The following is a 288,358-nucleotide window of genomic DNA, read 5'->3' as shown; positions in this document are numbered from 1 at the left end:
AATAAACTATTGGACCACATCAAAACAAAAAGCTGTTGCACAGGGGCGCCTGGGTGGCACAGCGGTTAAGCATCTGCCTTCGGCTCAGGGCGTGATCCCGGTGTTATGGGATCGAGCCCCACATCAGGCTCCTCTGCTATAAGCCTGCTTCTTCCTCTCCCACTCCCCCTGCTTGTGTTCCCTCTCTCGCTGGCTGTCTCTATCTCTGTCAAATAAATAAATAAAACCTTAAAAAAAAAAAAAAGCTGTTGCACAGCAAAGGAAACCATCAAAAAAAAAAAAAAACAACCTAATGAAAGGGAGAAGATATTTGCAAATGATATATCCAATTAGGGGTTAATATCCAAAATGTATGAAGAACTTGTACAACTCAACACCAAAAACACAAGCAGTCTGATTAAAAAATGGGCAGAGGACCCAAACAGACATTTTTCCAAAGAAGACATACAGAAGGCCAACAGATACATGAAAAGATGCTCAACATCAGTTATCATCAAGGAAACTCAAATCAAAACCAAAATGAGATATCACCTCACACCCATTAGAACGACTAAAATCAAGTTAAGAAACAACAAGCATTGGTAAGTTTGTGAAGAAAAAGGAACTCTCCTGCACTGTTGGTGGGAATGTAATCTGGTACAGCCACTGTGGAAAACAGTATGTAGTTTCCTCAAAAAAATTAAAAATAGACATTCTATATAATCCAATAATACCATTATTGGGTATTTACCAGCTTAAGACACTAACTTGAAAATATACGCATGCTTATGTTTACTGCAACATTATTTACAATAGCCAAGACACAGAAGCAATTTAAATGTCCATAAATAGAAAGATAAGGAAAGCATGATATATATATACACATATTATCACATATATATACATATATCATACATACACACACAAAATGGACTATTACACAGCCAAAAAAAAGGATGAGATCACGCCATTTGCAACAACATGAATGGACCTAGAAAGTATTATGACAAGTGAAATAAGTTATGCTGAGAAAGATAAATACTGTATGATTCCACTCATAAATAGAATCTTTTAAAAATGAATAAAAGAACAAAAAAGCAGAATCAGAATTATAAATACAGAGACAAACTGATGGTTGCCAGAAAGGAAGGGAGTGGGGGCTGGGCAAAATGGGTGAAAGGGAGAGGGCAATTCAGGCCTCCAGTTATGGAATGAGTAAGTCACAGGAATAAAAAGCAGACTGTAAGGAATACAGTCACTGATGTTGTAATAGCAATGTAATGGGACAGATGGTGGCTGTACTTGTGGTGACCATAGCATAATGCATAAACTTGTCAAGTCACTAAGTTGTACACCTGAAACTATTGTAAAATTATGTGTCAACTATACTCAAATTAAAAAAAATACATATAGAGCCCTAAAAAAAGAGTTGAACAAATTATATAGATCAAGAGAATAGTTTAAAATGATGGCTTTAGAGAAAATGTACATTCCCTGAGAACTTGTTTTTCAATAAATTGCTAAATTTTTAGGGCATCATAGGGAAGTTCTATAATGCTTCATGTCATTTCACAGCACTATTTCCTACTCCTTTTTTTCAACTTCTAGTCACTTTTTATTCTTTCTCTTTGAAATTTGTATTCAAAATACCTTAATTTTTAAAAATTATAATAAGCCATGTGAAAAGATGGACAAACCGCATAAACAAAGGTCATAGAAAAAGAAACACAAGCTGTGGTTGACAACATTAATTATCCTCCAATTTGCACAATTAAAAAAATTATACAAACTTTGCTGAACAGAGCAGACATACCTGACAAAATTTATATTTTAAATTAAACTTACCTACTGCTTTTATTTTGTAAATTGTTACTTTCTCTTATTATAAAAACAATGCATTTCATTACAGAATATTCAAATTAACAAAAATAAAGAACACCCATAATGCCAGCCACTCAAAAGCATCTACTATGTGTACCCAAACGTATCTTAAACATCCCAATAATTGTTTCTACCAAAAAATATATTTTTTTGTTTTTACCAAATCACCTGGAGCCCCAGCCATTTATACTCAATGAATGCCAGCAACAATTTAGTCCATTAAATCTACAAATTGTCTTCTTGCTTCATCTCCAGTCTATAATTTCATGTTATTCTTAGAAGTACCAAGAGATATCACCAAGTCATTCTGATTCCTCTCCACACACTCCTAGTATATAGAGATGGCAGGAGAGGAGGCTGGGTGGCACCAGTTCATGAACCAGCTCCGCGGTGCTCCTGCAGCTGTTTTATCTCCAGGAAATTTTAAATTTTCACCTAATTAGTAATTGTTGCCTTTAAGTATTTCAATGTAGTTCCTAGTAGCCAAGACTCTTTGGGGAGGGGGGGAAACCTCAGGATTTGTTTTTGTACTAGAGATAGACAGAAGGCATTCTACCATAGATCCAAGAACCAAAAAAAGTGAAAAATGAAGATGTGGGGAACTGACAAGAGTCAAGAATAGAAGCAAAGTAAAAGACAGTAAGGATGAATTAGGATGAACTGGAAATGACCCAATGAAAGGCAAACTGTATTTTAAATATTGTGTGCTGACAAAAGACCCTAATCCCCCATAGACCCCAAATTTCCCATAGGAAAAAAAAAGCTAATAAAACTGAATCAATAGCAAAAACTACACTCTAAAGTTTGCTTGTGAAAACACGAGTGCATTTTGCAGTAATAGAAAAAGAACTGACCTAAAGAGGGTCTTCCAACAAACATCTAGATAAGGTTTAGAAGCCATGATCTTAATAGAAAAGTGTGAATTACTCATTGACTTAGTCATTTATTCACTCATTGTAACTTGTGTTTTTTCCAATACGTGACTACTTTATGAGATAGCTCTGAGAGCACTTATCTTTTAATTAAGACAGTGGTTTACTATTTTACTGTGAGACTTTAGCCAAATGAGACAATCAGTGGAGAATCCCTCAAGATCTAAATTTAGGGCAATGCAATGAGCTCTGGGTGTTGTTCGAAGTGTTGAATCACTATATCGTACTCCTGAAACTAACATTAAACTGCATGTTAACTAACTGGAATTTAAATAAAAACTCTAAAAACTAAAAATAAATAAATAAATAAATGAATAAATGAATAAATAAATAAAGGCAATGCATGATCCAGCAATCCCACTCCTGCTTATATGTCCAAAGGAAATGAAAACAGGACTGGAATAGATATCTGCACTCTCATGTTTATTGCAGCATTATTCACAATAGCCAAGATATGGAAACAATTTAAGTGTCCACAAATGAAGGGATAAAGAACATGTAGTATGTAGAGAGACAATTCTGAAATATATAGACAGAAATATATAATAACACATATATAATACACACACACACACACACACACACACAGAAATACACTCAGCCATAAGAAGTAAATCCTGCCATTTGCAACAACATGGATGAAACTTGAGGGCATTATGCTGAGTGAAATAAGTCCAACAGAGAAAGACAAATGCTGTATGATATCACTTATCTGTAGAATCTAAAGACGGAGAACTCAGAGAGAGTAGAATGGTGGTTACCAGGGGCTGGGGAATGAAGGTAAAAGGAAGATGTTGGTCAAAGGGTACAAACTTCCAATTATAAAATGAATAAGTTCTAGGGATTTAATGTACAACATGGTGATTATAGTTAATAATATTGTATTATATACTTGAAAGTTGCTAAAAGAGTAGATCTTCAAGTTTCTCCCTACAAAAAAGTAATAATAACTATGTGATGTGACTAACATGTTAGCTAACACTATGGTGGTAATTATTTCACAAAATCTAAGTATCAAATCAACACATTGTACACCTTAAACTTACATAACATTATATGTCAATTTTATCTTAATAAAGCTGAAAACAATAAATTAATAAATTAAGGCAAAGCAACGTCCATTCATGATTGCTATGGTGTCCAAGCCTAATCATCTCTAACGGCACATTATCATCTTCCTAACATCATCTTTTCTCTCTCACACTGAATGTTACCTCTATAAGGCAGGTAGCAAGTCATTCTTTCCCCCAAAATACTCAGCAAAACACTTGCCAGAAAATAGAATAATATTAAAGGAATGTCCAATAAAACCAAACTATTCACTCTTTTACAAAGGCTAAGAGTATGGTACAATTTTCAGCTATTCACTGTAAAGGTAACTGAAATCTCCATGATAAACCATGAACTAACCTGGATTGAAACAACCTAATGAATTTTAAATCATCAAAGGCATCCTATTTTTATCTTTCTTTCAAGACAGAGCTTGCAAAGCACTTACACAATTGAATAGGCTTTTATTTATTTGCGTTTTCACATTGTTGGATAAAATGTGAATATCTAGTAATGGATTTCATTGATTTCTGTCATGCTGGGCAACAATTTGTAGCGTTAGTCTATCCTTTCAGGAAGAAAGGTAAGAAAGCTGTTGGATCAAGCCTTCTCCCTCGTCAGCCAGATACTGGGAAAATATTACTCTGCGTTGACTTTTAAAATGATGAGATGCACATCTCAGGATTCGAGCCATATCGCTGAGGCCACTAGTGATACAGCTTGTACAGACGGAAATAAAAACAGCTCTCACTTATTGGCTATTTCTAAGTAGACTGGGATGCCACAGGAGGTCCATCAACCAACTTCATGCAACTGTTGCGTTCACAAATGATCACCTGGAATTCCAAGGAAGAGATTCCCAAAGGCAGTTACCTGAGGGACATAAGCTACCCCACAGTATGGAGCACATCCGGTCCAGTTTTAGACTCAGGTTAGATACCATTTCTTTCAGTAAAAGAATAGAAGTGCAATTCAGAGAGGAAAACTCAAAGGTAATAAACTATTAGAAAATGATTATTATAATGCTTTAGAGATCAGACAATTCAAGTTAAGAGGGAGAGGATTCCTGGGCCTTGTGGAAAGAATTTCAAAAATATATTCCAATAGTCCTAAGTTAACCACAGCAGAAGTGTGTTGTCAGGAGGGCCAACACCTTGACTCAGGCTTAATCAGGCCTGGAGTCAGTGTCCAAAGTCCAAACATGGAGCAGTGGGCTGGACAAGTGGTTCTAGCCAAAGCTTTGCTTGCTTACTCCTGAATGTACCACATGAACCAGCTGACTATGTGTGGCTGTGTGGAGAGATATGCATGGTGACGCTGTTCCCAAAACATCCAATGAAAATAAATGACTTTGTTTCCAACCAAAGACAAAGAGAAAATCTGAAGTTCAATCAGGGCCAGAATATTTATTTCTCTAAAAATAATACTTCGAGCTCAGCAAAGTAGTAGAATCAGAAGGCCTCAGAAAAATGCTCTCCTATGCATGACTCTTATCACTGAAAAACTAGAGTTTGATAATTTTTCCAGTTTCCTTTATTTATTAGAGTAGAAGCCAGTGGCAAAATACATAGATTCTCTTAAAACACTTTGGAAAAAGGAAATCACAGTAGAAAGTTTCACCCAAAGAGTCACGGAGGTATTCCATGGAGTCACCTCCTGTCAAATGATAGCCCAGACTTCTCCAAGAATAACACCCAGGTTTAAAAAGGGGGGAGGGGGAGAAGGAGGGGTATGAGGACATTGTAGCTTTCAATGCTTTTTTTTCCAGGTCAAAATATCTGTGAGGATGGTGACTATAGTTAATAATGCTGGATTATGACTTTAATAATTATGAAAGTAGACCTTAAAAGTTCTCATCACACACACACAAAAACTGTAACTCTGTGCTGATGGATGTTAACGAGGCTTATTGTAATGATCATTTCACCATATATACATATAACAAGTCATTATGTTGTTCAGAAACTAATACATCATATGTCAATTTATCTCAATTTAAAAAATCTGTGGTAACTTATTCCTGGCAATGTGTACGTGATTGATGCCACTTCTGTACTGAAGTATTCTGCTCCTCTTTCCTTTCTGTAAACTTAGAAGGGGAGAGTTTTGAGTCAACAATTCTATTAGACACTAATTTCAGCCACTTCACCAAGTTATGTGTGCATCTCCTGCCTCCTGGACTCTCCTTACAGCCAACCAGTCCTTTGCCCATAATTACCACCAACAGCTTGGCCCATCATCACCTTGGTTGAAGTGTGTGCCTCATGCCTGCTTCCAGAATTCAAACAACATGGCTTAGATGAGGCCACTGGTGATGTATATACAGTATGTACAAAATAGGGAAATAAAAGGAATGCCATCTCACAGGATGGACTCTGACATCCCTAATGGCCACAGTTGAATAATGCAACGCAAAGTACAAGGAAATTAACTCTCTGTGGAGTGACCTTTGAGCAACGGTCAAAAGGAAACAGGAGGGAACCAAATTCTACCCCATCATGGACACCATGCTCTGTTCACACAGGCTTCTTTGTCTTCTGGTGCTGAGGAAATGCACCTATAGGACCCAGCATTTTGTGATGCAGCAGCTGGTTTGGTAATGCACGCCTTCACATCTTTGCTTACTTGCCCTCACTCTCACTGCCCTAGTGTTGCACCTCCCGAGTAATATGTAAATACTTTAAACCCTTGCCTCAGATTTATTTTCTAGGAAACCAAGGCTAAAACTCAAACTATGAAGTTTCACCTAAACTTGATTTTCCAGTTATTTCATTCATCCAAATTCTAGACTTAAAATATAACTAAGAATAAGTTCAAATTAAGTGTGTCAAGTCCTGGAGGAAATATTGAGACATATATACAAACTCACCAATTTTAAATTAAGAAAATATCCCTGGAAATTTTTATAATTAACTATCCTCCTTCAAGCACTCCAAATAGTGTTAATAAAAATTTACTCAAAAAAATCGACAAAGCTAAAATCAAAGATCTCTAAAACTCTGGGATGAACAACCAAAAAATTGTCAAAGGTTATTACTTACCCTCTTCATCAACATTATAAAAATACAGTATAAGTGACATGTACAATCCCCATTACAATGAACTTCATTGTCTGAACAAATTGATGTCTTGGGGCTCAAAACCTGCACATTTCTTAAGTGGCTAGAATTCATACCCTCAGGCAGCTGGAAATAAAATAGCTATGTCCAAACTCTCTAAAATGAATTAGCAAACATAAACAACTGCTCTAAACACAGTTAAGAAGATGAAAAATAACATGAATTCTCCAAACAAGTGACTCTTTGTATAAATTGTACAAATTGTGTAATTTTCTTTTGGAGGGTGATCAGGATATTTGAGAAGGAAGGGGATGATGAGAATCAGCTGTGCAGTGAGTTGGGCCCTGGGGATTCAGAGATGACTAATAAACAGTCCCAGCTTTTGATAAACTTAGAGTCTGATAAAAGAAGAGACAAATCAGAATTTAGAAGTCACTGCAATAAGTATTGAAAGTAATACATTTCATGTTACAGTAGCACAGATGGCAGTTGCTAATCCAACTTGGAGGAAGTCACAGATACCAGTAGATGTTCCAGTTAACACACTACTGTTAACTTGTTTGAGGTACAAATTTGCTCTAGGAAGGAAAACAAGGGATTTGGTTTGGGACGTGCTGCCTTTGAGGTACAACACCCAGGTGTAGACAATGGAAAATCAGGCCTGACATTCAGGAAATAATTCTAGTCTAAAGAAGGAGATGTGAGTCAGGAGGATACATACTAGAGTTAAATGCATACATGAGAACATCCAGGAAGCGTGGATCAAGGGAAGAGGGAAGAAGGCAGGAGCCCAATTTTGGAATCCCCAGGAACACAGCTATTTAGGATGAACAGGGAATGAGAGAAAGAAAACAGGGAAGAGTAGTCAAAAATTAGGAGGAAAACAAAAGTACACATTATCTCAAATGAAAGTTGCAAAGTTGCAAAGAGGAAGAATGTGCTCAGCAGTTTCAACGCGGCTCAACAGCCAACGGAAATCACTGACCAGAGAAAAGTTACCACTGGATTTGGCAGTGAGCAGGTCATGCTGAGAGGACTTTTTCACAGGCAGGACTGACCAACGCCAAGTTGGAAAGGGCTGAAAATAGAAAGGCAGGCAAGAAAGTAGAAAGGGTGATGAGTCACTAGCGTGAAACACTGATACTGCATCATTACATTGGGTCGAAAAAGTAAACTACATCAAACACAGTTGTGGGTGTGTATGTGTGTGTATGTGTGTGTGTGTGAGAGAGAGAGAGAGAGAGAGAGTCGTAGCTCTTCCTGGGGTCTGCATCATCTCAGTGGGTCTGGTCCCTTCTGCAGTCTGGTGCTCTTGGGTGCCCTTTGCTGGTTCCCATATAAATATCTTTAGGGGACCGTTCTGGCTTCCGTGGCTGTGGCTAGCTGGGATTTACATTACAGCTCCCTTTTCATAGGCTTGCAGCAGGAGGACTGGGCTGGAGAACGGGGAAAAGGGGCTCACGGTCTGCCTCCAGTTTCCCAAGAAAGTTTCGTGCTTCCTCCTTTGCCTTGTGTTGCCCATCAGGTACCCCTTCTGGAAGTTAAAAACTGTGGCCGCCACCATACTCTCCCTCCCCACAGCCCTGCAGCCTGTTCCCCTTATTGCAGGATGATGACAGGGCCCCTGACAAGAGATGGCAACTGTAAGAGGGACAGACATAGGCCTCTGTCCAGCACCACAGAGGAGGAAGTAAGAACTTAGATACAGGTCTCTATTCTTTGGTGTCATTTCAGTTACTTTTCAGTTTTATTATTCTCTAGTCCCTCATTTATTATCTACTGGCATAGAATCATTACCTTAATACGGAAACTATTTCTTAGATAGAAGAGAGACTTCATACATCGTATGAGATCATCTTCTACAGAAACTGTGCCAGTTTTATGTCTCTTGCTGTCAAATCCATTTCCACTCTTTCTCTAAGGAATTTCACTCCCAAAGTTCCCTTGGTACCTGGAATCCACAAAACTGCAGCCAGGGAGAGGCAATGGCCAAAGACTGGAGGGCAGGAGGAGAGAACTCGGGTATTTCTCCCTCTCCTGCTCGGCTTCATGCAGCACCCCCAGCAGTGGCTGTGCCTTCCTTGTCACTCCAGATTCACCATGTCCCTGCCATGGTTCTCAATCCCTGAAGGTGAGCCTCGATTCCGAGTTCTGGTCATACCACTGCCTCCCACTGTCTCTCCAGACTTACGAGTGAGCACAAATCCCTGCTGTCACTAATCTTTTCGATGCATCAACCACCCCCACTTGGCTTCTCAGATCTTCCACTACCCAAGAACAAATTCCCTAAATTAAACTCCTTCCGTTTAACCATCCAGGGTGGTTTCTGTCCTCTGATTATACCATCACAGAGAAACCATAACCAGACGTAGGAAGCACAGTTTTAGGAGGATTATTAGCAAAGACAGAAGGAAATATTTATCTCTATCAGCCTTTATTATCACATTCCCCTATCAACCCAAAGTGACAGAGAGTTCACAGTGTCCTTCCTAATGAGAAAATGTAAATGGATTTAAAAGCAGGAAAATGTGGATTCAAGGAAAGACAATGCCATGAAGGACAGAAATGCTGTGAAGTCAGGGCTCTCAGACAATGAGGGCTGATGGTCCTAGAGGCAAATTAGTTGAGGAAAAAGGGGGACTTATTGGAGGTTGAGAGCTAACAAAAAGGGAAAAGATGTTAAGATGAGATGCATAGGGAAATGTACTGAACAAAATCAGAGGAACTGGGGTGATCAGACTGCTTAGTAAAGTTAAAATATCTGAGAGCTGTGAGGTGAAGGGACACAAGGCTCTGGGGAAGGGGAAAGAAAAAGACAGACTGCACTAGAAAATAGTGAAGGGGGGAGGTATTATGTTGTTTTTTTTTCTTTTACTCCAAGAAGAAATAGCAAGTATACTAAATAGCCTAAGTCTCTACTGATATAACTAGACCAATAAAGCCTATGTGTATACAACTTCTCTCAAGGGCTAAGGACCATAGTGCTAGGTTTTCCATATAAGGTTTACCTGGGGTGATCCAACGGAATCATTTATGGAACCTTAAAAATAAAAGAAAATAAAAACAAATTCCTGGACCCCCCCCCCCACTCTAGAATTACTGAAACAGACTGTCTAGGGGGTGAGGCTTTGATTCTGATTTTTTAAAGAGCTCCCCACTCAAAGTTTGAGAGGCCCAGCTGCAAGACCTCGTGGGTAGAACAAACACTAGCATAGCTGAATCATCTCCCAGCATCCAGGAGTAGAGGGAAACCTGACCAGAAGTGAGTAAATCTGTCTGGTATCACAGATCACAAGAATTAGAGGAAACATTTCACAATAAATGTTTCTGGATATTCTGGACAGTGATAATGGAAAGTTGTTTCCAGCAGACCTGGGTAAGCCTTCTGTTTGATGATTGCATTGGGAGGAAACTGTCTCATTCTAGACCAAAATGAGACTTTGATATCTATGTATAATTTCTTGTTAAGGATGTACATGTTTATGGGTCTCCTCCATTTCTTTTTCCTGCATTTGTGATTTGGTCTTGAAATAATTTTACCCAACTTTCCTCACTATGACAGTTTTTTTAATTCTCAGTTGGAAGGTTCTGGAACATTAAACAAAACAAAAAGGCTCTTTTAAAAATATTATTTTATAGAGCTATTTGCTGCTCTTATTCTACACACAGAATGATGATTACTTCTCCGGGCTTTTTTTTTTCCTTCCTTTTTTTGTTTAGAGATAACTAGATAAGCAATTTTTAGAAAACAGTCACAGACACCCATTACTAAATGCCTAGCACATTCGCAGAAGCTTCAAGACCATTTGTAACACCACTGAAGACATTTTCAATAACTGGCACAATTTTGAAATGGAAATTGCTCTTGGTGTTAAATTTTAAAAGCAATTTTGTTTGGAAATATTAGTGCAGTCTAAAAAGAAAAATCAAATCATACAGCTAAGGGGACTAACAGCCTTTGAAGCTTTAGCAGTAGACTGGAGATTTCTTATTCTTTTCTTTCTGCTTGCTTGTCTTCCTTCCTGTCTTCCTTCTTTCCTTTGTTCTGGTAGAAATGAGGAACACAATAGTGAATAAAACACTCATTATCTGTGCCTTCATGGAGCTATAGTCCAATGAGACAATTAGATAATAAGTAAAGAATTGTATCAAAAAAAGTAGTCATAAATGTGAGCACATCTGGACGTGGGATTTTACATAGGGTGTCAAATGAGAGGTTTCAGTGCCTTTCAGACACCTAGGAGAACGATAGGTAGGCGGGTGGTTAGATGGTTAAAGTCAAAAAAGACAGGCTGTGGTTAACAGACTATAGGTTAAAACTATCCTGATTCAAAGTTGTTTCCTTTGCATCATCATTTGAAATAGCCTGGATGAAATGTATTCTTTCAGGCAATAATCACTAAGTAATTAACACAGTGGTAGTATGTATGTGGTCTTCACTGACCTGGGCTTTAGTGTGAGTGAAGGGGAAAGATGGATATGTTTCGAACGGTTAAGTAGAAAGCCCTATATAATTCAAAGCCAAATGAGGCAGCAACTAATACAGGAGTCCAAAGCAGAGATCAGGAGCCCCATGGACAGGGTTAGGAAAGGAGGAGGACACGGAGAGAAAAAAACATTCCGACGAGGGAACAACTATAGGTTTCCACAGCTATCTGAAAGTAAAGAGTATTCCAATGAACCTCTCCTAAGCCAAAATGGCATAAGGAAAGACGCAATTACCGTTAATTTATATGGAAAACTTTTGAGCATTCTCAAACCCCCAAAATAACCTCCTTTAGGTTTTTCTGATACCTGCGGACACATCTTGCTAACGGACGCACAAAATAAACAGAGACAAAGCCCAGATGCTCACAGTCACAGTTCAAAGCCCTGAGGCTGGAGGCTAGGACGCTGAGCGTGGTTCCCGGGGAAGGAGCCCGCTGACCGCATGCGCGCTGCCTCCGCAAGACTCGCTGCAAAACCAACCAACGCCGCAGGCCGTTGCCGCTTTCCACCTCTTACCATAAAAGGGCTAAGCCTCGCTGGGTTTCTTTCAGTTAACAAAAACAAGTACAACAGTCCCCCCTTATCTGCGCGGGATACATTCAAAGTCCCACAGATAGTACCGAACATATTATATACTATGTTTTTTCCCATAGATACGTCTGTGATAAAGTTTAACTTGTAAATTAGGCGCAGCAGCCGATTAACAGCAATAAAAGATTAACATACTGTACTCACCCTTCTTCTGGTGACAGGAGATGGTAACACGCCGAAGCCGTGAGCCGAAGTGAGGTAAAGGACGCAGACGCTGACCTTATGACGCTGCGCCGTAAGGAGGATCATCTGCTTCCGGGCCACAGCTGACTGCAAGTAAGGGAAACCACACGAAGCGACCTCGCCGATAAGGGGGACTATGGACACAGGTCTTCTGTAAAAACCCCAGTGGCGTAAGCAAGCTTCGGAAAAGCGGGGATACGGTATACCAAATCAAGCATCAGCGTGGAAGGAAGACAGACCCTGGCATGAATAGGGGCGCGGTGAAACAGAGTAGCTGTGAAGTCACTCAGGTCAGAAAGCCAGTCAAGGTATTGACTGAAGCCCAAGTCAGAAGGTGGGTCTGCATATGTATATATGCATATAGGTATATACATATGTATACTTGTATAATATACAATATTATTTATTAATTGGTATGTAAGATGCAAAATACAAAAAATTTTAGACAAGACGGACTCATAGACTGAGAACAGGTAAGAAGTTGAGCCAAACTTCAGGGAATTTAGAAACTGAGAAAATAAGAGTTTAAATAAAGCTGGACAACTCCCGTCACACACCCCTTCTCTCTTGCTGCCTTCCAACCCTTCCCCGCCTGTTGTCATTGTATTTCAAAAAAGAAGCTATTATTATGACCATAAACTGCCCAGACTAAGACTCAAGTCAGTTTGAAGGCTTATAGAAGAGTTGACTAGCAGTTCCAATTTTCTAATACCCACTATCCCATTTTAAAGTAACCCTCAAAAAGAAGGGGAAGTCTCATTGCTGTGTGCATTAGTCCATTCAGGCTGCTGTAACAAACTACCATAGACAGGGTGGCTTAAACAACAAACATTATTTTTTCTCACGGTTCTGGAGGTTGGAAATCCCAGATCATGGCACCAGCAGTTTCAGTGTCTGGTGAGAGCTGGTTCCTGGTTCACAGATGCAAGGGCCCCTACGTTCTCAAAAGTGTAAGCGCCCCTGAGGGAGTTCCATGGACTCTCTTTTACAAAGACACTAATCCCAACGTGAGGGCTCCACCCTTATGACCTAATCACCTCCCAAAGTCCCAACCAACTTGGAGGTTAAGATTTCAATGTATGAATTTGGGGGGAACACAAACATTCAATCTATAGCACTCTGATATACCTGAATTGAAATTTAAAAAAAAAAATGTATCTGGGTAGTTTATATCATCAACATCAACTACAGTCACCAAATTAAGAATAAAACATTAGAAATATATCTACATGTATTAAATACCCTTATCATCACAGAAATAATCCATCATTAAGGAAAGTCTTTTGATATCATAGAAAAGAGAAATGTGTTGGGGTTAATGTAGAGCATGAAATCAGCCATAATACCTGGCTTGCTAAAATGTAGAGGCCGCTGAGGTCAGGAAAGGTTCCGAGCAGAGACCACTCTGGCCTTGGAATGCCGCAGGGAGTTACCTTCCCAAAGCTTTCCTAGCCCAAACAGCTGCCCTGTGATCTACAGGATACATGCATTGTCCCTTAGGCTATGTTTAGCAGAACTTGCAGAACACGCAGATTAGCATATTTTATCTTTCCTGTAAACAGATCCTCCTGGTTTCAGTAAGACCCTTTGTCACATATCAGGTGCTTGAGAAACAGTGATAAGGATCTGTGATTATCCTGAAGGACCAATAAAAGGGGGAGCAAAGAAAAGCAAAGGGTCTTCGTCTGTGATGTTGTTGGCTTGCTTTCTCTGTTCTGTTCACAGCAAAGTTTGGAGTAATCTTTCATCCATAGGTACAGGGATTGCTGGTCATTCCCGGCAAGTGAAATGTGCTTTCTTTATTGCTGGTGCATTTAAGTATTAGCTCTTTGGTAATTGTACACCTCCCAAGGCTATGTAAGAAGTCAAATTATTCCAGAAGTAAATAAGACAAAAGGCTTTTCTTCCACAAATGATTCTTGAAAATCATTTAAACTTCAGCACAATTCTTAATTATCCATTGTTCTTTGTTGCGCTCACCAGCCCTTTTCTCTTTGTTTCACAATGAAGAGCTAACTTTCCAAAAAGGAAAGGAAAAAGCACTTTGAAAAAGGCCTGTAATTTCTCTGAGCATGAAGCTCCTCCTGTGTGAAACAAGGGCAGCGGGGGCTGGAATAGTGCCTGATACAGCCAGGGGGCGCTCTAAGCAACTCCCATCCATCAACTCCTACTCACCATTGCGAGGGGCCATTCTCCCATTACAGGTAAGGAAACTGCAGCTGAGCTACTTGCCCATGGTTATATAGGGAAGGGAGGAGGTTACCTGCAGTTGAGCTACTTGCCCATGGTCAAATAGGGAAGGGAGGAGGACAAGTGAAGGTTCAAGTCCAGGGACTTCAGCACCAGTTGTGCCATTGATCACCATGCTGCATTGTCCTGTATAATAAACTATCCTCCTCGGATTCTTCTGCAGACCAAACCAGACAAATAACATGAAGCATTTATTACTTTTTAAAGGATTATGCAAAAGTAAGTTATCCTTTTTATTTGAGTATGAAATGAATATCCAAGGCTATTATGAATGACATTACCCCAAGACCTTCACTCTTAAGTTGCCTGATTTGAGGGGTCCCTGGGTGGCTCAGTCAGTTAAGCATCTGACTCTTGATTTGGCTCAGGTCCTGATCTCAGGGTCATGAGATCAGGCCCTGCATTGGGCTCCACACCGAGGATGAAGCCTGTTTAAGAGTTCCTCTCTCCTTCTTCCTCTGCCCCTCCCTGCTCACACACTCTCTCTCTCTCTCATGAATGAATGAATGAATGAATGAACTCTCCTTCTTCCTCTGCCCCTCCCTGCTCACATGCTCTCTCTCTCATATAAATGAATGAAAGAAGAAAGAAAGAAAGAAAGAAAGAAAGAAAGAAAGAAAGAAAGAAAGAAAAAAAGAAAGAAAAGTTGCCTGATTTGAGATGTCAAATGGGAGGGGAGAAAAAAAGATAGACTTTGCATGTCTCACAGTGCCTTAAAATATTATTACTGACATTATGTCTCACCATGAGTAAAATAAAGCCTTGATAATATGTGATACATTACAGCTTTGGTATTCTGATTAAATCATACATGAAAACAGTAATCTCTTCTGTGAGTGAGATTATATTGGCTCAGGCTATAAAATTTTTATTTTAACTCACTTCATATTTTAGGTCAGATAAAAGTTACCTTTAGTATATTGTCTATCACTTCCTGAGAAATTTGAAATCATTCTTTCTAATTCATTTGAAAAACTATGTGCTGCAATGATCAAAACTAATTGTTCAATCTTGAATTTAGGTTTATTCTATCAATAAAGAAACATAGCACCCACAAATTATACTTTTATTATATTCCTTCTAACTTCAATACTTTAAAAGGTATTTCTAATTGTTTTTCATCATTTACTTGTAATTGTGGCAGAGATGAGCCACACCCACCTAAAATATCATGGAATAACATTCATAAAAATAGAAATGTATGATACATAGTTAATAGTTATATGGATATATTAAAGTCACAAAACAAAATAAATGTTAGAAATTGTTCTGTATCAATGTAAAGCATCATAGTTATCATTACTTTCAAACTTGTAAACAGTTTGACATCCATGAAACGTTCATTCATGGACTTCAGAATCTTTTTATTCCTTTACACTGTGTCATATTTTAGAGATACATTTTATTTTCTTTTGCTGTAACCTGCTTAAAGTCATCAAAGTAACCCGAACTTTGTTGAGTATTAGTTTAACAAACAAGAAGTTTGTGTGGCGAGTTGTGGAATGTCTAATGGTACACAGTCAAAAAGGCAAACAATGCAATGTGGCAACATTGAAAAGTCCATTAAGGTGCATAATTGCAAATCCTCTTCAGGAGGGTTCTTGTCTAAGTAATTTCACTTCATTCGTGGGCTACCCTCAGGTAAACTAGAAACATCTGAGAAACTACAGAGCCCAAATTCCAAAACTACAGTAATTATTTGAGGGGCTATATTTTTTTCAAGACCTAAATGATATTCTAATATTTATTGTATTTAAGGATGAGGTAATAGTTATAAAAAACTGACCAAGTGATAACTATGCTTTAAGTACTTACTAAAGGCTTTATGCATATTATAGTTAGAAATAAAATCAATTCAGTTGCACATACAAGTGGCTTATGTAGAGTTAGGAAATGAAATGGGTCATCAGGAATCTGGGTTCAATCTGGTGATATTTGATGATATTTTATTCCAGAAGCTAAGAATCCTCCTATTTGGCTTTTTCACTAAGGCTAATGATGATTAATAGGAAAAGTGGAAATGAAAGGCACTTTATTAATATTAGCCACTGCTTAAAACACTTCCAAAGGAAAATTCCTGGTGAAGCTGGACAAGAGCCCACACAGCTCAGGCTGAAGCCTAACAAGGCCTTGACACTCCTCCTTGCCTGGATTGCCATGGAGCCCCCAGTGATGGACGTAGTGAAGCACAGGAGAGAGAAGAAATATAATAGGCTCCAAGGGAACCACAAGTTACTTACTAATATCACAGAATAGCAGCCAAAGAGGCAGAGAGAGACAAGCTATACCCACATAAAATACCACAGAATATTGTTCATAAAAAAAGAAATGTGCGATACATATTTAAAAAATTAAAGCAGGGGCACCTGGGTGGCACAGCGGTTGGGCGTCTGCCTTCGGCTCAGGGTGTGATCCTGGCGATCTGGGATCAAGCCCCACATCAGGCTCCTCTGCTATGAGCCTGCTTCTTCCTCTCCCACTCCCCCTGCTTGTGTTCCCTCTCTCGCTGGCTGTCTCTATCTCTGTCGAATAAATAAATAAAATCTTTTAAAAAAATAGAAATAAAAAAATAATAAAAAAATAAAAAATTAAAGCAATTTTCATTATGTTTTAATGTATTAATGACTCTTAATGTTTGGAAGATAAAGTAGCCAGAAAGCATTTCCTAAGTGTTCTCTCCTAGTTGGGGGAATGTGATGAGTAATTTTATGCATTAACTTGGCTACACTATTTTGCCCAGTTCTTTGGTCAAATAGTCTGGATGTTGCTGTGAATGTATTTTGTAGCTATGATTTTCATTTATAGTCAGTTGATGTTAAGCAGTGAGCCCCATCCAATCAACTGAAGGCCGTAAGTGCAAAAACTGAAGTTTCCCAAGAAGAAGGAATTCTGACTCAAACCTGTAACATAGAAACCCTGCTTGAGGGGTACCTGGGTGGCTCAGTCAGTTAAGTGTCTGCCTTTGGCTCAGGTCATGATCCTAGGACCCTGGGATAGAGTCCCACGTAGGGCTCCCTGCTCAGCTGGGAGTCTGCTTCTCCCTGTCTTTCTGCCCCTCCCCCTGCTTGTGCATGCATGCTCTCACCCTCTCTCTTTCTCAATCACTCTCTCAAATAAATAAATAAAATAGAAAGAAGGAAGGAAGGAAGGAAGGAAGGAAGGAAGGAAGGAAGGAAGGAAAGAAAGGAAAGAAAGAGAGAAAAAGAAAGAAAGAAAAAGAAGAAAGAAAGAAAGAAAGAAAGAAAGAAAGAAAGAAAGAAAGAAAGAAAGAAAGAAAGAAAGAAAGGAAGAGACCCTGCTTGAGTTCCCAAACTCCTAACTGGCCCTGCAGATTTTGGACTTAAGACTACAATATAACCTGAATTTCCAGCCTGCCTATCTTCCCTATGCCAACTCTACAATCATGTAAGCCAATTCCTTAAAGTAAATACCAATCAATCAATCTTCAAAGAGAAGAAAGAAAGAGCAGAACTCTGAATTATGTGGAACGGTTAATTTGGTAGGGTAGAGATAGGGGCATTTGAGAAATATTTAAATGCTTAAAATATGTAACAATATATTTTATAACCTATGGATGACATATTTATTTTCATCTAAAAAAATATTTGCTTAGAATGATCAAATTTTGATTGTAAAGAAATTCACAATACATTCCCATCAGCAGAACTTTTTCTAACTCACAGTGCATTAATGTTAGTAATGTAAAAACAAATATATATGAAAACTCAAAAGACAAAAATAATAAAGGTAAGTGATTATAATACAACCCAAAATCTCCTAAACCACTCCTACATCAAAGAGGAAATTTACATCTCTAATTACAGAGATCTTTGAGAATGTGATATATACCACATGGATGTGTTTGGCTTCACGCTGAATGTGTCCCCCTAATGTGACAGTATTTGGAGGTGGGGCGTATGAGAGGTAACAATTTGGAAGAGGTCTTGGGGATGGGACCCCATGATAGTATTGGTGTCCATATTAGAGATGAAAAGACCAGAGCCCTCTCTTTTTTTTTTTTTAAAGAATTTATTTATTTATTTGACAGAGAGAGACAGCCAGCGAGAGAGGGAACACAAGCAGGGGGAGTGGGAGAGGAAGAAGCAGGCTCATAGCGGAGGAGCCTGATGTGGGACTCGATCCCATAACGCCAGGATCACGCCCTGAGCCGAAGGCAGAAGCTTAACCACTGTGCCACCCAGGCGCCCCCAGAGCCTTCTCTTGACCTTATGCGAACATGGTGAGAGGGTGGCTGTCTCCAAGCCGTGAAGAGGGCCCTCGCCAGAACCTGACCATGCTGCCACCCTGATCAAACATTCTCAGCCTCCAAAACCATGAGAAATAAGTATTGTTTAAGCCACCCAGTCTATGGTATTTTGTTACCATACCAGTGGTAGCCCAAGCTAAGACATTCAACCATCCTAATTTTCTGCTGAAGTAAGCCAACCAAAAGAAAGCGGTTGAGAAAATTGTATACCATTGTGGGAAAGTCAGGGGGCATTTTCACTGCACATTGCAAATGTCAAGGAGCTCTAACTTTTAAATAATGCAGTTAAAATGAGATTATGAGTAAGGACAGTGTCAACCTCTTCTACCACGGGCCACATCAGGAAGAGAGACCACTGAAGACAAACATCTACCTTGGATTGTTCCTGCAGAGAGAAATCACCTGGTCAAAAGATAATTTTTCAGAAAAAAAAAAGTAAAATTGTGTCTCTCATACAGGTGTAAAAATGAACACGTTACAGATTTTATTTAACTTATTAATGAGGAAGCTGGAGAGGTGTCACAGCCAATTTCAGGAGTTAATATTAGAATTCATTTACATGTGTACAGACAAGAATTTTTTCGCATTGCCTCCAGTTACCTGCGACGTACATAGTTGTAACATAGCTCCCACAGAATCGGAACCATATGATGTCATATTTAGAAAACTAAGTACAGGGGCACCTGGGTGGCTCAGTTGGTTAAGCGTCTGCCTTTGGCTCAGGTCATGATCTCGGGGTCCTGAGATTGAGCCCCACATTGGGCTCCCTGCTCAGTGGGGAGTCTGCTTCTCCCTCTGCCTCTCCCCCTAGTTTGTGCTCTCTCACCCTCTCTCTCTCAAATAAATAAATAAAATCTTTAAAAAAAGAAAACTAAGGAGATGCTCCAGCAAATCATTTGTAGATGCAGAACTTAACAACTCGGGTTAGAGTGACTTCTATATAATATGAATTAACTGCAGTAGATTTCTCTCATCCCTATTTAAAGGTCATGATATTTATCCATTCAAGTTGAATGGGTTGATATTTATATTACAGGCTGAAGAGAAAACCAAAGCCCACTACAACCAAACTCTTTATAATTTCTTTGTTTGAACACCAAGCATTCTTACATCCATTCTAAAAGTCTGCCCTAAACCATATCGACTACACATGAAAGCCAAGAAATCTTCAGGCAGACAAAGGACAAAAGAATGGTAAAGAAAATTTATGTGCAGGCTGAACATCCTTCTCCTGTTCGTTCTGGATTCAGCATTTTTTAAGAATCTCTCTGATATTTTCTCCCTCCATGTGCAAATTCTTAACGAGTATGAGCAACAGCATTTGTTTCTCTTTAGTTGCCCTGGCCTGGATTTCTAGGCATTGTAAATATGCAATAAATTCCTTTAAACTGGAAGAGAGAGCTGTATACACATGGAAAAGGGCTCACAAAGGTCAAGACATCCTCGGTTACTTGTAGCTATTCATGATTATATGTGGATAGTGGAATTACAGGTCTTCTTATTTTCATATTTTTGCTTTATTTATTTCCTATGTTTTCTACAATTAAACTACCATGATTCAAATTGAGAATCAATATTTTTTTATTTGAAAATTTTTAAAGGCCATTGGACAATTTAGATGTCTCTTAGAAGCTTATGTTTGTTTCATGTGAAGGTAGCATGTTGAAAGCCTTAGGCCAGACATTAATTGATGTACTACTCATTAAAGACATGTATAGTTCATAATTTTAATAACCAACTATACCCTGCTCATGCTCAGGGGACACAAGTCCCACTCACTCCACCTCTGGAAAATGATGGGTGTGTTCCTTACACACTTTCATTGACATCTTATAGTTATTGAATTAATCATCACCATCATCATAGCTAATTAAGCATGTTTTAAGTGCCAGACTCCATTCTAGGTACTTTACAGGTAATTCACCAATCCTCATAACAATCCTACCTTGTGTGTGCTAACATCAACCCCATTTCACAGATGAAAACATCAATTTGGAGAGAGGTAAAATTCCTTGCTCTAGATCACACAGCTAGGTAGCGCTGGAACTGAATTGGTTACCAGGTGACAGACTCAGATCCTAAACCCCCAACTCCCAACCTCTCTGTCTTGCTATTGTATGACGCACGTGAACAAAAAGAAGAGGTGGGAGTAGCAAGAGCTAATGTGAAGGCCACACACTTAGAACTGAGCAGAAATAAGCAGCATTTCTCCTGAAGCTGCACAGTAAAATTCACACTGATGACCTGTGCATGTTGCCTGGCAGGAGTACCCAAGAGTGGGCACCATAAACCTTGACCTAGAAGTTTTCTGCTGGGTCATATTTATATATCAGGCCAAATGGCACATGGGTTAAAAATGCTCTGAGTCTTTGAACATAAACTTTATGTATGAGATAAGCAGAAGTGGAATGAAAAGGTGGAGTCTATGGTCAGGGAACACCCCAGGATTTTAGGGCACATCCTGCCTTCACAACCCAACCCAAGCCCATCATCTTTCTGCATTTCCTTACTCTATTCTTTATCCCTTTGCTCTTGGAAATATGTATTGTCTCTCTCTTGATTTAAACTTTCAAATTTGGCCATTTCCTGCTACTTAAGCCAAATATGAGTAGGTTTTCTGTATCTGAACCTTAATATTTTTGCTCCATGTCTTCCTCAGTCAACCAATTCTTTATTACATTGAGTTATTCAACAAATACGGATGTGTGCTCCTAGTATCCAGCTCTATTCTAGCAAACAAAGCAGGATGAATACCTGTCTTTTGAAGCTTACCTTGTGGGGGGAAACAGGCAATAAAATGGACATAAAAGTAAAAATACCGTATGTTAGGGGCGCCTGGGGGGCACAGCGGTTAAGCATCTGCCTTCGGCTCAGGGCGTGATCCCGGCGTTATGGGATCGAGCCCCACATCAGTCTCCTCCGCTATGAGCCTGCTTCTTCCTCTCCCACTCCCCCTGCTTGTGTTCCCTCTCTCGCTGGCTGTCTCTATCTCTGTCAAATAAATAAATAAAATCTTTAAAAAAAGAAAAGAAAAGAAAAGAAAAGAAAAGAAAAGAAAAGAAAAATACCGTATGTTAGATCATGCACAGAAGAAAACTAAATTAGGAAAAGGATATCTAAAGTGTCAGGGGATAGGAGGTTAAAGTGACAGAGAAACTAGGGAAGAAGCACTGGGAAGGGGATTTTGAGTAAGAGCCTGGAGGATGGGAAAGCACTTGCTAGGCAAACATTTAAGGCAGTAGGGCTCCAGGTAGGGGGAGCAGCAAGTGCAAAGCCTTGGAGGTTGGAGTGCACCTGATACACATAATGAAGAGGCCATGGGGCTGGAATATAGTAAATGCGGGAGAGAGTGATAGGAGACAAGGTCAGAAGATCTAGAAGGGGGAGGGGGACCTTCAGATAGGGCCCTTGTAGGTCATTGTAAGGACCCACTTCGGCTCTGAAAGTCTGTCCCTGTTGGAACGAACTGACCCAAGCAAAGAGTGCCTTTGCAAAATTGTGCGTTAGTTTTCTCATATATAACGTCATGTGGTTCAAAGACAAGTAGTCCAGGACTGTCACCATCATAGGAACCCAAGTTCCATGTATGTCTTTGTTCCAGTTTCATTAGCTTGTGACTTCCATCTTCAAGATTACCTCATCATCACAAGAATGAAAGCCAGAACTCCATCCAATGCCTGTATCCCAAGCAAGGGCCAACTACATAAGCCCTTTTAAAAGGCATTCTCAGAAACCTCTCAAAGACATGTTCTGACATATCACTGGCCATCCCTACTTTATAACAGAGATTAGGAAGTGTTGAATTTTAGCTAAATACATTGCCATTTCCCCAAATTAAGAGCTCATTAAGGGAGAGAGGAGATTGGGGATTGAGTGGACAACTAGATGTCCTAGATAACATTTTTACAGCTTTCGATCCGAAAATGAAGAAGCTGGATAAATTTAAAAGTGGAATTCTGAATTTGGCAGTTACTTTTTCCACAAAATAAAGGTACATAACAAAAATGCTATTTAAAATAAGAAAGGAAACCAATTCTTTTGAAACTGTTTCGATGGGTATTTCACCAGTGGAAACATAGTACGGAAACTTGGAAAGCTCTTTTATTTTGGTATGGGGGTACAACTGCAAACACGACTCTCAAAGATAATTATGGGCAAAGAGGCACTTGAGAAGGTATGGATCTACTCTACGCTTATTATGGCAGAGACACGTATTTTTGTTTTGGGGAAACCATTCCACAAAATGTGGACCAAACTGATACCCTGTGAAACACTGATGTTCAGAAATCCTCAAGAGAGATTATAATGTTGAACATCATTTTGCCAACTTAAATGTTACATATTTGTGTGGTGATATCAAACAGAGCTCAAGAGGGAAAAACAGATACAAGAGGTAAACGAAGTATTCATAAAACTAAAATGTAGAGGCAATATTAAGAGAAAGTCATTCAGTATCTCTGCTGGCATGTTGAGGACAGGAAGGAAAGAGAGGGATTTGCAATTTTAAGTTCTTCCTTAATCAGAAAACTCATCCTTTCTAGGCTCTTTATTCCTGAAATCCTCTGTTGAGGTCATAAAATCCACTGAAGCCCTTGTTGCTCCCATTTTCGGTTTAATTTATTTTTATGAAACTATTCCAGATCCTGTAAGGTGGTTTTCACTAAGACCGCACAACCTTCCAACGCAGGGGAAGTTTGGTTTCTGTCTTCAGGAAGCAGTAAACCCAGAGTCATTCTCTGTGGGCGCTAAGTGAACATTAATTAATGATGAATGGAGGATACTTTACCATCTGTTCAGCACCGATTCAAAATACACTGTTGTTATTTAATTGGATTATTTTTAGTCTCCTAGTTTCAGCTGGGTGAACACTAATGGCTGGAACTGTGAGATGCCCGGGCAAATCATAACTCCCATTTTGAATTCCTTGTCTGGAAGGGCGGCTAATTATTGAGTGATAAGTACATCCAAATAGCAATGAAAGAAGGTCTTTTCTAACATTCGGTTTTCCGAAAGTGATAAAGCATTCCCTCTTCAGTAAAATAATTCAAGTCCTGTATACAAGTGACAGCCTGAAGGACTGGCAGCTAGTGGAAGAAAGACCAGGAAAATATTTTTTTTAAGAGGGAAAAGAAAACAAACGGGATTTACATGCATAGTAAATAGTACGACGTTGTCTTTTTTGTCCTTAGCAACCCCCCACCCCCCTGAGCACTCGCGAACCCGGATCCGCGCGGCCAGGCTGTGGCGCCCTCTGGAGCCGAGCCCTGTGACATGCAGCGGGACCAGCACACAGGATTTCCGTTCAGCCATTGCATATTTATACCACAATAGCCATTTCCTTGTGAAGGAGAAATCGAGCTGTTTTTAAAACTACCTAAGGCAAGAGGTTTCTGAGAGGTTACACTACTTTTTTTTCAGACTTTCAAATTAGAATTAAGAATAAGACGTAAAGATACTTACTTAGGCGTGCAAGGGAAGCTGTGGTTCAATTTTCGTGTACTTTGAGTTCATGGATTGCAGGCTAGAATAATCAATAGCCCTGAGTGTTTTATTTGCCCCAGTGAAGGACTTTATTAAAGGTGTGATTTTCCCTAGCTTGTTTTCAGCTGCTCCAACACAACACAGCCATCTCAGGTATTTCAGGACACGAGATATAAAAGACAATCACAATCGTGCGTCTAAGATGGATGCTCAGGGTAGCAGCGTGTACGCAGCACAGAGGTCATCTGTAATGTACCATATTCCAGTTCCGGCACATGCAGATATGTGGCCTTAACCTCTATAAGTCTCAGTTCTCCCTCAAAAAAATGCACATTTTAATAAAATCTAAATCACAAGGGTGTATTGGTATCACATTAAATGATGCATATTAGGTATTTTGTACAGTACTTGACCCTTCCCAGGTTTCCTGTAGGTACGTATTATATAGAAAATGCTGACCACACTTGTCCTGTGGGAAGCTTAACCACTCACCTGGCCCCCTACTGAAGGGTCATTTTCGCATGGATTCTATGACTTGAACTCAGGCCAACGCGGATTTGACCGGAGTAGGGAGCCTAGTACAAGGACCGTTGATCCCTAGGCTGATGAAAGACCCACAGGGTAGCCTACTGCAAAATCTTAGCCCTACAGATATGACTGTAATTAACTGAACCAAGAAAAAAAATCTCTTGGGCAAGAAGAAGGAGACATGTGAACAGAATCCAGTGATGTCTGGGGCAGAAGCTAAACAACACATACGTGGGGAAATGCAGTAAGGAGACAGGAAGCAACAGAACGCCCAAGTAAGCAGGAGCAAGAGGCAAGGAGAGTCGGTCTGTAGCAGCAGATCTGGTAGGAGAGACGCAGACAGTGAAACTGTGAGTCAACATAGCACAGGACAAAATACAGACCTATGGCCCAGGGGGCCACGAAATAGCCTGGTCCTAGAGCCAGCGGCCTGTGCCATTCTCTCCGGCTGGGTCCAACCTATCTGTGCGTGGATAAGGGCCGAGAAGGTATTTCTGGCAGCAGATTGCCTAAATTGCTCAGAAACCAGGTCCACTTCTACAGGGCATGAGGGCTGCAAGCAGCCACTTTTTCGCAGGCCTCAGTGCCCGGGGCTCCCATGCATCTAACGCTGAGTTGTCTGTTTTGTGCCCCATGTGCACTGTGCCAGTCAGCAGGAGAAGCTCCTCTTTTCACTCCTCCCAGAATTACCTGGAAAATGCAGCTCAAGTTAACCCTGTATACTAGTCTCTTCACTGCTTCTCTCATTTCTGGACTCCCCTCTTCCAGACCTTTCCTTCCTCGGCTCTTTCTGCATCTGTGTGAGCTCTGCTATCGCAAGCACCTCATCCCCACACTATTCTCAGAGCTGCTGTTTTCTAGATTCTCCTTCTAACCCTAATTAATACTCATTTAATAAGCTAATAGCAGGGGGAGTTTGAGTGTTTTTCTCCTACCAGACACTGGTCTGGGCATTCCATGTGAATGAAACTGTTTTATTCTCCACAACAACTCAATCAGCTGGTAATGTAATAATCTCTTTTATAGATGAAGAAACTGAAGGACAGTAATTCTAAGTAATTCAACACCAATCCCCTGAGGTTTGTAGGTATGGCTGTTCATGTCTGATTTGCTTCTCCCTGTATCATTACAATAAAATCTGAATACCTAGTTTAACATGTATGTTGAAATAACATGGAACATGCGTATCAGTTTCTTGAAGCCTTTTTAAAAAATGCCTGACTAAAATTCCTTAATATATTTTCACATGCATGTGTCCTTAAATATTTTTCCTTTGGAAGCCAGAGTCAATACAAAGAGATTATTTCCTGAACCAGATTAGATTCATAGAGAACCACAGTTGGGCCCAATACAAGCAACTTTGATATGGTTAGGAAACGGGGCTCAGTGTGGCGTTATAGACAGAAGCAAGGGGAAAGCAAGAGGAGGTAAGGTCAGAGTGGTTGCTGGTGGCCAGATCGTGTAAAGCCTTCAAGGAAGTGGTGAGGAGCTTGGTAAGCCCAAGACGATGGCCATAATTTGCAGGATTTGAACAGGGGAAGGGCCTAACATAATCTGTGTTGTAGAAGGATAACCCTGACTGTTGTTTGCAGAAAAACAAAACAAAACAAAAAAGCAGTTGGAACGTGACAGTAAAAGAAGGCCGACCAACCAGCAATCTGTTATAATTATCCAAACAATAAAGGCTGGCAGCTCCAATTTGAGAGGAAGAGGGTAAGAGGGTAGAGAAGGCATGAGATTCTGGATATGTTTCGGAGGTGGCTGTCAGGATTTGCTGATGGACTTGTGCATTCGTGACACGTGCATTCATCTTCTATTGCTGCACACAAATGACCACACAATTAGCAGCTTAAAACAACAGCCACTTGTTATCTCTCAGGCTCTGTGCATCGGGGGACCAGGCGTGGCTCCGATGAGCCCTGTCTTCAGGGCTGCACAAAGCCGAATCAAGGTGTCAGGTAGGCTGCATTCCCATCTGAAGACTCAACAAAGGAAGGACCCACGTTAAAGCCTCCTCAGCTTGTCAGCGGAATTACTTTCCCTGCAGCTGTAGAATTCACCTCAGCCTGCCTCTCCAAAGGCAGCAACAGACAGAATCTCGGCTATTTAAATTCTCTGACTTCAGGAAATGTCTAGGTCCTTTAATAACAGGCTCGCCTGACAAGGTCAGGGCCACCCAGGATAATCTCCCCCTTGACTAACCTAAAGTGAACCTTTAGGGATCTTATCTTTTTACTTTTACCATATAACCTAACATAACCACGGAAATTATATCCCATATGCTGTGCCATCTTTGATAGCATAGAAGCACGTCACTGGGGAGGAGAGTGCACGAGAGTACGCCTTCTAGGTGCAGAAATCATGGGGGCCGCCCTAGGGTATGACCCCCCCACCAAGGAAAGTGTAAGAGAAAAAGAGGAGACCTGGATGACTTCACTTTTTTTTTTGCCCAATAACTGCAAGAATGGGAGCTTTCATGTACTAAAATAGAAAAGATAGGGTTGAAGGTTTGGTGCAGGAGTGGAGAATCAAGAGTTTGCTTTCAGACATATTTTATTTGATATGTCTATTCGATATCCCCGTGGAGATGTCACAGTAAGCATGTGCAAATTGCAGGTGACGTGGGAAGACTGCATGATTGTCCAGGCAGAAACCAGCAGGTGGCACCTGCCTGGGTGAATTATCCATGGTGCAGCTTCCTTGCCTTCCATCTCGATAGTTCTGAAATGGGATTGGCTCAGTGCTCCACTGCTCAGCAGACTGGGTTCGCTCCCTCATAAGAGATGAACATAATAACAAGACTATATTAACTCACTGTAGTGAATGTCACAGTAAAGCAGACTGGATTTTCATATAAATACCGGGAACACTTCTCCTGAACAGGTCTAGGGAAAGCGCTGCTAATCTCTGATCTAATGACTCCCAATTTTTCTATGAATCCATGACCAACCACCTCCCCTAACCGATGGACACATTCTTTCCTTCACTCAGAAATTTTCACCACCACTACCACCATATGGTTCTGAAATGTGTCCTGAGTGGGATTCCTCCCTCTCGAACATCCCTGCTTTGATTTTTAAATAGGATTCTGCTCCAAAATGTTATATATTAGTTTCATAACTCTCCAAGAACAATTTTATCACCTTACTTCCCAGTTTCTTGAGGCTTACCTAATTGTAGCCACATACCGCCTGTTACCTAATGAGGTATGCATAATTTCCAAATTTACAGATGAAAATTGAAACTCAAAGAAGTTAAAGGACTTTCTTAAGCTCCACATCTAGAAAGGATCAGGAAAATTCATACTCAGGTCTAGAAAACCCCAAAGGTCACATTCTTTCTTAAATATCTGCATTTTAAAAACTGTGCTCTGTGTAGCTTGGGGGGTGAGGGGAGGAATAAGCCAAAGAAAATTAGAAACTTCTTCCTTCCTGTTTAGAGCAATTAGAAGTTAGGTGAATAGTCCTACAGAACAATTGTCTAGCATTTTCCCAATATAGTTTCAATAAGTGGAATAAACAGACGAATACGTCTCCAAATCCCTATTTCCTCCTAAAATCACTATTGATCCTTCAATAGTTAAGTTCAAATGACTCTCTAGTGGACTCCCCAGACAAAATCAATAGCCCTCTCATAATGATCAAAACAGGCATCTATTTTAGTACCTACCATATTTATTACAATTATTTCCCTTTCTGGCTGTCTCCCCCACCAGTCTAGGGGTGTCTCAAAGGTGGATGTCATTTCTCAATCAGATTTATATCTTCAGTGCCTAGGACCATTCACCTGAGCCTAAAGGACATTCAAGAACTGTTAAATAAAAGGAATAAAAGAACAAACAAATGAACAAGCAAAGGAACAAATGAATGTTTTATGACCCATCACTGTCACTATGATTGCTGTAATATAACGCCTAGAACAGAATGGTCCAAGATATAATTCTCTTCTATTTGCTAAAGTCGACAATACACAAGTCAAATTGTAGATTCCAATTTTACATCCTGGTGTATGTATAACTTTAAATAATGAATAACAATGACTCTTACAATAATGGTTCTTATTTATAGAGTATATGTTCACTCTGTACCAAACACTGTGCTATACTTTTTACATACATCATCAGTTTTGAGCCTGGCAAAAGTATGAAGAAGTGAGTATTCCTGGCCCCATTTCCATACGCTGTAATGGATACAAAACTATCCTGCAAAATTCACACCTTTAGCATTTCACACAGCCAGGATTTAAACTCAGTCTGTCTGATTCTAAAGTTCATGCTCTTCGCCACGACTTTATAATACCCTTAAAAACGTTGTTAAATAAATCAAGGTCTGTAGTAATTCAGTGTGGAAGAAAAAAATAAAACAGATCCAAAAGTGTATTGTTTTGCTTTCGTTTCCACGACTGTTTGTTCAGTGCTCCGGGGTGTGTATACCTTCAATAGCTATTTTATTGGGGGACGTTTAGAGTGACTCTGGAGAATCTCTTTTATCGCTGCAGCATCTCTGGTTGGCACGGGTTCCAGTTTGTCTGATGAAGCTATTTCATCTGAGATTTCTTTGCATTTAATGTGCATGTGTGTCTTACACTCTGTCCAGCCGTTCTGGTGGTAGCATATGGTTGGTTTTGTTAATTGGGCTTTTTGTTATGCTGTGTCTGCAAAGCTTCTTTTAATTTATATTCAAATGTTTGTCATCCTCTGGCAGTCTGTTTTGTGATGTCTGTGTTTGTTTTGTGACCCAGGACTATAGCATGTTTTTCAAGCTGTGTTCTGGCACATTGTTTGAAGATGCCCACCATGTGCTGCTTCGCACTACAATGTAATTCCTGCTCTGTTTCCTTAACAAGCCCGCAGAGGTGGCCCTTGGAGAGAGTAGGGGCGGGGGGAGGAGGTGGGGGGGTTCACTGTTTCAGCCCATTCTAGGCAGCTACATTGTTAGGAATGATATAGATGAGACAAAAGTTGGCTTGCTTGTCAAATACAGAGTGCTAGATGGTTCATGTAGCATCAAACATTCTTAAAAGCCTATCCTTTGCCAGGCACTGTTCATGGGCCAGGCTCAGGAAATTCAATAAAAGGTAAAGTAGGGGAGCCACCAAGAATGGTACTGATCCCAGACTCTTGAGAACCTAACTGCCTGGGTTCAAATCCCAGTTCCCCTACTCACCAGCTGTGTGACCTTGGACAAGATACTTACTTCTCTGTGCCTGAGTTCTAACTATATGAGGTAGAGAGCTATAAGATCTATTCCATAAAATCTGTGGAAATATTAATGAGCTAATACCTATGAAACACTTAGAATAACGCCTGGGATATAGTAACACTCAGTGTTAGCCATTATTGTTATCATCGTTTTACATAATTTCTAATAAATAAAGAGATCTGGTTAGCGCAAGAGACACTGTGCATCAGAAATTAAAAGACCAAAGGGATCCAATCAATATTTCTCAAACTGAATTCTGCACAAAATTAATAAATTTAAGGAAAAAGGCTTCTGTGGTTAATATGAAGAGGAAATGCTGAGTTAAACAGATGTCTGTGAACATCACAGAGCCTGTGTTAGGTGGATGTGGGCTGCCACTGTCCAAGAGGAAAGAAAACATGCAGCCCCCAAGCTTTTTAAATACAGGACCTTCATCTATGCATATGGGGTCTAGAGGAAGGGACTTACCTAGCCTATCCGTCTAGTAGTAAAGGGCTCGTTTCCACAGAAAAATCTTTGGGAAGTTCTCATCTGAGGAAAAATGTGAAGTCATGACTAGCAATTACAGGGAAGTTAAAGTTAAGGAGAGAAACCTTGTTCCTAACTGTTAAAGATCAGATTCTTGGAGATTTAAATGCAAGTGCAGTGATATTATGTGACACCACGTATGCGCACGCGCACATGTACACAGAACTTGTCCGCAACACAAACCTGGGTGTCACCATCAGAGACCAGATCCTATGACATTTTTGGAACGTCGTCCTTTATGGAATGAAGTTTCTCAGAGGAGAAACCAAAGAGCTTCCAAATCCCCAGCATGGAAGAGAGATGAAATGCAGCTGGGATTCTGCTGATGGCTGGCACTTCCATGCTGCTCACGTGAAATTGTGAAGACAGAGAATACTGTCTTCCTCCCATTTTGCTTCTGGTAGAGAATGTAAAAATACATTGATTTGTTTGTTTGTGCTATAATTTGTCACATGTATTTCTAACTGTGAAAGAGTTGGAGAAGACAGAGGGTAAAGAGGAGCCCCAAAGAGGGGGATGGCAGGAGCCAGAAAGCAGTCATGTCCGGGCGACCTCACTATAGAGAAGCATTTCCTCCCAGCTGAGGAACACTTATATTTGACTCAAGAAAAGTTTTTATGGGGGGCACCTGGGTGGCACAGCAGTTAAGCGTCTGCCTTCAGCTCAGGGCGTGATCCCAGCGATCTGGGATCGAGCCCCACATCAGGCTCTTCTGCTATGAGCCTGCTTCTTCCTCTCCCACTCCCCCTGCTTGTGTTCCCTCTCTCGCTGGCTGTCTCTATCTCTGTCGAATAAATAAATAAAATCTTTAAAAAAAAAAGTTTTTATGGAAATATTTGGCCAGTTTTAATGTAACTATAATTCTTCTGCATGCTTTCTACATTGTGCTAGACGCTGGGAGGGAAATGGTGGGTCTGACACAAGAGTCTCTTCATGTCCTCATGGCTAATCACACAGGTGTAATTCACAGCAAGGTAGCTATGGACGAAAGTGGCTCAGGAGCTGTGAAGACACACGCATGAGTCACTTAACTCAAGCCGGCTGGGGAAGAGGCGGAGGACTTCCAGGGGAAGTGGGAGTTGAGATGAGAACTGGAGTGAACAGGAGTCAGCAAGATGAGAAAGCGTGGGAGAAGAGATGAGTGTGACAACAGAGAAAAACCCAAGGGCAAAAGAAAGAAGAGCGCGACTGGGAAGCAGCAATCAGGTTACTATGGTTGCAGTGCGGAGTCCAAAGGGGCAGAGTGGTGAGGGAGGAGAGGGAGAGGTAAGTCAGGGGCAGACATATGATTCCACAAGTCAGGTTAAAGGGCCCACAACTGCTCCTAAGGATTATGGGCAGCTATTGAACTCTTTAGAACTCAGTTCTAAACAGAGCAGGGACGTGATCAATTTGCCCTTCAGAAAGATAACTCCAACTGCTACGAAGAAAATCAGTTTGGTCGGGAACAATATTGGTGGACAGAAGACCACTTAGGAGTCAATATCTGTAAAGAAGGCAAGAAATAACAAGGAATGGAGAGATGTGAGAGGTGGAGGAGGTAAAATTTGTGACTGGTCGGATGTGGGAGAGGAAGGAGGAGGATTCAGAATGACTCACAGTTTCCTGGATGTGGGTGCCACTCATTGGTTGGGAACAGAGAAACAGAACAGGGTGAGGATAATTAACTTGAGACATGTGGAATCTGAGATGCCCAGTCAGCTGTCTACACAGAGATGTCAAATGGGCAGTTGGCTCTGTGGATCTGGATTTCAGTTGTGAGTCGTCTGTGCTGGAGGTAGATTCAGGTGGTGTCATCGTGGAGAGTATATGGAGAGAAGACATCTAGGGAAATTCTCTGGGAGACAACCAGAAGACAAAGTACCCCCAGGGAGACTCAGAAGTCATGGGAAGAACAGGGGAAGGATAATCATCAAGAAAAAGAGAGGCAGCCACCATGTGATGCTAAGAAATGAGAAGGCCGAAGCCTGAGAAGCATTCTTTAAATGCAGCACCACTACAATTGTTTTAGGAAACCAGTAGCAACAGCAGGGTGAGTGTGCTGAAAAGGGGGTGAAGACGAAGAAGGGGAGGAAGGTGTGCTCTTGAGGGGAAGTGATTTGATTGGGAGCTGAGGGAGGATCCAGGTCATGGAAGGAAGTTTTCTCTTGGTACTATGTTCATTTAAAGAGGAAAGGCTTGGGTGTTTAAATTCTGATGAGAAGGAGCCAACAGATAGGAAAGAATTATTTGGAACAATCAATTGAGTAAGGTCTCTAAAGAGGTAAGAAGGGATAGGAACCTGAGCTCATTAGTCCTTGGCTTTGTATTCATGTGCCCCCAAAATCACAGGTACACATCTATCGTATCACCTCTCTATGGGCCTTATCAACCTCCTTTGCAATAGCTGTGTATAGCGAACTCCATGCAGGCAGGAATTAGGTCTATCTTACTCATCACTGTACCCATCACACCCATAGTAGTCGATCAGTGCACATGTCATTAGATACAGCAGGTGATTTGTAGTATTCCTGTAATGCAAATTTTAGGAAAGAAGACTTGGCATAAGGACTAGAGGCCACAGCATGTTATTTCAAGGCCTCAATGTGTCTCAAACTTAGCAGTAGCTCAACAATATCCTTTTCTAACTCAAACCTTATGACTCCATCAAGAGGCAGCATGGTTTAGCACATGTCCAGTCTGTTGCCTTTGGACGCAGCAGGCCTGGGTTATTTGACCACTTATTAGTAGTGGTGGACCTCAGACAAATTGTCCCACATCTCTTAATCTCAGTTTCTTGATCAGCAGAAGTTAGGAGGGAGAGGGACAGGAGCTAGAGAAACCCCACAGAGCATCAGAACCTCCCACAGGTTGTTAGGAAGCAAATATTCAGAACCAAATGTGTTCAGGATTCAGTAAAGAAAAATCTAATGGAGCTCTGCCAGATATTTTTAGAAACTTGCTTTGTTCATAACAAAGAATGATGTTTTATGTCAGCATTGAAATGGTACATAAGACTGTTCAAAACATGTGTTCTCTTAAGCTCCTCTCTGGTAGACTGATGGTCTACCCAGTCTAATACCACACAACCTGCAAGTAACAAAGCTAGGATTCAAATCTAGATCTAATATGAAAATAGATCTCAGATCCCTCCCACAAATCTATTAGGAAAATATAGACAACCCATGGAATAATGGGCAAGAGACTAAAGAGGCACTTTGGGGGCGGGGGGGAAGATATCCAATAGGTAATAAATGTGTGCAGTGGTGCTCAACATCATTGATCATCAGGGAAATGCAAAGTAAATCCACAAGCAGATACCTCCAAACCCTGACAGAATCACTAAGACAGGAATTGCTGGATCAACCAGGTATAGAGCACAGGAGTCCCTTTGGAGTTACTTTTCAACCAGTTTACCTGTAGTCTTGTCTTGGAACACAAAGATAACATTGAACTGGATAAGGAATTTGAATTTGGTCTATGATGGAGCTCAGAGTTTGGCTTGATTTGGTTTCGTCCAATTTATCTATATTTGCAAGGTATAGTGCAACACCTTTTGAAAAACTAATTTGTCTCTTTCAATTCTCAATATTCCCTTCACAGTCTAGCTGCCAGTAGGGCAAATTTTCTCTTTATTACTATATATTTATACTCTACATATTAATATCTGCATATATATTCATCAACTTCCTCAGTTACGACACGTACACTTTCTTGACCTAGATTATATTTTAATATAAGCTCACAAAAAGCATAAAGACATGAATTTCCCATTCTTACTCTGCCTCTCTTGTCTTCATCTTCCTGATTTGTGGTCCCCTTCCCCACTGGACTGCTTCACCTTCTAGCCCTGTGAACTGGTGGACACGCTGGCTTTTACCCAAACCCTCCTCCAGAATGTGGCTGCCTTCTGAGTCTATGCATCTTCCCTGAGAAAGCAGCTCCCCTTTCCTCTCCTACACCCACCCTCCCCCTTCCCACAGGAAACCCCTTTGGCAGAGCTGGACTTTCCCACAACCCCTTACTGTGGCTCACTATAAGTTAGCCTTCTACATGTTGGGTCTATTTTCCTCTCATAGTCTATATATTTCAAAATGATGTTGATATAGGGTTGTGTTGCTTATTTCAGAGACTTTCCATTGTTTTTTTATTTGATATTTCAGAATGGGCTTTTTATTACATGGGGGAGAAAAGAGTAGCTTTTTTTTTTCTTTAATCAGAAGTTTCTTTCCTTCTTTCTTTTCTTTCCTTCCTTCCCTCCTTTTCTTTTCTTTTCTCTTCTCTTCCTTTTCATTTTCTTACTAGTTGTAGATACACTGAAATAACTCCTTGCTCTGCACAGAGAAAGTTCTTATAACTTACCTGAAAGTAGTTATGAAGCTAATAAGAAGAAGCCCCCGTGATTATTTTTAGGATTACTTTGCTGACACCTACTGGACAGGATCTCTTACACAAACATATAACACAAGTAAGGCAATAAAAATTCCCTGTTCTAATTGTGATACATGAACTATTTTTTCAAAGAATAAAATGGATGGGATTAATTAATTTTTAAACTCTTTGTGTGGATCCAAATTAATTTTTTATTCCTCTTTCTTTCTTTCTTTCTTTCTTTCTTTCTCTCTCTTTGGGCAGGGAATGTATAAAGGTCAAACATTTTCAGCTTTTCAGCTTGGAAAGAAATGGGATCACTTTTCTTTAATACAATAATGAATTGAGAAAATCTGTACCTAACAAGTTATATCTAAATCATCATATTCCTGCTGGTAGATCTTCCAGGTTAACAAAAACAGATGAGATGAAAAAATATTGTGTAAACTAATCAGCTGATTTCCAATGAAAAGTTAATGTGCTCTCTTAAGTCATTTAATAAGGCCTTTTTAATCCCAAACAAGCATTTATGGGAATTCCAAAGCAAACAAGAGTTTTATTTAATAGTTAACTAGAGGTAATAAAGCTATAATTCCTAGAGCTATAATTTTAAAGCTGTTAATAAATGTATAGCCACAATGGAATTTAAAATTTATTTAAACATTTAATTTTTTAGTTGTACAGATAGTGAAGGGAGGGTCCAGAAACCGGAATTACAAGAAACATCAGAGTTGTGCCTAGAACCCTGAACCTGAATCCCAGGCCAGTGCTTCATGCAGTATCCACTCTATCCCTGGCCCTTAAATGTGGGCTTATTATTTATCCTATGATAGCAATTTGCATTATATTATGGATTAACATTATTCCTTACTTCAACTCATTGATTTATTAGATGCTAACAATGGAGCATATGATCTGGTGACAAATGTGGGGGAAAAGGTATTGATGCATAATCAATAACCACAAATTTAGTAGCTTAAAACAACACCTACTAATTGTCTATAGTTTCTTTTTTTTTTTTTAAGACTTTTTTTATTTATTTGACAGAGAGAGAGGCAGCGAGAGAGGGAACACAAGAGGGGGAGTGGGAGAGGGAGAAGCAGGCTTCCCGCTGAGCAGGGAGCCCGATGTGGGGCTCGATCCCAGAACGCTGGGATCATGACCTGAGCCGAAGTCAGACGCTTAACAACTGACCCACCCAGGCGCCCCAAATTGTCTATAGTTTCTATAGATAGTTTCTGAGGTCAGGAGTCAAAGCACAACTTAGCTAGGTCTTCTGACTCAGGATCTCCTGAGGCTAAACTCAAGATGTTGGCTGGCTATGGTATCACCAGAGTTCAATTGGGGGAGGATCAGCTTCCACACTCTCTCAGGTTGTTGGTAGAGTTCATTTCCTTGTAGCTGTAGAACCAAAAGCCTCATGTTCTTGTTTTATAGGACAGAGACTGCTCTCAGCTCCTAATGACTTCCTGGAGTTTCTTGTCATGTGGGTTTCCCTAACGAGGTAGCACTCTGTGCAGCTTGCTCCTTCAAAGCCAGCAGGACTCCACAAGACAGTGCTACAGTCTTATGTAAGACCACCACAGAACCGCGGACATGTGATCGCAAACATCCCATCTCCTTTGCCACATTCCATCGGTTGGAATCAAACAATGTGTCCCACCCACATACAAGAGAACACCAAGGGGCAGGGATCTTGGGGGCCACCCTAGAATCTTTACCCCACAAAAGGGATCTAAAAATACCAAACTCACATTCGTATCCAACTTGCATTTAAAAATAGAAAAGCACCCATATGTATAATTTTGCCTTGAAAATGTATGTGTATATTTAATTTAATATAAAACAACATCTAAGTAGTCCTGCTGGTACCCTTCCACAAACGAAACAGCTCCAGTGAAAAGTCCCAGAGTAAAGGGACCCCGGCCAGTAACCAACAAAAGCCACAGGAATATTCCTGTCACTAAAATGGGGTTGGGAATGCTCTTCAGGGAGAGATGACAGATGTGGCAGAGGAAAGCTTATTTCAAAATAGCTACAAAATAGGAGAAAAAAAGAAGAAAATAAAACAAATCTATTTGCTTGAACCCTATAGGCATATGACTGTTTTGAGTTTTAAAACTAATTCTTCCATAGGAAGTACAGCCAAATACATATTGCTTATAATATACCACATTTTTCAACACCTATTTCAACTGTCTCGATTGCATTTTAGAATAACATACATTTGAGAAGCTTCTACTATAAGCCAGGCAGTTACAATTTTGTCAACTTATTTGTCCTCCATTAAATCTTGGAATTCATGGACTTGGATTTGACTAGCACCATAGATAGCACTAGAACAGATGTAGGGAATGTTTTATTAATGCAACTAAGCAATGTGCAGTTGTTTCCTATATTGAGGGAGTTTGGCTATAGCAATATGTGAGGGCAATTTTGCAGGCTCTAAAGATGAGTTACAACTAATTAAGCATTGACTCAGCCATGTTAGCATACTGCCAGATTGGTAATGGATATTCAATAAGTCTCATTTAATCTCCAAATAACCTTGTAAGTCACAGTATTACCCTTACTTTATAGATGAGGAAACCAACACTTAGAAGTTAGGTAACCAGCTCAAGGTCAAGCAGATAAGAGTAGGAGCATTCTGACTTTATACCTAGTGCTATTTCCACCACAGAATATCTACCTAATATTTGTATTTTGAATTAATTTCTTTTGTCTTAAAATATCTAAAAGAAATATATCTTCGCTCCCAACAGATATGATTTGCTGGAATTGGTCAAAAAGCTTATACATAGTCTATTTTAAGTTAAAGAGTGTGAGTGTGCTGCACAATTAAATATATTTTTAAATAACCCATGGATAAAGAAATGAACGTATACTTTAGCTCTGATTCTGTCTGGGTATTTACCCCAAAGATACAGACATAGTGAAGAGAAGGGCCATATGCACCCCAATGTTCATAGCAGCATTGTCCACATAGCTAAATTGTGGAAGGAGGCGAGATGCCCTTCAACAGACGAATGGATTAAGAAGATGTGGTCCATATATACAATGGAATATTACTCAACCATCAGAAAGAATGATTACCCAACATGTGCAGCAACATGGACGGGACTGGAGGAGATTATGCTAAGTGAAATAAGTCAAGCAGAGAAAGACAATTATCATATGGTTTCACTCACTTATGGAACATAAGAAATAGCAAGGAGATTGGTAGGAGAAGGAAGGGAAGAATGAAGAGGGGGTAAACAGAAGGGGGAATGAACCACGAGAGACTATGGACTCGGGAAACAAACTGAGGGCTTCAGAGGGAAGGGGGGTGGGGGATTGGGATAGGCTGGTGATGGGTATTAAGGAGGGCACATACTGCATGGAGCACTGGGTGTTATACGCAAACAATGAATCATGGAACACTACATCAAAACTAAGGATGTGGTGACTAATATAACATAATAAAAATTAAAAAAGAACGGGGATGTACTGTATGGTGACTAACATAATAAAAAATCATTAAAAAAATTTAAAAAAAAAGAAATGAATATATAAAAAACAAAATGTCCTTGGCTATCCAAATGTTGCCATGACACTGGTCTGCTGGGACAGGAGATTTCAAGCTGAGCTCTTGCTACTAGGATCCACGGATTGATTCCTTAGGGGCTGTGAGAGCCAATTCAGGGGGCTACCTAGAGAAGCTGTAGAGCTCTCATGACATGGAGTGCATTGTAGCAAATAGTGGAATGATCTGTCCTCTATTTGCTCTGTGTGTACAAACGGCAGTTTAGATTTCAAAAATAATATCCATTAAAATCAGTTCAGGAATGATAAATTATTCAATAGTTTCTGGAAAACAGATTCAAAAGATAGCTGTATTTCACATCAAAAACAAGTTCTTATCATATTAAATACAACTGTATAAATGCAAAAAATATACACTTGTATCATGAAAAGACTTTCTTAGCATATCACTTAGGTAAACACATGTGGGCATGCGCATGCATGCTCACACACAACATTAACTGTAGAGATATTCTGTTGTTCTTTCTTGTCAGCGATCCTTCCTTCCTTTTTTTAGTAAGAGAAAATTTCTGATGCTTTCAGGAGCCATTCCTTCCTATTGCTCAGAGCCCATGACTCACCACCCTACCTTCCAACTCTAGATCAGAACCAAACCTGGCCCATCAGAGCCACATTCTACACGTCATTTAACACCCATGGGGATGTAACCTGAGCCAACCCAAGCAAAGTCTCCCAAAGGCTTTGCCGGAATTCTTGGGGGGAAAGACTCCCTCTTCAGGGTCTTGGGAACTAAAGATCTAGTAAGTCTGAATCTACTAAAGGAGTGAAGGGAGACAGGGAGAAGGGAGAAGAGTTCAAATGGGAAAGGATGGCAGGAAAGATAAGGAAGGAAAAGAAAGATGAGAGAGAAAAAGGGAAGGCAATGATCAAGAATCCTCCCTATGCAACATAACTTTGAAATAAATTGTTTTAGCCTTGGGATGGTATTTGAACCCAAAAATAATTTTGAATTATGGAATGGAAGGGTGTTACCAACTTTCAAGGGTTGAATTGCTTTAAATGGCTACATCGAATTTTTCTGTATTGGGAAGTTCCTCAAAGTTAAGGCAGAAAAATAGTCTACTGATGGGAATGAAAAATACTTTCATAAAGAAAGGAAGCTGAGTGTGTTTTCCATTCTGTTGTATTCAATACAAGAGTCTAGCTAACAACTCTCTTCATTTCCCTTCATCACTCTCTATTGAAATTCATGGACTTTACGGGAACCTTAAGGATAATGTGGAGGATGTGATTTATTATTATTTAGAGAATTTTAATGATCAGAGAAACCAAGAGCTTATGTTAGCATAAAATACTTAACATCACATTCTGTAGTTACCAAAACAGATGCACAATTATGTCAACTAATTTCTACTTAATCCATTGTTGGAATAATTTATTTATGAAGATTAACTCAAATAGCATTGCAATCAGTAGAACTGGGATGGGGGAAAGCATAAATAACATAAATAAATAATGCAGTGAAATAAACAAATGAGAAGAGACTATAGAAACAAGTTAGTGCTGTGTGTTCTCCCTTCATATGAGAGAAGAGTACAAAGGATCTCACGTGCAAATATCCCTGAAATGTGGAATGGGCTGAGCTCCTGGGTTTCAGAGAATGCTTTATTTTACACTAACCAATCACTGTCCTCAAAGATATTCTGTCCACATTCTTGTCCCCGCCTTTTGCCAGTATTTGTGGAAGAATCCATCATTTTCTAGACATTTTGTTCTAACAACTTCAGTCAAGTAACTATTAAGGCACTTATTCTGCACTCTTCACATGTCCAGGTGGAAGAACATCCATTGACAGAAGCCCTCACCTGTCTCTTCTGCCTCCCTCATTACTTCTTTTTTTTTTTTTTTAAGATTTTATTTATTTATTCGACAGAGATAGAGACAGCCAGTGAGAGAGGGAACACAAGCAGGGGGAGTGGGAGAGGAAGAAGCAGGCTCATAGCAGAGGAGCCTGATGTGGGGCTCGATCCCACAACGCCGGGATCACGCCCTGAGCCGAAGGCAGATGCTTAACCGCTGTGCCACCCAGGCGCCCCTCCCTCATTACTTCTTGAATAGCAGTTGTCCCATACTGCCTGTGACTAGGTGGGCAAGTTAATTCTGGAATAACATTTGGCAAAGCTATGTGGGGCACAAGAGAAGCTTCATTCTCCAATCAGCTTTATTTGTAAAATGATGAAACAATGACATATTTTAAATTTCCTTCTGTCCAACTTTTGAATCAATCCATCAGTTGATTCAGACAGAAATCAGACCAGAAGGACAGAAATTAAGTGTTGGCTTCTTGAATCCCAGTGATTCAGTCATTAGAGTTAAGGTCTAATACTATATTTAATTCAAAACTTCTCCGCTCCCTTTAATCAGGCCTGACCCATTATCCACATGCCTCCAGTGGGCAAAAAAGTGTGGTTCATTCTTTCACTCTTTTCTTCTCTCCTCTATTCACTAGGCGACGCCCTCCTTCCTGACCTCCGTGATAGCCCCACTCAAATCTCCTTCCTCACAGCCTACAGCTTCCCCATCCCAGGAAGCCACTGTCTTGGGTAGGTTCTTTCAAGATGGCTTGACCCCAGCCACCCATCATTAGGGGCAGTATGGCAGCCAGACCCACGGTATTTCATTTGCCATCCACATGACCTTGAGCAAGTTTCAGTGATCCGTGTATAAAATGGAAAAGCTAAAATACCAATATCATGTGGTTGCTTAAGGATTAAATGAACTAATATACCTATTATTTTATATACATATATATATTGAGCTATTTATTTGGAACAGAACATGAGGAATTGCATACCAAAGTGTAAAAAGCAATGCAGGTATTGGTGGTAAGTAATTAAGTTCCATGATAGTGCAACAAATAAAATGGAAGAGCAAAGAAGGTTAACAGGTTAACAAAGAAAGCCAAGGAAAGAGACCGTGAAGGAGAACCCAAGAGTCTCAACTCCGGGTGTTGGAAAGACTGCATGCAAAGAACAGACCGCAATCACTCAGGGCCAATCAGAGCAGGATGTGGGATAAACTTCAAAGTATTCCCTAAGCCATACACAGAAGCATCAGCAAAGGGCAGAAGCCTTATTGGCTCAAGAGGTTTACAAGGTTCTACATCTCACCAAATACTGAAAAAAAAAAAAAAAGCTATTTTGACCCAGAGACAACTTCCAGGAAGCTTAAATTAAAATTAAATGGCATTCATTCCTGGGGATCTGGAAAACTGTGTGCACGCTCAAGGCTGCACCCTCTTGGAGGCAACTAGAGAGGGAGGCTGTAAGTGTCTAGACCCTGGCTGAGTGTGGAACAAAACCATAAAATCCCTAAACTGTGAAAGCAGTCTCCAAGCCGTACATACATATAATGATAAAGCCTTACATACAGACAGTCAGGATATTCTAACTGCTGGGAGTTCAAGCACAGCCTTTGTCCAATGACTCAGGAGCTGACTCAGGAACTACCCTAGGCAGCTACACTAAAAGACAAGAACAGGGACAGAAAAAAAAGTCTAAGCAGGGACTTCAGAGCTTACACGCTCCTGAGCAAACAGACTTCACAGAATGTATTCAGCCAAGTCTCTAAACAAATAAACAAGTGACAAAACAAACAACAAAAACAAGCCCTGTGGGGGAGGGGTGGAGTCATCAAGATTTGCCACGATTTATTATCTAAAATTGTCCAGTTTTCAAGAAAAACATTATAAGACATGCAAAGAAACAGGAAATTTTACCAACACCCAAAAGAAAAAAGCAAGCAATAGAAGTTGCATTTGAGGGGATCCAGATGTTGGACTTTTTAAGCAAAGCCTCAAAGCAGCTATTGAAAACATGTTAAATCAATAAAGAAAACCCTATTTAAACAATTAAAGGAAGGTATAAAAATTCATAAAAAATTCATTGAGTAGAGAATATTAATAAAAAGAATCAAACAGAAATTATGGAGTTGAAAAGCACAATGTTAAAATGAGAAAAAAAATTACTGTAAGAGTGTGTATTCATTTGCTAGGGCTTCCTTAACAAGATACCACAAACTGAGACGCTTAAACAACAGAAGTTATTGTCCCACAGTTCTGGAGGCTAGAAGTCTGAGATCAATGTGTCAACAGGGTTGGTTTCTTCTGCAGGTCACGAGGAAGAACCCTGATCCATGCTTCTCTCCTAGATTCTGGTGGTTGGCTGGCAGTCTTGGCTGGTGGTTGGCTGGCAATCTGCTCCTTGACTTCTCCTGCATCACCTCAATCCCTGCCTTCACTTTCACATGGTGTTCTCCCTGTGTGCATGCATCTGTGCTCAAGTGCCCCTTTTTTATAAGAACACTACACATACTGGCTAAGGGCCCACCCTATTCCACCATGACCTCATCTTAATTAATGACATCTGCAAACAGGCCTATTTCCAAATAAGGTCACACTCTGTGCTACTGGAGGTTTAGGACTTTATACATACAATTCAACCTTTAACAGAGTGCAGGAGCACATTGATCTGATGGAGGAATTCACAAACTTGAAAACGGATGAATAGAGATTGTGAAATTTGAAGAACAAAAAGAAAAAAGAATTAAGAAGACTGAACAGAGCCTCGAGAAATGTGGGCATCAGCAAACAGGCCAACATGTGCATAATGGAAGTACCAGAAGGAGAGGAGAAATATATTCAAAGAAATAATGTCTGAAATCAATTGGAATTAGAGGGTTGGAGTGCTGAGTGAGAAAACAGGTGGGAGGCAGAAAAGGAGGAATGGTAGAAACGTGGCTAAAACATTTTATAGCTACAATATCTGTTTTAATTTCTAATATATGCTGTACTTTGTTATTCTACCACCATATAACACAACTTTTCAGCAAAAATCTACTGCACACAGCAACCATATACAATTAGTGTTGGAAAAATTAAGAAAAGAACTATGGAGATGGAGAAAAAAAGCACTGGGCACAGGTACTGAACAGAAGATCAAGAAATCAAAGCCAAAGTTGAACAGAAGATCAAGAAATTAAAAGCCAGAGTTGACTGAGCCATAAGCAGCCAAGAATCATCTGATAAACTGCATGAAATGTTGGGCTTCATACTGCATGTAAGATGGGATTTAAGCCAGTTTTAACTGAATCTTCAGGGACAAGGAAAAACCAGCCAGGTTGCAATTCTTATTATAAATTCAAAAATGGATAATACAATTATTGCCCAAATTGTACAAAAAGCTTAATGGAAAAAGAACTTGCTTGCATTTTCTTAACTTGCTACATGGCTTCAAAATATGTCTAAACAATGAGTTGCAGAGCATATAGATTCATATTGCTTGCCTCAGATAAATGTGTGTGTTCTTTTTCCTTTCGGAGTGATTTAATTCACATCACATTTTTGCATACCTAGGGGAACAGGAGTAAGGGGAACTTTCAACCATGATTTCTGCTATAAGATCATTTCCCCGTCTTTCAATATGAATCTTCTCACCAGTGGGAAAGGATTCCAAACTGTTTGGCTGTGGGCTCACTTCATAATACATCAAAGCCTCAGCCATACCTCAGCAGCAAGCCATTCCAGAAGGGACCTGCCATTCTCATCATCAGAAATGTATCCAAAAATTGTGTACTCATTTTGTTCAACGTGAATCCTTTTATATAAAAGATGAACACTCTTTAATAAGGATTCTGTACATTTCAGATCTGAGAAAACTCTGTGAACAGTAAACAACTGTATGTGAATGAGGAGGGAGCTGAACTCACAGGAATGTCTTCGATTGAAGAGAGTTTCATCATCGGGGATTTTATATTTTTAATGACATGTACGATTGCAACTGTCTTCTTTTCCTCTATCACAATGTGAGAAGAGCCTTTTTCTAGAATGAAAGATCCTAAGATTATTTTTCCTAGAGTTAACAAGCAACCTGTGGCTAACACTCTGCGAGGCCAAAACATGTCTGAGAAACGAGCCGTGTAGGCTCTTCGACCCTGAGTGAACCTGAAGATCAAGGAGTAACCGATAGAGAAGGGGTTTGTGTCCAAGCTGATTTCAGGGAGGGCTGATAAGAACCAGCTCAGAATAATGCAGGGGATACGGGACTGAAACCTGAGCGCCCAGGGAAGGTACATGATGACCACTGCAGCCCGGAGCACTCCACCATTTACTGGCCGTGGCACCTTGGCCCGTGGCAAAATGAGCTTCTTAGCCTCTTCATTTTCTCTGATGTAAAAGGAAGATAATACTTTTTAACCTCATAGGGTTGTTCTGGGTATAAGTGAGACACTGTGGGTAAAACACCTAAAAGCTAACTTGGCAGAGAGAGTTTTTTCCCTACTGTCATCCCCGATGAATAAAATAAGTCTAAAAATGTTTACAAATAAGGATTGATAATTCCTCATGAATATTTGTTAGAAGAACAGTGTTTCTGCTAATAAACATGATGTGGAGAATTCATGACCACAATTTATGGTGGAAGGAGGTCTGCAATGAAAACCATTTTTGACACTCAAAGGACAGCGACGGGAACACTCATGTCATTTAGAAGCATCCCCCCTAATATCACTTCCTGAGAAACTATTCATTCAAATCAGTCAATGCAAAGTTGTTGAGAGACAGAAAGTGCCCCAGAGCCCTCATAACTGTGTTCATAGACCACAAGCAAGATCTCACTCTCTTGTGTGCAGTGCCTGCTTGTCCGGTTTCTCATCTATGCAAATGAGCATCAGGCAGATGGCAAGGTTTATACTCCTGGCCCGATTCTCATTGGCATTTTCATTTTCTGCAAAATAAAAGTAATTTCATTAACCAACACTCAAGCGATTGACTAACTGCTCCTTTCAGCAGATCTACAGAATTTATCTAGGATGAAACTATCCAGAAACGCTTTTTTCAGGGAGCCCTGCAGGGCTGTACTGAGTAACCAACCAGCGTGGAGAAGCCTGGAGTACACTAGAAACTCTTGGGACTTACAAGAGCTGCCAGAAAGTAGCTTTCCCTGTGTTTCTAATGAGTCAACAGCCGTCGTTTGCTGTATGAAGAGGCAGGACATCAGGCAAGGTTAATGGTACCAGGTGGGAAAGGCGGATCTGGCCTAGATTACAGGATCCACCCCTGCTAAGTGGCTTGCAGCAAGTTACCCAAACTTTCTATGTCTTGTGTTCATCATCTGTGAAACAGGTGCGGACAATAATGCCTATAATAATAATGAGTGTTAAATGCACTAATACGGAAAAGAACTTTCTCAAACCTTAATGTTCAGGCAAATCAGTAGAAATCTTGCTAAAATGCAGATCCTGAACGCGCAGATGTGATCATGCATTTCTAACAGGCTCCCGGGTACTTCAGTGCTGCTGGTGTTAGCACGATCTTTCTAGTAGCCAGTCTTTAAAGATGTTGGCTTGGCACATTGTAAATATTCAGTAAATATTAGATTATTATGATGCTTTTTATCCATTAAAAACCCCAGATCAAAGAACCCTGCATACTGGCCTTCCTTCCTTTCAGCTATGGAATGCCTCTGGAACTCTCTCCTAACCCTCAGGAACAGTGATGTTCAAGAAAAGTTTGCATATGCAGTAAAAGTAAAATAACATTGGGGCGGTGGGCTGAATATTCCCACCCAAAGAGATCAGGTCTTATAGTTGGAACCTGTAAATGTTACTCAATAAGGAAAAAGGGTCTTTGCATATGTGAGTCCATTTAGAATTCTGAAATGAGATTACCCCGGATTATCTGGCTAAACCCTAAATGCCATTACAAGTGTCCTCATAAGAGAATGACTGTGGGAGATTAGACACACATACAGAGGAGAAGGTGATGCAAGAAAGAGGCAGAGAGGGGCCCCTGGGTGTCTCAGTCAGTTAAGCATCTGATTCTTGATTTCGGCTCAGGTCATGATCTCAGGGTTCTAGGATCAAGCCCCCAATGGGGCTCCACACTCAGTGGGGAGTCTGCTTGGGATTCTCTCTCTCCCTCTGCCCCTCTCCCTACTCTCTCTCCCTCTCTCCCTCTCTCTCTCAAATAAATAAATTAGTTTTTTAAAAAAGAGGCAGAGAGTGGAGTGAGGTGGCAAGAAGCCAAGGAAAGCTGGCAGCTACCAGCAGCTGGAAGAAGCAAACAAGGATCCTCCCCAAAGCTTTAACGAGGAGCACAGCCCTGCTGGCACCTTGATTTTGGATTTCCAGCTCCAGAACTGTGAGAGAATATATTTTCTTTGTTTTAAGCCAGTACGTTTGTAATAATTTGTTACAGCACTCATAGGAAGTGAACACAACTGGTTTAAGGAAAGTGCTCCTATGTACACCAGTGACGTTGCAAACACCTTGAAAGCTAAGCATTTTACAGAGTAAATTATTTTCTCTTTGCTGAAAGAATGGTCCTGACCATCACCAAAAGCATAAAGAGACTGAAGGCATATTAACAATGAGATTTCATTTTAGGAAATTAGAAAAACCCTATACTGTGTTCTTATGTAAAATGTAGAAAGTTTTGAAGAAAGTTGTCCCTGTTCTTACCATGAGAAAATGCCAGATAAAACTATAAAATTATAACTTTTATGAGGTAGAGACCTAAAATGGAAGAGATATTTGTTTGTTATACTTCACTGGCCTACGCTAATCTTTCACCTTTCCAGGAACACTTCCAGAATTATCCGTAAAGCATTTTTTTTGTAGCGCAGGAGGTGGCTGACTCAGAGGACATCTATCTGATACCCTCAGTGCCCTCCAGGCCCTGGAAGAGGCAGGATTTGGTTGTATTCAGCGTTTCACATCAGAGAGTACCAAGTTTTACCAGAAAGCACCCTGCCTACCATCCCTGACAGAACTGGAACACGGAAATGGGTTATTTGGTCATCACTATTTTTCAAATTTAACCATACGTAAAAAGGAGTTTTAAAGAAAACCTTGACAACCCAGAATTCTATACACAATGAAAAAAATTAGGTGAAATAGAGATTTTTCTGGACAACAAATGCTAAAATATGCCAGCAAAAATATTCTTCAGAAAGTCCTCAAAGAAGTTCATCAAGCAAAAGAAGTATGATAGCAGGTGCAAACTTAGATCTGCACAAAGAAGAGTGACGATAACGGAAAAAGTTGGTAACTATAAAAAGATATTTCTGGTTTTAATCATTCTAAAAGACAGCCAAGACAAAAATATTTACAATGTATGATGGGGCTTATAACATGAGTAAACGTAAAATGGGTAACAATAATGGCAGAAAGGATGAAAGGGAGGGATCATAAGGTTCTTACACACAAATAATATAATATAAAAGCAGGCTCTGATAAGCAAAAATATATTTTGTAAACCCTTCTAAAAGAAAAATTACACCATATACTTGTTAAAAACAGCAAGGAAGACTTTACTCAAGACTACAGTAGTAGGGGAAAGAGATTAAATTCAACTCCATTGGAAGAAAAGGCAAGAGGATCTTTAAACACTGGGATGAGCTAATGGAAAAGTACTAGAGGACACTGAGAGCAGTTTGTCAATGTACTTGGGCCATATGAGTTTACCAATTGTTGCTTTATTGAAATTAGGCTCCTACCCTCCCACAAAGACTGGGAGACAGAGTCCCTACCTTTCTTGACAGTCACGTTTCAAAGAGATGGCTCCCAGGTCCTTGAGAAAGACTGGTATCTCAAAGGGGCAGAGACAGGGCTTATAATTACAAGTTTTCTAAAATAAATGCTCTAGGAAAAGGGAGGTCCAGAGGCCCAGAGTCAGGAAGAAGCTTGTATAATGTTTCATCAAGCTGAAGGAAACAGTAAGGCCAACTGGGCGTTGGTCACCCTAGAAATCCTTCAAACCATGAAAGAAAACGAATGACCTTTAACTAATAAGCCAATATTGGAAATCAAATGGGATCATAAACAATACTCAATCCAAAAGCAGGCAGAAAAAAAAAAAAGAACAAAGAAAAGATGGAACAAGTGGAAAGCAAGTAGTAAGATGGTAGGCTTAAATCAAACCATATCAATAATTAAATGAAATATAAATGGTCAGTACACCCCAATTAAAAGACAGAGGTTGTCTGATTATACTAAAAAGAAGACTGAATTAGGGACATTTGGGTGGCTCAGTCGGTTAAGCTTCCTACTCTTGGTTTCACTAAGGTCATGATCTCAGGGTCTTGAGATGGAGCCCTGCGACCAGCTCTGCGCTCAGCACAGAGTCTGCCTGAGATTCATTCCCCCTCCTCCTTCCCTCCCCTCTGCTCCTCCCCCCACTCACACGCTCACACATGTTCTCTCTCTCAAATAAATACTTTTTTAAAAAAAAGGATTCTTTCTTTCCCTCTCCCTCTGCTCCTCCTCATCACTTATGCATACACTCACTCTCTAAAAAAAAAAAAGAATTACATAAGAAGCCCACTTCAAAAATAAAGGCACAGATAGGTCAAAAAGAAAGAAAACAGAAGGATAGAAAAACATGATCAAAAGAACTCTGGAGTGGATATGGGAATATCAATATCAAACAAAGAAACATCAGAAGAAGAAATATTACCCACAGTAAAAAAAAATAATACGTAATAATGGAGTCAACTCACTGTGAAGACACAGTGATCCTAACTGTGTATGTGTCTAAGAACAGAGCCTCAAAATCCACAGAGATATATGGTGTCATGTCAGCAACATTGATACCACCTGGGAGCTTGCTAGAAATGCAGAGCCTCAGGCCCCATCCCAGCCCTACTGATTGTAATCTGCATTTGTAACAAGGTTCCCACGGGATTTGAGTGCATTTTAAAATATAAGAATACTGATAGCATCATGCCACACCTCTAATAAAGAGTAAATGCTCAGGTGGTAATATTTTCATAGCAGTTCTTCCCACAGGCACAACAAAGAGGCTAACTCTGTGAGGTGAGGGATACACTGACTAACTTGATCGTGGGGATTGTGTTTGCAATGTGTACAAATACCAACTCATTAAGGTTTACACCTTAAATATATACAACTTTTAATTGCCAATTACTCCTCAACGAAGTTGAAACACAGTCAATTGAAATACATATTCTGCCACAAACTCTCTAATCTAATAAATAAAATAATTTAATAAACCTATAAACCATTCAAATAATTACATTTTAATTTTTTAGAAAAATCTTTTGCTTCATGGGTTCATAGAGGATACAGAATTCAGCAACAATATTTTATAATAGAGATTTGAAAGCTGGAGACTTAAAGAGAGTACTAATATGAGAAACATTAGAGGCGCCTGGGTGGCTCAGTCGGTTAAGCATCTGACTTTGGCTCAGGTCCTGATCCCAGGGCCAGTGATCAAGCCCCGAGTCAGTCTCCCTGCTCAGCGGGGAATCTGCTTCTCCCTCTGCCCTTTCCCCCCATGCCTCTCTCTCTTTCTCAAATAAACTAAAAATTAAAAAAATTTAAAAATAGGAGAAACATTTAAAAATACGAGAAATATTCTTATTCATGTTTTAAAGGTACTTTTTACCATCGCAACTCTCTAGTTATGTCATTGCTCTAGGCTGTTTGAACCACAAATATGTTTCCCCATTGCTTTACTGATGAGCATTAGTCTGCATCGTCCACACTTTCAAGTAGTGGTTCTGGATTCTTGCTGCTTTAAAAAAAACAACAAATCTTTATTTTAACAAATTAAGGGTTTTGGGATTTTTTGAGAGCAAGAGAGAGAAACAGCATGAGCATGCATGCACACCAGTGGGGGGAGGCAAAGGGAGAGAGAGAATCTTAAGCAGGCACCACAGTCAGCGCAGAGTCTGATGTGGAGGCTCAATCTCACGACCCTGAGATCATGACCTGAGCCAAAATCAAGAGTCAGACACTCAACAGACTGAACCCCCCAGGCGCCCCACAAATTAAGGTTTTTGAAAAAATACAAAACTAGTAACTTTGATTGCAACCCGGTATCTATCATTCATTTTACTTCTCGCATTTGTCATTTCACCACTGGTTGGTGAATGAAATAAAGAATCTCTCGCATAGTCCAGACGAGCACAAAGAAAGAGCAGTATCATTTGGCAACTACAGCATGAGTAACAGCATCAGACATCAGCATTTAAGGGCATATTACTATACATACTTACTGTATTTATGACGCACCATGCAGAGAGAAATTGTACACTGCAAAGTTTTGCTTTGGAAATGACTTACAAACACCCTCACAGCAAAACAGTAAGGACGAAAGAAACCCCAAGAGATCGGTTCTCTTTTAAATTGAAAACAAGGAGGGAATAACACTGATGGAGCTAAAGTTGGGCTTAATGGCTTATATAGAAGGACGTTACCTGCTGACCATCAGGATAATCTCCTTAGAGTGTCCTCAGGCTGGGTGGTGCAGCCCATCCCACTCCTCCTTATGTGAATTGACCTGCAACAGGTAGAAGAGAGGAACTCCCCTTTGCTGAGCGCTCCTGTCCTGGGCACTTTCTGGTTGTCTGTCACTATTGTCCCTCACAACAGCCTCACTTGGAAGGTACTGTGTACCCATTTTGCAGATGAGGAAACAATGCCTCAGAAATGCTACTCGACTCTGCCAAATTTATCCAGCTAGTAAGTGGTAGATTCCATGTGTGGGTATGAACCAATCTGTGGGTTCCAAATGCTGCTCTTTCTCTGGTCACGCTGCTATCTTCCAGGCATCAGATTGGTCAAGAAGGAGTGTGCCCACACTGGGTGTTATACACAACTAATGAATCATCGAGCCTTACATCGGAAACCGGGGATGTACTGTATGGTGACTAACATAATATAATAAAAAATCATTATAAATAAAAAAAAAAAGAAGAAGAAGTGTGCCCAGGCAGCCAGCTGGGGACAGGGAGCATCTCAGAGAGGAAGTGTTCCAGGCAGGACCTCGAGAGACCAGTTACTCACATGCCCATTCCTACTGAGTCCCAGATGATGACAGCCACCACCAGCTGATTTGAGCTGGGCAAGTAGATGGTAAAGGTGGGAAAACTAGAACCTTCTGCTGAGCAGGGCTGGAAGTAAGGACTTGATATGCAGACATGGGTATTAGCATCCTCACTCAGAACTCTGACTTCTTCCCATGAACGTTTTGTCACAGAGTAGGCACTGTTCCTATGATTAGTGTCATGATTATATATAAGGATGCTCATGAAAGACAATTATCATATGGTTTCACTCATATGAGGAATATAAGAAACAGTGCAGAAGACCATAAGGGAAGGGAGAGAAAATGGAATAGGAAGAAATCATAGAGGGAGATAAACCATGAAAGACTCTTAATCATGGGAAAGAAACTGAGGGTTGTGGAAGGGGAGGAGGGTGGAGAGCTAGGGTAACTGGGTGATGGGCATTAAGGAGGGCACGTGATGTGATGAGCACTGCGTGTTATATGCAACTGATGAATTACTGAACTCTGCATCTGAAACTAATGATGTACCGTATGTTGGCTAATTGAATTTAAACAAAAATAGATAAATGAAGATGCTCATGGTTAAGAGAGACTCCTTTAGTGAGCTGGTTGGAGCCCAAATAATATGACCAAATGGAGTGACTGATCAGGCCAGGACATTCCAAGTTTACAACTATCATCCTGGGGTGCCATTTGGTTTTGATATCCCTGATCATTTTAGACAAAACAGGCCAGGATAGGTTTGAAACTCCAACTTCTATCATGGTCTCATGCGTGAGATGCAGAGTTGTCCTTTTAACATGAGGTTAAATTTGAAAGACAACCTGTCATATGTGGGGGTCAACCATGCCCCACATTGTAAAGATGTTTCCATGAAAACTTCGGCTTTCCAAAGTTTCCTGAAGGGGAAAGGAATAGTCTAGGCTAGTGAAACATTGCATGCAAAGATCTCTATAAGTCTAGGTCTCTATCTAAATATAAGCAGTCCTCCAAGGGTGGCTCATCTTAAATTATTAGCAGTTCAAGCTGCTGAGAGCCAAGGTTATAACTGAAGGTGGCCACGAGGTAGAGGAAACGGTCTTTCTGCAAAGACACAATCCGAGAGTTTTGCAGCTTGGCAAAGGTTTGTCCCAGTCTACGGAAGACTGTAAACCACCCTGGGATTTGTATTAGAATCTGCAGATCCTGCAATGCCAAGACTCTCCATAAGTGCTTCCCTGGAGCAGACACTATGTGCTGGGGGCTCTATCCCAGTAGAACCATGAGGATGTCACCACATCAAGATACAAACTCACACCACACAGCAGTATGACAGGCTCTGTCTGGTGTCTTCTTTCCCCAGAAGATGTATTGTTACAGATTAGAAAGAGATTGGCATGAATTGATATTGCTAAGGTCTATTTAATTCCCAGATGATACCTCATTCTCTTTTCTCATTCACCTAAAGACCCACTTATACAATATAAAAGATGGATATAAACTTTCCTGAAGTCAGCTAGTTGATTTTCATTCACAGACAAGACATTGATTTTAGAACCTTTCGTATTTGTTCTATGTATTGTACATAATACATATTTATGTAATTAGTAGTATACTTACATCTAGAGCAAATGTGTTAGTGTTAGCAGGAATCAAAATAATTAAACATGCAATGATTCCACACCTCCAACATCAACTTTGAAAAGTTGTTTCACTATTTTATGCTCAGCCCAGATTTATCTGTAAATTTCCCATCCGTATATGGTATCAATATGGGTCAAATAACGTATTCTGGTTTTTTTCCACTGAAGACTGTAGGCAGACTGTTAGCATGGGGAAAGCAGACTAGGAAAACAAACAAAAAACAAAAATAGACCAAAGTAGTTGAAGGCAAACTAGACATATTCATTAGCTAGCTCTCCAATTAGTGCACAATTTCCCGTTTCCTACTACAATCAAAAATACCTGGAAAAGATTTTTGTTTGGCAAGAATATGATTCAGCTTACAGTGTCCAACTTTTATTAAGACCCTCATTTGTACTACTAATAAATCTTTGAGATCAGAGGTATAACGTATCAGGGGATATAAGACGTGAACAATAGCACTTTATTATATTCCTGAGACACTAAAAACATTTCACTATTCGCTAGAATACCAAAAAAAGTTTCACTGGGGCATGCAAATGATCACTTTTCAAATGATGAAACACTAAAATGTCTTATAAGCTCTTTTTCTACAGGTCTCCAGGGATTCGCTTAAAGTATTTGCATAAATAAATTATAAATGGATGCATCACAGCAGACCGAATGGAGTGAGGAGAGGCTCCACAGAATGAATTTTAAACTGCGTCCACAGTAAAAGGGAGGGCTACCAGCGAGAGCACTGGTTTTGCTTCTTAATCCTTCACAAATCTCCCCCTTCTGTGACTTTCCAGGTAGTCTCTTGGGCGTCCCGCATCACATTTAATCTTTCTCCTTTCTCAAGTACTCATGAACACTGTATGTGGCCTTATTAAAATCGACTCTTGCACAAGTAGTGGGGGAAAACTTAATTGGCTTTCCAGGCAACTCTGTTTGTGATTACATTTGATACGAATGTTATGCATATTAGCCTAAGTGAAGAAATACATGAAGAAAGGTATTAGCAGTAATCATAAAACCCTACCAGAGCAGGGGCAGAGCATCGTGCTACACAATATGTCTTGGCTCTACGCACTTGACGCACAGCAAGGAGCAATAATGTAGAGCCCAATGAAAAATGGCATTTGGCATACAAATTACAGACAGAACAAGGCTCCCGATCTTGGCCCTGTATGCGCCCAACATAAACTCAAACTTGGAAACAATTAAGCTTGCCTATAAATCCAGAGCCTTGGGTAACTAAATGGAGTCCTAAATCAGAGAAGGTACAAAGTAGGCATAGGAAGAAGACTCATTAGCCAAATTCACACAGTGGTTTGATGAGTGTTCATTAGAGGGAGGAGCTGATAGGACTTTTATAAAATCGCAGATTCTACCCTTTAAGGCACTGAAATTCTAATGTTAGATCATAATACCACTGGCATTTTGTAATGGAAACTTTGAAATCCAGGGGATAAAAAAGCTATTTTTTAAAGTCTCATTTACTCATTCATTGTCTTGATTGCCAGAATTACTGCTAATAATTGCATTCTAACAGTGTCCGAAAAGAAATCTGACCCTCCTTCTTATCCACCACCCCACCCTACTCAGGTTCCTTCCTTCCCACTGAATCTCTATATTTTCGATTCTTCTCATCCAGATGAGAGAGTAGGATCCAACCCATAAGTACTGTCTATTGGGCTGCTCTGCTGTATGGTTTTTCCAGGCTGAAGAACAGAACTGGGAAAGCCCCTCGGGTACAGATTGGGCCAGCAACCCAACCTGCTCCTGCCTTGGTCAGGTTCATTGTGTTTCAAGTGCAACACGGAACGAGACTCACCATTTAAGTAAGAACTCATACGTGGGTGGAGGGTCTTAGCCCAGCTCCTCTCTGATTCTAAAAGCTGACCTCGAATTCTCTCCTATTCTTCACTGCGGAGGTGTACGTGGACTCTTCAAACGCACATGTTAGGTACAACAGATGTCAGTCAATAGACCAGAATGCATAAACTGCAAAAATTACTGCAACTAAATGCTACAAAAATTACAAGCCAAAACTACTAGATTTCCCCGTGTTTTCACAAACCTACTGATTTGTTTATTGGTCTTCCAAAGCATTCACCCAATCTGGAGGACCATATTGTGAATATAAGTAGACCATTTGTTTACCCTTAAGAGGCATTATTTTGATAGGTTGCTGGGGGCTACTCATCAACAGTCATCAGTTACACAATATAATTTTTAAAAACCACTCTGAGTACTTGAGAGAAAGGTATTTAAAATGTAAAAGCAATTACGCATCTCACCGGGCCTGACACAGGGAAAAAAAAAAATATGTCGCAGATCTAGGGGTGGGAGGGGAAATTATATCTTTAAGAGAAAACCACTCACGTATATGTTTTATTACTCTTATCATTACTAAAGATTTTTATGCTGCAAAAAATTCATAAACTACATTATCAGTATACATGAACATATCTAATTTTTTATAATTCTACACCTTTGAATGAAAATTTATCACTGATAAAGATATTGTTAAGGCTGTGCTTTTTGTCTACACTGGAGAATCCTGTAAGCCATTTAACTATTATAACATTTGTGATTTGCCTCATCCTGTCTCCTACTGTCGAATTCTTTACAAGACTTTTCCATCAGAAATAGCATTTAACACTAAGAAGTACTTCTCACTCCAGTGACTTAGAAACACATGATTTCCATGGGCCACTACTCTGTAGCTGACAGCAGTCAAACAAGGTTTGAAATTCCATTTAGGAAGCAGCCCTCCTCATCCCTCCCACTCCAGGCTGGGCCACTCCAGGCTGGGTTTCTTGTCACCCTTACTGTGCTCACTTCCTCTCATTAGGGAGCAAGAGAAGACTCCTCAGTACTGGTGGGTCTGAGATGTTTTCCCTTGTCCTTCGGATCTAAATTTAGATGTCACCTGTACAGAGCTGCCCTTCCTCAGGGCCCAGTCAAATCAGGTCTCTGTAGGGAAAGAGCATCCATGGTAGAAAGGTTGCTCAAGAACATGTGGGCTGTGGCTTTGCCACGTCCCCTGATGGGGACCTGGCCTCGCTGATGCTGAATTGGTCCGATGCTTGCCAACGTTCCCTCAGAGAGAAGATCAGAGAAAAGAGAAGTAAGTAGAAAGGTGATGCAAGCACCCTGCTTAACAGGACAGTTCTACTGTGGCAAAGTGTTCTCTTTTGTCTCAATTCTGGAAGGACTTTACTTGCATAGAGAGAGTCACCGACAGCTGCCCACTGCGCAGGAGAACCAGGGAACCCGGAAAAACCAGACAGCGGCTGCTTTGGCTCAGGGGAGCTCCTTGCTGCTGTTACGTTTTGTGTCCTCGGTTAAAAATAAATGGGGACGCTGTAGTGTGGCTTCTGCCTGCTAATCTGTGACACCTGAATGGCTGTGGTCTCCCTCACTCTTCCCACCCCTAGCATCTGGCATTTTCCTTCATAGCACTAAACTCCCACTCTTCACACCTCCTTCTACGTACCTCACACATATGTCATATTGCACATTCATACACTGAGAACATATGAAGTTACATACCTGAACAGTCGCTCATTTTCTGTGTCTAGTCCTCTTACGCGAAGTCCTTGAATTCAGGGAATGTGAGCATTTTTTCCCACCATTGTTCCTGATACACAGTAGTCAGACACACTGAAGTAATTTTCCAAGCAAATCAATATTGAGTTGATGACAAAGACTCTACAATGGCCCCGGGACACTGGGTGTTATTTTCTCCTCATGCAAACAGTTGGCAACTCTGCATCATCCAGAAGAGTCAATGAGTTGGTCCTCTCTTGCCCCCCCCCCACCCAATTCAGTAGAAGCCGAGACCTTTCAGTGGGTGGGAGCTAAAGGATGGGAGAAGGAGGTGGAGCAGAAAGGGGCTTCATTGGCTCTTCACTTCAGCAACATTCCTTGTTGAATTAGTCCCTAAAAATTTCTAGGCGTTTCCAGGGTGTCCTTTCCTACTTTGGGTCTCAAAACACTTGTACATACACACCAACAGGGTATTTCACAAAATTAGATAAATTATGCATTTTCAAGTAACTTGATAAGAAACCTCGTTTTGAAAGGTTATTTCTGGATACTCAATGGCACTTGCCCCCGCCTAAGAAATAGCAGTTATAATTCAGACATTCATTCACAGCTTTTTATTAATTCACATCATTTCTACATCTTCATTATTTGTTCTTCAAAATAAAATGATTGTTTTACCATAATTCACACAATCAACTGGTATATATCAATTCAGACCAAAAGAAGTTACTCAAATGAAAAGAGTATCATCCAAGATAGGTGGGGTCATACGAGTCCCTCGGGCCTAGATCTGACCATAATTAACATAAAATGAGAGGCACCCACGCCTGTCTCCTTGCAGGCCTTCCTCCCTATAAAACACTTTATCACCAGAAACACGAAGTTAGGCAGACGTGAAGGTAAGCAAACATTTGTAGACCACATTCTAATTTAATTCTGACCAAGTTTTCTAGTCAATAAGTTATAGATGAAGCAGTTTATAATTTATAACCAGGATTTAAAATAAAAATATGGGAAAAGTTCCACAGATAGTATTTTCTTTATTAATAAAAGCCCAAGTGGCATCCCCCCACCCCATGTGACTTCTATTCTTTGCCAGTTCTTCCAATCATGACAGCCTTTCAAGTCAACCCAATATTTTCTGAGGTATATCTTTCACTTCATAGTACACGTTTACCATTTCCATGCTAAGAAAGCTTTGATCCTGTTTATCATGTCTGCCTCACACCCCCTAACTTCCTTAAGTACAGACTTAGGATTGAACACGTAGCTGCTCCCACTGTTTCCTGTTATTAAATACGTTTTGATATATAAATTACCTCAGCCTTTACAGTTGTTTTCTTGGTATAGATTTCTAGCAGAGAAGATAAGGCTCAAAGCATATGAACATTTTTCTGGCTCTTTCTGTGCTCGGATATTTAATTATTTTATAAAAAGGATGGGTTGATTTCCATTGCTCTAGGAATCTCTAAGCAAATCACTTTTACAAAGACCTCACCACAATTCACTTTCAGCTTTAATTTTTTTTATTATAACTAATATCAGTATCTCATTCTTAATTATCAGTGGGGTTGAACATCATTCTATAAGTTTATTGTCTAAGATTACATGAATTGTCTATTCATCTACTCACATCCTTAACCCATTCTTCTATTTCCTTTCATTCTCTAAAAGGTCTTCCCAAATGGCTGCTTGAGCCATGAAAACAAATCTCTTCACCTGACCTAAATGCAAAAGGCCACGGAAGCAAAATCAGCACAACCCTGCCATGTTACCTTAGAGAACAGGGCTATTACCACATTAGCAGAAGAATAATCCCTTTAAGGAAATGTCTGCTTGACCTCCTCGGTCTTTAGACCTAAATGCATTACTGTGGATTTGTGGGCCACAGTTCATTAGGAAGTTGTAAATTTTGCTTTTAAATCACCAAATAACTTTTCAACAAACACAGGGATTGGTCATTAAGAATGAAGTAGGTTAAAAGTAATTAAGTGTCCAACTAAGGAGTAGGGAAAACCTGCATAGCTCATTAACTGCGTGCAACGTGATTTATACATTGTTCAGCACTCACAGGCAAATAAAGGTTAGGGTAAGTCGGATCCTGCATCTTCTGAGGTTTTGGGTAGAGACACACCCCATGTTACTTGACATCACAGAGAAGGGCAACCCCACGGAGCACCCAGTGTTCAGGGACCTGGGCTGTTCTGAGGTCCACGGCGGCGATGTAGTTTAAGTCTGTTCGGACTGGCTTCTTGTAAATGGGGCAGGAATAAAACTGGGGATCTCTTAAAGCTACAAAAAAAAATCCACAAAACAAAACAAAACCTTGGTGAATTTCAAAATTAAGCAGCCCAAACAGCGTGCAGAGTCAAATTTGTGCATTCAAAAGATCATTCCAAAGTTTGGGTAGAATGAGAGACATTCTTCCTGAGGTCAGTCAGTCCCTAGGTGTGAAGCAGATGTAACTGCAGGTTTCTAGGGATTGTACAAAACACCCAGATATCTTCAGGTTTATCCTGCTGGTCCTTTGTCCAATGTCCTTGGCAATAAGCCCTAACCACATGAAATGACCATGAACCTCCTGTCAATTCAACATGCCCCCTCCACCCTTCTTTTTTCTCTGCTTCCCCACCAAATCTTGTGCATGCACACCCTCTCCATTTTTCTCTCATGGCTTGCCTTTGGCACAAGGCACCCGTCACTTTTAATCAGATGTCCAGCACCAAGGCTCACTAGTATTTCACTATATTAAGATTATGATTTCAAAATCCTGCCTTCAACCCTCTAGTGCCACAGTCTAACTACATTCGCAATCACGGGGGCTGTGGGTTACCCATGGGTGCAGGGGAAGAGAAGTGGTTGGGAAGCAGAGAGCCAAGGCACGGGTCAGCTCCCTGAGATGCGATCTACCTTTCTGGAGTAGATGAATACACGGAGTTTCCAAAACTACATATGCAACGAAAGTCAACCTATGCATGTCCAACTTTCAAAGACCCTTTCTAATGCATTCATCCCTAACCAAAGGTTCACTTTCTCTCCAGCCTTGGAAACCCCACGATCAGGGACAGATCCAGGTCTTGTGGGTCCTTCTACTTATACAATGGGGGAGCAGGTTGGCACAGGGCTTTAAGAAAAACAGTAAAAATTTACAAATTCTAAATTAGCCTTTGGAAGAAGCCTCTGCATTGAGCAGCTTGGAACGTTAGCTTCCTCAGCTTCTCGTCCAATCTACACCGCCCGCATAGTCTCCCTGCACATCTCCTAGCACCCGGCTCAGGAAGCAGTACATTATTTCCTCTTCTCTTCCTAAATTGTTTCAGCACAAACGTGCTGTCTGCACCCATCCTTGTGCTCCTCTGGAAGGCCAACATTGTACATCACCCTCACATAAACATTCGGAGGAAAACAGGTTTAACAAAGAGGAGAACGTTGCTTTGCTGAATTCGTGTGGCACATGCGTGTGAACACTGAAACATGGAAACAGGAATTCTCAACTCTCTACATGCAGTGTTGACATACTGATGAATTTATTTCCCAAAATAATTTATCTTTTTCTAACAAATTCCAAAAGACAGCCACTCTCAGAAGTTAAGATCTCATTTTTTGACCCAATAAAACCTTCTACCTGCTTTGCCATGTGTTTTTATACATCTACTGCAATTAATTTTATTGGAAGAAATTAAACACCTGAATATGATGATATTATACATTAAGTTTCAATATAAAGCAAATATTCTAAAGCAGTGATTCTTAACCAAGGATGATTTTACTCTTGGGGGACATTTGCAAATATCTGGAGACATTTTTGGTTTCCACAACTGTGAGACCAATACTGGCATCTAGTGGGTAGGGGCCAGAGATGCTGCCAACATGCTATAATGCACAGGACAGCCCCCCCCCCCGAACAAAGGGTATCTGGACCAAAAATATCAATGATATCAAGGTCAGGGAACCCTGTTCTAAAACAAACTTATAGATACTTTAGAGTGCTTTAAAACTACGTTTGCTTAATCCCATGAAATTAATCATTAGAACCAATCTAAATTAATTTAACACCTAATTTTTAAGTCTAGGTGTTATTTTTTTAAATTACCATGAGAATATCATTAGTAATAATTATTAGGCAAACATAAAAAAATTCTGATTAAGTAAGTGAATGGCAGTCAATTCATGGAGTATAGTTAATACTAACAACTGACTGATATAATTAAATCCTTTAATCCTGGGATCCGTATAATAAGTGTTAACTATTGTTCTTCTTGATGCAAATTTGACTAACATTATAAATCTTGAAGGAATCCACTGTAGTCTCACATTTGGTGCAAATGTAATTAAATATGTATATAATAATAAATATATGTAATTGTAATAATTACACCTTGGGAAGGAGATGACTACTTGGATTTTAATCCCAAAAGAAAAGACTAATTTGGGGGGGGATAGCATTCTCTTCAATAAGCAGGTAAAAAACAATTCTCTGATATCTTCATCCAATTTTATTCATTTGTAATTGCTGCAAAACGGAAGGTGCCCATGCCGAACCGCAGCACGCAGCGAACTCCCGCAGCAGGAGTAGACGCCACTGACAATGTCATTTCATAGTCAAAGTGCTGACAGACGCTGAACAACCACATCAACAGATGATTCAAAACCATTAGCCCTAGTTAGACAAATAATTTTGAAGACAAAAATAAACAGGCTAGGTAGGGAAAGCAAATCAGCTAAACATGTTTAAAGCCTTAGGGTCCCCGAAGGAGCAGAGACAAGAGGCTGTCTAACTTGGTGAGAGGCTACGGTTTAGGATCTGAAAGGTTTTAATAAAAACACCTTGAGGGAGTTTCATTTTCTAACTATGTCACTTCCCTCTCTAGCCTACATTTTTCAGCCAAGTGCTGGTATATCATTATATCATATGTTCCTTCCAATATCCAAAACAACCAAGTTACCGAGAGATTCCCTAGACAGCCTTTAAATCATTCCTTTATTTACCTCCTCTTCGCAAATAACATTTAAGTGATTAAATAGTGCACGCTTATGTACTTCTTTTAATCCTTCAACAAACATGTGAGTTAACATATTAATATTAGCAATAATAACAAAATGATTTCTTGTATGCGAACTATGTGCTAGACACCTGTCAGTGTAATGCTCTTAACAGCTCTATGGGACGGGTACTAGTATTAAATCCATTTTGCAGATGAGAAAACTGGAACATAACAAGGTGAACTATTCGTCCAAGGTTACAAAGCTGTAGGTGATAAGAATCAAACCCGGCCATAATGGACAAAGAGCCTATGCTATGCCCTTAATCTCAGCAATAGTCAGAATGTAATACGCGTGTGTGCCTCTAGGTCTTTGCAGGAGGATGTGAAAATGAACTGGAAATAACTGTTAGATGTCTGACTTCAACTTGCAGCATATTTGAGACTCCTCCAAAGCCACGTGACTCAACCAGAAGTACAACTCAAATATCCTGGCTCCTGGCTCACTGTCTTTTACCTGAGACCGTGTGCCCTTCCCCCCCACCCACCCCCGCCACCTGCCAGGGGAGGTGACCACCTTTAGCCCTTTAGCCTGCAGCATGCAGAGAAGGAGGCCATAGGGAGTGAGAGCTCTCATCCTTACAGGGCACAGTCTGTGTCTACTTCACCGTGTACCTGAGAAAAATAAACTCATGACTTCAAAATGCTAAGAAGCTATCCTCATTTTTAATTTAGGCTTTATTTTGAAGCTTCAACCCAGACAACAGAGAGACTCCCTAAATGCACAGTCTTAAACAGAACACTAACCACAGGAATTCCCAGACGTTTGCATTCATCCCACATTCTGATACTAGCTTTGGTAGCTGGAAATCATAGGCCAATTTCACATATGTTTACACCTTAATTTCCCCATCTGCAAAATAGGGATGATATATCTTACCGAGTTGTTGCAAAGATTAAATAAATTAATATATGTGAATGACCCTGACATAGCATAATTCTTGAAATGCAGTAGATGCCCAAAATGTGTTAGATTTCTCCTTTCTCTCTCTCCACGCACACACAGACACCTTTATCTTTTTACTTAAATAAATCTCCCAGATTCATGTTCCCCATGATTTTAAATGAGTCCCAGGTTTACAAACTGAAGGTGGCTTAAATTCCATGGGGCTTGTGAGTCAGGAGGCCTCCATCTCCTGGTCGCGGCATTGGGCTGTTCCCATCCCAGCCCCACATCTGCACAGCCTTGGATCAGGGTGGGTCACAGGGTATTCTTAGAACCAATTGTTTCCTCATTAGCTACAGAGACCCTGAGGTCCTTCTCATCCTATTGAGTGCCCACAGGTACATATAAGTCTTGCTTTGTTCCCTCAAAGTTTCCAATCACCATTTTCCCATCACATTGGCCATCACACTGAAGTTCACGAGGAAGCGTGACCCTGTCTCTGTAGTAATCTATAGGGAGACATATCTTTCCTATGTCTGCCTCTTTGCAACTTCCTTTGAGAGCAGAGGACCTAGAGCTGATGAGGGAGGCTTTGCCCTTCTGGTGAATTTCATGGTGAATTTGGGTGACTTTCTTATGATGTCCTAAGCATTTGGGGACGCATTATGTAATTTTTAAGTTAAAATGAATATATTCTTTCTAAAAACAAACCAGTCTTATATGGAAAATTCAATGATGAATTATTTAAACTAAAAGTTACCCTTTGTGTCAACATAAAAACAATTTACTATAAGAATTTTAACTTTAAAACACTGTACTTCGGGGAGTGTCCTTTGGTCATTAATGATGCTACACGCCTTTAGCTCAATTAGAGCCCTATTCAGTTATCAAAATTAAATGAAAATTAGATTTATAGTGCGAAAAGAGCAATGGAGCAATGGAATTTTAGCTTTTCATCACTAAAAAACACTTCTCTGACAACAAAGCTATTTGGCAAAACAAGTTTCCACCAACTGCTATTGAAACGAACGAACGAACGAATGAAAGAAAGTTTTTCTTTTTTCTTTTTTTTCAGTGCTTTGAAACTAGTCACTTTTTCCTTTGCTTATTTTATTTTCTCCCTGAACCCGCTAATGAGCATTACCACTGACTAATTCCCAGCAGGGTAAGTACAGTTCTTCTATAAAAATGTGTTCTTAAATAATAAAGAAAGGCCTAGTATTATAAAATTATTATTTAATTAATACCATGCTGAGATGTTCAAAGTCATGTTGCAATGGATTTTTACAGTTTAGTCACAAGATATATAAAAGTAACACCTAACTGAATGTGAGGAAAATTTCTCTTTTACTTTATAAGGGAAACGTTTTTGCAACGTGTTGACTGGACCCAATGATATAATGAAGCGAAAGTCCTAAAATATTATTTTGGTTAAAAGAACCCTTAATGATTATTTCTATAAAATAACCACTGCCCCAGGTCTTCACACCACCCTGAGAACCGATAAATCTCCTTGCTTGCCCAGGCTTAGCCAGACACATTTATCCTGTCAGATTCAGGTATGTGGACCACCTTCCTGTTTCTTTTCTGATGCCCATATCTCTTCACAGACTCCTCTCCCTTCATGCACCATCTTTCTGTTCCTCACATATATCCACTGCTACACATACACCTTTGCACCTTACCTTTGCTCCTGGATATTAGCAGAGCTGCCTTCTGTCACCTGGATCTCAGCTCAGTGTTCTCTCCTCAGCAATCCTCTCCCTGAATCCCTAAACTACCCGCTCCCTAGCATAACATGTGTGTTTCCTTCACAGAAAAGAACTATCTGAAACCAGTATGTTCATTTAGAGTCAGTTCTCATTATCATGGGACTTATATACACAAAATCTCTAGGAATACTGAATTAGCAACTACAGAACCATTGTTCCAAGGGTTTCGAAATACAGGGCCGGTTTCCTGCAAGCCTCTGGTCCCAATATTTTCATCAACCCCTCAATACATAACCTTATTGTAGGTGTGTTTTTGTTTAAAAACACCTTTTTAATATATATTGTTGATTCGTGAACATTGGACTGATAGCAGTTCAACCCATGCTTCAGTGAAGCTTGTGTTAAACACGTATTTTCTCCATAAGGCATGTCACAGCCTTCTTCTGCCTGCAAATGACCACGCCGCACACGTGGATTCTGGGGTTACAGACAAATTACTGAGTACAGGTGAATTCCTAAGTGAAGAATCCATGAGTGACAAGGATCAGCTGTATTTGTTGCCTTTTTGCTGCCCTTCCCTCCTTGACACTGGGTTCCTTAAGAATGGGGATCCCGCCTGGTCTTTTCTCACTGTTGCATCCCCAGCACCAGAGTAGAGCATGGCAGTTGGTCAACACAAGACAGATACTCACTGAATGACCGAGTGACCTAATGCTGTTTCCCTCTGCCAAGAAAAGTCTATCTCCAGCTCCTCTCACACTCATTCTTAGCGTCAAAGCACATCGCAAAAGCAATCTGCACTAACCTCACAGGCATCGTTATGTATTCCTTCTGCGCTCCCTGGGCATCCTGAGTGTATCTCTATCTTAAATGTATCAAGTTCCATTTTAATTATTGATTTACTTGTCAGTCTCCCTAACTAGAGGGAATCCCTTATGGGCTTGATCTGGTTCATCATTATCTTTGTGCCCTTTGCACCTAAGATCGTGGCTGGCATATACCAGGCATCCAGCGAATACTTGCTTAAAAAATAAATATTCATAGTTTGTAACTCTCTTCCCTTGACCTGTGTTCCCAAATGTGATATTTATCTAAGAGATGGGGATCCTAGAAACTGTCTTTCAAAGAGAAATGGTCTATTCCTTACTTATTTAAAGAAAAATCTATTGTGTTTCTGTCACAATATCAGTATTTCCTTGGGATCCACTATCACAGCCACCTCCAGAGCGTACGGCTTCCAACAATCATTTTGCCGTATATATGTATATATGTGTATGTGCATCAAATCATCATGTGGTACACCTTAAGTATATGTGGTTTTTATTAAAAAGATAAAGTAATTTTTTAAAAAATGAGATGAACAGGGAAGTTCCACATGTACTGAAAGGTGGTTATTGCTGAGGGGTTATTAGCTGAGTGAAATGTAATAACAAAAGCGTCCAGAACATATCAGGCCAGTGGTGGAAACCCATTTAGGTATTTTTAGACTTGTCACACAGAACTTTGTCAAATGGAAAAATGTGTGCGTCATAGACATGCTATTATGTTCAAGGGTTGAAATATGAATCCAGCTTTTTACTATTAGCTACTGGATTAAGCCAAATGGCCCCAAATTCCATCTGGTTTTCACAACGTGGCTTGAAACTCCAAACTGGTAGAGTCGGCACGTCCAGTGGGCCCTGTGCAGGGTTCCTAGAAAGCCTCCCCTCCACCATTTGTCCCATCTCATCCTATCCAACCCTCCAGGCCCTGTCTAGGCTCTGCTCCTGAGACCCAGCCCCTGACCACTTCCCACTCCCACCTCCCCTCCTTTCCCACCATCTCTTAACTATTCCAAACACCTGCTTCTTATCTCAACAGTTAACATTTAATGAGTATCCATATATATTTTACCCGCTTTAGTAGATAGGCAAGAATGATCTAGAACCATGGCCTCCCCCTTAACACTCAAAACAGTGCCTAGCAGTCAATAGGCACTCATTAAACAGGGGTGTGAAAGTGAATGCTGATAAAATAGTAAAATCCTCATGACATGATAACAAAAATAATGAGATTTGTGTTTATAACATTATCCAATCTGATAATGCCAACCGTCCCTGAATGCGCAAGACAACTTACTGTTGTTTTCTGCATAAATCCTTATGACAGGCATCAACTCAAAGAGCACTTTTGGTTTGGATTCGATGAGCTTCATGTTCCTCTTGTCCCAACCAGCACCTTCAAGATACAAGCCATAGACGTAGACACCCTCGGTGGGAGGGGCAGAAATGTCATCCTTCATCCACTTGGTGACTTCGTTGCAAAGCACCATATTGTCCAAGGCCCAGCCTTTGTTGGCCCGAGTTATTTCCTACTCAGGACAAGAACAAGAGCAGAGGACGAAGGAAGTGATTAGAGGTTTATTTTAACATAAAGAGTATAACAGTGATGAAAGTGTAACCCCCAATTACCCTAATTCAGAGGAAGTAGAATTGTACTTTAAGAGTTAAAAAGATTCTCTCACAAACAATAATGTCCTAGTTTAACCACTGTCCTAATTTAACCACTGTACTTTACAAAGAAATATCAAATCATACAAATGTAAAGATAACAAATAAATACTTTGAAATTCAAGCTAGCAGCCTAAGAACAAGTTGTTGGGTTTACTTTCAGGACAATGTAACTGCCGGTTCCAAAAAGGGACAGCCATTCTCTGTCTCGTTAATAGTCTTAAAACGATACTGACAGAAGGAAACCTTGTAGAAGAAAATCATGATAACAAAGCAGGTGTAAGTCAGAACTATTACCTGGCGCATTGCAGTTAAAAATCCTTGGGGGTTAAAAAAGCCTGTCATCCAGAAGCAGCAGGGTCGGCCATTGAAAACCCAAGAGGTAAACTGGCAGTTTCTTTCTAGAAGTTCAGTAAACCAGAAGCCCAACGTACTAGAAACCCATGATGCCTGAAATACATACATTGAAATAATTAATTCATACAGGCTTAATTCTGCTGTGTAACTAGCTACGTGCACAGAAAAAAAATTATGAAATACCAAATTCACTTTTAGAATTTAAAAGTCCCTAAGACATGAATTTCCCTTGGGTTCTGACATTTAAGTTTTCAGATTATTCTTCCTCCTCCTGATATTAAGATACAACAGAATCAGCTAATCGTCACGTGAAATCCAGAACAATCTAGCACTCAGGATGCTGTTCAAGTACAAATATGTTCACTGCCAATTCTGCTATAAAGCAATTAAAACAGCTAATTGAATTAAATTTAATAGGTCTCAACTATGTTTCCTTAGGTTACATTTTTTCCCCCTTAGGTTACATTTTTAATAGCTACACCATAAAACAGGGTTTCTATTTACCTAAATGTGTTCATGGTCTCTTTAAAATACATGCTGTGGATGATAAATCATAGAAGCCTTTCTCCACTTCTCATTTTTAATGAGGCAAACAACAGTTATTTTCTGAAGTTCTTGTCCCTGAGAATGAACTTTTATTTCCTCTGATGAAGGAGCAGAAATGGAAACACAGGTCCCTTGCCACCAACAAATTAATCACATTCATTGCCCATAATATGCTGCCTGAATTCACACGTGGAACTTCTGTTATTACAATTGGCATAGATATGTCATTAGTGTCAGCAGAAACTCTACTGGTACGTATCTCCAAATCATATTTTCTATCATTTTACTGTAATTGGAATACTTTATGTATGAATAACTGTAGTGATCAACCTGTGTAGATATACTGCTTGAATTTCAAATTCTTAAGAATTAATTTGCCTCTACACAATGAGATTCTAAAGACTGACAATAAGTTGAGTAGAATAAAAACCTGTAAAAAAATCATAATTTTAAAATCAGGTAACTCATTCTATCCTATCTCTATAGATGTATTAACTGAAAGAGATGTGTTTATACTGCATTTGATCTGAGGGCACAAGGAACCCTCAATGTGAGGGTCCCTCCTGGCAAGGATCCCTGTTCCAGAGCCTTCCAGGAGCTGACCAAGCTGGGTGAGCTCGTTTGGTGGGGAATGAACCCGCAATGGCTAGTGACTAGTGACCAGGCAGGTTCTCCCTCTGTCACTGGCAACAAGGAAAGTCAGTCCACACAGAAAACTCTCTGGCCTTGGGAATGAATTCATTGAAGGTAGGAGAGGATAGAGTTTGATCAAAGCTGATCTGGGTTTCTAAAGCCCCAGAGTCTCAGTGCTCAAGGAGTCTCTTCCAGGAGGCTGTCAGTTCTAACCCTATTCTGTCTCACCTTCCCATTTACCTGACTAGCCTCCAAAAGGCCAAGACTCCAGTCACCGCATGACCCAATCCCATCTCCAGAGGCTGCCCTCCCTGTACATTCCCCCACCTGGCCCAGGCTTCTGGCCTCCCCAGTGCTCCTGCCATACCCCCAGATCTTCACCACCCCCCACAACACACGAACTGCTGGACAAAGATACTCTGGTACTCCTTTGACCTCTCCAAGTAGACAAGCATCTGTCAGAAGTGCACAAGGACCAGTGCGTGATCAGTAAGCATACTGTTAAATCATTATCTTGTTACCTGGAGATATACATACTCGTGTATCTACAGACACAGCAATGAAAAATGTTTTTCGTTGGTGTGACTTTTGCTGTGTGTGTGTGTGTGTGTGTGTGTGTGTGTGTGGTGTAGGAACACATCCCTCTATAAAACTAACAGCATGGGTTTTGAAGTTCAAGAGCTTGTTTTTAAATTCTGATCCTTGGACTTCTGAGGTGTGTGATCTGGGAAAAGACTTAGTGTCTCCCAATCTCAAGTTCCTCACCTGCAAAATGAAGGCCATAAAATGCAAACGTTTTCATGAAATAATGCATGTAAAAGGCCTACTAGAGCGCCTGATGTGTGGAAGATGCTAGTCTCCTTCCCTCTCTAAAAGCTAAAACTACAGGCCCGCAAGGGGATTAGTCCCTAAACAAAAGAACCCTTTTAAGTAAGTTATGCTCCCCTGCTTTCCACTTGCCCATCCCAACTCTTTACAACAATAACATCATAAAGTAGAGTAGGAGCGGACTTAAACATACTTTCTTCCACCAAGCAGGGATTCTGGCATCAAACATGCAATTCAGCGCGTCTCCTAGATCTTCGCTCATGATGGTGGTGCCATCAATAGCAAGTTTTAGCTCGGTCAGGGTGCTGCGGACCAGAGTGAGTAGCCTCTGCATTCTGTCTATCTCCTGCCTGAGGAAAATGTTCATCGGCTGGAACGGTCCCATCTTCTGTAGCCTCTCTTTCACCTGCCACGGAGACATTCAGCACAAGTCAAAAATGTGACAGCTACTAATATTTATGTAACCGGTACCCTGGGGCTGCTGAAAAGGCCCCCGATTGTACAATTCCGCTAATGGTAAGCTTTTAATTTTTTTTCACTGCCAGAAAACAAAGAAGAAATATAAAAGGACACAGCTGTTAGTGGACCAGCTGATGCTGCATCCCAAGTGGGAGAGGAAAGGCAGCCATTCATTCACAGAAGAATATGAACACATGACCATAATCACCCAGCCTTCCGAACAGCAACTGCGCTCATCGGGGAACGTTCACGTACCTGCCGGTCTAAGGCTGGCAAGCACACACCCAGACACGCACAAACAGACATGTACACACACACAACCCTGCTGGCTGCTGCAAAAGACCAGACTCCTGTTCTAAAAGCTTCCTGTTTTTTCCATCAAAGCATCCATCCGTTCACCTACCAACCCACCCACCCACCTACCCAACCATTTCCATCCTACAAGTATTTATTGAGCGTCTTCTATGGATCAGCTGTCCTGCTGGGTTGAGTTGCTTTATCCTAAGGCAGCGCTGACAAAGGCAGCCAAAGGAAGGGGACTCTCCTAAACCCCATTACTTAACCACGTTTATATAAGTAACTGCTATTCTATTTTTAGACATTTTTATTGCTTCAAAAATATTTCAACCACCGTGAGATATGAATGACCTCTTTCCTGATACTATAATGAGAGGTGCTTATGAAAGCTGATAGTGATATTGATTTTCTCCAAGCAAGTGATCGGTTTTCTCAAGGGGAAATTACTCCCTTGGTAATAGGTCCTTGAGTTCAGTCTACAGTACCAGCAATCAAAATGGTCTGCTTTGTGGAAAATAATAAGATGATAAAGGCACAAAATGCTGCAGGTTTCTGTTTCAAAAACCAGGTTAAAAAAAAATGGGCAACATATAAAGGAACAGGGGGTCCTGTGAGAAAGTGTTACCCAGTTAGTCTGGGGCATCTGCTAAGACTACATGGAAAGTCAGTCAGTCACTCGTGCTTTTATCCAAGATTTTAAAATGTTTTTAGGGTAAATCGTTCCACTAATGTTTGCTAAATTGTCTAAAAAATTAACTTTCCTAATCATAAATTTGGCTTAGAAGTTACTAACATATTAAAAAGACAAATCAATTTTCGAAACACGTGAAGCTGCACTGTTAATGATATAAATACAGACTCTCTGAAATGAGGACGGCCTGAATTTTAAGATGTGCATTGAATTACAAAATATTTTTTAAGATAATCGGTGCTTTGCTCTAAAAATACATTACTTTCCTTTGAACGAATGGCAATGTGATGTACCTCAAAGGAAAGTTCTAGAAAAGCAATTGTAACCCATCGGTACACACTCAGAACCTAGTTATAAACATTCTTGTTAGGGTTCCTTATTGTTTATATTCCAAAATGCTCACATTTATAGATTTTAAAACTTCTTTTTCTGGTTCTTCAGGAAGTGAGTTTTTGAGTGTTTTTTTAATTTCTGAAAAATCATTTTTTTGCCTTCCTTCCTTACTCCTCGCTCCCCACAACCGAACAGACACATCCACGGCTGGCATCCTGTCAGAATGTCATCAACTCACTTCAAATGGGCCGTAGTCCGGGGGCAGCTTTTCCAGCATATCATCAGCCAGCCGGGCCACGACAGCCTCCCGGGTCTCATCCGCTCCACCAGAGCTGTCCTTGGGCTGGATGCTGAGGATAGTGTCCAGCACGTCCTTGGCCAGCTTGCTCTGGTAGGTAATGTCAGCATTGGGGTGCAGCCCGAACACCTCGGGGCTGTCGTAGGTAGGCAAGCTCTGAATAAGAGTACCCCAAATTAGCCCAGATTGCTAATGTAAGCACATGCTGAATTATACTGTCTTAGGAAACAAATGTTTTTATTAAGATAAATCATGTTAACATTGTGGGTCAACTATATTCATATTTTAAAATAAATAAATAACATGAAATAATCCCCACCACCACCAAAAAAGATAAGTATTTACATGATATGTCTTATTTGTGACAGGCTGCAATCTCAATAATTTCTCCAGAAAAGAATCAAAAGTTGGCTTGAAATAAGACGAACACAGAGAAACATAATAAGTTCATGGTTCCTTAATGTCAAGCAAATTTAATCACAGAGATACTGCCTTGTTTTAGAAAAAGTGAAACAGAAAGGGAGCTATGGATTAGTATTTTGTTTTCTGAAGGTCTATTTCGAACCAATCATTTAAACAAATGTGGTGTAACTAATGGTTCCTATGTTTTTAAGGTGCCAGAAAATGACAGTATTAGCCATCATGGCCCAAAGAAGGCCGCAGGTGGGAGCTGTACTCTCCCAGGAAGAAAGATGGAGACGAGGAAAAGAGGAATATCGAGAGCGACCACGTCCGGGAGAAAAGCAGACAGCAAGAGACATTCAGAAGCAGCACAAGCAGGCGAAGAACACCGCTATTGGAAAGAAAAGAAAGTGTACCTAAATTTGACATTTGTTTCTATGTGTGAATTGTATCCTAACTCTATTATTGTGTCAGATTTTTCCTGCAATCTCCTCCCTTATTTTATTCCTTTTTACATAATGTCTTCTTACGAACAACCTCAAGTCCATTGTGAAATGAGGTACATATAAATAAATGCAGGTGCCGGCATATCTAAATTCATATCTTCGCAGGCAATTTGTATTCAGTGCTAATGATTTAAAGACATATATAGTACAGTTAAGACAAATATATTTGTTAATGTGAATTAATAAAAGTGTAGAGGTGGTAATATATGCTAAACTCATTACATTCATATATCACAGAACCTCTAAACGTACTGATAAATTTAGCCCTTTGGGGCCATTGGGCTTTAGTCTGTTCACTCAGATAAATCTCAGCTAGAGGCAAAAGGGATTTCTTTAAAAAAAAAAAAAAAGATTTTATTTATGTATTTGTTAAAGAGATAGAGCAAGAGAGAGAGAGAGCACAAGCAGGGGGAGTGGCAGCGGGAGACGGAGAAGCAGACTCCCCGATGAGTAGGGAGCCCCAACGTGGGGCTCGATCCCAGGACCCCGAGATCATGACCTGAGCCGAAGGCAGATACTTAACTGACTGAGCCACCCAGGCGCTCTAAAAGAGATTTCTAAATAATAATCTAATGAATTCAAGGTATAGTGACAGAAAATGTAGTTACCTTTAAACACAAATCAGATCTTTTCCCCCAAATTTCCTGTCAAAATTTTATTTCTTCTTAGAGCAGCACTTCTCAGCCAGGGGTGATTTTGCCCCCAGGGGACATTTGGCATGTCTGGAGACATTTTTGGTTGTCACAACAGGATGGGGGTGAGGGGTGCTGCTGACATCTAGTGGGGAGAGGCCAGGGGTGCTGCTAACCACTCTACAAAGGACAGCCCCCCACCGCCAAGAAGAACCCCCGCCCCCCGAATGTCGCTGGCGCCCAGGTTGAGGAAGGAGGTTCCTATGCAAAGCGGGTTCCTGAATACACTCAGATGTTATCCATTTGGCCAGGATTAAGGACCAGAAGTCTCAGCATGAGTCCAGAAGTGGCCTTTACCGTATTATCACAAGTAGCTGAAGTCTCCAGAGTTCCCACGGATTTATGTAGTTTCCCTAGTTCAAAATCTGCCCAGTCTGTCATATCCCCAAAGAATATTCTTCATGGAGGTATAAAAGAGAAGGGAGGGAGGGAATGCATACAAAGCACACACTCAGAACAAATAGAAACATTTTAAACATTAGGTGACTATAAACATATGAAGAAAGCACTTACAGTGAGAGTATGTATCAACATTAAAATTTATTTTAAAAGCAGTGTTTGCCGTGTAAATAAATGTCAAAGTGGTCAATAGGCTGTAGATATTTGCTCTCTGCATATAATTCTGAAGTGGACGAACCTGGATATATTGAAGATAGTTATCCACTGTGTTGCATTTCGGAATATTATATCCTTGGTAAAAGCTGAAATCTGATCCAAACATATTTTCACTGAACCAGACCTTAGCAAATGCGTTCAGCAACCTCTTATCGTAGTCATCAGTGACTCTGCCCCCGTACTGAATCTCTCCTACCATGTAGCGGATGGTGGTCCAGGAGACGCCCTGCGGACATTGACAGAGGACTTATGTAGAACGACTACTGGCTCATCCTGATTTTCCCCGCCAGGCAACATCTGTGGATTCGTGGTCACCAGTGTCATTCATTCATTCTTCATCAGTAATATTAAAAGTGCAGGAAGAAAATGATAGAGACAAACCCTGAAGATTACTCAAAGTTCCTGCTCATGATTTGAAATAGACTCCTTTGGTGCATTCATATGCTTTCATACTTTAATTTCAACCCAAAAAAAGATAGTTTTGGAGAATAGTGAGGCAGCTCTTTAAAAAGCACATGCTTTAAAAGTGATCTAGACTTTCATTTTCATTTTTTAAGATTTTATTTTTTTAAGATTTTATTTATTTCTTTGAGAGAGAGAGAGACAGAAATAGCGTGGGGAGAAGAGGGAGAAGCAGGCTCCCCGCTGAGCAGGAAGCTGGATGCGGGGCTCTATCCCAGGACCTCGGGATCACGATCTGAGCTGAAGGCAGACGCTAACCAACTGGGCCACCCAGGCACGCCTATTTTTTAAGATTTAAAAAAAACAAGTTTTCTCACCCTTTCCTCCTCCCATTCAACCCTTTTGCCTTACATGTAATTTCAACTTGGCTTTGAGAAATAAAAAGATAATCAAAATTGGCTCATTTTTTCATCCAAAATCCAGAGGCAAGTGTGGCCCAGTTGCCGTGACTTAAAGATAGGACTTTGCGAGCACAGAAAATCATCACTGTCACAGGATCGATCCCCAAGCTGGGCAGGTACTGCGTGAGCTTGAGGACCCGCGCCCACAGCCACGGCAGCGCGAGGCGGCGCACACACAGTACCTTTTTGACATCCATGTCATCTAAGTGGTTTTGGATGAACTGCACGGTGGCATTGAAGTCGGCCTGATTAAATTCGTAGGGGATGTTCCACCCCAGAGGACCGAACTTCCTCCTCTCCTGGACTGTGGAGTGCAGGAAAGCCACAGCATAGAGCATGGGTTTCCACTGGGCTGCAGTGCTCACGTCCAGCAGGTCCTGGCTCACACCTGTCGTGGTCGGTGGGGTGAAAACCTGTATCGTCACTCACACACCTTTATTTTTTATTACACTTACAAGTTATTAAGTATTTTTGTAAATTTCTGGTAGCAAAATTCACTTATCTTGAATTATTTTTATCACATTTGTATGACAATTATACTTTAACTTTTGGGTGTCTAGGGGGTGTTTCTCTCTGAAAAGCAAAGATATTGGGGGAGGTGGTTGAGGGACTGGCTAACATGGGTCAAGTTCCTGCCAGTCTGACAAGATACAGTGGGGATAACCTAGAGATGGAAGAAGGATGGCAGTAAAATGAATACTATTACTAAAATACTAGTATTTTAAATACCAACAGTATTATTAGTATTTAATATCTAATAATTTAATAATATATCATTTAATATAATACTAGTATTATAAATGCCACTGCTAAAACTACTACTACTACTAATTATTGTTATTATTATTATTTGGAGCATGTACTCAGGTTCAATGGGCTTCTGTATATACTACTAACAATTTAATATTAATTAAAACAGTGTGTTATAGAAGTCACCACAAGCTGAGTATATTTCCCAAATAATAATTATAATTATTATATATGTGTATGTATTATATTACATATAAAATTGCATATTTTTTATTTAGAATTTTTTTACTGTCCTCATCCTTCCACACCTATTTTATCCCCATATTACCTCGTAGCCTGACAAGAATCTGAGCCTTGTTAGCAACTCAATAAAAACTAGATTGTTCCGATGGCTTCCTGAAACGGAGGCAGGTCATAACTTGAATTCAGCCTCTCCTCTTGGCCAACTTTAGGTATGGAGCATGAAGACCATAAATGACAAAATTATGTTAACATAAAAAGGCAGGTGTCTAGCTGGAGACAGCACAGGCCAAAGCAGAGCAATATGGGGAAAACGGGAAAAATTCAAGGTGGATAATGGTGAGCTCTGATGCCTGAAGGCCACCAGAGCACACTCCATGTGGACATGACAAGGTGCCATCGTCTCCCCATCATGTTAAATAATAGTACAATTTGCTATAGTTCCCTCTTATCTCATTGTTTTTACAGTTTCTTTAAGACAACAAATTTAAGTATAGAAAGTCCCATAAACTTGGAAGTATTCCTCGACTCACCACCATATGTTCTTTTCAATCCTGCCCGGAGGCCCTGTGGAGGCTCATTGGCAAATTTAATGGCCATCTGAAGGAGTGTAATGGGAAAGTGCTTATGAACTTCGGTGGTCATCCAGAGGCGGAAAGCATCATGTACAGTCTCGGTTTCTATAATTATGTCCATTAGCTCATCCATGAAATCGAGCCCCAGATGGCAGTTCTGTAGAAGAGCCCATCCGCCCTAAGTCAACAACAGTAAATGGAGATGAGACTATTTCGTGTTTCACCCAGAGATTTAAATTAATACATTCTTTAGAAAGTAAGTGATTAAAATTTAACAGAGAAGCACACTAACCACTAAATTAATCCAGGTCAAATCTATGGATACAATAACGTTTAGTTGAGATAAGTGTATTTTTTTCTTGTTCCACGCATTTGTCCCATGGCATACTAGCATGCCAAATGATAATATACGGTAGGAGTCATGAAAATAACCAGAGTGGCCTCAAAAGAGATAACATCACTACCACGTACAGATGGTTGAGTGAAAAATCCATTTACTTCAGCTTCCTCCCACGTTCCACGAGAAGCAAAAAGAAGGGACATTTTTAAAGGCATGAACTCTTAAGAACAAGGACAGAGAGGGCGAAGACAATATCAGTAACATTTAAAACAGACTCAAGAAAGCTAAATCCTCAACTGGCATTCAAGGAAAGTTGAAAAGTAACCTGATTTATGCCACATAACTCCAAACACGCAAGAACAGGTCGTGAGATGTTTCTGTGGAAGTGGGGGAGAAGATGGGCTCACACAAGAGACCGAGCGCCCAGCCCCCAACATGTTCCTGCCTTTCCTAAAGAAAGAGGGGAAAGCTGATTTTCTTTAGAAGGTACAATGGACAGGGTCTGCACTGGAGGACATCAGCACATTAAGGGTCTAGGAACCTCACTGAAGACAGGTGAAAGAAAGGCTACTTACTCAATTTTGAGACCTATTCCCTCCCTTCTCCCATGGAGTTCCCAAAATGCTGGCAGCAGGATGTATACCCTCTAGAAAGTGGGAGAACCTTCTCTGGGGAATCTGCCCACTCTAAGAACAAGAACCTTAGAAAATAATAAGCCCAACTTTTTCTATAATACATTTTATGAGCATAAGAATGTTCCTTGTATAAAGCAACAGGCAATATTTTAGATCATGTTATAATATTTTAGATCATGTTGTAATAATTTTAGATCATGGCAATACTTTAGATCATGTTGTAATAATTTACTCAGTATCTAATCTATAGAATATTTTTGCTAAAATGATCTATAATATCCAGATCAGAATCTCGAGTTGTTTTCTTGACTCTGTAACTTTGGATCATTCAGATTTGAGAAGTGCAGCCTGAGTTATTTCTCTTTCCGAGAAACAAACCAAGCACCAAATCTAAAATCTTAGCATTAAACAGATCACTGTGAAATTCTACACACCCCCTTCTATTTTCTTGAGGAGTATATAGCACTGCTGCATAAGAATTTTTTTGTCCCTCGAAAAATTCAATAGGCATTGTTGTCAGCTTAAAATAAATTACATATTAAACATGACAACCACAAAAATGGTAGAGCCACTCTCCGTCACCGAGCATGCTGGGGAATCTGAGGTGAGAAGTTTGCTGTTTCCACCCTCCCCCTGGAATCCACTAGCCAAGGCTATTTCTGTGGGATTACCATATTCTATATTAAATGTTTTGTGTTCTTCCATATTGCTATTCTTGGGTAGTTGGTTCATTCTGTCATACTGCCTCTTCCTTTTTTTCTTTTATTAAGATTTTACTTTTTAAGTACTCTCTACATCTAACATGGGGCTTGAACCTATAACCCCAAGATCAAGAGTTGTGGGCTCTACTGACTGAGCCAGCCAGGTGCCTTGCCTCCAATCTTTCCTACAAAACTTTTAAAAACAGTATCTCTGACAAGTTATAAGCATGCTAATAATAAGACTTTTTTTTTCTTTTACTTGATTTAGTAAACTACTAAACAGGAAACATGAATAAACTAAAGGCTAAAATTATTCCATTTATACTCTAATTTAGTTGCCTGAAACAATCATTAAATACTTTTTTATTTTAAATTAGAGTTAAATAGGTGTTCTGTTATTGTTGGTGTTTTTGTTCTAAGCACAGTAATAGTATAGTATAGAGGGAGGAACAGAGGAAGTGAAAAGGAGGGAGGGGAGAAAAGGGAGGAGGCCAAGAGGAGGGAGAGGCCAGGGTGGAAGTTCACTAAGCCCTCAGGTCAGACCAGAACTGTCATTCTTTTTAAGATTTTATTTCTTTATTTTAGAGAAGGAGGGAGGGAGGGAGGGAGGGAGGGAGAGAGAGAGAGAGAGAGAGAATGAGCGGGAGGAAGAGCAGAGGAAAAGGGGATTGAGAATCCAAGCAGACTCCACAGAGCCCAACACAGGGCTCAATCCCAGGACCCTGAGATCATGACCTGAGCTGAAATGAAGAGTCGGATGCTTAATCAACTGAGCCACCTAGGTACCCCTTCCAGACCTGGCGTTCTTAAGTATAGATGCATGTTTTCATCTCTGGACACACTTCAGTCCACCCCTGCTGCCTTCCCAGTTGCATATCAAGTGCTCAGACAAGGCACACACACATGTGAGTCCCCCCCAACCTTTACCAAAGCAGGGGATGGGGCATAATTTGGGGATAAAAGAGCCACAAGGTAAATACAGAGGTTCTAGAACCCAGTGGGCTCAGTTCTAGACCAGAGGAAAGAGACCAGGAGGCAGCACAATAGTGAGGTTCTGGATTCAGTGGCCAGGACCTAGAATCCAGTGGTTTCATGGTGGGCCTAGTGGTTGGAGGTGAGGGGTGGTATAAAGACAGCCAGTTCTGTCCTTAGCAGGGGGATTCCCTGGAGGGCACAGAGGAGTTCTGAGATATGGGGGGAGAGTTCAAATTCAGGGAAGGAGGAGTAGGGTCTGATTTTTAAAAAGCCAGAAAGGCATCTAGACCAAGACTGCATGTTCTCCAGTAAGAATGAGAAACCAAGTCGTTCTGCCCTCCTTGCTTGGCCAAAGTGTGGAGGAAGAGGGAAATAAGGGTGAAGGGATCCTCCAGACAGAGCTGGACACTCCAGAGAGGGCTAGACCAGAGTAAACACATGAGTGCCCTGTCCCAGAGATGGAATTCTAGAGATGAAATGGAAGACCTTGTGCATTCAGTTAATTTAAGTCTCTGGAAGTGCCCCACGTCTAGACTTGACTATTCCATTAGCAAGACTACCATGTGGTTTCCAGCACTTGATGGCCTCCAGGTGAGGCCTGAGCACGGCATGCTCTGCATGCCACAGAATTTGCAAGCCACAGACGGCTAGGAGCCCCAGCCTAGAAGGCCATAAGCCAGGTTTCCTAAAACCTCTGGTACCACCACAGGGTAATGGCAGATTCCTGGCCTCTGGGATCTGGGCCAAGCCTGAAGGACTTCAGAGCACAGATTATATATTCTGGAACTCAAGAAAGACATGGTGTGGTGGATTCTGGAGTGTTGGGGATTCCAAGAGCAGCGCTGGAATCATGGCAGAGGAGCTGGGGTATATGACAGAGGGGGTGGGGCTGTAGACCCCCCTGAGGGTTTGGGATCTAGAGTGGGGCTTAACATTATGCAAACTGGTTGGGAAATAAGACGCTCTTGTTAAGTTTTCTGTAAGTCAAGGCTCAGCAGAAAAAAACTGTGTCTATTTTCCATGAAAATTTTCTAATAGGTATTAAACTTTTCCCTGTTTAGTGAACAGCAAAAAGCCCGTAAATTTAAACTCTTAATGATTCATAAGTTCTTTTCTGCATTGCTATTCTAGAACCTGTAATAACAACATAACCTAAAAGTAGACATTTGGCCTCACATTCGCCATGGTCTGCTGTAAGAGCTTGCGCGCATGGACCTCCTGGCCCTGGCCCATGGACACATAACGGGTTTCTATTTTTAATCTCTTCCCCAAGGCAATGATGGAATCTGTGGGATCTGAGCCCATAGACAGGAGACAGATGAGTGGTGTCCGTGGATCAGATTCCTCCCACGTCTTTTCCAAGTCCAGGATAACTCCTTCTGCGTAGCGTTCTCCCATGGAGTCCATGATGTACTTGCGGGCCTGCCGAAAACAGTACAGGAGTCACTAAAACTCATTCTAACTCCTTCATGTGTTATGATGCGAGGTGGCTTCCAAAATTCATTTTGGTAGATTATCTCAATGGTGTCCACAGTAACTCTGCCAGAGAAATAGGGCAGAGACATTTTTCTTATTGTATCTCCACTCTATAGATGATGGAGAGGCTGTGTTATTTGCCAACACAGAATCACACAGTTCAAAGACCAGAACCCAAGTTGGCTGACTCCTTGTATGGAACCTGTTTCTATACACTGACTACTTCTTGGTACATAAAAAATTTAAAATACTAGAGAACTTTATTATTTAGGATGCTTTAAGGGAAATGTATATGCATTCTAATAATCAAATAAGCAGCACAATGCCTGAGATTTAATGGATACTTATCAATAGATAATTACTGAATGACTTCTAGTTGAATGAAATATATTAGATACTTACCAAATGAGTTAATTAATGTTTTAAAGATTTAGTCCATAACTATTCTCCTAATCATTCTTATGATCTCTTTCCAGTTTTGGCTTATCCCCTTTATCATTAATTTTATTTTGACTGAAATACATGCTCATAATATCATAGATTTTGTCAACTATATTATCAACTAAATAAAAATATTTCAAGTAACAACATAGTCCTTTTTCAAACAAAGAAAAGTAAGTAATCAATAAAATACTATTGTGAGTATAACCTTTAGTCTATATTCTCCCTCTGGTAAAAATTGGGTTCCCTCAAAGAAAAATTTCCTATTCTGTTTTCTTCTCCTACCCCATGGGAGTTAAACCCAAGTTTCTCTCCCCAGTGAGATTCCCCAGAAGAATCTCTCTCACATAATAAGCAGAGTCCAGCTATGGGTGCAACATGACCTTTAACCCTTCCAGGGGCTGGGTAAGGTGATCCTTGGTGAGGTGGGCCTTGGTGGGACCCCATTTCCATTTCCAGAGAAACACAAAACGGTTGTAGGCAGGGTTTCCCTTAAATCAGAGAGGCTTGTGATAGACCTGGGCCAAAGTGAGAGTGGTGCTGGTTAAACTGTTGTCTTTGACTTAAAAACACCCCAAGTTTGATTTCAGTCAGTAATATAGGCTCTTCTTCCATTTTGAATATCTGGCTATGCGCTATGCATTCTCAAAGTGAATGTCACACCCCAGGACTCTGAGCTTAAAAATTGGGATGATGTCCCCACTCATGTTGACCCTCTTTGCAGGTTAGAGTGGGAAGGGAGTAGCTACAATAAGAGACTCATCCAGATCTTTGGATGATGAGTGGGATTTATCTAGACAAAGAGGACAGGGAGGAAAGCCAGCGTAGTGTGCATTCCATGCAGACAGCATATATGCAGAGACCTTGAAACGGAAAAGAGCTAGTCACCAAGAGGGGACAGAAGGATATCCAGTATAACTCATGTAAGATCCAGCTGTGGGGTATCCAGGCTTCTGCATACCTCATTGGCACGAGTGGAAATAGAGTGCCACATTGTCAAAACTTACTCTTCACACATCCCTGAAGAACATTTTTGTCCCAGTATCTGATTTCAATGAAAAACAAACAAGTAAACCTCTGCACCTGTTCTGACCCTCTTCGCTGAGTGTTTCTGAGACACAATGTGTATGAGGCATGACATACTCTCTGAGAGTGTACTGTTTTTGCAACCAGGCAGCTGAACGTCCCCTGACATGGGCAGTCATGCTCAGCCAAAATACTGAGAACAAGCCTGATGCTGCTTATGGGGAATGGGGACTGAATGAATGTATCCAGACTGGAGACCTTTTAATATGCTTCCCAAGAAGGTGTCTGGTTGAAAATCACAAAAGGCATGTAATGTGAGTATAAGAATTTCAAAGGAGAGGACACTTTTCCAGAGGGCTCTTGCAGATCTTAAGACTTGGGTGTTATCATAAAGGCCTTGATGAGCCATTAAAAGACTTTAAAAAGCAAGGACTAGCATAATCATATTTCCATTTCTTCTAGAATATACAGGATCGACTAGAGCGGGCAAGAAGGAACAAGAGGAGACCCCAGTTAGGAAGGCATGGCTGCAGTCAGTCTAAAGATGACAGAATCTAGGATAGAGATGACAAAGTTACAAAAGAGCTTTGTAGACTTAAATTCGGCATTGAACCAAATAAAGTGTTACATAAGGGAAAAAAAAGGAAGGAAGGAAGAGAGTAGAGGGAGAGAGAAAGAGGGGAGAGAAGGAAGGAGGAAAGGGAGGGAGAAAGAAAGAGAAGGGAGAGAAAGGAAAGAGGGAGGGAGGAAGACAGGGAATGGAAGAAAGAGAAAGTGAGAGAGAGAGAGAGAGGGAGAGAGAGAGAGAGAGAGAGAGGGAGAGAGAGAGGGAGAAAGAAAGAAAGAAAGAAAGAAAGAAAGAAAGAAAGAAAGAAAGAAAGAAAAAGAAAGAAAAGAAAAGGAAAAAGAAAAGAACTAACTACTTGAAACTTCTACACTGTTCTTAAAGCAACAGTTTGACAAATCTTTTGGGCAGGATAAAAGTAATGAAGTTGAGAAGAAAAACTGAAGGAAGGGCGATCTCAGTTGCCCTGCATTGCAAAACTCATTTTTCTTCTCTCAATAAATCATTGAATCTAGTTGTTTTCATGATTCCCTGGTACCTACACGGACTTGGAGGTGGTTATTCCATGTTTTTAACACCCCCTCTGGATAGTGGAGGGGACAACTTCCTACATTCTGTTATAAGCCCAGCATATTGTTACTCTATGGCTTGTTTGGAGAAGCCCCTAAGGAATCCACCTGAGCTGAATATTCAAAGCTAAACTTTTCATTGTGAAGGCAGGACTCGGGCAAGTCTTATTAGCAGTGACATTTCCATGACAGTAGGCCAGCAGACTAAAGGTCTTTGCAAAGATGGATCTTCTGGAGGCAGAATTTACATTTAAGCCATATGTAAAACTGAAAGAGTTTTAGGCCAACTCTTGCATCAAAGGTCCCAAGACTTTCTGGGGTTATAACTGTATATTTGGGAATCTACCTCTCCTCCCAGGCTTCCATATCCTTCCTACTTAAGGAAACGTTGTTTTACTACTAACAAAATGGGGCAGCCATATCATTTTTGAGTTAATATAAAAATGGTGTGGAAGAGTAATACATTACCTTTACATCATAACTATAAGCTGACCTTAAAAACATGGCTTTCTCATTCACTCTTACACCATTTAGACCAAAAAAGTTTATTAACTCAGCCCAAATGTACACGTCATGGGGCGCCTGGGTGGCACAGCGGTTAAGCGTCTGCCTTTGGCTCAGGGCGTGATCCCGGCATTATGGGATCGAGCCCCACATCAGGCTCTTCCGCTATGAGCCTGCTTCTTCCTCTCCCACTCCCCCTGCTTGTGTTCCCTCTTTCGCTGGCTGTCTCTCTCTCTGTCGAATGAATAAATAAAATCTTAAAAAAAAAAAAAAACAAATGTACACGTCGCTACATTTGTTTACTTTCCCATTTGTCACATAGGTATTACCAGAAAATTCCGTAGAAGCCTCCAAGAAAATTCTCACAGGGACTAAAATATTCAATATTTCTTTAAATTTATTTTTTATTTTATTTATTTTTTTAATAATAATTTTCTATTATGTTATGTTAGTCACTACACAGTATATCCCTAGTTTTTGATGTAAAGTTCCATGATTCATTATTTGCGTATAACACCCAGTGCACCATGCAATATGTGCCCTCCTTACTACCCATCACCAGCCTATCCCATTCCCCCACCTCCCTCCCCTCTGAAGCCCTCAGCTTTGTTTCCCAGAGTCCACAGTCTCTCTTGGTTCATTCCCCCTTCTGTTTACCCCCCTTCATTCTTCCCTTCCTTCTCTTACCGATCTTCCTATTTCTTGTGTTCCATAAATGAGTGAAACTGTATAATAACTGTCAATATTTCTTTAAATTTAAAAGGAAATGCTCCTTAAAACTACTCTCCTAGGGGCGCCTGGCTGGCTCAGCTGGCGGTGCACGTGACTCTAGACCATGGAGTTGGAGTAGGTTTGAGCCCCACGATGGGTGTGGGGATTATTTAAAAATAAAAAAACATCTTTAAGAATATTCTATTTTTTCTAGTATGAACTTTTTACCTGGGCAATGGTTCTGTCGGGACACCAGGATCTAATAAGGAGAAGACGTCTAAAGCAGTCAAGAGATTTATCATAGGCATTTGGAAGGGGTTCCTCCTCAGGGTTTTCCTTATCAAACCAAATTTTCCACATTTTCTCATTTCTGGATATCTGAAAATACCAGGGGATAAGAATTGCATCACAGCACAGAAAAATCTTTCAGTAATAGTTCACGGATATTTTTCATCAAATCTTCTGACTATTCCAGACACGAGTGAATGATATCCCTTGACTTTTTTTTAATTTGATATTCTATTACCAAAAAGTGTGACAGTCTGAAATCAAACGTGATTTGCTCTGAAGCCAGTCTGCATTAGCACCAGCTTACAGCTGGCTTCTGAAGTAAGGAGAGCCTTCGGTTGTTTAATTTCTTCTAATGCCTTTGTGGTAACAAATTTATAAGGAATAAAGAAATCAATGAAAGCTCATTTTCATTATTTTAAGGAAATCTGATTTGCTCCACGAAATCTCCTCATGATCAGGAACAAATTCACTCACTTATTAATGTATGTTTCCTCATTTCCCAGGACCACTCCTGGCACAAAAAAAGACATTTAATATATGTTTATTATTGAACGAAAAGCTTTTTGGTCGATACTCTATTAATCTCAAGTAATTTGAAATATATGACTTTATATCATCATCAAATGAATAATGACACACATGCTTCCTTTACACAATTGATAAAGAGGAAGAGAATACAGTCCATTATCCTTTGGAGCTTAAGAACAGAGACAGCATTCCATGGGCAATCATCTTCAAAACATAGAGCAAACAAACAGTGTCTGCAGATAAATATAATCCAATATTATCTGGTATATTCCCCTTGATTAAAGCCCCGGATAGATTTCTTAGAGGCCTAATCAAAGGGAAAAACATTCCAGATTCATATTTAGAAAGTATTGCGTACGAATAAAAAGTAATAATCTCCCTTAATCATGAAAGACTACATGATGTGGAGGGATTTCAGGCATAAGACAATCTCCAGAAGACAGCAACTTCAGTAACAGATATTAGTTGGGGAAATGTCACTAGGAGTCATCTCATAGGGGAACACGCTAGAGTGCATTAAAACCACCCAAATGAAAGTTATTTAACCCAAAAGAATGGGTTAAATTATATGGTAGAAATAACCCAGATCACCAGACATAAGCCAAAACATACAGATAGAGCCAAATAGTAAGCTTCTGGTCAACCTAAACTGGGAAAGTCAAGAACCAACCTTAGCACATTTTCTGGTCATAAAAGGCCTAGAGCTTGTGGCTGAATAAAGCCACTTTGCTCTCAGTGTGACTACTCTCTGGTCATCTGATTCTCAAGAATATATTCCCTGGTTTGTCTCAATTCAGTTCTCCAGACCCAACATCCATGATCCCAGCACATACACAATTCATCAGGAACTCCTGGTTATGACAGGGTAATAACTTTTAAAGATGAGGGACTGAGGATTAGCATCAGATTAATGCCCAGACACCTGGCTAAGGCCATATCATGGGAGGACAAGAGAGGAGGAAGAAGAAAAGAACAAGAGGCGAGAAAAGGATCTCTAGCATTTAGAGGCAGGCTGTTCATATTTCTTTTCATTTAATCTCCAGGAAGACAGCAAAACCTCTTAAATATGTCTACTGATTTCATTAAATCTCTCAGTTTTCCCACTTGAGGATCTCCAGTTGGTGATATTGACCTCTCTCTTCCACAAATACCGTAACTAGTGACCAATCAGAAAGCTGCTCCCTGCGACATTGTCATAAGTTTATTCAAAGCACAAGTTACCTGATCAAGGACATCTGAAAACTGTCTGAGTTTGCTGAGTTCCACCAAATTCAGCCAGGTCATGTCCAGGATCCACTTAGATGGTTTAGGAGGACAAGCTTTAAGGTCCAAGGAGGCACCTCCTTTAAAATTAAACATAGAAAGTTACTAGATTTTTCTTTCTTTACTTTAAAACAATATATTTATATACAAAAACTTTTTCTTACACCTTTAATTATTTTACTACCTTGACATTTTTTAAAGATTTAATTTATTATTTTGAGAGAGACAAAGACAGAGAGAGCATGAGCAGGGGGAGGGGCAGAGGGATAAGCACACTCCTTGCTGAGCAGGGAACCTGACATATGGCTCGATCCCAGGACCCTGAGATCATGACCTGGGCCAAAGTTCAACGTTTAACCGACTGAGCCACCCTGGCACCCCACTACCTTATCATTTTTTAGGCTTAGAAATATGTCATAGTAATGAACAAGCTTTAAAATTGAATAAAGGGGGGCGCCTGGGTGGCTCAGTCATTAAGCATCTGCCTTTGGCTCAGGGCGTGATCCCAGAGTCCTGGGATCGAGCCCCACGTAGGGCTCCTCTGCTGGGAGCCTGCTTCTCCCTCTCCCACTCCCCCTGCTTGTGTTCCTTCTCTCGCTGGCTGTCTCTCTCTCTCTTTGTCAAATAAATAAATAAAATCTTTAAAAAAATAAAAATAATAAAATTGAATAAAGGAATAGATGATTTTAGAAAAACACACTTAAGAATCAGCAACATAGGTGTGGAAGGGGGATGCTGGATTCTGTCCTAGCTCTACGTGGCCAAGGTCTAGGACAAGGCAGCTCATCTGTCTGGGTCTCTGTTTCCAAATATGTACACAGGGAATAATGAAGCCTGGGTGTTGTGATGATGATAGAATGAGAGAAAATATGTATGTAAAGCACACAAAACAGGATCAAGACCCCAGCAGAGGGTCACTAAATGAGCAGCTATTGTCAACATTAAGAACTGCTTGATGTTGGCACAAGCTCTTTCAAGGACAGAATTTATCTAAAAATGTCAGCAGCGCTACATGTGTTTAAAAGGTTCTCTTCTATAAATCAGCGTATTATTTATATCCATTTTGAGCACGCCCAAGGATCGTGTGCTGTATCACTTATTTTTGCTCAATCTAACACAGCAAACATTTCCATGGCATAGTGACTCACCTTGCTGCTGCTGATTTACCTAAGTTCATGTAACTCACATAACTCTCACAGCACCATAAAATAAATGACACCTTAAAATGTTATTGTTGCCCACCTCAGAAGAACTAAATGTGTAAACAATCATATTTTAAGTCAAAGAAAGGTTTAGAAATTCTTTATAGGATGAAATATACTGTTTAATAAATAGCATCTATTAAAATGTTTCAAGGAAAATACACACTAAGCATAATTCTTAAAAGGATATAACCAATTCATTTGGCTACCTTTAAAATCTTTTTTTTTGAACGGAGCAGGTCATGAACAAATAATAAAACTCAAGATATTTATTGAACCGATCTCTACTTTAGCCAGGACCATGGACCCACTAAATTACTATCTTTGGGCCAAATCCATCTTAGTATATTTCCAACAAGGTAAGCATGGCCTTGAAGCGATTTCGATAAGATTATTAAGTCACCAAATCAAAACAGATTGCCTTAATGGCAGAGAGCAGTTAAAGACCTGAGGACAATGGCATGGTGTTGAAAAATGTTATACCAATTTCCATGGAAACTGTCCATTTTCTAACAAACTCAAAAGAATAAGATTCACCAGAGAGTTAGGGAGAAGCTATTTACAGGAAGGAAAGGGTATTCCCTGCAACCAAAGCATTATTCATCATTTAGTAGAGGGTAAAACTGTGGCATGAATATCTTGCCTGCCTCAAAAGTGTACAATGGGCCACAGAGGATAACGGTAATGGGTCAGGGGCAGACATATTTCTGGATAATATGGTACCAGATTAAATATACTTCTGATGAATGAACAGTCGGGATAGGTATAACTCCAAATAAATTCTCAAGGTGATTGAGAGTTATGCCATCGCCTTCATTCTATAAACCCTTACTTTGCGAAAAAGTAGGTTTGAATTTGTACCATAATACTTCATAAAAATGATAGGTTCTTACAATGAAAAATTTCTACAGGTGATACCACGCAATTATAAGGTGGTATGGCTAAAGCAGACTTAGAAAGTCATCTGGGCTGATCCCCTTTCATCTTAGAAATGAGCAAATGAAGGCCGGTATCCAAACACTGTTGCTCTCTAACATTTTTGATCAAGTGATTTTAAAGTCCTAGCAGAGGGGGTTCACCCATGCAGTCGGTCACTCTCACCAACATCCCCAGCAATGAGCAACCTTAAAACATAACTGCCTTGCAAAACTTCCTCCGACACTCCATTTCATAAAGCAGCATTATAAAACTGCTGAATTCCAAAAACCAGTCAGCCTATACAAGCCAGTCTATACAAAACCAGTCCAGCCTATACAAGCCTCAGACTAATCAAAACAAACTAAAATACTACAGATAATATAACGATGCCTATCGTTTGCTGAATATATCCTATGTACCAGTATTTACACAAATTGTGCGACCTCTCAATCATCCGATGATATAGATTTGACCACCCTTGTTTTATGGCAGGGGAGGCTGAAGCCTAAAAGGTTAAAGAACCTGCTGGAGACACTCGTCAAGAAATTGGCAAAGCCACTATTTTCACTTAGAGTCGTCCTAACTCTCAATCCCACGTCTGCGATCATCGCGCCGAACAGTAACACACTTCCTAGCATCTCAACCAGACCTGGATGCATTTCGTGAGGGAATGCATCTCATGCCTGAATTGAGATGTCGGGAACAACTTGCCACAGGAAATCTCCATCAGCCGGAGGACCAGTCAATGAGACCAGGAATCAGTACAATTTGAAGGGCTCAGTGAAGAAGTCAATCCCTACACCTACACATCTCCCTCAGGAATGTCTCCCCAGTTCATTCATCATCCCCATGCTCTGATTAAGAAAGCTTGGAAAATAAAGGAGCAGGAGTTCAAGGGTTGGAGGCAAAGAATTAAGAGAAAGAGAGAGAGAAAGAGAGAAAAATTGTCTGTAAATCATACATTTCTAAGTTCAAGTCTAACCAAATGATTCTTTGTTGTTTCTATAAGAGATGTGTGCAAATGCATATTTATACAAACACGAACACACATCTGGTCACATAGGACTGCGGACCTACACCCCCCAGGGCACAGCACGTGCATAGCCACACTCCTCCCTCCTGCCCCTTCAGCGCCCTCTTCAGGTTCCTCTGCAAATCTACTCTCCAGGTGAACATGAAAATCTCTCCCCATCCACTGTAGATAAAATTACGTCTCATCTATAAAGATAAACTTTTGCTTAGAAAGATATGGCAGATAAAGCGACTTAGACCCCAGCAACATTTCCACAATTACTTTAACTATTTTTTTGTCCAGATATTCAAGAATGTGATAGCAAATGTGTTTCCTAGCCTTCCCTGGGCGGTCTTGTGCAGTGGCGCAAGAGACCTGCCCGTGAATTCAACAGATACAGAATAAATTTCTAGGGGAATGAGCTCCACAATCGCCCCCCCACACACACACCGTGGCTCCAGCCTCCGTCATACTGGGCTTGCCCCCTCCGGCACCTTGATGCCATCTCCTCTGTCTTTGACACTCCCCCTCTGCCTGTCCCCAGGGCCAGTGGGAGGCCTACCCCATTAGGTATCCCACTAAATTAGGTATCCATTTAAAACTGTAACTGCCCTCACCGGCTCTGCACACGCTGTTAACTCCCCATCTCCCTCATCCTGCTGTTTTTGCCCATAGTACCTACAAGCTTCTCACTTTCTACATCATTTACTTACTGTTTTATTATGTGCCCCCAAGTGCCCCTACTGTGCCTTAGCACGCAGTAGGCTCTCAATAAATATTCATGCAATAAATGAACAAATAAAATATTTCACATATGTGCAATCTTCAACGAAATGCAAGGAAACTGTTAAAGGCAGAAAAAAAAAATACCGCACAGCACCTTCAAGTGATTTCTACATCTGGACCTGTGTACAACGCTTTCTACTATCATACTGACCTTTAATAAGGGTGAGAAACTCTTCATGCTTGATTCGGTTCCTCTGGATGTCGATCTTCAGGGTAAGCAGCAAGGTGAACAGGAATTTGTGTTCCTCATACAAGCCCCGGGCTGCATACTTATAAACCTCATAAGTCATATGCTCAATGATATTAGCAATCCTCTTGCTCGTAATTGGGCTCTTGACAGACCTGGAGGAGAGAATGTTTAAATCAGGCTTATCCCACTACCCTTTTGCATTGTCCATAAAAAACGTCTTTAATGGAGAATAGGTAACTTTGGAGGGCCAGCTCTTTTATAGGCATAAGAATAAAAGCATCCTAAATCTAAAATAATTCTCTCAACACAAAATAACATAACAGAATCCTCAATGCTGTCTAAATCAGCTTTACCAGCGAGGTATTATATCGCTCACAACAATGTGTTGGGAATTTTCTTATTTAACAGAAATACATGAAACCCAAGGAATCAATCCATGGATGAAGAGCTGGTAGAGCTGTCTCTGAGCGTAAAAGGACAAATGAGAATGATGTGTTAACACACTGGTAATTACACTAAACTGAGATTTTAAAAGAAGACTCAGTAGCAAAAAAGAAAAGAAGTTATAAATACAATGTCATCATTCTAGCCCGCAGATAGAAAATTCAGCTGCGCTTCCTGAGTATGGACGTACCTGGCTAAGGAAAGGTCAAACAAGGCCAGAAACTGGCGGAGTGAAGTCTGATACATTTCATTAACCAAGCGCATCTCAGTGATGAGGAAGTAAAGGATGCTGCCTCGCGTCGCCACTGAAAGACAGAGCAAGGTTGTGTGTGCTACGGGGTGGAAAACACATGACCCGTGCGCAGACCAGCCTAAACTCTAAATGAAAACGGGTTTCACTTGTGTTTTCTCAATGACTATCTACAGCACTGGGAGTCTGGAGCAAGGCTCCTGATACCTATTTAATTCTTCTTTATAAGCCTTGTGTAAGCAGTCTGCTGTTTGTGTTCATCAAGTGGTATTTTCTGTGTTAGAACTTCCAGATCCCTTATAAATAGATTTTATTCTATTTTTTCATAGGCAGAAAAGGCAATCGATGGGATAGGAAAAACTGTACTGCCTGGCAAATTGTGCAGGCATCGTATGGACCTCATTCTTCAGCTCCGTGAAGAAGCCCCGACTAAGCTTGGCCTCGGGTTGGCAAAACAAGGTATGGCAAAGATGGTGCCCCTGCCTCTCCGGCAAGTGCTACTGCTTGGATTGTTTTTGGAGAAAGAATGATACATTTTTCTAAAGGAAACTGAATTCTTCCAGCAGGTCCCTCTTTTTTTTTATTATAATAATATTTTTTATTATGTTAGTCACCATACAGTACATCCCTGGTTTTTGATGTAAAGTTCGATGATTCATTAGTTGCGTATAACACTCAATGCACCATGCAATACGTGCCCTCCTTACTACCCATCACCAGCCTATCCCATTCCCCCACCCCCTCCCCTCTGAAGCCCTCAGCTTGTTTCTTAGAGTCCATAGTCTCTCATTCGGCAGGTCCCTCTTGTAACCCGTGAACAACACTGATTTGCAAATTGGTGGGTAAGACCAAAGCACGCGGGTGTGACCAAGGATTACCTTCCTAATTACCTTCCTAATTCGAAGACCGCAAACATAACATACTGGCTGATTGTTACCAAATGATACAAAATTAGTGAGCAGCCCAAAAATGCTACACTAATTCCTCAGATTTCAAAATGGTAGTCAGATGTTCTTTAGAAATTCTTCCTCTTTACTTTCTAAGTTTAAAGAATTTGCCAACTCACAAGAATTATAAGCACCTAGAAAAGTTACACCATTATGAATTTTTTTCATCTCAGTTTTACTGAATTGTCCCAAAGCGATGCCACAAAACGTGGACGGCCACCCCACCTTGTGCAGCCATTTGCATTAACGTCCTTCATTCCTCCGATTTCTCCGATTTTTGTTTTTTTCTCATTTCATTTTCCTGTGACATTTGTCTTTCATTACCAAACTCACCAGGTCTGTATTCCTCCCGGGCTGAGTTAATTTGAATTTCTGTCTCAGCCGAAATTTCCAGCTTCTGTGTCACCTCTTCCGCGGTCTTTTTTGTGTTACTCAGCACAACAATGAGACCCTCGTCCTCCACCAGGGACCCCTGGGTACTCGTCAGCCGGTAAAGCAAATTATCTTCCAGCTGCTTCATCTTTCTTTTGTTTGCAGTTACATCTTCCATGAGATGAGTTCTCTCTTTCTCCAATTCCTGTTAATTTGCATAAAGATATTTTCCTCCTTAATTAACAACTATTGTTTGGCCATTTCTGAAAAAGTTAGCCTACAGGGCTGCTCTCCCGTACTGTAGTTATCATACTGGACTGCAGGAAATCCATCAAAATAAGAAGAGGAGGAGAATTAATGGAGGAAAGAAGAATGGGTGGCAAATAACATGAAATTTGCTAAAAACACTACCACTATCCCCTGGACCATCTATTTATTTCCTAAAGTCAAATCATTTTAAGTGACCTTTGTGATTATATGTAAGCTTGTTTTGAAAGTGAAAAATGTTTGAAAATACATTGGAATATATTTGAAGACACATATCGACCTCTCAGATTAAATACATTTTCTTCTGTTTAGTTTCTTGTTAATAAGAGCTCTGTTGTTGTCTGAATGTGATTATTTTCAACTTGCTGGTTGAAATATCCAATCCCCTGAAAAACAAGTGTCCAAAAAGTTAGGGAAACAATCCACACGGCTGCTGAAGGTACCTTTAAAATGGAAACTCTTCCTGGCCTGAAAAGGTGCTATTCTCTCCAAGAGAAGGGAAGTTCTAGTTCTTTCCTGAAGGATCTTTATAGATAGCTGGAGACAGAATGGTTTTGGAAGGTTATTATCCTTATTGGTTACTTCTTCCTCATGGTGGTTTAGAGAAGGAGAGTCCGTGGAACAGAAGGAAAAAAAGATGGGACTGGTGAGGGTAGGGAAAGAGGGAAAGGCCATGACACAGAACAAGCCAAAGGCAGCACAAAACCCACAGGCTGGGAGAAAAGTCTTACCCTGTAACTAAAAACCAAGGATTAAAACAAAGGTGGTAGTAATGAAACTGCATGAAGACAAAGAACAAAGGCCAGTGGCCACTGCTTTATGTTCTAGCCAGTTAATCGCCACTGACTGAACAGTTACCGTGGGTAGATCCGTACCGGTCTCTGAGCAAAATCTGAGAACTTGCTTAAGTTTTGGAGACATAGCAACGCCAGCAAAACCTGCCTTTATCTCCTTTGCTTCCTTTTATTGGGTTACATTGAAAAGCTTCCTTAGTGGTTATTTTCATTCATTTATTTACTAGATAAGAATCTCAAATTTGAGAAAACGTAAGAAAAAAAATTTAGAACGGAAAGTGACATTTAAGACACCTGCAAAATTCCTCTCCATAAGCAGCTACAGAAAAAAACAAAAAACAAAAAAAAACAGAACTTAAATTACGGTTATACTAAGAAATAATGTAATAAAGGGAAAAATTCAAATATTTTTTATTACCATATTCCCACATTTTGCCCACCATCACTATCATGCCTGAGTTCCTAAAGCTGAGTGGTCTAAAAATCCTCACCTGAAGCAGACAGGTAAGGGAAGGAATGTAGAGCTGGGGGGAGAATGATGGTTTTGACATCAGGAAGACATGTGTTTGAATCACAGCCCCGGGATCTATCAGCTGTGTGGTGTTGGCCATGCTCTATAACTCTAGGAGCCTCGGTTTTCTCATCTGTGAGATGGATATAAAAACAGCTCAGAGAATGACTGTCAGGATATAACTAGTAAAGCAGCTACAACAGTAACTCAATCATGATAACTGCTCAAAATATGTCGCTCTCCCTTTTCTCCCCTCCTTTGATTCATTCCAAGCATGGATTTTTCAGAAACATTGTAATTCTTATTGGGAAAATAAGCAGTTTGAAAAATAAAATTATTGGTTGGCACAAAGTAAATCATACTTTAGAATTTCACATATCACTACAAAAGCCTAATAAAGTGGCTGAAAAGGGATAAAAGAGAACTCTCTAATCTTGTACTTAGGCTAAGGATGTATGCTGTCGTGTCTGCTGAGACGAGAGCATGGGCTGTCAAACCCCAAACCTGCACCAAGTCTTACGGATTCTTCCAGCACAATAATTTTTCCTCCATCCATGTCTTCCAAATCCATAGCCATGGCCCTGGTTTAGGTTTTAGTTATTCCTCATGGACTACTCTAACCAGAACTGGTCTCCCCGCTGACCCTCTTCTCTGTCATCACCCCCTTTCCTGCTCCTAGACATTCAGGGATCTCCCTCAGGTATTTTGAAAGGTCCAAAATTCTCAACGTAGTTTACAAGACTTATTGCAACCTACACTGTCAATCTCATCGCCACTTGAGAACTATAGAATCAGTATTAAAATCACACCCCAGGTTACTTACGAAAACTGTTATTCACAAAATAAACAGTTAGTATAATATGTACAAATGGACAAATTATCCAATTCCTGATTTTAAAAATAGCAAGTAAAAGCTTGAACATTATTGAGATGGTTGTAGTCAATTTAATATCATTGTAAACACCAATAAATTTGTCAATTAAAGTAACTGCTTATATTCCTAAAGGATTAAAATGAGGCTAAGAAGTACCTTTCCCCCAAAGTTTAAAATTAATAAAATAATATCCCCTAGGGCGCCTGGGTGGTTCAGGTGGTTAAGCAACTGCCTTCAGCCCAGGTCATGATCCTGGAATCCCAGGATGGAGTCTCGCAGTGGGCTCTCTACTGACCCTTCCCCCTCTCATTCTCTCTCTCTCAAATAAACAAATAAATCTTTAAAAAATAATAATATCCCCTAAAGTAAACAGTACAATTTAAAGCAACTTGAAATTATGAAAGCAATCTGTGTACTAAATAACAGGTAAGTAGCCAAACACTACAATGGGACAAGAGTTATGGGGAAAAGTTATCTCTGAAGGACAACAGAACTGCTATTTGCTTTTCTTTTTTACTTGAGAGAGACAGCACGAGCAGAGGGGAAGAAGAAGGGAGGAACAGAAGGGAAGAGCAAAGGGAGAAGGAGAAGCTGATTCTCCAATGAGCAGGAAGGCCCAAGCAGGGCTCGGGGCTTGGTCCTAGGATCCTGGGATCACAGCTTGAGCGGAAGACAGATGCTTGACCAAATGAGCCACCCATGCACCCCTGCTACTTGCTTTTCATTCAGGATTTTAAAATGGAAAACCTATTTGGGGATAAGGTTTTAGGCCTATGCTCATTTGTATGGCTGATTTTAAACATGGTTCTGTTGAACTATGACTTTAGGTCCCCCAATCTATAAGAGGATAGTTCTTTTTGAAATTAATAATAAGGAGCAAAATAAATCAAAATCATTTTGCCTATAAGCATTTTCCCAAAGGGATTATCTCTACACACACACACACACGAACACACACATAAACATTTGTGCTATGTATTCTATTTACTAAGGCTGCCTTGTAAATTTTTTATATAAATGGTGGTAATATGAAAAGTATCCCCAAAGTGAGTAAGGCAGTACAGTAGTGATTCAGGACAATTTCAGGAATCACACTATTTATTAATTAAATGATCAAAAATTAAGTGGCTCAACACAGGTGCAAATGACAACTAAAATTATTTGTGTATCTAAACCACATCTGTAACCACGGTTTTGAAATCAGCAAAAGGAAACAGGTGACAGCCTTTCAGAGTTCTCAGTTTGAAAGGATCACCCAGGCTTTCATTCCCAAAGGTTCCTTCTCTTCTATACCTTACACTGGTAATTAAAATAGAAAGATTAAACAAGGGGCACCTGGGTGGCACAGCAGTTAAGCGTCTGCCTTCAGCTCAGGGCGTGATCCCGGCGTTATGGGATCGAGCCCCACATCAGGCTCCTCCGCTATGAGCCTGCTTCTTTCTCTCCCACTCCCCTGCTTGTGTTCCCTCTCTCGCTGGCTGTCTCTATCTCTGTCGAATAAATAAATAAAATCTTTAAAAAAAAAAAAGAAAGAAAGAAAGATTAAACAAGAGAATTCTGATTTATTTTTTCTCTGTACCAGTGAGCTGGTGATAATGACAATCTGTTTAAGGGTCTTCATTAAACTATTTCTCCTGTCAGTTCCACCGAGTTTGGGAGGTTCCACCAAGTTTGGGTATTTCCACAGAGTCTGGCTATTTCTATCTCCGAAGGAAATCACATACCTGTTTAGTCATCTGGGATTTTGAACAAGGTCACCCCTGAGTTCTTGTGTTGTGTGGCCAAGAGGCTGTAAACCTAGATTAGTATTTTTGTCCTAATAGTATATAGCTCTCTTTGAGGTTTTTTTTTTTTTATTTGTCCTAGTAGTATATAGCTTTCTGTCTTGTTCTCTGGGATCAAGGTAAGAGTGAACCTAAGAAATTTGTTTGTTTGTTTGTTTGTTTTTTAAAGGTTAGTTGCTGGGGAACTCCTGGTTTGCTGCCTGTTTAAAATGGGCTTGATACCTCACCTTCCGGTGACAATAGTAGGCTGCCTGTATCTACTCACAGGTACATCAGGTCAACAACTGAATATGGCCTTGATGTGACCTTGAACAGTTCACACATTTAAAATGACTCCTTTGGAGCACACAGGAAATGTAAAATCATTAAAAATCTGCCTTCCCTGCATTCCTATTCTCTGACGTTTGCATTTGTTTCCAAAAGCAAACAAACCTAAGGGGCCAGCAGGATGTAGAGCTGAGCGTTGACAAGACCAGATCCCGTGTGTTAACAAGGTTCCTCACTGCCAGTATCTCCAAGACACTGGACAGCTGGTGAATTTATGGATTTAAAGAAGAATGGCCTTTCCCTGGCATCATAAGTTACTGTTTCAAGCCACCTTTCACAAGAAGAACCGACAGACCAGTGAAGGTTGAATTCATCCTGACTGTAGAGAACCCACACTTTGTTTCAGTTCCATGTGTAAGGAAATTTCTTAGATGCTTTCCAAGACCAGCTTCTTACTGGTGGGGTCTTCCCTGCTTCCAATACCCACCCTTGGCTCGACAGCATTTTATACTGATGGAGTATACATAATAATCACCTAAGAAGAGATCATAGCCAGAAAGCCTGCATTGTCACAAATCAAAGGAACACTTTTTGAATCTGTAGGCTCTTTTCAAATGAGTTACTCAATTTCCAGAAAGCACAAGAGATCAACTCAGACCCACTTGCCACCACCCTGGCTGAGATGATTCAGCAACGTGAGCAAATTCAGGAGTGGGGTTGGAAGACGAGATGCTACCAAAAAAAGAAAAAAAAATGCTGCTTGCAGGAAATACTACTGAAAACCCTTCAAAATTAAGTCCAGTAGCTCACTTCTTGCATGAGACCTTACATTAGACGAAAGAAAATACAGGTTACATGTTGTATAACCATGTGGTTCAGGGTAAGAGGGCCCTCTAATATTATAATAGAGTGAGGGTCCCATTCTTATGGTCATACTTTTTCTAAGAATTATCTACTGTGAGCCCAGAATGGATTCTGATCATGAGACAACAGTAAAGGAATAATTCTCTCAAGACACTCAAGGTACTTTTCCAGGGAGTAAGAAAAAGCCCAGCCTGGGATCCATATTGGCTTTTCAGGGCTGTTCAATGTGTTTTGGAAGGAGCTTAAAATGCTCCTCGCTTCATCTTAAACTTCTGTTCTAAGAATTACGGCTCCAGTGCTAAGAGCTGTTTTGTTGCAAACAAAATCTGTCAGACCAAATTATTTCTTCCAAGGAAACTATATTCATCTCAGCTGAATGTGAGAAAACCCAAGATAAGGATATGATTCAAACTGCCATCAGGGCCCCTCATCTCCCCAAAGCCAACACCGCAGGTGAAAGCAGAGCCTAACATCTGGGTAATGGCCGCTGCCCCAAAGACTCTTGGGGATTCCCTGCTTGACACTGCATGCTGTGGATCAAGAATCCCCGTCCTTCCTGAAGTAAGGATATGGCAGCGCTATAGGCTTCCTCAGCCACCTCGACTCAGCCTCTCAAAATTAACAAGCACGTATTCTGAAGGCTGTAATTACTTCGATAGCTAGTCTGTGGTAGGAACTCTGGCCTCAGTTCCTGCCATTCCAAGGTCACTAACTACAAGAATCTACAAAGTCAGATTTAATGCTCTTGATGCAACTTCCAACCATAGGACTCTATGATTCATGCACTATAAACTAAAATATAAAAAGAGACTATTCATAGAAAAGGAAAGGAGAGAGGGGAAGAGGCAGTGAAGAAGCAACACATAAACATATGGAAGGACTCAGAAGACTAAGCATGAAATACAAAAAAAAATTTTTTTTTCAAAATAATGGGAAGGAAGGATTCCAAAGATTTTACCAATACTTTTAACCTAAATAAATCTTGAGGTCAGTGTAAAGGGGGAATAAAATAAACTAGACTCCTCATTGCTACTGAATCTGGAGAAAATCAATAGCAGCTCTGAGAGTTCATGCAGTTCTACCAAAACAATCCTATTAAAACCCTCTGGACCTCTTTAAGACTCACATGTTCCCTAGAGAAAACGCTGACTCAAAACAAGGAGGTTACAAATTATTGGCTATTTTTTATTGATCATTAAGTTATTCCACCAAATAGAAGTAGAGAAAACAGATAACATAACTACGCCAGCAGCCTCCAAAAGGTGCTCAGTGAAGTTCCAGAGCCAAGGATGTCTGTCTTGTCACAACATACATAGAGCTCTTGTAGGCAACAAATAAGGACTGAGAGTGTTGTCTGTTAGCTGGTTTTAATCTCAGTGGTTTGAAGCCACTAGTTTTAATTTTATATTCTAAAAGCATAATAATGAATTGATATGAAAGAAAAACCTAGCTGTATCCTAGAAACCTGAAAGTCCACACGTGAACAGAACTCACGATCGTGCAAACTCTTCAGAAAAATGAAGCAATATAAGACCAGAATAATGATGCTGAGCATGAGACTGATATTCTCACAGTTACGTCATTAATCTACACAAAATCAATGGATATGTGTGATTTATGAGAACAGATGAAACAGAGAGACTAATTAGTAATTACCCAAGACACCTGGGAATGAATAATGGAAAAAAAATGCAGGAATAAAAAGGAGAACCTCAATCTTATTACAGCTTTTTTGCTATTATTTTCATCAATGAAAGAATCGCAACACAATGCCGACAAGGAGGTGGTCACACTTCACTCACCTGCTTCTCTGTGAGGATGACTCTCCCCAGTAACTGATCTTCCAGACCTTTCATGGTGACAGTGAAGTCAATGATAGAGGTCCGAGCACTTATTTCAGGGGTGTAGGCTGGATTGGGCAGTTTGGTGGTGACGTAGAGTCGGAAGCCATCCATCACATCTACTTCCTTGTCACCAACTTTCACCTTTATTATAAAAATAAAATCAAAAGCAATAAAACAGACATACACCTTACTGTGCCCTTTTTTGCACAGGATCAAGAATTGCTTTAAATAATTATATAACTGGAGATCATTGTATACTGAAAAAGAAGTGGTCATTAGGCATTCACAGGGCTTCAACCACTAGGATGAAAGGAAGGAAGGTGGGTGGGAGGAAGAAAGGGAGGGAAGGGGAAGGGAGGGAGGGAAGGAAGGAGGAAGTTCAATGTATGCCAGTATATACCATAAATGTAGAATTCAGCACCAAAATTGGTACAATGATACCACAGACGTGAGATGGATTACCCATGCAAAATTTGGTTCAGAGGTCAAGACTGATGACATCACACATGCACCAAAAGGGCATGAAAAGGTTTATTACTCACATAATGAGATTTCTGGGGAGATTAAAGTAGGCCCCCAACCAGGTCCCAAAAATTGATTGAGAGAGCAGGGAAAAGCAGCTGTTTTAGAGTGTTATGTTGATTAGGGGGTAGGGCTGGGATAAAGGTTCCCACACAGGGCATGAACAGAGGATTGCATGGTTTGACTTTCCCACAAATGTCAACGGAGAGAGCCCTAGGGTTTTTTATCAGCTTGCCCAGATTTGGGACAGAACTGGGGAGGGTCATGATGGGTTTTGAAAAATGTCTACAGTCACCCATCAAAATGGAGTCAGACTCCATCACACAAAAGAAGTAGATATTTGTAAAAGAACTGCTCTTGAAAACTTTAATCCCAACTCAGGAAGTGTAGAAGAGAAAGAAAATACCTCTTGCCACTGACTCAGATTTCAGTTGCTGCCTATTGAGAAAATGTCATCTATGTCACATTTACCTGGCCTCGTGGTAATGGTTCCGCACGTTATCAATAGGTTTAACCTACCTTAAAGGTAGACCCAGTCTTAATGAAGTTTCTCTCCAAAACATTATCCAGTGCTGGGTCTAGCTCCTCCCCAACATCTTCAATAAGCAAGGGCCTTCCAAGAGAAAGACTGTCCTCCAGATGGTTTCTGAAGTACTTGTGATTTAGAGATGTGATCTAGAAACAAGATCCAAAGGTTGCTGTTGACAATATCACGATGCCATGCACAGAGATAACGGACATTAAATGGTGCCTGAGCATTCCATCACGGGACACAAATACAGAGATCTTTAGAGAACGTGATCTGGAACCCACACTTGGTGAGACTGTACAGAAAGCTTAAACTGTTTCCACCCTTTTCCTTAGCAAACTGTCATTTCTCAGTGCAACCTATCTTCTCATCACCACCACTTTTGTGACAAATAAAAATGGAATAATCATGAAAAGTCCTGGTAGAGTGCTATACACTTAGTATATACAACTCCACCCTGCTCTGTTCATCAAGGAGGGATGTAGGCTCTAATAGAGGAGAATCTGAAACCTTCGAAAGATGGCATTAGTAGAGGTCCATACAAACACAAATGCAATTTTTAGAAAAGATTTTAATATTAGAGTTTAGGCTTGCATCTGTTACTGCTCTATCTAGGATTACAATCTCTGCTATTTTTGAGTATTTCTTTATTCTCAGACTCTTGTTCATCTGGGGCAATAAAACTTGACCAGTAATATAAATATACTCAAACACAAATTACCTGGAGTTCATTCTGGCTTTCTTTATTTTTAATCCACATCTTCCCTTGAGTCTGTGGATCAATTAGCAAAGGATAGCGAGATGCCTTTGTGACAATGATGCCATTCTGAATGGATAGGTCATCATTTGGCAGACCTTGGAGGTTCCATTCACTAACAGTGGGGGCATCAATCAACATCTCATTGAGATCTAGATTGTCTCCAAATGGGATTTCCCGGGCTTTCATTTCCTTCTGCCAGTCATTTAGCAACAGATTGCGAAACTCTTGGTTAAATGGACCAGAATAAGATAGAAAAGCTGTAGCCAACAACACATCCCCTAAAACAGAAAACAAAACACCACTGAAATACTTGATAATCAGCCTTCTAATCGTGCAGAATATTAAACATTTCTTAAAGGCAACCACTCTTTTAAACTAACTTCCAGAAACCAAACCATAACCCCGTGTTGCTGTGTCTTGGTGAATAAGCAGATCATTGTTAAACAGGGTCCAAATGGTCCACCAAGTAATACCCGCTAGTCGTCAACAACTAGGTTATTTTGATGCTTGTTGGATGTGAGAGTATGACTTTGGTGCTTAAGAGACACAAAATCTGAGAAGACAGAGCCTCCAACCCAAGTGACCTTGATCAATACAACCATTCGCTCAGAGGAGAATTCAAAAGTGACCTAATAAAGAGGTTTGAAGGTCATTATTACACCTAATAAGGGCTGCATAGATGCCAGACCAATATTCCTCCTTCTGAAATCTCTGGACACACACACACACACACACACACACGCACAAGAATTCGACGTACTAGAGGGTTGCTTTGTATTCTGATCAAAGTTTCAGTTTGCTAACACCCTAACATAGTCAACACATAATCTGATTAACACAGGAATTTACATACCTACGAGTCTTTTTGTTTGTGCAGCAAACTCTTTACTCTGTTCTGTCCATCTTTCTTTTTCTCCCGCCAAGCCACCGATCAGCGTGGAGGCGGTCTGCATCTTTCGTCTGCAGCGCTCCGCATCTTCAAGCAAGGTCTAAAAAAGGCCAGAATCGGAAGAAAACTTGCGTTCAGGAAAATATAGCCTCTGGCTCAAGAATATAATTTTAAGCCATTATATATGATCTGCCCTCCTGAGACCTGTGAGCCATTTATCTCATAGGAAGCATAAGATTCAATTCCTGTGTGCCTGTGTTAGCCAAAGCCCATCTCTTAAACCTTCACATGGGGTCCTGAACCCGCAGGTCAGACTCTTCCTGGGTGGTAATAACTAGGAGATAATAGAAATTTGTGTCATTTATGACTTCCCTATAAAGAAAAATAGAGATAAAATACGAGCATACTTAGTAATATATAGCACCAAAAAAGTAAAACAATACATATCCCTACTTGAAAATCAGGACTATTTCTCCTGTTAAAGTTCTAGCATCATTATTGCTTGATTTAAGTCCACATCTCCTTTGACTTTGGGTGAAACTTCAGATTATCTTTGGACTGTGCTGTTCTGAGGCTCGCTCGCAGATCCCAGCGACACCTGACTCAGCAGGTCCCTCTTCGGTTCTCTGTGTGTCAGACCCTGAACCAGACTTCCACATGCTGTTGCCACTCAATGCTCCATTCTTAAAAACAAATGGCCCTCTTTCTCCTTAAGACAACTGCTAATTCTACTTATAAAAACATATATGTATGAAATAATAGTGGGGACAAATAAAGACTTAGCTATAGGGCCAGTCCCTGGAAGTTCACTTATAACATATGTATATGTTACACATAATATATAATTATGTTATATATGCTAAATGTGCAATAATAGAGAAATATTTTTAAAAATTATGGTGTACCCGTGAATAAGAATACTCTGAAGCCATTAAAAATTATCTTATGAAAATCTTAATAACCAAGAAAATATTCATGATATATTACTAAGTTAAAAATGCAATTTATAGAGTATGTATTGAATTATGTTATATAATCAAATGTTATATTTTACATATATTTTTAAATATATGTAAATCAAGGAATATGCTCAGATAGGAAATGAAAAAGAGCAAATATTTTTAGTGTTCATTTCCAGGATTCTCTATGTGTATTCTCCATAAGGAGCACAAGTTGCTTTTGTAATAATAACACAATAGAGTGTTTTTCAAAAGCAAGATATTTATTCTAGTTTGTTTTCTGGGACTCTATTCTACTCTATTTTCCTTTCCCCGAGAGTTAATGCAGGAGATCTGAAAGCCCAGCTGAGGTGTAGCCCCACATCCATATTGCCCATATTTATTTGTTAGTTTCTCCCCAAGAAGAAAGATGCCAGCTGGGAAGTATGATCCTACAAATCATTTATGTCTGTCTACCTTTGAAACGAAACTTTCATGTAAAGGATATTTTTAGGATTAAGTTGTCTTCCCGAAATTCCCCATCCCCACTCCCAACTGGCCAAATAAGAAAATGGCCAGGGCCCCCGTCTCTGGCTTTTTAAAATTTTTTTCTGGGAGCCCAGGCTCCTTTAGGGGATGAGAATAGCGGGAAGGGAGAGGAGCAGACCTCCGAGAGTACAGGAGCCAAACGCAGCTCTTCGCTCCGAGCCCAGTTGGGGCAGTGAGTGGGTTCCCTGCATTCCTCAGGCAGGGCCCAGGCGCACTCTGTGTTGGTGCTCCCGGAGGGTAACTAGCTGTCCAGAAAGCCAGGGAAGCGGCCCCCACAAAGCACTGCCCTGTGTAGAGAGAAGCAGGGCACACACTCCTTCAGCAGACAGCATGGTTATGGGTCCGACCGTGACGAACTGTGGATTCAAGGCCCTTCCCCCCACCTGGAATTCCGTAAGTCCCTAAGCCCCCTGGACTCACATGGAGCTCATGGAGGCGGAAGGAGCCACGGAGTGACCAAAGGTCAGGTTCACTCCAGCATGTGGGAGGCAGGTGGACTCACAGACAGATTTTGTGTTTTTTAATTTAAAAAACTTGACATTTGTTGAAACAAGTTTTAAAGTCAGAGCCATACCTTAACAGTAGCACTTCTCGTATGGTCCTAACAAGCAGGAGATGCTCAAAACCAAAAAAGCATACTGAATGAACTAATGCAAAAATGTTACAACTGAAACGTAACAACATGGGGCCTAAAATATTTCTAGTCTATTCAGTAGCACCTCCAAATAGAAGTGAGTGTCCCCCGTGGTAAATAATTATCAACCTTCCCCATAGTTTCTAAAGTAGACTCTTCCAAATTGCAAAACTGATTTTCTTTTTATGTGATGATAAGTGAATCCCAAAGAGCATAATTAACAAACCCAAATAGGTATTGTACAATTACTTCTCCAAAATTTCTAAACGGCTTTTCTTTTGCTTTCAGGAGCGGAAGCATCACACATTCTGCGCATAGTAAAACTGAAGTGTTCATCTAAATTCCCTTGTTGGGACGCCCACACGAGACGGGACTGTCAGCGGGAACCTCAATCCTGACCAGCGAAGACTGAGAACACGCAGAAGGAAGCTTCATGAAATCATCAAGGGAAGAACAGAGGGAATCTCTCTCTTATTCACCAAACACTGGATTTACCAGAGGCAGATCGGATTTTGTGGGGCCAGAAGCTGACATAGTCTATGGGGTCCACTTCAAGAAAATCATTAGAGATTTTCAAATACAGAACACCCGAGTGAACATGTATTTAGATTGAGAGGGGAAAAAAATCACTACAAAGTCCTGGTGTCTTAGAAACTCAGGTACCTTTCCTCTGAGATTTCTAGATATTTTATCTGAATGCTTATATGTGAATGGCTGCCAATCATAACCTGGTGTCCCTCCCCCCAAAAACACCGAGGAACCCCAGCACCTAGGAGCCTGTGCACATGAGGAGCTCTGAAGCTTAAGCTGCATGAGGTGTGTGTTACACCTGCCTGGATTTCCAGAAGGAAAGAGGCCCCAGCAGCTGGAATTAGTATAAATGAGATAAAGAACCTATTGCCCAGTGGATCAGAAATGTATGAACCCAGATTCTGAAAGGTTCTACGGCTGCTATTTTGCAGACTAGGTTGAGAAGACCATAGACACTCATTGTCATCAGACACAACCATGTGGCCAGTCACACGGGTCCAGCAGAGAAGCCTGAAGTGGACACCAGAAGGCCAAGGTCTAGTTCAGACTGTCCAGCCCTATGACCAGGAGCCATCCTCTGGACCTCAGCTCCTTTCTCCAAAATGACAATAAAAATATCCTCCTTGCTTACCTTACAAGATTATTTCAAAGATTAAATGAGATAAAGTGGGAAGACATGATTTGAAAAATATAACAGAAAGTGCTCCACAAAGGGCTGTTTTCATCACCATCAATAAGGAGACTCAGAACGTTTATGTTCCAGAACTGACTTCTATCTTGGCTGACCATTCTGACCTCTCACCAAGGTCCTTGGTGTTAGAAACATACTCCAGGCCTTAGTGAGGGATGATGTGCAGTTTATGTAATATATATACATTAAGTCAATCCCCGCTGGGAACCAAACCCTTGGGGAGAGAAAGGAGCAAAGGAAGGGTTTACAATAGCCATGTTGGTGTATGACAGTCCCTCCCATACCAGGGGACAGTTACCTGCTTTTCAGTCATGGCCTGTTCATACTCAGTCTGCACCACGTCGAGCTCTCTCTGCTTGTCATCCAGCTCAGCCTGGGCCTTCTGCAGATCCTGCATGGCCAAGATGTAGCGATTCTCCTGTACCACCAAGTTGGCCTGCACAGGACGTACCGAGGTGAATGATGGATAATGTGCAGCCAACCAAACAGCCAGCATTTCATCTGAGATCTCAGCAAAGCTCATACCTGTTCCCCACTCTACCCCTAGAGTCTCTGCAAGTTGCTTTAGGTCAAGACCAAAAATTAGTGTGGACTTGATATAAATGTTTATAAGCAGAAAATTATAATTCATTCGAAATCAGCACATTTTTTCCATAAAGTGCCAGATAGTAAATAATTAAAACATTTTGGGCCAAGGGGCAAAATCGAGGCTATTGTTCAGGCACTTATTTAAAAACCATTTAAAAATGTAAAAACTCTTCTTATTTCACAAGCCGTACACAGAGAGGCTGTGAGCTAGATTTGGCCTGTGGGCCGGAGTCTGCTGGTCCTTAGATCAGAGCACTGCAGTGTTAAATCCACATAGACCCATTACAGAAGACTGTAAGATTATTGTAGAAAAAGAAAAAACTGAATATTGGAAACCATCTGCCTAGTAATACTCATCACTATTGATGAGGATGTTAAAGCAAGATGAAGAATGGAACGTAATTATTCACTGAACGTAAAATATAGATTTCGCAAGTCGTGGTGATCCTGATACTGTTCTTGTAGTCTTCCTATATTGTTTTCCCTCCATAAAAGAAGTGGTACCTTGAGCTGTGAATAATTAAAAATATTCGTTTTTAAGGAAGTTACTAAATTTGACTCAAAAGACATATTCAAAAGCAATAATAGCAAAAGACGAAATATAGAAAACAGTCCATGCTTACAGGAATTTAGATGCTTTAAACAATTTTTTGGAATCAAATTTTTTCCTTTTTAAGTCTCTACAATGTTAAAAATGACTTTAATGGGGATAATCCACTATGAGGGCCGCATTCTCTCTGGGGTGTTTCAGAGGAAAAGATTATCTTGAAAAATTTTTTTTGAGATAAATTATTTTCCTGTCTGAAAACCTCAGGCTCCCAAATTTTGGCAAAATAATTCTTTAAGGGAAAGTCGAAGTTCCATAACTTACTAGGACCAATGACAGGCAAAAGCGTGGCTTAACAACTACACTTATAAAGGATCCAACTCTAGGGACGTTTTCTTCTCGGGTCGGCTTTAAACCGCACCCGTTGCTGTGGCTTAAACATAAAACAAGCGAGTAACAATGCCCAACAACTCACTAAAGCAACACACTAATGTCAAACTATCACAGCTCCAGAAATGTCGAATATTTTCTATAATTTTACTCAGAAAAAAAGATTTTTTTTAATGAAGCACTTGAAAGTTGCCAACCAAAGTCCAGGGGCTCACCTAGGCGGCTGTGGGACACCGTGCAGATCCCTTACACTCAGTGAGCTTCAGTTTACCCATGAAGAGGCTGAAAATCTACCTCCTAGGATGTGTGTGAGTGGATTAAATAAGATAGCGTATGTAAACACCACGGCTGGTGCCTGGCATACAACAAGAATTCAATAAATAATAGATGTTGTTGTCCAAGTTTAGTATTTAAGACTGTACTGTTGCAAACATTCTGTTTATGTGGACTGATATTTACTGGTTTTCATGGTTTTCAAGGAGAAATCGCATTATAATTAACTGGACCGGAGTCTAAACTGCTATTAGTTGGTATTTAAGTGTATTCACTACTAGACGTCACTTGGCCCGTCGAGAGGGATTGCCGGATGAGGAGAAGAGCCCCTCAGTGTCCTCGTCACTGCTTGGTGTTGAGGAGACTCTAGCTGGAGCGTAAGGAGTGTCCTTAATCTGTGCTCACTCGAAGCAGGAGCTCGCCAGGGAAGCCCCTCCAGGAACATGCGAAATTAGAGGCCTCGGTCAATGGTGCTTCGTACAGGAGCAGAGCTGCCCAGTGATAACCTGCACTCCTGCCGTCTTCACCCTCTCCTTAAGCAGCGACTACAGAGGCTCTCTCCAACTGCACTTATTTTTATGACAGAACATTCAGAAGGACCTGATGTACTCCAGGCTCCCAGGGGCTGGGTGCTCATAAGACGTGAGGGGGTCCCTTCCAAGACTGACTTCTCAGAAAGAAAAGCAGAGGTTCTAGGAGCAACTAAAACATTCCCCCTTCTGACGGTGTTCCCTTCACTTCCTACCGCAGGATCCAGATGGTCATATGACTGGGTGGAGGCTTAAATGCTCTGGAACGGGGAAGGGATTTCCTTGTTCTCACGGAAGCCTTGTTCAGAACGGCCATTATTTGGTACTGATTGCGGCTCATTTTATTTAAAATTATTAAAACAAAATACAAGCTACCCATCATGAATTCAACAGTAATTCCCTTAAAAAACACTGTACGCTTACTCACTGGAAAAATTTGCAAAGGACGCCCTGTATTTTTCATTTGGGAGGGTGGTTATAATTCAGCCAATATCAGAATGCCCGTTTTGGAGCTATGCTGGAGTCTTCAATGGTCCCAAAATTCATAACATCGACAGCATGGCATCAATCATTTGCTCTAAAATTCCCTAAACCAAATGAGTCTTTGTTCTTGTAAGTTGCCTTAGGACCCCAAGGAGCTTCAGCCACTGAATAAATGACCCTGGTATGGGAACAGTTGGAAAATAAAATGGGACTTGCAACTCTATCCCTACCTTCTTTCCACTCTCGATTACTTTCATCATGATTAATAAGTTCCTCGGGTAGTTTATAAGCGTTAAGTGGATTTCAGCCGATGGTTGACAGAGATCAGACTCACACAAAAGCAAAATAATCAACCAGGCCACATGTGTGATCGGTATTCCATTTTCAAAGCATGTATTTGCCTCTCCACCTGCTGAAGACTGTCACTGATGGTGGGGAGGATGTGCCTATGAAGCTTAGAAATGCAATTACTCAAAGGGAAACAGGCAGACTCTCCAATTACATTAAAGAACACATGACATTCAATTTCTTTCCTGAGGGACAAAGGAGAAGAGCGAGGGAGTACTATGTCATACCTTACAACCAAGATCAGCCACCAGCTGTGTGCTGATCCTGCCTCAGTCATAAGAGTCCCTGGCAGGAGGTCTCGGACATTATCAGGGGATTCTATGCTACAGTTTTCTGTGTTTCTTTTTTTCCAAGTTGACACTGTGGAGGAAAAACACCCAGCAGCCCACAGTGGACTTGCATCCTTGTAGAGAGTCCATGCTTAAAGGCTTGTACAACTCTGCTTGGAGTGGTTGTTACAGAGAAGAGAAACATCCTGTGCTTGGCCTTTCTGTCCCTTGCTCTCCGCATGGACTTGAATACGACTGCACCAGAGGCCAAAGGCTCCTGTGTTTTGTGAAAAGACAAGACCAGTTGACCTCAAGGGGCCCTTACAGGCACGTACCATGTGGTGCTACCTAGAGGCTCACCTTCAGAGGCAACACTTCTCTGTTGATAGAAAAGAAGGAAGCCATGGCTTTGGTCCAGGAACAAAGACCAGCTACGTTCCCACATACGCGTTTAGCAGTTTCGATGTTGTAGTCTGCCATTTCAAAGTAAGGGTTCAAAAATTCTATCACTTCTTCATTGATTGTGTCTTTTGGGAATTGCTATGAAAGAAAAGAGTAAAATGAAGTCAAAATACTTCTTTCCATGAAGTCATACTCACATCACGCTTATGATGCCACTGAAATTATTGAACAACCAAGAATGGATGGATGAATGACATCATATTTTGCGGATATTTCAGGATATTGGGCCAACGTCCTGAAAGCAAAAACAGAGTAAGCAGTGACAGCAAAGAAATCAGAGCACATGTTAGCTTTTGTGAACATGAGATACCAATCCTCAATAAATGTGGTGGGATCCAGGAAAAGAGCAAATTATTTAGGTGATGAATACTAATATGGTTACTAAAATTTCCAAAGCAATAACATTTTCATGTCATTAATCCTAAACAGGTGAATTGTAAGCCCATAAAATCAATAATGGAAAATAAATACACTCAGGTATACTCAGCCTAAGGACAAAACCTATTTAGCATTTAGTAGCAACTAGATGCTTAATACATTTAAAGAGAGGTTCTATTAAACTCATCTGGACATTATGTCTTGAGGGCAATGAATTAATTTTTAATCATAAAATTATCCAGAATGTGAGAGAACTGTTATCTTCTGATGGGATAAAATTGAAAAACAGTAGCAGAAGTGGATTGCGAATACTTTCTTGTGTCTAGAGAAGACTGGCCAACCAATGAACCTGGACCTTTCTCAAGAGGTGTTTGATCCTCTCAGAGAAGAGGATGAGATCTTCTCCAAGTAGACAGGAATGCAGCGCCTACATAAAAGCTTTCACAGGGGCGCCTGAGTGGCGCAGTCGTTAAGCGTCTGCCTTCAGCTCAGGGCGTGATCCCAGCGTTCTGGGATCGAGCCCCACATCAGGCTCCTCTGCTGGGAGCCTGCTTCTTCCTCTCCCACTTCCCCTGCTGTGTTCCCTCTCTCGCTGGCTGTCTCTGTCAAATAAATAAACAAAATCTTTAAAAAAAAAATTAAAAAAAAAAAAAAAGCTTTCACAGAACGTACAAGAGGAAGGGGGGAACCCACACTTTCATTTAGACATTTCTCTCTACAAGTTTCTTTCATGACAGTTGAGAATTGGTGAAGCCAGAAGAAAAGACAGAAGAATATTTGGGAGCCATGGAAGGGCAGTGGTGACAAAAGGCAAATGGCAACAGAGCTTCCAAGAGTGGGGCCCCTGCCACCAGGTACATAATACAGGAGCCTCAAGTCACCTGCCAGGATCCTCTGTAAAGTCCAATTCCATTGTCACATTTTTCTGTGAAAACTTAAGCCTCCTCTGTCACCACCACCATTCCACACGCACTCAGAGTTAATCGCCACCACCTCTCCACTCAAACAGCCTATTATTCCTTCTTGGTGGCACTGACGTCATAGAGCCCCATATTTTAATTATCTGGGGGCAGATCTGCGTGGCCACCAGTTTCCTAAGCTGCTCACTGCTGTTAAGGTGTCTCACAGGTGCTAAAGTCATTACTTGGGAAGTACATGTGACTTGGGTATTCCCAGGTAGCTGTGTCAAGATCCAAATATGAAACATAAAAAAATAAAACTTCTAGAAGGAACCACAGAATCATTTATTCTGCCTCAGAGGCAGAGCAAAGATTTCCCAAACAGAACCCAGAAAGCACGATTAAGGAAAATAGTGATAAATTGGACTACATTAAAATCAAGAATGTCTGTGGATCAAAAAGGACACCTTTAACAGAATGAACAACCAAGGCAGAAAGTGGAAGAAGATATTTGCAAATTACTCATGTTTTATAGAAAGAAATTCTACCCATTAAAAAAAAAATTTAATGGACAAGAGACCTAAACAGGCACTTAACAAAAGAATTCCCAAGAGGCTCGTAAACTGCTGAAAGATTCTCAGCATCATTACTTACCAGGGAAATGCAAACTAAACCCACAATAATAAGACACCACCACAAACCATCAGAATAGAGGAAAAATAGGAAGTAGTTAAGATGTAGAACAACTTAGTCAGAATGGCTAAAATTAACAACTCAGGAAGCAACAGATGTTGGCGAGGATGCAGAAAAAGGGGACCCTCTGACACTGTTGGTGGGAATGCAAACTGGTGCAGCCACTCTGGAGAGCAGTATGGAGGCTCCTCGAAAAGTTAAAAATAGAACTACCCTATGACCCAGCAATTGCACTACTAGGTATTTATTCAAAGGACACAAAAATTGTGATTTGAAGGGGCACCTACACCTGGATATTTATAGCAGCAATGTCCAGGATAGCCAAAATATGGTATGGGAAGAGCCCAGATCTCCAGTGACAGATGAATGAATAAAGATGTGGTATACACATACAATGGAATATCACTCAGCCATAAAAAGAATGAAATCTTGCCATTTGCAATGACGTGGATGGAACCAGAGGGTATTATGCTAAGCGAAATAAGTCAGTCAGAGAAAGACAAATACCATATGATTTCATTCATATGTAGAATATAAGAAACAAAACACATGAACATAGGGGAAGGGAAGGAGAAATAAAATAAGATGAAAACAGAGAGAGAGGCAAACCGTAAGAGACTCTTAACTCTAGGGAAGAAACTGAGGGCTGCTGGAGGGGAGGCGGGTGGGGGGATGGGTAACTGGGTGATGGGTGTTAAGGAGGGCATGTGATGTGATGAGCTGGGTGTTAAATGCAACTGAAGAATCATTACATTTTGCCGCTGAAACTAATAATACACTGTATGTTAACTACATTGAATTTAAATAAAAGTTTTTTTAAAAAGATGTAGAACAACTTTATATACTGCTGGCAGATGTGTAAACGGACACAGCTATTTTTGAAAACTCTTTGGCACTACCTATGAAGCTGTTTAAATGTGTACAGATGGTAGCTATGCTTGTGGTGAGCATAACACAATGTACAGAGCTGTCCAATCACTATGTTTTACACCCAAAATTCATGTAATATTGTGTGTCAACTATACTTCCATCAAAAAAACTTACGTCTATTAAAAAATTGTATAACCTAAGACCCAGAAATCCCATTCCTGAGTACAGAGCCAAATGATATGCAAATACACCCACCAAATGACCTATAGACAAATATTCATAGTAGCTTTACTTATAATAGCCAAAAACTAGTAACAGCCCAAAAATCCAACAACAGTGCAATGGACAAATAAATGGAAACCTATGACAGCATTTCACACTGTGCAGGTTCATACAAGCTCTTGAGAAACCATTGCTAAATTCTCAGGAATTTTGTAAACTGCGTATTGAATAGAACCATTATTAAAAAATAAATTATATAAACTTACATTCAACAAATCTCATTTAAAATAAAAATAATGCATAGTAAAAGTAATCACTTTCTATTATTTTACTACATTTTACTACCTACGTTTTGAGGTCATTTATATCTATTGTACCCACATGGGGGTACATTCCTACTATTCTACTAGGCACCTCTCCCCAGCTCTACATTCAACGGGATCATTTTGGTAGCTTGAAATTAGCCGTTGTGGGGATATTTACACCATGGAAATTGGCAAACACTACAAATTAGACTTTTTTTTCTTTTTTCTCCCCCCAGAACCAGTTGTTTTAAATATTTACCACATACTACTGCTTCATATACTGAACAGCAGCAATGAAAAAGGAATGAAGTACTATCCTTGCAAAATAAGAATGAATCTCAAAGACTTGTTGAATGAGAGATCAAAAGAGGTCACATGACATGATTTCATATCTATAAATTTCAAAACAAACAAAATTAATTTTCAGGATAAAGATCAGAATAATGATTATCTTAGGGGAAGTTACTGACTGGTTTGGGACACAAGAGAGATTTCTGGGGTCTAGAAATACAAATCTTGATTTCCGAGTCCATTAACAGGTATATACATCTGTAAATACTCATTAATCTGTATACTTAAAATTTATACATTTTATCATATGTAAATTCTACATCAAAATCAAAGACATGCAAATTACTCAAAAAATTATTATTGAGACTTGCAAAATATAAATATATATATTTGTATTCATATGCATACAATATATTCACATATGTATTGCTTTAATATGATTTTTAAATTTTTTATCTAAATACGTCACTGATGATGATTTAATATGCCTAAAATCTGTCAAGAAAGGCTCTAGCACTTATTTTTAAAGCTCTAAAGTCTTGTTTTTGAAAGAGAAAATTCTATTCTGAAAAAATACTTAACTATGTGTTCAATATATGTATGTAGAATATTATCCAGGCTTGAAAAAGAAGGAAATCCTGCCATTTCTGGAGGACATTATGCAAAATGAAACAATCCAAACACAGAAAGACAAACTCTGCATGTCTCGCTTTATATATAGAATGTGAAATAGTTGAACTCCTGGAGGCAGAGAGTAGAATGGAGGTTGCCAGGGTTGAGAGGAGGGGAAACGGGAAGATGCTGGTCCAGGGGTACAAAGTATCAACTTGCAAGAATAAGTCCTGGAGACCTCATGCACAGCAATACGAATACAGTTAACAACACCGTATACTGGAAATTTTCTAAGTATTCTCACCACAAAACAAGAAAATGGCAACTGTGAAGCCATGAATACTTTGGCTCGACTGTGGCAATGATTTCACAATGTATATATATCTCTAAATATCACGTTGCACACCTTAACATAGAGCAGTTTTCTGAAAGAGAGACAGAGCACATGAGTGAGCAGGGGTCGGGAAGGATGGGCAGAGGGAGAGAGAGAGAGAATTCCAAGCAGGCTCCACAATCCTGAGATCATGACCTGAGCCGAAATCAAGAGTCGGGCACTTAACCAACTGAGCCACCCAGATGCCCCAATATAGAGGATTTTTATATGTCATTATACCTCAATACACACGGCAAAAAATTAAATAAGTAAAAATATGTATATTCAGTAAATTCTGTTCTGAAACTTATTCTACTAAAGGACTCAGACACTCTAATGAAGTCTGAGTCCCTTTCAGCCCATCGTTACTGAACTACCAACCTGTAAGTTCTGTAAGAAGTTTCCTGCAGTCATGAGTTTTAAAGATTCCTGCCAGGACGGAATTGTACAGCTTTTGTCCAGGTCAATTTTCACTGCATTGACTTTCCTTTGAAACAGGAGCAGCACACAATCCATGATCCTCATGATGAGGTGAGGGGGTCGGCCCAGCGTGCGGACAGTGGCGATGTCCGAAGGCTTGATGGTCTGCGGGATGAGAGGAGGTCACCGTCCAATCTCAGATAAGAAAGTGTGGACCAATCTTTAATCTCTAAATGTTATTTTGACAGAGGAAAGCAAGCATTTTTGAGTTAGATGCAGAGTCTTAAGGTTTAGATGCATAGTTAATCCCCAAGAAACGCATGTCTCCAAAAGTTCAAACTTTTACAATTCAAACTGACAGCAAGAGTAGAGACAGTGAGGGAAATGTTGGTGAGCAGCTAAGGAGCTGTGACTTCTCTAAAATTGCACAGACCACTTTGTGTCAGAAAAAAAAAAAAGAGAGAGTGTAATCTAAAAGAAAAAGAATACTCAGCACTTAAGGAGCTGTGAGGAATTCTCAACCAGGAAAATGCCAGTTATGTGTAGTGGTTTTCACTCATTAGTTATGTAGGTCAAGAATCTGCCTCTCTCTTTAGCAACCCAGACTTGTCACAGTGGACTGACACTAGCAGGTAGCCCCAGGGCTGACAGATTGAATAATTAGAGGTTTCTGAGCTGGGAAATGACCTTTAAATGATGGAACTTAAACAATACGAATTTCACTAACTCAGAAAAGTCCTGTCCCATTTCTAGTACGGGATTCTGAGAGAGTAAATTACTGAATAGTCTCATAGAAGGATCATGGTTGCTAATAACTGCTCTATCTCTTACCCTTTTAATGGAATAAGTATTGGAAAAGCACTAAATATAAGAATCTGATACAGTCCTATTTCTAGGACAAATAGTGTACACTCTTCCTGTCCAGATCTTATTTGCACGTACATAGCCCCCATCAAATGAAGGTGACCAACGACTTCCTTATCAAAGCCAATAATCTTTTCTCTGAGGATTAAGGAAAAAATGAAGAAAACCACTGAACATGTTAATTAGAAAGGTACTTATTGACTTTGAAAATGTTTCAGGAGATTAGTCTTCGTGAACACGAGACGAGTGGAAGCGAAGGAGAATTTGTGTTCAAGAACTGGAAATGGCAGATAGATCCTGACATGAGATGTGCGGCTAGAAAAGAAAGGAGAGAAATATAATAGCAGCCAGTGGGGAAAGTAGGGTCAAATAAACGTTGTATAAGCTGTAAGAGCTAGACATACTTATTTTACTTTAGCTTTAAAAAGGAACATTCTCAAACAGAATTGGGCTCAATTATGTTAGGTGCCCAGGTAAAAGGAGCTAGGGGAAGAGGTATATCTAAAGTTCAACCTATTTCACCTAAGTATTGGATTCCTCTTTTACTCTGCAGGCAAAGCAATATGACTGACAGAATTTCCTAGATATCCTTGCAATATAATAGTTATTTAACATCTGGAGGTATTTTGTATGATTGCGTGGAGTCAGATTAGCTTTGAGGTAGAAAGAGAAATAATCTTTGCTATTACCTTCTTTGTTGTACAGACTTATGTGGACTGATGCCAAAAGTTAGTTTGAATGGATCTGGAACTTCTTAGGATATATCGGTAGTACCATATTTCAAAATTTTAAAAGCTCACAAAGAAGCAATAAAATGGAGGCAGAACCAATGAAGGAAACTGTTGAAAATCTCTCCAATACACCCCATCATGTCACCCCTGTTTCCACCCATTTCTGCACTGACAATTAATTATATAATGCAGAATATCTTAATGGTAGAGAACATGAAATTAGGAGGATAAAGGAAAATATTTTATAATATCAAAAGGATGACAAGTCTTCTAAATCCTGGGAAAATGTATACCTTTAAGCATGATCTAAGATGCCATATGCTCTGTTTCTATGATGACATTAGGTTTAGAAATTTCTTTACACTATTGATATATTCTCTCTGTTGATCAGAGACTCTCAGTCTAAAGCCAAGATGCCCCAAAAGGGGGGTGAGTGGGGATCAGGATCTTGAAGAGATATCTGCACTCCTACGTTCCTTGCAGCATTATTTACAATAGCCAAGATACAGAAGCAACCTGAGTATCCACTGATGGATAAGTGCATAAAGAAATGTGAGATATGTATATATATATATATGTGTGTGTGTGTGTGTGTGTACAGTATGTGTGCGCGTGCGCGTGTGCGAGTGACTGTGGAATATTATTCAGCCTTTAAAAAAAAGAAAAAAGGAAATCCTGACATTTTAGACAACACGGATGGATCTAGAGGCCATTTGCCAAGTAAAATGAGCTAAGTACAGAAAAACAAATACTGTTATGATCCCATTTATATGGAATCTAAAACAGTCAAGATTCATAGAAGCAGAGAGTAGAATGGCAGTTGTCAGGGCCTGGCAGGAGGAGGAAATGGGGAGCTGATGGTCAAAGGGTACAAATTCTCAATTATGCAAAATAAGTAAATTCTGGGGAGCTACTAGAGAGCACCATGCCTATGGTTCATACTGTATTATATACTTCAAATTTGTCAAGAGGCTAGATCTTAGATATTACGGTAAATGTTTTTAGCACATACAACAACAACAATACTATTAAAGGGAGCAGGGGAAACCTTGGGAGGTAATAGACAGGTAATGGATTTGAAGGTGGGGATGGTTTCACAGGTATACACTTATTCCCAAACTCTCTGAGGTGTATACATTACACATGTCCAGCTTTTTACATGTCAATCATAGGCCCATAAATTGGTTTTAAAAAGGGGCAGGGGGAGATGAGGAGCCCACCAACCTGAGACTGAAGACCCCATAGGCTTCAGGGATGAAAAGCCCAGTTTAGCCAGTGCAAGAAGGGACAGAGGAACAATTAGTAAAGACGTATCCCAGTAGGAGTAGTGTGGAAAGTTGGCGAGATTCAGGAGAAGGCAATCTCTTCATTGTCTCAGAAGAGTAGAAATCTTGTATATTGCTCAGGAAACTTAAAGACTCAACTTGGGTCAAAAAGATTGAGAAGTGTTTCAGGCAGTGAGCTCAGGAAGGGGTTTTAAAAAACTGCATTATCAAGTAATGAGGCATATGCTCAGGGGAGGTTCTAGAGCCTGAATTAGCCGTGGACAGATCAGCAGGGCTTCATTTCTCCAGCTGTTTCCTAGGCCAGGAATCAATAACATACAGCAGTAGAGGCGTAAGACTGAAGTAAAAGCAATCTTAAATGGAGTCCAAAGAAATCTTACATTGAGTCCTCAGCCCTCGACCAGCCCTTTAAGGTGTGGCCCGTTTCATGAAACTCATCATATTTTCTCAGAATCCAACCTTCCCCACTTCTGTTCTTGCCACACAACTGCATTTAGTAATTGTCAGAGGCTGCTCAAAACTGGCCATTCATGAGCTCTATGAGACCAACAGTTCTGTATTTGGGTAATTCATAGATAAACTCAGAGCACATGGTACCTCACACACCTGCTGCAGTCTCCTCAACGAATGAGTAGGGAAATGTTATCTTAGAAATTTTATGCGACGTTCCTGATGTCGTGGAGCTTATTGGTGGCAGGGTGGGAATGAGAACCCAGGACTCCTGACCGTCAACATACGACACTGCCCATTGTTCATGAGCGAAGACAATGAGAAGGGAAGTAGCAAGTGCAAAATCTATAAAGAGCTAATAATATCTCCCTGCAGAAAATAGTACTTGGAATCGTTCCAGTGAAGAGACCTCTGGCCTGAAGCCATAGAGCATCTGCTTGCTGCTACTCATCTTTTCTTTGTCCACGCCCTAGGCTCTAAACTTGACGTCAGCCACACACATAGACTTACCTGCAGGGCTGCTTCTGCTTCTTCTAAAGCTGGTTTTGCTCTTTCCAGTTTCTCTTCGGCGATGGCTTTATCTTTAGAGATGCTGTCCACGATGGCTTGGGCTTTGTCCTTCACCTTCTGTACCTCGGCCTTGACCTTTTCGGCAGCCTGTGCTTTCATTGTCACTTCTTTTAAGACCTAATTCAATATAAAACCAAAAAACATCTCGTCAAACATACCCTGTCAGGCTGAAAATGCACATTTTCCCTTAATTTGTTGATTGTGTCCACTTACAGGATATTTCACAGTAAAATTAAGAGTACCGTATTCTATTGGAAATAACTTATCCTTTCGTGGTTACAGTGTAGTGAAGAGGCATACATCGTTAACGTTTATTACCAGGAATTTAGAACACATATGATACATGCACGAATGCCCACACACCGTGTCGGCTTTATCATTGGCCACTTGGAGCTCCTTTTCTTTCACTTGCAGTTCTTTGCTCAGGGCTGCAATGGACTCTGAGGCTTCTTTTAGCTTTTCCAATCCAGTATTCATTCTAGGATGGAACATCCAAGCAAGCCGTGTTAAAATGCGTGGTATTTGGCCACATTTTCCAAGCACTGATCCATTAATATGGATGGTAATGGTCATGTTTGAAGAATGAGTGTACGTGCATATAGGAAATCCAAGAGGGCTTGACAAAAAGAATATGCACCCAGGGTTGATGCCAGACTGAACACATTTCTATGTTTTTCATAGACCACGTGTGGGAACGTGAACTCATTATAACCCTGCATGACATGAAGAATGATGGTGGGTCTAGAATCTGTACCATCCAGGATACATGCTTAATGAAGTTTAATTAAATGATAACAGACTTCAAATGCTTAAAGCCCTATCACAGAGGAGGGAAAATAACTTCTGTTTAAAAAAAAAAAAAAAAGACTAAGTTAAAAGAAGAACGATTTGGGATCAAGCAAAGAAACAAATTTGAAGTCATCGGAACAACCCTGTGAAGGGACCACTCACTGACTGTCTGGACCTGAGATAATGTGACCTCAAAGACCAGAGCTCTCAGAATCAGTCAGTCCAATCTCCCACCTGGGTCCCTTTTGGAGCAACCCTGACTGGTTCTGGCCATATGCGGAAGAAGCTAGAAGTTTTCAGAAAAAAGCAGGGCAGAGCAGTGACACCTGGAGCAGACTTGATTGAAGTAAGGTATTCACCACGCAGTGAGCATCAGCATCAGCCAGACTCTCCTGTCCGGGACACCCGGAAGGGGTGGGAAGAGAAGCACGAGAGGAGGGAGGCAGGACCTATTTCTACCATTATGCCATTCGGTATTAAAGCAAGTGGTAGGCCACAGAAACACTTGGCAACATTTTATTCTACTGGGCAAGAATAAAGCTCCTAGCAAGGACAGAATAACCCTTTCAATAGGCTTGAGTGGAGGGTGTCTCAGCCTCGGCACTACTGGCATTTGGGGCTGGATGAGTCTTTGTTGTGAAGGGCTGTCCCATGAACCGAGGCATGTTCAACAGCATTCCCGACCTCTCCTCACTTGACCCCAGCGGCACCCCTTCCCAGCCCCTACCACCTAAGTTATAACAAACAAAAATGCTTCTAGTCATTGCAAAATGCTCACTAGGAACCAATGTGCCCCCAGCTGAGAGCCACTGTTTTAAAATAACCTTATATCTGAACTTCACTCTTACCTATTGGCCAGAGTTTGCACTTCCACATGCTTTTCTCTGTATGTGCATTTATAGCCCTGAATAAAGGAGAGGTATGACTTGGGAGTCACATGAGTAGAGCGTCGGAACCTCTGGAAATAGTCCACACACTTCTCAGCTACCCCATCCTGGAAGGAGCCCATGCACTGGACCACTTGCCTCTTGGTTTCCAAACCGCAGTCAATGTCATAGGAGGACAGGAAGTGTTCGGACACTAGAAGGAATAAAGATGGCAGCGTGTGAATTACAGACGTGAGTTACCATTTTAAAAGTTAACTGGTTATTTTCGAAAGATTTAGATATTTCTTGGGATAGCATACCATTTTTATAGCCCCAACTAGGTAGATATCTGTCAGCATCTTGGGCCCTACGCCTATGACTTCAACAATTTCATTTTCCCTTTCGTGTACAAAACTGAAACAGAGCTCAAGACTCTCATTAGTCTTTGTTTTCCTGTACTTATGCCAAGAAGTCTCTTCTGCACGGCTTCAGACTCCGCTCAGCAGCCAGCCTGTTCTACGCTGTTCTATAAATAAGGGCCAAAGAGGTGCAAATAACTCAGAAATCAGTGCCCACCTGGTACTCATATTTAACAACCCCATTTATTTTTAAATGCAGAACCTGTCATACTCTTCATTCCCCCAGGCTCAGACTGAATTTGGTATGTGGAATGCTTGTCACTAAATTTTTGTATGCCTGGGCCATCTTGCTCTCAAAAGTGGCAGCTGGCCACTTGCAGTCAGTTCTAATTTACAGCGTCCTTTAAAAATGTTTGGGTTAAAACTTCCTTTTGGAGACCTTTATCATCCCAATGGCGCCAATCATGGGACCAATTCTAAGGCAGCATTTCCTATTATAGGAATAGGCCATAAAGTCAGAGCTAATCAATCACCACATACACATGGAGTATCTGATGCCCTTCCATCCCTGTGATGGGGCCAGGCAGTGAAACTAGTATGAAACTTGGTCTCAACCCTAAAGAATTTACAAAGGTTATGAATGATGCTGTTAAAAATTATTATTAACCATCTTTATGTAGCTTGGTAAAAATTGCCTATGGATTTGCTTGAAAAGCACTTAGAGTATTGAATAATGCATATAAGGGTTGCAAATAGAAATATGGCCAATAAAAAGGGAAGGAAAGAGAAGGAATCAAGTAAACAAACCTATCAGGTGATAGTCTGCAAAGAAATAAAAAATGATTAGTAATTGATCACTAAATTAAGTTCTTAAAGCAGTAACTGTGGGTCAGAATTAAAATCTATGTAAATAATAGGTACCATATATCAGCTTGGTTATAAACATAGTTTACCATATACACTGAAAGGCAATAAATTAAGACTCAGAAGTCATATTTTCTCATGAGTTAAGCAACCTCTGCAAAGAACATTTTAAATTCCAGGAAGTTTAAGTCTAGGCACTGGAAACATAGGAACAATCCTTGCTTATGATAAAGTTTCTGTAGGTATTAGGTCCAACAGCTGCGATAGTCACCATGTGCCACACATGATACTAAGTGCTTTACTTGGCATTATGGTGTATCCTCAGTGAAGTTCCCACTTTCTGAAAACCCCCTTGTAGCTACCATGTAATGATTTTTTTCCTTTTTTATATTAACAGAGGGTATCAATAATGGTGACTTCTTTCTTTATATAGCAAGTACTCTTTTTGTCTCTTCAAAAAGTCAAAGAGAATAAAAATAGGGTAGATTCAAAGTGTAGATTCCAAAGACCCCGATCTCTGGTACAAGAAAGGTTATGAAAAGAATCAGACCACTTTCAGTTAGGGTGGCCCATGCCTGCTAAGACTCAAGCAAGAGGCCATGGAAAACCCTTCCAAGGTCATCTTCGTTATCTAATCACCAAAGCAGCAATGCCGGTTTGGGAGCCTAACTTCAGACTGATGCCTGAGGTTGGTGTGGCTTCTATTTTGGTAATGTGTGTTGACATCACCTGATGGGACTGTGTGGGATAGAGAAGAGAATGCTGGGCTCCATCACTGAATTTTGATGTCCTCGATTTCTACTTCATTTAGATTAAAAGAACCAAAGTCACAAATTGAAAAAGGCACATTGATTGCCTTTCCAGTAGCCATACCCTCTCTTTGCTACTAAAAGAATCTCTATTTTGCTCAGGGTAACAATCTGCCCAACTAAAATTCTTTGATTCCCCAGACTCTTTTATAAGTAGGGGTGACCTGTTTCAGGCCAATGACATGTAGACAAAAGTTCCTGGGGAAGAATGTCATCCTGAAATAAAAGGCAAACTTCGTGAGACATCGACATGATGCCTGGGGATGCTGCAGTCACCTTGTGCCTGTTGGAGAAAGAGCCACACCCTGAGGATGAAAGCAAGACAGAAGGAGTGAGATCCCCCAATGGCATCGCCCTGGACTGCACAGCAATGCATTTTCTTGGTAGCAGGAAAAAGGGCGAGGAAAAAATAGTGCTTGTTTGAGCTATGACCTCTCTGGTTTTCTCTTACAGCCAAACACACCTTAACTGATACATTCAGAGGGCAAGAATGTCTAATCTTGGCAAATCCTAAATCACAAAACCATATCAGTTAATCCTTACAACATCCCTAAGTGATGAATTTTAATATGTACCTCTTGTAGATAAGAATAATGAGGCTTAGAGAAGTTTACTTGCAGATGGCAGATGTGCGATTCTAACCCAAGGAGGATGGACTCCAAAGTCCATGTCACCTTGATTTAGAAATTCACAGAGAACCATGTAGTCTTTAGAGTGCTAACATGTTTAATTGCAGCCCAAAGTTCAAAAGTATTTACTGACTAAAGAGCTTCATAAGCAAAATGTGCTAATTTTCCTGGAAAACCGTGGGTACTATTGTGGTTGGTATTATCATGTGCACTTGCCTCATTTTGACGCTCTATCACTAGCTGTGAGCAGCTGCAGAAGCACTGGAGGTTAATTCATAAGACCAAAATCTAGTATATTATAAATCAAGTAATAATCTTCAAAGAAGGCCATTGTATTTACATAATTAAAATGGCCTACCTTGAAAAAAATATGCTATATATATACGTATATATACATATATATATATATATGTGTATATATATATATATATACGTATATATATATATGCTATTGATTTTCCTTGAGACTTTATGTTCAAGTGAGGGTGGCCTATTTTCATAACAACATGCTTGTTCGAAGTGTCATCTAGAAGAACATTGAACATTGTCTTTACCTTGGAGAAATCTAAACGAAGTTCATGGATTTAGTAGTGACATTAGAATCACAGAATATCATTAAGAAATACAAGCCTACCATCTTAACAATACTGTGAAGTATTTTTCTTTTTAAAAGAAAAAAACTAATAAAAAATTAAATAGAAAAGGAGAATCAAAATGCCTCAGCTGATAGAAACCCTGCCCTTCAGTCTCCAAAAAAAAAAAGCAAATTAAAACTGTAACACTAGAAATTGATGCCAATATCCCCAAACCTCTGAAAAAGTAAAAACTGCTTTAAATCAGAAATTCAAAATTAAAAAGAAACTGACCAAACAATGCATCCAGAAGAAATGCAAAAGGAATTGATTGAACTCAGGAAATAAAAAGTAAAAGACAAAACCAGCTTAGAAATGAAGACTAAAATAAAAGTAACCAAGAAGGGACAAAAAAAGGGGGGGGGAGAAATACAAGACAAGACCACCAGAATAAAAATAATAAGACATTTAGAAATAATTAATTCAAAACGATCCCATATAAAGCTAAAAAAAAAAAGGGTTTGCTAAAATGGAGATTATTAAATGGTAGAAAAGACAGGATTTTACAACATTAAACAAAGCATATTTTTCTTCAAATGCTTCATCAAGAGACTTAGTCAATTTAAATTCACATATATAAAAACCTCACATTTTTTTTCCAAAAGCACTTTAGCTTTAAAATACTACAAAATCTAAGATTTTTTAAAGATTTTATTTATCTTAGAGAGAGCACGAGGGCACAAGTGAGGGGGAGTGAAGGAGGGACAGAGGCAGAGGGAGAAGCAGACTCCGTGCTTAGCAGGGAGCCCAGACGCCTGGGATCATGGCCTGAGCCAAAGGCAGACTCTTAACTGACTGAGCCACCCAGGTGCCCCCTGAGCAACTTTAAATTAGAAAAATACTCTATACAATAACAACAATCCAAAAAAGAAATTAAGAAAACAATCTAATTTAGAATAGCATCAAAAAGAATAAAATACATAGGCATAAACTTCACCAAAGGAGATGAAAGGCTTGTACACTATAACTATAAAATACTAATGAAAGAAATGAAACACAAATACATGGAAAGACATCACATATTTAGAATTATTATTTTTTAAATGTCCATACTACCCAAAACAATCTACAGATTCAATACAATCCCTATCAAAATTCCAACGGCATTTTTTACAGAAATATAGAAAACAATCCTAAAATTCTTATGGAACAGAAAACCCCCAATAGCCAAAACAATTTTGAGCAAGAACAAAGCTGGAGGCATCACATTTCCTGACTTCAAAATATCTTACAAGGTTACACTAATCAAAATAGTATGATATTGGCATTAGAAATAGACCTATAGACCAATGGAACAGAAGAAAGCCCAGAAAGAAACCCATATAGATGTGGACAACTGATTTTTAACAAGGCTGCCAAGAAAGAATACACACAACGGGGAAAGGATAGTCTCTTTAATAAATGGTGCTGGGAAACCTGGTTTTCTATATGCAAAAGAATGAAATTGGACCCTTGTCTAACACCATATACAAAAATCAACTCAAAATAGATTAAAGACCTAAACGTAAGACCTGAAAACCGTAAAACTCCTAGAAAAAAAACCTGATGGGTAAACTCCTTGACATTGATCTTGGCAATGATTTTTGGATATGACACCAAAACATAGGCAACAAAAGCAAAAACAAAGTGGGACTACATCAAACTAAAAAAATCTTCTGCATGGCAAAGGAAGCAATTAACAAATGAATAAGTAACTTGTGGAATGTCGAGAAAATATTTGCAAACCATACCTCTGATAAAGAGTTAATATGCAAAATAAAGAACTCCTACCACTCAATAGCAAAAAACCAAGTAACCTGATTAAAATGGGTGAAGGAACTGAAAAGAGACTTCTCCAGAGAAGACATACAAATGGCCAACAGGTATATGAAAAAGTGCTTAAGGTCACTAATCATCAGGGAGATGCAAATCAAAATTACAGTGAGATACCACCTCACCCAGTGAGGATGACTGTTATCAAAAACAAACAAAAAAACCCAAAAGATAACAAGTGTTGGCAAGGGTGTGGAGAAAAGGGAACCCAAGTGTACCCATTAGTGGGAATGCAAACTGGTGGAGCGACTACGGAAAACAGCGTGGAGGTGCCTCAAAAAATTAAAAATAGAGAGATGCCTGGGTGGTGCAGTCGGTTAGCATCCGACTTGGTTCTGGCTCAGGTCATGATCTCAGGGTCATGAGAAGGAGCCCCGCATCAGCGCCACACCAGCACAGAGTCGGCTGGAGTTTCTCTCTCCCTCTCTCTGCTCCTCCCCACCCTCTCCCAAATAAATAAATAAATCTTAAAAAAAAAAAAAAAATAGGTGGGGCACCTGGGTGGCTCAGTGGATTAAACATCTGACTCCTGATTTTAGCTCAGGTCACCATCTCACAGTTGTGGGGTCAAGCCCTGTGTGGGGCTCTGTGCTCAGCATGGAGTCTGCTCGAAATTCTCTCTCCTTCTCCCTCTGTCTCTGTCCCTCCCCTGCTCGCGTGTGCTCTCTCTGTCCTTCTCTCTCAAAATAAATAAAATCTAAAAAAAATAAATAAATAAAAATAAAAAATAAAACAAAAAATAGATACGATCCAACAATCTCACTTCCAGGCACGTATCCAAAGGAAATAATAATCACTATCTCAAAGAGATATCTGCGCTCCCATGTTCACTGGAAAAAACTTAAATGTTTGTTGATGTATAAATGGATATACATGCAATGGAATATTATTCAAGCTTAAAAAAAAGATGGAAATCCTGACATTTGCAACAACGTGGATGAATCTGGAGGGCATTATGCTAAGTGATATAAGCTAGACTCAGAAGGGCAAATACTACACGACACCACTTACAGGAGGAATCTGAAATTGTCAGACTCATAGAAGCAGAAAACAGAACTCTGATCGCCAGGGACTAAGTGGAGGGGGTACCATTTCCCTGTCCTCTCAGTCAAAAAGTCAAAAAGTACAAAGTCTCGGTTATACAAAATGAGTAAGTCCTAGAGGTCTACTGTACAGCAAGATGCCTATAGCTAACAATACTGTTTGTATACTTAAAATTAGCTATGAGATCTTACATTGTGTTATCACAAAATAATAACATGATAATAACATAATAACAATGATAATTAAAGAAGTCAAGAGGAAACTTTTGGAGGTAATGGATATGTTAATGACATAAATTATGATAATGGTCCCATGCGTGTATACTTACTTCAAAATTCATCAAGTTGCATATTTTAATTATATATAGCATTTTGTATTTAACTCATACCTCAATAAGCTGGCTTAAAAACAAAATTAAAATCTATCTTAAATTATAAATTATTAATTAATAATATTAGTTATATATATTCAATAATTTAATACTTTTATGGGAAATATTCAGTATAGTCTAAATGAAATATACTAACACAAACAAAATTGTGTATTTCCTTACTGATGTGCCTGAAGATAATAATTTAATTTAGAATCAGCACCCTGGAGACAACTTAAATCAGGTTGGTTCTAGAAACATTGTTGCTAATTTTCCAAAAACAATAAGTAAAACTTAAATCCCTAAGTCTATTAAGTATTTCCAATACCCACAGATGGTATTCTTTCAAAATAACATAAGCCATGTTCCAGGTTAATGTTAGGTGTATAGATTTTATATTTATTGCATAAAGGAGCTATGTCTCATATCTTATAATTATTTTATCCACTACTGTGACTAGCACAGTAAACACTTACCAGACTAGACTGGAGACATAACCACAAAAGATTACAGGTTATCAAAGATTTAAGAACAGTTCAATACCCAGGTGCATGATATAAAGTATAGGTACTGTAGATATAGGAGGTCCACGAAAGGGGGTGGGAAACTAAATATTCTTAAGTAAACGAAGAAATAGTGAAGGTGTGATGAGTTCTGATTAAGTTTTGGAACTTAGATAAATAAAGGAGATGGAAGAAAAGCATTTTCAGGGGCACCAGGGTTGTTCAGTCAGTTAAGTTCCCAGCTCTTGATTTTGGCTCCGGTCATGATCTCAGGGTTGTAAGATGGAGCCCTGCATCAGGCTCTGCACTGGGCGTGAAGCCTGCTTAAAATTCTCACTCTCCCTCTGCCCCTCCCCACTGAGTTTTCTCTCTCTTTCTCTCTCTCTCTCAAAAAAAAAAAAAAGAATATATATATATATGTTCAGAGAACAAACAAAAGGGATATATCTGGGGGGGGGGAGAAAGGGAAGGTTTGTGTTTGGCTAGAGAAGACTGGAAGTAAGTCACGGCTGTACTAGAGAAGGATGATGAATTTTGACAGACTGACTCATTCATTCAACACTAAAACCATCAGACTCTGGGAGCTGCCAAGAGTGTGAATGAAAGACAGGTAGTCCTTGACCTCATGGACTTTTGAGTCGAGCAGGACAAATCAGCACTAATCAAATATACACACAACAAAGTATCTACACTGCAAACTGTGGTTAGTTCCAGGGCAGAAGACCACAGAGTGTTAGGAAGTGCTAACATGGGAACAGGATTCATGGGGAGAAAGGGAAACGGGATGGCCCCCTGAGGAAAGGATGTTTGACTGAGCCAGCATCATCCAAACAAAGGGAGGAGGGTGCTGGTCAGATGGAGGAGGAGGGCATCGCATGGGAAGAAAAAGCAGCCTGTTAAGGATCAAGAAGAACTGAGTAGGAAAAAAAGGCAACCTCAGGGGAAGCTGGGGAGGTAGACAGGGCCACTGTTCCTAGCCTGGAAGACCAGGCTAGAGACCATGGCCTTTTTCCCAGGAGCAAGGGGAGGTCATAGAAGGTTCTAAGTAGAAAGCAGGTGGTTGGGTTTGTGTTTTCATCATTCTTCTGTCAACAATGTGAGATGGATGGCAGACAGCTGAAACAGGAGGCGAGGTCATCAGAAAGCTATTTGGGTTCTCCAAGTGAGGGACAATGACAGCTCGGCCTAGGACATCTGTGAGAGGGAAAGCGCTGGATATAGTCCCCCAATATTTAAAAGGTAGGGTCAATGAGACTTGGTGATCAAGCAGACATGAGAGCTGCAGGAGGCCCAGGTGTTCAAGACAAAGCTCTCTGATTGTGTGGATGATGGCGGGACTTCCAGGAGGAAGGACCAGAGGAGAGGAAGTTCAGTGTCAACACTTGGAGTTGCAGTCTGTGAAACCCCCATGAGAATGTATCAAGCAGGCAGCCAGCCGAGTGCACAGATTTCAAGCCAAAGGACAGGCTAGACTGGAGAGAAAAGCTGATGGAGCCTATCACCCAGGAGGCTGACGATAAGCTTGCCTGGGAAGAAGATTGGAGTGAAGAAAGGAGTCAGCCTTGCCCTGCCCAATGCCTGGCTCCAGAAATGGCATGGAGCTCAAACAATACGTTCTCAGTAAACAAAAAGGGAGATGCACCCGTGAAAGTCAGGATACTTGTTAGGAAACAAGGATACAGAAATGAAAGTCTCCCTGACCTCCATGTCATCCTGGCTTGGGTTGATACAATGAGATTTAAAAGAAAGCAGTGGATTTGTGAGACATTAACAAAGGAAAGCTCAATAAGGCCTTTGTCTTGTAATAGATGATTGAAATAGAGACCTAGCAGGAAGGGTTCTGTATTTAAATGAAATCACCTTAATTATGGTATATTACAATGTTTGTCACCAAAATTATTTTATTGTTCATAATAATACCTTACATGATACGCCACAAAGTACTTCCACACTAATTATCATATTTCATAGTTAACTTTAATATGGCTCTGAAATTCTGGCATTTTGTGCTCTGCATTTAGACCCCACTTCAAGGAATTTTAAAATTTTACCCTTAGTTGTATTCACATTTTAATAGGACTTAAAACTATAAATCACCAGCCTTTTCTCAAACCTTATAAGACAAAAGAGAAAACTGTACATGTGTATTTCAAATATGTTAAAATATTCTGTGTTTAAAAGCCACAGATTGGAACACCATTATTGTCAACAGCAGTACGTAGAAAACAGAATGTTTCCTCCAATGGATAAGAATAGACACATTTACGTAATAAACCTGGGTTCTGGCCCCAGTACTGATCCTAATGGCTTCTTACATCTCTGACAATTCCCTCAGCTTCACTGGTCCCAGTGTCTCCATCTATAAAGGGCAGGAGATGGGCTAATCGGTTGTTCTCACATCAGGTTCCATGGAACTGGAGAGCCAGATGTGGACGTGGCACAGATGTGGGCTGAGAGGGCAGGCTCCAGAACCCTTCCTCACCTCTACTTTTTGTTGTTTTATCTATTAGAGCCACCTGCAGGGTTTTACTGAGAAATGGGACTCTTCTTAATTATTATTAACACATAATCAGACAAAAAGTTTGAAAACCACTGCCGTGAACCAGGACGCCCCCTGAGGGTCTGATACAATCGGTCATGGTGACACCTAAACATCCCTTCCATTTGAAATATCTCACCAAAGCTGAAAAACCATAAACTAAATGATCTCTAACATCTCCTCACTACATCTATGTTCAATTTCATTTAGAGTGAGAGAGGCATTCATGTTCCGCAGGATGGATGATCGCGGTACAGAGCTGGAAGCAGCCAAGGACCCAAGTCATAGAACACTCGAATGTCCCTTTCCAAGGACAGGAGCCAGCAGAGCATTGCTGGGTAAAGTCTTCTTCTTTGATGTCTAGCACTGCAGCCACAAGAACAAAATGTCCTAGAGACATTCGCCTTTAACTACTCTGAGGTTGACCAACCCACTTTGAAAAGAACACAATTGCTATTAAAGTAGTTAAAACCTCAGTGCCTTCCTGAGATATCTTGGAACACGTCTGGGTATCCAACTGAGACAAAGCCTTCCAGCATCCCTGAAAACACTAGAATCACTGGAAATTAACCCAAGGGAACAAGACTGAAGACCAGTGTCTGATAACCACACTCTGGGAAAAATTAGCTACCTAATTTTTGCACCTTTGGTGAAAGAGCACCATCTTGCAAAAATCCTTAAATATTGGACAAAGCAACTTTGGGTTCAATCCAGGACAGAGATAACAAACAGCACAGAATGTAAATACACACACACACACACACACACACACACACACACACATACACACACACACACAGTTAACCAAAAATTCCGACAAAGTTTCCACCACACTAACCAGCAACTAAGGCATCCTTAGGCCATCGGCTGAACCAGTCAATAGTGCATCCTGAAATAAGGGCAGGGAACTTCAACGCTCGATTTCGAAATTTCTCCCCCACAGGTGAAAAGCAGAGCACGATGTGAAGGTTCTGTCGGACCCGACTCATGAAGTAGTCATGCAGGTTCTCATTGGTAGGAGGGTGCCTGGGATATTCTTTCTTCATGACTGATAGGAGATCACTATTAATTTCATCAATTTCATCACGAGCAAATAGGTTGGAGACCTTCAAAAGAAGTGCAGACATTCAAATTCAGTACAGGCATGTGAAAAGAGATAAAAATATATAGCACAATACATATGATATCTTTCCTCCTTTTGTGTTCTTAAACTCAACTTGAGAAAATTAACCAAAGTCTTCATGACGCAAACAAATGGAAAGCTATTCCATGCTCATAGGTTAAAAGAATTAATATTGTTAAAATGTCCATCCTTCCCAACACTATGTACAGATTCAATGCAATCCCTATCAAAATACCAACACTGTTCATCACAGAACTAGAACAAATACTCCTAAAATTTGTATAGAACCACAAAAGACCCCAAATAACCAAAGCAATCTTGAAAAAGAAGAACAAGCTGGACATATCACAATCCCCATATTTTAAGATATACTACAGAGCTACCATAATCAAACCAGTATGGTACTGACACAGAAACAGACCTACAGATCAATAGAACAAAACAGAGAGCACAGAAATAAACCTACACTTACATGTTCAATTAATCTACAACAAAGGAATCGAGAATATATGGTGGGGAAAAGACTGTCTCTTCAATAAATGGTGCTGAAAAAAATGGACAGCTACATGCAAAAGAATGAAAGTGGACCACTATCTCATACCATACACAAAAATAAACTAAAAATGGATTAAAGACCTAAATGGAAGACCTGAAACCATAAAACTCCTAGAAGAAAACATAGGCAGTAATTACTCTAACACTGGCAGTAGAAGCATTTTTTCTAGGTGTGTCTTCTCAGGCAAGGGAAACAAAAGCAAAAATAAACTATTGGGACTACAACAAAATAAAAAGCGTTTGCGCCTCCTATAAAAAAAAAGTTAACCAAAGTCTTCAAGATAAGATACCCCATATTTTAAATACACAAATGATATGCAAATGATTCTATTATTAACTGCAAAGTCATAGCTCTTTAAAGGGGGTAAATGGACATACTGAAAATCCAATCAGCTGTTTTATTCTCTAAAGTCCAATAGAAAAAGCACTTCTTCCTACTGATATCCTAATCCCCAATAACAGCATTCACTCAAAAACTCTAATGGAAGGAAATAGCTCTAAAGTTGGAAGGAATCTGAAAAGTCAAAATGCATGAAGATAAATGAGCTCTTACCTCACCTGATGATAAAACATTGTTCATATATTCCAAAAATGACTCATCCTTAATCTCATTGTCTGTAAAGATGAAAGTGATTCCTTTGCCTTGCTGCCCTGCCGTTCTATACAAAATCTTCAAGTCTTCCACCAGATTTGATGTGTTGTAGGATCTAAAGAGATATTGTCATTGTGTCGTTAGCAAAACTGTTCTGATGGGAAGGAAAGATCCTTATAACAATGTTTTATGCCATTTGGTTAATCAAAAGAAATACTGATGTTGTTTCTTCAGATAAGAATTTTATTGTATGTGAATGTTACGAGTTCATTATATTTCCTTACAAAGATGAAATTGATTTTTAAAAAATTTCTTTCATTTTCTAATAACTATTCCTTTAAGAGTAATAGAGGTACATCTTGGTAAAATATTGAGTACTTCACCATTCACAAAAGTTAAGAGCTATTTTTTCTATTGAGGCATAACTGACATGTAACATTATCTTAGTTTCAGGTACACAACATAATATTTCCATACTTGTATATATTGCAAAATGATCACCACAATAAGTCTAGTTAACATCAAGTCAAGTAACATCATATTTACCTGCAAATATGAAACTGGTTTTTAAACTCCACATTTCATTAACTATTATAATTAACTTTTTACATGCAAAATAAAAATCTAGAGTGAAAGGTCAACCTGAAACCAAAATATCATTTTTACCACAACTAAATGTCACCTGAATGGGTATGTTTCATTTTGAAAATATCTGTTGGTAAGGCTAATACAAAAGATTGGAATGTTTACTATGTAGCCTCCTGCAATTGTTTTTTTTTGTTGTTGTTGTTGTTAGAGAGATAGAGAACACAAGCAGGGAGAATGGCAGGCAGAGCAGGCAGAAGCAGGCTCCCTGCTGAGCAAGGAACCCAATGCAGGACTCTATCCTACCACCTGGGATCATGACTTGAGCTGAAGGCAGACGCTTAACCAACTGAGCCACCCAGGCACCCCTCTAATAGGTATTTTAGAAGATACCTCGTAAATTAATCTAAATTAAATCATTTCAAGTCTTAATTATATAGGCTGAGGAAGATGCCTTAATTCAAATGGTGCCCTCTTGGGGCGCCGTGACCAGAAACCAGAAATACTGTGGTCAATTCCCAGGCAGATCTGGGATTTCTGCCAAGTGATAGGCTCTGAGTCTCAGCTATAATAGGCTAATATTATTATATGCCCTGCTAACCAATAAAGTTCCTTTGAAGACCAAACTCGCCTATGCATATAAAAGTGCTTTGAAAACTATAAGGATTTATATAAATATTAGGAACAAAAATCTCAGAATCCAGTCTCTCCTGTATAGGTTACCTTTTACCTAATTCTGCTGCTATCCACAAACTAGAAGAGTTCTACACAAGGTAGAATTATTTCTCTCTCTCCTAGTACATGAAAACAAATAGCAACCTTTTGAATTTATTCTCCAAGCAGAAGTCTGTAATTCGGACCAAATGAAAACATGACAACTCGAATACCTGGATCTTAAACCCAGCATTAATAATTCTCAATCGTTGTCCTAGCAGGTATCTATGGGTCTCCATCAGGAAGAGCTGGAGGGATGCTTTGTCCAGCTGGGCCAAGCCACAGCTCTAGAGCATGGCCAACAAGCAAGACGTACTGCTCCCTCACCTACAGGTTAACTTCTAATAATTCTCAGCCCAACTAGACTTCCCAAACTGGCCTCTTGCCTCTCATCTTGGTTAATCCTGAAATTCTGTTTAGGCCCTCTGAATCACCCCTGCTTATCTCTCCATGCTGACTCCTCACTTCCTAGTTTCGCCTGCATTGCACACATAGGACCAAGGACGGCCCTCCCGGGGTTCCCTACCTTGATGAGTGTATGCATTAGTCGGCCAGCTTCCCAAACCAGAACTAGGATGGACCAAGTCCAAAAGTTCAACTTTCCAGGGATCCTGAGTCTCCTTTTTTCTCCATTCTCACTGTTCCCACCCTGACACGCCATCCCTTGCCTAGATCCCTGAGACAGCCTTATAACTATTCCCGATTAGCTCCTTCCATCCATTTACTGTACATACAAACCCACAGGCCTTCCTTAGCGGTAACTCATTAATGGTTTCCTGTTGCTCTAGGATGAAGTCCAACTTCCTTATCATACCTTCAAAGGCCTCCATTTCTATTCCTTTCCCACTTCTATCTCAGGCTGCACAACCCGCCATATTTAACTTCTTCCAGGGCCTCAGTGTGACTTCACGTGTGTTGACTGTTTAGCCTGGAACACTCTTCACCTCGCCTCTTCTCTAATTCCTATTCATACTCAGATCTCAGTTTCAACATCTTTTCCCCCAGGAAACCTTTTCAGATCATCCCCCAGACTAGGTCAGGAGTCCCTCCCTCAGGTTACAACAGGAGCTGTTCGGTCTTCATTTATTTTCTTCTAGTAGACAGTACCTACATATAATACCTTCCTGAATGAATTGCCTGCTGTCTGACCCCTTTGACTATTAGAAGTTCTGTGATGACACAAGCCAGGTTTACGTTGCTCACCATGAACTCCCCAGGACCTAGCCAATCCCTGACACATAGCTGGTGTTCAATAACTGTTTCTAAATGTATGAAGGAGTGAATTAATATAAATTTTTCATCTACTTTTCTAGTTTATTAACATTCTTGAAATCTGAATTAACATTTAGTAGGGATAAATTTCTTCTGAAATACACCAAGAGGGATATACATAATACTCATGTCATGTATAACATGAAAACAGGAAGGCAGCTATTCCTATAATACAAGGCTGAAATACTTCAAAAGCAAATTATTAATGTGAAAATTTCATGATCTATAATAAAGGTTGAAAAGGGACAATGATAAGTCAACATTTAGGAAGAAAAATGACTGATTCCTTACGTATAAGAAAAATGCATTCTTAAGTTCAAGTGGCCTCTGGAAACCTGCTATCAAAATCCATTTCAGGTTAATTAAAGCGAAAGTGTGTTACCTTGTCAGAGTGATCTGGAAGGAAGCATAGCCAGCAATGAACGAAGCCAACCTTGTCAGGCTCTGCTTTCCTGATCCGCCCACACCGACCAGGAGGGCATTTCCCCGGGGCGTGCCAATGACACGTGAGATCTAGAATGTGGAATACAGAAGGCACATATCATTGCTCAATATGCAAATATTCCATTTTTTCCACTACAAGCATTTGGGAAGACGTAAGTGTCTCAGGATCGTCATGGAGATATACTGGCTGAAAGAAGGAGGACATTTCTGAAAAAGAATGGTGCTTGAAGAGCACTAGACAGGATATGCGTTGGGGAGTGCCTTTGGGAAACTAGAGGAGACCAGTACGGAAAAGTCAGCCCAAGCCACCCCTGTGCCTGCTCTGGGTTTTAAAGGAAAGAAATAAAGAGGACTTGGAGGTTTCCTTTTAATTTCCCAACCTAATGCAGTGGGACAGGAAAGAGACTGAAATTTCAAGACAATCTGTATCCTTGGAATACAGAACACACAGTTGATTAGAATATCCTCTACTTTTGAAAAATGAGAGAGTTAAAATCGAAATGAAGAAAATTCCCAAAATGTGGCACAGATTATGGAATTTTTAAAAAGAAGAAGAGGAGGAGGACAAAAAGAACAAGCATAAACACCCTCCTATTATTTGGCACAGATGGGGAGGCGAAAAGAATCGACCAAGAAGTGATTATGGGTGGGCCAGTCAGTAGTCCCAGACTAGTTCAAGTCCCCCTCATGGTAGAAGTCCCTGTTTCTTTAGCTTTATTGTTGTTGATGAACTGCTTCTACCACCCAGCTTCCAACCCCCACCTAGAGGGGATTCAGTGTAGGATTCTCCTTAATGCTTTCTTCTCCATACTCCATACATGATAACTATTTCTCTTTTCCTCCTAACTGCAGTTTGAGCCTAGGGAATTGCTGTGATACCCACTTTTCTGTAGACTAATGACAGAGAGTGAGACAGGGCTTAGAAGGGTCACTTCTCTGTGGCTGGTGGAAGCTTCCCGGGGTGACCCGGTCTCTGTATCTTGCCAGTGTATTGCTAAACATCCTTTCTCAGGATGACCTCATCTGGCAGGGGCTATACTTTACTCCTGTTGGGACTACTCTTGTTTTCTTCTTATCAAGGTATAATAAAATGTTGGAACTACTTTTGGCTTTTAGATTATTCCCCTCAATTTAGTGTGAGCCTGGGAAATGGAGAGGATTTTCTTGTCTCTGTTGTGGACCTGAGGGCCTGTGGAATGGGTGGGGGACAGACCTGTCTTTCCAGACTCCTCCTCACTCTGTCCACATGATTCTCTCCACAGTTGTGATAGGCAGGGGAGGAACAGTACTGGAAGAATGATTTTGCCAATATCTATTCAAATTATTTCCCTGGTATTCCTTCAAGAGGCACAGATAAGGCAGGTAAGGAGCTACCAAAAGCCACACTAGAATCTTCTGTGTCTTCCCTTGGTTAACATTTTTCAAAAAATATGGCTTTTGTCATAACCATTTCCTTTCATTGGTGTTGGTGAATATATTAAGGGTTTAAATAATTGCTGTTGATTAATTAGGTACTGGGAACCTTCACCCAACATCTTTTCCTGAAACTATGCCTCGGTCTTATATTAAGATCTTCCATTCCCAGTTTCTAGCACATGGCAAACGCTTAAACCATATACAACAAATGAACGTAGACATGAACAAACAAGTAGAAGGGTTTAAAGAGACCCAAAAACTCATAATCTAATTGCAAACAGAAATTAAATGAGAAAACACAATCAAGTAAGACCTTCAAATGGGACTCTTTGGTCTTACTCTATATAGATTTTGAGATAGAAGTATTCATTTTTCAATTCCTTTAGCAAATATTTTAAAAATTAATAATGCCCATCCTGCCCCACAAGTGCTCACATGCTAGCAGAGGAGAGGGACCTATTAACAGAAACGTGGGGATGCACATTCCATGGTGAATGTGGAAACAGGTAAGAATGGTAGCGAAGGAAACAGTGCTGCTGGAGACAAGTCTTAAGTGTGGAGCTGGAGTGTGATCTGGATCTTGAAAGATAACTTGAAGTCTCTCATAAAAGAAGGGGGCACGGCAGGCAGAAGGTGAGCTACATTTTAAGAGGAGGAAATTGGATGCAGGAAGTCTCAAGTTAACAAAAGGCCTGAGGTATCCCTATAGAGGGGGAACTTCAGCATTAGGTACAGAAATATCAGGAGATGAAGCAGCAAAGGTTGTTTAGGGCCACACCAGGGACTGGGTTAAATTCCAAACCTATTTATCAAATATCGCAAGTGTGCCTATTCTCCATCCTGTGACTACTGAGGTGAATAAATTCTCCATGCTCACAGAGCTTATTGCCCAGTAGGGAAGACAAATGCACACACTGATAAATTCCACACGAGGCAGCACTTGCTGCAAAGGCATAGGGGTGAAGTGCTCTGGAAACAGGGTGTGTTTCATCATGGGTAGCTGATTTTTCTGGATTACATGCTAAGCAGAGCACAAGCCACAGGCTAGAGTGCTACACAGGGGCTAGACTGTGGAAAACCACTCACACTATGGTCTGAATCTTTACCAAAGAGGCAAAAGAGCTATCACAGAGATACTCTGCATTTTGAAAGAAAATCATGTTAATGAAGAAGGGAATCAAGAAATATGTCTGGTCTCATATCACATCCTGTATTGCGGTTTTCATCTTAATTCTGTCTCTTGGCTTCTATCATGTCTTATGACTAAGTCACACGTTTCAAGGTTCACATCCACACAACACAGTTTAGATGTACAGTCTGTCCACAGGAAACAGGAGAGTAGATGAGAGGGTCGACCTAGGGGACCATGAGGAATGCAATATTTAGCTCAAAAACTTAAGTCACAAATTCCTCAGCCAATTCTACGAGATACAAGAGGCTGAGAGGGAAATTGAGGGAAAACAGTCAAAGAACCTATGCCTCAAATGTCAAGATCCCACATTGTGAAGAAACGGTCATCGCTCATCGTCAGTGCATGAAACATGAAAACAAAAGAGTTCTGGAGAACTTCCTCAAACATAAGGCTAACATAAATAGTCTCATCTTCAGTCTGAGCCATTATGAAATCCTAGGCCAAACAGATTTTGTCTCCAAAAGACATTAGTTGTAAAATTGCCTTGGTATTATTTATTTTCTTTGCTTTCCTCTTCCTCTTAGTCATTAAATATGACAGAATTGTTATCCTTATTTATATTTGGAAGAATATTTGCACTCACATTCAGTACAGATGTTTCAGACTCTGAGAATTCAGAATGCCCAAGCTATATGCCCTCCTGCAGGGGAGACTCAACCCACAACAGCCACTCTGTCTTCCCCCTCTCCCTGACATACTCCAGCTTTCCCCACCTTCTCTTTCAGAGGGAGGGTCGACTAATGAACTCTAGATTCAGGAATTATCAGAGGTGACAATTTGTAATTATGAGATTTTTCCTTATGGTTAAACCTAAATAATGGAAGACAGCCTCCAGCTGTCCTCTTTCTGACTAAAAGGATGTAGTCTGAAAAAGTAATTAACATCAACAGAGTGAGAATATCAACAACCGATTTAAAATGGCATTATCTTCCACCACAGATAAATTAGGCCACATAAGTTATCAAATAAATAATATATTTTACTTCTAACCTTGAGAGTCAAATAGCCTATGAAGAGATACTGAATGACTCCCTTTCCCGACAAAGCAGAAAGGAAAATGTACTTTCCTGGTGAATTTCATTCTAACAGAATTTTCATCCAGCTCAAAGTCAATTGTTTATGCGTTGTTTCTTAATTATCATTTCTAACTGCGGTGAAATATATATAACGTAAAATTTACCATCTTAACCATTACGCATAGAGTTCAATGGCATTAAGTGCATTTACATTGTTGTGCAACCACCACCACCAACCATCTCCAAAACTCTTTTCATCTTGCAAAAATGAAACTCTGTACCGTTAAACGCTCCCCATTCTCCCTAACCCCAAGCCCCTGGCAATCACCATTCTACTTTCTGTCTCTCTGATTTTGACTATACTAACTACCTCCGATAAGTGGAATCATAACAGTATTTATCCGTTTGTGACCGGCTTCTTTCACTGCACATAATGTCTTCAAAGTTTATGAACTATTTTTCACAGCTCTCTTTTTCATAATGCAAAAAAATAAGCAGACTTTTTGCCCATGCTTTGAACTCAGATGTCAACTGCATTCCTTCTATGTGGTGACAACGCTGAGCTGGAAGCCATATAGCAACGCTGAATAAAATTATATCACACATTTGAAGTACCCGTGCTCTGATATTCCGGCTGATTTTCAGCCTATAGGTGTGACGTGTTGCATTCAGTTTAGAAATTAAATTGGAATACGGCACTGAGTTTATTTTCAAACTGAACATTCTCCCAGGAGATGGAAACGAAAGAGGAGGGAAAAAACTCTGGTGTGAAGCCAAGCGTCCGTCAGTTTGGGGCGGTGTTACTGGTTGTGGCCACTGACCTTGACTAAGTGAACCATGGCGTCCTTGAAGAACACCAAATCCATGCCGGCGCCACGGATGCTTTCATTATACAGCTGCAGGAACATATTCAAACGCTCCTTTAGGTGATCGAAAGATTCAATTGGCTCATAAATTTTGGGCATTTCAGCATCAGCCTCCTCAGATGTTTCACCTGGGGTTGGGGAAAAAGAATCAGTTAAGTTTCCTCAATCACAAGGCTTTACTGGTTCCTTCAATCTAAATTAATATACTCATAGTGCAACGATTTCACACTCAATAATACCGATGTTCATCCAAATGCCTTATTATATATTTTTATATAAGAAAGCAGGGGCGCCTGGGTGGCTCAGTTGGTTGACTCTTGATTTGGGCTCAGGTCATGATCTCAGGGTCCTAGGATGGAGCCCCTGTGGGCTCCACGCTCAGCGGGGAGTCTGTTCGAGAGTCTCTCTCTCCCTCAGCCTCTCCCCCAGCTTTCATGCACTTCTCTCTCTCAAATAAATAAATAAATAAATCTTAAAAAAATAAAAAAAGCAAGTAAGCAAACAATAGTAAAAACATTGGAATTCTTGTGATCCTACTCAGTCTTAGTTCCTTCCTGTCTAGAAAGGGCCAATTTCAAATAACATCATATATACTGAATTTAATCCAAATCCATAATTGAGTATTGGCATTTCATGGAACCTTCCAGGAGTATTGGCTTTATGGTCAAAATGAAGGTCAAAAAAGTAGGGATTTAATGTCAAAACCAGCTAGAGAGGTCAAGACTTAAAAGATTTTTCAATAAGAAAAAAAAAAGGTCATTGCATTGCTCAGGAAATTCCTATGAATCAGGAATTTCAGGTGAGTGGTGAAGACAGAAGTGAATTTTAGGGAATGGAGGTAGAGGGCTGACAGAAAACAGAATAATGATTTCCTAAATAAACATACTGAATTACATCACTGGAAAAAGATGTATTAAAATCAATATATTTTTTTAAAAAAATTAGAAACACATACTATACCAGCGTAACACTTTTCCATCTTTGACTTTAAAGCATAATGCCAAAAGAAAAGCTAAATTGGGCATGTAGAAGTTCTCCATCAGTTAACATTGACATCAGTAACAGGAGAAAAAGTGACACAGGAGATGAATATGCCAATAACAACTTAGAAATTCACTGGGTACTAGAAGAGTGAGTGGATCTTCCAAATCTAACAGTACGTAATTATTTTCAATTGAACCTGTCCTAATATAATAGCATATTAACCTTTTTATGACAAAGCAAGAAAACTGATTTAACGTAATCATGAAGATTGGCTTATTTGCAAAGCTCTCACTAATTGAATTTCAATAGTCACTTCAGTGTTTCATAAATGTTCCACTCGAGCTGTGAGAAGCAAAGTGCTTTGAAGTCAAAAAAGGTTATGTGTTTCCCTCCAGTGCAACCGACCCGCAAAAATGCAGTTGTGCTTTGCTCCTTGAAAACCATCATCTGATGATTTAGCTTTCTGAATTAAAGGAAATACAATACATACATTCTAATTATTTATCCTTCCGAATTAGAGGAAATGAGATACATAAACTCTAATTTTAAATGCTCTTGCACTTACAGGACCTTTGTATGTACGTGACCTCATTTAAAATGAAATGTGTCAGCTTCCTTCTGTGGCAGGATCCCTCCAACTGCACAGCCAGCAGCAAGCCTCCTTTTGCAACTGATGCTCGGAAACTTGTGACAGATCATACACATCCTTATCAACTATAGAAAGGCGCTGCCTGGTCATTTTCAACCATTTAGAAGATATAAATAGCATGCATTTAAATATGCCTTTTTAAATATGGAAATTAACTAAAAATTCACCCACGGTATTCAAAGACGTAATTAAATGAAAGAAAATATTCTACTTAAGCTCAGTTATTTCTGAGGGAAACAAGTTATTGGATCACGACTTCTTTTCATAAGAAGAAAATTTATATACGTCTCCATTTCTCATAGAACCATAACCACAAAAGCTTATATGCACATTGCCCATCTCTTTCCAATTACGTTCAATGGTCTTCTCAGATATCTGAGGTTTATCTATTTTCAACAGTCAGGATGACCCGAATAATAATTATCGTTATTTTTGCTACCCTTCATTTGGCAGACTGCCAAGCCACTCTACAGTTAATATTTCATTTAGTCCCCACAGTGCCCCATGATGCATATATTACTATTTCCATTTTCATAAATGAGAAGAATGAGGTTCAAGAAAGTTCAGAGACTCTCCCAGTTACTATGTGGTAGATCCCCTCCTCAAACCTACTGCTGTGTGACAGCTATAAGTCCTGGGCCCTTTCTTCTATCCTGTCTTGCCCCCCAAATCTACTCTAATATGCAAAACTAATATGCATAAAAAATAGTTCATCTCTGAACTCCATGAGTATCCACTCGGTCTATATTTACTGAGCTCCTACTATGTCCCCGGCTTGTTTCCATGAAGCTTACTAGACAGAAATTCAGCATCCCTAAACTGAACCTTCTGTCTTCAGGTATCCCTTTGGGGAATTTCAAATTCCGCTCAATAGTTTACCTGTAGCTTCAGGTGCGTCCCTCAAGAAATCCACAAAATAAGCATCAGTTCCACAATCCACCAAGAGTTTTTTCTCTTCACCAAACTCCTCCTCCACCAAACCTACTAAGGCCTTATCAAACCAGGTCACATCACTGGACACCGTGAAACGATCAGCTATAACACGTTTACACTCATGCTTCCACAGCTGTAAAAGTTCCTGTCGAAAGCGTAATTAAAATGTGTTATTCGTTTCTATTTGCCACAGTTGGGAATCAAGTTGACAGAATTACAGAGCACCATCCTTCCTGATCAAGATGCTATTTAAAAACTTGAGGTTAAAACATACTTAACTTCATTTCAAATTGGTCTCATTCAAGTATATCAAATAGACAGTAGTGTCTATTCATTTTCAGTCTTTAAATTAAAATGAAAAGATCCCTAGACAAATTACTAAAACCACTCTGATTAACCAACAAGGTAATATTTTATGTAAAAGTCTTAAGTTTGTGAAGAATTAGTCTGTTTGGATAAGACACCTACATTCAGCGCCAAGAGCATAATATAAAATGCAATATGTAAATAATTCTCAAGTATATAATGGAGATATTACAAAGGTATATTTACTTAACACAATGTGAAGGAAATTTGTGGCAAAAATCTGGATTATCTGAACAAAACAATCACCTCGTTTACATAATCCAAGGTGCAAAGGTAACTGGAAGTTGAGGAAATTAATTGCTCTATACACCTATTTGTACGGCAAGCTCATTTGATTTGAAAGACTGGTGGAAATTTCTTAACTTGCTAAGAGCTTGCAAGTTAGGAGATTTTTCAGCCAATCTATTACTAATTATAAAATGCTATTTGGTTATCAAAATATAAAAGAAATTTAGTAAAATATATGCAATGATTGCTGGAACTATTTATGGTGATTTCAAGTTATACGAAACTAATAAATCACTGAGCACTACATCAAAGACTAATGGTGTACTATAAAATGGCTAACTGAACATTAAAAAAAAGAAGAAGAACCATAGAGAAAAAGAGAAAAAATATTTTAAAAATTTAAAAATTAAAAAAAAATAAACATCAAAAAATGGCTACTCAATAATATTGGGGACATGCATTATGCATTACCATCAATTTGTCAATAAATTTGAGGGGGGGAATCAAGATAAAATGTTGACTCTCTGTTCTGTGTAACAAGGAGAGTGAATTTCCCCTGAAATGTCTTGTCTTGGAATCAGCCAGTGTCGTTACCTACTTTGCAAGTATCTGGGGCGAAGTTAAGTTTTTTTACACTCGCTACTTGATAAGCCTAGTGACAGTTTGGTGGATATCTCAACTGTCCCTGTGTGTCTATGTGGACAAGACCCTAAAATCCACTTGTTTAACTACCTTCTCTGTTCCATAAAACTACAAGAGAAGCGAAGATTACCTAACCCTGAGCACACCAGCCATGCTTTGGGGGGAAAAATATATTGGATTTTTCCATAATGTTTCTAGTTTGAAGGAATTCTTTTAACACTAGGAACTATTACATTCAAGTGTGTGTACAAATGCTCATTTTTCAACCAAATGAACTCTCTACTTTTCTGCCTCAATTATACCCATATACGTAATTCTTCCAGTGCATCTAGTTACTTAGAAAGGAAAGATCGAGGATGACTAAGAACAAAATGGTCTCTTCAACTTTGAATGTTTATAATTACTTTTATAATGTTAAAATGTCAAGTTTAAAATAGGAAGACTATTACATAATAAAATCAAGAGTGATTCTTTCCGTTATTTAGTGAAAGGAAAATATCTTACAATGGGAAAATAAGATCAGTTGTTTCTTTTATTCCATTCATTAGAAAATAACTGTGTATACTATTTCCTTAAGCATAAATTTAATTTAATTGGAATGTTTTAAAAGAAATTTTGACGTACTTCTCCCTTATTTATATTAGTAGGAAAGTAGCAAAAAAAAAAAAAAAAAAGAATATCCATGCTGAAACATCCCAAAATATTTCATCATTCCACTACAAATTACATTAGGAATAATATTTAGGGCATAGAATAAATAACAACAGCATTTCTTTCCCCTCCAATGTATCACTTACATCCGGTTCCTTGATAACCTCTGAGGTGGTGTTCAGCATGCCCTGCCAGATCCTGGAAAGATCTCGAAGGTTAAATACGTAATGGAATTTTGCAGGTGTAGGGAGCATTTTATTCTTGGTCATCTGCCACAGTCGGCGTGTCAAGGGGACCAATCTCATCACTGAATCTCTCACTTCTTCTGAAAAACCCCTCTGAGCACAGTAGTAGCCTCTCCCAATAACACCTGAAAGAGGAAAAAAGTCGTAACATTTTCAGCGATGGTTCAAGTCAGTGAAATTAAAATGAAAAGCATTATAATGTAGACTTGGCACAAATATGATACACATTTTAATAGATGGCCATATATCAAAGAAATTTATATTAATATTCTCTTATTTTTTTAATTCTAAAAAATAGACACGGGTTCAAGTTAGCATTCAAATACTGAAAGTTTGATTTAGAAATACTACTGAAAGATCTAGCTGAACAAATTCAGTATTATTAAGTGAGTGATGTTAAATGTATAAAGTTGCCTTATAAAGACATAAGAAAAAAGGAGGTTTCATGAACTCTTAAGATTTCTCCATTCTGTTGTTGCCTTTCTGTGCATTATAAAATATTTTAATTTACTTTATATGTAAAATTTTCCAGGCAAAAAGAATAATGATTAAAATTGATAATAGTCATTTTTTTCTGGTCCATGGTACTTTTCCCAGGTTTAGATCATTCACATATCATTTGGCTTCCAAACTTTTGCCGTGATTGAAGGCAGATGCTGCCATACTCCACTAGCCCAGGGTGCTGAGATGACATTTTAGTCTGCCAGAAATTAATTAGGGTAATCCTAATGAGTTTTTTTTCAGTAGCAGTTTCAGAAATAGTAAATTAATACCTAACACAATGCATACATAACTTTACATTCTTTTTCTGCAAAGAGTTAACTGCAAAATCACTATAAACTCTTTTCATTACTCAAACGATGATAGTTATCTACTGGGCTAGTGTTTCTTCAATGATGTTATTTCTGAAATACTACATATTTAATCAATCAATAACTTATTACAACCCTGTAAATTACTCTGAAGATCAGACTCTGGCTAGTCTCTGCTATAGGCAAAATTATTTCTTTGGCCAAAATCATCATGTGGCTTGGTTAGAGTACCAGCGCATAAACTTTCAGCATGGTATTCTATCAATCCAGACCTCATATAGGTATATCCATGAGGAAACAATCTCGTCATCTCCTTGTTCGTTTAATGTTTAACCTCCTTGCCTAAGAAGCTAGCAAGGGTTACTTTAAGAAAAACAAAGGTAGAAAAGATCTGCCTAGGCACCCAATTCAGGATATAATAAATCCTTATAGAAACAAAATCCTGATATAAACACAACTGGAGAGTGATGAGTGTAAAAGACTAAGGAGCCACCCAATGCCCCTTCTGTGTTGACCTGTGGGTGGATATTTTCTCATTGGAATGCAAGCAGGTGTTCTTGCCTCCCCGTGCCCCACTGACACCATTTTACCAAAGATCTTGTCCATGGAAGCATCAGAAGGCAACGTGCAGTTAAATATACAGAACTGCCTCTTGAGTCTCTGTGGTATATCATTGCGTCCACCACCAGGATGGATCATGGCTGCCAAAAACTGGATGTCCACGATGCTGGTAAACTCCCCAGGCTTCTCTAGGTTATAAAATCCATTCTGTTCCATTAGCTGTCGTACTATCTCATTAGTAACCTAAGAAAGACAACTTTCAGAATGAAAAGGTCACTCCTTTACATCCCAGAAACTAACCCCTTGAGGGTTTCCAAATAATGGACTTTATTGGAATTGAGGAACTGCATATTGAAAAGCGGGAAAATATTTACTCCCCAAAGAATAAATCAATGTTGAATTGAAATGAAGTGCACAATAGGATCGATATACCTGATCTCCCCACTCATTGATTATTGGCATATTCACATCATCAATAAAAACAGTCATCTTCTTTCCTGCAGGAGGGCCATATGTTGTACCCATGCGTTTATCCACATAGCTCTCTATTGTCCTCTGTGAAACAAGAAAGCCAACAGAAAGATTTGTGAAAATATCCCCTAAGACACGGTAAATGATTTTTAAAATCTAGGGACATTGGAATTGATGGGAATTACTCACAAAACCCCCAAAACTCTTTTTAGCCTGGAAACCAGAATATGAAGGACCTAAATTATCTTACATAATGTTAACCTTTGAAAATCCTTTAATTTAGGAGTAAATGGAATTCTAATTACTGTACATTTTCAGTGGGATAGACTCCTTGGTCCATTTCTACAGATTTTTGTCTTATTGTTTCTACATTGATGACAGTATATCCCTCAGCCCCATTATTCAAAGAATAATTTAGCCCTTCTACAATTTCCCTGTAAATCAGGGACAAAGTTAAACGGGGCCACTGTCCAAGAAGCTTCTTAGGTCTGTGCTCTGAACCACACAGCCTGCCACAACTGCTCGGTCTCCATTGAGAAGGCTGCCAATGGGCATCTGTAGCCAAACAAAATCCAGATCCAGGGCTTTGGGGCAGATGGAATCACAGTGAATCACCTCCCATCCCCTGAGACAAAATTATAAACTATGCCCAAGTGTGTCTCTCTCATCTCTCCATTCTGAGCTTAGGTGGTAAAGAAGACGACACTGTGCTCTATTAAAAACAAAAACAAAACTTCCCTAGTAATATGAAAAAGAACTTTAAAACTGATTAAACTAATGTAACATATGGCAATTACTCCTCAATTTAAAGAAAACCTGATGGAAGAAGTGTTGGAAGAAGGGGACGATAGGGAGGGACCCAGACTATTGATTGCGGTATGATCATTTGAATGAGAGTACCATGTGGCCTGGAAATCAACCAGTGATTCAAAATGCATGAACTGAGTAGCCAGAGTTAGCACCACAAAGAAAACAGAAAAGCCTTCACGGTTCTCACACTCTAGAAACTCTGTCTTAAAGGCCTCATTCCATTCCTACCACTGTAGCAATCTACTGCTTCGTGATTTTAAGTCATGTTAAAGATGATGTATAAATATAGGAGAAAGCGGAGGCTTATTGCAATAAAATGCATTTCCTCCTATCCAAAAACAGCTTAGTTATTTCACGATAAAGAACAAATCAGTTAAGAATGACGTTAATAATCCAAGATACAACCACAAAATAAGGCCAACATATAAGCAAAAAAATCTATATATTTGTCCTTGGAAATGTTTGCAGTTGGTAATTTCAAGTTGTAATTTTCCATCACCATTTTAATGAATAACGGCAAGAGATACGAAATTTTTTCACCATTTCCAAATATAAAGATATATAAATATATCACAACTCATTCAATTACAAAATAAATCTCTCATGAAAACAGTACAATGGCAAAAAGAATTTCCTATTCCCCTGACATAAAAGCAAACTGTTTAAAGTAATGTACCAGGCTAAATTTAGCTCTGCTGTTCAATGAATTTAAATGCATAAGGCAATTAATAATCTCCTGACACCTCCCTATGGCAAGCTAGAGCCTTCCAGACATTCCCTTGTCTATTAATGAGAACTCACGGCACATGAAGATTTTATGTCTTGGGGGCCATCTAAGAGCTAAAAGGCCATAGGTGAGATAATATGGAGTAATTGCCCCTTACCTGAATTTGCTTCCCCTTCATTGTGATGCTATTTTTTTTTTGAAATAAGAGGGAAATTACTAGTAAGCTATATAGTCATAAAAGAGCTAAGCTGACAAAAACAAAACCAAGGGAAGAAGTAAAATGAAATAGCTTGTGGAGTTGAGATCTTTCTGTTTTTAAAAGTGCTACCCATTAAATTATCTAATGCATAATTTGGAGTTTGGGGACACCTCCTAAAGGCCTGAAACACAATAACTGCAGGTTCTACTCCATCATTTATCTATTGGGAGATGTTCGGGAAAACCACATACATGACTGGTCTCTCCAGCTGGAGTCCCCCACATGATGTTCAAAGTATCACAAAATCAACAAATCCAAACATCAATGCCTCTTACTCACCCCTAAGTCTGCACTCCCTGCTGGGTGTTCATTTCAGGGAAGGGCACCAATGACCCAACTGCCCCATCCGAACTTTTCCCCAACCAACATCAATACATCATTTCTCTTATAATTTCAACATTGCTATTCAATGTATCTCCTCCCTGAACAATGATATGCCCGAGGACTGATATTTGTCTTTCTCATGGAAATTAATGTCACAACCTCTTATCGCTTCTTGGCCTTTTGGCTAAGATCAAGTGTAATGTCACAACCTCTTAAACTGCCCCCCCCACCGCCCAGTGCTGCCTCCTCCAGGAAGTCCTGGAAACTTCTTTAAAAATCATATAGACTGTCTATATCGTGTGATTTACAATTTTATTCAGAATTTTTTGTCCCCCCCAAAAAAATCAGTCTGAAGAACTACTGATAATCTTTGTAGTGTTCTGCCACCCACACTCTCTCTGATCTCCTTCCTCTGGGGACACCACCAACCACTGTTTTGATGAGATAACCACAGTCCAGTTAACAAAAATAGGTGTATTTGTTTATCTGAGTATTGTCTGTCTCTCCCACTAGAATGTAAAAAGAGAACGCGTCTCATGTATCTTGCTCATCACTGCATCCTCAGTGTCTAGAAAGGTATCTGGCACACTGCACTTATGAATAAATGTTTGATACAGAGAGGCCTGAGTGGCTCAGTCGGTTAAGCGTCCAACTCTTGGTTTCGGCTCAGGTCATGATCTCAAGGTCGTGACATCGAGCCCCGCATCAGGCTCCACGTTCGGTGGGGAGTCTGCTTGAGGATTCTCTCCCTCTGCCCTTGCCCCTGCTCTCACTCTTTCTCTCTCTTTCTCTCTGAAATAAATAAATCTTTAAAAATATGTATTTGATACATAGTAAATAAGGAAAGGAAACCTGGGGGTCATCTGTAACTTTCTCCTCCCTCTTCTGTCCCTCTCTTCCAACCACATCTACCCAGCCAACAACAGTTGTGCTTCTTGATTACAACCTGAACCCATCCTCATGCTCCTTCCATGCTGCCTTTTGTTACTTGGTCCAGCCCAACCTCCCTCTCCTCCCAGGTCTCTCTGAGGACACGCGTATCTCTTCCATCTTGCCCTCCACTCTGCAGCCAGAATGGACCTTCTGAAGGGCAGTGTAACCCAGCGCAACTCCACTCGTTCCCCAGGAGTGCCTTACAAGGAACTCCATGATATCCCGCTTACGCATCTAGTCTCACCTCTAAACGCTCCTCAGTCTCTTTGTTCCGGCCCTTCGTAGTCTTCATTCATTCATATTCAGTTAACAATACAACACACACCACAAAGTGACGCTCAGCTCACAGGCTAACATGCATTATGAGGTCCTTACTGACATAGTTCTAGAGTAGCCATTTCTGAGCCAAAAAATCTCTCACGATTAGCGTCAGCCAAACACAGTTTGTCAAACATTGATTCAGATGCATGATCGTCCACAAATGTCGTTTCTCTCAACCCAGCTATTGATCGATAAAATTGAGATCTCTAGCAAGGACCTGAACTACGGGTGGTTTTGCTGTTCTCTGAGAATAAAGAAAAACATTCCTCTGAAATCAGAGAATGGTAGTCCACATGACATCATCTTAAGCAACCTATGGAATATAGAAAAGATTCTGATCTTGTCTGCCTACCTCACACTCACATGACATAACAAGGTTCACCGAAGTTGTGACAGTGGCGTTTTAAGAAATAAGAACTACAAGGTTAGAAATCCAGACAGACTCGGGAATGGAGATAAGGAAAGCTGCCTTTGTCCATTCTAAGCTGGGAGCCCTAAAACTAGAGATAACCAATTTTCTGAGTTAATTTCTTAGTAGACAATTCAGCTTCTATAATTTCTAAAAAATATACTAATATAATATAAATATGGAATTTCTTCAAGTAATGTCAACTCTTTCATTACACTGATTTCTGTAATTCCCTAAAGGAACTACTCCCTTCCTCCTCTGGGCTCTACAATACTTAGATTACACTATAACTATCATTTATCACATCAGTTATACTTGATTGTGGATATGTCTATTTCCCCAATCACACAGAGGGAGGAACACTGCATTGGAAGGGATACTGACAGGGCCATGTGCAGTTGAGGAGGTTGTGCACTGCCCAATTTTGGGGTTTACCATTCACACCACTGTCTCTGTGAATAGGACATATCACAGATCTGCATAACCTGCATGGTCACAAGTGGGAAGGTATATAAAGATATTTAAATCACAAATACATATATATGTATGTGTGTATATATACACAAGAGAGTATTACCCATAAATGATATATGTGAAAGCACCTGATGAGTTTAATGCATTACAAAAATGAAAGATACTTTATTATTACTATAGGTATCTCCATATATCAGCATTTAAATCATTTTCATACATATTAAACCCAATTAAATTGAAATATTTTGAAATTCAAATGTAAAAAGTAAACTACAAGGGTATTATAAGAAAATATAGGATATTTGTATAACTTCTCTTTGGTTTCCTAAATGTTTATTTTTTTATACCATCCTGCTTTTATTTCATGTTTACAATACCTTAGAATTCTGAGAATCATAAAAGTTTCCTTCTGCTCTTTATTTTATTTTATTTTTTTAAAGATTTTATTTATTTATTGGACAGAGAGAGACACAGCAAGAGAGGGAACACCAGCAGGGGGAGAGGGAGAAGGAGGCTTCCCGCTGACCAGGGAGCCCCATGCGGGGCTTCATCCCAGGACCCTGGGATCATGACCTGAGCCGAAGGCAGATGCTTAACGACTGAGCCACCCAGGCACCCCTCCTTCTGCTCTATAAATAAATAAATAAATAAATAAATAAATAAATAAATATTATTAATTTTAGGCTTCTATGTATCTGCTATTTAAAGATAAAAATGGAGAGCTTATATTCTTTATTAAGACCTCTACTGCCTAAGATCTTCCCCTTGTATTATAAATTACTGAAACCAAATGAAAACAGTCTTAAATTAGTAAAGTTTAAAATGCTCAACAGCACGTTGTTGAAAAAGTAAAATATCTAAAACAACATGAAAATACAATAACACATAAGTAGAAGTTAAAAATAAAACAAGTGCACTAAGTGATAAATCAGTCATTTGAATATTAATGTGGATAAAGAAAAGCCATTGGAAGGAGGCATATGGTGAACTGGAAAAGCACAGCAGAACATATGGGGTCCTGGTTTCTCACCAGGTTCTGGTACCAACTAACCGTGTGAACTCAAATAAGGACTTGATCTCTCTCCACCTGACTGCCTTAATATTAACAGTAAAACCTGACATTCTTAGAGAGCTTTATCATGGAAAAATACTTTCATGTATAATCTCTTATGATTCTTCTCTGGAAACTGGTCTTCAAACTATGCTCTGAGGAGTCAGAAGACTTTTATGCAATCATAGGGACCCATGAAGGAAGCAAGAATAAAGTTAGGAAGGATTTCAGGAGCCCAGCTCCAATTCCACCAAAGCAAATCTATGGTTACCTGTTTTATAACTTAGTCTTCTACATAAGATTTCATTTGGAAAAGTGGCTCTAAATCTAAGAAAAAAATGTGGAATTTCTTTCGAGGCTCTATGATTCTCATTTTTTAAAAACAAAACCCATTGTTATGTAACCATTTGTAAGATGGTTATATTCAAAATACTTGAAGATTATTTTTAGAAAAGATAAATCTTTTCAGAAATTCTGTAAAGAAACTTTCTTCTTACCTTTCTGTATTGTTTACATTTTTAAAGATATGTATAGATTACTTTCAAAAATAGGGGGGAAAAACCTTAAAATAATATTTGTTTTGGAAAAAATTGAGATCTCTCTCTTAAAAGACCAACTGAATTCCCTTAGCCAAAACAATAAGGTGGCCATACAATTTTTGCCCAAACTACACACTTTTGATAGTGACAGGGACGCCATTAATTATAATTCAAGACAATGGAAGTGAGCTAGGCTGTCCCAAACGAAGAGGGACATACGGTCAGTCGGTCAGTCATTCTACTGGTGAAAGATGTGAATGTGACCCCTTGGGGAAAACAAAAGAAACCCAAATGAAAACAACTGGTATTTAGTGGTTATAGAGTTTCAGTTTGAGATGATAAAAAAGTTCCAGAAACGGGTAGTGGTGATGGTTGCACAACTTTGTTAATTTAGTTAATGCCACTGAATCGTACATTTCAAAATGGTTAAAATGGTAAATTCAAAGTTATGTATATTTTCCCACAATAAAAATTTTTTGAGAAATTTAAAAAAAAATTTTTTAACTGTCATAAAACAGACGTGTGGCCTCGACAGGACTACGTGCCATCATGGTACCACGGACGGGACGCACAGTACCTATTTCCTCATCTACAATTTCAGTTCCGTTGGATCCAGATTAGTGGGAGACTCGAGACAAATGCTCGTCTCCATCAGAACTCGCTTCAGCATGAACGGCTGAAAACTGCAGTGAAAAAGTTCATTCCAGCAGTTTGGCTAATTGAAAGCTTTCTAAAATTAATGAGTCTAGCTTAATAGAAAGCTTGGATACTCAGCAGTCCAAACAGACACTAAACAGAGTACATGATCCTATGATGCTTCTGAGCAGAAAAAGAAACCGAGTGAAGTGTCGATGCCACCTTCACACCAGCATAGGAGGGAACCGGGCTAATGGACTTGCGAATCAGATAATGGGATCCTGAAGAATACAGATTTTTGTGTTTTGAAAGACTGCTTTATTATTGTCCTAATTATTATATTTCAATGTGGTATGACTTCTAGAAATTTATTATATAGTTTATGAATTTTTATATCAACAAACAAGTTGCTTTCTAGGTAAAATATGCCTTTTTCTAGGAAATTAATAAGTGTCTCAAGTTAAAGAAACATAGCCTACAGATCTTTAGCACCTTAAAGGAGCAAACAATACCAAGAGTTACTAATAAAAATACAGTGACGAGGTCTTGTTATATACGAAATAAATTGGCTGGTCTTTGTCCCTGGTTCCTAGGAGGGAGCCTTTAAACCCCGGGAACTTCCTGAGTAATAGGATTTTCTTTGTTCTTCATCGTAGGTCTCTCAGACTACTCTTGCCAGAAAGACCAACCACGCGATTTGAGGGTTGGGGATTTGAAACACATATCAGTTGACCTTTTAGGAGGGGAGGGGGCTTGGGGATTGAGTTCAATCACATGGCCAATGATTCACTCAATCATGCCTATGTAATGAAACCCAATAAAAACTCTGGAGACTGTAGTTCAGGTGAGCCTCCTGGTTGGGGATACACACTGACATGCCTGGAGGATAACGCATTCTGAGGACACAGAATGTTCACAGTTGGGACCCTCCCAACCATGGCCTTAATGCAACTCTTCTTTTGGCTGATCCTGATTCATATCTTTTATAATAAACCATTAGCACAGCACTTTCTTAAATTCTGAGAGTTGTTCTGGTGGATTATGGAAACTGAGAGAGAGTCATAGGAACCACTGAATTTCTAGCCAGTTCTTCAGAAGTGCTGGTGGCCTGGAAACCCAGGCATGCGGCTGATATGTGAAGTGAGGGAAGGCTTTGGGGGCCCTGAGCCCTTCACCTGTGAAGTGTTTAGTAGGTCCAGGTAGTTACTGCCAGGATTGCATTGCAACCCTAAAGATTTAATCCAGTCTTAAGAAATGGGAATAGCTAGATAATTACCCCACATAATGGGGGAAAAAATCACACTTAAGGTTTTACAACGTGCATCCACCAATAAAGTTAAAATTATAAACTTTAAGAGGATGTTCTCCTAAAATAAAACTAACTGAAGTTCTTTAAATGTGAAACAATATCGAGGGAATGTGGTTAATGTTAGTAACAAAGGAATGTGTAAAATGTTAGCATCCTGCCAGCTCAGGATAATTTAATGTGCTATTCCCCAAACACAAAAATGCCACAACTGAGTCTCTGCAATTTGAGGCTGACCCTCCTTTCAGACCTTCCTTCCCATCACCACACTGTCAATGGCATTCATTTGATAGAAAGCTAGCCAGTATTGGAAATTCCATCTCTAACAGAGGAGCATAACACAGTTGACAGTCTTATTTAGAAACTTAATCAGTGGTCTTAGCTTACTGGCACTCTGTAGCCACCAATTACATTAAGCGATAAAAAGTCAGGATTTCGCCATGCTGTCAACAATTTTCATTGCTCTTTGATATTTTAATTCCAACAGCTAAAGAACAACAAAGTTAATCAAGAGCAAAGTTCTATGGGTTGGGATTCTCCTAAAAATTTCCGTTCCATTTTCAGTGTATGAAATGCGTCCTTTTTATAAATGTGTTAATGTACTAGCAGATATGAGAGATGACTTGGAAACAACTGAAGCATGAGGGGACACACAGGATTCCCTCCCCAGTGTCAACAGGGTCTTTTTTTTTTTTTAAAGATTTTTTATTTTTATTTATGTGACAGAGAGACAGCCAGCGAGAGAGGGAACACAGCAGGGGAGTGAGAGAGGAAGAAGCAGGCTCCCAGCAGAGGAGCCCGACGTGGGACTCGATCCCGGTACGCCAGGGATCACGCCCTGAGCCGAAGGCAGACGCTTTAATGACTGCACCACCCAGGCGCCCCTGAACAGGGTTTTAAACAACTTAGGAACAAGCGCAAACAACCAGTCTACCACTGAAAACCCAGGTCATTGTGGGCAGTTCCACTGACAAAAGCAAAGCAAATGTACAGGTTTTTTTCTTCTGTTACTCCTCAATGATATAATAGGGTGAAATCTTCAACATGGTAACTCTAAGATCTATTCCTGCAATTGCTAATGGGAACTATCGTGGAAGGTTCAGTCAGGGAACAACAAGATAGATTAGCAAGATCAGAACCCGGAGACTGGAAGAGGAATGAAAGCAAGACTGAAAGAGAATTAGACTGGACCCGTTGGGGGTCTTTCTAGGCTAATATCCTGGTGTGGATCATGAGGATGTGAATTATGCAGAGGTGGACAGGGAGAACGAAGAGAAAGGCGGAAATGTGAAAAGTATTTCTTTAGCGACACTAACAGACCTTGATTCAAGACAGACCCATCGAAGATGTCCAATGTGTCTAGCCTAAAGCCTAGAATAATTCTAATACCCACAGAAAGCAGATTTGGATGGAGGAATAAATGACATTCCTTTCAGTTTTGGATTTTACATGTTCACAGGCCTTGCTAGATATTTTAAACACTACTAAGGCTTTTAACACCCTATATAAGCTTTTCATTTCTCCACAATTTAAGGTATAATCTAGGGAGAGATTCTATAGCAGGTGAATAATGGAGGCACATTAGGGGATTGATCAGGGCTGGGAAAGTGCAGATGAAGCTCATGGGCACAGGAGGAAGAGTGAAGAGAGCTGAGCCACCGAAGCTGATCACAAGCTTGGCCTTAATGAGTGACACCAACAAGCCAGTACCTGAAACATCAGTGGGGTGGTTGCAGAAGAAAAATTCAGACTCTTGATCATGTGACTTTCCGAATCATACTTTGACATAAATCCTTTGATAATAACTGTTTTGGCTGTTCCTTGTTCACCAATTAGCAGCACAGCCTAAAAGAGACGTTGAGAAAGAAATCCAAGGAATGCAATACAATGATTACGAGCTAAATTGTCTGCCCCCCCCCACGCCAAAAATTCACATGTTGAGGCCCTAACACCCAGTACCTTAGAATGTAACTGTATCTGGAGATAGGATCTTTAAAGAGATGATCGGAGGTAACTGGGTGATGAGTATCAAGGGGAGCATGTGATGTGATGAGCACTGCGTGTTACACGCAACTGATGAGTTGTTGAACACGACACCCAAAACTAATGATGTACTATATGTTGGCCAACTGAATTTAAACAAATGAAAAATAAAAATAATAAAAATAGAATGAGGCCATTCAGGTGGGCCCTAGTTCAATCTAACTGGCATCCGTATAAGAAGAGGAAATCTGGATACCCCTACACAAAGAAACAGCAGGGATAGAGTCACATGGGTAAAGAACACGGGAGGATACAGTGGGATGACAGCCACCTGCAAGCCAAGGACAGAGGCCACAGAAGAAATCAAACCTGCCGGCACCTTAATCTTGAACTCCAAGCCTCTGGAACTGGGGGGAAAGAAATGTCTGTTGTTTAAGCCACTCAGTCTGTGATTTGTTAGGGTGGCCCCAGCAAACTAACACAGTCATCAGAAGAGAAGGATTTCTCTTTGGAAAAACAAGTCAAAGTTCACTTTCTCTCAACAAGTATGTGAGAAATCATTACTTGATCATGCATCAGAACTATTCAACTCTTAACACTGCTACTGGAGAATAATAAAAGAAGTATATTAATTTGGGTAATACTTTCATTTACGCTAAACAGCAACCTAAAACATTCTAAGATAAACGCAAGATGCCTTGTGTTTTCAAGTGACATTTTAAAATACACTATTGTTAATAAAAGTTAAAGAGCCACACCTTGCCCTGTTTGGCGATGGTTTTAATTAGAAAGTCAGTCCTCACGTTGTCAACATTTGGCACCAGGATGGAGCCATATTCTGGGGTGACGTCAGGCGGATACACATATTCCTCAGTACACGTGTTCCAGTGTCTCCATTCACCTGCGACGAACAGAGAACACGTACATCCTTACAGGCCCGTGAACAACTGAATTCCTAACTGTAACAAGCACACGTCCTGGGCATCTCATGAAGGCGTCTTTCAAAAACTCCCCATAAGATGAAGATCATTAGACCCTGGAGATCTAAGTAGTATTTAGGTATGTGTTAGCTGAGCCAAAATTTCCCAAGGAACAACTCCAAAGTGGTATTATTAGGAAATATGAAGAAGAATCCTGGAAGTTTTTTAAAAATATGTCAGTTTTCAATAATGTCTGTATAAAAATTAAGAATACAGTGATAGTAGTATGTACCTAAAACCATTTAAAATATCTACTCTCACAAGCTTTTCATTACACACTTCCTTAATTATAAACCAAAAAAAGAAGATATATAAATATTGTGTGTGTGTGTGTATATATATATATGTATATATATGTATGCACATTAAATACACTTGAGGTATAGATAGATATACAGATAAACACACATATTTTGTAAAAATACATTTTACACTTTGTAATTTTTTATGTAAATTCCTGATTATATTATATAAATGACTGAAACATCTGATTTGGAGATTTTTCTCTATTTCTTTTTTTTTTTTAAGATTTATTTATTTTAGAAAGAGAGAGAGAGACCACAAGTGGAGGGTAGGGCAGTGGGAAGCAGATTTCCCACTGAGCGAGGAGTCCAACTGGGGACTGGATCCCAGGACCCTGAGATCATGACCTGAGCTGAAATCAAGAGTCTGATGCTTAACCAACTAAGCCACCAGGCGCCCCCCTAGTTTGTTTTTAATTCATTAAAAGTTCAGTAAACAATATACTTAACAAGGGGAAGACGTGCATTTGGAATACAAATGAAAAAAATTTCGAAAAAGAAACCATCAGGTTTCTTCACACATGAAAATTTCCATTTTAATTTTGCAGCCCAGTGTTTTAATTACCATTTAGAAAAATAACATTTACGTAAATATTAGCCAGTGGAAAAAACCTTTTCCCATGTGTTGTGTGTGAGTCCACAGAAACAAGGATCCTCACCAGTGGACGAGACGTAATAGTCGAACATGGCGCCCTCCGGCCCCTCTAGAGGAGGCAAATCCAAGGTCAGCGCTTCCTGAGAACGTAGCCAGTGCTCCACCCGGCGCCGGCCCTCCAGTTCGAGCAGGGCGCCAATGCTCCACATCAGGGAGAAGACGTACAGTCTCCCCAGGTGTTCTGGTGTGACCTCCACACCTTGCTCCTGAGCACGAAAGAAACGTCTTGTTTTAATGCTTGATTCTCGAACTGACATTTTACTTTGAGGTTTCAATGAAAATAACAAAGATAGAAAAGGGACAACAGTTTTCCCCACAAGAATGAGGGAAGGATGAATGAAACTGGGAACAAATACAGAATCGATCTCGAGGAATACCAAGCCGGTCTCCAAACTAAATCTGGACGCTTATTAGCTGACTGTGAACTTGCCACTAAATTACAAACCAATGGCTTCCTTGGTGAAAAAAGAAATGAGAAAAATGCAAAAGATGCATGTGCACATTTAAAACATCCCTCTCAGCACAAGTCTATCAGAACCAGTTTCAAATATTGTACTCTCTGCACAACATGGCTCTGTTAATAAGAGAGAAATTTCTAGAAAGTTGAGCAATTTACCTTTGCAGGGATCAGCCCTTGAAGCATGTTAATGCTCTGCATGATTACAAAAGCCTCAAGCATCTCCATCTTGTATTCTAAGTTCTGGACACTGAAGCGATACAGGTCGGGAAAAGACTTGCCGTAGAGCTGACGAAGAATTTCAGCTTCTTGACGCGAGCGTTTCTTAAGGAAGCCCTGTTTATTTACAGATTAATGCATTAATAAATATATTAGCACACCAAGAGAAAGGCCATTTTTGGACAAAAAATTTTTAAATATTTATTAATAACACTGCACATAGGATGTGCCGGGTCTTGCTAACCATGCTTTCATGCATTAACTCATTTAATGCTCAAAACAACACTATGAGGTAAGAGTTATTATTATCCTCCTTTTACAGATGGGGAAATGGAGGCCCAAAGAGTTGAAGTGTTGTGCCAAGGATCCCACAGCTGGTGGGTGCCAAGGCCAGAATTCAAATGCACACATTCTGTTACCACCCTACACATGTGCTCAGGTCTTGAAGCCAAGATGGAAAAAAAGTCTTAAGCTCTTAATTAAAATATACTAGAAGAAAGTGAGGAGACCTAAAAAGAGAAATAATTTAGGAAAAGAAAAAGTAATAAAAGATGAACAAAGGAAATCCACACCCACATTGTTTTGAATGGAAAAAAAGATTTATCAAGTTAGCTGTTTCCTTTTATTTCTTCTAATTTAATTAATAACCAGTGTGGAAAAATATCAAATAATACTCTAGAAAATGGAGAATTTAGTCATTTGGGGAATCCACTATTAGAAAAGTGCATGTGATCTCTAACAAAATACCACTAAAACACAATATTCTCTGAAGCTAGGCAAGTTCCCTCAGCCTCAGGAGATCAGCTCATTCTTAGACACTGAACAGAAGCAATAAAATGTTGATTCCGAATTTTTCATCAATTCATGAATTTACCAGGGTGCCAGAGCAACAAAACAGAACATAGCACTTTTGAGTTGATGGAACCAAAAAGAATGTCACACACAGGATCAAGTAATTAGCTTGGCTCCCAGGAGCTGACAGATACCCATGAACACAACTTCTCCACCCATCTGCCTCTAATAACTCCCTAGGCTGCCTTGTACTGCTCTCAACACTCCCAGTCTGATTCTCTGTGAGTCTTGCTTCTTGCTAACCATTCATGAGAAGAAACTGCATTATTTAAAAGCACATAAAAAATTGGGTAAGAGACGCCTGGGTGGCTCAGTCGGTCCAGTGTCCGACTGTTGATCTCAGCTCAGATCTTGATCTCAGGGACATGAGTTCAAGCCCCATGTTGGGCTCCATGCTGGGTGTGGAGCCTACTTTAAAAAAAAAAAAAAAAAACTTCAATAAGTGTAGCTTAATGTAAGAACCTTATTCAGCCTCAACATAGAACATAATAGAAGCTTATTTCATAAATAGCAAAGTCTAAATATTCATTAACTAGTCGTATAAAAGAATTATTTAAAAGCCTTTGTGAATGTGAAGTATTTGGGGAAAATCACAGAAATACTTTTTTACTTGGAGCTTGCCACTGTATCTGTAGTTACTAAATCTGAACCTATAGTGGTGCTTTTTAAAAACAAAAGCAAAAACAAAAACCAACTCCTGAATCTCCCCCCGCCACCAAGAGATTCTAATATGGTAGGATTGGGCTATGACCCAATCATCTGTATTTTAAAGAACTGTCGTTGATGATTATTCTTGCAAAGCCAGGGTTCAGAACCCTTGCCCTGTATTCTCCTTAATGGATGGATAATTTGATTGTGAAATCTGAAATCTTTAGAAGCATGTTTAGTGACATATCCAATTATATGTTAGGTATCATTTTGCTATATAATGCCCTCTTTTTTCATTTCTTCACATTTTACCAAACCTAAACCCTTTCTCAACCCAGGTTTTTGTAAATTCTGAGAAGATATTATTAAAAGTTAGGATATATTCATAGAGAAAGAGAAGCACAAAAACTTAATGACAATATAAGATAAACATCTACTTAATTTAAATGACTTTATAAGTTTTCAATCATATCATCTCCAAAAAAATTACGTAAATAAAATAATCAATTTGACCAACAATGTCAAAAAAGATTTCACATCTGGCTTATCTAATAAGCATTTTGCCCTACATTATAGCATTTATTTAGTAAAATATCTAAGAATACAAGGCATTTAAGTATAATCTGATTATAATCAATATATTCTAGAATGTATTGGTGATAAGAAAATAATATACCTTTTCATGAATTGGAGATATTATCTGATATAATATTTCCAAGAACAAATATAAAGCTAATGACTATTGAATCTCATAAAAATTCCTTATATGCAATTTTTTTCCTTAGATGCAATTTTAATAAATGGTTTTCTTCAAGCTGATATTCTAAGATGACTGCTCCCAAACTTTACACGAATGAGTACCTTTTTAAAATGTCATGAATTCCCAAAGTGATCAAATTAAATTTTACTTATTCACAGTTTGGTGGGATTATTGATTCAGCGAGGCCTGAAATTACTCCATAACCCATAGTGGAAATCACAGGTCTAAAGAGATGAGAAGAGCCCTACAGACACCAGAACGCTGAAGGAACCTGTAAGGGATAATCAGGGTTCCAACATCCCAGAGCAGGCAAGGAGTGGCCATAAACAGTAGCGATGAAATGCAGTGATACCAAAGGTCTGCAGAAAAATCAGCATGCGCTCTATAGGAATGCTAAAGATCTGTTTTCCTCCCTCAGTGCACAAAGAAAGACTCCACTCATACCTCGAGAATAGGACTCCAATCGAGGATAGAAGAACTCATGAAAACCATTCCATTTCTTGAGACAGTAGCAGGTGAAGCGTTGTCAATGTTATGGGGTTCAAAAATGATCTTGCAGTTTGGAGCCATGGGAATCCGATCACCATTGGCAAGGGTTAGAGTTTTGTTATCATCCAAAACAGAATTCAGATTTTCAATCCAAATGGCATCTACTGGACCATCAAGAACTATCCAGATATGTTCCCCTAGAATATCCCACCGAAGATGGGGGGAAAGCATACATTCACATATATACATAGACACAGAACTATTATACTTGAAAAAGTGTATAACTTGCTATAGTTTTTATTAAACTTTGATGGAAATTATTATCTTATTTTATCACATAAGACTTTTCCAGTTCTTTATATACCAGTTGTTTAAAGCACATAATCAAAGCAAAAAGTCATTTGTTCATTGAAAAACATTCATTGAGCACTTTCTATATATCGGCACTGTTCTAGGATCTGGGGATATAGTGGTAAAAAAGACTATGTCCTGCCTTCCCAGAGTTTACACTCTAAGGGGTAGAGATGACAATCAAACCAATAAGCAAAGAAATATGCAAGATAAGAAAAGTTAAGAAGGATAAGAGGATGGGGCATTGCTTTAGATAAGGGAGTCAATAAAATATCTCAGGAGAATGAAGTGATGTAAAGATCTAGAGGTAGAATCTTCCAGACAGTAGGAATAGCAAGTGCAAAAGTCTTAAAACGAGTACAAGCATAGGCTGTCCCAGGAAGAGCAAGAAGTTGAACCTAATAAGCAAGAAGAGATGAAGGAGAAGAATGTGAGTACGGTCAGAAGGACAGGCAGAACCACAGAATCAACTCTGGCTTGCACACCTTCCATTTGAGATGCCCCACAGACATCCCACAGTGTTGTTGAGCTGGAAGTTCAAGGGAGAGGTCAGGGTTGAAGATCAACATGCCATCAGCATAAATGTGGTATTTAAAACCATGGACTGGGTATGCTTCTTCTAGATAGTATAAGTAGACAGAAACAGGAGGTCTGAGGATAGAGCCACTTCAATGTTCAGACTTCTGGGAGTGTCTCCTTTGCTGGCTCCTTCCTCTGGCAGACCCCTCAAGAGGCAGAAGTAGCAGGAGAGCCAACAGGCAAAGTTTCCTTGAAGCCAAGTGATGGAACAGTGTCAAGAAGGGGAGTGATCAACCGTGCCAGGTACTGTGAGAGCCGGACTAGCCTGAGGACTGACAATTTATATCTGATAAGCTGGAAGTTGTGAGTGTCCTTAAAAGAGAGTTTTGGAGGACCACTGGGGACAAAGCCTGATGGGAGTCACTTACAGAGATATTTGGAAGTAAAGAAAGTGACAAGCATCAGCAGAATGGTCAACTGGAATGCCATCATAAATTTAGGCATTTGGTTTAATAGTTCCTCTTAATCTCCTAATCTCTAGTTTCTCTTTATTGACACCATGACCAAGTTTGTAACTCTAATTTTTGTTTACTGTGTAACACCTGTAATATATTCCATGTCAAATAAATGGCTTTGAAAATATTAATTATGCTCATTTGACCTGAATTTAAGTAAAATGATGATCTAAGCACCAGAGTCACTTAAAAAAAAGCATGTTGACTTCTTTAAGGAGGGGGGAAAAAACCCACCTCTCTGAGCTCCCGTTCTTGGGAGCACTGAGCACTGGACCTGCGTTTACACAGGACTATTGAAACAAGATCAGAAACAAAATTTGATTTATTTCCAGTAAAACAATAACTCCAAATAAGAGCACACTTTTGAAATCCCACATTTTCAGGTCTCTTTTGACAACTGATGTTAGGTTGATGAGCTCCACTCCCTAAATGAGAACTTCAGTGACACCACCTTAAACATTTTTCAGTAGAAAGTGTTCCAAAGCAGAGATTGCCGGGGACATATCCCTAATATCTCGTCCTTCTCCTATATCTTTCTTTCTCTCTGCAAGTGCATTCATTATGCCTCTCTCCTCCTTATTCAGGAGTCAGAAAACATGAGAGGAGAGTTGTTAACACCTCTTCCATCTGAGTTTATATTCCAGGAACACTGGGTTCAATTTCCAGACTCTGGAAATAAGAGAATATTCAGAGTGAACCACTAGCCCTTAACAAGTTTGTTCACAGGACAACCAGACACCAGTGCACGCCTAAACAGAATAATTTGTTAGTTCAATATAAACTTCATTTTTGATATATATAATTTTCTTCCCAAAGAAGCCTATTTCCTCCTGTGATTTTATAGGGGAATCAGTTTTCTAAAAATAGGCTGTACTTAAATAAAAGTAACATTTTTAAGAGATTCCATGAAATAGTTATAGTAAAATCACTTTATTCAACACTATCAATTTTCCTTAACAGCTTTTTCTTTCTCTTTTTTTCTAAGATACCACAGGGATACAGAAATTTTATTCAAAAGGAAAATAATTTCCTTTGTAAAAACAACAAAGAAAAAAGATGGTAGAGGGGGATTTTAAATACCCTAATCAATAATTTCAGTATTTCAACATCGACAAATATACTGATTGAGGACTTTAGTCTTGGCTAAGTCATTATATGGAGGGTATGTTTTATTAATTCTAAATAGGCACCAAGGATTTTATTTAGAAGGACATGGCAAAAATAATACTTCATCTTCTACCTTTCTTAGCCCTCAGTGTTTTCCTCCAAAGGGTTGAAAATATCCCATCAGTCCAGTCATTTGTGGCCACATCAAGCCGACCAAACATCTGTGGGGCCGTAATTGCTTTGGGATTCATCCTCAGCTCCCGGTGTGGCTTTCCACAACCTGTACCAAGTAAATTCAAATTTTAAACGACTCAGATGTAGAGGGAACCATCATTAGGTAACACTGAACTAATATGCAATGTTCCATCAACAGGTGCTCAAAATATGAAAAGAGCAAAATTACACTGAGAATATATATCTTACTGCATTCCAAGTTATCGTAATTAACACTGTTGTATTTTATGGACTAACATACTTTTGTTTTTATCCTTCTGTAAAAGAAAATTACAGGAAACATAAGGAGAAAAAAAGATTCCACGTTGGTACTGATGAACAAATTAATATAACCTGGAAGTTCTTCAAATTTCACAACCAAAAATCTTTCATTTATGTTATACCAGATTAAGTCTGTTCTCTGAAATATCACCAGAAGATACCTCATTCACTCCAGTACCGGCTTTGACTTGGTGAGATGGGTTCTTGCTCGTCTGGAAAAAGTAAGCTAAATGAATGTTGCAAGAATCAAGGACTTTTCTTTTGTGCCAACCTCAAAAATAGCTCTTTGAATTCTTCAAACCCTAAAACTACTCTTAAATGGGCCAGATTCTATACACGAGGGACTGCAGTTAATAAGCAGAAAAGCGAAGAGTAAGGTTTACAGTATAAAATCATAAAAATAGATGCTAAAATATTGCATACTGTGTGAAAGATTGACAAACACGGGCAAGCATATATACCTATGCACATTGAAAAAAGTGTTAAAACCCATTAAAACCAGGGCACCTGGGTGGCTCAGTCGGTTAAACACTCAACTCTTGATTTTGGCTAATGTCATAATCTCAAGTCCCACGTCAGCTCTGTGGGGGTTCCCCACTCAGCGGGGAGTCCTCTCCCTCTGCCCTACCCTCCACCCTTGCCCTGCATGCATGCACTCACTCTCTCACTCTCACTCTTTTTCTCCCTCTCTTAAATAAACAAATAAATCTTTAAAAAATATTAAAACCTATTTAGAAAATTAGACCATAGTTCTCTTTTTTAAAATTTTTTAAAGATTTTTATTTATTTATTTATTTATTTATTTATTTATTTGACAGAGAGAGAGAGAGAAACTGCACAAGCAGGGGGAGAGGCAGAGGGAGAGGAAGAAGCAGGCTCCCTGCTGAGCAAGGAGCCATACGTGGGACTTGATCCCAGAACCCTGGGATCCTGACCTGAGCCCAAGGCAGATGCTTAACCAAATGAGCCACCCAGATACCCCTTTAGTTCTCCTTTTTTAAATAACAAAAAACTCAGAGCAATTATCCGCAGTACTTTACGATGCTAAAGTTAAACTGAGTCACAATTCAGCCTTTTCAATAAATGATATCCATGGATATCCATGATATCCATCCATAAGATGGGCAAAATTATTTTTTTACTTAATCATACTTTACAAAAGGCCAGCAAACCCTCAAAGAGTATGTATGACAGTATCATAGGTAAAAACTGGACTTGTTCTGTTGTCCATATAAGAAAAACTGTCAAAAATTATTTCATTATGGTGGTAGGTAGAATTGCATCGTTTAAATTTAAAATACCATAACATTGTTTGTGTAGAATTATTGAATCACTATGTTGTACACCTGAAACTTAAATAACATTGTATGCCAACCATACTTCAATAATAAATTTTTTTAATTATGCCAACAAAAAATGAAATACCAAAACATTGCTATAAGTGCACTCCAAGAAAAAAATGCTTGACTTTTACAATGTTGGTTAAACTAATTCCTCTTCTCCTCCTAAACATTTCTTGACTGTCCTGATCAACCACCTTCATGGACCTGCCCGAGAGTGGGCATCCTTCCTTGCTGTTGCCTCCTTATGGACTCCAGACCACCCCTTCCGTCCACGGTCTATTCTCTACATGGCCGCCAGATGGCCTTCCACACACACAGGGTTGATCATTCCACTCCCCAGCTCAATGGCTTCCCATCACCTACAGAATAAAACCTGCGTATTTAGCATAACTTACAAAGCTCTCATGCCGTACCTAAATTCCCCCTAAAAGCAAAGCCTCAAACAAGGATATGGGTACTGGGAGTTTGGAGTCAGGAGAAAGAGATAGTGAGAAAGAAGAGGAGAGAACCCCCCAAATGGGTTCATTTGTGAGATGGCCACAGATGTAATGTCCCTCTAATGGACAAGACGAGACAGGACACTTGCCTTCAACTCTTCTCCCCCACTAGTTGAGGCTATGGCTGCCTCAGGGGCATTAATTCCCACCCTCTTTCAGGCTGAACCAGTAGTTCCCTAGATTCTAGGAAAGTCATACGCTGAAAAACTAGGAGATACCACTGGCATTTGTGGGAGAAACGGTCCAACAGCTGCACCTGGACCAGGGGAGGGCCAAAGGGATGTGGCGCTGGGTACCAGTAGCATCTGCTGCACTTCATCTCCCCTACTCTCACTCCACACAGATTACACTGGCCCATACCAAAGCAATTTCTGGGTATGCCATGCTCTCTCCCTCCTACCTGCACAGGCTCTTCATTCTGCTAAAAATGCCTTCTACCCAACTGCTGCTCAACCCCCAAACCTCAGCTGAGGTAGCACCTGCTCTGTAAACCTTCCTAGAATTCCTTGGAAAGGCTTCTGATCTCCTCTGCCTCTGCTCACAACATAATTGTCCAAATCTCCTCATAGCAACTCCATGTTGACTAATAACTATCTGTTACTCCGCGATACTCTAAGCTCCTTGAAGACACAGCCTTTTGTTTCCATGCCTTCCTTTCCCATTTATGCTACGGAACCTAGCAGAACCTCAAACTGCAGAACATTACAGATATTCGGTAAACAAATACATGATGCATAAGGAAACAAATATATACAGTCTAGTATTAGTTCAACCCCATTACCTTCTCAATCTTTGGGGTAATGAATGTTTTCAGCAAGAAAAAATGCATTGCTTAAAATAACGAATATTTGCCCTATACATTAAAACCAAGAACAGATTAATCAATAGGAAATAGTCTAATGATGAATTCATCTTTGCAAAGAACTTCTCCAAAACCAGTGATGCCATATGGGTTACATAATTTAGACGTATTATACATAATGCATCACTATTGTTTAATATTTAGTACTCATTTTGTTCAAGTCATTTTACCAGGTGCATTTGTAGTTTATTGTTAACAGAAGGCATCTACATAACAACAAAAGTATTATTAAGCAAAATCCGAGAGACCACATCATTTTAAAGCTCTATAAAAATCCCCAAACACAATCCTAACAGCATGTGGAAACCACCTGGTAAGTCTTGCAGGTGTGAGCTCCCAGTTTTGGCAAGGTAGGTGAGATAGCTGAGAGCACAGTTCTTTCTCGGTGAGGAAACTCCCTGGTGAAGTCTTAATGTACAGAATTCACTGAGCCCCATGGCTGAGGAGACCTAGACTAACTCCAACACGTGCAGGACTCTAGAGCAAATACAGAGCAATCCCCACAATCATCAACCAAGATCAGTCCACGGGGCTTCATGAGAGAACTGGAAACCCAACCAGGCACCTTTTCCCTGTAGGACCATGTGTGTGCATTCCAATAGCCAGAGTTCTGTGAAATTTTGGAAACTTAAATCTGCCATGACCAAGAGTTACCCACACAGTGCTTTCAGTATGAGAGACATCGATGTCCAATCAGGAATTATAAGAATAATCACAAATGTGGCAATGCCTCTTGTCTTTAGATGACCTCGGGGTAGGTAGGGACTTACCTATATAAGGCTTAGGGAGGTCTGGAAATTAAATACATTTATATAACTTCACCAGAAAAACATCTGATTCTAGGTGGGAAATTAGTTTATGATTAGTATGATTTTAGGATTGAAATTGAAATGATTTTTTATGTACTGGAAGGTTGTATTAAGTCATTATTGGGAAGTGGCATGTTATAATGGAAAAAGTCTGGGTTTTTCATTAGTGGACCCTGACATTAATTCTGAATCCTATCACTTAACATCTTTGCAACCTGTAGCATTTCTGAATTTGAGTCTTGAATTTTTGTACAAAATGGGGATGGTAATAGCTACGTCTCAAGATCACTGGGAAAATTAAATGGCAAAAGTAAAACATATAACACAGTACATAAAGTCACTGTTCAGGATTTTTTTCACCCAGCATTATTCCCAGAAGCCAAGATATGGAAACAATTTAAATGTCCATTAATAGATGAATGGATTAAGAAAATGTCGTGTGTGTGTGTGTGTGTGTGTGTGTGTGTTATTCAGCCATGTGCAAAAGGACATCCTGCCATTTGCAATGACATGGATGGACCTTGAGAACATCATGCTAAATGAATTAAGTTAGGCAGGGGAAGACAAATATTGTATGGTATCACTTATATATGGAATCTAAAAAAATCAAACTCTTAGAAGAACAGATTGTAGAATGGTGGTTACCAGGGGTTGAGGTGTAGGGAAATGAGGAGATATTGGGCAAAGGGTACAAAGTTCCAGTTAAAAGATTAATAGGTATGGGGATCTAATGTACATTATAGCATAATATACATATAGTAGAGTGATCATAGCTAATTATACCGTATCATATTCTCGAATGTTGCTAGAAGAGTAGGTCTTAAATGTTCTCACCACAAAAAAGAAATGGTAACTATGTGACAAAAAGGGGGTCAAAGCTAATGTTGGTAATCATTTTGCAACATACAAATGTTGCAAATCAATACACTGTACACAGTAAACACAATGTTGTGTGCCAATTCTATCTCCATAAAGCTGGAAAAAAGTTTTTCCCTTCTAGTTCATTATTGTAATATGTTATCTTTAAAATGTACCCAATAATCAGTAAAGCAAATTCCCTCCTATACAAATCTATTAATGTATCTAACTTTTGTGTCCCTCTTGGAGTATTCAAATGCGTCCCAACTATTTAAATGTGTTGCCCAGAGCAACACAGCTTGGCCGCCCTCTTACCTGCCATGGCTTTCATCAAGGTGTGGATGCAGGTGGTCTTCCCTGCTCCACTGGGCCCCAGGGTCATCATTCCATGCCGCACTCTCTGTGTCTCGAACAGCTGGATGACTTTAAGTTTCCAAGGAGGATGGTTGATTAAACCAGCTTCTTCAACCTGAAAACATAAAAGCCCCACATTGGACCACATCAACAGCAGTCCAGACTTACCATTGTGCGCAAAATAAGTAGGCGTTGAGTAGGGGGTAGAGGAATAGAAGTTACTGTTTAATGGGCATGGAGTTTCAGTTTGGGAAGGTGAAAAAAGTTCTGAAGATGTATGGTGATGATGTTTTGCACAAAAATGTGCATATACTTAATGCCACTGAACAGTACACTTAAAATTGGTTAAATGGTAAATTTTATGTGATGTATTTCGCCACAATAAAAAATAAATCGCTAGGGTACCTGGCAGGCTCAGTAGGTGCAACTCTTGATCTCAGGGTTGTCAGTTCAAGCCCCACATGGGACATGGAGTTAATTTAAAATGGAAAACTTTAAAATAAACATATTGCATAAAAAAATATATATACAAAGACAAAGAGCAGGTTAAACATTCAAAATGTTATCCCAAGCCAGTAAGAAACATCTGCATTTGCCTTTAGGAATTGAATATATTTATATTAATATATCCTTGAATATATGTCTTTAGGAACAACTTAAGAATAAAGACTCATATATCAAAATGCATTTTAAAATCTTTAATTTAAAATGTGATATTTAGTAACTGGAAAACTTTGTAGCACACCAAGTCAACTGAAATTCCATAGAAAACTCAAACTGCCTATAAATATACTGGGTAGTTTTTATCTGTCGAACACATGCATGAAAGTTATTCTGCCAAACACTATTCTAAGTTCAATATTCATAACAACACTATGATATTAGTCCTATCGATATCTTTCTTTTACAGAGAAGGAAACTGAGGCACAGAGAGACTAAGCAATTTCCCCAAGATTATTACTTAAAAAGTTACAGAGTGGGGATGTGAGCCCAAGATACTCAGCTCCATGGTCCATGCTCTTAATTATCATGCTATGCTTAAACACATTATAAATGATGCTTTTATTTTTACCTAATAATTGTTAGATAATAATCATGTATCATTTTATGCTATATATCTATGCTCTGCAGATTTTTCATACGCCACAAATTATGCTGTTAGTCACCCTATAAATTACTTTATACTAAGCTTTTTAGACAATGCTATAATTAATTCAGCCATTTGATAAAGAAACCATTTGCAAAATGAATTCATCACTCTTACCCGATTAGGAGATTAGGATTTTTTTTTAAGAGTTTATTTCTTTATTTTAGTTGGGGGGGGGTGGGGCGAGGGAAAGGGAGAGAGAGAATCTCAAGCAGACTCTTGCTGAGCACAGGCCAACACAGGGCTTGATCTCAAGACCCTGAGATCACAACCTGAGCCAAAATCAAGAGTCAGACACTTAACCAACTGAGCCACCCAGGTGCCCTGGAGATTAGGATTTTTAAATACTGATTTTTAAAAGGCAAATCTCCATTAAATACTACCATATTTGATTTTCGTTAACAAATATCTTCAAAGAATTTAAATGTATTTTATAAATATGAGCAAATCACCATTTCTATAAAACTTTTTTTTTTTTCCAAACTCCTCCTTGTAGGAAAGGAAAGAGGCACAATGTTTTTACATGGCTCGTTTTCATTTCTAGGAAAACTATAAAAAAGTAAAGCTCTACCAAGTGTCATGGGAAATCCAGGCACCTAATGATACACATAACATCATGGATTCCCCAGAGCCTCAGGAGGAAATCACAAGTGATCCTGGGCCTGCGGGAAAAGCATGACAGTTGAGGAACCACACGAAATCATTGTGAATGACACTCAGGGGCAGGAATCCAGAGATCAAAGCAAGGTGGAAACACCAGGGCCAGAGACAAAGCCAAGCAGAGCAAGGCAAGGCAGCCGGCTGAGCCCCACTCATCCCGCTCACTCATCATATTTCATTTTGGAATCTGGTGTGGAATGGTTTCCATCAATAGTGGGACCCCTGGCACGTAGCCAACTAGACATGTGGCTGTAGGACGGTAGGAGACTCCGTGGCTCAAGGAGCTCTGTCAGTGGTGTGTAACAGCCTCTCCTAAAACAGCAGCCACATCCTGGGTGTTGTTCTTGGAGCCCACAGATTTGGAACACATCAGCACCACTTGACTCCCATGAAATTCAGATGAGAGAGACTTAGTACTGGATGCCCTGAGGAATTTATTACCTGTCTACTAATTGCCATTTCCAGCTCAGGATAACCTGCTTTGTCCAGAAGAATATTTGGAAAGAGATCTTCGATCAAACTCAAAAATAAAGGTTCATCCTCATCAATCTAGAAGAGAAAAGAAAGGGAAACCAGACCAACCATTCTGGCATGATCATAGCCATGTACAGATAAAATGAAAATGCCAGACATACCAGATTATTTTATCATAACTGTTAATAAATAAAATGCCACCTGCAATGAAGTTGAGGAATACTTTCCTCATGTTACCCATGAGTTAAAAATTATTTTTAGAAAAGGGGGAGAGGAAAGGGAGGACGAAGAAGAAAATGGAAGGAAGCACATGAAAGGAAAAATATTGCCTACAGAACAACCTCCCCGTAAAATAACCAGTTTGGGGGGTTACCACCTAACCTACAACTTCTAATTTAAATTTTAAAAAAATAATAATTTAAATAAGAGGTAGTAACAAATTCAAGAATTAGAATTTGCCTCACACTTTTATTTTGAAATAAAAATATATCATTCTGTCACCCTGGTACGTAGATCTGCTGATACTGAACAATTGATTTTCAGTCTGTACTGTGAAATGAAAGAGTGTGAAATTATTACACACTTGTTAAATTTACATGTAATTTCCTGCTGGGCTCTACAGACTTTAAAGAAGGTGAGGTTTTAGCTCTAAAACCCTAAAGTATTTCAAGGTATTTGGAAACTTAACATGTGGATTTTTAAAAATCCATTTCAATTCTATGGAAACAGGCATATGTTAGACTAGATATGAGTTACCACAAAAATAACTTCCCAAAAAGTCTGATTTAAAGTTATGCTCTCCAGCGCTTTAGCTGATAATTAAGCATTTTAAATGAGTATTTTAAATAAATATTTCTAAATCTCATTTGTGCTTAGTTAGCTGATATTTAAGTGGGTGGAACATTTCCATTTGTGAATCTTACCAGTTTAGAAAGATTCATGTCTCGCAGAACGCGCATAACGATCGTTGATTCCGTATCTGTAGGGTTGGCTCTTTTTGCCGCTCCCAGTGTTCGCAGAACTGACAGAATGTTCCGCAGACCAAAATCATAATGTACCTGAAGCATGGGAGGTACACCGGGCTTATTTTCAATATTAATTTACGCATGAAAACTACAAATTTGACAAAAGATCTATTCACAATAATGAATAAATGTTAATTTTCCTTTAGAAAGAATTGTACAGCTAGTGAAGCAATAAATTTTTATCAATATATTTTTGAAGCAAATGGAGAATATCCAAAAGAGTTCTTTCATGTAGGATCATTAATTTAAGCCCTTAGATCAGAACTCATAAATACATCTTGACAGGGAGAAAGGAACAAATTTTCTCTTGGAGTATATGCAACCCCCTTGAGCCTCTTAATCAGTCATCCATAGGAAAATATCCTCATATCTCTAAAGCTAAAATTCTGAACCAGGAGTATATATATTTATATACTGATAGGAAAAGACAAAGGTATTAAGGAAGAAGAAAAGTAGCTATATTCTAGGATTACACAGAGCTGGGAAGAATAAGGACAAATCAGGAAGCCAAGCCCCAGATTGGTTATTCCCTTGATATATATTTATAAAAGCTCAAGCACACCAAATTTCATCACATATAAAGTGAATAATTAAAAACTAATTATCCAACCACTATAAATTTTTTTGAAGATTTTATTTATGGGCGCCTGGGTGGCTCAGTTGGTTAAGCAACTGCCTTTGGTTCAGGTTGTGATCCCAGAGTCTCAGGATCAAGTCCCACATCAGGCTCCCTGCTCAGTGGGGAGTCTGTTCTCCCTCTGACCCTACCCCCTCTTCTGCTCTCTCTCTCTCTCTCTATATATATATATATATATAATATCTTTTTGATTTTATTTATTTACTTGAAAGAGAAAGAGAGCTTGTGTGAGAGGGGCAGGGGGAGAGGCAGAGAGAGAATCTCCAGCTGAATCTGCACTGAGCACAGAGCCTAACGTGGGGATCGATCCCACAACCCTAAGATCCTGACCTGAGCTGAAATCAAGAGTCAGATCTTCAACCAAAGAAGCCACCCTCATGCCCCAAATTATCCAACCACTATAGAAAAGAGTATGGCAGTTGCTCAAAAAATTGAAAATAGAGCTACCATATGATCCAGAAATCCCACTTCTGGGTATATACCCAAATAATTGAAAGCAGGATCTCAAATAGATTTTTGCACACCCACGTTCACAGCAACAGTATTCACAATAGCCACCGGCGGAAGCAACTCAAATGCCCGTGGACAGGTGATTGGAAAAACAAAATGTGGCGTACACAGACAATGGAATGTTATTCAGTCATAAAAAGGAACCAAGCCCTGTCATCTCCTACACCATGGACGAGCCTTCAAGTTCATGCTAAGCAAACTAAGCCAGTCAAAGAAGACAAATGCTGTAGGATCCACCTTACATGCGGTACCTAAAGCAGTAAAATGCATAGAAACAAGAAGTAGAATGGTGCTTAGCAGGGGCGGAGGCGAAGAGTAAGAGAGGAATTGCCACTTAATGGGTATAGAGGTTCAGTTTTGCAAGAGGAAAAAGTTATAGAGATCTGTTTCATTGCATTGTGAATATACTTTTTTTGTTGTTTTAGGGATTTTTTAAAAAGATTTTATTTATTTATTTGAGAGAGAGAGAGAGAGCACAAGCAGGGGGAGCAGCAGGCAGAGGAAGAAGCAAGCTCCCCGCCGAGCAAGGAGCCCGATGTGCAGGACTCGATCCCAGGACCCTGGGATCATGACCTGAGCCAAAGGCAGATGCTTAACCAACTGAGCCACCCAGGCGTCCCGCATTGTAAATACTTAATACCCTGAATTGTACACTTAAAGACGGTTAAAACGGTAAAGTTAATGTTATTCCATTATCTGCTGCGGTAAGTGGAGCAGTGTGAATCACTCCATACTCGTCGTTTAGAGGATGGAGCTAAGCAAAATATTCAGACTGAGTTCCTACCTTCAAGGAGTTTAAATTTCTAATAGACGTAACATGATAAAAAGTGTGAACAAACTCACCAAAAAGTAACAATGACTTGGAAGTGCTGGTATATGTGGAATTAAGGAAAACGTCTCGGAACAGGACTCAGCTAAATCTGCGGCACGAAGTGAGGCTTACAAAATGCTCACCCCGACAGTAGCCTGGGGCCAACGCTGACTCATTTCATTTGACAATGACCCCGTGAGCAGGGCTGTGGGTGTGAAGGAAATAGAAATGAAATAGTAGGGAAGACAGGAGTCAGGGATGTAGGAGTTTTCGACGTGCAAGAAACAGCGTGGAAAAATACTTCCTTGACAGAGGAAGAATAATGGGTGAGTAAAGGCTTCAATAAGCAGAAGAAACTCAGAATGTTTTAGTGGGAATGTAATTTAAGTGAGGCTGGGAGAATAGAAAAAATAATCTAGAGTCAAAGAAGTTTGGAATGGAGGCGAGAGTGAAGAGAGTACAAAGTTATATATGTTAGGAGGTTTTATTCGTGTTTTAGCTTTATGCTTATTTTAGTGTATTATTATTTAGCATATGCTTTTGGTAGTTATTATTTATATGTCCTAACGATCTGTGGGATGGTCCCCACCTCCTGGTATGATCTTTTCCCCTCGAGTGTGGTGGGACCTGTGATTTGCTTTAACCTATACAATACAGCAGGTTGTGTGTGGTTATGTGTATGTGATTCTGTGGTCACATTATTTAAGATTTGTGTTGGTTAATTTTATGTCAATTTGAGTGGGCCACAGGATGCCCAGGAAGCTGAGCAAACATTACTTGTGAATGTGTCTCTAAACGAGTTTCTGGAAGAGATTAGCATTGAACTGGTGGACTGAGTAAAGAAGATGGCCCTCCCCAGTGTGGGTGGGCCCCATCCAAGCGATGAGGCCCTGAATAGAACAAAAAGGCAGAAGGCTGGATTCACTCACTCTGCCCTATTGCTGGGCTGGGATACCAACCTTCTCCCATCCTCAGTGCTCCCTGTTGTCTGGCCCTCAGACTTGGACTAGAATCTACACCATCATTCCTTCAAACTACACCCCCATCTTTCCTGGTTTCCAGCTTACAGACAACAGATCATGGGACCTCTTTACCTACATAAGTGTGTGAGCCAATACCTTATAAATTTCTTTATAGGTATACGTGCATATATCCTATTGGTTCTGTTTCTCTGGAGAGTCCTAATACAAGACTGTTGCAGTCCTCTTGCTGGAACCTCTTTCCCTTGCTGACGTTGAGAAGGCAAGTGGCCATGTGGCAGAGAACAGCATGCAGACTGTGGGAACTGACACCGTAGCCTTCTCCAGCTGACAGCCAGCAAGAAACTGAATCCCTCAGTCTTCCAACCTCAAGAACAGAATTCTGCCAACAACGGAAGTGAGTGTAGAGGTAAATCCTTCCCCAGTCAAGTATGGGGCCAAGACTTGATTGAAGCCTTGTTACAGTCTATGCAGAAGACCCAGCCAAGATGTACCAGGACTCCTGACCCACAGAAACCATGAAATAATAAACTGTGTATTGTTTTAAGCCAGTAAATTTGTGGGACCATTGTCACACAGCAACAGATAACTCATACAAAAGTAATATAGGATTAATTTCATGCCTCTTAACTGCAAAACTGCATGATGTCAGAACCTGCTACTCTAAACAGTGCAGGAAACCAGAAAAAAAGTTACGATAAAAGTTACAGTAGATGAGGGGCGCCTGGGTGGCTCAGTTGGTTAAGTGTCTGCCTTCGGCTCGGGTCATGATCTCAGGGTCCTGGGATCGAGCCCCCTGTTGGGCTCCCTGCTCAGTGGGGAGTCTGCTTCTTCCTCTCCCTCTGCCCCTCCACCTGCTTGTGCTCTCTCTCTTTCTCTCTCTCTCAAATAAACAAATAAAATCTTTAAAAAAAAAAGTACAGTAGATGAATCACTGAACTCTGAAACTAATAATATACATTAATTAATTGAATTTAAATTATAAAAATAAATAATTTTTTTTAAAAAGTGACAATAGATAAAACAGAGCATTATTAGCAAGGCGTGGCCCACTATATGAGGGACCTTGGAAGTGAGAAGAGCAATGATTGAGAGGTTCTTAAAAACCATGAGGACACACAACACATATTATGATTAATGTACAGGTGGGATAAAGAGCAAATATTCATATTTATAATTCTTTGGCTCTTAAATCAGTTCTGAAAGTACTTATTTCATTTCTATGCTGCAAATATTTATTTAAATGCAAACTTAAGAAAACTATGCATGTAAAATTAATTTTGTAATGATATGACTTTCTACTTTGTATGAATAAGGTAATCTGCCGACAGCCCCAGTCTACAATTTTTCAAAATGAGCAAATTTCACCGAAGAGAAGAACTAAGTATGCCTAAGTTCAGAGAACCTTCCAGAACCTCACACCTGCTTAGAAAGCTGCTCTTCGCACAGCTTGTAGAGTGTGAAAAACTTCCTGGCCAACACAATGTTGTCAATGAAGCCACAACTAGCCAGCTTCACCCTTATGATAATCTGCCGGTCAGGCACCATCATGGCCACAGAGCGGAAGTTAATCTTCAAGTTCTCAGGGAGCTCCTGCCGTCCAGCATAGCCAGGATTCTGTAAAGGAGATAAACGCCACAGATGAATGACACGGTCATGGGGCAACACACACCCACCAGCTCGCCAGTTCAGATTCATCATGTACACGCAACAAATCTGGACTGACAACCGGAGAACTCATTTCCATATCCTACTCTCCTTTTAACCGGAGAGACAACATCACAAGTTATCGAGATGAGCTTTGTTTAACACCAAAGGCTTTCATGCAGGAGTTAATATTACCATCCCAATTTCCATTCGGAAACTAAGTGCCCTAAGACCCGGGCAAGGCATGAAAGCTGTGATAAGAAGGCTGACATTCAGCCGCTCTTCCTGCAGTTCCTTACCATGGTCAGGAAAAGTCCAAATTCAGGGTTCATAGTCACATTATCTCCATCGGTGAAAATAAAAGACTTTTTCCGCTCCTTTTTACATGTCAGAATAATGGAAATTTGCTGGGCTGCCACTGACAGAACTGGTAAATCGATACGGTTAAATTCATCAAAACAACCCCAGGATCCAGACTGTGCCAGTCCTTCGAAGGGAAATTAAATAGAAAATCCAATTAGTATATAATTTCGAAAAGCCAAGGAAAAGGGCATTTTGCAGCTGCCAAGACAAGCCAGAGATAAGTCTGTTCAAAAATAAACTTGAACAAATAGACTATGCACAGAGTGCCCCCAAAATAATTCACCATGTGGTACTTTATCTGGAAACAGCCAACCTGCAGGGATAAAGGAACATTACGAAGGCAAGTGATGTTGACATTTGATCCACACAATGCTGGTGAGATTCCGAGTTTCCAAAAAGTTGCACAAACTTGAAAAACGACACTACAATGTAGCCAATGGTTGAAAAATAAATCTTAACAAGATATTCCACCTTAGTTTAAATTTGTCATCAAGTAAAAACTGTAACTCTCACCTTTAAAAATCCGTCCAAGTCCTCGGAAATCCATTTGGTCAGAACAATTGAAAACCACGACATATTTTCCAAGACATCGTCCCATATCTTTAGTCGTTTCTGTTTTCCCTGTTCCTGCAGGTCCGGCAGGAGCTCCTCCCATGCTCATTCCCAGAGCTTGAGCCAGTGTGATGTAACACCTTGAGGAATAGAGACATCACTAGAACCACACCGCCAGCACCTAGAAGACGCTTCTGAAACATCACAGTAAAACGAACCCTGCACCAGATTTCAAAATGGAAAACTCAAGCCACTGTCCCTACATAACATCTCCCAAACTGCATCCTAACATATGCTTTCCTCATGGATATTAACATGTGTAAAGGAAAAAGGAAGGGATGGTCTATGGCCAAATAAGCTTGAAAAGTCTTAAAAAGGTTCAATGGGCTTTCTCATGAAAATGTACAGTGAGATTCTCCAAGTATGAAAAATAGTACAGAGCATTTCCAAAATTTATTTGGCAACTTTTTCACAAAAACCTACCAATCTTTAAAGAATAGTATTCTATGGAACAGACTGGGAACCATTAGATTAATCGTCCTTTGGGGCACTTGGGCGGTGCAGTTGGTTAAGCACTTGACTCTTGCTTTCGGCTCAGGTTGGGATTTCAGGGTCATGAGATCGAGCCCATGTTGGGCTCCAGGCTCATCACAGAGTCTGCTTGGTATTCTTTCTAGCTCTCTCCCTCTGCCTCTGCCCCTCCCACCTCAAATAATCTTTTTTTTTTTTTTTTTAAACTTTTAAATTTTTATTTGCAGTGTAGTTGATGTCTATTAGTTTCAGGTGTAAAATACAGTGATTCAACAATTATGTATATTATAAAAATGGGTACCCTAAGTGTATTACAGTATTATTGACCATACTCTCCATGCTGTACTTTCCATTCCCATGACATTTGGGGTTGGTTTGTTTGTTAGTTTAAAAAAAGAAAAAAAGAAAAAAGATTAATTCCCTTTTGAATCCAAGAATCAATAATCTGTTGCACTTGGGGACCGATGATCACCTGAGATTGGAATCACACATTGCTAAATAATCACATCTTCGATCTATCACTGGGAGCAGCTACTGTACCTGCACATACCTTCTACTGTCTCTTTCTGCATGATATTAACAAATAAAAGATTCTGGGAAGAAAATACAAGAGTACCTGGGAAGGAAATAGCGAACCTGATAACTCGCTGATGAATTACTTGATCCCCCAGCATCGCCCTGTGTTGTCAAAGGAGGTAATCTATAAAGTAATGCAGTTTTGGGCTTTCCTGTAGCTGAACTCTACAAAGCATTCATTTGGACTTGAAAAAAATTTCAAATGATATAAAGTGATTGTCCAGCATGAAGGGTGGAAATAAACGGTGAGCACACCAACTGGAGGTCCTCTAGAGTCTGTATTTTATCAGAAGTGGGTTCCTAAAAAAGGCTGGTAAATGACTTAGCCCTGAATGTATATAGAGCCTCAATATAAAGAAGACAATGTAGGTATAAACTCAGGAGGACACCAAAGTTCGCTCTGATTTTGCCTTTTAATTCAAGGTTTTATTTCTCGTCTTGCACTTTCATTCTCCCCGGCCGAGCAGTCTCTGTAATAAAGTTAACATGATGTGCTCCACCTACAGGATCTCATGTAAGCCCAGAGAACCCTGCAGGGAAGCTACTGCTGTTTTTCCCATTTTACAGATGAGGGGAAAGGCTCACAGAGATGGGATTCCTTTTCTGGGGATTGTGGCGGCAGAGCCGAGACTCGAGCTTACCTGTCTAGCGGCAAGCCCTCATGCTACCCGGTTCTAGAACATGTCCACCCTGCCAGGGTAAGGAGTAAATCTCTGGGAACTCTGGCCACCCAGCTACTCTGTCTTGCAAACCCTTCTTTGCGAGTGGTATCATTTGGGTCTATATTTGAACTGAAGCAGCAGCTTGTTATTAAGGTGCCTTAAAGGCACCCTACTTACATGAAAAGGGAGCGGGCAAGCCAGGCGCTTGATCCCTTCCTTCCCCCGCTGGGTGAGGCTTCAGCCCAGCTGCTAGGCTGGCACCCAGACTCCTCTAGGACTCGCCTTTCAGAGACGAGCACGGATCTTCATGTCCATGTTCACAGGACCCTCCAGAATATTCTAGATGTGTGTACCTCTCCTCCACCCTTTCCTGCTTTTCTTCCCAGTCTCTTTGCTGATTTCAAAAATCAGCAACAGAGTTTGGACTTTTAGGTGCTTTAGTGGTGTGTTCTGCAGCTTTCTGTCTCCCCAGCAGACTGCCCTAAGGTCTCTGCTCTCACGAACGGGGTGTAATCCACACTCGTACCTCCAACTTCTTACCCTGGTAAGTAGTACTCTATGAACGCTTACTAAATAAACGTCTTGTGCCAGTCCAGCTGTGCAGTCTTATTTGGTTCCTCCTATCCCAACAGCTGCTGGAATTAGACATGTACAATGTGGGGGCACCCAGCTTGCTCCACTATAGAGCATGTGACTCTGGATCTCAGGGTTGTGATCAAACCCCAAGGTGGGCATGTAGGCTACTTAAAAAAAATAAAATAAAAATAAAATAAAATTGTATTCCTTCCTGTCTATCACACCAAGAGATTTAAGAAAAAAGAGAAAGAGATGTAGAATGTGACCATCATGCTGAACCAACAATGACCAACCCCACGACCCAGGCCTTCTGACGGCACTCAATTTAACCAAATCCATCACCAACATTCATAGTGTTTTCAGCTCCTATTCTTAAACAGTATTGATTCTAAAATGCTAAAAATTCTCTTAAGGCAATGATGGGACAGGCAATAGGAAACTTATTTTTCTTTGTTTCTTTTCTTTGGTTTAATTATAGACTCTGATGATAGAACATGCTTATGGAGAAACAAAAGGCAACACCGATAAAGAACGTGTTATTGACGACTGAGAGAAAGCGGAGTCACAGCAACTGTAATACATTTACTGGCTGCCAGGCCTGGGCGCCTACATCCATCACCTCTAGTCCACACAGTGATTCCAAACGGAGGGAATCAGAGAGGTTAGGTGTGTTGGCCAAGACACACAGCTGTTGAGGGCAGAGTCCAGGGCACAACATGTAGACCTATCCACATTTCTTATCAAGCAATAAGCAGCTTCCACCAGCCTTTGATCTCTGCTGCCCTCTGCCTGTGTGACGGTGTAGTAGGAATGACTCCAGTCTTCTCTGCTTGTGCCCAGAGCGGAAGGAAGGACTAGCCATGAAAACTACCATGAGCTTTCAGAGAACGGTGCTATATATTTTTAGTGAATTAGAACAACTATTTTATCTAATCTGGAATATCAGCAGCTCCATCCATCTAATGGTGAGCTTCCCAGAGACTAAAGCCACCAACGTTGTTGAATTTCCACAGGGCAATCAGCAAAAGACTGACAAGAAGATCAATGCCCCTGATCTTTGATTTTTGTAAGTATTAATTTTAGCGAAGAATTCTTCTGTAAAAGGGCAGCAGATCTCGCTGTGGAATCCCAGTGACCGAAAAAAAGAAAAAAAAATGGTGACTCACTTCTCCCATAATTAAGATAAAGAAAAAAAAGCAATTGAACATTTAGGGAGAGACAGGCTGAGACAAACTTTGGAATCACTTCTATTTATATATTTATAGATACCTACTTTGTTTTTAAAATTCTCAAGTTTTTTTTGATACAGAAAGATGTACAAGACAATGAACATGATGAAAGAATTAAGCTGCAGAGAACTCTGTATAGTCTATAACTCTATGTAAAAATTAAAAAGAATTTTGACAAACAAGCATTAGAAATTTCTAGAAGGAAAGGAAATAAACTGTTGTTTTTTAGAAACAGAAAAAAAATTACTCTCATACTTTCAACTGTATGTCCTTGTACTATTTAAATTTTTCACCACAAAGATGTGACTCTGAAAATAAACATTTCTTGCATTCATTCGGGAAATGCTTATTTAGCACCTATAATGTGACAGCACTATTCTAGGAATAGTAAATAAATCACGGGAAGTCCATGTCAGCTCTTTAGCTAACATCCTAAAGGAAGGAAACAAGTTATTTAAAAATAGGAAACAGAAACAATAAAGCTGGTTGGGAGGGCAAGGGATGAGGGGATCACTGCTTCATGTGGGGGGTATGAAGACCCCTCTGAGGTGACATTTGAGCAGAGCCCAGAAGGAGGTGAGGAAGCAAGCTATGAGAGTACTAAAGGGAAGAAGGATTCCAGGTCAAGGCAACAGCAAGTGTAAGGGCTCTGAAGCAAAAGTGTGCTGTCCAAGGAACAGCCAAGAAGCAAGTAGCCGGAGCTGAATGAGGAAAAAGAAAGAGAAAACCAGCTGGAGCCAACTCATACCAGGCCCTGCAGGTCAACATGAGGACACTGGGGTTTATTGTGGGTGAGACAGAAAGATAGTGGAGGGACTGAAGCAAAGAGGTGACAGAACAAGACTTATATCCCAGTGTCTGAATTGACAACAGACTCTGGGGGGAGGCAATGGCAGACGCAGGGAGACCAGTTACAAGACTATGGCAATAATCCAGGCTAGAGATCATGGTGGCCTGGAGCAGCATGACAACAGCAAAGAGGTAAAAAGTGGTCACATCCTGGATGAATTCCGAAAATGGTGCTGAGCAAACCTGATGATAGATGGGATAATGAAGCAAGGAAAAAAAGGAAGGCATCAAGGATGCTCCAAGGATTTTGGTTTGGGCAACCAAAGGATGGAATCGCCATTTGTTAAAATGGGGAAGACCACAGGAAGGCGGGCTTGTGGGGGGCAATCAAACATGGTAAGTGTAAATTCCCCGCACGCATCCAAGTGGACACGTTACTCAGGCAAGTGGATATATGGGTCTGGAGTTCAGGGGAGAGGCCCTGGTTGGGTGCAGACTGGGGAGTCCACAACTGGATGACACTTAAAGCCACATGAGATCCCCTGAGCAGTGAGCATAGATGGACAAGTGTCCTGGCATGTTCTACGTTTAGACCAGGAAGATAAAGGGAACCAAAAGAAGGGGTATAAAGGGACAACCGGAAGAGTGTGAAGAGCCAGGAGAGTGTGATGTCCCGGAAGCTGTGTGAAGACAGAGGATCAAAAAGAAAAGAGTGCTGGGAAAGATGAAAAGGAGTAATGAATGACTAGTGCACTGAGAATATGAAAATCTGCATGGCACCTTCCCAGAGAGGGGAGAGAGTGCAAGAGGCAGCATCACAGCTCCCCAGAGCTGTTCTGATCCCTGAAACCTGTAATAAGTTTCCTTGAATGACTCACGGGACTTTGGAGCTATAATGTCAAAGGCCTTGTGAGGGGAGATTACCCTGGATTATCTGTTGGGCCCAGTCTAATCATATGAGTCCTTGAGAGGGGAAGAGGGAGGCAGAAGACCAGGTCAGACACAGGACTGAAGACAGGAGAGAGTCGATGCACAAACCGGTCTCAAAGCACCACTGCTGTCTGTGAAGATGGAAGACGGGGTCATGAACCAAGGAACGCTATAGGCTCCCAAATCTGGGAACAGCCCTCTGCTGACAGTCAGCAAGAAAACCGAGCAGCGGGCCCTCCACTGCCAAGAAAGGAATTCTGCCAACAACTTAAAAGCACAGGAAGTGGGCTCTGCCTTACAGACTCCAGGAGGGAGCACAGCCCTGCTGACACCTGACATTAGCCCAAGAAGACATGTGTCAGACTTCTAATGTTTCAAGGAATTGGTCATATTTTGTGATTAGCCACCTCTGCACTTCAAAACAAAGACAGATACTGCTTGGACGTCCAAGCACATCAGTATAAATCATCTTCAATCTGTCTGTATCTTTGGGGTAATATGCACCCCAATGTTCATAGCAGCATTGTCCATAATAGCTAAATTGTGGAAGGAGCCGAGATGCCCTTCAACAGATGACTGGATTAAGAAGATGTGGTCCATATATACAATGGAATATTACTCAGCCATCAAAAAGAACAATTTCACAACATTTGAAGCAACATGGACGGGACTGGAGGAGATAATGCTAAGTGAAATAAGTCAAGCAGAGAAAGACAATTATCATATGGTTTCATTCATTTATGGAACATAAGAAATAGCAGAAAGATCGGTAGGAGAAGGAAGGGAAGAATGAAGGGGGGGTAAACAGAAGGGGGAACGAACCATGAGAGACTATGGACTCTAGGAAACAAACTGAGGGCTTCGGGGGTGGGGGGAATGGGATAGGCTGGTGATGGGTATTAAGGAGGGCACGTATTGCATGGTACACTGGGTGCTATACACAGTAATGAATCATGGAACTTTACATCAAAAACTGGGGGGGCGCCTGGGTGGCACAGCGGTTAAGCGTCTGCTTTCGGCTCAGGGCGTGATCCCGGCGTTATGGGATCGAGCCCCACGTCAGGCTCCTCCTCTATGAGCCTGCTTCTTCCTCTCCCACTCCCCCTGCTTGTGTTCCCTCTCTCGCTGGCTGTCTCTATCTCTGTCGAATAAATAAATAAAATCTTAAAAAAAAAAAAAACTGGGGATGTACTGTATGGTGACTAACATAACATAATAAAAAATTATTATTAAAAAGAAATCATCTTCAATCCGGGCATAAGAAGGACTAGAAAGAGGATGGAGAGGGGGAGAATGACAATGAAACCTCTCTGTTCAAAGTCAGCATTGCATTTAGCATCACGAACAAGCAGAAGGAACATTCGAGCAATCGAGCAGCATGGGAGCAACAGGGTTGTTATGTCAAATTTCTGTTTTGTCTGATAATATTTTTAATCTAATAGCCCAGACTTTCACTTCATGAAAATGAATGATATCCAGCTTCAGCTTCTACTTCGACCAAATACTGATTTTAGCCTTCAGCCATTTTGTCCAAAACAGGTACTCAGGGCGTCCTGGAGCAGAGCGTATGCACAATTAGTGGATGCCCTGAAGTTCAAAAGGGACTAAGGGAATTACAGACCATGAGCCATGGAAGGACTCTTAGAGACAGCCTGTTTCATCTGACAGATGAAGAAACTAAGGCTGGGGAAGCTGTGAGGCGCCTCTGGCTAGCAGTTTTTGCATGAGAGGCAGAAGACAACCGAGAGCTCCCCGTGTCCAGGCCACCGTCCTCCCCATCACTTTTCACCTGGATTGATACTCAATTTCTTTCCTTCTAAAAAACCATCTTAACTGTTGCTAACAACAGCAGGTGCCACCGTCCCCAAAGCAGCCCCCGAGGCCAACTGTGATTTCCACCTATGGACACATGGCAATTAACTCCTTTCCTTGCCCATTTGATGTCCACTGAGGTCATTTAAACTTAGCCTCCCTAAGACTGAAAGCAAAGGAAACAAAGCATTTCAGTCACAAATCTAAATCCTAAGCAAAGACCCACATGTAAAGCTAAAAATACCGAATTTCAAAGACTTTGGTATAAAAGAGCCTCTAAACCCTAAAGAGACATGAAGCAGAGATCCCCTGAGTAACTCAAGAGAATAAAAATGTTGGGGAGGGAGCGGAGGGAGCGGAGGGAGAGAGGTTGTGGAATCACAGAACCCTTCCATCACCTGTCTGTGAGTGGAGTTATGACAAGCCTGTCAGTGCAGCCTAAAAATTCATTCTGGTATATGAAAGCCACATCTGTGACGTGGATCATCATCTTGTCAGAATCTTCGTTAAAATAAAATCTGCACTGTTTCAGCCACTCAAAGTCTGTAGGGCTCTTGATATGCATGTGACACTGAAATGCAAAAGATATACGTTAAAGCTGAGATGAGAACCACGTATTAAATATGCACACTACCATTCATGTAGATCATAGTGGGATGCAAATGGAACTCAGAGACAACCCAACTGGTTCGGAGATGTCAACTGCATCACCGTGCAACCCGTTCATTTACTGATCAGCAGAAAGGACACTTTAGAAGATTCGGGAATAGAAAAATTCAGGAGAAATCCCTAATTGTGCCCACCAATTGAAATAGCAGGCCATATTTTAATAGTAAGAGATTCATTTCTCTCATTGCACCCTTCAATGCCCATACCACAGCCCTAACTATAAAAAGTACAATCTACAAAAAACATGTCCTGGCATACAAAGACAGAATCAAACAATCTCACTGGGAAAAAGGCATCTCTTATGATTATGACAAAATACACTGTTGGGTTTTTTTTTTTTAATCCATTCATTGTTTTTCCTAGGATTTGCAGCAGGCCAAAATGTCTAACATCCAAATGGCAGGTTATTGTCCCACAATGCTTTTGCCTGAATTTTTTAACCACAATTTTAAGCCTTTTTAATCGTTTTTCTTTGACAAATAATAAATCTAAAATTATCTCGAACTCTTTATTTCTCAGAGAGGAAAATGGTGTGCTTAACTTTTAAGAGAGGAGATTAGACCACAGCAGCTTGAAAGAACTTCCTCCCAGTACATCAGAACCAATCTTTTATGATCTTTTTTACATAATGGGGTGAGACATGATTTAGCAAATTATTATGAAAATAAGAGCTTCTGGCCTCTTATCTAATGTCCTATTTTAGAGTAGAGGACAAATTTCATTTCTTTTTACACTTTCTGTTTTCTATGGCTACTAAACTCTGTTTGCCACTCTGTCCTCTCTTTACAGGCAAAAATCTGCATGACACCTGAACGTCACCAACCATATCAGGAAAGGCCACTGGCAATCAGTGACATATAAGGTAGCAAAATTTGTTAAAGATGGGATTTATCAAAAGCCTTAGAGGAAGCACAGAGCAACTCTACTAGCGCTGTTACTTATTTCTCTACAACAAGAAATTGGTAATCCTTAACTACGAACTAACGGGAGCACAAGACAAATGAAAGCTTTTTAGGATGCTACCTGTAAGTTTAGTGTTAACAATGATCACATAAATAATTTTAAAAATAGACTCGAATTGCTCAATAACACCTTAGCAGAGATCATCGACATGGCACTGAAATTTCGGTTAAAGACCGAAAAAGAAAATCTGACAATGTCTCATTATGAAGATGACCCTTTGCCTGAATCTAACCTATTCTTTGAATTCATTCAAACCAGTTCCAGTGAGTAAACAGAGACAGAACCTAGTATTTGCTTTTCTGTATATAACATAGCATTTATAACGTTTTTACCAGGTCATCAAAGATATCCCTTTGGTGCACATGAATAGTAATCAAAGTCTCATATTTGACTCGTTCCATGGAACTCAGATCCTTTGTTGTGATGCCAATCAATGTGTTCAATAGCTCCAGAAAAGACTGATTGGTTTTCTGCATGATTTTTTTATCAAATTTGGCATTTCTGAGGGCTTCTTCTGAATCCCGTGTCCATATCATTTGAATTCCCAATAATCCAACCTTATGGAAACAAAAAAGCTTTATGAGTGTATATAGCATATTAATATATTTAAACAGAAATTACAATACGAGAATAATGGTGATTAATATGCAAATGTAAGGCCATCCTTGATTACATCAACTTGATTCATTGTTTGGAAACCTATGGAAATTCTATTCATACTGTTCACCTGGCAATTACATACAGCCTCATGATGCATCCACAATTTTTTCCTTATAATTTTAAATCATTTACTGTTAAAGTCATATTTCCTTGCTATATAGACTTTAAGTTACCGGAAGGTAAAGAATATGTCTTAAACCTGTTTTCCTTGAACACAAGGTTTACACATGGTAGATATTCACAAAATCTTTATTGATCATAATGGCTAAGAAAACAACATTTTCTGCATTCTAATGCTAAAATACATTTTTTGTCTTTCTGGCAAAGCATACATGCAGTACTTTTTTATGATTTATTTATTAAAGAGATTCAGTAGGAAAAAACATTTTAAGTTAAAAAAATATAAAGAAAACATATATATAACATATGTAAGACTATATANATCTGCAGCTGAAACCTTTAAGCTTATGTGTATTAAGAAATTCTTATGAAAATCTTAATTCTGGTCCAGTCTTAAATTAAAGCCAGTTGTGTAGCTTAAAACAGACAATGTATGAGATCTAAAATGACTATTCCATAGAAAATACTTTCCAATTTCAATACACTGACCTGAGCAGGGAAGGAAGAAAGAAATTCAATCAGCTGGAAACCTGTTTCTTGAATATTTGCAGCTGCCTGGCGAATCACAAGATGCAAGGAGGCCTGAGACTCCTCCAGGAGAGAATTAAGCCAAACTTCCACATTACCCTCTGCCATCACAGGCTTATCCAATTCAACAGTCTCGCCCTCTCGAGAGGAGATTGACAGAATACGATCATAGATCTACGGTAGAAGCCAAAAAAAACAAAAAAACCACCCAGCTATATTCACATAAAGAATGAATCCCTCTGCTGCCCTCTTGTCAATGTTATCCTTCCCAAAGGAAGTTAAGATACAGATTATAAAATAAAAGGCAAAAGATGATATAAAATCAATTTCAAACCAACAAAAAGAAGTTACCCATGAAATCTAAAAGGGAATACTAAGTCAATTCCAAATAGTCTATACCTGAGAGGGGAAAGCTTGTTTTCTAAGAGAACTACTCAGTACAAAGCTGATGATCAAAAAACGTCTAGTTTCCCCAAATGAAATGCGACACCGTAAGAGCCTGTTGTCCACACCACAAGCTTATTACCAAGGCGACATTGGCAATGTCCAGGTCAATATGATCAATGCAAACACCTTACCAGGTTAAGTCCAATTCTGTAGTAAATGGTGTGCTCCTTATGAGAGCTCCTGGTGGCGCATAACTTCTGATTCAAACCCAGCTCCTCATCTGGTCCTCTCACCCCAGTTTCCATGCAGTATGGTCTCGTGGGAATAGCGTCCTATTTACTAAAATACAGGCTCACATGGTGCTCTGTCATTCGTTGACCACGCAATGGTGGGGGACACATCTCGGAGACTAAATGTTCTGCTTATAACTAGTCCATTAAAAACCATGCCCGTCCTGGGGCACCTGGGTGGCTCAGTCATTAAGCGTCTGCCTTCGGCTCAGGGCGCGATCCCAGAATCCTGGGATCGCGCCCCACATCGGGTTCCTCCGCTGGGAGCCTGCTTCTTCCTCTCCCACTCCCCCTGTTTGCGTTCCCTCTCTCACTGGCTGTCTCTCTCTCTGTCAAATAAATAAATAAAATCTTAAAAAAAAAAAAAAAGTCTGTCCTGCTTCCCCACCCAGTTCACAGGCTGTTCATGACAAGTAAACCAAATAAAGCAAACTACTGAGTAAATACAAATGTTTGTTGTCATTATTGTTCTTTGGTAAGTGGAATATTGTTCCCTTGAGCTCCAATTTAGGACTATATTAACGAACCCTCCCTAGTTGTAGACAGACGTGGCCTACCAAGAAGCTCATAGGACTGAAGTTCCACAGCCTGTCACTTACAGGGTCCCTTTCCAACTCCTCAATATAAATTTGTATTTATCATTTTATAAGAGCTGGGACCCACTAAAACAGGATCTGTCCCTGGTTGTGGAAACAAATGACAAAAACAATGCTATTTGTTTTAAGAAATAATTGCTATGAACAGTGGCTAAAAATGAGAAAGTTTAATTTGTCCTCACTGTACAATGAGACAGTGAGAAGCTTCCCTCTAGAACTTCAAGTCCTATTGCAAAAGGATTTGAGCAAAGCATCAGGGAGAAATGCCTGCATGATTCGGTGCTTCTTTCAATGCACATATCCAGTAAATCTACAAGAAACAATGATTTTAAACCACTAAGTCCATACTGTCGTCTCTACCCACTCCCTTCGTCAAGGCTTTGTTGTAGCAGCTCAGCCTTTTCTACCCTTCCTGTGCAATCACTTCTGACACTGGTTTCCCTGCCCCCTCCCCTTCTAGTCTCCCTCTGACACTGAGCCAGAACATCTTTCTGAAACACACATCAGGTCACTTCCCTGTGTAAAAACCTCCAGTGCCTTCTGTTATGTTCAGGACGAAGTGCAATTCCGTAGTGTGATGCCCCTGGCCTTTTGGAATCTGGTCCATGACTCCTTCTCCCCTTTTTCCCTTTGCTCATCACTGCAAGTTATGGGTTAAAAAGTGTACCACCAGGGGCGCCTGGGTAGCGCAGTCGTTAAAGCGTCTGCCTTCGGCTCAGGGCGTGATCCCGGCGTTTCGGGATCGAGTCCCACATCAGGCTCCTCCGCTGTGAGCCTGCTTCTTCCTCTTCCACTCCCCCTGCTGTGTTCCCTCTCTCACTGGCTGTCTCTCTGTCACATAAATAAATAAAATCTTTAAAAAAAAAAAAAAGTGTACCACCAAAATATATGTTGAAGTCCAAAGCGCCAGTGAATGGGACCTTATTTGGAAATAGGGTCTTTATAGATGTCATCAAGTTAAGATGAAGGTGGACCCTACCTAATCCGATAACTGGTGTTTTTACAAGTAGAAGGGAATTGAGACACAGACACACAAGGAAAACATCATGTGAGGACAAAACAGCAACGTGACACGTGCCTAAGCGAAGGAACATCCAGGGTTGCCAAGTGCCACCAGAACCCAGGAGAGAAGCATGAAATAACTTCTCCTTCGGAGCCTCCAGTAGGAACCAATCCCACTGACACCTTAGGTCAGACTTCTAGCCTGCAGAACTGTGAAAGAATACATTTCTGTTGTCAGTCCAGAGCAACCCTAGCAAACCAATACAATCCCTCACACGCCCACACTTCTGACACCCCGGTTGCTCACACCTTCAGACCCTTGTGCCTGCCCTTTCTTCTGAACGGGCCATGTTTCACTTCCCCACCTGCTTGGGTATGTTTCACTTCAAAACATCAGTTCAAGCACCACGTTCTCTGTAGGAAGCCTTCCCTTACACCCCTGACACCAGGTGAAGGCTCCCCTGACAGCATCCCCATGCTTTCTGTGCATAACACAAGCACAGCAAATCAATAATTATCAACTGTTAAGTTGCCAAATTTCTGATGAATGTTGCACTGCATAAAAACGACTTCAGCATTGATTTTGACAAATTCTTCCTTGGAACCCCAGGACAAGCACCCTTCCTGGCACATACCCAGAGGCTTGGACTTACATGACTGGCTTTTGATTGCTTGTGATGCAACAGGCCCCGCACTGCAGCGACTGTACTCTAGACAGACCCCACTGAGCACAGTTCCCTGAGGCCTGTGTATTCCCATGTTATGCACACCATCCGGCCCACGGAGGTCGTTCAGCAAGTGCCAACCGCATGCTAGGATGAACAGATGAATGGCACCAAGGGTTTACAGGAAGCCCCAGGGGACGAGGGAACACACAGTCAAACTAGAAGGGTCAATTTCTCAGGGAATTGCGGGTAAAGGGATGGATCAGGCACTATCTCCTGGCAGCCAGGCAAATGGCGTCATCCTCTCATTGAATGGCTTCTCTTGGGTTCCCCACAACCCCATGATTCTAGAAACTTTTTGGAAGTGTTTAAAAAAAAAAAAAACAGGTTTCCATCAAGCATGATGAGAAACGGGGACGATGATCATGCCAAAAACTTCTGAAAGCTGATTAAAACAATCCAGTCACTGAGGTAATTCTGTTTAGTGAAGGCGTTATTTTCTGAACAATTGGTTTCTTTGTTTTGTCGAATTTCTAAACAGCTAGCTTGGCATGCAAAACCATGAATGCGACACACAGTTGTGCATTCCTAATCATATTTAAACTAGTTGCTACTCAAATTTACACTTTGGAGATTAAGAAATCACACAATTCTGAAGGCAAATGGGGCCTGGAAGTTCGTTTTTAATCACTAGCTGAGTGCGAACGGATAGGGAAGCCACCCTTTGTACACCCCAAGGAGCTATTTTGTAAAGACAGTGGAGATTTAAGAGATGGCAAGTGCTGGCCAGCAATTAGAAGTAGGCAAACCTTGTCATGGAACTTGACGGTTTTGATATTGTCAAACACATTCAGCAAATGGGCTTGTATAGTGTGTGTGTCCGATGCCTGTCCCAGGATCTCCAAAAGCGCAGGGTCGGAGACGAAGAAGAACCGAGGGAAGCACAGTCGTTTTTTCTCCAAGTATCTACGTGGGGAGAGGCACAGAGAAACTGTATAAATACACAAAGCAGGCCTTTCTGGAAATAAATTCATCTGGATGGGAAAAGGCGGAAAGATCTTGAGACTATCTAATTTTCCCACATACTGTCAACGTCTTAGTTTTGTTTGATTCCTCATCTTGCCAAGTAGCGTGCCATATTCTGATGAGAAACAAAACAATTTTTTTTCCAGGATTGATAGAAGAATTTCTTCATTTTTGACAAGTGTAAGGTATACACTTGACTTCGTCTGGAAAATCTTGTACTTTCTTGGTGGGGAGCAGGAGCAATTACACACAGGGAGTTTGGGGGGGTTGAGGTTTGTTTGCAAGCATGGTGCTGTGTCAGCAAAAGGCTGCATCTCATTCTTGGGATTGTATCTTAAAGAAGGCAATGAATCCATCGCTGAAGCAGAAGCAAAATCCAGCTCTGAATACACTGTGGAAGGGGCTCTGGCACTGCTCTCTGCTCCAGGATTTACTGAAACCCAGGGAATGTTCCTGTCATTGCCCTGCTTTCAACTGTGCTTTCGTTTCTATATTTGCTTTATTTTATGGTGACTCCTTATGTTATGGATATATTTTTTTGTTATTTTCATATCGATACCTCTGTAACTTCATTTCCTTGCATATTTCAATATAATTATTGCAGTTTTCATTGTAATTTCTTTTTGAAATCTTACCAGAAATCCCTTTTACTCCTGTCTTTTTTTTTTTAATTTCTATTCCTTCCTTGTCATGTGTATTATTGTTTCATTCCTGTGTAAAATCATGGGGGAAATATTCTTATTGCATAGAGGCAGTTTCTCTTCATAGGAAGGTAGAGTTTTTACTAAGGACGGGGTAGACCAGAAGCTGAGCCAGCTGGCTCCCTTGAGGCCACACATGGGGAACCCTTGGCCGCCCGTACCTGGTCAAATGCTAGACCTGTGTGTCATTGAGTGGGAGGCCCAGCATGAGGGCAAGAGCCAAATTCCTTAAGACAAAAGAGAGGACTTTTCTCAGAGGCTGAAAGAGGCAAAGAAAGGAAGGCGACAGAAAGGTAGACTGTGGAAGTGAGGTGCCTCTAAAGTGACAAATGGACGAGGTTTCTGCATGTGATGCAATCTTCCTCCTCAACGTTGGCTCATGAAATACTCGGTAAAATACACTCTACAAATGATCATTTCGGCAATTTGGATTTATTCACTTTTGGCATGTGAAAAAAAGCACACAGTCTGGCCTCAGAGAGGGGGCAGGATAAGGCTGCTCATTTTCCTAAAGTCTTACTTCTATGCTCAGAGTGTTTTATGTTGTTTGTTTTAGCTTTTTGCTTTCCTTATTCTAAATAGGCCATTTTATTTTAAATATCCCAGTCCATCTTCTTCGTAGAAGCTTATCTTTACTCTTTATTGAGAATAGGGAATTCCCTATTCTTTATTCTTATTGGTAAGCATAAAAAATTCTTATCAATTCCTCCCCCTTACTTACTGCCCCCTTCAGAGTAACCTAGTCTGATTCTGTTGAGGAACCAGATAACATTGTCTATCCAGTGAGACAAGGATGAAAGGAGGCATGTGGAACGCGACGACCAAACCTCTGTGATAAAGTAGACAAGACAATTTCTTCCCGACCTGTCAGAAGTCCCTTCCTATTGATGCAGATCTTCATTGGCTGGGAAGAATGTTCTTTTGTGGAAACATTAATACTCCAGTGTTTATGCCAGAACTATATACTTTGGCCCATAACCTCTCGGGAACAGAATCAAAAGCCATGAAAAGCTCAGTAAAAACTGTGAATAATTTCAGAGTAGATTTTTTCCTCTGAGGAGTTATAAAAGAATGCCAGAATGCCAAGTGATGGAGTAGAGCATGATAAAAAAGAATGAAAAAGAAAAAAGAAAAAAAGGAGTGTATTTGTATGCATGAGGGTGTGTCTACAGTGGCAGGTGGGAGAGGAGGAAGTGAAGAAAAGTAACAAACTCAGCTTGGAAGTAGACCAGTGATACGATTCCTCAGCAAGTTTCTCAGGGGCAACTGAGTCCCGCATGATGTCCTTGTGATCCGTGCCCCTCAGCCTTTCCAACATGAAGAGCCCTGAGAGCATGGAACCTTTCTAATCCTTTTCCTCTTTCCCTCTGGCCTGACTCTGGTGGTAGACTGCACAGCCGTCAAGCCAGGTCTCCACCCAAGAACCCTCAGAGGTGCTACCACACAGCTGGCCATGCTGATCGTGATGGTTAAAAAGAATGCCACGTCATCAACCATTTGAAAAGAAAATTCCTTCTTTTGTCAAATATCCTTCAACAGTCACTTGACTTCGTTCAACAATTTTATGAAGCATATCAAGTCATTCATAACTGGGAGTGTATTTTTCTAAAAATTTATTTTGGAGGATTTGCTTGCGAGTGGTTTTGTTGTATACCTGAAACTGATATAATGTTGCATGTCAATTATACTTCAATAAAAATAAATTATAAATGAAAGCATGTGTAGTTAACTGTTTTTACAATATTACTATTTAACATATTTCTGCTCACATGATTCTTGACTAGCCAAAGGAAAAGAAAAATATCTGTTACTCTTGGAATTCACCCAGCCTCCATACACACGTGTGTGTGTGTGTGTGTGCGTGTGTGCGTGTGTGTGTGTGTGTGTACACCGATAGATATATGAAGCTCTCATTTCTATATAATCTTGACTACATGTGTACATTACATTGCTCATATTGTTCTTGGTTGCATGTAATGAAATATTTTGCCTCTTTGGTTGTTTATCCAAGAAGGAAATCAGAAGAGTTAGGTGTATTAATTTTAAAAAGCAGGGGCTGTATGAGAATGTTTACAAGATCTGGTTCCAGTGATGGAAGAAGCCCTAAGTCCTATTATTCCAACAGTAGGACAAATCCAGCAAGGGCTTGCCAAGGATGTGAGGCACCAAGCTACCAGTTTTATCTGTGCAACAACATCAGACGCGAACTAAGTTTTAGCAAAAGAAAATCAATATGCCTAATGCTGTCTAGTTCCTCGAGTCCTGTTCCTCTCTAGGATGCTAAGGGAGGTTTTGCCGGGCCAGTTAACTTACCCAGTGAGGGATTTCTGGCACATTTCCAACTGGTCCAGCAAGTGTGGTAATAGCTGCCCCATGGTCTCATCTCCAACACAGCACTGAACCACATTTGGCATTTCATGAGCCCGAGTCATAATCTTCACCCAAGATTTATCGATATTGGAAAAGCGCTTGGCTTCCTACAAGAATGAGGTGACAACGCACACTTGGATACATCTGTGATCTCAAGGACAGAGCATCTCACACACCTTCCCCTGAGGACAGATTTCTGACCAGTCTGGGTACCCCAACTATACATGCCTGAAATGTCACACGTGCTCTATTTCAATTCTCCTTCTCCATCCCACCCCCTCTCTTAAAGAAGGTACCCCCATTATGTTAACTAAAAGAAGACAGATACAGAAATGAAAATACAATATAAGACAGCTTGGAAGGGAAGAACACTCCCAACGGTTTTTGACAGTTATCTCTAAATAAAATGAATTTTGTGTTTTTCAAGTTTTCTACTCTGAGCGCTGTATATCTCAAAAGCAAAACAAACATTTAAAAATAAGATATAAAATTATGGGGTGCCCCGGTGGCACAGTTGGCTAAGCATCTGACTCTTGGTTTCAGCTCAGGTCATGACTTCAGGGTCCTGGGATTGAGCCCCATATCAGGCTCCCTGCTCAGTGGGAAGTCTGCTTCTCCCTCTTCCTCTCCCACTGCCTCTGACCCCACTCATGCTCTCTATCCCTCAAATAAATAGACTTAAAAAAAAAAAAAGACTCCCTGTGCTGCGCCTCTCCCGACCTGCATACTCTGTCTCTCTCTCTCAAATAAGTAAATCTTCAAAATAAATGAATAAAAATAAGATACAAAATTATAGTATAACCCTAACATTGTAAAATTTTTAAACATAGATTTTTTTTTCAAGAAAAAAATGGAAAACGCACAGATTACTTTGAGAGAGTAGAAATAATTTTTGTTTTCTTCCCAAAAACTTTCTATAGTTTACCAATAAGCAGGTACCATCAAACATGAGAGCAAGACACCCCACCCAGTTCCTTCAATATTGTATGTGAAAAGTTTCCACTCTTAGGTCCAATTTGAGATTCTCCTCCACCTGGCAAGAAGAAACACATGGCCAAATATAAAAGCCAATATAAATACTTAGAATTTCAGTGTGGATATATTTCACTGGTAGGTGAAAAATACGTTGACTAACAGATCTGTCTTCTATAATGAAATTGAGAACTCATCATGGGAAAGGTAGGAAGCCTGAGCAAAGAGAACACTCATGCTTCTAAGACTCAAGCCTATTGTTGAAACATTATAATTTTGCAAACAATTTAAGGTAATTGAATAAGAATCCTTGAGATTTGGTAAAAATGTTTTTTTATAAAAATTTCAAAATACTACACTCCATCTTTCCCGTGAGATGATTAAATTTGATGAGAGAAACATGCTCCACAATCTCAAGAAAAGGGCCTTTTTTGTTCTGGAGATTTTTCCTGCCTGTTTCCACCCCCCGGTTTTCCAGTGCAGATATAATTGGGTATATTGTACAGCGTGGGTTGTTTTAAACTGTCAGTAGTAGCAGAACAAATTATCCTCGCATTGTCGAGATAACAAACTCCATAATTCTACACTGTTCAAATTCTACCTTCAAATTACCTGAATTGTATCAATTATGCATGCATTCGTCCTCTGTTTTCTTAACCCTCTGTTTCCTACAAAATGGCACAGTTCTCTAGCGTTCACGTCCCTTCTTCTCCACAATTACTCTTCGAAAAACAGTTCAATGGCAACAAAAAAAGACTGGGCAGGGTGTGGCTGAACAAATATTATTGCATTTTTAAAGGAATTATTAGTTATTAGATGATTCTCTAAGTTAAAACCCTGATGAAATCCTAAGGAAAATTCTCAAACCTTGGGCAGCTGCTTAGCAATATCTCCTCCCACAAAGACAGCTTCTAGGTAAATCCACAAGTTCTGCACCATCATCCAGTTCTCAATGATGTCTGTTGAGTTGGAAAGGCACTGCACCCACTTTTGAATCTGGGCCTTGAATGGCATATTGTACCTAAAATGAAAAATACACTCAGTATTTGAGGGGTTTTTTTGGTGTTTTCTTTTCATTGGTATTGTTTTCAAACTAAAAGATTTTGTATCCTAATTCTTACCTATTTCTTTAGGACTTTGATTAAGTTGCTGGCTTTTTTTTTTTTTTTTTTTTAGTTTTATTTATTTAAGTCATCTCTAGACCCAACGTGGGGCTTGAACTCACAGCCCTGAGATCAAGAGTCACATTCTCTTCCCATTGAGCCAGCCAGGCACTCCCTGTTGCTGGTTTTTAAAATAATGCTACCAAGTCACAAATTCATCACTATTTATTGGACATTGTTTAACTTGTTCTTTCTTGATCCAGAGCACAGGGCGGTGGGAGAAGGTGTGTCATCTGAGGAGCAGATCAGGTGTGAGACTTGACTCTACCCAACTTCTAGAGTAATAAATTTTGAGTCATTGTTGCTACAGCCAAGAGAATGCTATCCTTTCTGCTGACCATCTGTGCCTATTCCAGAGACTCTCTCTGGTTTTTCATATAACATGGAGAATTACAGGGACACAGGACATCAAACAACTAATTCAATGTTCAAATATGACAATCCCTGCGATCTCTCTAGCCTCCCCTTTCCTGGGGCTCTTTCCAACTTCCCATTCACTCATGTCTACTCACTCATGTTTGTGTGTGTGTGCGAGTGTGGGTGTGTTAGGGCTTACACATCTGCGCAGGTACACTCTGAAAGCCACTTTTCAGTCTCTCCCACAGTTAACCTATTTCCCTTTTTTTTCTTGAGAAAGAAACCGATAGTGGTCTTGCAAAGTCTCTTCTCCTTCTCTTTGGATAGAGAACCCCTTTTTCCCCTGGACACAGAGCTGCCCAGTTACACTACTGAATTTCCCAGCTTCCTCTGCAGCAATGTGCAGTCCCAGGACGAAGTTCCGCATCAGTAGGTCTCAACCTTGGCCGTACTCTGGGATCATCCAGCAGACCTTAAAAACTACTCATGCCTGCCTGGGTCCCACCTCCAAGAGACTCTGATTCAACCAGTCTGAGATGTGGCCCAGGCAGTGGGATGTAAGTTCCCAAGGTGTGTCCAGCATATAGCCAAGGCTGAGAACCACTCTCCTGGATGAGAAGGGGCAGCACTGGAAAGAAGGGGAATTATGGAGGAGAAGGGCCACACCTGGAAAAGACAGAAAAGTGAGCCAGACAAAGCTTGGGTCCCCGAGGAGGACGTGGAGCTTCTCATCAACCCTGCAGATTCTTTTATGTGAGAGACACACAAACTTCAGTCGGACGCGAGCAGTGTTGTATGTGGTGCTTCCGTTACTTGTAGACAAAATCCTAAATGATTATGCTGTTCTCCCTCACTGATCCCTCTATTCTAACAGACTATGGACTTGAAGTCTTCTTGTATATTAGTCATATTTGTGAATAAAATTTTCATTCCCATAGTCTTAATTGTTAAACAGACTGTTTTAATATTCCACATCTTTCTGGGTTTTTTTTTAATTTATGCTTTTCACTAGAATGAAGTTCCATAGCAATGGAGGTCTTCGTTTTATTCATTCTTCTACCCATAGCACCTAGAAGAGCACAGGGCACATAGTAGCTGTTTAATAAACTTGTGTTGACTATGTGTTCCTCGCACAGCTCTTATCTGTGGATTCAATGTCATTGGTAAGGATAGTTGACCAATCCCTAACATAGATAATTTTTTTAAAGATTTTATTTATTTATTGACAAAGAGAAAGAGCACAAGCAGGGGGAATGGAAGGCAGAGGGAGAGAGAGAAGCAGACTTCTTGCTGAGCAGGGAGCCTGACTCAGGGCTTGATCTCAAGGACCTGGGATCATGACCTAAGCTGAAGGCAGATGCTTAACCCACTGAGCCACCCAGGTGCCCCACATAGATAATTTTTACTTAATTTATACATGTACATTTTCTACCTGCCTAGAGTGTGTTATTTTCCACCTATCCATCATTCTACTTGGCTTTGAGTCACAACCAAATTCATTAAAACTGGCAAATCCGAAGCAGTTGAGAGTCAAGGTTACCAATGGTCTAAATCTCTAAGATCTAATTTTATATTCCATATTACTCACTTCAAACACTAAAGTGTACCAAGTAAATGTGAAGAAGAGAAATTTTTATCTAAACAGTATTAAGGGGTTATTAATCCTTACATTAAAATTATTGATACACATATACCCACAGAATAGAGTGACATTTGAAAGACAGAATGCAATAAACTCCTATCTCAATGATACCCACATGCTACTCTATTGCCATGTATTTGAGAAGATGCTGGAGAACAAAAATTTATTTCGCAAGGAGCAAAAGAAAGCAATGAACCAAGGAAATGTTAAGTTCATGAGTCTAAGGCTCATGTGTCCAAAGCGTGATGGCTTTGCTGTTAAGGGTCAAACAAAAGTGTTAGACTAGTGTCGGTCTGTGCTGTTTTACTTCTCTTTATGAGTTCAATTCATTCTCCATCTTAATCTGTCATCTCATTAAAGTATGTACACAACTAAGAGTTTCTAGTCCACAGATGTTGGCACAACAATTTCCCAAGTAGAACGATTATTCTGAAACTCAGCCTAATTTCCCCTGGACTCCAGAGCCTGTCGAGCTGTCAGCTGCGCGGTGAGGCTTGTCAGCAGCAAAGTTGAAATGTTCCGCAAGATCCAAGTGGCTAATTACATGTTGCATTATTTTGTCCAGTTGATGGTCTCAGACACATCCCACAAATAGAGGATAATGAAATAAAAACAGGATTATACATGCTGTGCCAAAAGCTAAAATTATAACAAGGATTTTTAACGTTAAATAAATTGTACAGGGGCTATTGCTGCATTTTAAAAATGAATTTCCCTTAAAATGTTCGTTATGATGGTTCCTGAATCTCAGGGGTAAGACAGACAGACTTCCTACCTGTTACTCAGTAGGGAGCCCAGCAACATCAAGCTGTCCTCCATGCTGGCAATGATTTCTGAGGTGCTGTCTCCCCGCAAGAGGAGCTCTCCACGGGCTTTAAAGCTGCCAAAGGTGAATGCTTTGCTCTCCCACTCGTTCATCACCTGCTTCAGCTTCTGCTCAATGTCCCTCTCTTTCACAGCACTGATACAGATGTCCTATTAAAATTGCAAGCTCTCGTTTTATCACATGAAAGCCACACATCCTTCTTGAACAGTCTAGATTCAGCAAAGGTGAAGCTGAAGCACTATTTGCTTCATCCGTACCTTTCCATGCTGTAAAATGCAATGTAAGAAATGGTGCATGTGTATACAGATACACAGTTAGGGAAGGAGGTGAAGATAGAGCTATTACTAGACAAGAGAACCTTAATTTGTAAAACTTCCCATCAAACTCTTCCAGAAAGAAAGAAGACAGAAAAGATACGCAACAATGGAACACTATTCAGCCATGAGAAAGAAGGACATCCTGCCACTGGCGACAATGTGGACGGGCCTTGAGGGCATTAGGCCAAGTGAGATAAGTCAGAGACAAATACTATATGATATGTGGAATACATATATCAACTATACTTATATGTGGAAACCTGAGAAACCAAACTCAGAGTGGAATGGTAGTTACCAGAGGCTGGGGGAGGGAGAGGGAATAAGACAGATGTTTAAGGGTACATACTTGCAACCAGTAGATCAATAAGTCCTAGAGATCCAATACACAAGACAGGGATTATAGATAACAACACTATATTATAAATATTAAACTTCCTAATAGACTAGACTTGTTACCACCACTAGAAGAAATGACAATTATGTGGCGCAACAGAGGTGTTAGCTAACACCACAATGACAATCATGCGGAAATATAAGCGTATCAAGTCAATACATGATATACCTTAAAGTTATACGATGTTATATGTCAATTATATCTCCATTTGGATAAAAAACAGATAATGTAATAACCTTTTAAATTTTGAAACTCTAATCAAAGACTCAAAATTTAATGTGTCTCTAATTTAACTCTAGAGCCAAATCGATGCAGTACGAGAGGAGGAAATTAAATTATATTCTTATAACCCCCTAGCTGACTTTCCCATCATTCCCACTGGCCCTCCCCCAATCCTTTCTCCACACAGTTACCACAGTGATCTCTACAAAATGCAATTCCAACCCTGTCATCTCTGCTCAAAATACATCTCCCAGATGGCTCCCCATTGGTCCGAAGACCAAAATCAATAACACACCCTCGCCATGCTGGCGTTCCTCTGGTTTCCCAAACACACCTCACACCCTTCACACGTGCTGCCCCACCTGCCTGACACTGTCTTCTTTGCACTTTCCAAGCCTCTCCCTGCCTTACCGCACAAACACATGGACACACACCCCCAGCAGTCACGGACATGCACCCCAGCATTCCCTACCTTTATCACCCCCCCCACCACCAAACAGGTGGAGCCTATTACTATAGGCTGTCATAGAGCAGATACTTTTACTTCAATGGTATTTACCACATCTTGTAACTATACCTTTCTTTGGATAATTATTTCACTACAGAAATTATTTAATGATCTACGAATGCAGAAATGCATCTTTAGGTCCCCGACACTTAACACAGAAACTGTCATGTAAACATTTGTTGAAGGAATGAAGAGCTGAATGCCCAGAAAAGAGTTTTAATTGTCTTAGTATGGTTTACTGATCCAACATCCCATAATGTAGGAATACTATCAAAATAAATCCCATGGGACCATCCAATCCCCCCCCCCACCACCACCACATCATGCTTTCTACCAACTGTACCTCTATTTCCTCTTTGTATTTCAGAAGAGGTGCCTCCATGATATTTCTTAACTTAAAGGTTTCATTCCCCACATCCAGACTATGCCCAGTGAGAGCAGCTATCCTTTTCCAGTGCCTCTCCATCATAGCCTTACTGGACATGTGCTCCAGGAGCGGGCAACATTCACTGAAATCATCAATGGTCTTCTTCAGATCCAAGAAAGCCTGCCAGTCCTTCAAGGCCCGAGGCAGCTTCCGACACCTGCAAAGTGAAGCCACCATGAGTGGTTATTCAAAGATGAGCCTGGGTATATCCTGTCCAAGACTGCCTGCTGGCATTTCTATCAAAAACAGTCATTTTGAATACCTACCACATTTTCATATCTCATGACTCAGACAATATCCGTTGATATAACATACTTCTACATTATAGAAAATTATTCCTCCCAACCAGGAAAGGTTTTTTTCCAACTCCCTCATAAAAATTTACTAGGAATGAAAGGCATTATTTTAAAAGATAGAGGTGCCTCCCAATTCAACTCAATTCCACAAACAGGTATTAAGAGCCTTCTAAGTACAAAGCACAACAGAGTGTATCAGGCTGTCAACCGAAAAATGTACAACAAATGACCCTCTATTTTCTTTGGGTTCAACACTTAAAAGGATGTAGAAAAATCAGAGGGCTCTTGCTTTTATTACAGGAAGTCATCTCACATAATCTTCAAATGTTGGTAAGTGTAATATAAATAGAGATCAGCTCTCTCCAAGATGCGGAAAAGTCCCTGACCAGATTCATCCAGGTTTAAAGGATATGCTCGTCTCACCATGCACACACAGGGCTAATTAATAAATAGTGTCTGGCAAGGGTGATGTCAACAGACAACAGCAATGCAGCACGATGTGCTTTCAAAACATCTGGGGGTGAGAAGAGAACTTGACAGCCTATCAAAAAAGAAAGCATTTGAGATTCGATAGCTCTGGGCGTGCTAAACATTTCATTTCTCACCTGTTCTGAAACTCTGAAAGTTCGTTGTTGATTTTTTCAATATTCACTTCTGACCAAAGGATATCATGATAGCTGTTTACAGTTTCTATGACGCTGTTGTACAGAGTGTATATTTTCTGTAGAAGATTTAATTGCTTCTTTATTTCAAGAAGCTGAGGATACTGAGTAACTGGCAACCCAAAAAGCTCCTCTCCTCCAGTATAGGTGATGTATTTCCGGTAGATATTATCAAATTGATTCTAAAGAAAAGACAAGTGAAAACTCAACAAGATGATTTACACATGAATAAACATGTAAATGTCAAAAAAATTGGAAAATAAGCAAATGTGGATGATCTATGAGCACAAGCAAGCAAGAATAGTAAATAACTATAGCTAATTACATAGAAACTAACTCCAATTATAATCATCCCAAATCACATTTTTAAAAATATTCCACAATAGACCTTTCTATATTAAGGGAAAAAAATGTACGTATCTAAAACACATTAAGGTTTTGGTTGTTTAGAAGGTCAAAGAAACCAAAAAGATTACCTGAAACATGATAAGCCTATCACTGGCTTCCTGGGGTTTCAAGCCAGTGGCCATTGGACCATTCTGAAACAAAAAGTTAAACATAAAATAGAATGAAGTGTTGCCTATGGACTTTATGAGCTCAAAGTATTTGCACATCAAAGTTAGCTTTCAAGCATGTCACATCAATGACAGGAAACTTCATTTTTTAATTGTAGAAAAGGACTCAGGAAAGTGTCTCGTTTGGAAATTATTTCAAGTCTAAAAATACCACAACTTCTAAATAATACCAAAACTTGTAAATTTCAAGAAATTTTGAAAATTAAAAACAATTACTGTTCATTTCTTAAGTGACACAGGCAAAGAAGGGTCAATAAGCCCTCTATAGGAAGCCCATATAATGTCTAGTTTTGAACTAAAACACTAATGCCACAAAACTCACAGATTTTACCATTCTCATATCTATTTGTAAAGTGACCTATAACCGTAACATTCCTAACATTCTTTCCTACATTAGAACACCTTCAATATGTGGGTTTCTGTGCTTCTTCATCTATGAAGTTAGTGTATGGATTCAATCTCATAACTTTATTAACTTTGTGGTTTGGTGTGTTTTTCCTATGTAATGGGCACAAACTGTACCCTTCACTCTACATATTATCTTCCTGTAGTATATTATAATTGGCTAGAAATGGGTCTTATTATACAACATATTCCCAGTAGAAGAGTTGGCATTAAAACTCATAAATGAATGACTAAAACGTGAACTCCATCTGTCTTGTCCACTTTGTGTCTTCAGCACCAAGGACAGTGCCTGGCACCTGCTGGGTACTCTATGTTTGTGAACAAAGGAAAGCTATAGAAGGAGGACTGTTTTAACCATATGTGAATAGTATTTGTCTACACAAGTTTAGAAAGCTATCAAACCACCCCAGGAACAGACCAATGATATAACATGGACAACACTTTTTAAATTCCTATTTCTTAGATTGTTTCCATGAAAATAAAATTTCCACTCCTAGGGAATTTCATTAAACTTGACATACAATCTTTAAACACTTTGCATGCTCTGTTCACTCTTCCCCAAAAATACAAACAGAAAAAGCTGGAGTTGTACCAAATCATAGTCCAAGTAGAACTGGCGACAGTCCTGGAGGAAAACCTCCACGGTGCTAATAAGTTCCTTCCTGAAACTGGGCTGCAGTGAGACTAATTCATTCTGAACTTCGCTGGCACGTGCTAGAAGCTTCTCCCAAGAATAACGCAGAGTATCAACTTTGTCCATCTCTTCCTTTGCTATCAGAAGCCCGTATTTGTTAAGCAGGGCATAGGATTCCTACACAAAAGAAAGAAAATTTAATTTCTGCCAGTCGGATGCATAAATCTACACACTCATTTATTAAAACATTTTTCAAAGCATTAGACTGGAAAAGATCAGAATGTTAGGGAAACTTCCTAGAGAGGTCTATGATTCTTCTTGAAAACCATAAAAGCTCAAATGAGCAACTGAGCCCCTAAGCTTTGGTTTCCTCATCTGTAAAATCAGGCAAATTCCCTGGCTGTTTCACAGGATTTTTGCAAATATCAAAAACAGCATTTTAATTGAATTTAGAACACTATAAAAACTATAAATCATTACACAAATAAAAGGTATTTTTACTTAGGTCCCTAAATTGTATTTCCAGACTTTGAAATTATATCAACTAAATGAAAAGTGTAAAATAATCTAACTGCTAATATTACGGTTATAAAATAAATCAGGGTTTTAACTCTATCTCATTTCATTGTGTTGGTAAGAGGTTCCAATAGTAAGATACAAGAGGGAACCTGTGTATCAAAGCCTGAGCCAACTCATTACACTCAAGATGCAAAATCCTAGACTACTCTCTTGGCTAAAAGATTAAAATTGGTTTTCATGAGAAAGGATTTTCCCTAAATATCCCTGCCCTACTTTCCCACCATTAGTTCTCCCCATACAGGTAGAATGAATGCCTGATCATTAATTTGGGGAAAAGACTGTTGATTTGGGCAAATCTAGCCCAGTGTCTTTCTCCCTCTTTCTTCTTCCACCTTGAATGCATCCCTCTGGTCTGCCCCCCAGTACCAATAAAGAAAAGCAGGGTAACAGAGGGGCCTGCAGCTTTCCAATGCTGCCTCTGATATGTGAGTTGGTTCAACAATTCTGGGATATAGTGTTCACAAGTGTGACGTGTATGGATTTGGTAGTGTGTGTATGGATTTGGGCGGTAATGGGAATACGGGAGTTGTACACTAAGCCCCATTTTCCAAATAAGTTCTATCAGGAATAAAGGTTTTGATCTTGATGCCAGTTAGGTGTTTGTTTGATCTTGACTACTTGACTATAGTTTTGTTTGAATTCACAGACAGGGGTAAACGGGTGTCAGTCACTGGGCCTCCTCTTCAAACCCCCCGCGATGCTCCTGGTTCTACACAAAGCAGGGACTCTTAAGCTTATGTTTCAATTCCCAAGAAGGGTACAGTGGACCATATGATTTTCCTGACTCATTGATTCATTTTCCTGGTAACTGGACATTTTCCAAAATTCAAAGAGGGATGCAGAAAATAGGACTAGTGTACAATCCTCACCATCAGAATTTAAGTCCAAACATTTAAGTTATGGTGTGATAAAAAGATATTTTTTCTAGTATTATTTTAATGCTATAATTATACTGATCTCATTTAAAAAGAATAACATAGTAACCCATTCCTGAGCAAACATATTCATATAGAAGAGAAAATATGATACAGTACAATTACAAAAGTAATGTATAATGCTAATCTGCATCACTTCTTTGACCCTCAGTTTCCTTATGTTAAAACAGGTGTTTGGTAAGGATTAAATGAGTCAATACAAAATTAATACATGAACGGACACTGTTAGCACTTGTAGGGACCAAGGGCAGGCCACCCCAAAATGTGCTACTTTGCCACACTGATTATTTTAAATAAGAGTCACTTAAGAATCAGGTAATGTAAAAAGAACATTCTGACCTCCCCCCCGCCCCACTTTGTCTCCAGAGAGCAGAAAATAGATGTGAAAGGTACCTTCTCTGAACCAGGAGGTAGAGACATCCTAATCACCAGAGACAGGACCTTTAGAGCTGAGAAAGCTATGTAAACAACCCTTGTTACTTTTTAGTAATTTACTACCACAGCCCAAATTCCATTTAGAATTCCTTACTTCAATTAAGCTCCCAAAGTTAAGTTTTCTTTGATCTGTCAATTGCTCACACATTTATTGTCTCTTTGCCTAAAAAGCATAAGAACTGCCTGCCTTGCTCATTTCTTTAGGTCTCAACTTCATTATTGGGCCTCTACATACACATAATAAAACTTTGATTTTTCTCCTGTTGATCTGTCTCATGTCAGTTTAATTCTTAAACCAGTGAGAAGAACTTGAAGGGTAGAGGATGAATTTTTCCTCTCCTACAGCTCCAGCCAAGTCCTGTTTACCAAGTCCCAACTGCTAGGAGTGCTGTCTGTGGGGATCACAGCTGCCTCTTTCCCAGGAAAACTGTCCTCAGCTAAATGGCAGCCTCCTCATGGGGAGATTATGGTCAATGACCAACTGACTTGGGGGTATAAAGGGCAGTCCTCCTTCCCTCAAGATAGGACCAACTGTGTGGTATAACTCATGATCCAGAGCAGCCCGTGGATCTAGCAGAAATCAGTCTACAGCTACAATCACACTCTCACTTAGCTACCCCACCCCTGACCCAAACTCATCATTCCTGTTTCCCTCACCCCCTTCTCCTGTGGGCACTCATCAATAGATCACTTGTGCAGAAATCCTCATCCCAGGCTCTGCAATTAGGAACCTTAGATGTCATGTAAAGGACCAGAACTGGCCCACAGAAGGTACCCTATAAGGTTAGGTATCATCATTACAGAAATTGTTCTTAGATTAAGCATCCATCAGTAACTACAGACCAGACCTTGTCAATACTCCAGCTAATATCACTCAACATGTGGAGATATTTCCATAATGAACAAATGATTATCAATCACCTCAATAGGTCCTACTTGAAAGTCAATGGAGATTTGCTGCTCCCTGATTTCTTTCAGTGCTGCCATAGCAATGCGAATATCATCTAGGTCTTTAATCTGACGATTCAGTTTCTTATTGAATTCTTCAACAAGTGTAAAAATGTTTTCCATCTCACTCCTGTATTTTTTGTTACAGTGACGGCCAATGACAACCATCCAGGCCTTTGTCTCAGTAGTCAGAGTGAACTTTAAGTCAGCTGTAAAACCCAAATGTCCCCAGATCAGTTTGAAAATTTTGAACCAGTATGAAAAGACAGGGTGCTATTGTTCACCAATAATAAATACTTTGCAATTTACAGCCCTGTAGCGTGTAAGAAAATCAAACTGGGAAAAAATTAGATTTTCCTACTTATTATATATTCATTTACGAAGCTTGTCTTACAACAATTTGGAATGTATTTCAAAATGCTAAAAAAAAAAAAAGTACATTATCAAAACCATTGGAGATAAGCCTCAAATGTTTATAATTATTTACTAAAGGAAGGGTAAATTTTAATTCCAAATACAACATGCTCATCCTCTTTCTCTGAATTAGCATTTATTTTCAAGGTTTAGCAGCAAAGTGTTCAAAATAGTCCAGAATACATAATTATGCAGAAGGGAATTAAAAACAAATCTACAAATTGGTCTTAAAACATGAGGCCCATAAAAGGAAATTCAATCTTAAAGATAGCTAGAACTCTCTGGAATGCTAATCTAGGTAAAGAGACAGAACAATACTGTTGAATTTTTATGACTGCCTGTGAGAAAATGAACCAACCTGTGTACAGAGCAACAGCACCCACACAGATGCACTCCGGCTCAGCATTAATTTCCTGCTCTAGCTTTTGGAAATAGAGAATCTGAGATTCAAATTCAGAGAGCAAGGGGCTTTTCATAATAAACATCATAACCATTTCTTCTTTCTCTTTTTGCCAAATATGATTGTAGCGTTTGAAGCAATCCATAGATGTAATAACTTCCTAGAATACAAATAACAGATTTCTGTTGAGAGGAAAGATGTGAAAATGGATGTATAAGTGAGTATTGCTCGATTGCTGTTGGTTCCCACAAATCTATTAAAATCCACAAAACTGGAATTAGATACATTATGAACACGGTAGATCAAGAGTAGTAACATCAACCTGTTAGCCTTCCTAGCCAAAAGGAGAAGGGGATAGTTTCTAGAAACTAGAAAAAGAGAGTCCACAAAGACTCTTTTGGACAAGAGCCTCTTGACTGGAGCTGGCCTTTTGTTCAGAAACCGCAGTTCAAAATCATTTATTTATTAATTATTTATTATTTATTAAAGCAAGGTGCTATGGAAAAAATCACTCTGAGGTCACTCTCTTCCCCCCCCACCCCCCACCACCCCCCATCATCACCACCCCCAAGAGTCTCTCATTGGTCAAATCTATTGAAAGCCTCAATGGAAATCTATTAATTTGTTCCCAAAGGTCAGAGGGTAGAGATAAGATCTGGAGGGGCAAACATAATATATCCAGCATCAAACTGCACTGGAAGATTGCATGGAATCCCATAAAATGTATAAACCCATTGGATTGGGACGACATCTGTACAATATGAAATCTTCCCATCCAGGAACACAGTATATCTTTCCAAATCTTCTAATTATTTTAAATTACTTGTTAACTGTTATGGGAATCTTCATAGAGACCTCACACACCCTTTATCATGTATGTTCCTGGACATTTTTCAATGATATGATTATTGTAAAAAGAATCTTTTTCTACTGTTTTTATAACTGGCTATGGATGGCATATAAGTTTTAAAAAATTGATTTTTTAAAAAGCAGTCCTGTTTGCTATAAAGTGTGCCTCTGTGAGGTCAACTGTCTCACTCACATTTGGTAAACTAGAGAAGGATGTCAACATTATGAGGTCACATCAGATGCTATTTTTCCCAGCACTTTGTTCTGTACCAGCTAAAGCAGCAGGCCATGGAGGGGCACAGGCCTTCCACACAACTTTTTCCTTTGAGAATGTTCTTTGCATAGTCCAACCTGATCTTTCTATATTTTATCCTTGTTTCCATAATTCAGCAGCTTCAACTGTTTCTCACACCCACCTTTCACCAAGTTTCTTTCACCTTTGATAATAAAGCTCTTTACTCACTATACCATTATTAAATGGGTGAATATTTTACTGTGATTGTCATAGTTTTTGTAACTACAAAATTTTCTAGGTTTTGACTGTCTGCCTCAAACCTCTTTTTCTCATAATCCATGTTATAGTAAACATACAACCTTGCAAAAGAGGATTTTTAGGAATATGTTTATTGTATTACAGCAGAAATGACCATAATGATCTTTCAGCTAACGACTTAACTCTCATTGGGCCATTTTTTTTTTTAGATTAGCCTTGAGGATTTACATGAAGATGATCATTATCATCTACAAATAATTAAAGAATTGGCTCCTCATTTCTAATGTTTATACCTGTTGGGAATCGACTTTTCTTATTGGCTTATAATTTCAGAGTTACAGCTACATGAGAAAAAATTTTTAAACTGAGATGGAATTGAAAATGCCATTATTTGGGGGAAAAAATATGGCATTACCAACAGCATTCTAAATGGCCCAATCACTTCAGTAAATTTTACCAACCTGTACGAAAACCAAGCAGCTTTACTCCACCACTCCCCACACGCAGCTGAAATGTCCCTCACAGTGCTTCAGGTTTCATAGCTATTGAGAATTCCCACCCATTAAAATGCACAAAGCTAAGCCTGCCACTACTTATTCCAACCAAACCTATCCCCCGGCTTGGGCTGAGATGTTGACATGCATACCCAGTATGTATTTCAACAGCGTGAAGACATTCATTCACAATCATATGATGTTTTGAGAATGAATTACAGATTATCAAAGTTGCCTGAAAATGGGTAGAAATTCCAGAATCCTGAGCTCTTTTAACACCCTAGACTTTATAATATTAAGAATATACCCTAACTAAATAAGTTTTAGACTGTCATTTATCTTTTCTGACAGTGTCACTCTTTATTAAATTGGAACTTTTTAAAGTGGAGGTAACCCACTGTATGTTAACTATACGGGAATTAAAGTAAAAGCTTAATGTCAAAAGTATATTAATAAATAAAAAATACATAAGGTGGAAGTAACCTAGAGTTTCAAGGAAGAATTGCCTGAACTACATGTGTAGAGCTGTTCTGCTCAAGTTATTTTTCTGCCAAGGTGATTTCGATGGTTCAGTCCAGCTCATCTTTTCAAGGCAGGCAGTGTTGTAAGCTGATGGCTAGCTTATGGATCTGCTGAATGCAGGTCAGATTTACATTCTGATCCAATCAGCTGTGGCAAGAAGAAAAGGGCTGGGATCATAGGATTTTCCATGGTTGAGGCAGAATCACCCAGAAGGGTCCTTGGCTGCAAAGGGCTGGCCATGTCTAGTACGATGACTAAGTGTGTATTTATTCTTCCGGAAACAATTTGTGCATCTCATCAATCCGAAAAAAGTCCTTCGAGTTATTCTAAGTGCCTGAGATTTGCACAGTTCCTTCATATAATATAAACGCAAACGTAACAGAAATAATATAAAGATAAGCATTTTGTCGCCAGCAGTATGACTTACCCTTCGATTTTCATAATCATGGATGCTTATATTCAGAGAAAGTAATGAGCTTCATTATTGATTTATTTTATTGTATTTTCCATGATTACTGCAACATTCAAAAATAGATCTGAATGTTTATTATCATTATAGACTACTTACCTTTATCATTTATATGGAGCTTGATAAACTAAGCACTAGATAAATATTTGTTAAATTGAATTATGTGAACACTGTCCCTAGGGCAAAATTAAATATAGGGCCTTTAATATATTAAGAAGGGAAAATTGAAAATGCATAAATGCAAAAGCTTCCAGTTCCCTCAGGAACACATGAAAATTAAACTTAATAATATTTCTTCACATGGTTACAGCAATGGCAGCTTTTCAAAATGTTTTCAAACAAATGAAGCTCATTCTATCAGAACTGACTAACAGAAAAGATGTATTTGCAGAGTGACAACCATTCCCTCAACACTGAGAGACATTTTTGAAGAGTCAACAGGTCTTAGGGGCAATGTGAATATAGATTTTTTTAAGTAGAAATTGACTTCAGGGTTTTGAATTGTTCTGCAAGAACCGATTCACCTGAACAGAAAAAGGAAAGCTGAGAGAAGAGCAGGTTGGAAGAAAAGTTAACCTGAATTTACACCCCTGTCGAGTATAAGTTTGTACCGATAACACTACTGTTTGCTCTGTTCTCTGTATTATTTTATTTCCAAGTGGCAATACACATAAATTTTCAGCTGATATTTACCTGACTACACAAATATGAAAAACAGACTATAAATCTTATTATGTTTCAAATGATACTAGTCAGTACTGGTATCACTGATTCTCTGAAAGTGAAATGCAACACCAGTTTGCTTTGAAACATATCAAATTTTTTAACGATTAGGTCTATTTGTACTCAATCAGTAAATACATAGGTTTACAGCATTAGAATACACTATGAAACATAGGAATAATTGTTCTTTGTCACCTTGCAATCTAGGAAGAAAAATCTTTAGTTAAACAAACGTTTGCCAAACACATGCCAGGTTCCATAGTTCCCCACCAGAGGCACCATGGTTAAGGCACAGGCTGTTAGGACAAGCTTGTGACCTTCAACCTCGCACAGGAACACACTGCAAAGTGCAGGGCTCTGACGGCAAGTCCTTCTGGCATACCTTTTTGGTGGAGTTGATGATTGTGCTAAGCACAGAGACTAGTTTCACAATCTCTTTGTTGTCAGACACATTCTTATAATAGTTCCTGGTTTGTACAGGAATGGGTAAGTTTACAGATGCTATCTCGAAGGTATCTAAAAGAAAAAAAAAGGAAAGAGAGAGAGAGAAAAAAAAGTTTATATCAACAGCATAGGGAATATGCTTTAACATGATGAGGGGGATTTCTGAAAGGAAGATATTTCTGTAAAGGAAGAACCTCTGACAATCTTATCCTTTGTAAAAGCAACTGAAAATGAGGAACATTTGTCAATATCAGTTTTTCAGGACTCTGGACATTAACCAAAGCTGGCAACAAGCCGAGTAGTGCTTCTTTATTCCAGAAAAAAATGCTAAAATTGTGGTACCAATAGTGAGTTTCGAGATGTTTTAACTTCCTTAGGCCCACGGCCCCCTCGGTGGCAATGTGGTCACCTTGAGAAACACAGCCACAGCCTAGCAGTCACCAGAGGGGCCAGACTGCATTGGGAGCTCCTCGAGAAGCCCGAGAATTGTCACTCTTTGACCCATCAGGAAGTTCTCTGGAAATGCCCCGTTCAGAGTTTATTGTTACTTGACCTGACTCAGAACTCACTGAGTAAGGGGGAAAAAAATCCTTATCACCACAGGCATTTGTTAAAAAACACTCAGCAACAATTAACTTCACGGATGACTGAGACAATGATATTAGTTGAGGCAAATAAGAGGTTGACCAAAAATATTAAAGACCCGGGGAATGGGATATCCACAAAGGGCATTGTGAAGCCCTGACCTATCCCTTGGGGTTCTAGAAAGTCATGCATCTGTACAGAGCTATCCACATGCCTAGGAAAGACCTAAAATGCCCCAATCTTTTACTTGGGCCTTACACAATCAAGTAAATAAAAGCTAAGGCAGTACTGAAAACCTCCTGAGCTTTCAGGGTGCTCCAGCACCCATACCATTCCCAAGCAAAGGGTATAAGACTTAACGGTTCAAAGGATTAAGGAAATCTCTGTGCAATCAATAGCTGACCTTCAAACTAACCAATCAGAGGCTATAATAGTGCACACCACGGGAAAGACAAATTTTACAGAATTAGTCCCGGAAAGTCAATACAGCCAATAACGAAACAAACAGTAACAACAGACTCTTGTCGGGGGGAAGATTAGCAGATTTTCAGAGCTGCCACATTATAATCTTTAAACTATCAAGTTTTGGAGGTCCCTAGGCAGCTCAGTAGGTTAAGCATCTGACTTTAGCTCAGATCATAATCTCAGGGTCTTGGGATGAAGCCCCATTGGATTCCACGCTCAGCAGCGAGTCTGCTTCTCTGTCTCCCTCTGCCTCTCCCCCTGCTCATGTGCTCGACTTCATGAGACTGAAGTCCTTCTTATCCTCCCCGTTCCTAGCATTACAGTGGACAGAAATCAGTGAGACAGCCAAATCTGTGACGTATACACTAAAGACACACGATTTATATTAGAGCCATTAAAATACATGGATTTTTATAATATATTAACTTAAAACTGGCTTGTAGATTAATATTCCAATCAACACTGAGTTAGGAATTACATGGAGGGAAAAAATCCATTTGAGCTCCATCAATGTTGGTTTTCAATGAATAGTTAGAAAGAACTAAAGAAACATTCACCTTGAGGTTCATTTTCACCCATTTCAGCATCAGAATCACTGTCTTCATTATTTTGCAAAGCAGCCATTTTTCTCTCCTGCATCTTTTTCTACAAAGTAAAAGGATATTTTTCAGCTCAGTCCCATCCATAAAAGCAGCAGCTTCCATATGAAATGAAGCCTTCATCCCACACCCACCTTGGAGAGCAGCTCACTGCTCCACTGTCTAACCCCCTTGGTGACATTGACGATGCACTCCACGGCTTTGTTCAGCGTCTGCTGTAGGTCCTCCAGGGCAGGGACCACGGCGATGTTGGGAATGGCCAGAGTGATGCCTGCCCGGAATATGGGTGGGCTGCTCCGCTTCAGCCTAGCGGCACTCTTACTGTCTGAGTTAACATAAAAGAGGGAAGACTTACGAATGTAAAATGGGGTCTATTTCCTTTTAAACCAGGAAAATTAAAGCACCTGGAACAATACATAAGAGATACATTATCAGACAAATATATGGGGGATGAATGAAAACTGCGGGGGAACTCATTTTGCTCAATATAACAGCAGTTCAGTGGAACCCAACACATTTTCTGCTGATACGGTCTACTCCATAAAAGGCCACCCACTATGTGGATCTGGCTTAATGATGGAAACTGTAACCTAAAACACTGCAAATGAGGCTGTCCACACGCCAGCATGCCAACGAATTAGTTAAATGTAGAATAAGGAAGCGAGGCATGAAGAACAAGAAGAGCTGTCACAATAAGCCAAGGTCAGAACAAATAACCAGTTTGGAATGTCACATAAAACCTATGCCTCTTCTACCACAGTGTGTATATAATCCAAACTGGGAGCAGTTAAAGAGTGGAGAAGAAATAAGGCGTAACTCATCATTTACATCCAAGGGACTGTTCAAGTTGCCTATAGGTGTGAGTATCAGCATAGGCATAAATACATAAATGTGAGTGTGTGTGTGTAACTTTACAAAGTTGGAAATACCTGTAATATATAAAGTTGGGAAAGACATGTGATTTAATATTCAGCATATCGACCAATGCTTGATAAGTTCTAATACTATCCCTGGGTTAAATAAAAGCACTATCTGGAACTAAAAGCGTGGAACTCTTGGTTCCATGCTACCAATCAAAAATTTCTTCAATGTATCCACTTTTATTCATCTACTTTGAACTATAAGAGATGCTTCCCCTTAAATGCCAATATTCAAAATAGGGTTTATTACCCTATCACTTTGCAATTTTAATTAATAATGTATTTTCGTTTTTAATTTAAAATTTAATTTCAGAATGTCTCTAGATTGGATGGATTTTTGCGGCTCATCTGGGAAATGCAACACCCATTTCTGAATTGTGCTGTAGAGAAGATGATCATATTAAGAATGAACAAACCGGCTGGAAAGTACTAAATTGATGCAAAAATAGTAAAGAAATGTTCTGCTTTGGAGAGTATGGATTAATAAGATCTACTTCATAGAACTGTTGGGATAATCAAAGTTCATAAAGTATAAACTGACAAGGAGGCTCTCAATAAATGGTGGGTTTTTAAAATTCTTAAGAATAACAGGAATACACACATACACACACAAGTAGCAACCATGTCTAGCCTGCCAGGAGGCAGACTGTGCGGAATTATTACCCCGGAAGTTCGTCGTGTTGGAGGAATGAATCCGCCTGCGGATGGCCTCTAGTGCGTTCCTTGTAACTTTCAGGAGCGCGTCCATGTTTTGGTGGTTGAAATGGGACAGCAGCCCACAGGCTTCCTCCTCTAACACCTCAGTCTCCTTCTTCTTTCTCAGGATTGTTGCCAAAGGCGGGAGGCCTGCCGGGGCCTTAAGGGATGATGTCAAGGTGTCAGACTTTCCTCCTTCTCTCTTTGCTGTTACAAGATGAGAAGATTGAGAGAGATGGGGAAAGACAGAACCATCTACTGCAATTAAAGGGAAGAAAATTAAGATAATTACATGCAAGTTGAATAATACTTAAACATCAGATTTCCTTGAAAGCGCATCCATCAAAGAATAAGAAGAAGAAATTGGGGCACCAGGTGGGCCGATGGAGGCCTCTCCTCCTCCATGTGAGGAAACAGGAGGAGAGACAGGCGCTATGGCTGTAAAAACAAGACCAGACCTCAGGGACCTGGGTTCTGATGCTCTTTCTTCCATCAATAGCCATAAAGCCTTGGGAGAATCACTTTCCTTCCCTGCCTCTCAGTGACCTCATCTGGCCCACGAAAGGTTTGCTTTAGTATAGGCAGATGTACTCCAACGGGAATTCTAATCCATCATCCATCCTACTCTACTGATAAGGTACATGCGTGTACAGTTTAACAAAAAATAATGGGAGGAATGACAATATGCTCAGAATCATAATTTCAGATTTATAAATGTCCTTATAAAATTGGGAGAGTGTTTACAGAAGTGTGAGACCAATCACTACGTAGGAAATGAAATCTTAGTTTTCAATAATGTCCTAGAAAAATAAGACCCTTCCATGACACCATCTCTTACCTGAACTTTTGTTTTTTGAATCAGCACTATTCACATTAGACACTTTGTCACTTTCTTCTTTGGCTAGAACTTCCACATCCAGCAACATATTTATTAGCTCATTCACTGCTTCCTCCACTAATGAGCTTTTAAAATTTAGTATCTGAGCACCCTTTACACAAAGGTCCTATCAAAAAAAGAACAATTAACACAGTGTCATATTTGTTTGTCTAGCTCTTCACACCACATCAGTAACAGTAGTAATGCCACAGATTCAGGATCTAGATGGGATTTTGGCCTCCAACAGTCTTGGCCACACCCCTTATGTGAATCCAGGCCAGGCATCCTGTAAAAGAATGCATTAAATATAGGAAACTGTCTCTCTTCGCAGATGACATGATACTCTATACGGAAAACCCAAAAGACTCCACCCCTAAACTACTTAAACTTATAGAGCAATTCAGTAATGTGGTGGGTTACAAAATCAATGCTCAGAAATCAGTTGCATTTCTATACACGAACAATGAGCCTGAAGAAAGAGAAATTAGGGAATCCATTCCATTTACAATAGCACCAAAAATCATACGTTATCTCGGAATTAACTTAACCAGAGACGTAAAGGATCTATATTCTAGTAACTACAAATCACTCTTGAAAGACATTGAAGGAGACACAAAAAGATGGAAAAATATTCCATGCTCATGGATCGGAAGAATAAACATAGTTAAAATGTCTCTGCTGGGGTGCCTGGGTGGCTCAGTTCTTAAGCGTCTGCCTTCAGCTCAGGGCGTGATCCCGGAGTTCTGGGATCGAGCCCCATGTCAGGCTCTTCCGCTGGGAGCCTGCTTCTTCCTCTCCCACTCCCCCTGCTTGTGTTCCCTCTCTCGCTGGCTGTGTCTCTCTCTCTCTCAAATAAATAAATAAAATCTTTAAAAAAAAATGTCTCTGCTACCCAGAGCAATCTACACTTTCAACGCCATCCTGATCAAAATACCAATAACATTTTTCAAAGAACTGGAACAAACAGCCTTTAAATTTGTGTGGAACCAGAAAAGGCCCCAAATCGCCAAGGAACTGTTGAAAAGGAAAAACAAAGCTGGGGGCATCATGTTGCTGGATTTCAAGCAATACTACAAAGCTGTGATCACAAAGACAGCATGGTACTGGCACAAAAACAGACACATAGGCCAATGGAACAGAATAAAGAACCCAGAAATGGACCCTCGGCTCTTCAGGCAACTAATCTTTGATAAAGCAGGAAAAAACATCCAGTGGAAAAAAGACAGTCTCTTCAATAAATGGTGCTGGGAAAATTGGACAGCTACATGCAAAAGAATGAAACTTGACCACTCTCTCACACCATACGCAAAGATAAACTCCAAATGGATGAAAGACCTCGATGTGAGAGCCATCAAAATCCTAGAGGAGAACTTAGGCTGCAACCTCTTTGACATCAGCCACAGCAAATTTTTTCATGACACATCTCCAAAAGCAAAAGAAACAAAAGAAACAATGAACTTGTGGGACTTCATCAAGATCAAAAGCTTCTGCACAGCCAAGGAAACAGTCAAAAAACTAAGAGGCAGCCCACAGAATGGGAGAAGATATTTGCAAATGACACTAGAGATAAAAGATTAGTCTCCAAGATCTACAAAGAACTTCTCAAACTCAATACACATGAAACAAACAATCAAATCAAAAAACAGGCAGAAGATATGAACAGACACTTTTCCAATGAAGACATACAAATGGCTAACAGACACACGAAAAAATGTTCAAAATCATTAGCCATCAGGAAAATTCAAATCAAAACCACACTGAGATACCACCTTACGCCAGTTAGAATGGCAAAAATGGACAAGGCAGGAAACAACAAATGTTGGAGAGGATGTGGAGAAAGGGGATCCCTCTTACACTGTTGGTGGGAATGCAAGTCGGTACAGCCACTTTGGAAAACAGTGTGGAGGACCCTTAAAAAGTTAAAAATTGAGCTACCCTATGATCCAGCAGTTGCACTACTGGGTATTTACCCCAAAGATACAGACAGATGTAGTGAAGAGAAGGGCCATATGCACCCCAATGTTCATAGCAGCATTGTCCACAATAGCCAAATTGTGGAAGGAGCTGAGATGCCCTTCAACAGATGACTCGATTAAGAAGATGTGGTCCATATATACAATGGAATATTACTCAGCCATCAAAAAGAATGATTTCACAACATTTGCAGCAACATGGACGGGACTGGAGGAGATAATGGTAAGCGAAATAAGTCAAGCAGAGAAAGACAATTATCATATGGTTCACTCATTTATGGAACATAAGAAGTAGGAAGATTGGTAGGAGAAGAAAGGGAAGAAGGAAGGGGGGGTACAAAGAAGGGGGAATGAACATGAGAGACTATAGACTCTGGGAAACAAACTGAGGGCTTCAGAGCGGAGGGGGTGGGGGATCAGGATAGGCCGGTGATGGGTATTAAGGAGGGCACGTATTGCATGGTGCACTGGGTGTTATACACAAGTAATGAATCATGGAACTTTACATCAAAAACTAGGGAGGTACTGTATGGTGACTAACATAACATTATAAAAAATTATTATAAAAAAAAGAACACACTTATCACAATGAGCACTGAGTAACTGTTGACTCACTATATTGTACTCCCGAAACTAATGTAACACTGTATAGTATACTTGAATTTAGAAAATAGTAATTGAAAACTAAGAAAGAATGTCCTAAGCAAAATGGCAAGAAAAATATAAAGTAACTAGAAATAAATCTAATAAAAGATTATAAGCCTTAAAAAAAATAAAATAAAGATAGGGAACCAACTGGAACAGCACAGGCAGACCAAAATTACACCTACTTCTCCAACAGTGGGGGAAATAATCCGAAAGTTCATCAGCAGCCTTTCTTTCCATGAAGAGTTCTTTATTTCACATCAATCTGCTCTAGCCAGCCTTCCTTCTCTCCTCACCTTTGGCAACAAGCCAGAGTCAGCCCCTAATTCACAGATTCCTCTCCCCTCTCGTGAGATTCCGTGTTTCTGAAGAATGAGATTTAACAAGTATAAAGTAATATGATTGTGGCACTGTGATCTTCTGTAGAGATAGACAGATAATAGGTGGATGGATGGATGGATGGATGGATGGATGGATGGATGGATGGATGGAGATAGAGACAGATGATATAGATAGTCAGTGATTTACCACCTGGTTGGGCAATAAGCCCATGCAATAATAGACTCTCTTGGTTGGTCACAGGGTCCAGTCCCTTTCCAAGCCCCACCATTACTCATCTTGAGACTCTTCTAATGTGCTCGTGGACCATCTACTCCAAACGTCAGCTTCATGACTCATTTACCTCCTCATCACCAATGACTTTCACCTCCATTCCACTGCCGCAGGGCACATGGCATTTTGATACCATTAACATAGGAACATTCTGATGTGTCCTGAAATAAACTATTAAATTTCTTTACCATCAAATAAAATACAAAGTAAGAACTTCACTCCCAATTCAGAACTTCACCCAACTACCAACCACCATCCCTAGCCTTGAGACCATTATGAAAAAAAGGAGGGTCGGAGACTGAGTAAGGGATGGGATAGAGTCAGCACCCTCCGGTGATAAGTATAGACTCTGGCACCAAAATTCCTGGGTTCAAGTCCTAACTCTGCATGATTCTGGGAAATTCTTGGTTCCTAATCTGAAAAGTGGTGATTATGATAGAACCTACCTAGTTTTGGGGAATATTCCATATGATAACATATGTAAAATACTAGAATAGTGACGGGTAAGTACTGTTTTTATTACTAGTCAGCAAATCACACATAACCACAAGACCTACATTTGCCAGGCTTATTCATCTCATTCCACAGAAACCAGCTCCTTGTTCTCTGAGAGATCACTAATATTTTTTTCAAGTCTGTATCTTAAATCCCCTCACTCTACACACTATTTCCTAATGACTTGGTTTCTCACTTCAACCATTCTTTCGCCAATATCTTTACTAACTCTGTCATTCCCTCAGCCTTCCACTGCCCCACCCAGGAGAAGCCCAACCCATGTGAAACAGGTAACCAACCCTCTCCACTTCCATACACAGGTCAAGGCAATGCAGGCGCCTTGTACTGGGAATTCGTGGTCCTCAAATTCAGTCAGGCCCCTAACACTACCCAGGAATGATTCTACATGACTATAGTCACATTCCTCTACCAGGCCCCATATCAGCTGTATCCTCAAATCCTTGTGTCCTCAAATCTTTACACCATCCTCTTCCACATACTCAGCTAATGACCTTGATTTCCATAGCTCAAAGCAAATGACACAGGGACTCACCCAACTCCCTGACCCCATGCCCTCACCCAGAAGACAAACTGGCTTCCATCATTAACCCCTTTTCCTCCTTTTTCAGTAATGCAATATTTCCCCTTCTGTTTAAGAATAATTACTTAACCTGAGGTCTAAATCACAGACTCCCCTCCTTCCCCGGTTTCCATGCTTATTAACCATTCCCTTTCTCCTTCCCCCTCAGCATAAAAACATACTAGATGAACACCAGTGCAACATCTTCCTCTTCCTCCAACTACCATAACAAGTTTCTGCCTCAGGGCCTTTGCATTTTCTGTTCCTTTTGCCTGGAATTCTCTTCCCAGCGTTATTCCCATGGCTTGCTCCCTCGCTTCCTCTGCTCAAATGTAATCACAGAAGTTATCCCTGTCCATCAACATAAATCACAACTCTGTCAGATACTCCTTTACTTCATTACCCTCTTAATTTTTTTCCATTGAGCTTATCACCACCTGACTTCTGTTTTCTTGGCTTTTTTGTTTGTTTGCTCTTCCGTATGCTGCACTTGAAAAGGGCTCCATGAAGGCAGGGAGTTCATCTATTTTGTTGACAGCTGTATCTCCAAGCAGTGGTTTGCACAGAAGCACCATAAAAATTGTTGAAGAATAAATGAATTATAAAAAGTAAACAAGGGATTTGGGAAAGCACTCACTTAATCGGTAATCACTGATTTTGGTAATCAAAATGCAAATTAAAATTAGGTTCTATGATTTTGCTACTTAAACTAAAATTAATAAATTAGAATTCTGATTATTTATTACAATAAATTTATTGTATTTTATTTATAATAAATTTGTTGTTTTATTATATACCTCATTATAAAATCTTTATTATCATTTATTACAATTACAATAAAACAGTATCTTTTGGAAGATCGTGAAATTGGTACTAACACATTGCTGATGGAATTGTAAGTTGATGCCATCCTTTTGAAAAGTAATTTGGCTACAAATATTAAGAGCTATTAAATGAAGCTACATTCTTTGATGCAATAATTTTGCTTTGAAGAAAGAAATACTCCTAGAGGGGAAAAACATGATACATATAATACATTCATTGCAGCTCTTGGCAAAATAGCAAAACTTTGGAAACCATCCAAATGTCCAGCAATGAGGAACGAGTAAGTAAATTAAGGTACATAAACTCAATAGAACATTCTGAAGGCATCATTAAAAAGGTGACCATGAAAGCCACATAGCAACATGAAAAATATTTCTTGAAAAAATGTTAAGTGGGAGAAAAAAACACTATTTGCAACTTTACTAAGAGGCATATAAACAGGCAATACACCAAAATTATAACAACGGCGGTCTAACTGATAAAAATACTATTTTTTCCGTTTTTAAAAATATTCTAAAACTTAGGCTTACATTTGAAAGAAACATTTTAATACAATAATCCTAAGAATAGGGGTAATATTAAAACCATGGAGCCAACTGATATGCCCAGAGGGCAAGATCATGACAAATGAGCCAGGGGGACTGGGGGAATTAGGGCTCTAGACACAGTTCATGAGTCTGAATAAAGGAGGAAAGAGAGAATTTCTAAAATGTAAACATTTAATTTTGATTATCTAACAGTAATTTAACGTAAACTGAAGATTACCGCAGACGCAGGAAAGGGTTGCCAGGACAGGCCTGAGACTGCAATTCTGTGTGCAGCTTGGTCTCTAGCTGGTGTCTGGGGGCCTGGATGGCAGGAAGGTTCCCACAGCTCCCCAGCTGGTAAGACTGGCTCACTCTGCCTGCACAGCCTGTGCAAACGGTGTGGTTAATGCCGCAAACCTGTCTTCCTTCTGGGTATCTGACTTTGGGTCCATGGTGGGCAGATGGTGCCTATGTAGCCAGACCCATTAAAAACCTCAGGCACTGAGCTTCCCATGGGCTTTCCCAGGGAAGAAATGTTGCAAACACGTTGGTGCATTTTTGTTGCTGGGGAGAGAGTGAGCTCTGTGTGACCCCTCATGAGAGCAAGAGAGCATAAGGAAGCCCACACACGCGTTCCTCCAAACTCCCGCCTCTTTTCCCTTAGGGTCTGACTGCGTGTCTTTACTACATCCCTGTAGGAAATCTCAGTCTCAGTGCAACAGATGTTGAGTTCCAGGAGTCCTTCTCACAAATCTAGTATCTGAAGATTAAATCTAAGATTAAACATTATCTTAAATCTTAATCCACCATTCTTATAAATCATTCTTCTAGTGGAGATGGTCGTGGGTACTCCTGACATACCAAAATCATCACTGATGAATTCTTATACTCAGGATGCCCACCAGGAACACTGCAAATGATGATGCTAAAATGACCTTCCCAAAAGGCTGCTTCATGGAGGGAGCACTGTTTCTAGGATCTTAATCCCAGCATAGGGAAGAAAGTGTTCCATTTGCAGAAGAAGTTTGAGAAATAAGGGGTCAAAGAAAGTTAAATGGGCTCTTTTCCAAGAGACCTTCTGACTGCATTTTACAATGTTAATGTGTAAAGACTCTGCAAGGGGAAAGGAGAGTCCAGCCTTTACCCTGAGCAGTTTGAACACAGACCCAGCTTTCCTGGTTTCCTGGCAGTGGCTCCGGCCCTGTGGACCACAGAACACCAGTTTGGGACGTGATGCTCTCCAGAAATGTTTAAAGAAGAAATTCTGTCCCGAAGCTATTGAAAACAAATGTTTTATTAACTAGCACTAGCTTATTGGAAACTTCAACTAAATAGCTCAATTCTTCACAAAATATGGAAAAAAGAGAAATGTGTCCCATGGCAATTTCCCTCCCACTGATCTGAAAAGAAACGATCTGTTCTTTACGGCTAGGCGATTCCTTAGATTCGTTCCTCTTCAGTTTCAAATTACTGTCAGAAGGCTCTGCGTTTGATCCCATCTATCACAGACCAATCACAGAGAGAAAAAAAAATTAATTTATACTTCAAAAAATGCCCTTCATTAAAAAAAATTTAATAAAGGGGCGCTTGGATGGCTCAGTTGGTTAAGCTTCCGACTCTTGATTTTGGCTCAGCTCATGGCTCCGCGCTGGGCATGGAGCCTGCTTAAGACACTCTCTCTCCCTCTCCCTCTGCTCCTCCCCCACCTCTGGCTCTCTCTCAAAAAAAAATTTAATAAAAACAGCAATTTCCTAATAACCTTTGTTATTTGGAGGAACTCTGCGCAGGTAAGTGGCTCCTCCTGGGGGAGCTGGCAAAGCGGCGTACTGCTCATTTCTTCCAGAACGGCATCAATGCGGAACTCCATGAGATCGTTGACTCTGTCAAGCAGCAATTCCAGGTCCTCTTTGGAAAAAATAGAAGTGAATAAAAGAGATTAAGTATTTTATTTTTTAAAAAATGCACACAACTGGGGGCCTGGGTGGCAGGTGGTTAAGCCTCTTAGGCTTGGTTTCGGCTCAGGTGGTGATCTCAGAGTCATGAGATCAAGCCCCACTCCAGGCTCTGCTTGAGAGTCTCTCTCTCCCTCTCCCTCTGCCCTGCCCCCTGCTCTCATGCACCCTCTCTCTCTCTCTCTAATCTAAATAAACAAACCTTTTTCAAAAATGCACATGACTACACTGCAGTAGCGAAATCAGGATTGAAGTCGCTCCAGACCGCTATTTCTCACCTGGTTTCTGCACACTGTTCCTCCTCTAACCAGCTTCCTTCCGGCTCTGGCTCTGTCCACCTGCCTCATTCTGACTCAGACTTGAAGAGCTGGCCCGAATGCAGCGCCCCCAGGAGGCTTCCTGGGAATCTGCACGTATTTCCAGTGGCCCCCTCATCCTGCGCTGACAGTGACCCCTGAGCAACCTTCCATCACCACGTGTAGCATACTGCCTACTCATCTACTTGTCGTGTGTCTTTCCTTCTTCTGGAATTTCTCTTTGTTATCCTTGCTTCTTCAACACAGCTCTGTGCCTATTCCACAGGAGGTATTCAGCAGATATTCATTTTTTAAGATTTTATTTTTAAGTGATCTCTGTACCCAACGTGGGGCTTGAACTTAACAACCCTGAGACCAAGAGTGACCTGCTCTACCAACTGAGCCAGCCAGGTGCCCCAACAGATACTGAAGTGAAATTCCCTCAATTTTTCTTTTACAATTACTATCATAAAAGGTACATTTTTTTTAAAGTTGTGCAGAAGTAATATTGAACACTAAGTTCCATGGACAGAAAGGTCAATTCTAGAGGAAATTAACACTTTTACATCAAAAGTAGGAATGATGGTTAATAAAGCTCCCTCTAAGGGATAATACAGTTTCAACAGATACCATAGAGTGAATTCTCTTTTTTTCTGCTATTGCTTTTGTCTGGGGAATGAAGTTAAAATCGAATACAGAGAAGTGCATGTTATATACTCATGATGTATCAAAGACATAAAACACTTCCTTAAATAAATACCTTTGCTTCCTAAAGAATAAGGCCCTAAAAGTTTTCAACCATTGCTGAGCTAATACCAGGATACCCAAAGGTTCTGCCCGGTAAGCTCTTTTCCTACTGAAAGAGAACCAACACTTTTATGTGAGCATGTGTGCTCAATATAATTCTTCACTGTTTCTGATTCTTGAAAGCTTCTTCAAGGACATCTGTGACCCAACTCTCCCCGCAAGACATCCACATCCTAACCCCCAGCGAATGCGACCTGATATGGCAAAGGGGACTTCACAGATGTGATCAAGTTCAGGGTCTTGAGATGTAGAGACCGTGCTAAATTATCTAGGTGGGAATTATCTACATAAGGAGGCGCCAGTGTAGTCATAAGAGTCCTTGTAAGAGGGAGGTAGGAGAGTCAGAGTCAGACAGAAAACAGTGTGCCCATGAAAGCAAAGAAACAGAGAGAAAGAGATTCGAGAATACTATGTTGGTAGCTTTGAGGATGGAGTGACCATGAGCCCAAAGGATGTAGATGGCCTCTGGATGCTGGAAAGGATTCTCTCCCAGAGCCTCCAGAAGAAATCATCTGCTGATACCTTGATTTTTAACTCCCTAAGAGTCATTTTGGCCTTCTGACATCCATCTTAGATCTTTCACTTAAATCACCAAAACAGAATCAGAGAACTGAGAGCTTCTTTAGAAACCAGCTCCTGTCTCCAGCTAACATAATAATAAAACATCCAAGTGTAAATATTCTAATCCTAATATTCTCTAGGGAGGAAGTACTAAAGTCTACCCTGGTAGCCTGTTCTAATTTGGTTGTGAAAACTCTCACTATGAAGTTTTTATGCCTTTCATAAATACCTCCTTCTAGAATGTTAGCCCATTTCCTCCTGTTTTAGTTCCCAGGGGGATGTATTTTGGAAAGACTATGGCTTAGAGGCAAGGGAACTGGGTTCTAAACTCACCCTTTCTGCTTACATCTGTGTCACATTAGAGGTCACTCCATCTCTGAATCAGTTTTCCAACTTTAAATTGACCATGTTATTTAAAGTCTAGTGTCTAACAATAAGTATAGTTTTTAAATGCAGTTTATCTCTAGGGATAAAATTAAAAAGTGAATATATATAGTTTCCCGGAAATTAATGAATTCATGTATTTTGGTAAAATTCCCTAGGGAACAGCTCAAGAATAACACTCCCGTTGCATTATTTATAGCACAGTATCTAGAAGAAATTATACAGTAGACGTTAAGAACTCAGCCTTTCAAAATGAGAAATAATAACCATTCAGACAGACTTACTGATCTTAGCAAAAGTGTTTTTTAAGTACGTCTCAATGTTCAGTGAGGTCCAGCTCAGTGCAGCCAGGCCAGGCTGGAGAGCTTCGTCCACTTTAGCCAAATGAGGGGCCATCAGTGGCTCTATGGTGGGAGGCATTTTTGACTTCACTCTCTGATATTCAGCCAGCATCATCTGCAATGAAATGGAGGTTAAATGATCGACTAAGATCACACTTCAAATATCCTGTTTTTTTATCCAAAAGGATGGCTTTTATTTAGGGTCCAGCTCCAGTAACAGCCTGGCAGGTAAAGTGGGCAAAACAAAACAAGAATAGAAGATGAGAAATGTCTCCATAAACATAAATTCCTAATCCAATAAAATACAGCTGAAGAAGAGAAACAACTTCAGAGTAGGAGTTTCTCGCCCCTTATCCAGCCCAAAAGGCAAGAAGAGGTCTAAGGTCAAGTGAGTTTTCTAAACCAAGTTACCAGTACCTTAGCCTGTGCCTCATGAAGCTCATTCATTCAACTTTGTACACTGACTGCCCTCTGGGTACTTTCTGTGGACCATATCCATCACCCGAAGTGTTGGGGTCACCGGAAGTTGGCCTCAGCCCATTGCTGAAATCGGAGGCCAAGTTTTGAAGACCCAAAGCACACAAGGAGTCAGGAACCAGCATTGATGTCAGCAAGTGTCAGGGCTTTAGGTATCATGCATATACCAAAGACCACCAAATTCACACCTCAGCCCAGATCTCACTCCCGAAGTCTAGATTCACATATGGTGAAAGCCTATTTAGTATCTCCAATTGCGTACATAAAAAACATTTCAAACTTAGCAAGTCCAAACCTGAAAGTCTGTTCTTCCCCAAAATCTTCTCCGCCCACAGCATTCTCCATTCTCTCCAGTGGTGGCTCTGTCTTTCACACCCATGGCAATCCATCAGGATATCTTGTTTGCTCCACATTCAAGAGATCTGTATCTGACCTGCTTACCATATGCACGCTCCCACCATCACTGACTCTCTTCTAAATTATTGTAATGGTCTACCACTGTCTCCCTGCTTCCACTAATGCCCCCTACAGTCTATGCTTAATTTAGCAGCAAGAGGGATCCTTTCAAATGTAAATCAGACTATTAACTCCTCTGCTTACAGGGCCATCATGCCTTCCCATCTCATTTAGGGCTACAAGTTCTTATATGAGTCTGCAAAGATCTACCCAAGCTGGTCCCCACTACCTCTCTGATGTCATCTGTAATCATTCTTCTCATCCCTTCCCTATTCCTGCACTACTGTCTTCCTTGCTGGTCCCTAGTCTCAGGGACTTGGCATCCCCTTCAAATAATTACTCAAATGCCATCTTCTCAATTAAGCCTATTCTAAATACCTATTTAAGTTTATAAGTTTGTAAACCATCACCAAAACCACCTACACACTCTATCCTCTTTGCCCTACTCTATTTTTTTCCATATACCTATCACTTGCTAATAGACTATGTAACTTACCCATTTGTAAGGTTCAAGATTTATTTGCTGTCTTACCTAACTAGAATATAAGGACAAGAGTTTCTACAAGAACAAGAATTTTGTCTGCTTTGTTCAATGCACGTGAAACAGTACCTGGCACATAGGAGACGGTCAATCAGTATTTCCCTAATTTATTAATTAGTTGTTATCAGGAGCATTTGTGATTAGAAACTCATAGATTCTGTCCCTACATTTAAATTTACCTGTTACATAATATTGAACTGTGTCGGTATTTTGTTCATATGTTATCATTTTGAATAAGACTAAAAGCACTTCCAGCCTATCTTTTTTGATAATGTTAGTATTGGTGATAATTCATTGTAAGAAAGTAACTTTAACACTCTTCTCAGTACACCTGTTTTTAAGTTCATATTTGTAATGTGCATGTTGATATTACTTTGTCATTAGATCAATATTTACCCAAGTGTTTTCCCTGGATTACTAGCCCTAAGACATTCTTTAAGAAAAACGGTCCCTGGATGGGTAAGTTTGGAAAACACTGTATACACTATCTCCCCTCTTGGACAATCACAATTAATATTAATGATTCTGAGAAAACCGCAAGAATGAAGGAAGAAGCCCAACAGAATTTTGTGAATTTTGTTAAACCCAACATTTCCCAAATGGACCACATAATCCTTTCTTCATATAATACTTTTCCATAATTCCTCGATATCCTTTCAATTTCCATGAAAGCCACTTTGGAAAAGCCTACATTGGGTGGTTCTATTAGCAGCTACTTACACATTTGCTGAAGCATTTATCCATGGCTTATCTTTTTTCAATGCCCATCACTTATTCTATCTGGGAAGCAAATCAGCAGGCCTTTTACTTCTCCCCTTTTATCCTTTTTAACCCCATGAGATATTATTCATTTTATAGATGAGAAACTGGGCTTAGAATGGTAAAATAATTTGCCCAAAGATAATGGTTTGTATCCAGATCAAACTAACTTTAGAATCTATAATCGTAACTATTAGTCTAGGCAGGCTTATTTCTTTTCGAACTACATTCCAAGGAAAAGATGAGGAAAACAATCTCTCAGCTACCTTGGCGTATCTGCAGGAGACTGAGAGCTCTGTTAAATATTCAACACGATAACTCTGCAACATCAGAGCTGGTCCCCCAAACCTGCCAAAAGATTTGTTCCTACCAGCCACTCATGTTGGGTAGGGACCTTTCCCTCTTTCAACCTCCAAGATACAATAAATGCCAACCAGATGACAATTTACTTGCTCGAATTGTCATTTACATGACATATTAACATTTTAAGACATTTTTTGACCCTCCTTCCCTCACGGTGTAGTATCTATGTCCTCTCTCCTTGAATCTGGATGGACTTATGGAGCCCAAATGATTACAACAGAAGTGATGCTAAGACCTATGAGGTTGTCCTAAAAGCCATGCGGCTTCCTCTGTGTTTACTGCAATGTCCTCTCTTAGGACCCTGAATTACCACATAAGAAATTTACTACCCTGAGGCCTCCATCCTGAAAGACCACACAAAGATGCTCCAGTCCTTAATTTCAGCAGAGTGACACTTCCAGCTTTACCCACCAAAGAACCAGACATGAGGATGAGGTCACTTTGGACCTTCCAGATGCAACACCTGCTAACTGAACTAAGTAACCTTAGTCAATGCCACATGGAACAGAACAATCAGCTAGTCAAGGCTGGCTTAAACTCTTTATCCGCAAAATCATGAAATACAATGAAATGGTCGTTTTAAGCCACTACATTTTGAGGTTGGTTGTTAACCTGCGACAGAACTGAAATAATAATTCTGTGGACAAAATTATTTTTTTTTAAGATTTTATTTACTTATTTGACAGAGAGAGAGGCAACGAGAGAGGGAACACAAGCAGGGAGAGTGGGAGAGGGAGAAGCAGGCTTCCCGCTGAGCAGGGAGCCCGATGCAGGGCTCGATCCCAGAACGCTGGGATCACGACCTGAGCCAAAGGCAGATGTTTAATGACTGAGCCACCCAGGTGCCCCTGTGGACAAAATTATTGTTAGCAACTTTATGTTCTGATAAATGTTATTTCTTAGTAAAAAAAAAAAAAAAAAAGAATTACTGGTTTCTTTGTAAATCTGTAAATTGACTAAGTGGTTTTCCTAACAGGCAAGAAAAGTCTAAAAGGGAATCTCAACATGCTGACCAGTATCTGATGGGCCCACACGTGAGGAATGTCAGTCCATTGACAACATTAGCTTTTTAATACAACATGAAGGAGTGGAAAACAGTAGGCTACAAGTCTAGGTTCAGGTCCAACTTCTGCCACTTATTAGATATGAAACCTTGGCTAAGTCATTTAACTACTCTGAGTCATGGTTTTGTCATAAGATAATATAACAGTACTCTATCCCAATTACCTGACATGGCTATGGATAAGATCACATGGAATAATGAATGGTTAAAATGTAAAGCATTATGCAAAGGCATGGCCTCATTGGCTTTATCCGATGAAGTTAGCCACTATAGAATTGTAACGAGAGTTTCCACGTTGTCAAATATCATGGCTGCATCTCTGCACTTATCTTGCATATCCTCCAAGCTGCATTTGTCACTGGTGTTCATTCCCTCCTGCATGAGGACTTTCTTACCCTTTCCTCCCACCTCAACAACCAATCCTTAATTTTATTTACATACTCATCCTCCTCTATCAGACCTGTTAATATTGGGACAACCCAGAGTTTAGCCTAGGCCCTCCACTCTTCTTTACCTTTTCTTCTTCCTTGGGGATCTCGCCCAGGACAATGACTTTAAAAACCAACTGTATTTCAAAAAAAAAATTTTTTTTTTTTAGTAATCTCTATACCCAAAGTGGGGCTCAAACTCATGAACCCAAGATCAAGAATTGCATGTTCACGGGGCGCCTGGGTGGCTCAGCTGGTTGGGCATCTGACTCTCGGTTTCAGGTCAGATCCTGATCTCATGAGTCTTGGAATCAGGCCCCATGTCAGGCTCCATGCCCAGTGGAAGTCTGTTTGAATATTCTTTCCCTCAGCCCCTTCCCCCTCTCGTTCTCTCTCTCTCTCTCTCTCTCAAATAAATAATCTTTTTAAATAAAGAGTTGCATGCTCTTCTGACTGAGCCAGCCAGGTGCCCCTAAATATCAACCGCATTTTTAAAACTCTCAAAATTATGCCTTCTACTTTGACTTCTCCACTCAACTCCAGACTTAACCTATCCATCTGCATGGATAACACCTCCATTTCAAGCTCTAAAAATCATCTTCTACTTCAGATGGAAATTACTGATTCCCTCTTGTCTTCCAAAATATAGTAGGTCCAGTCTTTGCCATCTCTGTAAATGGAACTTTCATTCTGGGCCACTGCATGCTACTCAGCAAGTTGTCCAGCAAAATGCCCTACACGGTAATACATAATCGTTCTACTTAAGTAAATCCACTGTGCCGCTCACATCAAAAACAAAGGAATCATCCTCCAGTTCCCTCATAACCTGCTACTGACATTATTCTCTAATCCACTGACCCGGCTGCAACCCTTTTTTAAGCCACCTTCATCTCCAACCCGAACCAGTACTGCCTGCACGCTGCCTTCCCACTGACACTCTTGTCCCCCTAAAAATCTATTCTCTACCCAGCAGCAAGAACAATTTTTATTATTAAAAAACATCATGCCTTTTTCTCCTGCTTCAATTCCTACAGTGGCTTCCTGGAGCATTCAAACGCATACCCTGGGTTTACAAGATCGGTGATGACCTGGCCCTTGCCAACCCTATGGTCTCATTCCCTCTTAGTCTGCACTCCAGTCATCCTGGGTGCTTATTACCCCTCAAGAGTTACACATCACCAGATTCTTTTAATACAAACTGGAGCTAGCCCGAAAGGAGGAAAAATTAAAGTACCATACCTTCATGTTGCTGAAGTTCTTTTTGTATACATCCCGTTTCTGGAACAGGGCAGCTGCAAATGGTGAAACTTCTAGACCCATCTGTGACATGCACTCTGTTTCTCTAAATAAGGTTAATATCTGAGGATCAAAGTTTACAAACAATTCCCCTGTGCGTGGAGCCTTCACCAATAAAGATGCCTCAAGTCCTATGTGAATTTCTTCAATCTGTGTGAAGAGATCAACATTTTTACTAGTAGGAAGTTCAATGCCTACACAGGGTATCTAGCTCAGCCATTTTTGGGAACAATGACCAGTAAGTATTCCTCCATGGGTTTGAGCTTCTCAAATTAAAGATAACCCTCTTCTTCTAAGGTCACGTTCAGAAAAGGACCTTCAAGCTCTTGGCAGTGACACTATGCTGTCAATCTGACAAAACACCTGGGTTGTGACTCTCTCACACCCGACAGATAAGTAGACTGCAGCAGTGGTGGCTTCTCAAAAGCCATTTAGCTCTGTAGTACCTTCATGCCTACTCATTTTTCCTAATAAGAGTTTCATAAAATCTACTAAACTCAATTTGCAGTTGTTTAGAAAAACAATGAATACCACTATGAAGACATCTCTGTTATTGGCTCGGGCACCAAAAGCTGAACCAGGAAAATGAGATACCATTTTAGAGGCCTTGTCAGCCTGAATTTTATCCTCCAAAATACTTCCTGCCAATCTACAAAGAGATACAAGTCTTGGTAGGGGGAACGTAGTATAACCAAAGAAAATTTAAGACTTTGCTTAACAGAGACATACTAGTATTTACTGACACATTACAGAACAGAAAAAAGCCAGAAATCCTAATCAGTTAGGTAAAAGAACCAATAAACAGGATCTTCTTTCTCCCTTAGGAGTCTATAAATTAAATAAAAATGAGTTTCTGTTACCTGGCTTATAATTTTTTTTCAAAATTAGTCATTATTTTTCTTCATGGACCTATTATACTCTTTGATTATCTACAGTCAAGCAAACCTGCCTTAGGAAATACCCACCAATCTAACTTTCTACAGGAATAAAACTGTCCAATGCTAGCAGAGGGTTTCCCACTGATTTGACAATGAAGATGTTTTTGAAGAGCACACATGTAGAGACTCACCTGCTGAAGCCATGCCCTGTGGTAGAGAACCTCAAACTCCAGAAGCACCCTGGCTACCCTGTTGTAACTGCGAATCACGGGCTTGGCTTCAGCCGTCTGTAGCACGGTCGGGTGCTGCTGGAAAAGCTGCATTGGTTGCTGAATCCTGTAGAAGAGCTGGCGGGCCCACAGAATCTTCCCAGCGATGGGAGGCTGGTCTCGAGCCAAAGGAGGATCATATCTCTGCTTTGTATACAGCTTGGAGATCATATCAATGTCAGCCCCATAGTTCTCAAGGATACGCCGGTATTTGTCATCAATACCAAGATTAGGTATATTCAATCTGATTTTTTTAAAAAGTGAATGGTCTGAATTAATGAGAAGATATCTAGCAATCTCCTTCATTAAGATTTATTTTAAAACATATGGTAATGGAGGGTCGCATGGGTGGCTTAGTCGGTTAAGTGTCCAACTCGGTTTCGGCTCAGGTCGTGATCTCAGGGTCATGAGATCAAGCCCTGCGTCAGGCTCCACGCTCAGCACGGAGTCTGCTTGCTCCTCTCCCTCTGTTCCTCCCCCCACTCACTCTTTCTCTCTCTCAAATAAATAAATAAAACCTTTAAAAATACTGATATGTGGAATTTGAGAAACAAGGCAGAGGATCATAGGGGAAGAAAGGAAAAAATGAAATAGGACAAAACCAGAGAGGGAGACAAACCATAAGAGACTCTTAATCTCAGGAAACAAACTGAGGGTTGCTGGAGTGGAGGGGGTTGGGAAGGATGGAGTGGCTGGGTGATGGACATTGGGGAGGATATGTGCTGTGGGGAGTGCTGTGTATTGTGTAAGACTGGTGAATCACAGACCTGTACCCCTGAAACAACTAATACATTATATGTTAATAATTAAAAATTTAAAAATAAATAAATAAATCTGAAGATCATTAAAAAAATACATGGTAATAGAAAAGAATGAGATATTTATTTGACATTTTTTAAAAATCAAAATAGTATCAATCTATTATATCTCAAGAAAGTGGTTTTAAAAATAGTATTGGGGTGCCTGGCTGGCTGTCAGTAGAGTATGTGACACTTGATCTCAGCGTCATGAGTTCAAGCCCCATGTTGGGCATAGAGCTCACTTTAAAAAAAAAAAAAATAGTATCAACCTTTAAAATCTAGGCAAAACCATTAACTTGGTAAGAATTTTTTCAAATTACTTAAACATTAATATGATAAGCAGTCACAAGGTACTTTAAAGCTAACACGAAATAAAATAAATTCTTAATCATCTGAAGAACTTAAAAACAGAGACCTTGTTATGCAGAATGACAAGAAAGGATTTTCTTTCCATTAGAATATGAAAAAATAATTAATAATAATAAAATAAGCTAAACTATGCTCACATGACCCCAGTTTTAGAAGACAGAACAGAATTTGTTTCAAATTTTTACCTTTCAAATTTCTTTAACATACTTAGAGCTTGATTTGTGTTTTGAATCTTTTCAAATGTACCGTCCATGAACTTCTGCAACTCATTCTAAAATAGAACAAAGTCTGATTGTAAACAGTAAATTTGCATTGAGAAATGTCCTATTTTTAAAAAACTTTTAGAGTATGCATTTTTTTATCAAAGTGTAGTTGACATACAATGTTATGTTAGTTTCAGGTACAACACGTTGATTTGACAATTCTGCACGTTCCTCAGTGCTCACCACATAGGTGTAGTCACCATAAATTGTTACGATATTATTGAGAAAACAGTCCTATTGAGCAGCAAGACAAAAGAGTTCCCCATTATCTATGAACAGATACAATACAGGATAAAATATAACAGAAAATTTAATATTCACCTGAACTTGAAAGATAAATGCTCAGAAGCCAGAACAAAGAGGGACTTGAAAGTCAGAGCAGTCACGGGAGTTGGCATCATAGTGGGTTCCATGGGTTTGGATCAGATACAGGGCCCGGGGGTTAGCTCTGGGGTTTTTTCACAGCGTGGGTAGAGAAGCTGTGGGGTCCTAACACTCTCAGCAGACTCCTGCAGGAAGCCAGGGCTCTTGAAATGCAGCCCAGCCCAAGCAGTGAGTCTGTCCATAAAGTGGGGAAAGAAACAAGGGAGCTTGCCATCTGTCCAGAGCCATGAATGGATAAAACAGACCCCGTAGATCATGATCCCGTGCTTCCTCTAGAAAGGGCCACGCAGCAACTATCTTCAGCTTTGTGGAGCAAGTACCTTTCACCATCACTCAACTACCACTCTGTGCAGAGGCAGCCACAGACAATCCATAAACAAAGAGGCAGGGCAGCATTTGGCCCTTGGGCATAGTTTGCTGACCTCCGCCCTAGAGCAAATGAAATCCTATGTCTGTGCCACACCTAGAGGAGGGGTCTGGGTTTAGACTACACATGAGATGGGAGGGTCTATCCTAAGACATTAATGTAACAGCTAGTCTGGAATGGCAAAACCACTGGGGCCCCAGCAGAAGGGAGGCAAATCCACGCTACAGAAACACACCCATAGCCCAGAGCCATAAGACCACTACAGAAAAATAAATTAGTAAATCACTCCTGAGAATTTCAAAAGAAATGACTTAAATATCAAAGTTTTAAGAAGCACCTCTTTCATGAAGCCCTCAAATCTATTTCCCAAAATGATCTTCATTATGGTAGTCCTAAGAATCTCACACATCTTATACTATTGTACAATTTTGTCCCCCCACAAAAAAAATCGCACCAAAAAAATGAAGCACGTGATTTTTTTCTTTGTTCACTGTAAGATTTAGTATCGCTGTCATTAAAATCTAAATTGAGTTAATCAAAGACAGAAAAATTATTTCATTATTTTCTGTCTCATGCTTCAAGATAAATTTCCAATCAATCCTTTTCTTCGTCAGTTTTGCCAGATGGAAGTTTTGAGCCTCTACAATCCTAAAAGAGTCATTAACTTATGTAGTGATAAAACCAGGAAGCTGGCTGCATATGCAGTGAGAATACGTACCGAGATGAGCTTGATGGTACACAAGTAATGTGGCAAGACAACCGGTTGGAAATATCCAGGAGACCACTGTAAACACTCAACATTTGAAGACACATTGCTACCTGGGAGTTCCCTGCCCCATTCAGCAGAGCCCCAAAGTTGAAAGATCACTACACCTATGACAATATATTCTTGCTCTCAATACTTCTCACTACTCCCACGGAAACTGTATATATGAATACCCTCTCTATAGAAAAATATAGATATATTGATCAATTGATGTTATTTCTTCTGCAAAGACCACAGCCTAAGATTGAGAAATTGTCTTGCACCTAAGAACAGTACAGTTAGCCTCCCTAAATAAACCCTCGAATGTTGTCACTGCATTCACAGAAAAAAAAAATTGTGTATAAACTATGCACAACGAGAACATTTGCAATGCTTCTAGTTCCTCCCTCGAACTTCAGACAGACAACTTTACTGAGCCCTAACACTTGTACCTGGTTTTCCTTCCTCTTCTACCCTATGGCTTCACAAAAGCCTGTGCTAAGCTCTATGAACATCAAAGACCTTGAATTCGTCTTCTTTTCCCTCATCCTTAAGCCCATTCTTACAGTCTTGTGGAGTCCAGCCATGGAATGTTCACACTGGTCCTCTTATTAGTTCTGGGCTCTCAAGTCCTACTCAGTTTTCTCTTTTCTCAGCTTGACATCTAGACAGCTCAGACCTACTAAATACTGCCTTACTCTGCCTGCTGGAGTCAGTATTTGCTTCTAGACTTCCAATGCTCACCTAGTTCCAAGGCACTGCCTCTCTTTGACCAATTAGCACCAGCTGGAACCCTCAACCTGTACAGGATCCCAGGCTCTGATCCCCTGGACAGTGGAGCACTGGAAACAGCCCTGATCCAAACCACTTATGTACCCCTACCAGCACCCCCGCCCCACGCCCTCCAGTCTTTATCTTGGAGACCCCACGGTTACTGGTCCCCTCCATCCCTTGTCTCCAAGGTTCATCACCTCCATCCCCAACTCCAATGAGAGCTATGGAAAGGTCAGTATTTTCACCCTGATTTTATAGAGACAAGGGCTGAATTCATGACAGTGGATGAGTAATTTAAAGGAGAAAGGCATGGTTAAGATAAAGAGAATGGAGGCGCGCCAGGCTGGCTCAGTTAGTGGAGCGTGTGACCCTTGATCTTGGGGTTGTGGGTTAGAGCCCCACGTTAGGTGTACAGATTACTTAAAAATAAAAATCTTGAAAAAAAAGAAAAGAAAAGAAAAAAGAGGGGCACCTGGGTGGCTCAGTCGGTTAAGCATCGTACTCTTGATTTGGCTCTTGGGGTCATGAGATAGAGCCCTGCATTGGGCTCTGCACTCAGTGGGCAGTCTGCTTCTCTCTCTCTCTCCCTCTCCCTTTGCCCCTAGCCCAGCTTGTGTGCTCGCTCTCTCTTAAATGAATAAATCTTTTTAAAAAGAGAGAGAGAGAATGGAGAAAGCGACAAAGAAGTCAAAGGAAAATTTGTCATCCAACCAAAAAGATAAGTAGACCATCTTTGAGGTGTAAGACGAGATAAACAATAGTGTTGAATTTAAAAAAAAAAAAAAAACAGAGAGAAAGATTAGTGAGAATAGGAATTAACATCTATAACTAATGCTTTAAAACCAGGCTGTAGGGTATTTATAAATTATATTCTTGGTATTATACAAAGTGGGCATAGTCTTCAAACAGTCTCCCCACTTCTCTCGTGTACCCTATCCGTGTACTTAGACAACATATAGTTCCAGCATCAGGTGTAGCCTCCTCTCTGAAGCCTTTACGAATCCCAGCCAAGCAGAGGGTAAGGGTGTTCTCCTTGGCTCATATCCTTCCTCAACGGCTGCTGCAATTACCATAAGCTTTCTTAGGACTTCTATGGAATATGTCCTTTTATCTTTCAATCCTCACTTCTTCCAGGACAAGATCAGAATATTGGAGTGTTACAGTTGGTCATTTTAGCCACTATTCGCCCTATTTTAGCCACTATTCGCCCTTTTTTAAATGATGTACTCATTATTCTAACATATATGTACTTATATCTTAATATCACATGTCTGCCTCTGTCTGACTGTGAGCTCTGAGGGCAAATCTACATGATTTATTTCTGTATCTATAACCCGCAGCATAGAAGCATAGTGCATAACTGATGTACAGTAAATGCTTGTTTATTTGCAATAAATCTAGTTGTTATTAATTCATGACCCACACATCAATTCGGCAAACATTCTTTTTCTCCAATTACGTAAGGTACCCTGGAGACAGAAATAGGAAGGAAGACAATTCCCGCCCTCAGGGCGTTCACCGTCTACCTCTATCCCACACACGAGCTACTGAAGTACCGTGAACTCCGAAACTGCTGGGAAGCACAGAGGGAGCAGAGAATCAGGACTGCCACTGCCCATCGATTTCCAAAAAGAGAGCAAGATCCACTGTCCTTGGGGCACTTGAGTGGCTCAGTCAGTTAAGCGCCTACCTTCGGCTCAGGTCATGATCTCAGGGTCCTGGGATCAAGCCCCGCATCGGGCTCCCTGCTCAGCGGGAGTCTGCTTCTCCCTCTGCCTCTGCTCTGCCTACTGCTCTACCTGCTTGTGCTCTCTCGTGTTCTCTCTGTGTCAAATACATAAATAAAATCTTAAAAAAAAAAAAAAAAAGATCCACTGTCCTTATGTCTGAATCAGCCCCCAAAAGAAGTGATTGCATAAATTATCATAGGCACTATATCTTCCCATCAACTGAAACATTTCTTCTAGCATAATAGTTAAAAACTTGAATTCTAGAGCCAGACTGCCTGTATTTAATCCTGACTCTACCACTTGTTATCCCTGTGACTTTAGGCAAGTCACGTAACTTCACTATGCCTTTTTCTTCCTCTGAAAATGAAGGTAATAACAGCACCCACTTTATAGGATTATTGTGATTATTACATAGTTAACACCCCTAAAGTGCTTGGGCAGTACCGAACATACAGAATTAACTCATTTTATTATGATTCCTTTTACCACTGAACCCGCCCCCTCAGAGCTCTTTTTCCTTCAAGTGTAGAAATTGATTTCAAACCAAAAATTTGGAAAAGAAGTAACAGAATGGCTGTTTTCCTTTTATAATCAGAAAGGCATATACTTAGCATGTCACTAGGATGAAAGAAGTTTGCATAAGAACTGTGGTAGACACCTATGGGGTCATCTCCCCCTTACGCTCCTTGACCCTCCTCCTCTAAAACAAACATTCCCAACGTCCCCCCAAGAGGTCCCAATCCCCCTACTTTTACCACATAACCCACAGGTGACAGATCCAGGGCTAGACACTCCACTAGAACTGGCCAACCCAACCCTTTCCTTAGGGATCTGAAGCTGGGTCTGGTCCTGATATCTGTTCTCTGAAGTTGCTAATGGCCATTCATTGTCCATATGGACTGGAAGTCAAGATGGCTGGTGTGTAGGGAGTAGGGGTGGGGGCCTGGGAGCAGAAGGAAAAGAGAAAGACACTGCAGATCAAGAGGGATCCAGGTGCTGAGTGAGTCCCTTATACCACTGTTTCTAAGGCCAGCCGCAACCTTGCCTTTGCAACCTACCAGACAGTTGGTCAGAATCATTGCTATAAAGTAACAAACAAATGGAAACAAATTTCTGTATTCTAACAACCCCACATTTCAACAGAAGATGAAAGTTAATTTTCTAAGAACTAAGATGGGAGACACACAGAAGTGTGTGATTGCAGATCATTATCCAAAGCTATATTTATGACCCTTTAATCCATGAAAAAGAGCCTTCAATTATTAATGTGAAATCACAAAATGCAGGCTGAGGTTGCCATCGGTCACCTCTGTGATGAAGACACCTCTCCCTCCTGAATGGTTAATGATTAGCAGTGTTACACAGAATGGAAAAAATAAACACACAACTGTCAACAGGAATTTTATTATATGACTTACATGAAGGTCATTAGTCTGCTTGCAAAACTCTTCATAATCCTGGTCAAAATCCATTTTCCGCTGGTCTAAGAAATTATATTCCTTTTTCTTTATGGTAGCAACCATACTCTGAAATGTTATGAAAGAAGTAAGACAATATTTCAATACTCTTGCATTACTTCATTAAATATGACCTTTAAATGTAAAACCTGTATAATCATTCCCCAAAAATCCACTTAAAAGGAGCCTTAGTTCTTTAATTATTTGCATTGCTTAATGCTTTTCAGATGCAATATAATGTTGCTTAGTGCATTCAAAGAAATCATTTAGAAAGCATTTTCATGGCGTTTTACATAATCCTAAAGAAAAACAGAAAATAAAACCACATCTGAAAAGTAGGAGAAATGTTTTCTCTAACAATTTCTTACAATGACATCTGGAGGGGGAAAAAAAAAAAAGCCCAGAGTAGAATTTACTAAAACATTTCTCTTTGAAAAATTTAAGTCTTCTCAGAAAATAAATAACACTAACAGAACCTAAAGAGCCTGGGAAGAAAATAGTTGTAATATCTGGAGATGAAAAACTATCTTCCAGGCCTCACGTGTCTTAAATAAAACATCAAACCACAATCTGCCGTTTAAAGACTCCCCAGAATTAACTGCTTCCTCCCACCCTGCAAAGCCACAGTCTGTGACTACAAAAGCACAAACCAGGCAACTCGTCTCCTTGAGAATACTATTATCCTACGTTTTGTTTGCTCAGAATAATGAGCTATCGTGCTCTACGATCATTCTTAACCAGGTACTAAGCCATTCTCAAACTCAGGTGCCCTCATTGTTGACACAGGCATATAATTTTTATGAAGAAATTTACGCCTCCTTCCATCATCTCTTCTTCAAAGTCATTTCCATTTAAACATCAATTCAAATCTCTCAATAGACAAAAGTGTATAAACTGCGCAACTTCTTGAAACAAGTTTACTAATTAAAACCTACCCTTTCGCGCTGTATAACCACAAAATTAGTTCTATGAAGACACTGTATCCATATAACACCACCCATCATGTAATGTGCAATGTAGTCATATGGCAATAAAAAAGATCTAGAGACCTTGAGAAAATTCAGCTCTATGATTGGATTTAATGGTCACTTAAGAGTATTAAGTTAATAAACTGATTAATCATGACCTTACACCAACTAATCAAACTCGATCTCGTAAATCATTTACTTGACAGATACTTGGTGCACTCCTACTTTACACTAGTGAACTCCGAAGACACAGGAAGGAACAGAACAAACAAACGTTCCTGCTCTCAGAGGACCTCCATCCTCGGTGTGGGAAAGGGGTCAGAATCTATGTAAAGCACAAATAAATGAACAGGATAACTTCACACTGTGATAAAATGAGCAATGTGACATAGAGTGATTGAGAGGAACAGTGATCAAGGAAAACCTAGTTGAGAGGGTCATTTAAATGAAGATCTGGAAGCCAAGAAGGAATAACCATGTGATGATCCAGAGGCAGAACTTTCCAGAAACAAAGTTCTATAAGCCCAAAGGTGGACTGAACTGAACTGACCTGTGTCTGGAGAACATCAAAGAAGAGAGGTGGGCAAGGAGGTGGGAGGAGTGGAAAGGACCTTGATAGCTATGCAAGGAGCCTGAGTTTGACTTCCATGGTCAGCATTTTGAACTTCTAACATTGGTACTAACACAAAAATCTCACTTGATGCTTTCAGGCACCATCTACATTTTATGTTACTACCCTCTGGTCCATCCGTTTTACTCCGCATTTCACTTTAGATTTTCAAAGCAATTTCTCTTCCCAGTTAGAACGGTCTTTATCTGCATTTAGATGTATAGTTCAACTTCTCCTTCAAAAATAAACTTTGAAATATGCTCCAAAGTTATTTTTTCATTAAGAATAGAAAATAAATAAATTCCAAACTGAAAAGTAAATGACCATATTCTGTCTTTGTTTTGCAAAACTGTCGGTTTCAGAGATAGATTATCCGCCCGGCAGATAACACCCAGCCCACCTAAAATGTTTCCTGCCATATAACAGAGGTCTTTCTTCTTCCTTTCCTAAGATCTGGTCTACTCAGGAAATGAAAAAGATTCCTGATATTAGCTTAAACTGTTGGAGTACAAAAACCAACGTGTGGCAGTAAATTATATGATCCTTTTCAAATTCAAGTACAAAAAAAAATAATTTAGCTTTTAATATTACTGTCCCCAAACAAGAGAAACTTGACTATATCTAGACTAAGAATCTAAAACCCATTTTGTTTGTAAATTGTTTTTTTAAAAATCTTCAGAACATTATTAGATCACTGTGCCCGTTTTAAAAACTAAGATGAGTTACACATATACCCTTATAAGATAAAGCAGTTAAAAATCAAAATAATTAGGAATGGTCAGGCTAAATTAAAGTCTGGTCCCCTTTATTTTGTTAACATAGGTCCAAATAAAATGCTTAAATGCAGCCACAAATTGGATTCACTCAGAACTTGGTGTCAGCTAGTGCCTGACACATAGTATATGCTTCATTAAATATTTCTTGCATGAATAAACGAAATAATAAGTTATATTCAAACATTTTTCTTGTGCTACTAATGAAAATGCTCTTGCTAATGATGATTAATTTTAGAGTATTGAGAACTCATTCTCATAATCACATACCTGAAAAGAACATATTAGCACCATTACACAATTTTCAAATAGATTTAATTTCTTTATTGTTCAAGGGCCATAAGCTTCCATCTAACATTACAGATGGATTATGTGAATCATTCTAAATATAGATATTTGCACAAAATATTAAAGTTTTAGTTATGGATAACGGTAGCAAATTTAGTTTTAAGGTACAGAGCCTGGGGGGCACCTGACTGGCTCAGTTGGTAGAGCACACGATGCTTGATCTCCAGGTTGTTAAGTTCAGTCTCACGCTCGGTGTAGTGATTACTTTTAAAAAAATCAAATCTTTAGGGGCACCTGGGTGGCTCAGTCAGTTAAGCATCTGCCTTCGGTCCTGGGCTCGAGCTCCACATCGGGCTCCCTGCTCAGTGGGGAGCCTGCTTCTCCCTCTCCCTCTGCTCCTCCCCCATCCCTCTGCTCCTCTCCCACTCATTCTCTCTCTCAAACAGATAGATATAGATAGATAGATAGATAGATAGATAGATAATTAAAAAATAAAACCTTTTAAAAAATAAAAAAATAAAGAACAGAACCTGGTATTTAGTGACCATGTCTCCCAGCCCTTCAATTTTAGAATCTTGCAGGACTGAATATGTCCGGAAGGTTGTAAAGATGTCTATTATCTTGGCAAGACGTCGGTGGAAAGTTTCAAATTTTCCAAAAATATACATCTCACTAAATTCAAATTGCTTTTCACTTGGGTCTTGTTTAAGCTTTTGTTTCGTCTTGTGAAAGCAGTGCTGGTATTCCTTGAAATTCAAAACCAAAATATTAGGAAGGGAACATAACACAGGTATCAACCCTATTCTCTTAAGTGGAGGCAGCTACAGATTTAGGGCAGAATTGCAAACCCTTCAAGTTTCACGCCTTTGTGTGTCTCCATTCTTCACCAGGGAATGTCATCGTTTCCCAACTCCCAGTCTAGCAAATTCCTAATTATTCACGATCTAACTCCATGGCAGAGACTTTCCACTTGGTTCCGCTGGCCAGCAGTAGCCTCACTCTGTGTCTAGCTCCCCATTTGTCCCTAAGAAACTAAAGAAACTACCGCACCTTTGCATCTCTGGTACTGAGTATGGTGTCGGACGTAACAGGCCCCCAAAACAGTAGAATAAGTGAATAAATTGTGAGAGCAGATTTACTAACATTCAATTTTCTTAACGATAAAGAATTACTATTCTACGAAAAGAATGACTTTCTAGCAACCAAAAATATGGTCATTGCCAAGTGATTTCAGATGCATCGGCAAAAACAACATACAAATACTAAAACGTTATCTAAATACATTATTAAGCTGACTGTTACCTGCTTAAGTTTAATTGCAGATAATATTTTTTCCACCACGACATCTTGCGGCTGGCTCCAGATGGAAGCAGTTCCATTGTTGGTAATATAGGCTTTACACGCAGATATCATCTGATTAGTCACCTGGAATTTCCCAATAAAACGGCATTAAGTACATAAAACAGCCATTAGTCTTCAACTGGACTCGGGTGTCCTTGACTCCTCTACTCCCAGAGTCTACAATCTATGTACTTGACATCAGGTTTACTTTTTTTCCATCACAACTATGATCCAGCACCAACCTTTTCTTGCCCCAGCCTTACTGAAGTATAACTGACAAACAAAAATGGTATATATTTAAGACGCACAACGTGATGCTTGATATTCATATACAGAGTGAAACGATTACCACAGTCGAGCTAACACACCTGCCCCTTCACAGTGACCGTGGTGTGGTGTGTGTGTGTGTTGAGAAGACTTAAGACCTACTCTCTTAGCAACTTGTGATGACACAATACAGTATTAACTATACTCACTAGGCTGTGCATTAGAGCCCCAGAATTTATTCATCTTATAACTGAAAGTTGTAGTTTTTTGACCAGTATCTCCCCATTCCCCACACTCTCCAGCCCCTGGCAATCATCCTTCTACTCTTTGCTTCTAGTTGTTTGACTTTTTTAGATTCAATAGGTACTGTCAAAACCACTGGTAAATCAGAGCCGGAAGCACTATGGCAAATCAACAATGCAGGCCCCCTTGTGCTTGTAGGATGAACGTCTGAACCAGCCAGGGGGGGATTCACTTCCCCACGTAAAAGCGAGAGTTCCCGCGGTCGCCGTAGGTAGCCTGCTCTAACAGGTAACTCACAGTCTCCAAGTGCCATGAGAAGGACTATCCCCCCTGGTCATTTCATGACACCGGGAGCTGGAGCAGAAATGTCAAAAGGAGAAGCAACAGAGAGTCAAGCTGACATCCATATCCACTCACATTTTATCCAACCCTCCAAACTGTAAAAAAACTGCTTCAGAATTTTCTCGTGACTTTGTTTATAAATTACAGGGAAAATTAGATGACTACACAGTATGCATGGAATGACATGACGTCCGGGGTGTGTAGGGTAAAGGTCGGGAGTGCGCGTGAAACAACACGGCGTGTGGACAGAGCCTAGGTGACAGGTTCATGGAGTTTGGTGCACCATTCTCTTTCCTTTTGTACCTGCCTCAAAATGTCCATAATGAAAGGTTTTTCAAAATTAGATAAATGTTGGTTTCACAGTCTTGTTCAAAAACAACACTTGCGGATAATATGCATGAAGCCTGGCGTGATAACACCAACTGACTTTTGAGTGAATACCCCTCACAACCCTAACACATCCTTTTAATGTGGGAAGAAGTGGCATAAGAATCTCATGGATTTCCTCCTTTTTATACCTGAAGTGCCTGACTGAGAGCAAAAGAAAGAGAGTCTCCTGTCCACCCCTTCCCAGCAAGAGCCATGCCTCCCACTATGTTAGCATTCACAACACAAGCCCAGATGAGGCAAAAATGCCTCCATTTTAATACAACACTTAAAATTTTCACCTTGGTAATGAAAGTCATTTACTTCTTAGAGACTGTTCAAAATGGGAACAGCAACAGTGCTCGCCATAAACAGTTACGAGTTAGGACATAAGGTTTAAACATTGTTATGTTTTTTGGCAGAATCATTATAATTGCTTTATGGATGACGGAAATGTTGCAAGTGGCTTTTACTATCGTGATTACTGTTCTAATAACACCAAGTACACAACTGTGGCATCAAATAAATTTGGAAAAGTGGCACATAAAATATAAAACAGGAGAAAGCCAGTTGAATGTAGTTTTTCTTAATTAAAATTTACCCAATAGGAATAAATAATGTGCTAAATAACACAGGGAAGGAAATTCAAAAAGAATCTTGATTTTTTTTGCATTTTTATATATAAATAATACAATATTTATTATAATAATTTCTTTGGAAATAATGCTTTATGATTTGTGGGCATCAGTCTCACAAATAAACTTAATTCTATCTCTATTGAGAGATTAAAATTTTTGCTTTCATTGTGGGATACACAGATACTGAATTATGCCAATGTGGTGATTTCTAAGTATTAAAAAACTAACCACTGCAAAAAATATATAGGTGACCATGGACTCTATGCTATGAACTTACCTTTACAAACAGAGATGTGATCTTCTCCGAGGTGTTATAGTGATGAGAGATACTATAGATCATTTTAATTGCATTTATAAGTGTAGGAATAGCATCAATCATGGATATCTGGAAGATACCACATCAGTTTTCAAAGAAACAAATATCAGATTCAGCAAAATTCTAATAGCCTAACCATTCAATCTCCAACAGAATAAAATTAGCTAAAAGATTTTTTTAATTTTTAAAATATTAACTAGCACTACTAACTTCTTACTAATGAACTACTTACTAAAGAACTTCTAACTTACCTAACAGTACTAACACTACTACTAAAATATTAACTAACACTTCACATAAATGTATTTAAGGGTAATTTTATTTGTGTTATTTAGTCAGATGCACTCAATGAAATTTTGTTTCAATGCAAGAAACATTAACTTTCTGTTAATGACAAGGTTAATGGTTAATTTTGTAATAAACATAAGCAGGCACTCCCTTAAGTTAAAAGATAGAACATCAGCCAATAACCTTTCCCATACTTCTTTGAGAATCATCCAGAATATTAATTATAATACTTACTGGAAACTGGAATATACAATAAAGGTTTTTAAAATATAATATTGCATAGGGCACTTGTGTGGCTCAGTTGGTTAAGCGATTGCCTTCGGCTTGGGTCATGATCCTGGGGTCCTGGGATCAAGCTCCTCATTGGGCTCCCTGCTGAGCAGGGAGCCAGGCGTCTCCCTCTCCCTCTGCCACTCCCCCCGCCTGTGCTTTCCTGCTCTCTCTCTGTCAAATAAGTAAATAAAATCTTTAAATATATATATATATAATATTTCATATGCATCATAGATAGATAGAGATAGACAGATCTAGATAGGCATGAGTACAGTTGACCCCTGAACAACGCAGGTGTTAGGGGCACCAATGTAGTTGAAAATTCAGGCATAACTTCTGACTGCCCAAAAACTTAACTACTAATAGCCTACTGTTGACCAGAAGCCTTATCGATAACATAAAAAGTTGATTAACATATATTTTGTGTTATGTGTATTATATACTATATCCTTACAACAGCGTGAGCCAGAGAAAGAAAATGGTTAAGAAAGATAAAATACATTTACAGCACTGTACTGTGTTTATTGAAAAAATTCATGTGTAAGTGGACCTACACAGTCCAAACCCATGTTGCTCAAGGGTCAACTGTATACATATATAATTTTCTTGAGAGTAAAAAGAGGTTTCAAAGACTTTTCCAACAGACTGTACTATTAATGAATCAAACTGCACATTCAATTCAGCCAGTGCAAAAAGGTCATCAGTAGACTAAGCAAGCAGAGATCTTTAACTCACAGGGTCACTACTGTACAAGGGGTCACAGCATTTTTCAAGTGTGTACAGATATTTGACATTGTCCTTCGCTTCATTTGCTGCATCAGTAACTCGAATATCCATCTCCCGCCAAGTCTAAGGACAAGACAGGAAAGCAGTGTTAATGCATTGATTACAGAGGAACTTCCAATAGAACACAAGTCCCTCGTGTCAGACTTTCAGTTTATCCTATGCATCTCGCATAAAACTGAATCCACGGGACTGAGGGGTACTGCCACATTGAAGAGCAATGTAAGTCTTTCGACTGAAGTTTTAAAGGGATCTCTTCACGGCCTTCTCTTATAAAATCTACTCAATAAAGAGGACAGAGCATCAAGAGTGCAGCAGCCCCATTTGAACCCACACCTTCTCTCCTCCACTGGCTCCTGGACCCACTTTGCACCTCATTCCCATATTTTCTACGGTAAAGAACTGAGGAAGCCTCCAGCCAATAGCCAGCAAGTAACTGAACCCTGCAAGAACCCCACAAGCAACCTGGAGGCAGGTCCTTCCCCGGGCGAGCCTCAGATGAGCCGACACCCTGACCACAAGCTCAGGAGAGATGCTGAGTCAGAGGCATCCAGCTGGGCTGCACCCAAACTCCTGGCCCACAGGCTGTGACATAATATATGTTTGCTATTTTATGTTGCTAAGTTGTAGGGTAATTTGTTACACAGGGATATAAAAGCAATATTCTAGGGTTAAAAAAACATATTCAAGTTAATTTCTTATTTTACTACTCCTGGTTGGTCTGAATTCAAAATATATATAAAATCATGATATTATGTTACATCTTAATTACATGCAATGCCCTCTAATAATACATATACTTACACGGACACCAGCCAACAGATACTGTTGATTCAAAGGCTATTTCCACAGCACTCAGAATTATAAAAGGGCAATATTATCCAATCTTAAAGTTTGTTCCTAAAGGTGACATAACATTTTTCGGTACCTAGTTACTCTACGGCATGAAAATGCACACAGAGAATTTTCATTCCCGCGTTACAAAGCAAAAAGAAATGGCTGACCACCTTCAGAAGCTTCGACCTGGCAGCAGCAAGCACAACCAACACAGCCTTCACATCCGGGCTTTTTAATTGATCCAAAAGATAGTTAAATTTGGACAGTCTTTTTTTCCAGTGCTCCAGCTCTGCTCGGGGCCCAAGGTCATCTGCTTCCTTACGCAGCTGGTTGTTTTCCGCTAGGACCTGAAAGTGCACAGCAGAGTCTTGAACCTCTGACTAGGGCTGGCAGTATGAAAGTTATGCACAGGCAAAAAAATAAGCAAATGAATTATGCTATTGGAATCATGATATATTTTTATTCATGTGCATGCTTCAAATGACAGCCTTTTACTTGCATTCATTTCTAAAACTTTAAACTTTAGCAAAAATGTAGTTGACTTGCTCTAACTGAAAACTACTTATTAAAAAAAAAAAAAAAAGCTCTGAAGAACTTCTGGAGCACTTGACCTCAGAAAGTTTCCTAAATCCACTTGATGCATAATCTTGGAGCAATATAACATTGGAAAGCACCCATGCCTTAAGTTGGTTAATTTTCATTGTGCTTACTTTGTGATTCAATGTTCACCTTCACTTAGGATTTTTCTAAAAAAAAATTTTTTAAGTTAAGTCTCAAGCTCTCTTTTGGAGGGCACAGTGAATGGAAAACTCCTTGTACTTCTACAGAGGTCCTCTCTCAAGTAAAATACACCTTGAGAAAACAAAAGGCAAAGTGAAGTCTTCTTGTTACATAAGAATTTAAAGCCATTTGCTTTCAACTCTTCAAATTCTTACTACCTCTTCTTAACTAATAACTATAAATTAAATCGCACTGAACTTCTCACCTTTTTAGGGGCTTAAGGTTAAATACTCAAGCAAATGGGAATGACATATGATATACTATTTTCCATTGAGTACTTCAGTAATGTGGCACATGAAACTGACGTTTCGTTTCTGGAAATTACCTGCTCTGTCTGTCTGATCCATACTCTCATACAACCTTCTATTTTCTCCAAAGTCTCAGGGTTATTAGCTAGAGTCAAGTAGTCTATTGGTTCCTTCAGGGTTTTCAGCTCAAATACGTCACACTTTTGAAGGTTCACCTAATTAAAATGAAAATTAAATAATAAGATGATGTTAATTTTAACACACGCACACACACACACTTCTGGCTGACCCCTAGGCTTAGAAGGATCATAAGGTTTTCTCTAAACTACCCTGTTCCCTGAAGAAAAGTCCCTGGAAGCATAGTGTGATACACGATGCTCGATCCTCCCTATGAATTAAGCATGCCTGGAGACGACTGAGGGCAGATTTTGGGTCCCAAAAAAAAGAAAGAAAGAAAAGAAGTTTACTAGAGAGAGAGAATCATCCTAACATCATAAAATTTGGGAATTAATAAGGAACGTAGAAATTACTTAGAAATTAAAGAGTCAACTCACAAAAACAAAGAAAATGGGGGAGCTTCAAGGAAATCGATTGGAGGAAGAGTAATTTCTAATCCATTACATTCTTTTTTTGACACTAACCAGATGAAAAGACTCTCAGGTCTTTACCCAGTAACATCCTTATAGTTTGCAGGTTCAATGGCAAACACACAGATTTGTTTCGGGGAGGAAGGAGGAAGAGGATGGAGAAGGAGGTGTGTTGGATTTTGACTTGATAAAGAAACCTGGTGCATTTTCTCACACACATAAATGGACCTCATTATTTGAGAAGGAGGACATCTCCTTCTGGTAAAGTTGCACCTGGCTCTGTGAATGCCTAAATTCAGGTTTCAGGCCTAATCCCCCTTTACCAACCACAGAACAACTACATTTCTCTCAACTGGTTCAGAACCAGCTGGAGGAGGTGTGGTTATGTCACCCTCAAATGCCCATATGGCCAAAGAGCCACATGACAAAGCCCAGGCCCTAAGGGCTTGTTGGGAACCAAGGTAGAACCAGACTTTTCCCATTTCCTTCACTTGGCTTCCTACTAAATCCCTGTCAGCTCTAACCTTATCTGATGGCCTCCAGCCCTGGCTCCCATGCTCAGAAGTTCTATGTCTGTCCCATCTACATGGGGCTCAGAGACACCACTTTGTCCTCCTAGAACCTAGCCTCCCCACTCTGTGTTTTTCACTTGGCTACACTCCAACAGAGCTCTGAAAACCCACTGGGCCTATGCTCACGGTTCCCCTAGCCTGGAAGAAACTCCCAGCATGCCTCCATCCTTGACCTCCCCCACTCTGCACCTGCCATGTGCCACATCTCCCAGAGCGATCCTTGGTTTCCCAGGGGAGGGCTACGCACTTCATGAAGTGGCATGACCTTCCCACTAGGTGGCGATCCATCCACTTTTTTGATATCTATACCACAACAGGAGGTGGAACCCTAGGAAAGCACTGCTTTTTTAGGTAGAATAACAATTTAAGTTGCTCAGCTTGGATCTTACTATAGCCTGCATCAGAGTTCATTACAAACACAACTCAGATGATAGGTGGAATCATCCTGCTCCTGTCTGAATGTAATTTACTCCACTCCCCTACTCCACATCCTTTAGAAAGCCTAAGGCCTTTCTCCCCCACTATCCTACTAGGTCCAAAAATCTCAGTATTCTTTGGAGAGAAGTGAGTAATACATTGTCATTGGTGGGGTACTTGGGTGGCTCAGTCAGTTAAGCATCTGCCTTCAGCTCAGGTTATGATCCTGGGGTCCTGGGAATGAGCCCCACATTGGGTGACCTGCTCAGCGAGGAGTATGCTTCTCCTTCTGCCCCTCCCCCTGCTCGTTCTCTCTCTCTCTCTCAAATAAATAAATAAAATCTTCTAAAAAAAATACATTGTCATTGGTATCGTAGGCTACATTCCTCTGTCTCCCATACATGCCTGATCTGGGCTGCCGTCCGTCATGGTTTTGCATCCACCACCCTCTGCCCCAAAGAACCAGTAACACAGGCTTACCGTAGATCGCACAAATTTTATGGAAGCTAAATCTCACATTTCCCAAACTTATTCTTAAAGGCCCTTTTGGTCACAGACTGAATCTAATCCACTTCCACCAGATATGTCAACTCCTCTCTCCCTTCTCTCTCATTTCAGGATTTCCTCCATCCCTACCCACCACCTACCCCACACATGCGTGTGCACACACAGACATACACAGACACACACCACACACCCTAGTTCTAAATTCCTTTCCTTCTAGAATGCAGAGCACTGCCACAAGCATTTCACACACTTTCGTTTGCAGTCAAACAATATGATTGAATAAGACCCTCCATCATGGCCAACACTCCTAAGTAGCCCCTAATGCATTAATCGCTCCAAAGTGGAACAATTTAAATCCAGTCACCACCACCTCTTGAAGGGGCAATCACAATGCCCACAAAATGTTTTCAAGGTTTGCTGGGCAAGGGAATTAAGACCATCTAAGAGAAACATTACATACTTACATGTTGATTTTTCACCATCTGATAACTTCTAAAGGAATACCTTATTCATTCTTACCTTCTCCTTCAAACTCTCCTGGGCACCCGACAGGACGCTCACGAAGCCTTCCAGAGAGCTCAAGAATTCCTGCCGAATGCTGGGTGCTTCCTGAAGACCCTCGAGCTCGCCCCAGCCATGGCTCGTGGCCTTGAGAGCAGGAATGAAGATATCCGCCAGCAAACGCCTCATGCTACTGAGCAGGCCCCCATCCGCGGTGTCTAACATATTAAAGCTCACCTCCTGGAAAACAGTGAGAGCCTCCACTGTAAAAATTACCTGCAATCGCAACATAGCTACCGAGTCATTTCTGAATGCTGTTCATCCATCAACTATCCTGCAGAAGTCAACGAAGAGGAACCAAAGGAGAAGGGCAAAAGCTATGAGCCGGCTACAGCAAGGTCAGTCACCACCGCCGGCATCTCAACAGACACTCAGAAGCAGGCAAGGGAGTAGGAAAGCTTCCTAGTGGCGAAAAGGGACAGCTTCAGGTGTGGCGGAGCTGGAGGCAGCTCCAGGAAGCAGGGCGTCCTGTGCAGTTGGGGAGGGGTGCCTATTTGGCTTTCTCTGGTTGGCCCCAGGGAAGTATGCCGGGAGTACGGACACAGTGAAGGAGGCTGACAGTCACGAACCAGGTCCTGATCACGCTGGCCCATCGCTACAGTGATTCCTGATCAGCTTCCTCACTGGTTTCCTGCCAGTCTCACATTGCAGGCTGGCTACCTGGGTTCCTTCACAGAGAAGGGGCTTGGTTTTCTGGGCAGATTGCTGCCAGCCCTAGGTCAAAATTCTGTTTTATATACGGTAGGGCTTTGATCTGTTGGTAGGTTCATTCTCTAAGTCCAGGAAATTACTTTTTTGATACCCTGGTTAAGACATAAGCTTTGTACTCTTCTCAACTGCAATCCTCAAAACAAAAGCATGAACTAAACAGAACGCAAGACATTACCAGTTTATTTGCTCCAAGCAGATAATGCACCGAGGGCTGAGGAGATTTACACTTTGCACAAAAATTAAAATTATATATCCATCATTGTAAATCTTCCTTTAAATGTATGAAATTTGCCACTAAGTAAGTAATGTATGGGGATTTTTAAAAGGAAAGACTTCAGTGTTCATGCACACATACACACACGCTTGCACATGCATACATATAATATCAATTCTTGTTAATAAACTGAATATTAAGTCCTCTGATTCAGCAGATTTAAAGGAAATGTCCACTTGTTTGCTGTGAATGCTTTTAGAAGTAGTTCTTTGAAAGTAGTTTTAGATAGCTGATGAACACAGTGGTTACCTCTATAGGGAGGGATTTTTTTTTTTTTTTTTTGGTAGAATTTATGTGACTTTTGGCAATTGGGGGTAAAGGACTGTTCTTGCCCCTTACCCGATGGATGTTCTCAGGGGTGATGGCTCTGGAAGGGTCAGTCCTGATGAAGAACACACATACTCCAGTAAGAGCGACATCTTTTCCCTCGGTCACGAACACCTTAGGTTTTTTAATCTTCTCAGAAAGAGGATTTACTCCCCCTGGAGAGCCAAGCTGTCCTACAAGGGCAGAGAATTTTAGTTTCAGCAAACTATTTATAGTCCACGTGGTTGCCTCTTGGAATGAAGCCTCCTTATGAGAATATTGTCATGTTGACTCATCCATGTGCCCTGGAAGATCCACAGCTTTGACAATCTCTAGCCAAAGTCCTGAAAGGAGCGGACTGATTCTGGATCACAGGTTTATTTCAAAATTGTTGCTCCAGGAAAAAACAGGAATGAGAGGCACAGGAATAGAGGTTTGGTCCAAAGTAGATTCTTGCCGAAGCTACAAAAGTCATTTCCACCCACAATAGGCCACAGCAGAGCCAATGAAAAGGGGTGAGGGAGGAGACAGCATCTATTGCACGTGCTCTGTGTTAGCTCCCCTGCTTGGTACCTTGTCTATGTTACTAAAGTCACTACAACCCTAAAGGCAGCTGTGATCTGCCCCCAGTCCCAGCCAACAGGTGGCAGAGCCAAGATCAGAAAGCAGCTCTAACTATAAGACTCCAGACCCCTGCTGCACCCTCAGTATGGCGCTAAAGTCAGGACCCTGTTGAACCAGGAGAGCATCGTGACGAATGGTGTGAGCTCTAGAGCCAGACTCCCAAGGCTTGAGTCTCAGGCTGCACTTCCTGGCCATGTGACCTTGAGCAAGTTACTTAATCTTTCTGTGCTTAATTTTTCTCAGCTGAAAAATGCAAATAATAATACTAAATCCAAGCATCTGGAGTTGTTGTGAGGATTAAAGGAGTTAATACATATGAAAACCTTAGAAAAGCACATAAAAATCGTCGTTCACTAAGCATTCTCATTATTGTTATTTGAAAATTCACTTTCAGTCATCTAAGCATGCAGCTCATTGATTGGATCATTTAAGTGTGCAGAGCTCATCCACTGTGCTTTTATCTGCCCACGCAAGTTTTAGCTCTCCAAGTGAATCGGTAGCTCAAGCAAGATTATTGGGGTGGGAGGACAGTGCCAAGGGAGGGATCTGGGGAAGGACGTGGACTAGAAGTTGAATCCTAAAACCTGGGATTAGAACCTCTTGGAGAAACCCTCTTCTAGGCTCTCCCCCTAGCTGGGCTAGAGACTTGGACTGGAGCTTTGACAGTGAATGCGTCCAGTAAAGATAACCAGCAGATAGCTCTCATCAGGAGGACAACATAGCACTGTGGGATGCACAGCCACCGGTGGCCATCTCTGGAGAATCCACCTAGTGCCCACAAGAGCAAAGACCCAGAGAATCAAGGTCAGCCAACTGTGACAGTGACAGTGTCGGTCAAGTCAAAGCTTTCCTGCCACCTCTCCCCTCTTGTCCCTGCCCTACTTCAAGCCTGACACAGTCAGCAACTGTGGTTAACACAATGTGGACAGGCGGTTCCAGAAGATAAGGTGAAGAAGCAGAAGAGGACCATATGCTTCTCTCCTACTGCAAATACTAACCTTCCGAGGTCCCTGCTAGGGTGGAAGGAAGGGGGAGGACAGGAATGAAGAAGGTTGAACTTCAGATCAATTAATTTTGATCAACTAGATATTTTTTTTTTAGTTTCTGAATTGAGATAGTACTTGTCATATGAAGCATCTATAGGAATTTTTCTTACCTAAGAATATCCGGAAAAATCATGGAATGGTCTGAATTTTAATCTAAGGTCAAAAGATTAAGACCAGTCCCACTGAAAAAGGTTTAGAGGGAGAGTGGGAAATGAAAATAAACTTGCATCGTGTCTACAACCCATGAACCCTTATCGTTCGGTGTCAGATTTACACACAAAGGCCTACCTCACCCAGTGCACATTTCATAGATGAACTCAACATTTCATCTGACTTTATGTTTTGCAATCTGGGAAAGAATTCCAAAGTTCTCTATTATTTTGATCTTTTCAGTCAAAGAATAATGAACTTTCTGACCACAAAATTTCATATTAATAATTCTAGAAAAATGTCAATCACTTAGAGTATACATGCATAATTTTCACAGTTTTTAAACAAAAAAGTATTAGCCATGCTCTATGACAACAGCAGTAACTATTTTCCCTTTCTTCAAAAAGGTCATAAAAGGATGAATATAATATTTTAATATAATCATAATATTTTTGTTTATGTCCCTAGTTTGGTTTTAAAATTATATGAATCCACATAAAAGTAGAATGGGATATGCCAATTGAATCCACACAAAGATTTGCAAATTTTTCTTAAGTGAAAATAACTAAACTTGTCATTCCATATTACTCGTTTGAATCATCGTCGGTAGAAAATAAACATAATGTGATATTTAACTAGAAAACTCATTATGCTCATTGGCAACAATCCCTACGTTAAAAATAAATGTTATCTATATAGAAAAGAAGCAGATGCCCATAAAATGTTCTAGAACATAACTGCATGGAATGAACTAGTACGGGAGGAAAAGAAGTCTCAAAATGTAAAGTACTTTATTATTCCTCAAAGACCAGCACAGCCTGAAACGGGAAACAAAATACCTCAAATAAAGTTAGAACAACCAGGCTAGATACCCATCATTATCTGTCCCCTTTCCTTGAGAGGAAAATGGAAATTGGGCCTCACCTCACAGAGACCCATTTGTCCCACCTGCCAAGATGGAAGCGTAAGAGGCCCCGTCAGCTCTGAGGGTGGCCTTCTGCTTCATGCCATCCTCAGATGAACCAAGCAACACATTTGTAGGTTACATTACACCAAGTTTGGATACCTGTTTCGGCTACCTCCACGTCCTGATAATAAAATATAAGGTGACGAAGACCTCCAGCAGCGAAAAGCTGATCAATTCTTTCAATCTGTGAAAAAGAAAAGGCAAGGTCACAACTTCGTCCTGAATTTGAAGCAATATTTAAATCAGGAGTTGCCGTCATCTTTCTTTTTCAGATAAAACCGCATCTAATGCAAACCATAGAGAAGGCATCAGATTTTTCGCAACATAAAAAACAAAGAGAGTAAATGCCTCACCATAATAAAAACATAATCCAACGAAGGAATTCAATTAATCATGAACATATCTGCTACACATACACATTTGAAAAGAGACCGTCTCTCCAATTTTGCTAATTTCCGAAAGTGCTGAGCTGTTGAAAGCAGATAAATATAGAAGTGTTTTGTTTTCACTCAATTGCAGATCAGAAAGAGAGAACATACCTTTCAAAACCCAGCCTAATACACTAGAGATAATTAATATTAAATTGTGATTTTCCGTGAAAAATGACAGAAGAACACACATGATTATGGAACACTCCATCCAGTAGTAGTCCAGAACTTAGTCCATGAGCTTCACTGTTCAGCTAGAGGACTGCCAACTGGTCTACCACCAATGGAAGCAGAAGCACTTCTTTTAAAGTCATTGGCACATTTTTAAATTCAAATTAGAAGAAAAAGGATAAAGTCTACATGACCATTAGGATGGATACTGTCAAAAAGAACCCAGAAAATAAATGTTGTCAAGGATATGGCGAAATTGGAACCCTTGTACACTGTTGGTAAGGACATAAAAATGGTGCAGTCAGTATGGAAAACAGTATGATGATTTCTCGAAATACGAATAGAATTACTCTATGATCCAGAAACTCCACTTCCGAGTGTACATCCAAAAGAATGAAAGCAGGTCTTGCAGAGGTATTTGTACACCGATGCTCACTGCAGCGTTATCCACAGTAGTCAAAAGATGGAAGCAACCCAACTCTGTTCATTAACAGATGAATGGCTAAACAAAATGTGGCATATACATATGATAGAATATTATTCAGCCTTAAAAAGGAGGGAAATTCTGACACGTGCTACAACACAGATGAACCTTGAGGACATTTTGCTGCATAAAATTAGCCAGTCACAAAAAGACAAATACCGTATGAATTCACTTATATGAGGTGTCTAAAGTAGTCAAATTCACAGAGACAGAAAATAGAATAGTGGTTTTCAGGGACTACGGGGCTGGATTGTTTGACGATATTGAGTTTTCATTTCGCAAGACAAAGAGTTCTGAAGGTTGGTTACACAACGATGTGAACATACTTCACACTACTGAACTGTATACTTAAAAATGATTAATGGGGTGCCTGGGTGGCTCAGTCGGTTAAGCATCCAACTCTTGATTTCAGCTCAAGTCTTAATCTCAGTGTTGTAGGGTGTGGAACCTACTTTAAAAAAAAAAGGTTAAGATGTTTTACATTCTCTGCCATTACCACAATTTAAAATGTTTCCATACGATAAACTCTAGCCTGAAAATTTAACTGTGGAAAAAAATAAGCCCCTTTCCATTTCCACCATATTATAGACAGAACTACGATATATAGGGAAGAGCAAGTTGTCCTGTTTCGTTACACTTCCTTGATTGAGGATGCTATGGGGCCAAGTGGGATGCCCTCGTTGAGAATAACTTCTAAGCCAAGACTATGAAGGAGGTATTTCCAATAGGCCAGTATTGAAACTCCTGCCCCTCTATGTTGCTTGTGGGCCCAAGCCAGGATGTTTTCTTTCAGCCTCCAGGTTTTGACCTTCCTGGTCCTGAATATGACAAGGCAGTTTAACTTGGGCTTCCTACAGTTCAGAAATTTTACTCATATATTCCACTTGCATGATCCCAAATCCGATGTCCGAACTGGGAAATAGGGCAGAGTTAAGCATTTCACCGGTGGAACACTCCCTCCACGACTGAATCAGGCAAGTGATTCTGTCTCCTTCTGGGCCTCCATCTTGGGGGGATGATATTATCTACCTCCTGGCATTATAAAAATTCAGTGGGGTAACAGATGAAAGTCACTTAGATGGGACTGACGCCTGGTAAATACTCAACAAACGTTAGCTGTGATGAGGAGGAGAAAAGGGAGGAAAAGGGCATTTCCTCAATCCCTGATTGATCCATCTTGTGGTTGAGCCATTTTAGTGTTATCCACCCCTCACTGTTGACTCCTAGTGACCTCACCAGAGTGACATGGCAGGAAGGAACAAAGCCAGTGGAGTGCTGGAGCCAGCTCATACTGATTCATGACAGCCAATTGATCACAACTCTTTCCAACTAAGCCTTTAGTAACATCATGTTGATAGTCTGGAATCATCCATGGTGGGAGTATTAACACCATGGAAATCAGCAAACACTCAAAATAGTGCCTCCCTCTACCCTCGCTCAAAGCTGGTTGTTAAACATTTATAAGGGTACCACCAAATAACATTATCAATAGTGTGACACCCCTATCACCGGAAACATCTCACCCTCTCTCCCTCTATTTTTATGCCTAAAAACTAAAAAGGCAAACAAACAAACAAAAAAAAACCATTCAGCAACCATCACAGCCCTCCTGATATACCTTTCTTTGTGCTCAGGAAATTATATCCCCCCATATTTTGATCTTCCCTCTCCAAAATCAAATCACACCCCAGATTTTGGAGGGAAATCATGGCAGAAAATGGAAGTTAAGTTCAGGAACAAAAGAAACCAGATTCAGCTGCCAAACCAAAGTCAAAATCAGGAAACTACGGCACAATTCAATCACCCAGGTTAGAACAGGATAAATGCAAAACATAATAAATCAGAAGCAGAGAGGAGACTCTATTCTCCAAACCCAGGTTCCAAGATGGCGCCTGAACCCAGCATCATTGGATTCAGAAACATGCAGACATTGCTGTCAGAACCATCAGACTTAAATGACAGTTATAAGTACACCACTCAACATGAAGAGCTGGAGAGCCCGTATGTCAATCTGCCACCACCTGTACCATCTGAATGGAGTCTTGCCCATGTTAGAACAGACATCCCCTCTACAGCCCAACACAGATCCTGCCATAGAACTGGGTCAATAGACTCTCTGTGCCCTCCATAATCAAGCCAGTGAGAACTCAAATGCATCTCACCTGATTCCCCTCAAGAATGGCATCTTCCACTTCGGTTTTGTCCAGGTCTATGCAGGAAGCTACAATCGCAAATAAGTAGTCATGCCTACTATCCAAATGTGCCCGTTTGGCTTCCTTCTCTTCCTTCAGTCTTTGCTGTAAGAAAGGAACAAAAATGTTACGTGACAACTGCTGTTCTCAAATGGATTCATTCTATGATAATTTTATGTGATTATTGCTTTTTCAAGTCTTGCGTATTCGGATAACAGACACCTTAATGGTACCAGTTTTTATGTACTATCTTCCATTTTTAGAAATAATGTTATTCTATTATGAAAATAAGATGTGCTCATTGTTTTTAAAATTGTATAATACACAGAAGCTAAAAGGAAAAAAAAGAAAGAAAGATCATCTGCCATCCAGAAATTATTACTGCAATTATTTTGTTCTAAATCTTTACAGATTTCTATGCATACATAAACATTCAACAGACACACAAAAAAAGAGTTTCCCATTTTTTGTAAACATCCTCTAAGGCTTTAAAGTAATATTCTCCTACGTTATCTCCTACCTTTATTGTTTGTTTACAGATTTATATCTGGTCGTGAAATTGATTTCTGAATACCATTGCTTACCTTTAAACTGACTGTTAATTATAATACTAAGGCATGTTCAATATAACCAATGTGGGCAGTTTGAAGTGTATCTTTCCATACGCACTATGCCAATACAAACATATGCAAATGTATACAAACATCTCTATATTATACTATAAAATTTTTCATGCATTTTCTTTTAATAATACACCACAGACCTTTTTCTACTTCAATATAGGCTATTCCTATCTGTGTGATAGCTGCAAAATATTCAGCAATATGGATACACCAGTTAGGACATCCTTAGTAACTAACTGTGTTTGCAGCTGTGGCATCCCACAGCTCTTTGGCAATAGGACCATGCCATGAACCTCCCCCGCTCTTGAATTTGGCGGGCCCTGTGACCAGTTTTCACCAAAAGAATGCACGGAAAGGTAAGACCTCAAACCCAGCTAGGCTAATCCTTAGGAGATCTTCAGTTTCTGCCTTTGTGCTTGGGAATGCCACCTGGGAACCCAGCTACCATGCTGGAAGAAGTCCAAGCCACATGGGGAGACCACATGGAAGAAAAACCAAGGTGTTCTGGTCAACAGCCCCAGCCAACCTAGCCAACACCCCAGAACCAACCTTCCTCCATGTGAGGAAGCTATCTTGGACATTCCAACCTATAGATGACTGCAATCCAGCCCAATGCCATGTGAAGCAGAACCACCACCCGGTTGAGCCCAATCACCCACATACTCAAGACAGGTAAGAACAGATCATGGTTGCTGCTGTGAGCCCTTATGTTCTGGTGTGGTATGTTATGTGGCAGTAGATAACAGAGTAATCCTTGTAGAATAATTTCACTGATTGGACAGAAAGCAAATGGACGTAGGCTTGAGAAAAAGTTGATTGAGAAAAGAGAAATACAAAGATACTGACTATAAACTCTTCTTTCCAGAAACTTGACTATGAAGGAAAGAGGTGTGGTACTAGTAGATAGAGAGGAATTTACAATCAAAGAATTTTGGGGGGTGCCTGCCTGGGTGGTTCAGTTGGTTAAGAGTCCAACTCTTGATTTCAAGCTCAAGTCACGATCTCAGGGTCATGAGATGGAGCCCCCCATCAGGCTCCACACTGGGTGTGGAGCCTACTTATGATTCTCTTTCTCTCCTTCTGCCTCTGCCCCTCCCCCCATTTGCATGCACGCTCTTACTCTCTCTCTCTAAAGATAAAAAAGAAAAAGAAAGAATTTTTTTAAACACAAGAAGAACTTAAAAACAATGATGAGAAAAAGTTGGGGATTTCAGAGGGGTTGAAAGGCCATCTGTGGACCCATGCAATTAACATTTGTTTTCCAGAACCTGAAGGGACTGCTTGAAAGAAGAATTAGGGGTGGAGGGAGGGATTAAGGTTTAAAAAAATAATAAACAATAAGCCTATTTTCTTGCCATTTCTCCCTAAAGGAACTAACACAGGTCCTGACACAAAGTATACGTTCCATAAACATCAAATAGAAGTAAATTTAAATCTGTTTTCAAATGTGGCTAGGCTAAAACAAGGACGATGTCCCATTGTTTCGACTGTTTTCTTCCTTCTTGGCAGGGAGGAATAAAAATGCTTTTCAAAGTGAACTCTCGGGGTTTGTACTAAATGGCTTCAGCAGCTTGAGAACATGGTGGGCAACCAGGGGAGCCAAGAATCGGGCATCAAAATAAGATGGCCAATGCTGGGTAGCGACAAAGAAAGAAAAGAACCAGAGAACCAGAAGAGTTAGGATGTGAAGCAACTGAAGGCTTCCGAAGAACAGAGAAACTGAAATAAGACTCTACCATGGCAACACATTCTCTATGACCTGATTTTATAAGACTCCAAAGGGGAAGAAATATATATATATATTTTTTTTTTCTTCCATATCCTAGTGGAGGAAAGGAGAGATTGGTCCCTAAAACAGAACGCTAATTATTCTATTTTTACTTAAGTATCACATAGGAAGAAAAATTCCAAAGAAGTATCATGTGTACAAAGTGAATTACAAAGTGTTTTTTTTTTTAAGATTTTATTTATTTATTCGACAGAGATAGAGACAGCCAGCAAGAGAGGGAACACAAGCAGGGGGAGTGGGAGAGGAAGAAGCAGGCTCATAGCGGAAGCAGGCCCATAGCTTAACCGCTGTGCCACCCAGGCACCCCTACAAAGTGTTTTTAAAGTAAATGTTTTCAGAGCTACGCTAAAAAGCGTGTTAAGCAACGAATATGTTCTTGAATAAACTGATTGTTCTGTCTCTAGAGACAAGTAATATGAAGCAAGCCCCTGGAGCCAAGTAGAGGAAAGACCACACACAAGTTTGTTGATCTCAACTCTCACTGCCGTATCCTAAAGTATCCTGGTATAACGAGGGAATTGATTTTTTACTACCACTAGAAGTCAGTAAGGTCAAACAAATATTTGGTGACCAGACTGGAGCACTGTCAGCCCATATACTTAGGCCTGCAGCTTTCTGGCTGCTAGGGAATGGCAGCAACCAGCAGTCAGGGGACTGGCTGTCTGAAGGTGGCTGTCCTGTCAGCCTCCATGTTTCAACATGGAGAACACTTGGAGAGGGAGGGTGGAGTGGGATGAAAACAGCAACAGGTGGATGATGGAATATTTTTTTAAGAGTCACATTAAAATTGTTTTGTGTTGCATGAACAAGCACCAACGGATGGGGGTAGGGAGGCGCCAGGAAACCTATTCGATGTCCAAAGAAATCTAGAAAGTAGTCAAACATTTCTGCCATTTGGTGACAAGATACGCTGTGGCCACCCTACAAGAAAAGGGTAGCTAATGTGTTAGCTCACAGGAAACAAGGGCTGCTGTAAGGCCACCAATGTGGACCAATGAGCCCTGGTTGTTAGAGGGGTCCCGGGTTCCGGTCTCGGCTCCGCCATTTGCATCTGTCAGTCAACCTTTCCAGAATTCTGTTTCCGTAACTCCAGACTCCAAGCAGGAGACCAACCGACAGCTAAGTGCCATTGCTTCTCTACCGTCAGAGCTCCTTCTCACTGGGTCAAAAGTTAACATGGACAAGAGACGTGAGGTTTTAAAGTACGAATCCCAACAAAGACCCAAAGCGTGTGCTTTCATAATAAAGCTCTGTGACGTTTTCTCATGACAAACCTACCCATTCAATGTTTTTTAAAACACTAACTTTTGCCTTTGACCCTACAGTTCAGCGCAAGTCTGCATGCCTGTATACAGACCACACTCATATCATTTTGGCCTCAGGTTGACAATCGCCAACTATATGAGAGACCTTACTCTCATCTGTAAAATGAAGATACAGGTCCAAACGTGAAAGGTAATTGTGAAGATTAAATTGGGAGCAGTCTTGAGACAATAACTAAGTCAACCAGCACTTGAATTAAAATGGCTGAATTAAAATTCAGGAGGAACAGAACTTTTCAATAATAATGTTTTAATTGTACTAATGTTTAAACACCCTCCAGTCTTAGAAAGCCCGGCCCTGTCGGCAGGTTTGTCTCAGACCCGGGTCTACCCCACTGACATCACTGGCAGCCGGAAGTGAATGTCAGGTCTAGGAGCCCCTTTGTGGCTGAGCAGGGACACCCGTTTCCCCAACCCTCCTGACGGTGTCATTTCGCTCTATTTGCCCAGCGGCAGTGCAAGCTACGGCTCTGCCAGTCATCAGTCCCTTACTGTGCTTAGGTTTCATTGTCACAAAAGCCCCATGAAGTAGACATTTCTATCTCCACACAAGGAACCTGAGACTATGGACCATTAACAATTTCCCAAGAGCATACAGTTAAGTAAGTGGCAGGGCTGGGCAACCAAGCCCTGTTGTGTTTGCAGGGCCAGGCCAAGACATGGTTGTCCCAGGCAACTAAGAGTTTTGCATCCATTCAAACATATTTCAGAAACATTGTTTCTTTGAATTTCCACTCAAGGATTATCTAGGGCACTCTTGGGGGGATCCCCATATACATTGCATGGGTTATAGGAGCTGTGCGTGTGTGCGTGTGTGTGTGTGTGTGTGTGTGCGTGTGTGTGTGTGGAAACTGGGGTTAATAGGCACCATTTTCTGAGTTATACCAGAGACATTTTAGTACCAGTATGGACTGGTGTCCAGTTGGCTCCCACCTGGCATGCCCAGAGTCCAGCTCTCTCATCACACTCCTGCGTCCCAGCAAATGGTAACCTCCCATCCTCAACTCCTAAAAGTGCCTAGAAGGTGGGCTCCCTGCTGGGGCAGCCAGTAGGCTGGACTCCACGCCTTCCCCACTGTTGCTGCTGTTGCCTGAACAACTTCACTTTTATCGATGTCATACTGTATACCTCAGGTCTTCATAGGACACCTTTGCACAGAGAAGTGTATGGGGTGCAGAATGGGTTCTGCAGCCAAAAAAATACTTGTTTTAAAAAAAAATTTTTCCAGGTGACATGATTAGCCTGTTGCAGGTCTGAATGTGAGAAAGAGATCTGTTTCGCTGAGCATTAGTTGCATATCTTTGAATGAATACATTTCTATTTTCTTGATTTGGGTGTTATATTCTATGTATACAGATTCATACAGCAATGTAACAAACATGGTGGAGGAGAGTATAATCTAGATTAAAATCCTCACTGGAGATAACTGTAAATGTGAGTCCATGAATTACAGGTGAAACTCCTTATCTTAAATCACCGAAGTGAGTACCTCTGAGACTGATTCTGCTTTGGCTCTCAATACCAATCTCAAGTCCACAGATAACTAATCACTTGATGAAACATAGCACCAAAGAGGCCAAGGACATGGGGTTTGATCATCTCAGGCCAGTTAGCTTCACTTTATATCACCTTCCCTAACTGTGGATGAATCAGGGCAAATCCATGAGCGGAGGAAGAAATTATTCAAAGTGTATGCCCAGCTGAAACGCCTCATTATTGGTAATCTGCCACATGTATAACCTGATCCTTCTTATCTCCTGAGGGTTAAAATAAAATAAATATCAACTGAATCTCATCATTCCCGCCAGAGTATCAGCTCCACAAAGAGGGACATGTTCTATTTTAATTTTTGCAATATCCCCTGTGCCTAGAACAGTCCCTGGCACATAGAGGAGCCTCAACTAATATCTAATGAGTGGATAAATTAACCAAATTAATCATTTACAAGCCACTCTCAAGTAATTAAGGGCTGGAACACATTATTCTAGCACAGTCTGAGCCTGTGATTGCAGGCTCAGAATTCAGTCAATAAGCTCCTAGGTCTTCAATGCTGTTGTGTCTCGAGTATAAACCACTGCACAAAATCCTACCGTTAGTGTGGATTATAGCTCTCCCTCAATTTACAGCACATATAACCAAGCTCACTTCGCCTATATCCTACAACGTGCTGAATGACGAAACCTGACGGAAGTGGTTCTCCTGCTCACTTCCATGTAGGGACCTCTCTTTCCATGTCTTCCAACAAAGAAAAGCCTTCCTCTTTTCCAGCATTTTCCTTTTGACCCACAGGGCCCCATTTCCTCTGGGAGCGCCTGCTATGTGGTGCTTCCTGGAGCATCCAAACTTGATCTTTAACTGGCTGGGAGACCTACAACCCAGCAACTCTCCCCTCCCGACTGTGCTTTTCAAATCTTGCTTTCTCTTACCCCCTTCCTTTCATTTCTCCTGGTGAAGGGCCACACACGCAGAGGAAGTGCAGCACCTCCTTCCCACCTGAAGAGCACTCCAGCAAAGTGGTTTCTGGACGGGAAAGACACTCCATGATGGCTAATCCCACTCACAGCAGGTGCTACAGTGAAGCCCTCCTTTATACAAGGAGAGCTGCGCTCCCCTCATTGTAAAGAGATAGCACTTAAACTGAGAAGATCCCAGCAATCTTCTTGTCCTAAAAGTTCTGGAATCTTGTCTATTTTCACTGGAGTTCTCAGGGCCCCCAAATCTCCCCATTTACTCACTCCCTTATCTGTCATTCTTTCCAGGCCAGTAAAAGATCCCCTCTTTACCTTTTACTATATGTGGATTTTTCACCCAAATCGATCCAAACCCTGCTGGACGGATCACCACACCATCACCACAACCTTCTCTGCCCCCGGCATTCCATTATCCACATTCTAACTTAAAGTCTGTTTTCTGCACACCAAATTGTGGGATCTGATCAAAGGTCCTTAGTGGACCTACCCAGGGCCATATATTCTATCTTCCTTCCCACCCACGGTGGTTTTACTCCAAATCAGGAATACCTCTCTTGTGGAATTTCAAGAGTTCCCTCTGGCTGCAGGGGCCATATAATTCAAGTAGCCATATAATTTCACCCACAAGCTAAAATATATGATGCCACTGTTCACATTACCTATGGCACAGGAACAAAATTCAAAAATTCCCTTATTCAACACAATAAACCAGAGTATTTAAAGCTGGCTGCTCATTAGAATCACGGAGAGTTTTAAAATAACTGATGCCTGCCTCTACCCCGAAACTCTAACTTATCTTGTCCCAAGGGGGGCCTGAGCACTGGTATTTCCCAGGCGATTCTCACCTGCAGCCCAGCCTGAGAACACTGCTCCAAAGGAAATCATTCTATGAACTGATCATGACTGATGAGTATGACCAGAGTTCCTACTTGAGGTAGGAACTCAACAGAGAAAGTCCAGGGGCATAAATTTGGGATCCCTCCAACTCCAGACCTCTTTTTTCCTTCTCTTTACTGGCATGATGCCAACACCAACCGTTAGCACTAGCTTCAGCTCTAAACTTCATGGGGCCCGGAAGTGCTCCCGCCTGCCCGTCATGGAACACAGCAGCTCCTGGCACAAAGTAGGCATTCAACAGATATTTGTGGAATGGATGGATTTTGCACTTAACCGCACTTTCCCAGGGTCTAGCAACGGCGTGATTATGACGTGGGCATCTTGAGCATTAAATCGATCAGGTTCAGGAATATTCACCTGAGCACTAACAAGCAGTGCCTGTCCCCTCCCCACTCCCCAGCTGAATCCTAGAGCCATTCACCTCCCGAGCTGCAAGAGAATTGTTTTCATATTGTATACTGGATTGTATGTGTGAAATGTGTTCCCAAACATGCCTGGGCCTGATGAACAAAGGACACTGAGACCCTGCTTGGCTCTTTTGCCAGAGGATAACAAAACCCACACCCTTGGAGCTTTCAAAAGATATCTGAGACCAAAAGTTCTTTTCCGTCTTGGTTTCTACCCACGCACTCCCAAGGGAACAATGGTGGCCCCGCCTCATGGTTTCTCAGCAGGGGAAGGCGTGGTGCCTCCCCCAGGGGCCTGCCCCTTCTCTTCCCCCACAGTCTCTATGCCCTCCCATCACTGTTTAGAGAAGCCTGGCAATCTGAAATTCGAGGAGCAACAATATTCCCTAGCACAAGCGCATACAGGGCAAAACATAAACAATACACATCCCTGAAGAGAGCAGAGAACTAGTCTCCATTTTAAAATCAGCTTTGCAATTAGGTGAATTTAAGTCAAGAGGACCATCATAAATCTTTCAAGTTTTCTTCTAGAAGTCAACAAAGTCAACCAGCAAAATTACGTATTTCAGTCTAATTTTAGAGAAGGAAAGAAAACAGAATCCCTAAGTCAGGAACTCATGTCTGTTGTACACTTGTAAGTTTACACTGAACACTGTTCATCTTCGAGAAAAGCAGAAAGAAGATAGACCTATCTGGGCCATATTTTTATACGTAAGTGAGTGAATACATACAGAATTATTTCAGGTTTGTTCATGGAAAACATTGTGTTTATTACACAACAGAAAGGATGTATGGCTTCACTTTTCTAAACCGAGGAGCTTATGGTATTTGTGTGTATAATCTGGATAAAGTCAATTATTATATTACAATAGCCTAGTTGTAAGATAACATCATTGCAGTTAATAGTTCCAGACCAAGGTTCTGGACATAGAGATTATAGTTTTTATGTTAAGTAGCTCTGGAATCTTTGTCATTATTTTAGGTCACAAAGTTGTCATTTAATAAATTTCCATATCAGTGCACTATATGGAAAATGTATAATTATTTACACAATACACTGCAACCTTATTGAAGTAATTCTGTTAATCTCATTCTTCAGTGGGGAGAACAGAACCAGCACCCAAAATATATAAATGAAACCCCCCAAAAGCTTACTCCCAAATGGTAGCTCGTGCCAAAGAAGAGTATAATTCATTAAACCATACATAGTCAAGATACAAAATTATCGATTTTAATATTTTAGACTTGATAGTAAGATACAGGAAAAATATTCAGGCACACGAGAAGTTTAATTCATTCACTTTATTAACTAAGCATAAAATTAAGGCCTATCAGTGCCAGGCTCTTGCTAGGGGAAGGCTATCTAAAACTGGGAAGCCCATCACCCCTGTCCTCCAGGAACTCACAATCTAGTGAAGGTAGAGGATATGTAGACAAATGTCACTTTTCTGCAGTGATAGGACAAGGGCGCTAGGGGACGCAGAAGCAAAGTGCTGGGAGGGCTTCTCAGAGGAGGCACTGTTGGCATTGGGTCTTAAAGAATGACTGTTCCCAGGCAAACAAGTTCCAGAGCTCAGCTAGAAGACGTTGACCTTGGAAAGGACGCATCAGAATGGTGGGGCTGGGGAAGTGGAGGGTAGCTGGTCGTGGGCCGGGTGCTGAGCAACGCAGAGACTGCATCCCTGCTGTTTGGTGTTGAAAGAGCAGGTTGCAAGGGAGCCGGAATCATCTGGACTCCTGGGGATGCACAGGAGACACAGAGATCCCACCCCGAGGAAGCATGGGTTAATGTTGAGAACAGAGTCCTAGAGCAAACTCCACTTTCTTCCGACAGCAACTGGCTGCCGAAGAGGTTCCAAATCCCTTTCTACATTTGCATAATAAAAACTGCTGAGCTGAGCCCTTTGCCAGGGAAGCTCATTCTTCAATGTGATTCCAAAGGCACATCCTTGCATCTCACGGTCTGTGACCTCATTTCCAGGCCTACAGAAAGGGGGGAATGATTCCAAAGAGCCTAGAAAACTTGCCGCCTAGAATCTGCCGTAACTATCTCCCATTACCAACCAAACCGTCCAGGTCTGAAAGAATGCAAGTCACCAACGTGCCCTTCAGGCATTTCTCCCCCTCAGAGGAGCACGGTGCACGTTCCCCAAAGTTGCAGCACAGATCCCACAAGTAGTTACTGTTGGGGCGGCAATGTGCACAAAAGCCCAAAGACACAGTCCCTCTTTTTTTTTTTTTTTTTTTGTATTTGGAATATCAACATGTAGCCTTACAAACCATCCAAAAATTAGTGAACAGACACATTTCTCACAATCTCATCAGAATGTGACTTTGAATTGCTTTTAGGTATTTTTCCACCCAGGTGTGAAATAGGGTCATCCAAGGCCCCCCCGGCAAGTTTACGGACAACAACTCCTCACCGTTAAAATGCGGGTGATGCTCTGCTTCCAGAGCTGTCTCCTACCGATCCGAAACATCATAGACGTCTATGCGGCGTATACCGTGGCCGGAGCTCTTCCTGAACGATCCTCGAACTCGGGGAGGCCTCCTCCTCATCCAACAGGCTTTCAAGTGAAAACTCTGAAGGATCAGGAGTTCACCCTCACATTTCCACTTTGCATGTACTATTCACCGTGTATGCACAGAACAAAAATTCCAAGCGCACCTATGCTATTCAAGGTTTCCTTCTAGAGGCTCTCCGCTTGGGCCTCTCCTCTGTTCCAAAGCCCGTGTTGTTAGGGCAATACTGTCGACAGCCGTACAGTTTAACCGTGCCTCTCGGGCGTGTTTATCAGCCAATCAAAGCACCTGAACTACTGGGTTACAACACTCCTGATGGTCCTTTAATTCTAGACGCTGCCCAACAGGAAGCCTGGAGTCAATAGAGATATTTGAATAATTTCTTTGAACAGTGAGAAACTTCAGACCGGATCAACATGGAAAGCAGAGAAAGCCATTGAATAAATTGCTTAAGTCAAGAAATTCAGGATTACTTTGCCTCAACAACGTTGTGTGCACGATTAACTGCCAGCATTGTGACTAATTGTGACTAATTGTCAGATAGGCTAATTGTGACCCAAAGGAGCCATTCTCTCCCCATAAAGAACGGAAGCCTATTTCATATGCAAATAGCAAATGATGCCCATAAATTACTTTTGCTCACCCAGTTGCACATACAAATAAACCAAGGTAATTTATTCTGTGTGACTAAACATCTTGATCAGCCTTACTGGGAGGACATGAATGGGAAACCACAGCCAGAGTGATTTGAGAGATCTAATATGCATGGTTTCTCTCATCGAGATGAATAAAAAGCAGGACACTTAAGGCTGGGCATGTTAAATCTAGGATTTAGACCCTGGAGTTCAAGTCTTGGGAACTCCAATCCCAAGGTTAATCAGGAAATAGAGGACTCATCCTGCTAATATTCTGCTAACTAATCTTACAAGACTGACTGGAAAGCGAAGATGTTAATTCGGTTTTAAAATACCTACTGCTGGGGAGCCTGGGTGGCTCAGTCCTTAAGAGGCTGCCTTTGGCTCAGGTCATGATCCCAGGGTCCTGGGATCGAGCCCCACATCAGGCTGCCTGCTCAGCGGGAAGCCTGCTTCTTCCACTCCCCCCTGCTTATGTTCTCTCTCTCGCTGTCTCTCTCTCTCTGTCAAATAAATAAATCAAATCTTTAGAAAAAAGAAAACAGAATACCTACTGCTAATTTGCAGGCTAATTTGGTATTTGAACTTGGGAGATTCACCTGGTCAACACCAACACTAGGGCGTGGCCTCCACGGGTAGGGTTAATACAAGAGACAACACTCAGACCTGAATATTATTCGGTAATCAAAAAACTAGAGCATAGGAAGTTAGAGTTTGTTTATGGGACATCTTTTAAATCAAACTCTGGGTATTGGCGAGAGGCTGTTTCCTGTTCTAATTGTGAATGAAGATGGTATCTAGACTACAAGTCATTCTCCTCTGCTTGGTGTTAAAAGGTCACCAGCAAATAGCAGCATTTTCTCATCCCCCTTGCTCAGCATCTTAGTATCAGGCCCAAGAATCCTCAGTCAACGCATGACCTCTGGACGGAGGTTACACTTCATTATATGTCTGCTAATCTTTCCTTAGTTACATTACATGGCACTTCCCTAAATGGTATGTCAGGCACCATCCTTGTTCCAGCAGCCCATTTACAACATTATCTCTTTGGGGAGAGTTGCTTTCTGGAAAAATTTCCACAGATGGCTGGTGGCATTCATTTTGTGTTTGGCAAGCGTAACCATGGCTCTCTCGAGGTTTCATGGTAAACTGCAAAGTCTTCCAACCTCTATGCCTGAATTTCAACCCCCCTTGGGCACGGCAGAGTGTCTTAAGGGATGCCCTCTATTGGAGGAGGCTGAGAACTGTCATTAGCAGCACAAACAAAGGCAAAACACAAGGCTGAATCTACATCTGACCATCTGCCCCCTCATTGTCGGCCTCACATAAAATTGATTTCTGGTTGCTGGAGAAGAGTTATCAAAATTACTTGGAGGAAGACTCAGGAGGGTTTCTGTAGGAGTAGTTTCCACCAGGGAACATTGGGCAAGACTCTTCCTACAGGAACTCTCTCTCAGGGTCTCTCCAGCTCTATCTGGGTAGACTATGCACTCTTCCCAGTTGAAAATATTGGCCATGAACAAATCTTAAATCAGACGTAATGAGAAAATAAGAGTGGACAATGGGCCTCACAGGGGCAGGAGATTCCATCCAGAAATCCAAGTACCTTCAGGCAAGGTTTAAAGTTCCACTTTCATTCATTCGTTTATTGCTTCATTCCTTCAATCCACAAACGTCTGTGAGTGCCTTATATGGGGCAAGGCAACTACACTACATATGAAGCATAGAGCAGCTAATTAAAACACACTTAATCAAACAGCAAAAAAATTAATTGTGACATGCATAATTATTTTATGGAACACTCAAAGAGAAAGATAAAATGGTGCCAATTAAACTTAAACACAAACTCAATTTTAAGATGCATTCTGAAATCGTGGAGTTAAAATGTGAAATATGTCCATCTCAGAATCAATGAAAAACCATCACTCCTGCCTTCATTGAGGGAAGATATTAAACAAATAACATAATGATAAGTCTATAATTACAAATACGATATAAATACAAATTGTGAAACGTGCCTTAGAAAAAGAAGAGAAGGTACACGCTTCCCGTGGATCTGTATTCCGTATGATCATGTTGTGCTTACATTCCTGAACCCTCCATCCCTGAATTATGGAGAGTCGCCTACTTTGGGCCTTGCAGGCTTGTGTGTACAACCTATGCCATGTGATGCTATAGAAAAGTGCAAGCGTTGAAGTCAGACAGACCTGGATTTAAATCCCAGCTCTGTCCTCTCCCAGCAAGAGGACATCCAAGCTTTTGTTTCTTAAGTTGTAAAATAGGAAATAAACCCACCTGCCCAAGAAACTTGTGATGATTTAATTCTACATAAAATTCCAGGATCCTCACAGGCACTTTATAAGTGAAAAAGAAACTATATTTTTGGATTGCAAAAAAGTTAGAACTACAATTAGCGATAACAGCAAGGCAGAGGAGAAATTTCCAAGGAATTGAACATAACCCACAAATTCCAGTCTAGCGCTGCTTAGAAAGTTGTGTCTTGATTTCTGAGTCGGTCCCAAGAAAGGAATGGATCCAAGTTTTGTCAGTTACCATCTACACATTTCTTGCAGATTTCCATCTCTAGGAATGTGTTACTGAGGCCAGTAGAATCAAACGCATTCATCAGTTTAAGGGCCTTGTAAACAATGATACAGCAGGCAGCATATAAAAATGGCAAATGTGTTCAGTGGGATGAGAAAGTACCGGATTTTATCTATCCTGAGTGGTGCCTTTTTTACACTTTTTACTGTACTGAAATTGGTTGCATCTGATAAGCAGCCTTACAAGTGCTGTTGGTCGACCACCGTCATGACAGAATTGTCAGTACCAGACTTTGTGCCAACTCAGTTGTCATGCCAAGTGGCGTGACGGGGCCACAGCAGCACCTCGATATGAATAAACCACAGGAGACACATTCGAGGAAGAAATGTCTGTCCTGGCTGTTTTCTGAAAATCTTCCACTGACACCTTCTGGGAAGATCAAGAAAACACCAGCATCACATTTTCCAGAAAGAGTGACCGTGGAAGGAAAGAATCCCAGAAGAGTCACATCCTGGATATGAAGAAGTGTTAGAAATTTCTCAGCCAATTCATAGCACTTATTTTTGTATGGACATACGAGAGGGATATATGGTTTGTCTGATCTGTGTTTAAGTAAGTCTAAGATTTTTCAATTAAATTAAAATTCTAGAAAAGCAATACATCCTAGTTTAATTGACAGCTGTTTTCCCATCTTACTGGTGAATGAAACAGTGATATGTCTTGTTACTGATGATGACTTAGATGAGAAGAACAACTAGATAAAACAATTTTGTGATAGCTAATGATCAAAGAAAACCTCTTGGAGAAGGTAGGATTTAAGTCAAGCCTTGTAGAAGAGTAAGATTCAAATTGGAGGAGGTCAGGCATAACATGCGGAAAATATCACGAACACAGCATAGAGGTTGGGATTCAAAAGAGAGCCTGTCTTGTGCTACAGTTGTGAGGAAACATGACAGATTTCTCTCTGACAGGTATGTGGAGGCTGAACCACGGATGTCAACCTCAGGTAGCTGGCCCTAGCAGGCATTACGGAGTCACTGAAGAGTATGTTGGTTAAAGTCTTATTTAGGAAGATTATGCTAGAATTGTATGCAGGAAGGACCGGGATGGCAAAAGACTGAAGTCAGTACCTGGGCATGAGGAAATAAAGGATTCGAAGCAGGGGGTCACCCAAGCTACTCAAAAAGCTAACAAACAAGCTAAATAAAAAGAGGTAAGTTCTCTTGTCCCAGCCTCAATTTTGTTACCTTTAAGCTATTTCTATATAGAAATCCTGGTTGAAGAAAGAATGGGAAAAACCAGACAAATGGAACTTGACAGTCAGTAATGGAGGAAAGAAGACCCAGATGTCAAAGATGGGTTCCATTTTGTCAAGCTCGGGTAAAGGAAGAATCATACTAACTCAAACAGGAATGGAGGAATCTAGAGAAAGAACATTTTGGAGACTAGATGACTAAAGAAATGTAAACAAAGCTCCCATTCTTTGCTTTTCCTATGGGTCTTTTCATCTTGAAAACATGAAATCTGAATCTGCAAGACCAAAACATCCAATACTTTTTTCTTACTTCTATCATAATTTTAAAAATCACAATAGAAGAAAAAAACTCTTAATAAAAAGGAACTAAAAATATATTCATTCAATAATCATTTGAGCTGCCCCCCTCAAAGAGAAATGATCTTCATTAGAAGTGGTGTGGGTTGTTGGGTTTGCCTCCATTTCCATGCATTGAAATTGTACAGCAAAAGCTAAGAAAGATGCATAGGTTTTCTGAAAGCCTCATCTGCCAAAGTTCAAAAAACAGGAAGGGGCAAAGGCAGGAAAAATCCCAGAGGAGGATTTAGAAAGCCGATCCATTTAGAGTCAAGCATAGCCGAGTCATGCTAAATGGAACATCCAAGTTCTACAGGCAGAGCCTGGAGGAGGAGGGAGGCTCTGTGGTAAATGCACCTTCCAGATGTGGTTCCGTACAGAGCCTCTCAAGGAGAAAGTGTGAGAATTAGGAACTTCGGGCACCAGAGGAAGGGTATGCCAAAGGAAAGAGAATCTCAGGAACTTCCTTCTGCCTTTTCCAGCCTTTTCCTCGGTGACATTTCCACTTAGCTCCATAGAAGTAGCGTCATCCTGGTTTGGGAAGCCACACTTCTGATCCTGACTCCCACATGCTCGTTGGTTGGATGACACTGACAAACCACCAGCCACACCAGCCACCGCTTCCCATGAACAACATGAGGTAGGTGGCCAGATGATCTTGCAGGCACCATCTAGCTCCAAACAAAATGCATGTCCTAAGTGAGGGATCTCTGCCACTTGGACATCACACATAGAGCATGCTTAAAGTTACCAGAATGTTATCTTAATAAGAATTATTCATGAACAATCTTATAACAATCTCATACAAAACCCTGGAAAAACTCTGATATCACTGGAATGATCTGAAATGAGTTTGATCACTTTACCATGGCAGTGCTAGGACATCTTTGATAATACTGTTTTCCCCATAGGAATTTTTTCCCATTCTAGATGCCCATAGCTTGAACAAATGATGTTCCCTGGACCATGATACTTATTCTTTGTGTAGAAATGCTGCAGAATTTTAAAAAATTCTTCTCCCAAATCTAAACCTAAGGCTCAGGAACTCTGAATGGATATATGGAAATCAAGTTTTAGGCGTATATCATAGAGTTCCTTATAGTAAGTCCTTCTAGCATTGGGGTTTTGGGTTGGATGCTCAGCATGGTTATAATTTTTCATATTGAGCCTTTCCAGACCATATTGCCTAGCTTAGTTACACCGGTCAGTCCTTGTTTAGTACCAAAATTTCAGTATCATATCACATACAACTGAGAAAAATAACGCTTCTTTAATCAGACTCTGTTTATAGTTAAAATCTAGATGATAATCAACAGCTTGGGAATGATCCTACGCCAATTACTTGTTCTTCCAGAAATTCAAGGTCCAAGCAAATATAAGACCAGTATTAATTAAAGAGATACGAAGAGAACGCTTACTAATGTGATAATTCTTGCTTTACGAAAGCAGTAGACGCAAATGGTATTTACTGTTATGTTACCTTCTAGTTGCCATCATTCCACCTGGGCACCCGAAGGCACGAAAGCATGATCAGTTTTCCAAATATAAAACAACAAAACCTCCAACTTAGGGTCCCTCTTTTTTAGTTCTGATTCATTTACCAGGTATTTATTTATGAGAAAACTATATTTCATGACATAAGTCACCGCCCATAGCAAGATCTGGTCTCTGGCATCAAAGACGTCTAGAAGCAATAAATAATACTGAGAAATTCCTCCACTCACATCCACCTGTTCTTGCTGATTCCCAACAGACACAGACAATTCTGCAGGAGCTCATGACTACGGCTGCAGCAGTGAGGCTCAGGGGCCCAGGTCTCACTGGGGGGTCATTCTGAGGGCATCTCCTATTTGTGCTTATTTTGGTTCAACAGGGAAAGAGAATGTAGAGAGTTAGGTTCACCCGCAAACATAAAAAAAACTCACTTAATACTGCACTCAGTTCCTCTTTCTCTCTTGTGCCAAAATATTGTAACGTGATAACCTCAAAATCTTGTTCCTTTTCTACAGAAATATTTAAAGAGAAAAGTGAATCAAATATCATTCAACGTAAAATCAAGTCCTGATATTAGAAAGTATTAATTGATTCACTCAAAAGGCATTTTCTAAAAGCAACGAAGAATAGCCCTAACCCAGAGCCTCAACCATCCTCCCTTCGGAAGCATGTTGGTAACTGCCATGGAGAGGAACTTCCCAACTTGTGATAGCTTGACTTTGCAAACCCATTTACCATGATTTTATCATAAATATAAACCCATGAAAATAACCAAGACATATTTATAAATATGCTAACCAATGGTTAGCACTCACGACCACGCCAAGGAGTCTAGCAGTAAAAATGAGATGTACGGACTTGTAAGACCAAAAAACTTTGACTTCAAGAATGTGATCAGATACAGAAAATCCATGCAAACGGTCATTCCTGGAAAGAATGTTTTGCCCGTCTTTGAAAAGCTCAAGGATAAACTTGGGGAGACATCAAAGGAAGGTTTTCCAGCCAGAGCCAAGAATGATTTGATCACCTTGGGAAGAGAGCATTTGGCAGATCGAAGTTCTGCGGGGAAAGTCAGATGCTTTGCTTCCGATCACCCCTGACCACCACTGCAAGGACAGATCTGTCTTGTTGTAACTGTATTTCTGGGTCCTCACACATTCATTGAAGGAAGAACAGTCCGTTTAGAACATCACCCAGGAGCTAATTAGGCCTTTATACCCCAAAACAACCCACAGTTACAAATGAGTTACTCCGCTATCAACAAAGCAAAATTTATATTGCCAAGGAAAACGAAAATAACCCAACGTATTCACCTGTTACTTTTTTTTACACCTCGTCTTTCTTAAAGACCATAACATAATTTATAATAAAGACCATTACTACCCATAGATTTCACAAGGCAAATTTCAAACACCGGTGTTTCTTTCCATAGCAAAAATGCTAAAATATCATTTCAGAGAGCAAACATAGAGTCTATTACTGCACATGTATAGAATAAATTCATTTTTATTGCTAACAAAACTAAATTATATAAACACTCGGCATACCAAATGTTCTTTCAAAGCTTCTGTAAAGATGAGTTTCAATGCTTACTTCTTACCAAAACAAGCACAACTTCCCTGACAGCAGAGATGTAAGGACCCAATTAATGTTAACGTATAATACATTTCCTATCGTAAGTACACTTAACAATGCTTCATAATGCAATATCTAGTTTTTGTTTCTTAAAGAACTGCCAGCTTCCTGATTTTCTATTATTAACTCTTCCACTAAAAACTGTCAATGTTGGGCTTTGTATTCAAAGGTAGCCCCTAGGTACTTTCAAGTCTCCAAATGAACTGGTTCAGTTAATTATTTAAATCAATTTCCATTGATTGAAATGAATTCGATTATCATGGGTATATAAATATACCAGGTATGAAAACACAAAGGCCAGGATAAAGCAAGATTTTTGAAAATATAGCCCTTACCTGGGGATTTACTTTTGACATGAAATTAATCTGAACAATTACTTTCTTGGGATTATTTTAACTTTCAAATATTATACCATCAAAAATGTGGGAAAGGTCCTGTTTAAAAAAAGAACCAAAGGTAACAAAGAAAGACCCAAAGGATCAAATCTGGTGGCATAATTCCTTTTCTAGGCGTTAAGGAAATTAAGTCCATATTTTAGGTGTGATTTAAGAAGAAGTGTGCCATATTTTAAGGAAATATTTTAGTATAGCTCGTTAATTTCATCAAAGTCAACCACTATTATATTTATTTGGCCTCTCTGATATGCACAGCACAATGTTATTCAACTATAAGATACGAAGAGTTTATAATCTAGCAAAAGAGATAAAACCATAATTAGCCAACAACAAAGTACTAAATTGTAAGAACTGATCAAGGCATGTAAGAATCCAGGCGGCTATATAAAGCTCATGAGCCAATGTATGTAAAATATACCTTTAATATGCAATGAGATTTAAAACTTAAGAAAATACTTTGCATAAAACTCAGTTTTGAAATTAGTTTAAATCACTTTTAAAAAGGTAGGAACAACAGCACACAAAAAAATTAAAGGAAAAATTAAAAAGCTACATAAAGTCTGTACTATTTTCCTTTCCTAACCTAAGAAAATAAGGGGAACTATGTTCCTGAGGGAAGTGCCCTGAAAGTGAACTACAGCAGGCCAGGAAAAAAAATGCTTCCTTTCTGCTTTTTCACTTTTTTCCTTCCCCTTTCCCAAAGCAAAGGATGAACATTTGAATCTCCTGCAGTGGAAAATTCTAGAACAGTGTCTCCCTGTTCCCGGCGAACCACCCCGCAGCACTGTATCACTGCTCCTTCCTGAGCGAGTGGGGCCACCCCACTTTCTACATCCTGGTCTCCCTCATTCTCCCAGAACCTCCCCATGGGCTTCAGTCTCCCTCCTTCCTTATGGGGAAGCCTAAAGGAAAATCATCTCTCACCCAAATCTCACACATTCTCCTTCACATCCTCACCTGTCTCCTTGCCATTCAGAACATCATTTTGAAACAAATGAGGATCAAACCATCAACCCTGAGGCTAAGGCAGAGGTTGAGGCTAAGGCAGAGGGAGGAAGCCCAGCAGGCCAAACTATGGAAGGAAGAAAACACAAGTGCCCCATTGCTTATCACATAATAATAACAAATGGAGAAAAACAAAAGTTGAAGGTGTTAATTCATTGAGTGATCCAGACCGGTAGGAGAAAATCTATTGCTTTTCTAATCCAGGAAATACACGAAGCTGAAAACAGCAGTCTCTTAAGAGAAAATGTTAAGGTAATTACCAGGAAAAGAACGATAGCTGAAGGCAATTTTTCTCCAAATTGTTATCCCCATTTGGGAATTACATTTCTCTCTCTCTCTCTCTTTTTAAAGAAAATTAATGAAATGGAAAACATTTTTAAATCACAGCAGTTTGTTCTGTGGAAAGTTTTCCAAATGGTAAGCGTTTGCCTTAGAGTTCATCTTTCCCGAATTAGTTCTATCCAACTCTTGTACAGATTAAATCTTGTGAACCTCAGTTCGAAACTCTTATTTAAATATTAAAATTTTATTCTAATATATAGGGAAAGGCGAGACCTAAATTTATCCTAATATATAGGGGAAGAGAGGTCCTTGCCAGTAGCATGCAACATTGAAGAAAAAGCCTCAAGCCACCTCCTGCCCTTCCCTAGGAACACCCGCTGGTCGTCCGCTCCTGCCAATGGGAGTCCAAGTGTCTCAGAACACACTCCCCGCCTGTGCAGGCCAAGGTCCCATGCATGTGGCAAGGATCCGCTCCCATGTCCCTTCCTCTGTGAAGTTCCTCCAGAGTCTCAGGAATCCCTTCTCTGAAATTCTATCACTCATTCCTTAAATCTAAGCATTTTCATCCTGAAAAGTTAGGTTTTAGAAACACCACTTGTAGTAGGATTTTTTTTTCAAACAAGAGCTTTGAATAATGTGATTAGCACAGCATCTGACACATAATAGGTATTTATTAAATCTATATATCAAGGGATCATTTTTTAAATCACTTATTCTGTAATAAACCAAAATGATATTTTTTGTTAAGGAATATCTCTGTTTTTTAATCCTCTTGAAGGTTTCCTTTTGCACGCCACTTTTGTTCTCATTTTTGTTGTTGGTTTTCTCTTTTAATTTGTTGGTAACAGGCAGTGATCATGATGTCTGGGGTGTGCAGTACAAGGAATTATTGATGAGTGTGAAAGGCAGATTTCCCATACGTGTCACTCTGTCTGGTCCATGCCATTAGCTGAATAGAGGGCATACACTTGCTTCTCCTGCATTTCCATTTTCCTCTATTAGCCGAGACTGAAGCATGAGGGATACACCGTGATCAACTTTCACATTTTTTCTTGCATTGGAATATACAAGCCAGTGCTCTTCTTCACTGTCATTTTACTGAGTGATTATCAAATGGGCTAGAATCGCAAACTGGAATTTTGTGAACTGAATTATTCTATGAATGAATTTCGGTCTACGGAGCATCGGCTTACCATTGCTCTGAGGGATCAGAGAAGGTTGTCAAACATTTCCTTACAGGGGACTGTGGTTGCAATATTACGTGTCGTGTGGAATGTCAAGATGGTAAAGCTCGACTATTAATAACGGATCTGCAGACTCATAAAAGGAGCATTGTGCCTGCAATCAACAGGCTTAGGTTTATCTGGCTTTTTTCTTTTCTTTTTAAAAAGAAATCCTCAGAATTCCAGTTACAAGACTTAGAGCACTTCAATCTTATGCCCAATAAAATCTTAACGTTTGGAGGTTAATAAAATGAGATTAATCCAGAGATACTACATGTTGAGTTCTTTTCTTTCCTTTCAAACACAATACGTTAAATGATGCACAGTCCATGCTAAGGAAGAGGGATTCTGGAAACAGCTTCCTACTAATGGAGGTTAGCTGCCATCCAGTGGCTGGAAATATAACTCACTTGCCAGAAGAGTGAAGGAAATGCAAAGTGGACCCATGTCTCAAGACTACAAGACTACCAGTAATTTCCATTTACCGTCTCATGGTTACTAAAAAACAGGATGGGGAAATTGTCGAATGCTTTAATGGGAGAGAAGCCAAAGTCTCCTCTTCTGTAATTCAAAGCCATAAGAAACTTATCTTTACTTGTTTGCCTTTCAAAAATCCCCAATTTAGAAACTTTGCCTATCTATATCATATGAATGAAACTAAATAATGAAATAATTATAAAAGATAAAATAGATCTGACTACGTGAAAGATGGCACACTGGAGAGGCAAAAAATTTTTATATCAATCTCCAAAGAAGAAAAACGTTAAGTATATCCATATAAGTGGTCCCGATATTGATAGTTACATAGCAAATCCACTTTGAATGATTCTGATCATTTCCTGTTATGTAAAATGTAATATTCTCTCACTTAAGCTCCTTAACCTACTCTAATATGAACAATTCTAATACAAAGATTTTTAAATAGTTTTTGATTATTTTATTATAAAAATAGTGTACATTTATTCTGGAAAATATAAGAAAGTAAAAATAAATATCAACAAAATCTGAGCACTATTAGCATATATTCTGCCAATCTGCTTTCTGTGAGAAATGTCCTGGCTCTCCCATCTCCCATTTTCTGAAAAAAATAAATTTAAAAAATATGTATATATACACATATATTCACACATACATACATATACCTCTTTTAGTTTATAAAATATCATAAAAACTTTTTCCTATTACTCAATAGTCTTCAAAATATGATTTAATAGTTATATATCATATTGATCAGATAGACCTTTATTTAGCCAATACTTTCTTAACTTTTAGATTGGATCCAATTTTTCACTCTTATAAATACTATAAAGAATATCTCTGTATACAAATCCTTGTATAGATCTCTGCTTATTTCAATAAATTATTAGAAAAAATATTCCCTAAAAATTATACACTTTGCTTCCCATGACAAGTGTACTTATTTTACCTTTCCCTACATGTTAGATGCGAAATGATAAGTCACTGTAATGCCATTGCTAGTATAACTTGCAAATCTTTAGCAATAATGAGGCTGAACATTTTTTAAATACTTATTGGACATTTGGTGGGGGGAGGGGGTATGTACATGTTCTTATTCCTTCCTATTTTTCTCCCGGTGATTTTCTTTCTCTTTCTGTTCGTTTGTAGTTGCTCTAAGACTGGATAAAGATACAGCACACATGCAGAAAATGAATAGATGTTTCAATATTACTATCAAAGACTGAAAAAAAAAAGGCAAATTGTTTTCAGTAATCATATTGTTGGTAATAATGGGATTATTATTTTTAATATGTAATGAATAATGTATGTCCCACCATATAGTAGGATAAAGCAAATAAGTAAGTTGGCTAATATTGGGAACCAGAATTTTCAGTATAAAATAAAAGAGATACAAACATAAAAATCAAATAAGTAAAAGTTGGTTAATTTTGAATTGAAAATATCATCATGAACTCATGAAGTATTTTTCTCTTTTAAAAAGTCTGGGGCGCCTGGCTGGCGCCTGATCTCAGGACTGTGAGCTCAAGCCCCCCATTGAATATAGAGATTACTTAAAAATTAAATATTTTTTTAAAGTCTATTTTCCTTGCTCTAATAGGAAGCACAATACACAATGATCAGCTCAGTAGCAGTGAACACCCCTAGCACCCAGATTATAGTCTCTAAATACATCTTGCCCATGAAATAGAACCAGAACTCCCTACAGAAGTCACTAATTCCTAGAGTAGGGCAGGAAATGCACAAGACGGGCATGATGTATCTCTGTCTCAGAAGGCAAAGACAAGTGGGGTCAGATCAAAGGACACAGGAGCCAACCTGAAGTGACTCCCATGGACCAAAGAGGAAATGTAAGCAATAAAAACAAAATGACTGCAATATATTTCAACAGAAAATATATAAGATCCATGATTGCATGCTGATACTTAAAAAACAAAGACAAAAACCATTTTGGTCACTTCTGGAGGTTGCAATGACACCAATCTACTTTGCAAACTGATAAAGGGAAAAAAATCATTGTTCCTGCTTTTCCAGAACAAACTGCATTTCATGGCAAACAGTTTATCACAGTTGTTTTTAGAGAAGAATTCTAGTTTTTTTCATTTTTTGGGGTTTTTTTAAGTAGGCTCCATGCCCAGCATGGAGCCCAGCGTGGCCTCATTGGGGTGCTTGGGTTCCAGGCACCCCTGAAGAGATCTTGTTTAATCCTTATGACAATTTGTTACTGAAAACAATTTAGTACTTCTTTGCAGTTTATTTTGCTTTTCAGTCAGTCTTTAGGATATATCTTAGTTATGCACAAAAACTTTACTGCATTTTGAGTTGCTTAAAAAAATTCTTCTGTTTATGGTTAAAGCCACTAATTTGAGACATATTTAGGGGCACTTCTTTTTCAATTTATTTCCCATTTTTAGGAATTGCTCTTTTTAAAAAATTGATACTATTTTTTTCATGTTCAAACAAAAAGGGCATGGAGGGACACCTGGGTGGCTCAGTCGGTTGAGTGGCTGATTTCGGCTCAGGTCATGATCCCAGGGTGGTGAGATGGAGCCCCCCGTTGGGCTCTGTGCAGGGGAAGTGGAGTCTGCTTAAGATTCTCGTTCTCCCTTACCATCTGCCCCTCCCCCACCACCTCCCACCCCTGCTGGTGTGTGCATCCTCTCTCTCTAAAAAGGGGGGGGGCATGGAATGAGTACTAAAGATATTGAAAACTTATTATTGGATGGGTATAATACTGTAAATATGTTTTTTAAGTCTTTATTTACTAAAGCTTCATACTCCACTCCCCGGCAGCCCGGTGCTAGGGTTGGGAGCTAAAGTGAGAGTCAGCGCCTTCGGGTACCTGGGCCATGGTGGTGGCCCTAGGAGCAGGGGAGGGGCAACCCCATTAGGCTACAGATGAAAGGCTGGGGTTGACGGGCCCTGCTTCTAGGGGCCCTGCTGAGAGTGGCCAAGGCTCAGAGGAGCCAGGATCTACACTGTGGAGGTTGCAGGTCCCTGAACTAAACTGGGAAACTGCCCAGGTGGATCCCAAGAAGACCATTCAGATGGGCTCTTTCCAAATCAATCCAGATGGTCACCAGTCAGTGGTAGAGGTGACTTATGCTCACACAGAGGCCCACCTCACAGAGCAACTGGAGGAGGTATGTGACCAGATGAAGGAGCATGGGGATCAGACTGACCCTCCCACTCACCGCAAGAACTACAACTGTGTAGGGGGCCGCAATGGAGAATCCAATGAACTGGACCTACAGGCCATCTGGACTGATTCAGACATCAGGGGCACTCCCAAATTTGCATGGGAGAACATTGTGGAGGAACAGGAGAATGAACTCACCGAATTCTCTTCCCAAGAGGCTAACAGTATGAACAACAAATTTTGTCATAGGCGAACAGATCTATAGAACCATGCCCTGTATGTATCGCTCCATGAGCTAGGAACCGCTGGAGTGGCCCACACTGACAGGCTTGATGGGTCACCCCCTGGAGGGGAAGACGGTGGCAATGTCTTATTATATTTTTACTGAGAGGAACTGAGAAATTATAAAACCAAAAGTACAATCAATCAATCAATCAATAAAGCTACATACTGATGTATTGGGGTGAAATAATGTGATATTTGGTATTTGCTTTAAATCCTCCAGCCATGGGGCGCCTGGGTGGCTCAGTTGGTTGGGCATCCAACTCTCGATTTCAGCTCAGGTCATGATCTCAGGGTCATGGGATGAAGCCCCATGTCAGGCCCTGCACTCAGCTCAGAGTTGGCTTGACATTCTCTCTCTCCCTCTTTCTCTGCCCCCCTCCTGCTCACACTCTCTAAATAAATAAACAAAATAATTTTTTTTCAAAATTCTCCAGCCACTATAACAATGGAGATGAATAAATAAAACAATTCTCCAAAACCACCAGAGAATGTGGTTAACTGATGAGGTGGGTGACCGGTAACACAGAGGTTTCATTATTCTTCCAATTTTCCATAATAAAAAGCTAAGAATTTTTCAGTGGTTTATAGTGTTTGAAGCTACACACAGTCCAAGTAGGATAAGGCCTGAGAAGAGTGACAGCATGGTGTGAATATTGTGAATTGAGCAGACACCACATTGTCTTGTTGCTCTGGGGCTCCAGGCTTTCTTCTCACTCACTTGGGGAAACCTCCTCCCTTTACACCCCCTCACACCATCTGCTCTAGTAATACCACAATGCCCAAAACACACTGGGGGGTTCCAATCTTGCTATTTTGTGAAAAATGCCCTGCACCTTGTCTGCTTGGTAAGTTCCTATTCTTTGCTTCCAGCTTGCTTAGGACTCACCCACCTCCATAGTAAAGCTTTCCCAAGTGTCACTCCCGGCTCTCCATCACTACCCCCTTCCACCCTCGCACAGAGCACAACACAGTGTAACCATGTGTTCACATGACTCATCTCTTCTACTAGAATGAGCCCTTCAAGTATTTATTTTTGGGGGGATATTAATAATATTTAACAAAACAAAAATTAATATCAGTTCTTACATCCCCGTTTATCCTCTAAATAAGCTAAATTATATATATTATAAAACAACTAACAAAATCTTATGTTCTAGCACATGTCAGCTTAAAATACGTGCCTGGCCTAAGGTATTATCTGACAAGGAGAACTGCATCGATCTCTTCCAACAAATCTCCCCCATTAATTTCACAGTCATTGGGTGCCATAGTCTTAGAGAATTTATCAGCTGTATTTGTCATGGGGCTGGATATTCACCCAGTTTCTACTAAATTAACAGCAAACACCTTCCAAATTTTCCTGATCCTCATAATATTGAGGTTTTTATATATTCAAAATCTCCAGTAATAACATTATCATTCAGTCCCTGAAAATGTCCGTGTCCTAATCCCATAAACCTGTGGATATATTAATGTACATGGAAAAAGGAACTTTGCAAATGTGAATAAATTAAGGATTTGGGGAGGGGAGAGATCATCCTGATTTATTCAGGTAGGCCCAACATAATCAGCTTTAGAAGCAGGTTGGGGGGCCTGGGGGGGCTCAGTTGGTCAAGCATCCAGTTCTTGGTTTCAACTCAGCTGGTGATCTCAGGGTCACAGGATCGAGCCCCACGTCAGGCTCTGTGCTCAGAGCAGATTCTACTGGAGATTATCTCCCTCTCTCTCCCCCTCTGCTCCCTACCCCCATTCACAAGCCCAGGAGCTCTCTCCCTCTCTGTCTCTCTCTCTCTCTCTCTCAAATAAATAAATAAAGTCTTGGGGTGCCTCGGTGGCTTAGTTCAGCATCTGACTCTTGGTTTCAGCTCAGGTCATGGTCTCGGGGTGGTGGGATCAAGCCTCACCTCCGGCTCTGTGCTTGTCATGGAGTCTGCTTGGGAGTCTCCCTCACCCTCTGCCCCTCCTCCCCCAAATCAATAAATAAATCTTTAAAAAAAAAAAATATTAAAAAAAAAAACAAAGAAGCTGGAGCCAGGAGGGTCAGGGAAAAAGAAGCAAATGCGGAGGGAGGAGTGTTAGTGTGCTGCAAAGAGATGCCATGAGCCAAGAATGCCAGTGACCTCCGGAAGCTGAAAAAGGAAAGAAAATGGACTGACCCCTAGAGGCTCCAGAAGGAATTTCTGCCAAAACCCTAATCTGAGCCTAGGGAAACTGACTTTGGACTTCTGATTTACAAGACTGTGTGAAAATAAATTTGGGTTGTTTTAAGTCACCAAGTTTGTGCACTTATTACAGCAGCAATAGGAAATGAATAAGCAAGTAAGTCTTCCAGGGTGTTTGCTGACATATCATATTTAAAATCAAACCCAACCATTCAGATTCCATAAGCATTGGTGAGCTCATGTGGTTAAGGACAGTTCTGGGGCTTTGGTGTCAAGCATCTTCTCTGTGCTTCAGCTTTCCCCTTTGTAGAATGAGGGGGCAGGGGAACACTAATTATAGTATCCAAATAAATCTTCTTTTAGAACATGGTTGGCCCAGAGCTATGCTATATGTATGACCCCAGCTTTCTCACAGCCAAAGTCCTAAGGAGAACCCAGTTTCTGCAAGAGCCCACAACCGCTGGCTCACCGGCCCAAAGGGCTCCAGGCATTGGCCCACTGGGGTACCAGTGCCACCATCACTGTTTCTGACCCCACCCACCGCTTCTGACCCCAAGAAGCCATGGTAAGCTGGTTTGGGCGGGTAGGAGGCTTGTAGGGACTAGGGCATCCCTATGGCAGGCTGTAATGGGACTTCCCAGGAGCTGGTGAGTATTGCTGGAGCAGACCAACCGCTTGGAGTCCAGAGGAGGGAGCAAATAGCAGGCATCCAAGAGGCAGAACTATAGGGACACTGAGGGTCTTAGACACTCGCGTGTGCGCACACAGACAGACAGACAGACACACACACACACACACACACACACACACACACAAAGAGCAGATGGCAGCCCATAGCTCTGTGCCCAGCATTAGTCCTTAAATTGCTGGAAAATTGAAAAAGTTTGAGGATTCCAAGTGAGGGTACATAGTGGCCGGGGCAACAAGGGGGCCTGTGGGGATTCTGATGCAGGGTTTACTTACATATGAAATGAAGGTACTCAACCCTCCAATAATTAGTATGGCCGTACCCGCACGTGCTTGCTCATTTCAGCCTTACATAAAATTCTGGCTTGCATATATTGAAGACTGGCTCCTTCAACACCCATGCCAATCCAGTTCTCGTATTTTTTGTTGGATTTTTGTTTGGCTTTTTATATTTACTTTTTATTGAAATATATTTGACATGTAATATTGAGTAAATTGAAGGTATACAACATGCTATTTTGCTGTACCTGTATACGGTAATGATTGCCATTATAACAACGTTTGCACCTCTATCACATTAGATAATGATCATTTCTTTTTAGTGTTTGGAATACTTTCAGTGCCTTTGCTAGTTTAACGATTATAATACAATATTGTTGTCTATATTCACTACACTGTGCGCTAGATCTCTAGGGCTTATTTACTACTTGTTGCAAGTTGGTACCCTTAAACAATGTCTGTCCCAATCGCCAACCCCCAATCCCTAGTAACCATTTTACTCTTTGTTTCTATCAGTTTGAATTTTTTTTAGATCCCACATAAGACTGATATCATGCAGTATTTGTTTTTCTCTGTCTGACTCCTCATTTATTATAATGTCCTCAAGGTCCATCCATGTTCTCGCAAATAGCAGGATTTGCTTCTTTCTCAAGCTGAATAATACTGCATTGTATATGTGTCACATCTTCTTGCTTTTTGCATTGTACTAACCTGAAAGCTAAAAACTACATTTCGCAGACCGCTCTGCACCTCTCTTGCAGCCAGAGTTCCCTATGTAATGTAGGTTCTTCTATTCAGACAAACTTGTGTGAAATCTGAAATCAAACGAGGCTTTGGGGCAAGGCAGGGTGTGGGACATGCATTTCGCTAGTGCAAATAAGGCAAAGGCGATAGATCCTGGGTAGGGGCTCACTAATCAGGGAGAAGTCGCATTTCCCACAGTGGCCCAGTTCTGTAGTATGGTTTTAGATCAGCCTAGGTTTGTTTCATTCAAAACTTCCAATAATTCAGTCTAATAGCTGTGCCCCTACTAGAGTGCTTCATACTTACAACAACTAAGGTGGATACTAATACCTATAACTGAGAACAGCCGGGTAGATTGCACCAGAAGTAAACTCCGAGAACAGCTCCCCACAGGAACGTGAAATCTGAGGTTGGCTTGTATCCAATTGCCTTCAGACACTGGGACAATGACAGTCATGGCCCACAGGCGCAAATCAGTTGCTTAAGCTGTCATTTTTGGTTGTCTGGAATGAAGGTGACATTGAAGCCCCACGGATTTAGAAGCCCCAAGGTCACCTGCAATTGCCAATTATGGGGAACATGAAGAACACAGACCTGCGGGTGGCAGCCCCAAGCAATGTAACTGTGCATGGGGGAAAAGAGAGTCCCAGACCTTTGGAAATCACTGAAATCCAGCTCTGAGCTAGCAAAGCTGCAATGTGGACCATCAGTTAAATGGGGGAGCACGGAGTTAGTGATAAATGATGTGTGATACCATATCTATCTCGCAGTGACCCAGCGGATACATAAACTCAGCCTATGACCCAGTAGACAGAAGAACACATCCTGTGGTCACTTCCACAATACCTAAGCGTATAGTCACAAGAGATACCCTTGGCAAATGGCAGAATCCCCCACTTTTCCAGGTACAGGTTCTCCTGGAACAACCTCTCCCATGAAAACAGAAAGCAGTGCCACCATCAAAGATACGATCAATGCAGGTGGTAATCCCTACCACAAATCCTTTAAATTTGCCTGTTCTACTAGGACCTATCTCAAGACTCGAGATCTCAGGGTACCAGTCTTGGTATTGATATTGATATTCTGGGCTGGGTAAGTCTGCATTATGGAATGCTTAGCAGCACCCCTGGTCTCTAGCTCCTAGATGCCAGTAGCACAGTCTCCCCACTGTGACAATGTCTCCAAACATTGCCAAATGTCATCTGTGGAAAGAAACTGCTCCTGGTAGAGAAGCAATGAAATGATATGAAATTAGCTTAATCAGGGATTGATTCCAGTTATAGCTGCTGTTCCAAACAGGATTTCTTGAACTAGAAAGAAACACAATTCTTTTTGAGCCTCTTTGGATTTGGGTACACTGCAATATGCCCCATATTTGGGTATACTGTTCCTGCCATGTACACAGTAACCTATAAGATTCCCAGCTTTGAGTGGCCCAGAGCAAGACACAGCTCCATCTGGTGCAAGCCTCTCTGACCCTTTAACCTAGCTGGAAGTTTCTGGGGAAGATGGGATGCCGCATGGAGCTCAGAGAAAAAAATCATAACAGAGGCCCCCTGCCCACTTTGGAAATAACTCATTTTTGGAACAGCTCCTGGCTTGCTACTGGGCCTGACAGAAACTCGTGGTATCCATGATACCTGAAATTGCCATTATGAATCCAGCGTTTTCTGATCCTT

At 40.2% G+C, this 288,358-nt stretch overlaps 1 protein-coding gene and 2 pseudogenes across 2 annotated transcripts; 2 read left to right on the top strand and 1 right to left on the bottom strand.

Moving 5' to 3' along the window:
* Positions 1-58,461: 58,461 nt before the first annotated feature.
* On the bottom strand, positions 58,462-268,155 carry DNAH5 (dynein axonemal heavy chain 5). Of its 2 annotated transcripts, none has more exons than XM_008689897.2 (79): positions 268,003-268,155; positions 258,041-258,175; positions 254,895-254,979; positions 252,042-252,202; positions 250,676-250,897; positions 248,151-248,288; positions 247,216-247,392; positions 246,161-246,274; positions 244,826-244,933; positions 242,654-242,776; positions 241,882-242,097; positions 238,674-238,781; positions 233,178-233,263; positions 231,746-232,067; positions 230,620-230,826; positions 225,237-225,408; positions 222,712-222,857; positions 215,257-215,422; positions 214,386-214,625; positions 212,937-213,127; positions 212,761-212,848; positions 211,092-211,225; positions 207,118-207,319; positions 206,319-206,554; positions 203,407-203,625; positions 202,311-202,373; positions 201,778-202,016; positions 200,793-201,033; positions 198,958-199,157; positions 195,888-196,041; positions 193,992-194,155; positions 190,761-190,917; positions 186,973-187,185; positions 186,036-186,260; positions 184,470-184,642; positions 176,928-177,106; positions 176,351-176,538; positions 175,827-176,021; positions 171,365-171,499; positions 170,409-170,516; positions 168,122-168,275; positions 163,076-163,222; positions 160,406-160,647; positions 157,642-157,818; positions 157,030-157,231; positions 155,847-155,989; positions 154,816-154,950; positions 145,278-145,400; positions 144,875-145,088; positions 143,374-143,597; positions 141,287-141,485; positions 138,730-138,902; positions 134,223-134,353; positions 131,231-131,384; positions 129,838-130,105; positions 119,421-119,652; positions 118,147-118,261; positions 117,724-117,900; positions 113,844-114,047; positions 108,718-108,897; positions 105,228-105,365; positions 101,551-101,686; positions 100,659-100,975; positions 99,928-100,083; positions 98,845-99,027; positions 91,643-91,886; positions 90,303-90,417; positions 89,630-89,820; positions 85,519-85,640; positions 83,707-83,856; positions 79,363-79,608; positions 75,494-75,713; positions 74,153-74,358; positions 73,130-73,333; positions 70,833-71,048; positions 69,008-69,220; positions 66,748-66,900; positions 66,080-66,311; positions 58,462-58,613 (listed from the first exon to the last, which is right to left on the bottom strand). In XM_008689897.2, the coding sequence occupies exons 1-79, from the start codon at positions 268,060-268,062 to the stop codon at positions 58,462-58,464; spliced, it is 13,878 nt and encodes a 4,625-aa protein (XP_008688119.2). In that variant the 5' UTR covers positions 268,063-268,155. The 2 variants fall into 2 exon arrangements, with proteins under 2 accessions (XP_008688119.2, XP_008688120.2); XM_008689898.2 differs by having other exon boundaries at positions 215,263-215,422.
* On the top strand, positions 147,601-147,816 carry LOC121102785 (annotated as a pseudogene).
* Positions 268,156-282,133: 13,978 nt separating the features above from the next.
* Positions 282,134-283,004, top strand: LOC103662261 (annotated as a pseudogene).
* The last annotated feature ends 5,354 nt before the right edge of the window (positions 283,005-288,358 follow it).

Source organism: Ursus maritimus, unplaced genomic scaffold (genome assembly GCF_017311325.1).
Source record: "Ursus maritimus isolate PB19 unplaced genomic scaffold, ASM1731132v1 scaffold_15, whole genome shotgun sequence".
NCBI classification, from domain to species: domain Eukaryota; kingdom Metazoa; phylum Chordata; class Mammalia; order Carnivora; family Ursidae; genus Ursus; species Ursus maritimus.
Note: the sequence above shows the minus strand (reverse complement) of the source record. Positions and strands in the feature narration are given on the sequence as shown.

Coding starts and splice junctions, on each gene's coding strand:
- DNAH5 (XM_008689897.2), bottom strand. CDS start 268,062: ATGATGTTTCGGATCGGTAGGAGACAGCTCTGGAAGCAGAGCATCACC. Junction 215,423..222,711: donor AGTTCCTCCAAATAACAAAG/GTTATTAGGAAA, acceptor TTTTTTTGATAG/GACCTTTGTGTAAAGGGTGC. Junction 105,366..108,717: donor GAGAAGTGTTGCCTCTGAAG/GTGAGCCTCTAG, acceptor CGTCCTGTGCAG/GCCAACTTGGTGGTACAGGA.